Source organism: Meles meles, chromosome X (genome assembly GCF_922984935.1).
Source record: "Meles meles chromosome X, mMelMel3.1 paternal haplotype, whole genome shotgun sequence".
Classification (NCBI taxonomy): Eukaryota; Metazoa; Chordata; class Mammalia; order Carnivora; family Mustelidae; genus Meles; species Meles meles.
Window position 1 is genome coordinate 53,224,552 of NC_060087.1, and position 288,358 is coordinate 53,512,909.

The window sequence follows — 288,358 nt, forward strand, 5'->3', positions numbered from 1 at the left end:
CTTTGTTCTACGTTTTTCCTGAACTGGGAATACACGGCCACATAGGCCTTTCGCCTCAAGAGCTTTTATACGTTTTGGAAGCCTAAGGGCCTTGCTCTGCATTTTACTTGGAGCTTCCAACTTGCTTATAGTCCGCCTTTGTTCTAAGTTCTTTCCTGAACTGCGAGCACACTGCCACTAATGAGACTTCACCTTCAGAGCGATGATACGTTTTGGAAGCATAAGGGACTTGGCATGCCCTTACCATAGAGTATCCAACTTGCCTATAATGCGGCCTTTTTCTAACTTCTTTCCACAACTGGGCCCAAACTGCCGCACATGAATATTCACTTCAGATCAAGTTTACGTTTTGGAAGCAGCAGGGTCTTGGGCTGCACATCCCTTCGAGTATGCAACTTGCCTATAGTGCGCCCAGGGTCTCACTTCTTCCACAACTGGGCACAAACTGCCATTTTTTATCTTCACGTTAAGATTGCGTTGACGTTTTGGAAGCATAAGCGTCTTTGTGTTCACTTAACTTAGAGTATCCAAGAAGCTTCTTGTCCGCCCTTGTTCTAAATTCTTTCCTTAACTGGGAACACACTGCCACTTATGAGACCTCACCTTAAGTGCCATTATACGTTTTGGAAGCATATGGGACTGGACGTGCACTTAACTCAGAGTATCCAAGTGGCTTCTAGTCTGCCCTTGTTCTAAGTTCTTTCCTGAACCGGGAACACACAGCCGCATAGGCCTCTTCGACTTAAGAGCATTTAGAAGTTTCGGAAGCCTAAGGGCCTTAGCCTGCATTTTACTTAGAGCTTCCAACTTGCTTATAATCCGCCTTTGTTCTAAGTTCTTTCCTGACCTGCGAACACACTGCCACTAATGAGACTTCACCTGAAGAGCGATGAAACGTTTTGGAAGTCTAAGGGGCTTGGTGTGCACTTCTTTCAGAGTATCCAACTTGCCTCCAGTTCGTCCTTGTTCTAACTTCTTTCCTCAACTGGCCCAACACTGCCAGAATGGGATTTCGTATTCAGCGTCATGTTACGTTTTGGAAGCAGAAGGGCATTGGCGAGCACTGAACTCAGAGTGTCCAACCAGCCTAGAGTCCGCCCTTGTTCTAACGCCTTTCCTCAACTGGGATATCACTGCCATGTAGGAGTGTTCATCTTCAGTGCGTTTGTAGGTTTTGGAAGCCTAAGAGACTTCACTTGAATTTATCTCAAAGGAACCAACATGCTTAGAGTCGTCCCTTGTTCTCAGATCTTCCCTCACCTGGGAACTCACTTCCACTTAGGGGACTCAAACTTAAGAGCGATTATAGGTTTTGGAAGCATAAGGGACTGGGCATGAACTTACCTTAGGCTCTCCAACTTGCCTCTAATGTGGCCTTGTTCCAACTTCTTTCCACAGAACGGCACAAACTGCCACATAGGAATCTTCACTAAAGATGGAGTTTACGTTCTGGAAACATAAGGGTCTAGGCCTGTTCTTAACTTAGAGTATGCAACTTGCGTATAGTGCGCCCTGGTCCTAACTTCTTTCCACTACTGGGAACACACAGCCACATAGGAATCTTCACTAGAGATCGAGTTTACGTTTTGGAAGCATAAGGGTCTTGGCCTGCACGTAACTTCAAGTATGCAACTGTCCTAGAGTGCGCCCAGGGACTAACTTCTTTCCACAACGGGGAACAACCTGCCGTATAGGAATCTTCACGTCACATTGAGTTTACGTTTTGGAAGCATAAGGGTCTTGGCCTGCACTTACATTAGAGTAAGCAACTTGCCTAGATTGCGCGCAGGTTCCAACTTCTTTCCACAACTGGGAACACACAGACACCTATGAGTCTTCTTTAAAGATCGAGTTTACGTTTGGGAAGCATAAGGGTCTTGGCCTGCACTTAACTCCAAGTATGCAACTGTCCTATCGTGCGCCCAGGGACTAACTTCTTTCCACAACTGGGAACACCCAGCCATATAGGAATCATCACTAGAGATCGAGTTTACGTTTGAGAAGCATAATGTTCTTGGCCTGCACTTATCTTCAAGTATGCAACTGGCCTATAGTACGCCCAGGAACTAACTTCTTTCCACAACTGGGAATACACAGCCACATAGGAATCTTCACTCAAGAGCAAGTTTACGTTTTGGAAGCATCAGGGTCTAGTCCAGCACTTCACTTCAAGTATGGAACTGTCCTATCGTGCGCCCAGGGACTAACTTCTTTCCGCAACTGGGAACACACAGCCACATAGGAATCTTCACTCAAGAGCAAGTTTACGTTTTGGAAGCATCAGGGTCTTGGCCTGCACTTAACTCCAAGTATGCAACTGTCCTATCGTGCGCCCAGGGACTAACTTCTTTCCACAACTGGGAACACCCAGCCATATAGGAATCATCACTAGAGATCGAGTTTATGTTTGAGAAGCATAATGTTCTTGGCCTGCACTTATCTTCAAGTATGCAACTGGCCTATAGTACGCCCAGGAACTAACTTCTTTCCACAACTGGGAATACACAGCCACATAGGAATCTTCACTCAAGAGCAAGTTTACGTTTTGGAAGCATCAGGGTCTAGTCCAGCACTTCACTTCAAGTATGGAACTGTCCTATCGTGCGCCCAGGGACTAACTTCTTTCCGCAACTGGGAACACACAGCCACATAGGAATCTTCACTCAAGAGCAAGTTTACGTTTTGGAAGCATCAGGGTCTTGTCCTGCACTTAACTTCAAGTATGGAACTGTCCTATCGTGCGCCCAGGGACTAACTTCTTTCCACAACTGGGAACACACAGCCACATAGGAATCTTCACTAAAGATCGAGTTTACGTTTTAGGAGCATGAGGGTCTTGGCCTGCACTTAACGTCAAGTATGCAACTGGCCTAAAGTGCGCCCAGGTATTAACTTCTTTCCACAACTGGGAACAACCTGCCATATAGGAATCTTCACTTCACATCGAGTTTACGTTTTGGAAGCATAAGGGTCTTGGCCTGCACTTAACTTCAAGTATGCAAGTGGCCTATTGTGCGCCCAGGGACTACCTGCTTTCCACAACTGGGAACACACAGCCACATAGGAATCATCACTAGAGATCGAGTTTACGTTTGAGAAGCATAATGTTCTTGGCGTGCAACTGGCCTCTAGTTCGCCCAGGAACTAACTACTTTCCACACCTGGGAACACACAGCCTCATATGAATCTTCACTAAAGATCAAGTTTACGTTTTGGAAGCATCTGGGTCTTGTCCTGCACTTAACTTCAAGTATGGAACTGTCCTATCGTGCGCCCAGGGACTAACTTCTTTCCACAACTCGGAACACACAGCCACATACGAATCTTCACTAATGCTCAAGTTTACGTTTTGGAAGCATGAGGGTCTTGGCGTGCCCTTACCTTAGAGTATGAAACTTGCCTAGAGTACGCCCAGGTTCCAATTTCTTTCCACAACGGGGAACAATCTGCCATTTTTGAATCTTCACTTTAAGATCGCGTTTATGTTTGGAAGCATAAGCGTCTTGGTGTGCCCTTAACTCAGAGTGTCCAAAAAGCTTCTCGTCCGCCCTTGTTCCAGATTCTTTCCGTAACTGGGTACACACTGCCACTAATTAGACTTAACCTTCAGTGCGATTTTACGTTTCGAAACCTAAGTGACTGGACGTGCACTTAACTCAGAGTTTCCATGTGGCTTATACTCTGCCTTTGTTCTACGTTTTTCCTGAACTGGGAATACACGGCCACATAGGCCTTTCGCCTCAAGAGCTTTTATACGTTTTGGAAGCCTAAGGGCCTTGCTCTGCATTTTACTTGGAGCTTCCAACTTGCTTATAGTCCGCCTTTGTTCTAAGTTCTTTCCTGAACTGCGAGCACACTGCCACTAATGAGACTTCACCTTCAGAGCGATGATACGTTTTGGAAGCATAAGGGACTTGGCATGCCCTTACCATAGAGTATCCAACTTGCCTATAATGCGGCCTTTTTCTAACTTCTTTCCACAACTGGGCCCAAACTGCCGCACATGAATATTCACTTCAGATCAAGTTTACGTTTTGGAAGCAGAAGGGTCTTGGGCTGCACATCCCTTCGAGTATGCAACTTGCCTATAGTGCGCCCAGGGTCTCACTTCTTCCACAACTGGGCACAAACTGCCATTTTTTATCTTCACGTTAAGATCGCGTTGACGTTTTGGAAGCATAAGCGTCTTTGTGTTCACTTAACTTAGAGTATCCAAGAAGCTTCTTGTCCGCCCTTGTTCTAAATTCTTTCCTTAACTGGGAACACACTGCCACTTATGAGACCTCACCTTAAGTGCCATTATACGTTTTGGAAGCATATGGGACTGGACGTGCACTTAACTCAGAGTATCCAAGTGGCTTCTAGTCTGCCCTTGTTCTAAGTTCTTTCCTGAACCGGGAACACACAGCCGCATAGGCCTCTTCGACTTAAGAGCATTTAGAAGTTTCGGAAGCCTAAGGGCCTTAGCCTGCATTTTACTTAGAGCTTCCAACTTGCTTATAATCCGCCTTTGTTCTAAGTTCTTTCCTGACCTGCGAACACACTGCCACTAATGAGACTTCACCTGAAGAGCGATGAAACGTTTTGGAAGTCTAAGGGGCTTGGTGTGCACTTCTTTCAGAGTATCCAACTTGCCTCCAGTTCGTCCTTGTTCTAACTTCTTTCCTCAACTGGCCCAACACTGCCAGAATGGGATTTCGTATTCAGCGTCATGTTACGTTTTGGAAGCAGAAGGGCATTGGCGAGCACTGAACTCAGAGTGTCCAACCAGCCTAGAGTCCGCCCTTGTTCTAACGCCTTTCCTCAACTGGGATATCACTGCCATGTAGGAGTGTTCATCTTCAGTGCGTTTGTAGGTTTTGGAAGCCTAAGAGACTTCACTTGAATTTATCTCAAAGGAACCAACATGCTTAGAGTCGTCCCTTGTTCTCAGATCTTCCCTCACCTGGGAACTCACTTCCACTTAGGAGACTCAAACTTAAGAGCGATTATAGGTTTTGGAAGCATAAGGGACTGGGCATGAACTTACCTTAGGCTCTCCAACTTGCCTCTAATGTGGCCTTGTTCCAACTTCTTTCCACAGAACGGCACAAACTGCCACATAGGAATCTTCACTAAAGATGGAGTTTACGTTCTGGAAACATAAGGGTCTAGGCCTGTTCTTAACTTAGAGTATGCAACTTGCGTATAGTGCGCCCTGGTCCTAACTTCTTTCCACTACTGGGAACACACAGCCACATAGGAATCTTCACTAGAGATCGAGTTTACGTTTTGGAAGCATAAGGGTCTTGGCCTGCACGTAACTTCAAGTATGCCACTGTCCTAGAGTGCGCCCAGGGACTAACTTCTTTCCACAACGGGGAACAACCTGCCGTATAGGAATCTTCACGTCACATTGAGTTTACGTTTTGGAAGCATAAGGGTCTTGGCCTGTACTTACATTAGAGTAAGCAACTTGCCTAGATTGCGCGCAGGTTCCAACTTCTTTCCACAACTGGGAACACACAGACACCTATGAGTCTTCTTTAAAGATCGAGTTTACGTTTTGGAAGCATAAGGGTCTTGGCCTGCACTTAACTCCAAGTATGCAACTGTCCTATCGTGCGCCCAGGGACTAACTTCTTTCCACAACTGGGAACACCCAGCCATATAGGAATCATCACTAGAGATCGAGTTTACGTTTGAGAAGCATAATGTTCTTGGCCTGCACTTATCTTCAAGTATGCAACTGGCCTATAGTACGCCCAGGAACTAACTTCTTTCCACAACTGGGAATACACAGCCACATAGGAATCTTCACTCAAGAGCAAGTTTACGTTTTGGAAGCATCAGGGTCTAGTCCAGCACTTCACTTCAAGTATGGAACTGTCCTATCGTGCGCCCAGGGACTAACTTCTTTCCGCAACTGGGAACACACAGCCACATAGGAATCTTCACTCAAGAGCAAGTTTACGTTTTGGAAGCATCAGGGTCTTGTCCTGCACTTAACTTCAAGTATGGAACTGTCCTATCGTGCGCCCAGGGACTAACTTCTTTCCACAACTGGGAACACCCAGCCATATAGGAATCATCACTAGAGATCGAGTTTACGTTTGAGAAGCATAATGTTCTTGGCCTGCACTTATCTTCAAGTATGCAACTGGCCTATAGTACGCCCAGGAACTAACTTCTTTCCACAACTGGGAATACACAGCCACATAGGAATCTTCACTCAAGAGCAAGTTTACGTTTTGGAAGCATCAGGGTCTAGTCCAGCACTTCACTTCAAGTATGGAACTGTCCTATCGTGCGCCCAGGGACTAACTTCTTTCCGCAACTGGGAACACACAGCCACATAGGAATCTTCACTCAAGAGCAAGTTTACGTTTTGGAAGCATCAGGGTCTTGTCCTGCACTTAACTTCAAGTATGGAACTGTCCTATCGTGCGCCCAGGGACTAACTTCTTTCCACAACTGGGAACACACAGCCACATAGGAATCTTCACTAAAGATCGAGTTTACGTTTTAGGAGCATGAGGGTCTTGGCCTGCACTTAACGTCAAGTATGCAACTGGCCTAAAGTGCGCCCAGGTATTAACTTCTTTCCACAACTGGGAACAACCTGCCATATAGGAATCTTCACTTCACATCGAGTTTACGTTTTGGAAGCATAAGGGTCTTGGCCTGCACTTAACTTCAAGTATGCAAGTGGCCTATTGTGCGCCCAGGGACTACCTGCTTTCCACAACTGGGAACACACAGCCACATAGGAATCATCACTAGAGATCGAGTTTACGTTTGAGAAGCATAATGTTCTTGGCCTGCACTTATCTTCAAGTATGCAACTGGCCTCTAGTTCGCCCAGGAACTAACTACTTTCCACACCTGGGAACACACAGCCTCATATGAATCTTCACTAAAGATCAAGTTTACGTTTTGGAAGCATCTGGGTCTTGTCCTGCACTTAACTTCAAGTATGGAACTGTCCTATCGTGCGCCCAGGGACTAACTTCTTTCCACAACTCGGAACACACAGCCACATACGAATCTTCACTAATGCTCAAGTTTACGTTTTGGAAGCATGAGGGTCTTGGCGTGCCCTTACCTTAGAGTATGAAACTTGCCTAGAGTACGCCCAGGTTCCAATTTCTTTCCACAACGGGGAACAATCTGCCATTTTTGAATCTTCACTTTAAGATCGCGTTTATGTTTGGAAGCATAAGCGTCTTGGTGTGCCCTTAACTCAGAGTGTCCAAAAAGCTTCTCGTCCGCCCTTGTTCCAGATTCTTTCCGTAACTGGGTACACACTGCCACTAATTAGACTTAACCTTCAGTGCGATTTTACGTTTCGAAACCTAAGTGACTGGACGTGCACTTAACTCAGAGTTTCCATGTGGCTTATACTCTGCCTTTGTTCTACGTTTTTCCTGAACTGGGAATACACGGCCACATAGGCCTTTCGCCTCAAGAGCTTTTATACGTTTTGGAAGCCTAAGGGCCTTGCTCTGCATTTTACTTGGAGCTTCCAACTTGCTTATAGTCCGCCTTTGTTCTAAGTTCTTTCCTGAACTGCGAGCACACTGCCACTAATGAGACTTCACCTTCAGAGCGATGATACGTTTTGGAAGCATAAGGGACTTGGCATGCCCTTACCATAGAGTATCCAACTTGCCTATAATGCGGCCTTTTTCTAACTTCTTTCCACAACTGGGCCCAAACTGCCGCACATGAATATTCACTTCAGATCAAGTTTACGTTTTGGAAGCAGCAGGGTCTTGGGCTGCACATCCCTTCGAGTATGCAACTTGCCTATAGTGCGCCCAGGGTCTCACTTCTTCCACACCTGGGCACAAACTGCCATTTTTTATCTTCACGTTAAGATCGCGTTGACGTTTTGGAAGCATAAGCGTCTTTGTGTTCACTTAACTTAGAGTATCCAAGAAGCTTCTTGTCCGCCCTTGTTCTAAATTCTTTCCTTAACTGGGAACACACTGCCACTTATGAGACCTCACCTTAAGTGCCATTATACGTTTTGGAAGCATATGGGACTGGACGTGCACTTAACTCAGAGTATCCAAGTGGCTTCTAGTCTGCCCTTGTTCTAAGTTCTTTCCTGAACCGGGAACACACAGCCGCATAGGCCTCTTCGACTTAAGAGCATTTAGAAGTTTCGGAAGCCTAAGGGCCTTAGCCTGCATTTTACTTAGAGCTTCCAACTTGCTTATAATCCGCCTTTGTTCTAAGTTCTTTCCTGACCTGCGAACACACTGCCACTAATGAGACTTCACCTGAAGAGCGATGAAACGTTTTGGAAGTCTAAGGGGCTTGGTGTGCACTTCTTTCAGAGTATCCAACTTGCCTCCAGTTCGTCCTTGTTCTAACTTCTTTCCTCAACTGGCCCAACACTGCCAGAATGGGATTTCGTATTCAGCGTCATGTTACGTTTTGGAAGCAGAAGGGCATTGGCGAGCACTGAACTCAGAGTGTCCAACCAGCCTAGAGTCCGCCCTTGTTCTAACGCCTTTCCTCAACTGGGATATCACTGCCATGTAGGAGTGTTCATCTTCAGTGCGTTTGTAGGTTTTGGAAGCCTAAGAGACTTCACTTGAATTTATCTCAAAGGAACCAACATGCTTAGAGTCGTCCCTTGTTCTCAGATCTTCCCTCACCTGGGAACTCACTTCCACTTAGGAGACTCAAACTTAAGAGCGATTATAGGTTTTGGAAGCATAAGGGACTGGGCATGAACTTACCTTAGGCTCTCCAACTTGCCTCTAATGTGGCCTTGTTCCAACTTCTTTCCACAGAACGGCACAAACTGCCACATAGGAATCTTCACTAAAGATGGAGTTTACGTTCTGGAAACATAAGGGTCTAGGCCTGTTCTTAACTTAGAGTATGCAACTTGCGTATAGTGCGCCCTGGTCCTAACTTCTTTCCACTACTGGGAACACACAGCCACATAGGAATCTTCACTAGAGATCGAGTTTACGTTTTGGAAGCATAAGGGTCTTGGCCTGCACGTAACTTCAAGTATGCCACTGTCCTAGAGTGCGCCCAGGGACTAACTTCTTTCCACAACGGGGAACAACCTGCCGTATAGGAATCTTCACGTCACATTGAGTTTACGTTTTGGAAGCATAAGTGTCTTGGCCTGCACTTACATTAGAGTAAGCAACTTGCCTAGATTGCGCGCAGGTTCCAACTTCTTTCCACAACTGGGAACACACAGACACCTATGAGTCTTCTTTAAAGATCGAGTTTACGTTTGGGAAGCATAAGGGTCTTGGCCTGCACTTAACTCCAAGTATGCAACTGTCCTATCGTGCGCCCAGGGACTAACTTCTTTCCACAACTGGGAACACCCAGCCATATAGGAATCATCACTAGAGATCGAGTTTACGTTTGAGAAGCATAATGTTCTTGGCCTGCACTTATCTTCAAGTATGCAACTGGCCTATAGTACGCCCAGGAACTAACTTCTTTCCACAACTGGGAATACACAGCCACATAGGAATCTTCACTCAAGAGCAAGTTTACGTTTTGGAAGCATCAGGGTCTAGTCCAGCACTTCACTTCAAGTATGGAACTGTCCTATCGTGCGCCCAGGGACTAACTTCTTTCCGCAACTGGGAACACACAGCCACATAGGAATCTTCACTCAAGAGCAAGTTTACGTTTTGGAAGCATCAGGGTCTTGTCCTGCACTTAACTTCAAGTATGGAACTGTCCTATCGTGCGCCCAGGGACTAACTTCTTTCCACAACTGGGAACACCCAGCCATATAGGAATCATCACTAGAGATCGAGTTTACGTTTGAGAAGCATAATGTTCTTGGCCTGCACTTATCTTCAAGTATGCAACTGGCCTATAGTACGCCCAGGAACTAACTTCTTTCCACAACTGGGAATACACAGCCACATAGGAATCTTCACTCAAGAGCAAGTTTACGTTTTGGAAGCATCAGGGTCTAGTCCAGCACTTCACTTCAAGTATGGAACTGTCCTATCGTGCGCCCAGGGACTAACTTCTTTCCGCAACTGGGAACACACAGCCACATAGGAATCTTCACTCAAGAGCAAGTTTACGTTTTGGAAGCATCAGGGTCTTGTCCTGCACTTAACTTCAAGTATGGAACTGTCCTATCGTGCGCCCAGGGACTAACTTCTTTCCACAACTGGGAACACTCAGCCACATAGGAATCTTCACTAAAGATCGAGTTTACGTTTTAGGAGCATGAGGGTCTTGGCCTGCACTTAACGTCAAGTATGCAACTGGCCTAAAGTGCGCCCAGGTATTAACTTCTTTCCACAACTGGGAACAACCTGCCATATAGGAATCTTCACTTCACATCGAGTTTACGTTTTGGAAGCATAAGGGTCTTGGCCTGCACTTAACTTCAAGTATGCAAGTGGCCTATTGTGCGCCCAGGGACTACCTGCTTTCCACAACTGGGAACACACAGCCACATAGGAATCATCACTAGAGATCGAGTTTACGTTTGAGAAGCATAATGTTCTTGGCCTGCACTTATCTTCAAGTATGCAACTGGCCTCTAGTTCGCCCAGGAACTAACTATTTTCCACACCTGGGAACACACAGCCTCATATGAATCTTCACTAAAGATCAAGTTTACGTTTTGGAAGCATCTGGGTCTTGTCCTGCACTTCACTTCAAGTATGGAACTGTCCTATCGTGCGCCCAGGGACTAACTTCTTTCCACAACTCGGAACACACAGCCACATACGAATCTTCACTAATGCTCAAGTTTACGTTTTGGAAGCATGAGGGTCTTGGCGTGCCCTTACCTTAGAGTATGAAACTTGCCTAGAGTACGCCCAGGTTCCAATTTCTTTCCACAACGGGGAACAATCTGCCATTTTTGAATCTTCACTTTAAGATCGCGTTTATGTTTGGAAGCATAAGCGTCTTGGTGTGCCCTTAACTCAGAGTGTCCAAAAAGCTTCTCGTCCGCCCTTGTTCCAGATTCTTTCCGTAACTGGGTACACACTGCCACTAATTAGACTTAACCTTCAGTGCGATTTTACGTTTCGAAACCTAAGTGACTGGACGTGCACTTAACTCAGAGTATCCATGTGGCTTATACTCTGCCTTTGTTCTACGTTTTTCCTGAACTGGGAATACACGGCCACATAGGCCTTTCGCCTCAAGAGCTTTTATACGTTTTGGAAGCCTAAGGGCCTTGCTCTGCATTTTACTTGGAGCTTCCAACTTGCTTATAGTCCGCCTTTGTTCTAAGTTCTTTCCTGAACTGCGAGCACACTGCCACTAATGAGACTTCACCTTCAGAGCGATGATACGTTTTGGAAGCATAAGGGACTTGGCATGCCCTTACCATAGAGTATCCAACTTGCCTATAATGCGGCCTTTTTCTAACTTCTTTCCACAACTGGGCCCAAACTGCCGCACATGAATATTCACTTCAGATCAAGTTTACGTTTTGGAAGCAGAAGGGTCTTGGGCTGCACATCCCTTCGAGTATGCAACTTGCCTATAGTGCGCCCAGGGTCTAACTTCTTCCACAACTGGGCACAAACTGCCATTTTTTATCTTCACGTTAAGATCGCGTTGACGTTTTGGAAGCATAAGCGTCTTTGTGTTCACTTAACTTAGAGTATCCAAGAAGCTTCTTGTCCGCCCTTGTTCTAAATTCTTTCCTTAACTGGGAACACACTGCCACTTATGAGACCTCACCTTAAGTGCCATTATACGTTTTGGAAGCATATGGGACTGGACGTGCACTTAACTCAGAGTATCCAAGTGGCTTCTAGTCTGCCCTTGTTCTAAGTTCTTTCCTGAACCGGGAACACACAGCCGCATAGGCCTCTTCGACTTAAGAGCATTTAGAAGTTTCGGAAGCCTAAGGGCCTTAGCCTGCATTTTACTTAGAGCTTCCAACTTGCTTATAATCCGCCTTTGTTCTAAGTTCTTTCCTGACCTGCGAACACACTGCCACTAATGAGACTTCACCTGAAGAGCGATGAAACGTTTTGGAAGTCTAAGGGGCTTGGTGTGCACTTCTTTCAGAGTATCCAACTTGCCTCCAGTTCGTCCTTGTTCTAACTTCTTTCCTCAACTGGCCCAACACTGCCAGAATGGGATTTCGTATTCAGCGTCATGTTACGTTTTGGAAGCAGAAGGGCATTGGCGAGCACTGAACTCAGAGTGTCCAACCAGCCTAGAGTCCGCCCTTGTTCTAACGCCTTTCCTCAACTGGGATATCACTGCCATGTAGGAGTGTTCATCTTCAGTGCGTTTGTAGGTTTTGGAAGCCTAAGAGACTTCACTTGAATTTATCTCAAAGGAACCAACATGCTTAGAGTCGTCCCTTGTTCTCAGATCTTCCCTCACCTGGGAACTCACTTCCACTTAGGAGACTCAAACTTAAGAGCGATTATAGGTTTTGGAAGCATAAGGGACTGGGCATGAACTTACCTTAGGCTCTCCAACTTGCCTCTAATGTGGCCTTGTTCCAACTTCTTTCCACAGAACGGCACAAACTGCCACATAGGAATCTTCAATAAAGATGGAGTTTACGTTCTGGAAACATAAGGGTCTAGGCCTGTTCTTAACTTAGAGTATGCAACTTGCGTATAGTGCGCCCTGGTCCTAACTTCTTTCCACTACTGGGAACACACAGCCACATAGGAATCTTCACTAGAGATCGAGTTTACGTTTTGGAAGCATAAGGGTCTTGGCCTGCACGTAACTTCAAGTATGCCACTGTCCTAGAGTGCGCCCAGGGACTAACTTCTTTCCACAACGGGGAACAACCTGCCGTATAGGAATCTTCACGTCACATTGAGTTTACGTTTTGGAAGCATAAGGGTCTTGGCCTGCACTTACATTAGAGTAAGCAACTTGCCTAGATTGCGCGCAGGTTCCAACTTCTTTCCACAACTGGGAACACACAGACACCTATGAGTCTTCTTTAAAGATCGAGTTTACGTTTTGGAAGCATAAGGGTCTTGGCCTGCACTTAACTCCAAGTATGCAACTGTCCTATCGTGCGCCCAGGGACTAACTTCTTTCCACAACTGGGAACACCCAGCCATATAGGAATCATCACTAGAGATCGAGTTTACGTTTGAGAAGCATAATGTTCTTGGCCTGCACTTATCTTCAAGTATGCAACTGGCCTATAGTACGCCCAGGAACTAACTTCTTTCCACAACTGGGAATACACAGCCACATAGGAATCTTCACTCAAGAGCAAGTTTACGTTTTGGAAGCATCAGGGTCTAGTCCAGCACTTCACTTCAAGTATGGAACTGTCCTATCGTGCGCCCAGGGACTAACTTCTTTCCGCAACTGGGAACACACAGCCACATAGGAATCTTCACTCAAGAGCAAGTTTACGTTTTGGAAGCATCAGGGTCTTGTCCTGCACTTAACTTCAAGTATGGAACTGTCCTATCGTGCGCCCAGGGACTAACTTCTTTCCACAACTGGGAACACACAGCCACATAGGAATCTTCACTAAAGATCGAGTTTACGTTTTAGGAGCATGAGGGTCTTGGCCTGCACTTAACGTCAAGTATGCAACTGGCCTAAAGTGCGCCCAGGTATTAACTTCTTTCCACAACTGGGAACAACCTGCCATATAGGAATCTTCACTTCACATCGAGTTTACGTTTTGGAAGCATAAGGGTCTTGGCCTGCACTTAACTTCAAGTATGCAAGTGGCCTATTGTGCGCCCAGGGACTACCTGCTTTCCACAACTGGGAACACACAGCCACATAGGAATCATCACTAGAGATCGAGTTTACGTTTGAGAAGCATAATGTTCTTGGCGTGCAACTGGCCTCTAGTTCGCCCAGGAACTAACTACTTTCCACACCTGGGAACACACAGCCTCATATGAATCTTCACTAAAGATCAAGTTTACGTTTTGGAAGCATCTGGGTCTTGTCCTGCACTTAACTTCAAGTATGGAACTGTCCTATCGTGCGCCCAGGGACTAACTTCTTTCCACAACTCGGAACACACAGCCACATACGAATCTTCACTAATGATCAAGTTTACGTTTTGGAAGCATGAGGGTCTTGGCGTGCCCTTACCTTAGAGTATGAAACTTGCCTAGAGTACGCCCAGGTTCCAATTTCTTTCCACAACGGGGAACAATCTGCCATTTTTGAATCTTCACTTTAAGATCGCGTTTATGTTTGGAAGCATAAGCGTCTTGGTGTGCCCTTAACTCAGAGTGTCCAAAAAGCTTCTCGTCCGCCCTTGTTCCAGATTCTTTCCGTAACTGGGTACACACTGCCACTAATTAGACTTAACCTTCAGTGCGATTTTACGTTTCGAAACCTAAGTGACTGGACGTGCACTTAACTCAGAGTTTCCATGTGGCTTATACTCTGCCTTTGTTCTACGTTTTTCCTGAACTGGGAATACACGGCCACATAGGCCTTTCGCCTCAAGAGCTTTTATACGTTTTGGAAGCCTAAGGGCCTTGCTCTGCATTTTACTTGGAGCTTCCAACTTGCTTATAGTCCGCCTTTGTTCTAAGTTCTTTCCTGAACTGCGAGCACACTGCCACTAATGAGACTTCACCTTCAGAGCGATGATACGTTTTGGAAGCATAAGGGACTTGGCATGCCCTTACCATAGAGTATCCAACTTGCCTATAATGCGGCCTTTTTCTAACTTCTTTCCACAACTGGGCCCAAACTGCCGCACATGAATATTCACTTCAGATCAAGTTTACGTTTTGGAAGCAGCAGGGTCTTGGGCTGCACATCCCTTCGAGTATGCAACTTGCCTATAGTGCGCCCAGGGTCTCACTTCTTCCACAACTGGGCACAAACTGCCATTTTTTATCTTCACGTTAAGATCGCGTTGACGTTTTGGAAGCATAAGCGTCTTTGTGTTCACTTAACTTAGAGTATCCAAGAAGCTTCTTGTCCGCCCTTGTTCTAAATTCTTTCCTTAACTGGGAACACACTGCCACTTATGAGACCTCACCTTAAGTGCCATTATACGTTTTGGAAGCATATGGGACTGGACGTGCACTTAACTCAGAGTATCCAAGTGGCTTCTAGTCTGCCCTTGTTCTAAGTTCTTTCCTGAACCGGGAACACACAGCCGCATAGGCCTCTTCGACTTAAGAGCATTTAGAAGTTTCGGAAGCCTAAGGGCCTTAGCCTGCATTTTACTTAGAGCTTCCAACTTGCTTATAATCCGCCTTTGTTCTAAGTTCTTTCCTGACCTGCGAACACACTGCCACTAATGAGACTTCACCTGAAGAGCGATGAAACGTTTTGGAAGTCTAAGGGGCTTGGTGTGCACTTCTTTCAGAGTATCCAACTTGCCTCCAGTTCGTCCTTGTTCTAACTTCTTTCCTCAACTGGCCCAACACTGCCAGAATGGGATTTCGTATTCAGCGTCATGTTACGTTTTGGAAGCAGAAGGGCATTGGCGAGCACTGAACTCAGAGTGTCCAACCAGCCTAGAGTCCGCCCTTGTTCTAACGCCTTTCCTCAACTGGGATATCACTGCCATGTAGGAGTGTTCATCTTCAGTGCGTTTGTAGGTTTTGGAAGCCTAAGAGACTTCACTTGAATTTATCTCAAAGGAACCAACATGCTTAGAGTCGTCCCTTGTTCTCAGATCTTCCCTCACCTGGGAACTCACTTCCACTTAGGAGACTCAAACTTAAGAGCGATTATAGGTTTTGGAAGCATAAGGGACTGGGCATGAACTTACCTTAGGCTCTCCAACTTGCCTCTAATGTGGCCTTGTTCCAACTTCTTTCCACAGAACGGCACAAACTGCCACATAGGAATCTTCACTAAAGATGGAGTTTACGTTCTGGAAACATAAGGGTCTAGGCCTGTTCTTAACTTAGAGTATGCAACTTGCGTATAGTGCGCCCTGGTCCTAACTTCTTTCCACTACTGGGAACACACAGCCACATAGGAATCTTCACTAGAGATCGAGTTTACGTTTTGGAAGCATAAGGGTCTTGGCCTGCACGTAACTTCAAGTATGCAACTGTCCTAGAGTGCGCCCAGGGACTAACTTCTTTCCACAACGGGGAACAACCTGCCGTATAGGAATCTTCACGTCACATTGAGTTTACGTTTTGGAAGCATAAGGGTCTTGGCCTGCACTTACATTAGAGTAAGCAACTTGCCTAGATTGCGCGCAGGTTCCAACTTCTTTCCACAACTGGGAACACACAGACACCTATGAGTCTTCTTTAAAGATCGAGTTTACGTTTGGGAAGCATAAGGGTCTTGGCCTGCACTTAACTCCAAGTATGCAACTGTCCTATCGTGCGCCCAGGGACTAACTTCTTTCCACAACTGGGAACACCCAGCCATATAGGAATCATCACTAGAGATCGAGTTTACGTTTGAGAAGCATAATGTTCTTGGCCTGCACTTATCTTCAAGTATGCAACTGGCCTATAGTACGCCCAGGAACTAACTTCTTTCCACAACTGGGAATACACAGCCACATAGGAATCTTCACTCAAGAGCAAGTTTACGTTTTGGAAGCATCAGGGTCTAGTCCAGCACTTCACTTCAAGTATGGAACTGTCCTATCGTGCGCCCAGGGACTAACTTCTTTCCGCAACTGGGAACACACAGCCACATAGGAATCTTCACTCAAGAGCAAGTTTACGTTTTGGAAGCATCAGGGTCTTGGCCTGCACTTAACTCCAAGTATGCAACTGTCCTATCGTGCGCCCAGGGACTAACTTCTTTCCACAACTGGGAACACCCAGCCATATAGGAATCATCACTAGAGATCGAGTTTATGTTTGAGAAGCATAATGTTCTTGGCCTGCACTTATCTTCAAGTATGCAACTGGCCTATAGTACGCCCAGGAACTAACTTCTTTCCACAACTGGGAATACACAGCCACATAGGAATCTTCACTCAAGAGCAAGTTTACGTTTTGGAAGCATCAGGGTCTAGTCCAGCACTTCACTTCAAGTATGGAACTGTCCTATCGTGCGCCCAGGGACTAACTTCTTTCCGCAACTGGGAACACACAGCCACATAGGAATCTTCACTCAAGAGCAAGTTTACGTTTTGGAAGCATCAGGGTCTTGTCCTGCACTTAACTTCAAGTATGGAACTGTCCTATCGTGCGCCCAGGGACTAACTTCTTTCCACAACTGGGAACACACAGCCACATAGGAATCTTCACTAAAGATCGAGTTTACGTTTTAGGAGCATGAGGGTCTTGGCCTGCACTTAACGTCAAGTATGCAACTGGCCTAAAGTGCGCCCAGGTATTAACTTCTTTCCACAACTGGGAACAACCTGCCATATAGGAATCTTCACTTCACATCGAGTTTACGTTTTGGAAGCATAAGGGTCTTGGCCTGCACTTAACTTCAAGTATGCAAGTGGCCTATTGTGCGCCCAGGGACTACCTGCTTTCCACAACTGGGAACACACAGCCACATAGGAATCATCACTAGAGATCGAGTTTACGTTTGAGAAGCATAATGTTCTTGGCCTGCACTTATCTTCAAGTATGCAACTGGCCTCTAGTTCGCCCAGGAACTAACTACTTTCCACACCTGGGAACACACAGCCTCATATGAATCTTCACTAAAGATCAAGTTTACGTTTTGGAAGCATCTGGGTCTTGTCCTGCACTTAACTTCAAGTATGGAACTGTCCTATCGTGCGCCCAGGGACTAACTTCTTTCCACAACTCGGAACACACAGCCACATACGAATCTTCACTAATGCTCAAGTTTACGTTTTGGAAGCATGAGGGTCTTGGCGTGCCCTTACCTTAGAGTATGAAACTTGCCTAGAGTACGCCCAGGTTCCAATTTCTTTCCACAACGGGGAACAATCTGCCATTTTTGAATCTTCACTTTAAGATCGCGTTGATGTTTGGAAGCATAAGCGTCTTGGTGTGCCCTTAACTCAGAGTGTCCAAAAAGCTTCTCGTCCGCCCTTGTTCCAGATTCTTTCCGTAACTGGGTACACACTGCCACTAATTAGACTTAACCTTCAGTGCGATTTTACGTTTCGAAACCTAAGTGACTGGACGTGCACTTAACTCAGAGTTTCCATGTGGCTTATACTCTGCCTTTGTTCTACGTTTTTCCTGAACTGGGAATACACGGCCACATAGGCCTTTCGCCTCAAGAGCTTTTATACGTTTTGGAAGCCTAAGGGCCTTGCTCTGCATTTTACTTGGAGCTTCCAACTTGCTTATAGTCCGCCTTTGTTCTAAGTTCTTTCCTGAACTGCGAGCACACTGCCACTAATGAGACTTCACCTTCAGAGCGATGATACGTTTTGGAAGCATAAGGGACTTGGCATGCCCTTACCATAGAGTATCCAACTTGCCTATAATGCGGCCTTTTTCTAACTTCTTTCCACAACTGGGCCCAAACTGCCGCACATGAATATTCACTTCAGATCAAGTTTACGTTTTGGAAGCAGAAGGGTCTTGGGCTGCACATCCCTTCGAGTATGCAACTTGCCTATAGTGCGCCCAGGGTCTAACTTCTTCCACAACTGGGCACAAACTGCCATTTTTTATCTTCACGTTAAGATCGCGTTGACGTTTTGGAAGCATAAGCGTCTTTGTGTTCACTTAACTTAGAGTATCCAAGAAGCTTCTTGTCCGCCCTTGTTCTAAATTCTTTCCTTAACTGGGAACACACTGCCACTTATGAGACCTCACCTTAAGTGCCATTATACGTTTTGGAAGCATATGGGACTGGACGTGCACTTAACTCAGAGTATCCAAGTGGCTTCTAGTCTGCCCTTGTTCTAAGTTCTTTCCTGAACCGGGAACACACAGCCGCATAGGCCTCTTCGACTTAAGAGCATTTAGAAGTTTCGGAAGCCTAAGGGCCTTAGCCTGCATTTTACTTAGAGCTTCCAACTTGCTTATAATCCGCCTTTGTTCTAAGTTCTTTCCTGACCTGCGAACACACTGCCACTAATGAGACTTCACCTGAAGAGCGATGAAACGTTTTGGAAGTCTAAGGGGCTTGGTGTGCACTTCTTTCAGAGTATCCAACTTGCCTCCAGTTCGTCCTTGTTCTAACTTCTTTCCTCAACTGGCCCAACACTGCCAGAATGGGATTTCGTATTCAGCGTCATGTTACGTTTTGGAAGCAGAAGGGCATTGGCGAGCACTGAACTCAGAGTGTCCAACCAGCCTAGAGTCCGCCCTTGTTCTAACGCCTTTCCTCAACTGGGATATCACTGCCATGTAGGAGTGTTCATCTTCAGTGCGTTTGTAGGTTTTGGAAGCCTAAGAGACTTCACTTGAATTTATCTCAAAGGAACCAACATGCTTAGAGTCGTCCCTTGTTCTCAGATCTTCCCTCACCTGGGAACTCACTTCCACTTAGGAGACTCAAACTTAAGAGCGATTATAGGTTTTGGAAGCATAAGGGACTGGGCATGAACTTACCTTAGGCTCTCCAACTTGCCTCTAATGTGGCCTTGTTCCAACTTCTTTCCACAGAACGGCACAAACTGCCACATAGGAATCTTCACTAAAGATGGAGTTTACGTTCTGGAAACATAAGGGTCTAGGCCTGTTCTTAACTTAGAGTATGCAACTTGCGTATAGTGCGCCCTGGTCCTAACTTCTTTCCACTACTGGGAACACACAGCCACATAGGAATCTTCACTAGAGATCGAGTTTACGTTTTGGAAGCATAAGGGTCTTGGCCTGCACGTAACTTCAAGTATGCCACTGTCCTAGAGTGCGCCCAGGGACTAACTTCTTTCCACAACGGGGAACAACCTGCCGTATAGGAATCTTCACGTCACATTGAGTTTACGTTTTGGAAGCATAAGGGTCTTGGCCTGCACTTACATTAGAGTAAGCAACTTGCCTAGATTGCGCGCAGGTTCCAACTTCTTTCCACAACTGGGAACACACAGACACCTATGAGTCTTCTTTAAAGATCGAGTTTACGTTTTGGAAGCATAAGGGTCTTGGCCTGCACTTAACTCCAAGTATGCAACTGTCCTATCGTGCGCCCAGGGACTAACTTCTTTCCACAACTGGGAACACCCAGCCATATAGGAATCATCACTAGAGATCGAGTTTACGTTTGAGAAGCATAATGTTCTTGGCCTGCACTTATCTTCAAGTATGCAACTGGCCTATAGTACGCCCAGGAACTAACTTCTTTCCACAACTGGGAATACACAGCCACATAGGAATCTTCACTCAAGAGCAAGTTTACGTTTTGGAAGCATCAGGGTCTAGTCCAGCACTTCACTTCAAGTATGGAACTGTCCTATCGTGCGCCCAGGGACTAACTTCTTTCCGCAACTGGGAACACACAGCCACATAGGAATCTTCACTCAAGAGCAAGTTTACGTTTTGGAAGCATCAGGGTCTTGTCCTGCACTTAACTTCAAGTATGGAACTGTCCTATCGTGCGCCCAGGGACTAACTTCTTTCCACAACTGGGAACACACAGCCACATAGGAATCTTCACTAAAGATCGAGTTTACGTTTTAGGAGCATGAGGGTCTTGGCCTGCACTTAACGTCAAGTATGCAACTGGCCTAAAGTGCGCCCAGGTATTAACTTCTTTCCACAACTGGGAACAACCTGCCATATAGGAATCTTCACTTCACATCGAGTTTACGTTTTGGAAGCATAAGGGTCTTGGCCTGCACTTAACTTCAAGTATGCAAGTGGCCTATTGTGCGCCCAGGGACTACCTGCTTTCCACAACTGGGAACACACAGCCACATAGGAATCATCACTAGAGATCGAGTTTACGTTTGAGAAGCATAATGTTCTTGGCCTGCACTTATCTTCAAGTATGCAACTGGCCTCTAGTTCGCCCAGGAACTAACTACTTTCCACACCTGGGAACACACAGCCTCATATGAATCTTCACTAAAGATCAAGTTTACGTTTTGGAAGCATCTGGGTCTTGTCCTGCACTTAACTTCAAGTATGGAACTGTCCTATCGTGCGCCCAGGGACTAACTTCTTTCCACAACTCGGAACACACAGCCACATACGAATCTTCACTAATGCTCAAGTTTACGTTTTGGAAGCATGAGGGTCTTGGCGTGCCCTTACCTTAGAGTATGAAACTTGCCTAGAGTACGCCCAGGTTCCAATTTCTTTCCACAACGGGGAACAATCTGCCATTTTTGAATCTTCACTTTAAGATCGCGTTTATGTTTGGAAGCATAAGCGTCTTGGTGTGCCCTTAACTCAGAGTGTCCAAAAAGCTTCTCGTCCGCCCTTGTTCCAGATTCTTTCCGTAACTGGGTACACACTGCCACTAATTAGACTTAACCTTCAGTGCGATTTTACGTTTCGAAACCTAAGTGACTGGACGTGCACTTAACTCAGAGTTTCCATGTGGCTTATACTCTGCCTTTGTTCTACGTTTTTCCTGAACTGGGAATACACGGCCACATAGGCCTTTCGCCTCAAGAGCTTTTATACGTTTTGGAAGCCTAAGGGCCTTGCTCTGCATTTTACTTGGAGCTTCCAACTTGCTTATAGTCCGCCTTTGTTCTAAGTTCTTTCCTGAACTGCGAGCACACTGCCACTAATGAGACTTCACCTTCAGAGCGATGATACGTTTTGGAAGCATAAGGGACTTGGCATGCCCTTACCATAGAGTATCCAACTTGCCTATAATGCGGCCTTTTTCTAACTTCTTTCCACAACTGGGCCCAAACTGCCGCACATGAATATTCACTTCAGATCAAGTTTACGTTTTGGAAGCAGCAGGGTCTTGGGCTGCACATCCCTTCGAGTATGCAACTTGCCTATAGTGCGCCCAGGGTCTAACTTCTTCCACAACTGGGCACAAACTGCCATTTTTTATCTTCACGTTAAGATCGCGTTGACGTTTTGGAAGCATAAGCGTCTTTGTGTTCACTTAACTTAGAGTATCCAAGAAGCTTCTTGTCCGCCCTTGTTCTAAATTCTTTCCTTAACTGGGAACACACTGCCACTTATGAGACCTCACCTTAAGTGCCATTATACGTTTTGGAAGCATATGGGACTGGACGTGCACTTAACTCAGAGTATCCAAGTGGCTTCTAGTCTGCCCTTGTTCTAAGTTCTTTCCTGAACCGGGAACACACAGCCGCATAGGCCTCTTCGACTTAAGAGCATTTAGAAGTTTCGGAAGCCTAAGGGCCTTAGCCTGCATTTTACTTAGAGCTTCCAACTTGCTTATAATCCGCCTTTGTTCTAAGTTCTTTCCTGACCTGCGAACACACTGCCACTAATGAGACTTCACCTGAAGAGCGATGAAACGTTTTGGAAGTCTAAGGGGCTTGGTGTGCACTTCTTTCAGAGTATCCAACTTGCCTCCAGTTCGTCCTTGTTCTAACTTCTTTCCTCAACTGGCCCAACACTGCCAGAATGGGATTTCGTATTCAGCGTCATGTTACGTTTTGGAAGCAGAAGGGCATTGGCGAGCACTGAACTCAGAGTGTCCAACCAGCCTAGAGTCCGCCCTTGTTCTAACGCCTTTCCTCAACTGGGATATCACTGCCATGTAGGAGTGTTCATCTTCAGTGCGTTTGTAGGTTTTGGAAGCCTAAGAGACTTCACTTGAATTTATCTCAAAGGAACCAACATGCTTAGAGTCGTCCCTTGTTCTCAGATCTTCCCTCACCTGGGAACTCACTTCCACTTAGGAGACTCAAACTTAAGAGCGATTATAGGTTTTGGAAGCATAAGGGACTGGGCATGAACTTACCTTAGGCTCTCCAACTTGCCTCTAATGTGGCCTTGTTCCAACTTCTTTCCACAGAACGGCACAAACTGCCACATAGGAATCTTCACTAAAGATGGAGTTTACGTTCTGGAAACATAAGGGTCTAGGCCTGTTCTTAACTTAGAGTATGCAACTTGCGTATAGTGCGCCCTGGTCCTAACTTCTTTCCACTACTGGGAACACACAGCCACATAGGAATCTTCACTAGAGATCGAGTTTACGTTTTGGAAGCATAAGGGTCTTGGCCTGCACGTAACTTCAAGTATGCCACTGTCCTAGAGTGCGCCCAGGGACTAACTTCTTTCCACAACGGGGAACAACCTGCCGTATAGGAATCTTCACGTCACATTGAGTTTACGTTTTGGAAGCATAAGGGTCTTGGCCTGCACTTACATTAGAGTAAGCAACTTGCCTAGATTGCGCGCAGGTTCCAACTTCTTTCCACAACTGGGAACACACAGACACCTATGAGTCTTCTTTAAAGATCGAGTTTACGTTTGGGAAGCATAAGGGTCTTGGCCTGCACTTAACTCCAAGTATGCAACTGTCCTATCGTGCGCCCAGGGACTAACTTCTTTCCACAACTGGGAACACCCAGCCATATAGGAATCATCACTAGAGATCGAGTTTACGTTTGAGAAGCATAATGTTCTTGGCCTGCACTTATCTTCAAGTATGCAACTGGCCTATAGTACGCCCAGGAACTAACTTCTTTCCACAACTGGGAATACACAGCCACATAGGAATCTTCACTCAAGAGCAAGTTTACGTTTTGGAAGCATCAGGGTCTAGTCCAGCACTTCACTTCAAGTATGGAACTGTCCTATCGTGCGCCCAGGGACTAACTTCTTTCCGCAACTGGGAACACACAGCCACATAGGAATCTTCACTCAAGAGCAAGTTTACGTTTTGGAAGCATCAGGGTCTTGGCCTGCACTTAACTCCAAGTATGCAACTGTCCTATCGTGCGCCCAGGGACTAACTTCTTTCCACAACTGGGAACACCCAGCCATATAGGAATCATCACTAGAGATCGAGTTTATGTTTGAGAAGCATAATGTTCTTGGCCTGCACTTATCTTCAAGTATGCAACTGGCCTATAGTACGCCCAGGAACTAACTTCTTTCCACAACTGGGAATACACAGCCACATAGGAATCTTCACTCAAGAGCAAGTTTACGTTTTGGAAGCATCAGGGTCTAGTCCAGCACTTCACTTCAAGTATGGAACTGTCCTATCGTGCGCCCAGGGACTAACTTCTTTCCGCAACTGGGAACACACAGCCACATAGGAATCTTCACTCAAGAGCAAGTTTACGTTTTGGAAGCATCAGGGTCTTGTCCTGCACTTAACTTCAAGTATGGAACTGTCCTATCGTGCGCCCAGGGACTAACTTCTTTCCACAACTGGGAACACACAGCCACATAGGAATCTTCACTAAAGATCGAGTTTACGTTTTAGGAGCATGAGGGTCTTGGCCTGCACTTAACGTCAAGTATGCAACTGGCCTAAAGTGCGCCCAGGTATTAACTTCTTTCCACAACTGGGAACAACCTGCCATATAGGAATCTTCACTTCACATCGAGTTTACGTTTTGGAAGCATAAGGGTCTTGGCCTGCACTTAACTTCAAGTATGCAAGTGGCCTATTGTGCGCCCAGGGACTACCTGCTTTCCACAACTGGGAACACACAGCCACATAGGAATCATCACTAGAGATCGAGTTTACGTTTGAGAAGCATAATGTTCTTGGCCTGCACTTATCTTCAAGTATGCAACTGGCCTCTAGTTCGCCCAGGAACTAACTACTTTCCACACCTGGGAACACACAGCCTCATATGAATCTTCACTAAAGATCAAGTTTACGTTTTGGAAGCATCTGGGTCTTGTCCTGCACTTAACTTCAAGTATGGAACTGTCCTATCGTGCGCCCAGGGACTAACTTCTTTCCACAACTCGGAACACACAGCCACATACGAATCTTCACTAATGCTCAAGTTTACGTTTTGGAAGCATGAGGGTCTTGGCGTGCCCTTACCTTAGAGTATGAAACTTGCCTAGAGTACGCCCAGGTTCCAATTTCTTTCCACAACGGGGAACAATCTGCCATTTTTGAATCTTCACTTTAAGATCGCGTTGATGTTTGGAAGCATAAGCGTCTTGGTGTGCCCTTAACTCAGAGTGTCCAAAAAGCTTCTCGTCCGCCCTTGTTCCAGATTCTTTCCGTAACTGGGTACACACTGCCACTAATTAGACTTAACCTTCAGTGCGATTTTACGTTTCGAAACCTAAGTGACTGGACGTGCACTTAACTCAGAGTTTCCATGTGGCTTATACTCTGCCTTTGTTCTACGTTTTTCCTGAACTGGGAATACACGGCCACATAGGCCTTTCGCCTCAAGAGCTTTTATACGTTTTGGAAGCCTAAGGGCCTTGCTCTGCATTTTACTTGGAGCTTCCAACTTGCTTATAGTCCGCCTTTGTTCTAAGTTCTTTCCTGAACTGCGAGCACACTGCCACTAATGAGACTTCACCTTCAGAGCGATGATACGTTTTGGAAGCATAAGGGACTTGGCATGCCCTTACCATAGAGTATCCAACTTGCCTATAATGCGGCCTTTTTCTAACTTCTTTCCACAACTGGGCCCAAACTGCCGCACATGAATATTCACTTCAGATCAAGTTTACGTTTTGGAAGCAGAAGGGTCTTGGGCTGCACATCCCTTCGAGTATGCAACTTGCCTATAGTGCGCCCAGGGTCTAACTTCTTCCACAACTGGGCACAAACTGCCATTTTTTATCTTCACGTTAAGATCGCGTTGACGTTTTGGAAGCATAAGCGTCTTTGTGTTCACTTAACTTAGAGTATCCAAGAAGCTTCTTGTCCGCCCTTGTTCTAAATTCTTTCCTTAACTGGGAACACACTGCCACTTATGAGACCTCACCTTAAGTGCCATTATACGTTTTGGAAGCATATGGGACTGGACGTGCACTTAACTCAGAGTATCCAAGTGGCTTCTAGTCTGCCCTTGTTCTAAGTTCTTTCCTGAACCGGGAACACACAGCCGCATAGGCCTCTTCGACTTAAGAGCATTTAGAAGTTTCGGAAGCCTAAGGGCCTTAGCCTGCATTTTACTTAGAGCTTCCAACTTGCTTATAATCCGCCTTTGTTCTAAGTTCTTTCCTGACCTGCGAACACACTGCCACTAATGAGACTTCACCTGAAGAGCGATGAAACGTTTTGGAAGTCTAAGGGGCTTGGTGTGCACTTCTTTCAGAGTATCCAACTTGCCTCCAGTTCGTCCTTGTTCTAACTTCTTTCCTCAACTGGCCCAACACTGCCAGAATGGGATTTCGTATTCAGCGTCATGTTACGTTTTGGAAGCAGAAGGGCATTGGCGAGCACTGAACTCAGAGTGTCCAACCAGCCTAGAGTCCGCCCTTGTTCTAACGCCTTTCCTCAACTGGGATATCACTGCCATGTAGGAGTGTTCATCTTCAGTGCGTTTGTAGGTTTTGGAAGCCTAAGAGACTTCACTTGAATTTATCTCAAAGGAACCAACATGCTTAGAGTCGTCCCTTGTTCTCAGATCTTCCCTCACCTGGGAACTCACTTCCACTTAGGAGACTCAAACTTAAGAGCGATTATAGGTTTTGGAAGCATAAGGGACTGGGCATGAACTTACCTTAGGCTCTCCAACTTGCCTCTAATGTGGCCTTGTTCCAACTTCTTTCCACAGAACGGCACAAACTGCCACATAGGAATCTTCACTAAAGATGGAGTTTACGTTCTGGAAACATAAGGGTCTAGGCCTGTTCTTAACTTAGAGTATGCAACTTGCGTATAGTGCGCCCTGGTCCTAACTTCTTTCCACTACTGGGAACACACAGCCACATAGGAATCTTCACTAGAGATCGAGTTTACGTTTTGGAAGCATAAGGGTCTTGGCCTGCACGTAACTTCAAGTATGCCACTGTCCTAGAGTGCGCCCAGGGACTAACTTCTTTCCACAACGGGGAACAACCTGCCGTATAGGAATCTTCACGTCACATTGAGTTTACGTTTTGGAAGCATAAGGGTCTTGGCCTGCACTTACATTAGAGTAAGCAACTTGCCTAGATTGCGCGCAGGTTCCAACTTCTTTCCACAACTGGGAACACACAGACACCTATGAGTCTTCTTTAAAGATCGAGTTTACGTTTTGGAAGCATCAGGGTCTTGGCCTGCACTTAACTCCAAGTATGCAACTGTCCTATCGTGCGCCCAGGGACTAACTTCTTTCCACAACTGGGAACACCCAGCCATATAGGAATCATCACTAGAGATCGAGTTTACGTTTGAGAAGCATAATGTTCTTGGCCTGCACTTATCTTCAAGTATGCAACTGGCCTATAGTACGCCCAGGAACTAACTTCTTTCCACAACTGGGAATACACAGCCACATAGGAATCTTCACTCAAGAGCAAGTTTACGTTTTGGAAGCATCAGGGTCTAGTCCAGCACTTCACTTCAAGTATGGAACTGTCCTATCGTGCGCCCAGGGACTAACTTCTTTCCGCAACTGGGAACACACAGCCACATAGGAATCTTCACTCAAGAGCAAGTTTACGTTTTGGAAGCATCAGGGTCTTGTCCTGCACTTAACTTCAAGTATGGAACTGTCCTATCGTGCGCCCAGGGACTAACTTCTTTCCACAACTGGGAACACACAGCCACATAGGAATCTTCACTAAAGATCGAGTTTACGTTTTAGGAGCATGAGGGTCTTGGCCTGCACTTAACGTCAAGTATGCAACTGGCCTAAAGTGCGCCCAGGTATTAACTTCTTTCCACAACTGGGAACAACCTGCCATATAGGAATCTTCACTTCACATCGAGTTTACGTTTTGGAAGCATAAGGGTCTTGGCCTGCACTTAACTTCAAGTATGCAAGTGGTCTATTGTGCGCCCAGGGACTACCTGCTTTCCACAACTGGGAACACACAGCCACATAGGAATCATCACTAGAGATCGAGTTTACGTTTGAGAAGCATAATGTTCTTGGCCTGCACTTATCTTCAAGTATGCAACTGGCCTCTAGTTCGCCCAGGAACTAACTACTTTCCACACCTGGGAACACACAGCCTCATATGAATCTTCACTAAAGATCAAGTTTACGTTTTGGAAGCATCTGGGTCTTGTCCTGCACTTAACTTCAAGTATGGAACTGTCCTATCGTGCGCCCAGGGACTAACTTCTTTCCACAACTCGGAACACACAGCCACATACGAATCTTCACTAATGCTCAAGTTTACGTTTTGGAAGCATGAGGGTCTTGGCGTGCCCTTACCTTAGAGTATGAAACTTGCCTAGAGTACGCCCAGGTTCCAATTTCTTTCCACAACGGGGAACAATCTGCCATTTTTGAATCTTCACTTTAAGATCGCGTTTATGTTTGGAAGCATAAGCGTCTTGGTGTGCCCTTAACTCAGAGTGTCCAAAAAGCTTCTCGTCCGCCCTTGTTCCAGATTCTTTCCGTAACTGGGTACACACTGCCACTAATTAGACTTAACCTTCAGTGCGATTTTACGTTTCGAAACCTAAGTGACTGGACGTGCACTTAACTCAGAGTTTCCATGTGGCTTATACTCTGCCTTTGTTCTACGTTTTTCCTGAACTGGGAATACACGGCCACATAGGCCTTTCGCCTCAAGAGCTTTTATACGTTTTGGAAGCCTAAGGGCCTTGCTCTGCATTTTACTTGGAGCTTCCAACTTGCTTATAGTCCGCCTTTGTTCTAAGTTCTTTCCTGAACTGCGAGCACACTGCCACTAATGAGACTTCACCTTCAGAGCGATGATACGTTTTGGAAGCATAAGGGACTTGGCATGCCCTTACCATAGAGTATCCAACTTGCCTATAATGCGGCCTTTTTCTAACTTCTTTCCACAACTGGGCCCAAACTGCCGCACATGAATATTCACTTCAGATCAAGTTTACGTTTTGGAAGCAGAAGGGTCTTGGGCTGCACATCCCTTCGAGTATGCAACTTGCCTATAGTGCGCCCAGGGTCTCACTTCTTCCACAACTGGGCACAAACTGCCATTTTTTATCTTCACGTTAAGATCGCGTTGACGTTTTGGAAGCATAAGCGTCTTTGTGTTCACTTAACTTAGAGTATCCAAGAAGCTTCTTGTCCGCCCTTGTTCTAAATTCTTTCCTTAACTGGGAACACACTGCCACTTATGAGACCTCACCTTAAGTGCCATTATACGTTTTGGAAGCATATGGGACTGGACGTGCACTTAACTCAGAGTATCCAAGTGGCTTCTAGTCTGCCCTTGTTCTAAGTTCTTTCCTGAACCGGGAACACACAGCCGCATAGGCCTCTTCGACTTAAGAGCATTTAGAAGTTTCGGAAGCCTAAGGGCCTTAGCCTGCATTTTACTTAGAGCTTCCAACTTGCTTATAATCCGCCTTTGTTCTAAGTTCTTTCCTGACCTGCGAACACACTGCCACTAATGAGACTTCACCTGAAGAGCGATGAAACGTTTTGGAAGTCTAAGGGGCTTGGTGTGCACTTCTTTCAGAGTATCCAACTTGCCTCCAGTTCGTCCTTGTTCTAACTTCTTTCCTCAACTGGCCCAACACTGCCAGAATGGGATTTCGTATTCAGCGTCATGTTACGTTTTGGAAGCAGAAGGGCATTGGCGAGCACTGAACTCAGAGTGTCCAACCAGCCTAGAGTCCGCCCTTGTTCTAACGCCTTTCCTCAACTGGGATATCACTGCCATGTAGGAGTGTTCATCTTCAGTGCGTTTGTAGGTTTTGGAAGCCTAAGAGACTTCACTTGAATTTATCTCAAAGGAACCAACATGCTTAGAGTCGTCCCTTGTTCTCAGATCTTCCCTCACCTGGGAACTCACTTCCACTTAGGAGACTCAAACTTAAGAGCGATTATAGGTTTTGGAAGCATAAGGGACTGGGCATGAACTTACCTTAGGCTCTCCAACTTGCCTCTAATGTGGCCTTGTTCCAACTTCTTTCCACAGAACGGCACAAACTGCCACATAGGAATCTTCACTAAAGATGGAGTTTACGTTCTGGAAACATAAGGGTCTAGGCCTGTTCTTAACTTAGAGTATGCAACTTGCGTATAGTGCGCCCTGGTCCTAACTTCTTTCCACTACTGGGAACACACAGCCACATAGGAATCTTCACTAGAGATCGAGTTTACGTTTTGGAAGCATAAGGGTCTTGGCCTGCACGTAACTTCAAGTATGCCACTGTCCTAGAGTGCGCCCAGGGACTAACTTCTTTCCACAACGGGGAACAACCTGCCGTATAGGAATCTTCACGTCACATTGAGTTTACGTTTTGGAAGCATAAGGGTCTTGGCCTGCACTTACATTAGAGTAAGCAACTTGCCTAGATTGCGCGCAGGTTCCAACTTCTTTCCACAACTGGGAACACACAGACACCTATGAGTCTTCTTTAAAGATCGAGTTTACGTTTGGGAAGCATAAGGGTCTTGGCCTGCACTTAACTCCAAGTATGCAACTGTCCTATCGTGCGCCCAGGGACTAACTTCTTTCCACAACTGGGAACACCCAGCCATATAGGAATCATCACTAGAGATCGAGTTTACGTTTGAGAAGCATAATGTTCTTGGCCTGCACTTATCTTCAAGTATGCAACTGGCCTATAGTACGCCCAGGAACTAACTTCTTTCCACAACTGGGAATACACAGCCACATAGGAATCTTCACTCAAGAGCAAGTTTACGTTTTGGAAGCATCAGGGTCTAGTCCAGCACTTCACTTCAAGTATGGAACTGTCCTATCGTGCGCCCAGGGACTAACTTCTTTCCGCAACTGGGAACACACAGCCACATAGGAATCTTCACTCAAGAGCAAGTTTACGTTTTGGAAGCATCAGGGTCTTGGCCTGCACTTAACTCCAAGTATGCAACTGTCCTATCGTGCGCCCAGGGACTAACTTCTTTCCACAACTGGGAACACCCAGCCATATAGGAATCATCACTAGAGATCGAGTTTATGTTTGAGAAGCATAATGTTCTTGGCCTGCACTTATCTTCAAGTATGCAACTGGCCTATAGTACGCCCAGGAACTAACTTCTTTCCACAACTGGGAATACACAGCCACATAGGAATCTTCACTCAAGAGCAAGTTTACGTTTTGGAAGCATCAGGGTCTAGTCCAGCACTTCACTTCAAGTATGGAACTGTCCTATCGTGCGCCCAGGGACTAACTTCTTTCCGCAACTGGGAACACACAGCCACATAGGAATCTTCACTCAAGAGCAAGTTTACGTTTTGGAAGCATCAGGGTCTTGTCCTGCACTTAACTTCAAGTATGGAACTGTCCTATCGTGCGCCCAGGGACTAACTTCTTTCCACAACTGGGAACACACAGCCACATAGGAATCTTCACTAAAGATCGAGTTTACGTTTTAGGAGCATGAGGGTCTTGGCCTGCACTTAACGTCAAGTATGCAACTGGCCTAAAGTGCGCCCAGGTATTAACTTCTTTCCACAACTGGGAACAACCTGCCATATAGGAATCTTCACTTCACATCGAGTTTACGTTTTGGAAGCATAAGGGTCTTGGCCTGCACTTAACTTCAAGTATGCAAGTGGCCTATTGTGCGCCCAGGGACTACCTGCTTTCCACAACTGGGAACACACAGCCACATAGGAATCATCACTAGAGATCGAGTTTACGTTTGAGAAGCATAATGTTCTTGGCCTGCACTTATCTTCAAGTATGCAACTGGCCTCTAGTTCGCCCAGGAACTAACTACTTTCCACACCTGGGAACACACAGCCTCATATGAATCTTCACTAAAGATCAAGTTTACGTTTTGGAAGCATCTGGGTCTTGTCCTGCACTTAACTTCAAGTATGGAACTGTCCTATCGTGCGCCCAGGGACTAACTTCTTTCCACAACTCGGAACACACAGCCACATACGAATCTTCACTAATGCTCAAGTTTACGTTTTGGAAGCATGAGGGTCTTGGCGTGCCCTTACCTTAGAGTATGAAACTTGCCTAGAGTACGCCCAGGTTCCAATTTCTTTCCACAACGGGGAACAATCTGCCATTTTTGAATCTTCACTTTAAGATCGCGTTGATGTTTGGAAGCATAAGCGTCTTGGTGTGCCCTTAACTCAGAGTGTCCAAAAAGCTTCTCGTCCGCCCTTGTTCCAGATTCTTTCCGTAACTGGGTACACACTGCCACTAATTAGACTTAACCTTCAGTGCGATTTTACGTTTCGAAACCTAAGTGACTGGACGTGCACTTAACTCAGAGTTTCCATGTGGCTTATACTCTGCCTTTGTTCTACGTTTTTCCTGAACTGGGAATACACGGCCACATAGGCCTTTCGCCTCAAGAGCTTTTATACGTTTTGGAAGCCTAAGGGCCTTGCTCTGCATTTTACTTGGAGCTTCCAACTTGCTTATAGTCCGCCTTTGTTCTAAGTTCTTTCCTGAACTGCGAGCACACTGCCACTAATGAGACTTCACCTTCAGAGCGATGATACGTTTTGGAAGCATAAGGGACTTGGCATGCCCTTACCATAGAGTATCCAACTTGCCTATAATGCGGCCTTTTTCTAACTTCTTTCCACAACTGGGCCCAAACTGCCGCACATGAATATTCACTTCAGATCAAGTTTACGTTTTGGAAGCAGAAGGGTCTTGGGCTGCACATCCCTTCGAGTATGCAACTTGCCTATAGTGCGCCCAGGGTCTAACTTCTTCCACAACTGGGCACAAACTGCCATTTTTTATCTTCACGTTAAGATCGCGTTGACGTTTTGGAAGCATAAGCGTCTTTGTGTTCACTTAACTTAGAGTATCCAAGAAGCTTCTTGTCCGCCCTTGTTCTAAATTCTTTCCTTAACTGGGAACACACTGCCACTTATGAGACCTCACCTTAAGTGCCATTATACGTTTTGGAAGCATATGGGACTGGACGTGCACTTAACTCAGAGTATCCAAGTGGCTTCTAGTCTGCCCTTGTTCTAAGTTCTTTCCTGAACCGGGAACACACAGCCGCATAGGCCTCTTCGACTTAAGAGCATTTAGAAGTTTCGGAAGCCTAAGGGCCTTAGCCTGCATTTTACTTAGAGCTTCCAACTTGCTTATAATCCGCCTTTGTTCTAAGTTCTTTCCTGACCTGCGAACACACTGCCACTAATGAGACTTCACCTGAAGAGCGATGAAACGTTTTGGAAGTCTAAGGGGCTTGGTGTGCACTTCTTTCAGAGTATCCAACTTGCCTCCAGTTCGTCCTTGTTCTAACTTCTTTCCTCAACTGGCCCAACACTGCCAGAATGGGATTTCGTATTCAGCGTCATGTTACGTTTTGGAAGCAGAAGGGCATTGGCGAGCACTGAACTCAGAGTGTCCAACCAGCCTAGAGTCCGCCCTTGTTCTAACGCCTTTCCTCAACTGGGATATCACTGCCATGTAGGAGTGTTCATCTTCAGTGCGTTTGTAGGTTTTGGAAGCCTAAGAGACTTCACTTGAATTTATCTCAAAGGAACCAACATGCTTAGAGTCGTCCCTTGTTCTCAGATCTTCCCTCACCTGGGAACTCACTTCCACTTAGGAGACTCAAACTTAAGAGCGATTATAGGTTTTGGAAGCATAAGGGACTGGGCATGAACTTACCTTAGGCTCTCCAACTTGCCTCTAATGTGGCCTTGTTCCAACTTCTTTCCACAGAACGGCACAAACTGCCACATAGGAATCTTCACTAAAGATGGAGTTTACGTTCTGGAAACATAAGGGTCTAGGCCTGTTCTTAACTTAGAGTATGCAACTTGCGTATAGTGCGCCCTGGTCCTAACTTCTTTCCACTACTGGGAACACACAGCCACATAGGAATCTTCACTAGAGATCGAGTTTACGTTTTGGAAGCATAAGGGTCTTGGCCTGCACGTAACTTCAAGTATGCAACTGTCCTAGAGTGCGCCCAGGGACTAACTTCTTTCCACAACGGGGAACAACCTGCCGTATAGGAATCTTCACGTCACATTGAGTTTACGTTTTGGAAGCATAAGGGTCTTGGCCTGCACTTACATTAGAGTAAGCAACTTGCCTAGATTGCGCGCAGGTTCCAACTTCTTTCCACAACTGGGAACACACAGACACCTATGAGTCTTCTTTAAAGATCGAGTTTACGTTTGGGAAGCATAAGGGTCTTGGCCTGCACTTAACTCCAAGTATGCAACTGTCCTATCGTGCGCCCAGGGACTAACTTCTTTCCACAACTGGGAACACCCAGCCATATAGGAATCATCACTAGAGATCGAGTTTACGTTTGAGAAGCATAATGTTCTTGGCCTGCACTTATCTTCAAGTATGCAACTGGCCTATAGTACGCCCAGGAACTAACTTCTTTCCACAACTGGGAATACACAGCCACATAGGAATCTTCACTCAAGAGCAAGTTTACGTTTTGGAAGCATCAGGGTCTAGTCCAGCACTTCACTTCAAGTATGGAACTGTCCTATCGTGCGCCCAGGGACTAACTTCTTTCCGCAACTGGGAACACACAGCCACATAGGAATCTTCACTCAAGAGCAAGTTTACGTTTTGGAAGCATCAGGGTCTTGGCCTGCACTTAACTCCAAGTATGCAACTGTCCTATCGTGCGCCCAGGGACTAACTTCTTTCCACAACTGGGAACACCCAGCCATATAGGAATCATCACTAGAGATCGAGTTTATGTTTGAGAAGCATAATGTTCTTGGCCTGCACTTATCTTCAAGTATGCAACTGGCCTATAGTACGCCCAGGAACTAACTTCTTTCCACAACTGGGAATACACAGCCACATAGGAATCTTCACTCAAGAGCAAGTTTACGTTTTGGAAGCATCAGGGTCTAGTCCAGCACTTCACTTCAAGTATGGAACTGTCCTATCGTGCGCCCAGGGACTAACTTCTTTCCGCAACTGGGAACACACAGCCACATAGGAATCTTCACTCAAGAGCAAGTTTACGTTTTGGAAGCATCAGGGTCTTGTCCTGCACTTAACTTCAAGTATGGAACTGTCCTATCGTGCGCCCAGGGACTAACTTCTTTCCACAACTGGGAACACACAGCCACATAGGAATCTTCACTAAAGATCGAGTTTACGTTTTAGGAGCATGAGGGTCTTGGCCTGCACTTAACGTCAAGTATGCAACTGGCCTAAAGTGAGCCCAGGTATTAACTTCTTTCCACAACTGGGAACAACCTGCCATATAGGAATCTTCACTTCACATCGAGTTTACGTTTTGGAAGCATAAGGGTCTTGGCCTGCACTTAACTTCAAGTATGCAAGTGGCCTATTGTGCGCCCAGGGACTACCTGCTTTCCACAACTGGGAACACACAGCCACATAGGAATCATCACTAGAGATCGAGTTTACGTTTGAGAAGCATAATGTTCTTGGCCTGCACTTATCTTCAAGTATGCAACTGGCCTCTAGTTCGCCCAGGGACTAACTTCTTTCCGCAACTGGGAACACACAGCCACATAGGAATCTTCACTCAAGAGCAAGTTTACGTTTTGGAAGCATCAGGGTCTTGGCCTGCACTTAACTCCAAGTATGCAACTGTCCTATCGTGCGCCCAGGGACTAACTTCTTTCCACAACTGGGAACACCCAGCCATATAGGAATCATCACTAGAGATCGAGTTTACGTTTGAGAAGCATAATGTTCTTGGCCTGCACTTATCTTCAAGTATGCAACTGGCCTATAGTACGCCCAGGAACTAACTTCTTTCCACAACTGGGAATACACAGCCACATAGGAATCTTCACTCAAGAGCAAGTTTACGTTTTGGAAGCATCAGGGTCTAGTCCAGCACTTCACTTCAAGTATGGAACTGTCCTATCGTGCGCCCAGGGACTAACTTCTTTCCGCAACTGGGAACACACAGCCACATAGGAATCTTCACTCAAGAGCAAGTTTACGTTTTGGAAGCATCAGGGTCTTGTCCTGCACTTAACTTCAAGTATGGAACTGTCCTATCGTGCGCCCAGGGACTAACTTCTTTCCACAACTGGGAACACACAGCCACATAGGAATCTTCACTAAAGATCGAGTTTACGTTTTAGGAGCATGAGGGTCTTGGCCTGCACTTAACGTCAAGTATGCAACTGGCCTAAAGTGCGCCCAGGTATTAACTTCTTTCCACAACTGGGAACAACCTGCCATATAGGAATCTTCACTTCACATCGAGTTTACGTTTTGGAAGCATAAGGGTCTTGGCCTGCACTTAACTTCAAGTATGCAAGTGGCCTATTGTGCGCCCAGGGACTACCTGCTTTCCACAACTGGGAACACACAGCCACATAGGAATCATCACTAGAGATCGAGTTTACGTTTGAGAAGCATAATGTTCTTGGCCTGCACTTATCTTCAAGTATGCAACTGGCCTCTAGTTCGCCCAGGAACTAACTACTTTCCACACCTGGGAACACACAGCCTCATATGAATCTTCACTAAAGATCAAGTTTACGTTTTGGAAGCATCTGGGTCTTGTCCTGCACTTAACTTCAAGTATGGAACTGTCCTATCGTGCGCCCAGGGACTAACTTCTTTCCACAACTCGGAACACACAGCCACATACGAATCTTCACTAATGCTCAAGTTTACGTTTTGGAAGCATGAGGGTCTTGGCGTGCCCTTACCTTAGAGTATGAAACTTGCCTAGAGTACGCCCAGGTTCCAATTTCTTTCCACAACGGGGAACAATCTGCCATTTTTGAATCTTCACTTTAAGATCGCGTTTATGTTTGGAAGCATAAGCGTCTTGGTGTGCCCTTAACTCAGAGTGTCCAAAAAGCTTCTCGTCCGCCCTTGTTCCAGATTCTTTCCGTAACTGGGTACACACTGCCACTAATTAGACTTAACCTTCAGTGCGATTTTACGTTTCGAAACCTAAGTGACTGGACGTGCACTTAACTCAGAGTTTCCATGTGGCTTATACTCTGCCTTTGTTCTACGTTTTTCCTGAACTGGGAATACACGGCCACATAGGCCTTTCGCCTCAAGAGCTTTTATACGTTTTGGAAGCCTAAGGGCCTTGCTCTGCATTTTACTTGGAGCTTCCAACTTGCTTATAGTCCGCCTTTGTTCTAAGTTCTTTCCTGAACTGCGAGCACACTGCCACTAATGAGACTTCACCTTCAGAGCGATGATACGTTTTGGAAGCATAAGGGACTTGGCATGCCCTTACCATAGAGTATCCAACTTGCCTATAATGCGGCCTTTTTCTAACTTCTTTCCACAACTGGGCCCAAACTGCCGCACATGAATATTCACTTCAGATCAAGTTTACGTTTTGGAAGCAGAAGGGTCTTGGGCTGCACATCCCTTCGAGTATGCAACTTGCCTATAGTGCGCCCAGGGTCTAACTTCTTCCACAACTGGGCACAAACTGCCATTTTTTATCTTCACGTTAAGATCGCGTTGACGTTTTGGAAGCATAAGCGTCTTTGTGTTCACTTAACTTAGAGTATCCAAGAAGCTTCTTGTCCGCCCTTGTTCTAAATTCTTTCCTTAACTGGGAACACACTGCCACTTATGAGACCTCACCTTAAGTGCCATTATACGTTTTGGAAGCATATGGGACTGGACGTGCACTTAACTCAGAGTATCCAAGTGGCTTCTAGTCTGCCCTTGTTCTAAGTTCTTTCCTGAACCGGGAACACACAGCCGCATAGGCCTCTTCGACTTAAGAGCATTTAGAAGTTTCGGAAGCCTAAGGGCCTTAGCCTGCATTTTACTTAGAGCTTCCAACTTGCTTATAATCCGCCTTTGTTCTAAGTTCTTTCCTGACCTGCGAACACACTGCCACTAATGAGACTTCACCTGAAGAGCGATGAAACGTTTTGGAAGTCTAAGGGGCTTGGTGTGCACTTCTTTCAGAGTATCCAACTTGCCTCCAGTTCGTCCTTGTTCTAACTTCTTTCCTCAACTGGCCCAACACTGCCAGAATGGGATTTCGTATTCAGCGTCATGTTACGTTTTGGAAGCAGAAGGGCATTGGCGAGCACTGAACTCAGAGTGTCCAACCAGCCTAGAGTCCGCCCTTGTTCTAACGCCTTTCCTCAACTGGGATATCACTGCCATGTAGGAGTGTTCATCTTCAGTGCGTTTGTAGGTTTTGGAAGCCTAAGAGACTTCACTTGAATTTATCTCAAAGGAACCAACATGCTTAGAGTCGTCCCTTGTTCTCAGATCTTCCCTCACCTGGGAACTCACTTCCACTTAGGAGACTCAAACTTAAGAGCGATTATAGGTTTTGGAAGCATAAGGGACTGGGCATGAACTTACCTTAGGCTCTCCAACTTGCCTCTAATGTGGCCTTGTTCCAACTTCTTTCCACAGAACGGCACAAACTGCCACATAGGAATCTTCACTAAAGATGGAGTTTACGTTCTGGAAACATAAGGGTCTAGGCCTGTTCTTAACTTAGAGTATGCAACTTGCGTATAGTGCGCCCTGGTCCTAACTTCTTTCCACTACTGGGAACACACAGCCACATAGGAATCTTCACTAGAGATCGAGTTTACGTTTTGGAAGCATAAGGGTCTTGGCCTGCACGTAACTTCAAGTATGCAACTGTCCTAGAGTGCGCCCAGGGACTAACTTCTTTCCACAACGGGGAACAACCTGCCGTATAGGAATCTTCACGTCACATTGAGTTTACGTTTTGGAAGCATAAGGGTCTTGGCCTGCACTTACATTAGAGTAAGCAACTTGCCTAGATTGCGCGCAGGTTCCAACTTCTTTCCACAACTGGGAACACACAGACACCTATGAGTCTTCTTTAAAGATCGAGTTTACGTTTGGGAAGCATAAGGGTCTTGGCCTGCACTTAACTCCAAGTATGCAACTGTCCTATCGTGCGCCCAGGGACTAACTTCTTTCCACAACTGGGAACACCCAGCCATATAGGAATCATCACTAGAGATCGAGTTTACGTTTGAGAAGCATAATGTTCTTGGCCTGCACTTATCTTCAAGTATGCAACTGGCCTATAGTACGCCCAGGAACTAACTTCTTTCCACAACTGGGAATACACAGCCACATAGGAATCTTCACTCAAGAGCAAGTTTACGTTTTGGAAGCATCAGGGTCTAGTCCAGCACTTCACTTCAAGTATGGAACTGTCCTATCGTGCGCCCAGGGACTAACTTCTTTCCGCAACTGGGAACACACAGCCACATAGGAATCTTCACTCAAGAGCAAGTTTACGTTTTGGAAGCATCAGGGTCTTGGCCTGCACTTAACTCCAAGTATGCAACTGTCCTATCGTGCGCCCAGGGACTAACTTCTTTCCACAACTGGGAACACCCAGCCATATAGGAATCATCACTAGAGATCGAGTTTATGTTTGAGAAGCATAATGTTCTTGGCCTGCACTTATCTTCAAGTATGCAACTGGCCTATAGTACGCCCAGGAACTAACTTCTTTCCACAACTGGGAATACACAGCCACATAGGAATCTTCACTCAAGAGCAAGTTTACGTTTTGGAAGCATCAGGGTCTAGTCCAGCACTTCACTTCAAGTATGGAACTGTCCTATCGTGCGCCCAGGGACTAACTTCTTTCCGCAACTGGGAACACACAGCCACATAGGAATCTTCACTCAAGAGCAAGTTTACGTTTTGGAAGCATCAGGGTCTTGTCCTGCACTTAACTTCAAGTATGGAACTGTCCTATCGTGCGCCCAGGGACTAACTTCTTTCCACAACTGGGAACACACAGCCACATAGGAATCTTCACTAAAGATCGAGTTTACGTTTTAGGAGCATGAGGGTCTTGGCCTGCACTTAACGTCAAGTATGCAACTGGCCTAAAGTGAGCCCAGGTATTAACTTCTTTCCACAACTGGGAACAACCTGCCATATAGGAATCTTCACTTCACATCGAGTTTACGTTTTGGAAGCATAAGGGTCTTGGCCTGCACTTAACTTCAAGTATGCAAGTGGCCTATTGTGCGCCCAGGGACTACCTGCTTTCCACAACTGGGAACACACAGCCACATAGGAATCATCACTAGAGATCGAGTTTACGTTTGAGAAGCATAATGTTCTTGGCCTGCACTTATCTTCAAGTATGCAACTGGCCTCTAGTTCGCCCAGGGACTAACTTCTTTCCGCAACTGGGAACACACAGCCACATAGGAATCTTCACTCAAGAGCAAGTTTACGTTTTGGAAGCATCAGGGTCTTGGCCTGCACTTAACTCCAAGTATGCAACTGTCCTATCGTGCGCCCAGGGACTAACTTCTTTCCACAACTGGGAACACCCAGCCATATAGGAATCATCACTAGAGATCGAGTTTACGTTTGAGAAGCATAATGTTCTTGGCCTGCACTTATCTTCAAGTATGCAACTGGCCTATAGTACGCCCAGGAACTAACTTCTTTCCACAACTGGGAATACACAGCCACATAGGAATCTTCACTCAAGAGCAAGTTTACGTTTTGGAAGCATCAGGGTCTAGTCCAGCACTTCACTTCAAGTATGGAACTGTCCTATCGTGCGCCCAGGGACTAACTTCTTTCCGCAACTGGGAACACACAGCCACATAGGAATCTTCACTCAAGAGCAAGTTTACGTTTTGGAAGCATCAGGGTCTTGGCCTGCACTTAACTCCAAGTATGCAACTGTCCTATCGTGCGCCCAGGGACTAACTTCTTTCCACAACTGGGAACACACAGCCACATAGGAATCTTCACTAAAGATCGAGTTTACGTTTTAGGAGCATGAGGGTCTTGGCCTGCACTTAACGTCAAGTATGCAACTGGCCTAAAGTGCGCCCAGGTATTAACTTCTTTCCACAACTGGGAACAACCTGCCATATAGGAATCTTCACTTCACATCGAGTTTACGTTTTGGAAGCATAAGGGTCTTGGCCTGCACTTAACTTCAAGTATGCAAGTGGCCTATTGTGCGCCCAGGGACTACCTGCTTTCCACAACTGGGAACACACAGCCACATAGGAATCATCACTAGAGATCGAGTTTACGTTTGAGAAGCATAATGTTCTTGGCCTGCACTTATCTTCAAGTATGCAACTGGCCTCTAGTTCGCCCAGGAACTAACTACTTTCCACACCTGGGAACACACAGCCTCATATGAATCTTCACTAAAGATCAAGTTTACGTTTTGGAAGCATCTGGGTCTTGTCCTGCACTTAACTTCAAGTATGGAACTGTCCTATCGTGCGCCCAGGGACTAACTTCTTTCCACAACTCGGAACACACAGCCACATACGAATCTTCACTAATGCTCAAGTTTACGTTTTGGAAGCATGAGGGTCTTGGCGTGCCCTTACCTTAGAGTATGAAACTTGCCTAGAGTACGCCCAGGTTCCAATTTCTTTCCACAACGGGGAACAATCTGCCATTTTTGAATCTTCACTTTAAGATCGCGTTGATGTTTGGAAGCATAAGCGTCTTGGTGTGCCCTTAACTCAGAGTGTCCAAAAAGCTTCTCGTCCGCCCTTGTTCCAGATTCTTTCCGTAACTGGGTACACACTGCCACTAATTAGACTTAACCTTCAGTGCGATTTTACGTTTCGAAACCTAAGTGACTGGACGTGCACTTAACTCAGAGTTTCCATGTGGCTTATACTCTGCCTTTGTTCTACGTTTTTCCTGAACTGGGAATACACGGCCACATAGGCCTTTCGCCTCAAGAGCTTTTATACGTTTTGGAAGCCTAAGGGCCTTGCTCTGCATTTTACTTGGAGCTTCCAACTTGCTTATAGTCCGCCTTTGTTCTAAGTTCTTTCCTGAACTGCGAGCACACTGCCACTAATGAGACTTCACCTTCAGAGCGATGATACGTTTTGGAAGCATAAGGGACTTGGCATGCCCTTCCCATAGAGTATCCAACTTGCCTATAATGCGGCCTTTTTCTAACTTCTTTCCACAACTGGGCCCAAACTGCCGCACATGAATATTCACTTCAGATCAAGTTTACGTTTTGGAAGCAGAAGGGTCTTGGGCTGCACATCCCTTCGAGTATGCAACTTGCCTATAGTGCGCCCAGGGTCTCACTTCTTCCACAACTGGGCACAAACTGCCATTTTTTATCTTCACGTTAAGATCGCGTTGACGTTTTGGAAGCATAAGCGTCTTTGTGTTCACTTAACTTAGAGTATCCAAGAAGCTTCTTGTCCGCCCTTGTTCTAAATTCTTTCCTTAACTGGGAACACACTGCCACTTATGAGACCTCACCTTAAGTGCCATTATACGTTTTGGAAGCATATGGGACTGGACGTGCACTTAACTCAGAGTATCCAAGTGGCTTCTAGTCTGCCCTTGTTCTAAGTTCTTTCCTGAACCGGGAACACACAGCCGCATAGGCCTCTTCGACTTAAGAGCATTTAGAAGTTTCGGAAGCCTAAGGGCCTTAGCCTGCATTTTACTTAGAGCTTCCAACTTGCTTATAATCCGCCTTTGTTCTAAGTTCTTTCCTGACCTGCGAACACACTGCCACTAATGAGACTTCACCTGAAGAGCGATGAAACGTTTTGGAAGTCTAAGGGGCTTGGTGTGCACTTCTTTCAGAGTATCCAACTTGCCTCCAGTTCGTCCTTGTTCTAACTTCTTTCCTCAACTGGCCCAACACTGCCAGAATGGGATTTCGTATTCAGCGTCATGTTACGTTTTGGAAGCAGAAGGGCATTGGCGAGCACTGAACTCAGAGTGTCCAACCAGCCTAGAGTCCGCCCTTGTTCTAACGCCTTTCCTCAACTGGGATATCACTGCCATGTAGGAGTGTTCATCTTCAGTGCGTTTGTAGGTTTTGGAAGCCTAAGAGACTTCACTTGAATTTATCTCAAAGGAACCAACATGCTTAGAGTCGTCCCTTGTTCTCAGATCTTCCCTCACCTGGGAACTCACTTCCACTTAGGAGACTCAAACTTAAGAGCGATTATAGGTTTTGGAAGCATAAGGGACTGGGCATGAACTTACCTTAGGCTCTCCAACTTGCCTCTAATGTGGCCTTGTTCCAACTTCTTTCCACAGAACGGCACAAACTGCCACATAGGAATCTTCACTAAAGATGGAGTTTACGTTCTGGAAACATAAGGGTCTAGGCCTGTTCTTAACTTAGAGTATGCAACTTGCGTATAGTGCGCCCTGGTCCTAACTTCTTTCCACTACTGGGAACACACAGCCACATAGGAATCTTCACTAGAGATCGAGTTTACGTTTTGGAAGCATAAGGGTCTTGGCCTGCACGTAACTTCAAGTATGCAACTGTCCTAGAGTGCGCCCAGGGACTAACTTCTTTCCACAACGGGGAACAACCTGCCGTATAGGAATCTTCACGTCACATTGAGTTTACGTTTTGGAAGCATAAGGGTCTTGGCCTGCACTTACATTAGAGTAAGCAACTTGCCTAGATTGCGCGCAGGTTCCAACTTCTTTCCACAACTGGGAACACACAGACACCTATGAGTCTTCTTTAAAGATCGAGTTTACGTTTGGGAAGCATAAGGGTCTTGGCCTGCACTTAACTCCAAGTATGCAACTGTCCTATCGTGCGCCCAGGGACTAACTTCTTTCCACAACTGGGAACACCCAGCCATATAGGAATCATCACTAGAGATCGAGTTTACGTTTGAGAAGCATAATGTTCTTGGCCTGCACTTATCTTCAAGTATGCAACTGGCCTATAGTACGCCCAGGAACTAACTTCTTTCCACAACTGGGAATACACAGCCACATAGGAATCTTCACTCAAGAGCAAGTTTACGTTTTGGAAGCATCAGGGTCTAGTCCAGCACTTCACTTCAAGTATGGAACTGTCCTATCGTGCGCCCAGGGACTAACTTCTTTCCGCAACTGGGAACACACAGCCACATAGGAATCTTCACTCAAGAGCAAGTTTACGTTTTGGAAGCATCAGGGTCTTGGCCTGCACTTAACTCCAAGTATGCAACTGTCCTATCGTGCGCCCAGGGACTAACTTCTTTCCACAACTGGGAACACCCAGCCATATAGGAATCATCACTAGAGATCGAGTTTATGTTTGAGAAGCATAATGTTCTTGGCCTGCACTTATCTTCAAGTATGCAACTGGCCTATAGTACGCCCAGGAACTAACTTCTTTCCACAACTGGGAATACACAGCCACATAGGAATCTTCACTCAAGAGCAAGTTTACGTTTTGGAAGCATCAGGGTCTAGTCCAGCACTTCACTTCAAGTATGGAACTGTCCTATCGTGCGCCCAGGGACTAACTTCTTTCCGCAACTGGGAACACACAGCCACATAGGAATCTTCACTCAAGAGCAAGTTTACGTTTTGGAAGCATCAGGGTCTTGTCCTGCACTTAACTTCAAGTATGGAACTGTCCTATCGTGCGCCCAGGGACTAACTTCTTTCCACAACTGGGAACACACAGCCACATAGGAATCTTCACTAAAGATCGAGTTTACGTTTTAGGAGCATGAGGGTCTTGGCCTGCACTTAACGTCAAGTATGCAACTGGCCTAAAGTGAGCCCAGGTATTAACTTCTTTCCACAACTGGGAACAACCTGCCATATAGGAATCTTCACTTCACATCGAGTTTACGTTTTGGAAGCATAAGGGTCTTGGCCTGCACTTAACTTCAAGTATGCAAGTGGCCTATTGTGCGCCCAGGGACTACCTGCTTTCCACAACTGGGAACACACAGCCACATAGGAATCATCACTAGAGATCGAGTTTACGTTTGAGAAGCATAATGTTCTTGGCCTGCACTTATCTTCAAGTATGCAACTGGCCTCTAGTTCGCCCAGGGACTAACTTCTTTCCGCAACTGGGAACACACAGCCACATAGGAATCTTCACTCAAGAGCAAGTTTACGTTTTGGAAGCATCAGGGTCTTGGCCTGCACTTAACTCCAAGTATGCAACTGTCCTATCGTGCGCCCAGGGACTAACTTCTTTCCACAACTGGGAACACCCAGCCATATAGGAATCATCACTAGAGATCGAGTTTACGTTTGAGAAGCATAATGTTCTTGGCCTGCACTTATCTTCAAGTATGCAACTGGCCTATAGTACGCCCAGGAACTAACTTCTTTCCACAACTGGGAATACACAGCCACATAGGAATCTTCACTCAAGAGCAAGTTTACGTTTTGGAAGCATCAGGGTCTAGTCCAGCACTTCACTTCAAGTATGGAACTGTCCTATCGTGCGCCCAGGGACTAACTTCTTTCCGCAACTGGGAACACACAGCCACATAGGAATCTTCACTCAAGAGCAAGTTTACGTTTTGGAAGCATCAGGGTCTTGTCCTGCACTTAACTTCAAGTATGGAACTGTCCTATCGTGCGCCCAGGGACTAACTTCTTTCCACAACTGGGAACACACAGCCACATAGGAATCTTCACTAAAGATCGAGTTTACGTTTTAGGAGCATGAGGGTCTTGGCCTGCACTTAACGTCAAGTATGCAACTGGCCTAAAGTGCGCCCAGGTATTAACTTCTTTCCACAACTGGGAACAACCTGCCATATAGGAATCTTCACTTCACATCGAGTTTACGTTTTGGAAGCATAAGGGTCTTGGCCTGCACTTAACTTCAAGTATGCAAGTGGCCTATTGTGCGCCCAGGGACTACCTGCTTTCCACAACTGGGAACACACAGCCACATAGGAATCATCACTAGAGATCGAGTTTACGTTTGAGAAGCATAATGTTCTTGGCCTGCACTTATCTTCAAGTATGCAACTGGCCTCTAGTTCGCCCAGGAACTAACTACTTTCCACACCTGGGAACACACAGCCTCATATGAATCTTCACTAAAGATCAAGTTTACGTTTTGGAAGCATCTGGGTCTTGTCCTGCACTTAACTTCAAGTATGGAACTGTCCTATCGTGCGCCCAGGGACTAACTTCTTTCCACAACTCGGAACACACAGCCACATACGAATCTTCACTAATGCTCAAGTTTACGTTTTGGAAGCATGAGGGTCTTGGCGTGCCCTTACCTTAGAGTATGAAACTTGCCTAGAGTACGCCCAGGTTCCAATTTCTTTCCACAACGGGGAACAATCTGCCATTTTTGAATCTTCACTTTAAGATCGCGTTGATGTTTGGAAGCATAAGCGTCTTGGTGTGCCCTTAACTCAGAGTGTCCAAAAAGCTTCTCGTCCGCCCTTGTTCCAGATTCTTTCCGTAACTGGGTACACACTGCCACTAATTAGACTTAACCTTCAGTGCGATTTTACGTTTCGAAACCTAAGTGACTGGACGTGCACTTAACTCAGAGTTTCCATGTGGCTTATACTCTGCCTTTGTTCTACGTTTTTCCTGAACTGGGAATACACGGCCACATAGGCCTTTCGCCTCAAGAGCTTTTATACGTTTTGGAAGCCTAAGGGCCTTGCTCTGCATTTTACTTGGAGCTTCCAACTTGCTTATAGTCCGCCTTTGTTCTAAGTTCTTTCCTGAACTGCGAGCACACTGCCACTAATGAGACTTCACCTTCAGAGCGATGATACGTTTTGGAAGCATAAGGGACTTGGCATGCCCTTCCCATAGAGTATCCAACTTGCCTATAATGCGGCCTTTTTCTAACTTCTTTCCACAACTGGGCCCAAACTGCCGCACATGAATATTCACTTCAGATCAAGTTTACGTTTTGGAAGCAGAAGGGTCTTGGGCTGCACATCCCTTCGAGTATGCAACTTGCCTATAGTGCGCCCAGGGTCTCACTTCTTCCACAACTGGGCACAAACTGCCATTTTTTATCTTCACGTTAAGATCGCGTTGACGTTTTGGAAGCATAAGCGTCTTTGTGTTCACTTAACTTAGAGTATCCAAGAAGCTTCTTGTCCGCCCTTGTTCTAAATTCTTTCCTTAACTGGGAACACACTGCCACTTATGAGACCTCACCTTAAGTGCCATTATACGTTTTGGAAGCATATGGGACTGGACGTGCACTTAACTCAGAGTATCCAAGTGGCTTCTAGTCTGCCCTTGTTCTAAGTTCTTTCCTGAACCGGGAACACACAGCCGCATAGGCCTCTTCGACTTAAGAGCATTTAGAAGTTTCGGAAGCCTAAGGGCCTTAGCCTGCATTTTACTTAGAGCTTCCAACTTGCTTATAATCCGCCTTTGTTCTAAGTTCTTTCCTGACCTGCGAACACACTGCCACTAATGAGACTTCACCTGAAGAGCGATGAAACGTTTTGGAAGTCTAAGGGGCTTGGTGTGCACTTCTTTCAGAGTATCCAACTTGCCTCCAGTTCGTCCTTGTTCTAACTTCTTTCCTCAACTGGCCCAACACTGCCAGAATGGGATTTCGTATTCAGCGTCATGTTACGTTTTGGAAGCAGAAGGGCATTGGCGAGCACTGAACTCAGAGTGTCCAACCAGCCTAGAGTCCGCCCTTGTTCTAACGCCTTTCCTCAACTGGGATATCACTGCCATGTAGGAGTGTTCATCTTCAGTGCGTTTGTAGGTTTTGGAAGCCTAAGAGACTTCACTTGAATTTATCTCAAAGGAACCAACATGCTTAGAGTCGTCCCTTGTTCTCAGATCTTCCCTCACCTGGGAACTCACTTCCACTTAGGAGACTCAAACTTAAGAGCGATTATAGGTTTTGGAAGCATAAGGGACTGGGCATGAACTTACCTTAGGCTCTCCAACTTGCCTCTAATGTGGCCTTGTTCCAACTTCTTTCCACAGAACGGCACAAACTGCCACATAGGAATCTTCACTAAAGATGGAGTTTACGTTCTGGAAACATAAGGGTCTAGGCCTGTTCTTAACTTAGAGTATGCAACTTGCGTATAGTGCGCCCTGGTCCTAACTTCTTTCCACTACTGGGAACACACAGCCACATAGGAATCTTCACTAGAGATCGAGTTTACGTTTTGGAAGCATAAGGGTCTTGGCCTGCACGTAACTTCAAGTATGCCACTGTCCTAGAGTGCGCCCAGGGACTAACTTCTTTCCACAACGGGGAACAACCTGCCGTATAGGAATCTTCACGTCACATTGAGTTTACGTTTTGGAAGCATAAGGGTCTTGGCCTGCACTTACATTAGAGTAAGCAACTTGCCTAGATTGCGCGCAGGTTCCAACTTCTTTCCACAACTGGGAACACACAGACACCTATGAGTCTTCTTTAAAGATCGAGTTTACGTTTTGGAAGCATAAGGGTCTTGGCCTGCACTTAACTCCAAGTATGCAACTGTCCTATCGTGCGCCCAGGGACTAACTTCTTTCCACAACTGGGAACACCCAGCCATATAGGAATCATCACTAGAGATCGAGTTTACGTTTGAGAAGCATAATGTTCTTGGCCTGCACTTATCTTCAAGTATGCAACTGGCCTATAGTACGCCCAGGAACTAACTTCTTTCCACAACTGGGAATACACAGCCACATAGGAATCTTCACTCAAGAGCAAGTTTACGTTTTGGAAGCATCAGGGTCTTGGCCTGCACGTAACTTCAAGTATGCCACTGTCCTAGGGTGCGCCCAGGGACTAACTTCTTTCCACAACGGGGAACAACCTGCCGTATAGGAATCTTCACGTCACATTGAGTTTACGTTTTGGAAGCATAAGGGTCTTGGCCTGCACTTACATTAGAGTAAGCAACTTGCCTAGATTGCGCGCAGGTTCCAACTTCTTTCCACAACTGGGAACACACAGACACCTATGAGTCTTCTTTAAAGATCGAGTTTACGTTTTGGAAGCATAAGGGTCTTGGCCTGCACTTAACTCCAAGTATGCAACTGTCCTATCGTGCGCCCAGGGACTAACTTCTTTCCACAACTGGGAACACCCAGCCATATAGGAATCATCACTAGAGATCGAGTTTACGTTTGAGAAGCATAATGTTCTTGGCCTGCACTTATCTTCAAGTATGCAACTGGCCTATAGTACGCCCAGGAACTAACTTCTTTCCACAACTGGGAATACACAGCCACATAGGAATCTTCACTCAAGAGCAAGTTTACGTTTTGGAAGCATCAGGGTCTAGTCCAGCACTTCACTTCAAGTATGGAACTGTCCTATCGTGCGCCCAGGGACTAACTTCTTTCCGCAACTGGGAACACACAGCCACATAGGAATCTTCACTCAAGAGCAAGTTTACGTTTTGGAAGCATCAGGGTCTTGTCCTGCACTTAACTTCAAGTATGGAACTGTCCTATCGTGCGCCCAGGGACTAACTTCTTTCCACAACTGGGAACACACAGCCACATAGGAATCTTCACTAAAGATCGAGTTTACGTTTTAGGAGCATGAGGGTCTTGGCCTGCACTTAACGTCAAGTATGCAACTGGCCTAAAGTGCGCCCAGGTATTAACTTCTTTCCACAACTGGGAACAACCTGCCATATAGGAATCTTCACTTCACATCGAGTTTACGTTTTGGAAGCATAAGGGTCTTGGCCTGCACTTAACTTCAAGTATGCAAGTGGCCTATTGTGCGCCCAGGGACTACCTGCTTTCCACAACTGGGAACACACAGCCACATAGGAATCATCACTAGAGATCGAGTTTACGTTTGAGAAGCATAATGTTCTTGGCCTGCACTGATCTTCAAGTATGCAACTGACCTCTAGTCCGCCCAGGAACTAACTTCTTTCCACAACTGGGAACACACAGCCTCATATGAATCTTCACTAAAGATCAAGTTTACGTTTTGGAAGCATCTGGGTCTTGTCCTGCACTTAACTTCAAGTATGGAACTGTCCTATCGTGCGCCCAGGGACTAACTTCTTTCCACAACTCGGAACACACAGCCACATACGAATCTTCACTAATGATCAAGTTTACGTTTTGGAAGCATGAGGGTCTTGGCGTGCCCTTACCTTAGAGTATGAAACTTGCCTAGAGTACGCCCAGGTTCCAATTTCTTTCCACAACGGGGAACAATCTGCCATTTTTGAATCTTCACTTTAAGATCGCGTTTATGTTTGGAAGCATAAGCGTCTTGGTGTGCCCTTAACTCAGAGTGTCCAAAAAGCTTCTCGTCCGCCCTTGTTCCAGATTCTTTCCGTAACTGGGTACACACTGCCACTAATGAGACTTAACCTTCAGTGCGATTATACGTTTCGAAACCTAAGTGACTGGACGTGCACTTAACTCAGAGTTTCCATGTGGCTTATACTCTGCCTTTGTTCTACGTTTTTCCTGAACTGGGAATACACGGCCACATAGGCCTTTCGCCTCAAGAGCTTTTATACGTTTTGGAAGCCTTAGGGCCTTGCTCTGCATTTTACTTGGAGCTTCCAACTTGCTTATAGTCCGCCTTTGTTCTAAGTTCTTTCCTGAACTGCGAGCACACTGCCACTAATGAGACTTCACCTTCAGAGCGATGATACGTTTTGGAAGCATAAGGGACTTGGCATGCCCTTACCATAGAGTATCCAACTTGCCTATAATGCGGCCTTTTTCTAACTTCTTTCCACAACTGGGCCCAAACTGCCGCACATGAATATTCACTTCAGATCAAGTTTACGTTTTGGAAGCAGCAGGGTCTTGGGCTGCACATCCCTTCGAGTATGCAACTTGCCTATAGTGCGCCCAGGGTCTCACTTCTTCCACAACTGGGCACAAACTGCCATTTTTTATCTTCACGTTAAGATCGCGTTGACGTTTTGGAAGCATAAGCGTCTTTGTGTTCACTTAACTTAGAGTATCCAAGAAGCTTCTTGTCCGCCCTTGTTCTAAATTCTTTCCTTAACTGGGAACACACTGCCACTTATGAGACCTCACCTTAAGTGCCATTATACGTTTTGGAAGCATATGGGACTGGACGTGCACTTAACTCAGAGTATCCAAGTGGCTTCTAGTCTGCCCTTGTTCTAAGTTCTTTCCTGAACCGGGAACACACAGCCGCATAGGCCTCTTCGACTTAAGAGCATTTAGAAGTTTCGGAAGCCTAAGGGCCTTAGCCTGCATTTTACTTAGAGCTTCCAACTTGCTTATAATCCGCCTTTGTTCTAAGTTCTTTCCTGACCTGCGAACACACTGCCACTAATGAGACTTCACCTGAAGAGCGATGAAACGTTTTGGAAGTCTAAGGGGCTTGGTGTGCACTTCTTTCAGAGTATCCAACTTGCCTCCAGTTCGTCCTTGTTCTAACTTCTTTCCTCAACTGGCCCAACACTGCCAGAATGGGATTTCGTATTCAGCGTCATGTTACGTTTTGGAAGCAGAAGGGCATTGGCGAGCACTGAACTCAGAGTGTCCAACCAGCCTAGAGTCCGCCCTTGTTCTAACGCCTTTCCTCAACTGGGAAATCACTGCCATGTAGGAGTGTTCATCTTCAGTGCGTTTGTAGGTTTTGGAAGCCTAAGAGACTTCACTTGAATTTATCTCAAAGGAACCAACATGCTTAGAGTCGTCCCTTGTTCTCAGATCTTCCCTCACCTGGGAACTCACTTCCACTTAGGAGACTCAAACTTAAGAGCGATTATAGGTTTTGGAAGCATAAGGGACTGGGCATGAACTTACCTTAGGCTCTCCAACTTGCCTCTAATGTGGCCTTGTTCCAACTTCTTTCCACAGAACGGCACAAACTGCCACATAGGAATCTTCACTAAAGATGGAGTTTACGTTCTGGAAACATAAGGGTCTAGGCCTGTTCTTAACTTAGAGTATGCAACTTGCGTATAGTGCGCCCTGGTCCTAACTTCTTTCCACTACTGGGAACACACAGCCACATAGGAATCTTCACTAGAGATCGAGTTTACGTTTTGGAAGCATAAGGGTCTTGGCCTGCACGTAACTTCAAGTATGCCACTGTCCTAGAGTGCGCCCAGGGACTAACTTCTTTCCACAACGGGGAACAACCTGCCGTATAGGAATCTTCACGTCACATTGAGTTTACGTTTTGGAAGCATAAGGGTCTTGGCCTGCACTTACATTAGAGTAAGCAACTTGCCTAGATTGCGCGCAGGTTCCAACTTCTTTCCACAACTGGGAACACACAGACACCTATGAGTCTTCTTTAAAGATCGAGTTTACGTTTTGGAAGCATAAGGGTCTTGGCCTGCACTTAACTCCAAGTATGCAACTGTCCTATCGTGCGCCCAGGGACTAACTTCTTTCCACAACTGGGAACACCCAGCCATATAGGAATCATCACTAGAGATCGAGTTTACGTTTGAGAAGCATAATGTTCTTGGCCTGCACTTATCTTCAAGTATGCAACTGGCCTATAGTACGCCCAGGAACTAACTTCTTTCCACAACTGGGAATACACAGCCACATAGGAATCTTCACTCAAGAGCAAGTTTACGTTTTGGAAGCATCAGGGTCTTGTCCTGCACGTAACTTCAAGTATGGAACTGTCCTATCGTGCGCCCAGGGACTAACTTCTTTCCGCAACTGGGAACACACAGCCACATAGGAATCTTCACTCAAGAGCAAGTTTACGTTTTGGAAGCATCAGGGTCTTGTCCTGCACTTAACTTCAAGTATGGAACTGTCCTATCGTGCGCCCAGGGACTAACTTCTTTCCACAACTGGGAACACACAGCCACATAGGAATCTTCACTAAAGATCGAGTTTACGTTTTAGGAGCATGAGGGTCTTGGCCTGCACTTAACGTCAAGTATGCAACTGGCCTAAAGTGCGCCCAGGTATTAACTTCTTTCCACAACTGGGAACAACCTGCCATATAGGAATCTTCACTTCACATCGAGTTTACGTTTTGGAAGCATAAGGGTCTTGGCCTGCACTTAACTTCAAGTATGCAAGTGGCCTATTGTGCGCCCAGGGACTACCTGCTTTCCACAACTGGGAACACACAGCCACATAGGAATCATCACTAGAGATCGAGTTTACGTTTGAGAAGCATAATGTTCTTGGCCTGCACTTATCTTCAAGTATGCAACTGGCCTCTAGTTCGCCCAGGAACTAACTACTTTCCACACCTGGGAACACACAGCCTCATAAGAATCTTCACTAAAGATCAAGTTTACGTTTTGGAAGCATCTGGGTCTTGTCCTGCACTTAACTTCAAGTATGGAACTGTCCTATCATGCGCCCAGGGACTAACTTCTTTCCACAACTCGGAACACACAGCCACATACGAATCTTCACTAATGCTCAAGTTTACGTTTTGGAAGCATGAGGGTCTTGGCGTGCCCTTACCTTAGAGTATGAAACTTGCCTAGAGTACGCCCAGGTTCCAATTTCTTTCCACAACGGGGAACAATCTGCCATTTTTGAATCTTCACTTTAAGATCGCGTTTATGTTTGGAAGCATAAGCGTCTTGGTGTGCCCTTAACTCAGAGTGTCCAAAAAGCTTCTCGTCCGCCCTTGTTCCAGATTCTTTCCGTAACTGGGTACACACTGCCACTAATTAGACTTAACCTTCAGTGCGATTTTACGTTTCGAAACCTAAGTGACTGGACGTGCACTTAACTCAGAGTTTCCATGTGGCTTATACTCTGCCTTTGTTCTACGTTTTTCCTGAACTGGGAATACACGGCCACATAGGCCTTTCGCCTCAAGAGCTTTTATACGTTTTGGAAGCCTAAGGGCCTTGCTCTGCATTTTACTTGGAGCTTCCAACTTGCTTATAGTCCGCCTTTGTTCTAAGTTCTTTCCTGAACTGCGAGCACACTGCCACTAATGAGACTTCACCTTCAGAGCGATGATACGTTTTGGAAGCATAAGGGACTTGGCATGCCCTTCCCATAGAGTATCCAACTTGCCTATAATGCGGCCTTTTTCTAACTTCTTTCCACAACTGGGCCCAAACTGCCGCACATGAATATTCACTTCAGATCAAGTTTACGTTTTGGAAGCAGAAGGGTCTTGGGCTGCACATCCCTTCGAGTATGCAACTTGCCTATAGTGCGCCCAGGGTCTCACTTCTTCCACAACTGGGCACAAACTGCCATTTTTTATCTTCACGTTAAGATCGCGTTGACGTTTTGGAAGCATAAGCGTCTTTGTGTTCACTTAACTTAGAGTATCCAAGAAGCTTCTTGTCCGCCCTTGTTCTAAATTCTTTCCTTAACTGGGAACACACTGCCACTTATGAGACCTCACCTTAAGTGCCATTATACGTTTTGGAAGCATATGGGACTGGACGTGCACTTAACTCAGAGTATCCAAGTGGCTTCTAGTCTGCCCTTGTTCTAAGTTCTTTCCTGAACCGGGAACACACAGCCGCATAGGCCTCTTCGACTTAAGAGCATTTAGAAGTTTCGGAAGCCTAAGGGCCTTAGCCTGCATTTTACTTAGAGCTTCCAACTTGCTTATAATCCGCCTTTGTTCTAAGTTCTTTCCTGACCTGCGAACACACTGCCACTAATGAGACTTCACCTGAAGAGCGATGAAACGTTTTGGAAGTCTAAGGGGCTTGGTGTGCACTTCTTTCAGAGTATCCAACTTGCCTCCAGTTCGTCCTTGTTCTAACTTCTTTCCTCAACTGGCCCAACACTGCCAGAATGGGATTTCGTATTCAGCGTCATGTTACGTTTTGGAAGCAGAAGGGCATTGGCGAGCACTGAACTCAGAGTGTCCAACCAGCCTAGAGTCCGCCCTTGTTCTAACGCCTTTCCTCAACTGGGATATCACTGCCATGTAGGAGTGTTCATCTTCAGTGCGTTTGTAGGTTTTGGAAGCCTAAGAGACTTCACTTGAATTTATCTCAAAGGAACCAACATGCTTAGAGTCGTCCCTTGTTCTCAGATCTTCCCTCACCTGGGAACTCACTTCCACTTAGGAGACTCAAACTTAAGAGCGATTATAGGTTTTGGAAGCATAAGGGACTGGGCATGAACTTACCTTAGGCTCTCCAACTTGCCTCTAATGTGGCCTTGTTCCAACTTCTTTCCACAGAACGGCACAAACTGCCACATAGGAATCTTCACTAAAGATGGAGTTTACGTTCTGGAAACATAAGGGTCTAGGCCTGTTCTTAACTTAGAGTATGCAACTTGCGTATAGTGCGCCCTGGTCCTAACTTCTTTCCACTACTGGGAACACACAGCCACATAGGAATCTTCACTAGAGATCGAGTTTACGTTTTGGAAGCATAAGGGTCTTGGCCTGCACGTAACTTCAAGTATGCCACTGTCCTAGAGTGCGCCCAGGGACTAACTTCTTTCCACAACGGGGAACAACCTGCCGTATAGGAATCTTCACGTCACATTGAGTTTACGTTTTGGAAGCATAAGGGTCTTGGCCTGCACTTACATTAGAGTAAGCAACTTGCCTAGATTGCGCGCAGGTTCCAACTTCTTTCCACAACTGGGAACACACAGACACCTATGAGTCTTCTTTAAAGATCGAGTTTACGTTTTGGAAGCATAAGGGTCTTGGCCTGCACTTAACTCCAAGTATGCAACTGTCCTATCGTGCGCCCAGGGACTAACTTCTTTCCACAACTGGGAACACCCAGCCATATAGGAATCATCACTAGAGATCGAGTTTACGTTTGAGAAGCATAATGTTCTTGGCCTGCACTTATCTTCAAGTATGCAACTGGCCTATAGTACGCCCAGGAACTAACTTCTTTCCACAACTGGGAATACACAGCCACATAGGAATCTTCACTCAAGAGCAAGTTTACGTTTTGGAAGCATCAGGGTCTAGTCCAGCACTTCACTTCAAGTATGGAACTGTCCTATCGTGCGCCCAGGGACTAACTTCTTTCCGCAACTGGGAACACACAGCCACATAGGAATCTTCACTCAAGAGCAAGTTTACGTTTTGGAAGCATCAGGGTCTTGTCCTGCACTTAACTTCAAGTATGGAACTGTCCTATCGTGCGCCCAGGGACTAACTTCTTTCCACAACTGGGAACACCCAGCCATATAGGAATCATCACTAGAGATCGAGTTTACGTTTGAGAAGCATAATGTTCTTGGCCTGCACTTATCTTCAAGTATGCAACTGGCCTATAGTACGCCCAGGAACTAACTTCTTTCCACAACTGGGAATACACAGCCACATAGGAATCTTCACTCAAGAGCAAGTTTACGTTTTGGAAGCATCAGGGTCTAGTCCAGCACTTCACTTCAAGTATGGAACTGTCCTATCGTGCGCCCAGGGACTAACTTCTTTCCGCAACTGGGAACACACAGCCACATAGGAATCTTCACTCAAGAGCAAGTTTACGTTTTGGAAGCATCAGGGTCTTGTCCTGCACTTAACTTCAAGTATGGAACTGTCCTATCGTGCGCCCAGGGACTAACTTCTTTCCACAACTGGGAACACACAGCCACATAGGAATCTTCACTAAAGATCGAGTTTACGTTTTAGGAGCATGAGGGTCTTGGCCTGCACTTAACGTCAAGTATGCAACTGGCCTAAAGTGCGCCCAGGTATTAACTTCTTTCCACAACTGGGAACAACCTGCCATATAGGAATCTTCACTTCACATCGAGTTTACGTTTTGGAAGCATAAGGGTCTTGGCCTGCACTTAACTTCAAGTATGCAAGTGGCCTATTGTGCGCCCAGGGACTACCTGCTTTCCACAACTGGGAACACACAGCCACATAGGAATCATCACTAGAGATCGAGTTTACGTTTGAGAAGCATAATGTTCTTGGCCTGCACTTATCTTCAAGTATGCAACTGGCCTCTAGTTCGCCCAGGAACTAACTACTTTCCACACCTGGGAACACACAGCCTCATATGAATCTTCACTAAAGATCAAGTTTACGTTTTGGAAGCATCTGGGTCTTGTCCTGCACTTAACTTCAAGTATGGAACTGTCCTATCGTGCGCCCAGGGACTAACTTCTTTCCACAACTCGGAACACACAGCCACATACGAATCTTCACTAATGCTCAAGTTTACGTTTTGGAAGCATGAGGGTCTTGGCGTGCCCTTACCTTAGAGTATGAAACTTGCCTAGAGTACGCCCAGGTTCCAATTTCTTTCCACAACGGGGAACAATCTGCCATTTTTGAATCTTCACTTTAAGATCGCGTTTATGTTTGGAAGCATAAGCGTCTTGGTGTGCCCTTAACTCAGAGTGTCCAAAAAGCTTCTCGTCCGCCCTTGTTCCAGATTCTTTCCGTAACTGGGTACACACTGCCACTAATTAGACTTAACCTTCAGTGCGATTTTACGTTTCGAAACCTAAGTGACTGGACGTGCACTTAACTCAGAGTTTCCATGTGGCTTATACTCTGCCTTTGTTCTACGTTTTTCCTGAACTGGGAATACACGGCCACATAGGCCTTTCGCCTCAAGAGCTTTTATACGTTTTGGAAGCCTAAGGGCCTTGCTCTGCATTTTACTTGGAGCTTCCAACTTGCTTATAGTCCGCCTTTGTTCTAAGTTCTTTCCTGAACTGCGAGCACACTGCCACTAATGAGACTTCACCTTCAGAGCGATGATACGTTTTGGAAGCATAAGGGACTTGGCATGCCCTTACCATAGAGTATCCAACTTGCCTATAATGCGGCCTTTTTCTAACTTCTTTCCACAACTGGGCCCAAACTGCCGCACATGAATATTCACTTCAGATCAAGTTTACGTTTTGGAAGCAGAAGGGTCTTGGGCTGCACATCCCTTCGAGTATGCAACTTGCCTATAGTGCGCCCAGGGTCTCACTTCTTCCACAACTGGGCACAAACTGCCATTTTTTATCTTCACGTTAAGATCGCGTTGACGTTTTGGAAGCATAAGCGTCTTTGTGTTCACTTAACTTAGAGTATCCAAGAAGCTTCTTGTCCGCCCTTGTTCTAAATTCTTTCCTTAACTGGGAACACACTGCCACTTATGAGACCTCACCTTAAGTGCCATTATACGTTTTGGAAGCATATGGGACTGGACGTGCACTTAACTCAGAGTATCCAAGTGGCTTCTAGTCTGCCCTTGTTCTAAGTTCTTTCCTGAACCGGGAACACACAGCCGCATAGGCCTCTTCGACTTAAGAGCATTTAGAAGTTTCGGAAGCCTAAGGGCCTTAGCCTGCATTTTACTTAGAGCTTCCAACTTGCTTATAATCCGCCTTTGTTCTAAGTTCTTTCCTGACCTGCGAACACACTGCCACTAATGAGACTTCACCTGAAGAGCGATGAAACGTTTTGGAAGTCTAAGGGGCTTGGTGTGCACTTCTTTCAGAGTATCCAACTTGCCTCCAGTTCGTCCTTGTTCTAACTTCTTTCCTCAACTGGCCCAACACTGCCAGAATGGGATTTCGTATTCAGCGTCATGTTACGTTTTGGAAGCAGAAGGGCATTGGCGAGCACTGAACTCAGAGTGTCCAACCAGCCTAGAGTCCGCCCTTGTTCTAACGCCTTTCCTCAACTGGGATATCACTGCCATGTAGGAGTGTTCATCTTCAGTGCGTTTGTAGGTTTTGGAAGCCTAAGAGACTTCACTTGAATTTATCTCAAAGGAACCAACATGCTTAGAGTCGTCCCTTGTTCTCAGATCTTCCCTCACCTGGGAACTCACTTCCACTTAGGAGACTCAAACTTAAGAGCGATTATAGGTTTTGGAAGCATAAGGGACTGGGCATGAACTTACCTTAGGCTCTCCAACTTGCCTCTAATGTGGCCTTGTTCCAACTTCTTTCCACAGAACGGCACAAACTGCCACATAGGAATCTTCACTAAAGATGGAGTTTACGTTCTGGAAACATAAGGGTCTAGGCCTGTTCTTAACTTAGAGTATGCAACTTGCGTATAGTGCGCCCTGGTCCTAACTTCTTTCCACTACTGGGAACACACAGCCACATAGGAATCTTCACTAGAGATCGAGTTTACGTTTTGGAAGCATAAGGGTCTTGGCCTGCACGTAACTTCAAGTATGCCACTGTCCTAGAGTGCGCCCAGGGACTAACTTCTTTCCACAACGGGGAACAACCTGCCGTATAGGAATCTTCACGTCACATTGAGTTTACGTTTTGGAAGCATAAGGGTCTTGGCCTGTACTTACATTAGAGTAAGCAACTTGCCTAGATTGCGCGCAGGTTCCAACTTCTTTCCACAACTGGGAACACACAGACACCTATGAGTCTTCTTTAAAGATCGAGTTTACGTTTTGGAAGCATAAGGGTCTTGGCCTGCACTTAACTCCAAGTATGCAACTGTCCTATCGTGCGCCCAGGGACTAACTTCTTTCCACAACTGGGAACACCCAGCCATATAGGAATCATCACTAGAGATCGAGTTTACGTTTGAGAAGCATAATGTTCTTGGCCTGCACTTATCTTCAAGTATGCAACTGGCCTATAGTACGCCCAGGAACTAACTTCTTTCCACAACTGGGAATACACAGCCACATAGGAATCTTCACTCAAGAGCAAGTTTACGTTTTGGAAGCATCAGGGTCTAGTCCAGCACTTCACTTCAAGTATGGAACTGTCCTATCGTGCGCCCAGGGACTAACTTCTTTCCGCAACTGGGAACACACAGCCACATAGGAATCTTCACTCAAGAGCAAGTTTACGTTTTGGAAGCATCAGGGTCTTGTCCTGCACTTAACTTCAAGTATGGAACTGTCCTATCGTGCGCCCAGGGACTAACTTCTTTCCACAACTGGGAACACCCAGCCATATAGGAATCATCACTAGAGATCGAGTTTACGTTTGAGAAGCATAATGTTCTTGGCCTGCACTTATCTTCAAGTATGCAACTGGCCTATAGTACGCCCAGGAACTAACTTCTTTCCACAACTGGGAATACACAGCCACATAGGAATCTTCACTCAAGAGCAAGTTTACGTTTTGGAAGCATCAGGGTCTAGTCCAGCACTTCACTTCAAGTATGGAACTGTCCTATCGTGCGCCCAGGGACTAACTTCTTTCCGCAACTGGGAACACACAGCCACATAGGAATCTTCACTCAAGAGCAAGTTTACGTTTTGGAAGCATCAGGGTCTTGTCCTGCACTTAACTTCAAGTATGGAACTGTCCTATCGTGCGCCCAGGGACTAACTTCTTTCCACAACTGGGAACACACAGCCACATAGGAATCTTCACTAAAGATCGAGTTTACGTTTTAGGAGCATGAGGGTCTTGGCCTGCACTTAACGTCAAGTATGCAACTGGCCTAAAGTGCGCCCAGGTATTAACTTCTTTCCACAACTGGGAACAACCTGCCATATAGGAATCTTCACTTCACATCGAGTTTACGTTTTGGAAGCATAAGGGTCTTGGCCTGCACTTAACTTCAAGTATGCAAGTGGCCTATTGTGCGCCCAGGGACTACCTGCTTTCCACAACTGGGAACACACAGCCACATAGGAATCATCACTAGAGATCGAGTTTACGTTTGAGAAGCATAATGTTCTTGGCCTGCACTTATCTTCAAGTATGCAACTGGCCTCTAGTTCGCCCAGGAACTAACTACTTTCCACACCTGGGAACACACAGCCTCATATGAATCTTCACTAAAGATCAAGTTTACGTTTTGGAAGCATCTGGGTCTTGTCCTGCACTTAACTTCAAGTATGGAACTGTCCTATCGTGCGCCCAGGGACTAACTTCTTTCCACAACTCGGAACACACAGCCACATACGAATCTTCACTAATGCTCAAGTTTACGTTTTGGAAGCATGAGGGTCTTGGCGTGCCCTTACCTTAGAGTATGAAACTTGCCTAGAGTACGCCCAGGTTCCAATTTCTTTCCACAACGGGGAACAATCTGCCATTTTTGAATCTTCACTTTAAGATCGCGTTGATGTTTGGAAGCATAAGCGTCTTGGTGTGCCCTTAACTCAGAGTGTCCAAAAAGCTTCTCGTCCGCCCTTGTTCCAGATTCTTTCCGTAACTGGGTACACACTGCCACTAATTAGACTTAACCTTCAGTGCGATTTTACGTTTCGAAACCTAAGTGACTGGACGTGCACTTAACTCAGAGTTTCCATGTGGCTTATACTCTGCCTTTGTTCTACGTTTTTCCTGAACTGGGAATACACGGCCACATAGGCCTTTCGCCTCAAGAGCTTTTATACGTTTTGGAAGCCTAAGGGCCTTGCTCTGCATTTTACTTGGAGCTTCCAACTTGCTTATAGTCCGCCTTTGTTCTAAGTTCTTTCCTGAACTGCGAGCACACTGCCACTAATGAGACTTCACCTTCAGAGCGATGATACGTTTTGGAAGCATAAGGGACTTGGCATGCCCTTACCATAGAGTATCCAACTTGCCTATAATGCGGCCTTTTTCTAACTTCTTTCCACAACTGGGCCCAAACTGCCGCACATGAATATTCACTTCAGATCAAGTTTACGTTTTGGAAGCAGCAGGGTCTTGGGCTGCACATCCCTTCGAGTATGCAACTTGCCTATAGTGCGCCCAGGGTCTCACTTCTTCCACACCTGGGCACAAACTGCCATTTTTTATCTTCACGTTAAGATCGCGTTGACGTTTTGGAAGCATAAGCGTCTTTGTGTTCACTTAACTTAGAGTATCCAAGAAGCTTCTTGTCCGCCCTTGTTCTAAATTCTTTCCTTAACTGGGAACACACTGCCACTTATGAGACCTCACCTTAAGTGCCATTATACGTTTTGGAAGCATATGGGACTGGACGTGCACTTAACTCAGAGTATCCAAGTGGCTTCTAGTCTGCCCTTGTTCTAAGTTCTTTCCTGAACCGGGAACACACAGCCGCATAGGCCTCTTCGACTTAAGAGCATTTAGAAGTTTCGGAAGCCTAAGGGCCTTAGCCTGCATTTTACTTAGAGCTTCCAACTTGCTTATAATCCGCCTTTGTTCTAAGTTCTTTCCTGACCTGCGAACACACTGCCACTAATGAGACTTCACCTGAAGAGCGATGAAACGTTTTGGAAGTCTAAGGGGCTTGGTGTGCACTTCTTTCAGAGTATCCAACTTGCCTCCAGTTCGTCCTTGTTCTAACTTCTTTCCTCAACTGGCCCAACACTGCCAGAATGGGATTTCGTATTCAGCGTCATGTTACGTTTTGGAAGCAGAAGGGCATTGGCGAGCACTGAACTCAGAGTGTCCAACCAGCCTAGAGTCCGCCCTTGTTCTAACGCCTTTCCTCAACTGGGATATCACTGCCATGTAGGAGTGTTCATCTTCAGTGCGTTTGTAGGTTTTGGAAGCCTAAGAGACTTCACTTGAATTTATCTCAAAGGAACCAACATGCTTAGAGTCGTCCCTTGTTCTCAGATCTTCCCTCACCTGGGAACTCACTTCCACTTAGGAGACTCAAACTTAAGAGCGATTATAGGTTTTGGAAGCATAAGGGACTGGGCATGAACTTACCTTAGGCTCTCCAACTTGCCTCTAATGTGGCCTTGTTCCAACTTCTTTCCACAGAACGGCACAAACTGCCACATAGGAATCTTCACTAAAGATGGAGTTTACGTTCTGGAAACATAAGGGTCTAGGCCTGTTCTTAACTTAGAGTATGCAACTTGCGTATAGTGCGCCCTGGTCCTAACTTCTTTCCACTACTGGGAACACACAGCCACATAGGAATCTTCACTAGAGATCGAGTTTACGTTTTGGAAGCATAAGGGTCTTGGCCTGCACGTAACTTCAAGTATGCCACTGTCCTAGAGTGCGCCCAGGGACTAACTTCTTTCCACAACGGGGAACAACCTGCCGTATAGGAATCTTCACGTCACATTGAGTTTACGTTTTGGAAGCATAAGTGTCTTGGCCTGCACTTACATTAGAGTAAGCAACTTGCCTAGATTGCGCGCAGGTTCCAACTTCTTTCCACAACTGGGAACACACAGACACCTATGAGTCTTCTTTAAAGATCGAGTTTACGTTTGGGAAGCATAAGGGTCTTGGCCTGCACTTAACTCCAAGTATGCAACTGTCCTATCGTGCGCCCAGGGACTAACTTCTTTCCACAACTGGGAACACCCAGCCATATAGGAATCATCACTAGAGATCGAGTTTACGTTTGAGAAGCATAATGTTCTTGGCCTGCACTTATCTTCAAGTATGCAACTGGCCTATAGTACGCCCAGGAACTAACTTCTTTCCACAACTGGGAATACACAGCCACATAGGAATCTTCACTCAAGAGCAAGTTTACGTTTTGGAAGCATCAGGGTCTAGTCCAGCACTTCACTTCAAGTATGGAACTGTCCTATCGTGCGCCCAGGGACTAACTTCTTTCCGCAACTGGGAACACACAGCCACATAGGAATCTTCACTCAAGAGCAAGTTTACGTTTTGGAAGCATCAGGGTCTTGTCCTGCACTTAACTTCAAGTATGGAACTGTCCTATCGTGCGCCCAGGGACTAACTTCTTTCCACAACTGGGAACACCCAGCCATATAGGAATCATCACTAGAGATCGAGTTTACGTTTGAGAAGCATAATGTTCTTGGCCTGCACTTATCTTCAAGTATGCAACTGGCCTATAGTACGCCCAGGAACTAACTTCTTTCCACAACTGGGAATACACAGCCACATAGGAATCTTCACTCAAGAGCAAGTTTACGTTTTGGAAGCATCAGGGTCTAGTCCAGCACTTCACTTCAAGTATGGAACTGTCCTATCGTGCGCCCAGGGACTAACTTCTTTCCGCAACTGGGAACACACAGCCACATAGGAATCTTCACTCAAGAGCAAGTTTACGTTTTGGAAGCATCAGGGTCTTGTCCTGCACTTAACTTCAAGTATGGAACTGTCCTATCGTGCGCCCAGGGACTAACTTCTTTCCACAACTGGGAACACCCAGCCATATAGGAATCATCACTAGAGATCGAGTTTACGTTTGAGAAGCATAATGTTCTTGGCCTGCACTTATCTTCAAGTATGCAACTGGCCTATAGTACGCCCAGGAACTAACTTCTTTCCACAACTGGGAATACACAGCCACATAGGAATCTTCACTCAAGAGCAAGTTTACGTTTTGGAAGCATCAGGGTCTAGTCCAGCACTTCACTTCAAGTATGGAACTGTCCTATCGTGCGCCCAGGGACTAACTTCTTTCCACAACTGGGAACACTCAGCCACATAGGAATCTTCACTAAAGATCGAGTTTACGTTTTAGGAGCATGAGGGTCTTGGCCTGCACTTAACGTCAAGTATGCAACTGGCCTAAAGTGCGCCCAGGTATTAACTTCTTTCCACAACTGGGAACAACCTGCCATATAGGAATCTTCACTTCACATCGAGTTTACGTTTTGGAAGCATAAGGGTCTTGGCCTGCACTTAACTTCAAGTATGCAAGTGGCCTATTGTGCGCCCAGGGACTACCTGCTTTCCACAACTGGGAACACACAGCCACATAGGAATCATCACTAGAGATCGAGTTTACGTTTGAGAAGCATAATGTTCTTGGCCTGCACTTATCTTCAAGTATGCAACTGGCCTCTAGTTCGCCCAGGAACTAACTACTTTCCACACCTGGGAACACACAGCCTCATATGAATCTTCACTAAAGATCAAGTTTACGTTTTGGAAGCATCTGGGTCTTGTCCTGCACTTAACTTCAAGTATGGAACTGTCCTATCGTGCGCCCAGGGACTAACTTCTTTCCACAACTCGGAACACACAGCCACATACGAATCTTCACTAATGCTCAAGTTTACGTTTTGGAAGCATGAGGGTCTTGGCGTGCCCTTACCTTAGAGTATGAAACTTGCCTAGAGTACGCCCAGGTTCCAATTTCTTTCCACAACGGGGAACAATCTGCCATTTTTGAATCTTCACTTTAAGATCGCGTTTATGTTTGGAAGCATAAGCGTCTTGGTGTGCCCTTAACTCAGAGTGTCCAAAAAGCTTCTCGTCCGCCCTTGTTCCAGATTCTTTCCGTAACTGGGTACACACTGCCACTAATTAGACTTAACCTTCAGTGCGATTTTACGTTTCGAAACCTAAGTGACTGGACGTGCACTTAACTCAGAGTTTCCATGTGGCTTATACTCTGCCTTTGTTCTACGTTTTTCCTGAACTGGGAATACACGGCCACATAGGCCTTTCGCCTCAAGAGCTTTTATACGTTTTGGAAGCCTAAGGGCCTTGCTCTGCATTTTACTTGGAGCTTCCAACTTGCTTATAGTCCGCCTTTGTTCTAAGTTCTTTCCTGAACTGCGAGCACACTGCCACTAATGAGACTTCACCTTCAGAGCGATGATACGTTTTGGAAGCATAAGGGACTTGGCATGCCCTTACCATAGAGTATCCAACTTGCCTATAATGCGGCCTTTTTCTAACTTCTTTCCACAACTGGGCCCAAACTGCCGCACATGAATATTCACTTCAGATCAAGTTTACGTTTTGGAAGCAGCAGGGTCTTGGGCTGCACATCCCTTCGAGTATGCAACTTGCCTATAGTGCGCCCAGGGTCTCACTTCTTCCACACCTGGGCACAAACTGCCATTTTTTATCTTCACGTTAAGATCGCGTTGACGTTTTGGAAGCATAAGCGTCTTTGTGTTCACTTAACTTAGAGTATCCAAGAAGCTTCTTGTCCGCCCTTGTTCTAAATTCTTTCCTTAACTGGGAACACACTGCCACTTATGAGACCTCACCTTAAGTGCCATTATACGTTTTGGAAGCATATGGGACTGGACGTGCACTTAACTCAGAGTATCCAAGTGGCTTCTAGTCTGCCCTTGTTCTAAGTTCTTTCCTGAACCGGGAACACACAGCCGCATAGGCCTCTTCGACTTAAGAGCATTTAGAAGTTTCGGAAGCCTAAGGGCCTTAGCCTGCATTTTACTTAGAGCTTCCAACTTGCTTATAATCCGCCTTTGTTCTAAGTTCTTTCCTGACCTGCGAACACACTGCCACTAATGAGACTTCACCTGAAGAGCGATGAAACGTTTTGGAAGTCTAAGGGGCTTGGTGTGCACTTCTTTCAGAGTATCCAACTTGCCTCCAGTTCGTCCTTGTTCTAACTTCTTTCCTCAACTGGCCCAACACTGCCAGAATGGGATTTCGTATTCAGCGTCATGTTACGTTTTGGAAGCAGAAGGGCATTGGCGAGCACTGAACTCAGAGTGTCCAACCAGCCTAGAGTCCGCCCTTGTTCTAACGCCTTTCCTCAACTGGGATATCACTGCCATGTAGGAGTGTTCATCTTCAGTGCGTTTGTAGGTTTTGGAAGCCTAAGAGACTTCACTTGAATTTATCTCAAAGGAACCAACATGCTTAGAGTCGTCCCTTGTTCTCAGATCTTCCCTCACCTGGGAACTCACTTCCACTTAGGAGACTCAAACTTAAGAGCGATTATAGGTTTTGGAAGCATAAGGGACTGGGCATGAACTTACCTTAGGCTCTCCAACTTGCCTCTAATGTGGCCTTGTTCCAACTTCTTTCCACAGAACGGCACAAACTGCCACATAGGAATCTTCACTAAAGATGGAGTTTACGTTCTGGAAACATAAGGGTCTAGGCCTGTTCTTAACTTAGAGTATGCAACTTGCGTATAGTGCGCCCTGGTCCTAACTTCTTTCCACTACTGGGAACACACAGCCACATAGGAATCTTCACTAGAGATCGAGTTTACGTTTTGGAAGCATAAGGGTCTTGGCCTGCACGTAACTTCAAGTATGCCACTGTCCTAGAGTGCGCCCAGGGACTAACTTCTTTCCACAACGGGGAACAACCTGCCGTATAGGAATCTTCACGTCACATTGAGTTTACGTTTTGGAAGCATAAGGGTCTTGGCCTGCACTTACATTAGAGTAAGCAACTTGCCTAGATTGCGCGCAGGTTCCAACTTCTTTCCACAACTGGGAACACACAGACACCTATGAGTCTTCTTTAAAGATCGAGTTTACGTTTTGGAAGCATAAGGGTCTTGGCCTGCACTTAACTCCAAGTATGCAACTGTCCTATCGTGCGCCCAGGGACTAACTTCTTTCCACAACTGGGAACACCCAGCCATATAGGAATCATCACTAGAGATCGAGTTTACGTTTGAGAAGCATAATGTTCTTGGCCTGCACTTATCTTCAAGTATGCAACTGGCCTATAGTACGCCCAGGAACTAACTTCTTTCCACAACTGGGAATACACAGCCACATAGGAATCTTCACTCAAGAGCAAGTTTACGTTTTGGAAGCATCAGGGTCTTGTCCTGCACGTAACTTCAAGTATGGAACTGTCCTATCGTGCGCCCAGGGACTAACTTCTTTCCGCAACTGGGAACACACAGCCACATAGGAATCTTCACTCAAGAGCAAGTTTACGTTTTGGAAGCATCAGGGTCTTGTCCTGCACTTAACTTCAAGTATGGAACTGTCCTATCGTGCGCCCAGGGACTAACTTCTTTCCACAACTGGGAACACACAGCCACATAGGAATCTTCACTAAAGATCGAGTTTACGTTTTAGGAGCATGAGGGTCTTGGCCTGCACTTAACGTCAAGTATGCAACTGGCCTAAAGTGCGCCCAGGTATTAACTTCTTTCCACAACTGGGAACAACCTGCCATATAGGAATCTTCACTTCACATCGAGTTTACGTTTTGGAAGCATAAGGGTCTTGGCCTGCACTTAACTTCAAGTATGCAAGTGGCCTATTGTGCGCCCAGGGACTACCTGCTTTCCACAACTGGGAACACACAGCCACATAGGAATCATCACTAGAGATCGAGTTTACGTTTGAGAAGCATAATGTTCTTGGCCTGCACTTATCTTCAAGTATGCAACTGGCCTCTAGTTCGCCCAGGAACTAACTACTTTCCACACCTGGGAACACACAGCCTCATATGAATCTTCACTAAAGATCAAGTTTACGTTTTGGAAGCATCTGGGTCTTGTCCTGCACTTAACTTCAAGTATGGAACTGTCCTATCGTGCGCCCAGGGACTAACTTCTTTCCACAACTCGGAACACACAGCCACATACGAATCTTCACTAATGCTCAAGTTTACGTTTTGGAAGCATGAGGGTCTTGGCGTGCCCTTACCTTAGAGTATGAAACTTGCCTAGAGTACGCCCAGGTTCCAATTTCTTTCCACAACGGGGAACAATCTGCCATTTTTGAATCTTCACTTTAAGATCGCGTTTATGTTTGGAAGCATAAGCGTCTTGGTGTGCCCTTAACTCAGAGTGTCCAAAAAGCTTCTCGTCCGCCCTTGTTCCAGATTCTTTCCGTAACTGGGTACACACTGCCACTAATTAGACTTAACCTTCAGTGCGATTTTACGTTTCGAAACCTAAGTGACTGGACGTGCACTTAACTCAGAGTTTCCATGTGGCTTATACTCTGCCTTTGTTCTACGTTTTTCCTGAACTGGGAATACACGGCCACATAGGCCTTTCGCCTCAAGAGCTTTTATACGTTTTGAAGCCTAAGGGCCTTGCTCTGCATTTTACTTGGAGCTTCCAACTTGCTTATAGTCCGCCTTTGTTCTAAGTTCTTTCCTGAACTGCGAGCACACTGCCACTAATGAGACTTCACCTTCAGAGCGATGATACGTTTTGGAAGCATAAGGGACTTGGCATGCCCTTCCCATAGAGTATCCAACTTGCCTATAATGCGGCCTTTTTCTAACTTCTTTCCACAACTGGGCCCAAACTGCCGCACATGAATATTCACTTCAGATCAAGTTTACGTTTTGGAAGCAGAAGGGTCTTGGGCTGCACATCCCTTCGAGTATGCAACTTGCCTATAGTGCGCCCAGGGTCTCACTTCTTCCACAACTGGGCACAAACTGCCATTTTTTATCTTCACGTTAAGATCGCGTTGACGTTTTGGAAGCATAAGCGTCTTTGTGTTCACTTAACTTAGAGTATCCAAGAAGCTTCTTGTCCGCCCTTGTTCTAAATTCTTTCCTTAACTGGGAACACACTGCCACTTATGAGACCTCACCTTAAGTGCCATTATACGTTTTGGAAGCATATGGGACTGGACGTGCACTTAACTCAGAGTATCCAAGTGGCTTCTAGTCTGCCCTTGTTCTAAGTTCTTTCCTGAACCGGGAACACACAGCCGCATAGGCCTCTTCGACTTAAGAGCATTTAGAAGTTTCGGAAGCCTAAGGGCCTTAGCCTGCATTTTACTTAGAGCTTCCAACTTGCTTATAATCCGCCTTTGTTCTAAGTTCTTTCCTGACCTGCGAACACACTGCCACTAATGAGACTTCACCTGAAGAGCGATGAAACGTTTTGGAAGTCTAAGGGGCTTGGTGTGCACTTCTTTCAGAGTATCCAACTTGCCTCCAGTTCGTCCTTGTTCTAACTTCTTTCCTCAACTGGCCCAACACTGCCAGAATGGGATTTCGTATTCAGCGTCATGTTACGTTTTGGAAGCAGAAGGGCATTGGCGAGCACTGAACTCAGAGTGTCCAACCAGCCTAGAGTCCGCCCTTGTTCTAACGCCTTTCCTCAACTGGGATATCACTGCCATGTAGGAGTGTTCATCTTCAGTGCGTTTGTAGGTTTTGGAAGCCTAAGAGACTTCACTTGAATTTATCTCAAAGGAACCAACATGCTTAGAGTCGTCCCTTGTTCTCAGATCTTCCCTCACCTGGGAACTCACTTCCACTTAGGAGACTCAAACTTAAGAGCGATTATAGGTTTTGGAAGCATAAGGGACTGGGCATGAACTTACCTTAGGCTCTCCAACTTGCCTCTAATGTGGCCTTGTTCCAACTTCTTTCCACAGAACGGCACAAACTGCCACATAGGAATCTTCACTAAAGATGGAGTTTACGTTCTGGAAACATAAGGGTCTAGGCCTGTTCTTAACTTAGAGTATGCAACTTGCGTATAGTGCGCCCTGGTCCTAACTTCTTTCCACTACTGGGAACACACAGCCACATAGGAATCTTCACTAGAGATCGAGTTTACGTTTTGGAAGCATAAGGGTCTTGGCCTGCACGTAACTTCAAGTATGCCACTGTCCTAGAGTGCGCCCAGGGACTAACTTCTTTCCACAACGGGGAACAACCTGCCGTATAGGAATCTTCACGTCACATTGAGTTTACGTTTTGGAAGCATAAGGGTCTTGGCCTGCACTTACATTAGAGTAAGCAACTTGCCTAGATTGCGCGCAGGTTCCAACTTCTTTCCACAACTGGGAACACACAGACACCTATGAGTCTTCTTTAAAGATCGAGTTTACGTTTGGGAAGCATAAGGGTCTTGGCCTGCACTTAACTCCAAGTATGCAACTGTCCTATCGTGCGCCCAGGGACTAACTTCTTTCCACAACTGGGAACACCCAGCCATATAGGAATCATCACTAGAGATCGAGTTTACGTTTGAGAAGCATAATGTTCTTGGCCTGCACTTATCTTCAAGTATGCAACTGGCCTATAGTACGCCCAGGAACTAACTTCTTTCCACAACTGGGAATACACAGCCACATAGGAATCTTCACTCAAGAGCAAGTTTACGTTTTGGAAGCATCAGGGTCTAGTCCAGCACTTCACTTCAAGTATGGAACTGTCCTATCGTGCGCCCAGGGACTAACTTCTTTCCGCAACTGGGAACACACAGCCACATAGGAATCTTCACTCAAGAGCAAGTTTACGTTTTGGAAGCATCAGGGTCTTGTCCTGCACTTAACTTCAAGTATGGAACTGTCCTATCGTGCGCCCAGGGACTAACTTCTTTCCACAACTGGGAACACACAGCCACATAGGAATCTTCACTAAAGATCGAGTTTACGTTTTAGGAGCATGAGGGTCTTGGCCTGCACTTAACGTCAAGTATGCAACTGGCCTAAAGTGCGCCCAGGTATTAACTTCTTTCCACAACTGGGAACAACCTGCCATATAGGAATCTTCACTTCACATCGAGTTTACGTTTTGGAAGCATAAGGGTCTTGGCCTGCACTTAACTTCAAGTATGCAAGTGGCCTATTGTGCGCCCAGGGACTACCTGCTTTCCACAACTGGGAACACACAGCCACATAGGAATCATCACTAGAGATCGAGTTTACGTTTGAGAAGCATAATGTTCTTGGCCTGCACTTATCTTCAAGTATGCAACTGGCCTCTAGTTCGCCCAGGAACTAACTACTTTCCACACCTGGGAACACACAGCCTCATATGAATCTTCACTAAAGATCAAGTTTACGTTTTGGAAGCATCTGGGTCTTGTCCTGCACTTAACTTCAAGTATGGAACTGTCCTATCGTGCGCCCAGGGACTAACTTCTTTCCACAACTCGGAACACACAGCCACATACGAATCTTCACTAATGCTCAAGTTTACGTTTTGGAAGCATGAGGGTCTTGGCGTGCCCTTACCTTAGAGTATGAAACTTGCCTAGAGTACGCCCAGGTTCCAATTTCTTTCCACAACGGGGAACAATCTGCCATTTTTGAATCTTCACTTTAAGATCGCGTTGATGTTTGGAAGCATAAGCGTCTTGGTGTGCCCTTAACTCAGAGTGTCCAAAAAGCTTCTCGTCCGCCCTTGTTCCAGATTCTTTCCGTAACTGGGTACACACTGCCACTAATTAGACTTAACCTTCAGTGCGATTTTACGTTTCGAAACCTAAGTGACTGGACGTGCACTTAACTCAGAGTTTCCATGTGGCTTATACTCTGCCTTTGTTCTACGTTTTTCCTGAACTGGGAATACACGGCCACATAGGCCTTTCGCCTCAAGAGCTTTTATACGTTTTGGAAGCCTAAGGGCCTTGCTCTGCATTTTACTTGGAGCTTCCAACTTGCTTATAGTCCGCCTTTGTTCTAAGTTCTTTCCTGAACTGCGAGCACACTGCCACTAATGAGACTTCACCTTCAGAGCGATGATACGTTTTGGAAGCATAAGGGACTTGGCATGCCCTTACCATAGAGTATCCAACTTGCCTATAATGCGGCCTTTTTCTAACTTCTTTCCACAACTGGGCCCAAACTGCCGCACATGAATATTCACTTCAGATCAAGTTTACGTTTTGGAAGCAGCAGGGTCTTGGGCTGCACATCCCTTCGAGTATGCAACTTGCCTATAGTGCGCCCAGGGTCTCACTTCTTCCACACCTGGGCACAAACTGCCATTTTTTATCTTCACGTTAAGATCGCGTTGACGTTTTGGAAGCATAAGCGTCTTTGTGTTCACTTAACTTAGAGTATCCAAGAAGCTTCTTGTCCGCCCTTGTTCTAAATTCTTTCCTTAACTGGGAACACACTGCCACTTATGAGACCTCACCTTAAGTGCCATTATACGTTTTGGAAGCATATGGGACTGGACGTGCACTTAACTCAGAGTATCCAAGTGGCTTCTAGTCTGCCCTTGTTCTAAGTTCTTTCCTGAACCGGGAACACACAGCCGCATAGGCCTCTTCGACTTAAGAGCATTTAGAAGTTTCGGAAGCCTAAGGGCCTTAGCCTGCATTTTACTTAGAGCTTCCAACTTGCTTATAATCCGCCTTTGTTCTAAGTTCTTTCCTGACCTGCGAACACACTGCCACTAATGAGACTTCACCTGAAGAGCGATGAAACGTTTTGGAAGTCTAAGGGGCTTGGTGTGCACTTCTTTCAGAGTATCCAACTTGCCTCCAGTTCGTCCTTGTTCTAACTTCTTTCCTCAACTGGCCCAACACTGCCAGAATGGGATTTCGTATTCAGCGTCATGTTACGTTTTGGAAGCAGAAGGGCATTGGCGAGCACTGAACTCAGAGTGTCCAACCAGCCTAGAGTCCGCCCTTGTTCTAACGCCTTTCCTCAACTGGGATATCACTGCCATGTAGGAGTGTTCATCTTCAGTGCGTTTGTAGGTTTTGGAAGCCTAAGAGACTTCACTTGAATTTATCTCAAAGGAACCAACATGCTTAGAGTCGTCCCTTGTTCTCAGATCTTCCCTCACCTGGGAACTCACTTCCACTTAGGAGACTCAAACTTAAGAGCGATTATAGGTTTTGGAAGCATAAGGGACTGGGCATGAACTTACCTTAGGCTCTCCAACTTGCCTCTAATGTGGCCTTGTTCCAACTTCTTTCCACAGAATGGCACAAACTGCCACATAGGAATCTTCACTAAAGATGGAGTTTACGTTCTGGAAACATAAGGGTCTAGGCCTGTTCTTAACTTAGAGTATGCAACTTGCGTATAGTGCGCCCTGGTCCTAACTTCTTTCCACTACTGGGAACACACAGCCACATAGGAATCTTCACTAGAGATCGAGTTTACGTTTTGGAAGCATAAGGGTCTTGGCCTGCACGTAACTTCAAGTATGCCACTGTCCTAGAGTGCGCCCAGGGACTAACTTCTTTCCACAACGGGGAACAACCTGCCGTATAGGAATCTTCACGTCACATTGAGTTTACGTTTTGGAAGCATAAGGGTCTTGGCCTGCACTTACATTAGAGTAAGCAACTTGCCTAGATTGCGCGCAGGTTCCAACTTCTTTCCACAACTGGGAACACACAGACACCTATGAGTCTTCTTTAAAGATCGAGTTTACGTTTTGGAAGCATAAGGGTCTTGGCCTGCACTTAACTCCAAGTATGCAACTGTCCTATCGTGCGCCCAGGGACTAACTTCTTTCCACAACTGGGAACACCCAGCCATATAGGAATCATCACTAGAGATCGAGTTTACGTTTGAGAAGCATAATGTTCTTGGCCTGCACTTATCTTCAAGTATGCAACTGGCCTATAGTACGCCCAGGAACTAACTTCTTTCCACAACTGGGAATACACAGCCACATAGGAATCTTCACTCAAGAGCAAGTTTACGTTTTGGAAGCATCAGGGTCTAGTCCAGCACTTCACTTCAAGTATGGAACTGTCCTATCGTGCGCCCAGGGACTAACTTCTTTCCGCAACTGGGAACACACAGCCACATAGGAATCTTCACTCAAGAGCAAGTTTACGTTTTGGAAGCATCAGGGTCTTGTCCTGCACTTAACTTCAAGTATGGAACTGTCCTATCGTGCGCCCAGGGACTAACTTCTTTCCACAACTGGGAACACCCAGCCATATAGGAATCATCACTAGAGATCGAGTTTACGTTTGAGAAGCATAATGTTCTTGGCCTGCACTTATCTTCAAGTATGCAACTGGCCTATAGTACGCCCAGGAACTAACTTCTTTCCACAACTGGGAATACACAGCCACATAGGAATCTTCACTCAAGAGCAAGTTTACGTTTTGGAAGCATCAGGGTCTAGTCCAGCACTTCACTTCAAGTATGGAACTGTCCTATCGTGCGCCCAGGGACTAACTTCTTTCCGCAACTGGGAACACACAGCCACATAGGAATCTTCACTCAAGAGCAAGTTTACGTTTTGGAAGCATCAGGGTCTTGTCCTGCACTTAACTTCAAGTATGGAACTGTCCTATCGTGCGCCCAGGGACTAACTTCTTTCCACAACTGGGAACACACAGCCACATAGGAATCTTCACTAAAGATCGAGTTTACGTTTTAGGAGCATGAGGGTCTTGGCCTGCACTTAACGTCAAGTATGCAACTGGCCTAAAGTGCGCCCAGGTATTAACTTCTTTCCACAACTGGGAACAACCTGCCATATAGGAATCTTCACTTCACATCGAGTTTACGTTTTGGAAGCATAAGGGTCTTGGCCTGCACTTAACTTCAAGTATGCAAGTGGCCTATTGTGCGCCCAGGGACTACCTGCTTTCCACAACTGGGAACACACAGCCACATAGGAATCATCACTAGAGATCGAGTTTACGTTTGAGAAGCATAATGTTCTTGGCCTGCACTTATCTTCAAGTATGCAACTGGCCTCTAGTTCGCCCAGGAACTAACTACTTTCCACACCTGGGAACACACAGCCTCATATGAATCTTCACTAAAGATCAAGTTTACGTTTTGGAAGCATCTGGGTCTTGTCCTGCACTTAACTTCAAGTATGGAACTGTCCTATCGTGCGCCCAGGGACTAACTTCTTTCCACAACTCGGAACACACAGCCACATACGAATCTTCACTAATGCTCAAGTTTACGTTTTGGAAGCATGAGGGTCTTGGCGTGCCCTTACCTTAGAGTATGAAACTTGCCTAGAGTACGCCCAGGTTCCAATTTCTTTCCACAACGGGGAACAATCTGCCATTTTTGAATCTTCACTTTAAGATCGCGTTGATGTTTGGAAGCATAAGCGTCTTGGTGTGCCCTTAACTCAGAGTGTCCAAAAAGCTTCTCGTCCGCCCTTGTTCCAGATTCTTTCCGTAACTGGGTACACACTGCCACTAATTAGACTTAACCTTCAGTGCGATTTTACGTTTCGAAACCTAAGTGACTGGACGTGCACTTAACTCAGAGTTTCCATGTGGCTTATACTCTGCCTTTGTTCTACGTTTTTCCTGAACTGGGAATACACGGCCACATAGGCCTTTCGCCTCAAGAGCTTTTATACGTTTTGGAAGCCTAAGGGCCTTGCTCTGCATTTTACTTGGAGCTTCCAACTTGCTTATAGTCCGCCTTTGTTCTAAGTTCTTTCCTGAACTGCGAGCACACTGCCACTAATGAGACTTCACCTTCAGAGCGATGATACGTTTTGGAAGCATAAGGGACTTGGCATGCCCTTACCATAGAGTATCCAACTTGCCTATAATGCGGCCTTTTTCTATCTTCTTTCCACAACTGGGCCCAAACTGCCGCACATGAATATTCACTTCAGATCAAGTTTACGTTTTGGAAGCAGCAGGGTCTTGGGCTGCACATCCCTTCGAGTATGCAACTTGCCTATAGTGCGCCCAGGGTCTCACTTCTTCCACACCTGGGCACAAACTGCCATTTTTTATCTTCACGTTAAGATCGCGTTGACGTTTTGGAAGCATAAGCGTCTTTGTGTTCACTTAACTTAGAGTATCCAAGAAGCTTCTTGTCCGCCCTTGTTCTAAATTCTTTCCTTAACTGGGAACACACTGCCACTTATGAGACCTCACCTTAAGTGCCATTATACGTTTTGGAAGCATATGGGACTGGACGTGCACTTAACTCAGAGTATCCAAGTGGCTTCTAGTCTGCCCTTGTTCTAAGTTCTTTCCTGAACCGGGAACACACAGCCGCATAGGCCTCTTCGACTTAAGAGCATTTAGAAGTTTCGGAAGCCTAAGGGCCTTAGCCTGCATTTTACTTAGAGCTTCCAACTTGCTTATAATCCGCCTTTGTTCTAAGTTCTTTCCTGACCTGCGAACACACTGCCACTAATGAGACTTCACCTGAAGAGCGATGAAACGTTTTGGAAGTCTAAGGGGCTTGGTGTGCACTTCTTTCAGAGTATCCAACTTGCCTCCAGTTCGTCCTTGTTCTAACTTCTTTCCTCAACTGGCCCAACACTGCCAGAATGGGATTTCGTATTCAGCGTCATGTTACGTTTTGGAAGCAGAAGGGCATTGGCGAGCACTGAACTCAGAGTGTCCAACCAGCCTAGAGTCCGCCCTTGTTCTAACGCCTTTCCTCAACTGGGATATCACTGCCATGTAGGAGTGTTCATCTTCAGTGCGTTTGTAGGTTTTGGAAGCCTAAGAGACTTCACTTGAATTTATCTCAAAGGAACCAACATGCTTAGAGTCGTCCCTTGTTCTCAGATCTTCCCTCACCTGGGAACTCACTTCCACTTAGGAGACTCAAACTTAAGAGCGATTATAGGTTTTGGAAGCATAAGGGACTGGGCATGAACTTACCTTAGGCTCTCCAACTTGCCTCTAATGTGGCCTTGTTCCAACTTCTTTCCACAGAACGGCACAAACTGCCACATAGGAATCTTCACTAAAGATGGAGTTTACGTTCTGGAAACATAAGGGTCTAGGCCTGTTCTTAACTTAGAGTATGCAACTTGCGTATAGTGCGCCCTGGTCCTAACTTCTTTCCACTACTGGGAACACACAGCCACATAGGAATCTTCACTAGAGATCGAGTTTACGTTTTGGAAGCATAAGGGTCTTGGCCTGCACGTAACTTCAAGTATGCCACTGTCCTAGAGTGCGCCCAGGGACTAACTTCTTTCCACAACGGGGAACAACCTGCCGTATAGGAATCTTCACGTCACATTGAGTTTACGTTTTGGAAGCATAAGTGTCTTGGCCTGCACTTACATTAGAGTAAGCAACTTGCCTAGATTGCGCGCAGGTTCCAACTTCTTTCCACAACTGGGAACACACAGACACCTATGAGTCTTCTTTAAAGATCGAGTTTACGTTTGGGAAGCATAAGGGTCTTGGCCTGCACTTAACTCCAAGTATGCAACTGTCCTATCGTGCGCCCAGGGACTAACTTCTTTCCACAACTGGGAACACCCAGCCATATAGGAATCATCACTAGAGATCGAGTTTACGTTTGAGAAGCATAATGTTCTTGGCCTGCACTTATCTTCAAGTATGCAACTGGCCTATAGTACGCCCAGGAACTAACTTCTTTCCACAACTGGGAATACACAGCCACATAGGAATCTTCACTCAAGAGCAAGTTTACGTTTTGGAAGCATCAGGGTCTAGTCCAGCACTTCACTTCAAGTATGGAACTGTCCTATCGTGCGCCCAGGGACTAACTTCTTTCCGCAACTGGGAACACACAGCCACATAGGAATCTTCACTCAAGAGCAAGTTTACGTTTTGGAAGCATCAGGGTCTTGGCCTGCACTTAACTCCAAGTATGCAACTGTCCTATCGTGCGCCCAGGGACTAACTTCTTTCCACAACTGGGAACACCCAGCCATATAGGAATCATCACTAGAGATCGAGTTTATGTTTGAGAAGCATAATGTTCTTGGCCTGCACTTATCTTCAAGTATGCAACTGGCCTATAGTACGCCCAGGAACTAACTTCTTTCCACAACTGGGAATACACAGCCACATAGGAATCTTCACTCAAGAGCAAGTTTACGTTTTGGAAGCATCAGGGTCTAGTCCAGCACTTCACTTCAAGTATGGAACTGTCCTATCGTGCGCCCAGGGACTAACTTCTTTCCGCAACTGGGAACACACAGCCACATAGGAATCTTCACTCAAGAGCAAGTTTACGTTTTGGAAGCATCAGGGTCTTGTCCTGCACTTAACTTCAAGTATGGAACTGTCCTATCGTGCGCCCAGGGACTAACTTCTTTCCACAACTGGGAACACACAGCCACATAGGAATCTTCACTAAAGATCGAGTTTACGTTTTAGGAGCATGAGGGTCTTGGCCTGCACTTAACGTCAAGTATGCAACTGGCCTAAAGTGCGCCCAGGTATTAACTTCTTTCCACAACTGGGAACAACCTGCCATATAGGAATCTTCACTTCACATCGAGTTTACGTTTTGGAAGCATAAGGGTCTTGGCCTGCACTTAACTTCAAGTATGCAAGTGGCCTATTGTGCGCCCAGGGACTACCTGCTTTCCACAACTGGGAACACACAGCCACATAGGAATCATCACTAGAGATCGAGTTTACGTTTGAGAAGCATAATGTTCTTGGCCTGCACTTATCTTCAAGTATGCAACTGGCCTCTAGTTCGCCCAGGAACTAACTACTTTCCACACCTGGGAACACACAGCCTCATATGAATCTTCACTAAAGATCAAGTTTACGTTTTGGAAGCATCTGGGTCTTGTCCTGCACTTAACTTCAAGTATGGAACTGTCCTATCGTGCGCCCAGGGACTAACTTCTTTCCACAACTCGGAACACACAGCCACATACGAATCTTCACTAATGCTCAAGTTTACGTTTTGGAAGCATGAGGGTCTTGGCGTGCCCTTACCTTAGAGTATGAAACTTGCCTAGAGTACGCCCAGGTTCCAATTTCTTTCCACAACGGGGAACAATCTGCCATTTTTGAATCTTCACTTTAAGATCGCGTTTATGTTTGGAAGCATAAGCGTCTTGGTGTGCCCTTAACTCAGAGTGTCCAAAAAGCTTCTCGTCCGCCCTTGTTCCAGATTCTTTCCGTAACTGGGTACACACTGCCACTAATTAGACTTAACCTTCAGTGCGATTTTACGTTTCGAAACCTAAGTGACTGGACGTGCACTTAACTCAGAGTTTCCATGTGGCTTATACTCTGCCTTTGTTCTACGTTTTTCCTGAACTGGGAATACACGGCCACATAGGCCTTTCGCCTCAAGAGCTTTTATACGTTTTGGAAGCCTAAGGGCCTTGCTCTGCATTTTACTTGGAGCTTCCAACTTGCTTATAGTCCGCCTTTGTTCTAAGTTCTTTCCTGAACTGCGAGCACACTGCCACTAATGAGACTTCACCTTCAGAGCGATGATACGTTTTGGAAGCATAAGGGACTTGGCATGCCCTTACCATAGAGTATCCAACTTGCCTATAATGCGGCCTTTTTCTAACTTCTTTCCACAACTGGGCCCAAACTGCCGCACATGAATATTCACTTCAGATCAAGTTTACGTTTTGGAAGCAGCAGGGTCTTGGGCTGCACATCCCTTCGAGTATGCAACTTGCCTATAGTGCGCCCAGGGTCTCACTTCTTCCACACCTGGGCACAAACTGCCATTTTTTATCTTCACGTTAAGATCGCGTTGACGTTTTGGAAGCATAAGCGTCTTTGTGTTCACTTAACTTAGAGTATCCAAGAAGCTTCTTGTCCGCCCTTGTTCTAAATTCTTTCCTTAACTGGGAACACACTGCCACTTATGAGACCTCACCTTAAGTGCCATTATACGTTTTGGAAGCATATGGGACTGGACGTGCACTTAACTCAGAGTATCCAAGTGGCTTCTAGTCTGCCCTTGTTCTAAGTTCTTTCCTGAACCGGGAACACACAGCCGCATAGGCCTCTTCGACTTAAGAGCATTTAGAAGTTTCGGAAGCCTAAGGGCCTTAGCCTGCATTTTACTTAGAGCTTCCAACTTGCTTATAATCCGCCTTTGTTCTAAGTTCTTTCCTGACCTGCGAACACACTGCCACTAATGAGACTTCACCTGAAGAGCGATGAAACGTTTTGGAAGTCTAAGGGGCTTGGTGTGCACTTCTTTCAGAGTATCCAACTTGCCTCCAGTTCGTCCTTGTTCTAACTTCTTTCCTCAACTGGCCCAACACTGCCAGAATGGGATTTCGTATTCAGCGTCATGTTACGTTTTGGAAGCAGAAGGGCATTGGCGAGCACTGAACTCAGAGTGTCCAACCAGCCTAGAGTCCGCCCTTGTTCTAACGCCTTTCCTCAACTGGGATATCACTGCCATGTAGGAGTGTTCATCTTCAGTGCGTTTGTAGGTTTTGGAAGCCTAAGAGACTTCACTTGAATTTATCTCAAAGGAACCAACATGCTTAGAGTCGTCCCTTGTTCTCAGATCTTCCCTCACCTGGGAACTCACTTCCACTTAGGAGACTCAAACTTAAGAGCGATTATAGGTTTTGGAAGCATAAGGGACTGGGCATGAACTTACCTTAGGCTCTCCAACTTGCCTCTAATGTGGCCTTGTTCCAACTTCTTTCCACAGAACGGCACAAACTGCCACATAGGAATCTTCACTAAAGATGGAGTTTACGTTCTGGAAACATAAGGGTCTAGGCCTGTTCTTAACTTAGAGTATGCAACTTGCGTATAGTGCGCCCTGGTCCTAACTTCTTTCCACTACTGGGAACACACAGCCACATAGGAATCTTCACTAGAGATCGAGTTTACGTTTTGGAAGCATAAGGGTCTTGGCCTGCACGTAACTTCAAGTATGCCACTGTCCTAGAGTGCGCCCAGGGACTAACTTCTTTCCACAACGGGGAACAACCTGCCGTATAGGAATCTTCACGTCACATTGAGTTTACGTTTTGGAAGCATAAGTGTCTTGGCCTGCACTTACATTAGAGTAAGCAACTTGCCTAGATTGCGCGCAGGTTCCAACTTCTTTCCACAACTGGGAACACACAGACACCTATGAGTCTTCTTTAAAGATCGAGTTTACGTTTGGGAAGCATAAGGGTCTTGGCCTGCACTTAACTCCAAGTATGCAACTGTCCTATCGTGCGCCCAGGGACTAACTTCTTTCCACAACTGGGAACACCCAGCCATATAGGAATCATCACTAGAGATCGAGTTTACGTTTGAGAAGCATAATGTTCTTGGCCTGCACTTATCTTCAAGTATGCAACTGGCCTATAGTACGCCCAGGAACTAACTTCTTTCCACAACTGGGAATACACAGCCACATAGGAATCTTCACTCAAGAGCAAGTTTACGTTTTGGAAGCATCAGGGTCTAGTCCAGCACTTCACTTCAAGTATGGAACTGTCCTATCGTGCGCCCAGGGACTAACTTCTTTCCGCAACTGGGAACACACAGCCACATAGGAATCTTCACTCAAGAGCAAGTTTACGTTTTGGAAGCATCAGGGTCTTGTCCTGCACTTAACTTCAAGTATGGAACTGTCCTATCGTGCGCCCAGGGACTAACTTCTTTCCACAACTGGGAACACCCAGCCATATAGGAATCATCACTAGAGATCGAGTTTACGTTTGAGAAGCATAATGTTCTTGGCCTGCACTTATCTTCAAGTATGCAACTGGCCTATAGTACGCCCAGGAACTAACTTCTTTCCACAACTGGGAATACACAGCCACATAGGAATCTTCACTCAAGAGCAAGTTTACGTTTTGGAAGCATCAGGGTCTAGTCCAGCACTTCACTTCAAGTATGGAACTGTCCTATCGTGCGCCCAGGGACTAACTTCTTTCCGCAACTGGGAACACACAGCCACATAGGAATCTTCACTCAAGAGCAAGTTTACGTTTTGGAAGCATCAGGGTCTTGTCCTGCACTTAACTTCAAGTATGGAACTGTCCTATCGTGCGCCCAGGGACTAACTTCTTTCCACAACTGGGAACACTCAGCCACATAGGAATCTTCACTAAAGATCGAGTTTACGTTTTAGGAGCATGAGGGTCTTGGCCTGCACTTAACGTCAAGTATGCAACTGGCCTAAAGTGCGCCCAGGTATTAACTTCTTTCCACAACTGGGAACAACCTGCCATATAGGAATCTTCACTTCACATCGAGTTTACGTTTTGGAAGCATAAGGGTCTTGGCCTGCACTTAACTTCAAGTATGCAAGTGGCCTATTGTGCGCCCAGGGACTACCTGCTTTCCACAACTGGGAACACACAGCCACATAGGAATCATCACTAGAGATCGAGTTTACGTTTGAGAAGCATAATGTTCTTGGCCTGCACTTATCTTCAAGTATGCAACTGGCCTCTAGTTCGCCCAGGAACTAACTACTTTCCACACCTGGGAACACACAGCCTCATATGAATCTTCACTAAAGATCAAGTTTACGTTTTGGAAGCATCTGGGTCTTGTCCTGCACTTAACTTCAAGTATGGAACTGTCCTATCGTGCGCCCAGGGACTAACTTCTTTCCACAACTCGGAACACACAGCCACATACGAATCTTCACTAATGCTCAAGTTTACGTTTTGGAAGCATGAGGGTCTTGGCGTGCCCTTACCTTAGAGTATGAAACTTGCCTAGAGTACGCCCAGGTTCCAATTTCTTTCCACAACGGGGAACAATCTGCCATTTTTGAATCTTCACTTTAAGATCGCGTTTATGTTTGGAAGCATAAGCGTCTTGGTGTGCCCTTAACTCAGAGTGTCCAAAAAGCTTCTCGTCCGCCCTTGTTCCAGATTCTTTCCGTAACTGGGTACACACTGCCACTAATTAGACTTAACCTTCAGTGCGATTTTACGTTTCGAAACCTAAGTGACTGGACGTGCACTTAACTCAGAGTTTCCATGTGGCTTATACTCTGCCTTTGTTCTACGTTTTTCCTGAACTGGGAATACACGGCCACATAGGCCTTTCGCCTCAAGAGCTTTTATACGTTTTGGAAGCCTAAGGGCCTTGCTCTGCATTTTACTTGGAGCTTCCAACTTGCTTATAGTCCGCCTTTGTTCTAAGTTCTTTCCTGAACTGCGAGCACACTGCCACTAATGAGACTTCACCTTCAGAGCGATGATACGTTTTGGAAGCATAAGGGACTTGGCATGCCCTTACCATAGAGTATCCAACTTGCCTATAATGCGGCCTTTTTCTAACTTCTTTCCACAACTGGGCCCAAACTGCCGCACATGAATATTCACTTCAGATCAAGTTTACGTTTTGGAAGCAGCAGGGTCTTGGGCTGCACATCCCTTCGAGTATGCAACTTGCCTATAGTGCGCCCAGGGTCTCACTTCTTCCACACCTGGGCACAAACTGCCATTTTTTATCTTCACGTTAAGATCGCGTTGACGTTTTGGAAGCATAAGCGTCTTTGTGTTCACTTAACTTAGAGTATCCAAGAAGCTTCTTGTCCGCCCTTGTTCTAAATTCTTTCCTTAACTGGGAACACACTGCCACTTATGAGACCTCACCTTAAGTGCCATTATACGTTTTGGAAGCATATGGGACTGGACGTGCACTTAACTCAGAGTATCCAAGTGGCTTCTAGTCTGCCCTTGTTCTAAGTTCTTTCCTGAACCGGGAACACACAGCCGCATAGGCCTCTTCGACTTAAGAGCATTTAGAAGTTTCGGAAGCCTAAGGGCCTTAGCCTGCATTTTACTTAGAGCTTCCAACTTGCTTATAATCCGCCTTTGTTCTAAGTTCTTTCCTGACCTGCGAACACACTGCCACTAATGAGACTTCACCTGAAGAGCGATGAAACGTTTTGGAAGTCTAAGGGGCTTGGTGTGCACTTCTTTCAGAGTATCCAACTTGCCTCCAGTTCGTCCTTGTTCTAACTTCTTTCCTCAACTGGCCCAACACTGCCAGAATGGGATTTCGTATTCAGCGTCATGTTACGTTTTGGAAGCAGAAGGGCATTGGCGAGCACTGAACTCAGAGTGTCCAACCAGCCTAGAGTCCGCCCTTGTTCTAACGCCTTTCCTCAACTGGGATATCACTGCCATGTAGGAGTGTTCATCTTCAGTGCGTTTGTAGGTTTTGGAAGCCTAAGAGACTTCACTTGAATTTATCTCAAAGGAACCAACATGCTTAGAGTCGTCCCTTGTTCTCAGATCTTCCCTCACCTGGGAACTCACTTCCACTTAGGAGACTCAAACTTAAGAGCGATTATAGGTTTTGGAAGCATAAGGGACTGGGCATGAACTTACCTTAGGCTCTCCAACTTGCCTCTAATGTGGCCTTGTTCCAACTTCTTTCCACAGAACGGCACAAACTGCCACATAGGAATCTTCACTAAAGATGGAGTTTACGTTCTGGAAACATAAGGGTCTAGGCCTGTTCTTAACTTAGAGTATGCAACTTGCGTATAGTGCGCCCTGGTCCTAACTTCTTTCCACTACTGGGAACACACAGCCACATAGGAATCTTCACTAGAGATCGAGTTTACGTTTTGGAAGCATAAGGGTCTTGGCCTGCACGTAACTTCAAGTATGCCACTGTCCTAGAGTGCGCCCAGGGACTAACTTCTTTCCACAACGGGGAACAACCTGCCGTATAGGAATCTTCACGTCACATTGAGTTTACGTTTTGGAAGCATAAGTGTCTTGGCCTGCACTTACATTAGAGTAAGCAACTTGCCTAGATTGCGCGCAGGTTCCAACTTCTTTCCACAACTGGGAACACACAGACACCTATGAGTCTTCTTTAAAGATCGAGTTTACGTTTGGGAAGCATAAGGGTCTTGGCCTGCACTTAACTCCAAGTATGCAACTGTCCTATCGTGCGCCCAGGGACTAACTTCTTTCCACAACTGGGAACACCCAGCCATATAGGAATCATCACTAGAGATCGAGTTTACGTTTGAGAAGCATAATGTTCTTGGCCTGCACTTATCTTCAAGTATGCAACTGGCCTATAGTACGCCCAGGAACTAACTTCTTTCCACAACTGGGAATACACAGCCACATAGGAATCTTCACTCAAGAGCAAGTTTACGTTTTGGAAGCATCAGGGTCTAGTCCAGCACTTCACTTCAAGTATGGAACTGTCCTATCGTGCGCCCAGGGACTAACTTCTTTCCGCAACTGGGAACACACAGCCACATAGGAATCTTCACTCAAGAGCAAGTTTACGTTTTGGAAGCATCAGGGTCTTGTCCTGCACTTAACTTCAAGTATGGAACTGTCCTATCGTGCGCCCAGGGACTAACTTCTTTCCACAACTGGGAACACCCAGCCATATAGGAATCATCACTAGAGATCGAGTTTACGTTTGAGAAGCATAATGTTCTTGGCCTGCACTTATCTTCAAGTATGCAACTGGCCTATAGTACGCCCAGGAACTAACTTCTTTCCACAACTGGGAATACACAGCCACATAGGAATCTTCACTCAAGAGCAAGTTTACGTTTTGGAAGCATCAGGGTCTAGTCCAGCACTTCACTTCAAGTATGGAACTGTCCTATCGTGCGCCCAGGGACTAACTTCTTTCCGCAACTGGGAACACACAGCCACATAGGAATCTTCACTCAAGAGCAAGTTTACGTTTTGGAAGCATCAGGGTCTTGTCCTGCACTTAACTTCAAGTATGGAACTGTCCTATCGTGCGCCCAGGGACTAACTTCTTTCCACAACTGGGAACACTCAGCCACATAGGAATCTTCACTAAAGATCGAGTTTACGTTTTAGGAGCATGAGGGTCTTGGCCTGCACTTAACGTCAAGTATGCAACTGGCCTAAAGTGCGCCCAGGTATTAACTTCTTTCCACAACTGGGAACAACCTGCCATATAGGAATCTTCACTTCACATCGAGTTTACGTTTTGGAAGCATAAGGGTCTTGGCCTGCACTTAACTTCAAGTATGCAAGTGGCCTATTGTGCGCCCAGGGACTACCTGCTTTCCACAACTGGGAACACACAGCCACATAGGAATCATCACTAGAGATCGAGTTTACGTTTGAGAAGCATAATGTTCTTGGCCTGCACTGATCTTCAAGTATGCAACTGGCCTCTAGTTCGCCCAGGAACTAACTACTTTCCACACCTGGGAACACACAGCCTCATATGAATCTTCACTAAAGATCAAGTTTACGTTTTGGAAGCATCTGGGTCTTGTCCTGCACTTAACTTCAAGTATGGAACTGTCCTATCGTGCGCCCAGGGACTAACTTCTTTCCACAACTCGGAACACACAGCCACATACGAATCTTCACTAATGCTCAAGTTTACGTTTTGGAAGCATGAGGGTCTTGGCGTGCCCTTACCTTAGAGTATGAAACTTGCCTAGAGTACGCCCAGGTTCCAATTTCTTTCCACAACGGGGAACAATCTGCCATTTTTGAATCTTCACTTTAAGATCGCGTTTATGTTTGGAAGCATAAGCGTCTTGGTGTGCCCTTAACTCAGAGTGTCCAAAAAGCTTCTCGTCCGCCCTTGTTCCAGATTCTTTCCGTAACTGGGTACACACTGCCACTAATTAGACTTAACCTTCAGTGCGATTTTACGTTTCGAAACCTAAGTGACTGGACGTGCACTTAACTCAGAGTTTCCATGTGGCTTATACTCTGCCTTTGTTCTACGTTTTTCCTGAACTGGGAATACACGGCCACATAGGCCTTTCGCCTCAAGAGCTTTTATACGTTTTGGAAGCCTAAGGGCCTTGCTCTGCATTTTACTTGGAGCTTCCAACTTGCTTATAGTCCGCCTTTGTTCTAAGTTCTTTCCTGAACTGCGAGCACACTGCCACTAATGAGACTTCACCTTCAGAGCGATGATACGTTTTGGAAGCATAAGGGACTTGGCATGCCCTTACCATAGAGTATCCAACTTGCCTATAATGCGGCCTTTTTCTAACTTCTTTCCACAACTGGGCCCAAACTGCCGCACATGAATATTCACTTCAGATCAAGTTTACGTTTTGGAAGCAGCAGGGTCTTGGGCTGCACATCCCTTCGAGTATGCAACTTGCCTATAGTGCGCCCAGGGTCTCACTTCTTCCACACCTGGGCACAAACTGCCATTTTTTATCTTCACGTTAAGATCGCGTTGACGTTTTGGAAGCATAAGCGTCTTTGTGTTCACTTAACTTAGAGTATCCAAGAAGCTTCTTGTCCGCCCTTGTTCTAAATTCTTTCCTTAACTGGGAACACACTGCCACTTATGAGACCTCACCTTAAGTGCCATTATACGTTTTGGAAGCATATGGGACTGGACGTGCACTTAACTCAGAGTATCCAAGTGGCTTCTAGTCTGCCCTTGTTCTAAGTTCTTTCCTGAACCGGGAACACACAGCCGCATAGGCCTCTTCGACTTAAGAGCATTTAGAAGTTTCGGAAGCCTAAGGGCCTTAGCCTGCATTTTACTTAGAGCTTCCAACTTGCTTATAATCCGCCTTTGTTCTAAGTTCTTTCCTGACCTGCGAACACACTGCCACTAATGAGACTTCACCTGAAGAGCGATGAAACGTTTTGGAAGTCTAAGGGGCTTGGTGTGCACTTCTTTCAGAGTATCCAACTTGCCTCCAGTTCGTCCTTGTTCTAACTTCTTTCCTCAACTGGCCCAACACTGCCAGAATGGGATTTCGTATTCAGCGTCATGTTACGTTTTGGAAGCAGAAGGGCATTGGCGAGCACTGAACTCAGAGTGTCCAACCAGCCTAGAGTCCGCCCTTGTTCTAACGCCTTTCCTCAACTGGGATATCACTGCCATGTAGGAGTGTTCATCTTCAGTGCGTTTGTAGGTTTTGGAAGCCTAAGAGACTTCACTTGAATTTATCTCAAAGGAACCAACATGCTTAGAGTCGTCCCTTGTTCTCAGATCTTCCCTCACCTGGGAACTCACTTCCACTTAGGAGACTCAAACTTAAGAGCGATTATAGGTTTTGGAAGCATAAGGGACTGGGCATGAACTTACCTTAGGCTCTCCAACTTGCCTCTAATGTGGCCTTGTTCCAACTTCTTTCCACAGAACGGCACAAACTGCCACATAGGAATCTTCACTAAAGATGGAGTTTACGTTCTGGAAACATAAGGGTCTAGGCCTGTTCTTAACTTATAGTATGCAACTTGCGTATAGTGCGCCCTGGTCCTAACTTCTTTCCACTACTGGGAACACACAGCCACATAGGAATCTTCACTAGAGATCGAGTTTACGTTTTGGAAGCATAAGGGTCTTGGCCTGCACGTAACTTCAAGTATGCCACTGTCCTAGAGTGCGCCCAGGGACTAACTTCTTTCCACAACGGGGAACAACCTGCCGTATAGGAATCTTCACGTCACATTGAGTTTACGTTTTGGAAGCATAAGGGTCTTGGCCTGCACTTACATTAGAGTAAGCAACTTGCCTAGATTGCGCGCAGGTTCCAACTTCTTTCCACAACTGGGAACACACAGACACCTATGAGTCTTCTTTAAAGATCGAGTTTACGTTTTGGAAGCATAAGGGTCTTGGCCTGCACTTAACTCCAAGTATGCAACTGTCCTATCGTGCGCCCAGGGACTAACTTCTTTCCACAACTGGGAACACCCAGCCATATAGGAATCATCACTAGAGATCGAGTTTACGTTTGAGAAGCATAATGTTCTTGGCCTGCACTTATCTTCAAGTATGCAACTGGCCTATAGTACGCCCAGGAACTAACTTCTTTCCACAACTGGGAATACACAGCCACATAGGAATCTTCACTCAAGAGCAAGTTTACGTTTTGGAAGCATCAGGGTCTTGTCCTGCACGTAACTTCAAGTATGGAACTGTCCTATCGTGCGCCCAGGGACTAACTTCTTTCCGCAACTGGGAACACACAGCCACATAGGAATCTTCACTCAAGAGCAAGTTTACGTTTTGGAAGCATCAGGGTCTTGTCCTGCACTTAACTTCAAGTATGGAACTGTCCTATCGTGCGCCCAGGGACTAACTTCTTTCCACAACTGGGAACACACAGCCACATAGGAATCTTCACTAAAGATCGAGTTTACGTTTTAGGAGCATGAGGGTCTTGGCCTGCACTTAACGTCAAGTATGCAACTGGCCTAAAGTGCGCCCAGGTATTAACTTCTTTCCACAACTGGGAACAACCTGCCATATAGGAATCTTCACTTCACATCGAGTTTACGTTTTGGAAGCATAAGGGTCTTGGCCTGCACTTAACTTCAAGTATGCAAGTGGCCTATTGTGCGCCCAGGGACTACCTGCTTTCCACAACTGGGAACACACAGCCACATAGGAATCATCACTAGAGATCGAGTTTACGTTTGAGAAGCATAATGTTCTTGGCCTGCACTTATCTTCAAGTATGCAACTGGCCTCTAGTTCGCCCAGGAACTAACTACTTTCCACACCTGGGAACACACAGCCTCATATGAATCTTCACTAAAGATCAAGTTTACGTTTTGGAAGCATCTGGGTCTTGTCCTGCACTTAACTTCAAGTATGGAACTGTCCTATCGTGCGCCCAGGGACTAACTTCTTTCCACAACTCGGAACACACAGCCACATACGAATCTTCACTAATGCTCAAGTTTACGTTTTGGAAGCATGAGGGTCTTGGCGTGCCCTTACCTTAGAGTATGAAACTTGCCTAGAGTACGCCCAGGTTCCAATTTCTTTCCACAACGGGGAACAATCTGCCATTTTTGAATCTTCACTTTAAGATCGCGTTTATGTTTGGAAGCATAAGCGTCTTGGTGTGCCCTTAACTCAGAGTGTCCAAAAAGCTTCTCGTCCGCCCTTGTTCCAGATTCTTTCCGTAACTGGGTACACACTGCCACTAATTAGACTTAACCTTCAGTGCGATTTTACGTTTCGAAACCTAAGTGACTGGACGTGCACTTAACTCAGAGTTTCCATGTGGCTTATACTCTGCCTTTGTTCTACGTTTTTCCTGAACTGGGAATACACGGCCACATAGGCCTTTCGCCTCAAGAGCTTTTATACGTTTTGAAGCCTAAGGGCCTTGCTCTGCATTTTACTTGGAGCTTCCAACTTGCTTATAGTCCGCCTTTGTTCTAAGTTCTTTCCTGAACTGCGAGCACACTGCCACTAATGAGACTTCACCTTCAGAGCGATGATACGTTTTGGAAGCATAAGGGACTTGGCATGCCCTTCCCATAGAGTATCCAACTTGCCTATAATGCGGCCTTTTTCTAACTTCTTTCCACAACTGGGCCCAAACTGCCGCACATGAATATTCACTTCAGATCAAGTTTACGTTTTGGAAGCAGAAGGGTCTTGGGCTGCACATCCCTTCGAGTATGCAACTTGCCTATAGTGCGCCCAGGGTCTCACTTCTTCCACAACTGGGCACAAACTGCCATTTTTTATCTTCACGTTAAGATCGCGTTGACGTTTTGGAAGCATAAGCGTCTTTGTGTTCACTTAACTTAGAGTATCCAAGAAGCTTCTTGTCCGCCCTTGTTCTAAATTCTTTCCTTAACTGGGAACACACTGCCACTTATGAGACCTCACCTTAAGTGCCATTATACGTTTTGGAAGCATATGGGACTGGACGTGCACTTAACTCAGAGTATCCAAGTGGCTTCTAGTCTGCCCTTGTTCTAAGTTCTTTCCTGAACCGGGAACACACAGCCGCATAGGCCTCTTCGACTTAAGAGCATTTAGAAGTTTCGGAAGCCTAAGGGCCTTAGCCTGCATTTTACTTAGAGCTTCCAACTTGCTTATAATCCGCCTTTGTTCTAAGTTCTTTCCTGACCTGCGAACACACTGCCACTAATGAGACTTCACCTGAAGAGCGATGAAACGTTTTGGAAGTCTAAGGGGCTTGGTGTGCACTTCTTTCAGAGTATCCAACTTGCCTCCAGTTCGTCCTTGTTCTAACTTCTTTCCTCAACTGGCCCAACACTGCCAGAATGGGATTTCGTATTCAGCGTCATGTTACGTTTTGGAAGCAGAAGGGCATTGGCGAGCACTGAACTCAGAGTGTCCAACCAGCCTAGAGTCCGCCCTTGTTCTAACGCCTTTCCTCAACTGGGATATCACTGCCATGTAGGAGTGTTCATCTTCAGTGCGTTTGTAGGTTTTGGAAGCCTAAGAGACTTCACTTGAATTTATCTCAAAGGAACCAACATGCTTAGAGTCGTCCCTTGTTCTCAGATCTTCCCTCACCTGGGAACTCACTTCCACTTAGGAGACTCAAACTTAAGAGCGATTATAGGTTTTGGAAGCATAAGGGACTGGGCATGAACTTACCTTAGGCTCTCCAACTTGCCTCTAATGTGGCCTTGTTCCAACTTCTTTCCACAGAACGGCACAAACTGCCACATAGGAATCTTCACTAAAGATGGAGTTTACGTTCTGGAAACATAAGGGTCTAGGCCTGTTCTTAACTTAGAGTATGCAACTTGCGTATAGTGCGCCCTGGTCCTAACTTCTTTCCACTACTGGGAACACACAGCCACATAGGAATCTTCACTAGAGATCGAGTTTACGTTTTGGAAGCATAAGGGTCTTGGCCTGCACGTAACTTCAAGTATGCCACTGTCCTAGAGTGCGCCCAGGGACTAACTTCTTTCCACAACGGGGAACAACCTGCCGTATAGGAATCTTCACGTCACATTGAGTTTACGTTTTGGAAGCATAAGGGTCTTGGCCTGCACTTACATTAGAGTAAGCAACTTGCCTAGATTGCGCGCAGGTTCCAACTTCTTTCCACAACTGGGAACACACAGACACCTATGAGTCTTCTTTAAAGATCGAGTTTACGTTTGGGAAGCATAAGGGTCTTGGCCTGCACTTAACTCCAAGTATGCAACTGTCCTATCGTGCGCCCAGGGACTAACTTCTTTCCACAACTGGGAACACCCAGCCATATAGGAATCATCACTAGAGATCGAGTTTACGTTTGAGAAGCATAATGTTCTTGGCCTGCACTTATCTTCAAGTATGCAACTGGCCTATAGTACGCCCAGGAACTAACTTCTTTCCACAACTGGGAATACACAGCCACATAGGAATCTTCACTCAAGAGCAAGTTTACGTTTTGGAAGCATCAGGGTCTAGTCCAGCACTTCACTTCAAGTATGGAACTGTCCTATCGTGCGCCCAGGGACTAACTTCTTTCCGCAACTGGGAACACACAGCCACATAGGAATCTTCACTCAAGAGCAAGTTTACGTTTTGGAAGCATCAGGGTCTTGTCCTGCACTTAACTTCAAGTATGGAACTGTCCTATCGTGCGCCCAGGGACTAACTTCTTTCCACAACTGGGAACACACAGCCACATAGGAATCTTCACTAAAGATCGAGTTTACGTTTTAGGAGCATGAGGGTCTTGGCCTGCACTTAACGTCAAGTATGCAACTGGCCTAAAGTGCGCCCAGGTATTAACTTCTTTCCACAACTGGGAACAACCTGCCATATAGGAATCTTCACTTCACATCGAGTTTACGTTTTGGAAGCATAAGGGTCTTGGCCTGCACTTAACTTCAAGTATGCAAGTGGCCTATTGTGCGCCCAGGGACTACCTGCTTTCCACAACTGGGAACACACAGCCACATAGGAATCATCACTAGAGATCGAGTTTACGTTTGAGAAGCATAATGTTCTTGGCCTGCACTTATCTTCAAGTATGCAACTGGCCTCTAGTTCGCCCAGGAACTAACTACTTTCCACACCTGGGAACACACAGCCTCATATGAATCTTCACTAAAGATCAAGTTTACGTTTTGGAAGCATCTGGGTCTTGTCCTGCACTTAACTTCAAGTATGGAACTGTCCTATCGTGCGCCCAGGGACTAACTTCTTTCCACAACTCGGAACACACAGCCACATACGAATCTTCACTAATGCTCAAGTTTACGTTTTGGAAGCATGAGGGTCTTGGCGTGCCCTTACCTTAGAGTATGAAACTTGCCTAGAGTACGCCCAGGTTCCAATTTCTTTCCACAACGGGGAACAATCTGCCATTTTTGAATCTTCACTTTAAGATCGCGTTGATGTTTGGAAGCATAAGCGTCTTGGTGTGCCCTTAACTCAGAGTGTCCAAAAAGCTTCTCGTCCGCCCTTGTTCCAGATTCTTTCCGTAACTGGGTACACACTGCCACTAATTAGACTTAACCTTCAGTGCGATTTTACGTTTCGAAACCTAAGTGACTGGACGTGCACTTAACTCAGAGTTTCCATGTGGCTTATACTCTGCCTTTGTTCTACGTTTTTCCTGAACTGGGAATACACGGCCACATAGGCCTTTCGCCTCAAGAGCTTTTATACGTTTTGGAAGCCTAAGGGCCTTGCTCTGCATTTTACTTGGAGCTTCCAACTTGCTTATAGTCCGCCTTTGTTCTAAGTTCTTTCCTGAACTGCGAGCACACTGCCACTAATGAGACTTCACCTTCAGAGCGATGATACGTTTTGGAAGCATAAGGGACTTGGCATGCCCTTACCATAGAGTATCCAACTTGCCTATAATGCGGCCTTTTTCTAACTTCTTTCCACAACTGGGCCCAAACTGCCGCACATGAATATTCACTTCAGATCAAGTTTACGTTTTGGAAGCAGCAGGGTCTTGGGCTGCACATCCCTTCGAGTATGCAACTTGCCTATAGTGCGCCCAGGGTCTCACTTCTTCCACACCTGGGCACAAACTGCCATTTTTTATCTTCACGTTAAGATCGCGTTGACGTTTTGGAAGCATAAGCGTCTTTGTGTTCACTTAACTTAGAGTATCCAAGAAGCTTCTTGTCCGCCCTTGTTCTAAATTCTTTCCTTAACTGGGAACACACTGCCACTTATGAGACCTCACCTTAAGTGCCATTATACGTTTTGGAAGCATATGGGACTGGACGTGCACTTAACTCAGAGTATCCAAGTGGCTTCTAGTCTGCCCTTGTTCTAAGTTCTTTCCTGAACCGGGAACACACAGCCGCATAGGCCTCTTCGACTTAAGAGCATTTAGAAGTTTCGGAAGCCTAAGGGCCTTAGCCTGCATTTTACTTAGAGCTTCCAACTTGCTTATAATCCGCCTTTGTTCTAAGTTCTTTCCTGACCTGCGAACACACTGCCACTAATGAGACTTCACCTGAAGAGCGATGAAACGTTTTGGAAGTCTAAGGGGCTTGGTGTGCACTTCTTTCAGAGTATCCAACTTGCCTCCAGTTCGTCCTTGTTCTAACTTCTTTCCTCAACTGGCCCAACACTGCCAGAATGGGATTTCGTATTCAGCGTCATGTTACGTTTTGGAAGCAGAAGGGCATTGGCGAGCACTGAACTCAGAGTGTCCAACCAGCCTAGAGTCCGCCCTTGTTCTAACGCCTTTCCTCAACTGGGATATCACTGCCATGTAGGAGTGTTCATCTTCAGTGCGTTTGTAGGTTTTGGAAGCCTAAGAGACTTCACTTGAATTTATCTCAAAGGAACCAACATGCTTAGAGTCGTCCCTTGTTCTCAGATCTTCCCTCACCTGGGAACTCACTTCCACTTAGGAGACTCAAACTTAAGAGCGATTATAGGTTTTGGAAGCATAAGGGACTGGGCATGAACTTACCTTAGGCTCTCCAACTTGCCTCTAATGTGGCCTTGTTCCAACTTCTTTCCACAGAATGGCACAAACTGCCACATAGGAATCTTCACTAAAGATGGAGTTTACGTTCTGGAAACATAAGGGTCTAGGCCTGTTCTTAACTTAGAGTATGCAACTTGCGTATAGTGCGCCCTGGTCCTAACTTCTTTCCACTACTGGGAACACACAGCCACATAGGAATCTTCACTAGAGATCGAGTTTACGTTTTGGAAGCATAAGGGTCTTGGCCTGCACGTAACTTCAAGTATGCCACTGTCCTAGAGTGCGCCCAGGGACTAACTTCTTTCCACAACGGGGAACAACCTGCCGTATAGGAATCTTCACGTCACATTGAGTTTACGTTTTGGAAGCATAAGGGTCTTGGCCTGCACTTACATTAGAGTAAGCAACTTGCCTAGATTGCGCGCAGGTTCCAACTTCTTTCCACAACTGGGAACACACAGACACCTATGAGTCTTCTTTAAAGATCGAGTTTACGTTTTGGAAGCATAAGGGTCTTGGCCTGCACTTAACTCCAAGTATGCAACTGTCCTATCGTGCGCCCAGGGACTAACTTCTTTCCACAACTGGGAACACCCAGCCATATAGGAATCATCACTAGAGATCGAGTTTACGTTTGAGAAGCATAATGTTCTTGGCCTGCACTTATCTTCAAGTATGCAACTGGCCTATAGTACGCCCAGGAACTAACTTCTTTCCACAACTGGGAATACACAGCCACATAGGAATCTTCACTCAAGAGCAAGTTTACGTTTTGGAAGCATCAGGGTCTAGTCCAGCACTTCACTTCAAGTATGGAACTGTCCTATCGTGCGCCCAGGGACTAACTTCTTTCCGCAACTGGGAACACACAGCCACATAGGAATCTTCACTCAAGAGCAAGTTTACGTTTTGGAAGCATCAGGGTCTTGTCCTGCACTTAACTTCAAGTATGGAACTGTCCTATCGTGCGCCCAGGGACTAACTTCTTTCCACAACTGGGAACACCCAGCCATATAGGAATCATCACTAGAGATCGAGTTTACGTTTGAGAAGCATAATGTTCTTGGCCTGCACTTATCTTCAAGTATGCAACTGGCCTATAGTACGCCCAGGAACTAACTTCTTTCCACAACTGGGAATACACAGCCACATAGGAATCTTCACTCAAGAGCAAGTTTACGTTTTGGAAGCATCAGGGTCTAGTCCAGCACTTCACTTCAAGTATGGAACTGTCCTATCGTGCGCCCAGGGACTAACTTCTTTCCGCAACTGGGAACACACAGCCACATAGGAATCTTCACTCAAGAGCAAGTTTACGTTTTGGAAGCATCAGGGTCTTGTCCTGCACTTAACTTCAAGTATGGAACTGTCCTATCGTGCGCCCAGGGACTAACTTCTTTCCACAACTGGGAACACACAGCCACATAGGAATCTTCACTAAAGATCGAGTTTACGTTTTAGGAGCATGAGGGTCTTGGCCTGCACTTAACGTCAAGTATGCAACTGGCCTAAAGTGCGCCCAGGTATTAACTTCTTTCCACAACTGGGAACAACCTGCCATATAGGAATCTTCACTTCACATCGAGTTTACGTTTTGGAAGCATAAGGGTCTTGGCCTGCACTTAACTTCAAGTATGCAAGTGGCCTATTGTGCGCCCAGGGACTACCTGCTTTCCACAACTGGGAACACACAGCCACATAGGAATCATCACTAGAGATCGAGTTTACGTTTGAGAAGCATAATGTTCTTGGCCTGCACTTATCTTCAAGTATGCAACTGGCCTCTAGTTCGCCCAGGAACTAACTACTTTCCACACCTGGGAACACACAGCCTCATATGAATCTTCACTAAAGATCAAGTTTACGTTTTGGAAGCATCTGGGTCTTGTCCTGCACTTAACTTCAAGTATGGAACTGTCCTATCGTGCGCCCAGGGACTAACTTCTTTCCACAACTCGGAACACACAGCCACATACGAATCTTCACTAATGCTCAAGTTTACGTTTTGGAAGCATGAGGGTCTTGGCGTGCCCTTACCTTAGAGTATGAAACTTGCCTAGAGTACGCCCAGGTTCCAATTTCTTTCCACAACGGGGAACAATCTGCCATTTTTGAATCTTCACTTTAAGATCGCGTTGATGTTTGGAAGCATAAGCGTCTTGGTGTGCCCTTAACTCAGAGTGTCCAAAAAGCTTCTCGTCCGCCCTTGTTCCAGATTCTTTCCGTAACTGGGTACACACTGCCACTAATTAGACTTAACCTTCAGTGCGATTTTACGTTTCGAAACCTAAGTGACTGGACGTGCACTTAACTCAGAGTTTCCATGTGGCTTATACTCTGCCTTTGTTCTACGTTTTTCCTGAACTGGGAATACACGGCCACATAGGCCTTTCGCCTCAAGAGCTTTTATACGTTTTGGAAGCCTAAGGGCCTTGCTCTGCATTTTACTTGGAGCTTCCAACTTGCTTATAGTCCGCCTTTGTTCTAAGTTCTTTCCTGAACTGCGAGCACACTGCCACTAATGAGACTTCACCTTCAGAGCGATGATACGTTTTGGAAGCATAAGGGACTTGGCATGCCCTTACCATAGAGTATCCAACTTGCCTATAATGCGGCCTTTTTCTATCTTCTTTCCACAACTGGGCCCAAACTGCCGCACATGAATATTCACTTCAGATCAAGTTTACGTTTTGGAAGCAGCAGGGTCTTGGGCTGCACATCCCTTCGAGTATGCAACTTGCCTATAGTGCGCCCAGGGTCTCACTTCTTCCACACCTGGGCACAAACTGCCATTTTTTATCTTCACGTTAAGATCGCGTTGACGTTTTGGAAGCATAAGCGTCTTTGTGTTCACTTAACTTAGAGTATCCAAGAAGCTTCTTGTCCGCCCTTGTTCTAAATTCTTTCCTTAACTGGGAACACACTGCCACTTATGAGACCTCACCTTAAGTGCCATTATACGTTTTGGAAGCATATGGGACTGGACGTGCACTTAACTCAGAGTATCCAAGTGGCTTCTAGTCTGCCCTTGTTCTAAGTTCTTTCCTGAACCGGGAACACACAGCCGCATAGGCCTCTTCGACTTAAGAGCATTTAGAAGTTTCGGAAGCCTAAGGGCCTTAGCCTGCATTTTACTTAGAGCTTCCAACTTGCTTATAATCCGCCTTTGTTCTAAGTTCTTTCCTGACCTGCGAACACACTGCCACTAATGAGACTTCACCTGAAGAGCGATGAAACGTTTTGGAAGTCTAAGGGGCTTGGTGTGCACTTCTTTCAGAGTATCCAACTTGCCTCCAGTTCGTCCTTGTTCTAACTTCTTTCCTCAACTGGCCCAACACTGCCAGAATGGGATTTCGTATTCAGCGTCATGTTACGTTTTGGAAGCAGAAGGGCATTGGCGAGCACTGAACTCAGAGTGTCCAACCAGCCTAGAGTCCGCCCTTGTTCTAACGCCTTTCCTCAACTGGGATATCACTGCCATGTAGGAGTGTTCATCTTCAGTGCGTTTGTAGGTTTTGGAAGCCTAAGAGACTTCACTTGAATTTATCTCAAAGGAACCAACATGCTTAGAGTCGTCCCTTGTTCTCAGATCTTCCCTCACCTGGGAACTCACTTCCACTTAGGAGACTCAAACTTAAGAGCGATTATAGGTTTTGGAAGCATAAGGGACTGGGCATGAACTTACCTTAGGCTCTCCAACTTGCCTCTAATGTGGCCTTGTTCCAACTTCTTTCCACAGAACGGCACAAACTGCCACATAGGAATCTTCACTAAAGATGGAGTTTACGTTCTGGAAACATAAGGGTCTAGGCCTGTTCTTAACTTAGAGTATGCAACTTGCGTATAGTGCGCCCTGGTCCTAACTTCTTTCCACTACTGGGAACACACAGCCACATAGGAATCTTCACTAGAGATCGAGTTTACGTTTTGGAAGCATAAGGGTCTTGGCCTGCACGTAACTTCAAGTATGCCACTGTCCTAGAGTGCGCCCAGGGACTAACTTCTTTCCACAACGGGGAACAACCTGCCGTATAGGAATCTTCACGTCACATAGAGTTTACGTTTTGGAAGCATAAGGGTCTTGGCCTGCACTTACATTAGAGTAAGCAACTTGCCTAGATTGCGCGCAGGTTCCAACTTCTTTCCACAACTGGGAACACACAGACACCTATGAGTCTTCTTTAAAGATCGAGTTTACGTTTTGGAAGCATAAGGGTCTTGGCCTGCACTTAACTCCAAGTATGCAACTGTCCTATCGTGCGCCCAGGGACTAACTTCTTTCCACAACTGGGAACACCCAGCCATATAGGAATCATCACTAGAGATCGAGTTTACGTTTGAGAAGCATAATGTTCTTGGCCTGCACTTATCTTCAAGTATGCAACTGGCCTATAGTACGCCCAGGAACTAACTTCTTTCCACAACTGGGAATACACAGCCACATAGGAATCTTCACTCAAGAGCAAGTTTACGTTTTGGAAGCATCAGGGTCTAGTCCAGCACTTCACTTCAAGTATGGAACTGTCCTATCGTGCGCCCAGGGACTAACTTCTTTCCGCAACTGGGAACACACAGCCACATAGGAATCTTCACTCAAGAGCAAGTTTACGTTTTGGAAGCATCAGGGTCTTGGCCTGCACTTAACTCCAAGTATGCAACTGTCCTATCGTGCGCCCAGGGACTAACTTCTTTCCACAACTGGGAACACCCAGCCATATAGGAATCATCACTAGAGATCGAGTTTACGTTTGAGAAGCATAATGTTCTTGGCCTGCACTTATCTTCAAGTATGCAACTGGCCTATAGTACGCCCAGGAACTAACTTCTTTCCACAACTGGGAATACACAGCCACATAGGAATCTTCACTCAAGAGCAAGTTTATGTTTTGGAAGCATCAGGGTCTAGTCCAGCACTTCACTTCAAGTATGGAACTGTCCTATCGTGCGCCCAGGGACTAACTTCTTTCCGCAACTGGGAACACACAGCCACATAGGAATCTTCACTCAAGAGCAAGTTTACGTTTTGGAAGCATCAGGGTCTTGTCCTGCACTTAACTTCAAGTATGGAACTGTCCTATCGTGCGCCCAGGGACTAACTTCTTTCCACAACTGGGAACACACAGCCACATAGGAATCTTCACTAAAGATCGAGTTTACGTTTTAGGAGCATGAGGGTCTTGGCCTGCACTTAACGTCAAGTATGCAACTGGCCTAAAGTGCGCCCAGGTATTAACTTCTTTCCACAACTGGGAACAACCTGCCATATAGGAATCTTCACTTCACATCGAGTTTACGTTTTGGAAGCATAAGGGTCTTGGCCTGCCCTTAACTTCAAGTATGCAAGTGGCCTATTGTGCGCCCAGGGACTACCTGCTTTCCACAACTGGGAACACACAGCCACATAGGAATCATCACTAGAGATCGAGTTTACGTTTGAGAAGCATAATGTTCTTGGCCTGCACTTATCTTCAAGTATGCAACTGGCCTCTAGTTCGCCCAGGAACTAACTACTTTCCACACCTGGGAACACACAGCCTCATATGAATCTTCACTAAAGATCAAGTTTACGTTTTGGAAGCATCTGGGTCTTGTCCTGCACTTAACTTCAAGTATGGAACTGTCCTATCGTGCGCCCAGGGACTAACTTCTTTCCACAACTCGGAACACACAGCCACATACGAATCTTCACTAATGCTCAAGTTTACGTTTTGGAAGCATGAGGGTCTTGGCGTGCCCTTACCTTAGAGTATGAAACTTGCCTAGAGTACGCCCAGGTTCCAATTTCTTTCCACAACGGGGAACAATCTGCCATTTTTGAATCTTCACTTTAAGATCGCGTTTATGTTTGGAAGCATAAGCGTCTTGGTGTGCCCTTAACTCAGAGTGTCCAAAAAGCTTCTCGTCCGCCCTTGTTCCAGATTCTTTCCGTAACTGGGTACACACTGCCACTAATTAGACTTAACCTTCAGTGCGATTTTACGTTTCGAAACCTAAGTGACTGGACGTGCACTTAACTCAGAGTTTCCATGTGGCTTATACTCTGCCTTTGTTCTACGTTTTTCCTGAACTGGGAATACACGGCCACATAGGCCTTTCGCCTCAAGAGCTTTTATACGTTTTGGAAGCCTAAGGGCCTTGCTCTGCATTTTACTTGGAGCTTCCAACTTGCTTATAGTCCGCCTTTGTTCTAAGTTCTTTCCTGAACTGCGAGCACACTGCCACTAATGAGACTTCACCTTCAGAGCGATGATACGTTTTGGAAGCATAAGGGACTTGGCATGCCCTTACCATAGAGTATCCAACTTGCCTATAATGCGGCCTTTTTCTAACTTCTTTCCACAACTGGGCCCAAACTGCCGCACATGAATATTCACTTCAGATCAAGTTTACGTTTTGGAAGCAGCAGGGTCTTGGGCTGCACATCCCTTCGAGTATGCAACTTGCCTATAGTGCGCCCAGGGTCTCACTTCTTCCACACCTGGGCACAAACTGCCATTTTTTATCTTCACGTTAAGATCGCGTTGACGTTTTGGAAGCATAAGCGTCTTTGTGTTCACTTAACTTAGAGTATCCAAGAAGCTTCTTGTCCGCCCTTGTTCTAAATTCTTTCCTTAACTGGGAACACACTGCCACTTATGAGACCTCACCTTAAGTGCCATTATACGTTTTGGAAGCATATGGGACTGGACGTGCACTTAACTCAGAGTATCCAAGTGGCTTCTAGTCTGCCCTTGTTCTAAGTTCTTTCCTGAACCGGGAACACACAGCCGCATAGGCCTCTTCGACTTAAGAGCATTTAGAAGTTTCGGAAGCCTAAGGGCCTTAGCCTGCATTTTACTTAGAGCTTCCAACTTGCTTATAATCCGCCTTTGTTCTAAGTTCTTTCCTGACCTGCGAACACACTGCCACTAATGAGACTTCACCTGAAGAGCGATGAAACGTTTTGGAAGTCTAAGGGGCTTGGTGTGCACTTCTTTCAGAGTATCCAACTTGCCTCCAGTTCGTCCTTGTTCTAACTTCTTTCCTCAACTGGCCCAACACTGCCAGAATGGGATTTCGTATTCAGCGTCATGTTACGTTTTGGAAGCAGAAGGGCATTGGCGAGCACTGAACTCAGAGTGTCCAACCAGCCTAGAGTCCGCCCTTGTTCTAACGCCTTTCCTCAACTGGGATATCACTGCCATGTAGGAGTGTTCATCTTCAGTGCGTTTGTAGGTTTTGGAAGCCTAAGAGACTTCACTTGAATTTATCTCAAAGGAACCAACATGCTTAGAGTCGTCCCTTGTTCTCAGATCTTCCCTCACCTGGGAACTCACTTCCACTTAGGAGACTCAAACTTAAGAGCGATTATAGGTTTTGGAAGCATAAGGGACTGGGCATGAACTTACCTTAGGCTCTCCAACTTGCCTCTAATGTGGCCTTGTTCCAACTTCTTTCCACAGAACGGCACAAACTGCCACATAGGAATCTTCACTAAAGATGGAGTTTACGTTCTGGAAACATAAGGGTCTAGGCCTGTTCTTAACTTAGAGTATGCAACTTGCGTATAGTGCGCCCTGGTCCTAACTTCTTTCCACTACTGGGAACACACAGCCACATAGGAATCTTCACTAGAGATCGAGTTTACGTTTTGGAAGCATAAGGGTCTTGGCCTGCACGTAACTTCAAGTATGCCACTGTCCTAGAGTGCGCCCAGGGACTAACTTCTTTCCACAACGGGGAACAACCTGCCGTATAGGAATCTTCACGTCACATTGAGTTTACGTTTTGGAAGCATAAGTGTCTTGGCCTGCACTTACATTAGAGTAAGCAACTTGCCTAGATTGCGCGCAGGTTCCAACTTCTTTCCACAACTGGGAACACACAGACACCTATGAGTCTTCTTTAAAGATCGAGTTTACGTTTGGGAAGCATAAGGGTCTTGGCCTGCACTTAACTCCAAGTATGCAACTGTCCTATCGTGCGCCCAGGGACTAACTTCTTTCCACAACTGGGAACACCCAGCCATATAGGAATCATCACTAGAGATCGAGTTTACGTTTGAGAAGCATAATGTTCTTGGCCTGCACTTATCTTCAAGTATGCAACTGGCCTATAGTACGCCCAGGAACTAACTTCTTTCCACAACTGGGAATACACAGCCACATAGGAATCTTCACTCAAGAGCAAGTTTACGTTTTGGAAGCATCAGGGTCTAGTCCAGCACTTCACTTCAAGTATGGAACTGTCCTATCGTGCGCCCAGGGACTAACTTCTTTCCGCAACTGGGAACACACAGCCACATAGGAATCTTCACTCAAGAGCAAGTTTACGTTTTGGAAGCATCAGGGTCTTGTCCTGCACTTAACTTCAAGTATGGAACTGTCCTATCGTGCGCCCAGGGACTAACTTCTTTCCACAACTGGGAACACACAGCCACATAGGAATCTTCACTAAAGATCGAGTTTACGTTTTAGGAGCATGAGGGTCTTGGCCTGCACTTAACGTCAAGTATGCAACTGGCCTAAAGTGCGCCCAGGTATTAACTTCTTTCCACAACTGGGAACAACCTGCCATATAGGAATCTTCACTTCACATCGAGTTTACGTTTTGGAAGCATAAGGGTCTTGGCCTGCACTTAACTTCAAGTATGCAAGTGGCCTATTGTGCGCCCAGGGACTACCTGCTTTCCACAACTGGGAACACACAGCCACATAGGAATCATCACTAGAGATCGAGTTTACGTTTGAGAAGCATAATGTTCTTGGCCTGCACTGATCTTCAAGTATGCAACTGGCCTCTAGTTCGCCCAGGAACTAACTACTTTCCACACCTGGGAACACACAGCCTCATATGAATCTTCACTAAAGATCAAGTTTACGTTTTGGAAGCATCTGGGTCTTGTCCTGCACTTAACTTCAAGTATGGAACTGTCCTATCGTGCGCCCAGGGACTAACTTCTTTCCACAACTCGGAACACACAGCCACATACGAATCTTCACTAATGCTCAAGTTTACGTTTTGGAAGCATGAGGGTCTTGGCGTGCCCTTACCTTAGAGTATGAAACTTGCCTAGAGTACGCCCAGGTTCCAATTTCTTTCCACAACGGGGAACAATCTGCCATTTTTGAATCTTCACTTTAAGATCGCGTTGATGTTTGGAAGCATAAGCGTCTTGGTGTGCCCTTAACTCAGAGTGTCCAAAAAGCTTCTCGTCCGCCCTTGTTCCAGATTCTTTCCGTAACTGGGTACACACTGCCACTAATTAGACTTAACCTTCAGTGCGATTTTACGTTTCGAAACCTAAGTGACTGGACGTGCACTTAACTCAGAGTTTCCATGTGGCTTATACTCTGCCTTTGTTCTACGTTTTTCCTGAACTGGGAATACACGGCCACATAGGCCTTTCGCCTCAAGAGCTTTTATACGTTTTGGAAGCCTAAGGGCCTTGCTCTGCATTTTACTTGGAGCTTCCAACTTGCTTATAGTCCGCCTTTGTTCTAAGTTCTTTCCTGAACTGCGAGCACACTGCCACTAATGAGACTTCACCTTCAGAGCGATGATACGTTTTGGAAGCATAAGGGACTTGGCATGCCCTTACCATAGAGTATCCAACTTGCCTATAATGCGGCCTTTTTCTAACTTCTTTCCACAACTGGGCCCAAACTGCCGCACATGAATATTCACTTCAGATCAAGTTTACGTTTTGGAAGCAGAAGGGTCTTGGGCTGCACATCCCTTCGAGTATGCAACTTGCCTATAGTGCGCCCAGGGTCTCACTTCTTCCACAACTGGGCACAAACTGCCATTTTTTATCTTCACGTTAAGATCGCGTTGACGTTTTGGAAGCATAAGCGTCTTTGTGTTCACTTAACTTAGAGTATCCAAGAAGCTTCTTGTCCGCCCTTGTTCTAAATTCTTTCCTTAACTGGGAACACACTGCCACTTATGAGACCTCACCTTAAGTGCCATTATACGTTTTGGAAGCATATGGGACTGGACGTGCACTTAACTCAGAGTATCCAAGTGGCTTCTAGTCTGCCCTTGTTCTAAGTTCTTTCCTGAACCGGGAACACACAGCCGCATAGGCCTCTTCGACTTAAGAGCATTTAGAAGTTTCGGAAGCCTAAGGGCCTTAGCCTGCATTTTACTTAGAGCTTCCAACTTGCTTATAATCCGCCTTTGTTCTAAGTTCTTTCCTGACCTGCGAACACACTGCCACTAATGAGACTTCACCTGAAGAGCGATGAAACGTTTTGGAAGTCTAAGGGGCTTGGTGTGCACTTCTTTCAGAGTATCCAACTTGCCTCCAGTTCGTCCTTGTTCTAACTTCTTTCCTCAACTGGCCCAACACTGCCAGAATGGGATTTCGTATTCAGCGTCATGTTACGTTTTGGAAGCAGAAGGGCATTGGCGAGCACTGAACTCAGAGTGTCCAACCAGCCTAGAGTCCGCCCTTGTTCTAACGCCTTTCCTCAACTGGGATATCACTGCCATGTAGGAGTGTTCATCTTCAGTGCGTTTGTAGGTTTTGGAAGCCTAAGAGACTTCACTTGAATTTATCTCAAAGGAACCAACATGCTTAGAGTCGTCCCTTGTTCTCAGATCTTCCCTCACCTGGGAACTCACTTCCACTTAGGAGACTCAAACTTAAGAGCGATTATAGGTTTTGGAAGCATAAGGGACTGGGCATGAACTTACCTTAGGCTCTCCAACTTGCCTCTAATGTGGCCTTGTTCCAACTTCTTTCCACAGAACGGCACAAACTGCCACATAGGAATCTTCACTAAAGATGGAGTTTACGTTCTGGAAACATAAGGGTCTAGGCCTGTTCTTAACTTAGAGTATGCAACTTGCGTATAGTGCGCCCTGGTCCTAACTTCTTTCCACTACTGGGAACACACAGCCACATAGGAATCTTCACTAGAGATCGAGTTTACGTTTTGGAAGCATAAGGGTCTTGGCCTGCACGTAACTTCAAGTATGCCACTGTCCTAGAGTGCGCCCAGGGACTAACTTCTTTCCACAACGGGGAACAACCTGCCGTATAGGAATCTTCACGTCACATTGAGTTTACGTTTTGGAAGCATAAGGGTCTTGGCCTGCACTTACATTAGAGTAAGCAACTTGCCTAGATTGCGCGCAGGTTCCAACTTCTTTCCACAACTGGGAACACACAGACACCTATGAGTCTTCTTTAAAGATCGAGTTTACGTTTGGGAAGCATAAGGGTCTTGGCCTGCACTTAACTCCAAGTATGCAACTGTCCTATCGTGCGCCCAGGGACTAACTTCTTTCCACAACTGGGAACACCCAGCCATATAGGAATCATCACTAGAGATCGAGTTTACGTTTGAGAAGCATAATGTTCTTGGCCTGCACTTATCTTCAAGTATGCAACTGGCCTATAGTACGCCCAGGAACTAACTTCTTTCCACAACTGGGAATACACAGCCACATAGGAATCTTCACTCAAGAGCAAGTTTACGTTTTGGAAGCATCAGGGTCTAGTCCAGCACTTCACTTCAAGTATGGAACTGTCCTATCGTGCGCCCAGGGACTAACTTCTTTCCGCAACTGGGAACACACAGCCACATAGGAATCTTCACTCAAGAGCAAGTTTACGTTTTGGAAGCATCAGGGTCTTGTCCTGCACTTAACTTCAAGTATGGAACTGTCCTATCGTGCGCCCAGGGACTAACTTCTTTCCACAACTGGGAACACCCAGCCATATAGGAATCATCACTAGAGATCGAGTTTACGTTTGAGAAGCATAATGTTCTTGGCCTGCACTTATCTTCAAGTATGCAACTGGCCTATAGTACGCCCAGGAACTAACTTCTTTCCACAACTGGGAATACACAGCCACATAGGAATCTTCACTCAAGAGCAAGTTTACGTTTTGGAAGCATCAGGGTCTAGTCCAGCACTTCACTTCAAGTATGGAACTGTCCTATCGTGCGCCCAGGGACTAACTTCTTTCCGCAACTGGGAACACACAGCCACATAGGAATCTTCACTCAAGAGCAAGTTTACGTTTTGGAAGCATCAGGGTCTTGTCCTGCACTTAACTTCAAGTATGGAACTGTCCTATCGTGCGCCCAGGGACTAACTTCTTTCCACAACTGGGAACACACAGCCACATAGGAATCTTCACTAAAGATCGAGTTTACGTTTTAGGAGCATGAGGGTCTTGGCCTGCACTTAACGTCAAGTATGCAACTGGCCTAAAGTGCGCCCAGGTATTAACTTCTTTCCACAACTGGGAACAACCTGCCATATAGGAATCTTCACTTCACATCGAGTTTACGTTTTGGAAGCATAAGGGTCTTGGCCTGCACTTAACTTCAAGTATGCAAGTGGCCTATTGTGCGCCCAGGGACTACCTGCTTTCCACAACTGGGAACACACAGCCACATAGGAATCATCACTAGAGATCGAGTTTACGTTTGAGAAGCATAATGTTCTTGGCCTGCACTGATCTTCAAGTATGCAACTGGCCTCTAGTTCGCCCAGGAACTAACTACTTTCCACACCTGGGAACACACAGCCTCATATGAATCTTCACTAAAGATCAAGTTTACGTTTTGGAAGCATCTGGGTCTTGTCCTGCACTTAACTTCAAGTATGGAAGTGTCCTATCGTGCGCCCAGGGACTAACTTCTTTCCACAACTCGGAACACACAGCCACATACGAATCTTCACTAATGATCAAGTTTACGTTTTGGAAGCATGAGGGTCTTGGCGTGCCCTTACCTTAGAGTATGAAACTTGCCTAGAGTACGCCCAGGTTCCAATTTCTTTCCACAACGGGGAACAATCAGCCATTTTTGAATCTTCACTTTAAGATCGCGTTTATGTTTGGAAGCATAAGCGTCTTGGTGTGCCCTTAACACAGAGTGTCCAAAAAGCTTCTCGTCCGCCCTTGTTCCAGATTCTTTCCGTAACTGGGTACACACTGCCACTAATTAGACTTAACCTTCAGTGCGATTTTACGTTTCGAAACCTAAGTGACTGGACGTGCACTTAACTCAGAGTTTCCATGTGGCTTATACTCTGCCTTTGTTCTACGTTTTTCCTGAACTGGGAATACACGGCCACATAGGCCTTTCGCCTCAAGAGCTTTTATACGTTTTGGAAGCCTAAGGGCCTTGCTCTGCATTTTACTTGGAGCTTCCAACTTGCTTATAGTCCGCCTTTGTTCTAAGTTCTTTCCTGAACTGCGAGCACACTGCCACTAATGAGACTTCACCTTCAGAGCGATGATACGTTTTGGAAGCATAAGGGACTTGGCATGCCCTTACCATAGAGTATCCAACTTGCCTATAATGCGGCCTTTTTCTAACTTCTTTCCACAACTGGGCCCATACTGCCGCACATGAATATTCACTTCAGATCAAGTTTACGTTTTGGAAGCAGAAGGGTCTTGGGCTGCACATCCCTTCGAGTATGCAACTTGCCTATAGTGCGCCCAGGGTCTAACTTCTTCCACAACTGGGCACAAACTGCCATTTTTTATCTTCACGTTAAGATCGCGTTGACGTTTTGGAAGCATAAGCGTCTTTGTGTTCACTTAACTTAGAGTATCCAAGAAGCTTCTTGTCCGCCCTTGTTCTAAATTCTTTCCTTAACTGGGAACACACTGCCACTTATGAGACCTCACCTTAAGTGCCATTATACGTTTTGGAAGCATATGGGACTGGACGTGCACTTAACTCAGAGTATCCAAGTGGCTTCTAGTCTGCCCTTGTTCTAAGTTCTTTCCTGAACCGGGAACACACAGCCGCATAGGCCTCTTCGACTTAAGAGCATTTAGAAGTTTCGGAAGCCTAAGGGCCTTAGCCTGCATTTTACTTAGAGCTTCCAACTTGCTTATAATCCGCCTTTGTTCTAAGTTCTTTCCTGACCTGCGAACACACTGCCACTAATGAGACTTCACCTGAAGAGCGATGAAACGTTTTGGAAGTCTAAGGGGCTTGGTGTGCACTTCTTTCAGAGTATCCAACTTGCCTCCAGTTCGTCCTTGTTCTAACTTCTTTCCTCAACTGGCCCAACACTGCCAGAATGGGATTTCGTATTCAGCGTCATGTTACGTTTTGGAAGCAGAAGGGCATTGGCGAGCACTGAACTCAGAGTGTCCAACCAGCCTAGAGTCCGCCCTTGTTCTAACGCCTTTCCTCAACTGGGATATCACTGCCATGTAGGAGTGTTCATCTTCAGTGCGTTTGTAGGTTTTGGAAGCCTAAGAGACTTCACTTGAATTTATCTCAAAGGAACCAACATGCTTAGAGTCGTCCCTTGTTCTCAGATCTTCCCTCACCTGGGAACTCACTTCCACTTAGGAGACTCAAACTTAAGAGCGATTATAGGTTTTGGAAGCATAAGGGACTGGGCATGAACTTACCTTAGGCTCTCCAACTTGCCTCTAATGTGGCCTTGTTCCAACTTCTTTCCACAGAACGGCACAAACTGCCACATAGGAATCTTCACTAAAGATGGAGTTTACGTTCTGGAAACATAAGGGTCTAGGCCTGTTCTTAACTTAGAGTATGCAACTTGCGTATAGTGCGCCCTGGTCCTAACTTCTTTCCACTACTGGGAACACACAGCCACATAGGAATCTTCACTAGAGATCGAGTTTACGTTTTGGAAGCATAAGGGTCTTGGCCTGCACGTAACTTCAAGTATGCCACTGTCCTAGAGTGCGCCCAGGGACTAACTTCTTTCCACAACGGGGAACAACCTGCCGTATAGGAATCTTCACGTCACATTGAGTTTACGTTTTGGAAGCATAAGGGTCTTGGCCTGCACTTACATTAGAGTAAGCAACTTGCCTAGATTGCGCGCAGGTTCCAACTTCTTTCCACAACTGGGAACACACAGACACCTATGAGTCTTCTTTAAAGATCGAGTTTACGTTTGGGAAGCATAAGGGTCTTGGCCTGCACTTAACTCCAAGTATGCAACTGTCCTATCGTGCGCCCAGGGACTAACTTCTTTCCACAACTGGGAACACCCAGCCATATAGGAATCATCACTAGAGATCGAGTTTACGTTTGAGAAGCATAATGTTCTTGGCCTGCACTTATCTTCAAGTATGCAACTGGCCTATAGTACGCCCAGGAACTAACTTCTTTCCACAACTGGGAATACACAGCCACATAGGAATCTTCACTAGAGATCGAGTTTACGTTTTGGAAGCATAAGGGTCTTGGCCTGCACGTAACTTCAAGTATGCCACTGTCCTAGAGTGCGCCCAGGGACTAACTTCTTTCCACAACGGGGAACAACCTGCCGTATAGGAATCTTCACGTCACATTGAGTTTACGTTTTGGAAGCATAAGGGTCTTGGCCTGCACTTACATTAGAGTAAGCAACTTGCCTAGATTGCGCGCAGGTTCCAACTTCTTTCCACAACTGGGAACACACAGACACCTATGAGTCTTCTTTAAAGATCGAGTTTACGTTTGGGAAGCATAAGGGTCTTGGCCTGCACTTAACTCCAAGTATGCAACTGTCCTATCGTGCGCCCAGGGACTAACTTCTTTCCACAACTGGGAACACCCAGCCATATAGGAATCATCACTAGAGATCGAGTTTACGTTTGAGAAGCATAATGTTCTTGGCCTGCACTTATCTTCAAGTATGCAACTGGCCTATAGTACGCCCAGGAACTAACTTCTTTCCACAACTGGGAATACACAGCCACATAGGAATCTTCACTCAAGAGCAAGTTTACGTTTTGGAAGCATCAGGGTCTAGTCCAGCACTTCACTTCAAGTATGGAACTGTCCTATCGTGCGCCCAGGGACTAACTTCTTTCCGCAACTGGGAACACACAGCCACATAGGAATCTTCACTCAAGAGCAAGTTTACGTTTTGGAAGCATCAGGGTCTTGTCCTGCACTTAACTTCAAGTATGGAACTGTCCTATCGTGCGCCCAGGGACTAACTTCTTTCCACAACTGGGAACACACAGCCACATAGGAATCTTCACTAAAGATCGAGTTTACGTTTTAGGAGCATGAGGGTCTTGGCCTGCACTTAACGTCAAGTATGCAACTGGCCTAAAGTGCGCCCAGGTATTAACTTCTTTCCACAACTGGGAACAACCTGCCATATAGGAATCTTCACTTCACATCGAGTTTACGTTTTGGAAGCATAAGGGTCTTGGCCTGCACTTAACTTCAAGTATGCAAGTGGCCTATTGTGCGCCCAGGGACTACCTGCTTTCCACAACTGGGAACACACAGCCACATAGGAATCATCACTAGAGATCGAGTTTACGTTTGAGAAGCATAATGTTCTTGGCCTGCACTTATCTTCAAGTATGCAACTGGCCTCTAGTTCGCCCAGGAACTAACTACTTTCCACACCTGGGAACACACAGCCTCATATGAATCTTCACTAAAGATCAAGTTTACGTTTTGGAAGCATCTGGGTCTTGTCCTGCACTTAACTTCAAGTATGGAACTGTCCTATCGTGCGCCCAGGGACTAACTTCTTTCCACAACTCGGAACACACAGCCACATACGAATCTTCACTAATGCTCAAGTTTACGTTTTGGAAGCATGAGGGTCTTGGCGTGCCCTTACCTTAGAGTATGAAACTTGCCTAGAGTACGCCCAGGTTCCAATTTCTTTCCACAACGGGGAACAATCTGCCATTTTTGAATCTTCACTTTAAGATCGCGTTGATGTTTGGAAGCATAAGCGTCTTGGTGTGCCCTTAACTCAGAGTGTCCAAAAAGCTTCTCGTCCGCCCTTGTTCCAGATTCTTTCCGTAACTGGGTACACACTGCCACTAATTAGACTTAACCTTCAGTGCGATTTTACGTTTCGAAACCTAAGTGACTGGACGTGCACTTAACTCAGAGTTTCCATGTGGCTTATACTCTGCCTTTGTTCTACGTTTTTCCTGAACTGGGAATACACGGCCACATAGGCCTTTCGCCTCAAGAGCTTTTATACGTTTTGGAAGCCTAAGGGCCTTGCTCTGCATTTTACTTGGAGCTTCCAACTTGCTTATAGTCCGCCTTTGTTCTAAGTTCTTTCCTGAACTGCGAGCACACTGCCACTAATGAGACTTCACCTTCAGAGCGATGATACGTTTTGGAAGCATAAGGGACTTGGCATGCCCTTACCATAGAGTATCCAACTTGCCTATAATGCGGCCTTTTTCTAACTTCTTTCCACAACTGGGCCCAAACTGCCGCACATGAATATTCACTTCAGATCAAGTTTACGTTTTGGAAGCAGCAGGGTCTTGGGCTGCACATCCCTTCGAGTATGCAACTTGCCTATAGTGCGCCCAGGGTCTCACTTCTTCCACAACTGGGCACAAACTGCCATTTTTTATCTTCACGTTAAGATCGCGTTGACGTTTTGGAAGCATAAGCGTCTTTGTGTTCACTTAACTTAGAGTATCCAAGAAGCTTCTTGTCCGCCCTTGTTCTAAATTCTTTCCTTAACTGGGAACACACTGCCACTTATGAGACCTCACCTTAAGTGCCATTATACGTTTTGGAAGCATATGGGACTGGACGTGCACTTAACTCAGAGTATCCAAGTGGCTTCTAGTCTGCCCTTGTTCTAAGTTCTTTCCTGAACCGGGAACACACAGCCGCATAGGCCTCTTCGACTTAAGAGCATTTAGAAGTTTCGGAAGCCTAAGGGCCTTAGCCTGCATTTTACTTAGAGCTTCCAACTTGCTTATAATCCGCCTTTGTTCTAAGTTCTTTCCTGACCTGCGAACACACTGCCACTAATGAGACTTCACCTGAAGAGCGATGAAACGTTTTGGAAGTCTAAGGGGCTTGGTGTGCACTTCTTTCAGAGTATCCAACTTGCCTCCAGTTCGTCCTTGTTCTAACTTCTTTCCTCAACTGGCCCAACACTGCCAGAATGGGATTTCGTATTCAGCGTCATGTTACGTTTTGGAAGCAGAAGGGCATTGGCGAGCACTGAACTCAGAGTGTCCAACCAGCCTAGAGTCCGCCCTTGTTCTAACGCCTTTCCTCAACTGGGATATCACTGCCATGTAGGAGTGTTCATCTTCAGTGCGTTTGTAGGTTTTGGAAGCCTAAGAGACTTCACTTGAATTTATCTCAAAGGAACCAACATGCTTAGAGTCGTCCCTTGTTCTCAGATCTTCCCTCACCTGGGAACTCACTTCCACTTAGGAGACTCAAACTTAAGAGCGATTATAGGTTTTGGAAGCATAAGGGACTGGGCATGAACTTACCTTAGGCTCTCCAACTTGCCTCTAATGTGGCCTTGTTCCAACTTCTTTCCACAGAACGGCACAAACTGCCACATAGGAATCTTCACTAAAGATGGAGTTTACGTTCTGGAAACATAAGGGTCTAGGCCTGTTCTTAACTTAGAGTATGCAACTTGCGTATAGTGCGCCCTGGTCCTAACTTCTTTCCACTACTGGGAACACACAGCCACATAGGAATCTTCACTAGAGATCGAGTTTACGTTTTGGAAGCATAAGGGTCTTGGCCTGCACGTAACTTCAAGTATGCCACTGTCCTAGAGTGCGCCCAGGGACTAACTTCTTTCCACAACGGGGAACAACCTGCCGTATAGGAATCTTCACGTCACATAGAGTTTACGTTTTGGAAGCATAAGGGTCTTGGCCTGCACTTACATTAGAGTAAGCAACTTGCCTAGATTGCGCGCAGGTTCCAACTTCTTTCCACAACTGGGAACACACAGACACCTATGAGTCTTCTTTAAAGATCGAGTTTACGTTTTGGAAGCATAAGGGTCTTGGCCTGCACTTAACTCCAAGTATGCAACTGTCCTATCGTGCGCCCAGGGACTAACTTCTTTCCACAACTGGGAACACCCAGCCATATAGGAATCATCACTAGAGATCGAGTTTACGTTTGAGAAGCATAATGTTCTTGGCCTGCACTTATCTTCAAGTATGCAACTGGCCTATAGTACGCCCAGGAACTAACTTCTTTCCACAACTGGGAATACACAGCCACATAGGAATCTTCACTCAAGAGCAAGTTTACGTTTTGGAAGCATCAGGGTCTAGTCCAGCACTTCACTTCAAGTATGGAACTGTCCTATCGTGCGCCCAGGGACTAACTTCTTTCCGCAACTGGGAACACACAGCCACATAGGAATCTTCACTCAAGAGCAAGTTTACGTTTTGGAAGCATCAGGGTCTTGTCCTGCACTTAACTTCAAGTATGGAACTGTCCTATCGTGCGCCCAGGGACTAACTTCTTTCCACAACTGGGAACACCCAGCCATATAGGAATCATCACTAGAGATCGAGTTTACGTTTGAGAAGCATAATGTTCTTGGCCTGCACTTATCTTCAAGTATGCAACTGGCCTATAGTACGCCCAGGAACTAACTTCTTTCCACAACTGGGAATACACAGCCACATAGGAATCTTCACTCAAGAGCAAGTTTACGTTTTGGAAGCATCAGGGTCTAGTCCAGCACTTCACTTCAAGTATGGAACTGTCCTATCGTGCGCCCAGGGACTAACTTCTTTCCGCAACTGGGAACACACAGCCACATAGGAATCTTCACTCAAGAGCAAGTTTACGTTTTGGAAGCATCAGGGTCTTGTCCTGCACTTAACTTCAAGTATGGAACTGTCCTATCGTGCGCCCAGGGACTAACTTCTTTCCACAACTGGGAACACACAGCCACATAGGAATCTTCACTAAAGATCGAGTTTACGTTTTAGGAGCATGAGGGTCTTGGCCTGCACTTAACGTCAAGTATGCAACTGGCCTAAAGTGCGCCCAGGTATTAACTTCTTTCCACAACTGGGAACAACCTGCCATATAGGAATCTTCACTTCACATCGAGTTTACGTTTTGGAAGCATAAGGGTCTTGGCCTGCACTTAACTTCAAGTATGCAAGTGGCCTATTGTGCGCCCAGGGACTACCTGCTTTCCACAACTGGGAACACACAGCCACATAGGAATCATCACTAGAGATCGAGTTTACGTTTGAGAAGCATAATGTTCTTGGCCTGCACTTATCTTCAAGTATGCAACTGGCCTCTAGTTCGCCCAGGAACTAACTACTTTCCACACCTGGGAACACACAGCCTCATATGAATCTTCACTAAAGATCAAGTTTACGTTTTGGAAGCATCTGGGTCTTGTCCTGCACTTAACTTCAAGTATGGAACTGTCCTATCGTGCGCCCAGGGACTAACTTCTTTCCACAACTCGGAACACACAGCCACATACGAATCTTCACTAATGCTCAAGTTTACGTTTTGGTAGCATGAGGGTCTTGGCGTGCCCTTACCTTAGAGTATGAAACTTGCCTAGAGTACGCCCAGGTTCCAATTTCTTTCCACAACGGGGAACAATCTGCCATTTTTGAATCTTCACTTTAAGATCGCGTTGATGTTTGGAAGCATAAGCGTCTTGGTGTGCCCTTAACTCAGAGTGTCCAAAAAGCTTCTCGTCCGCCCTTGTTCCAGATTCTTTCCGTAACTGGGTACACACTGCCACTAATTAGACTTAACCTTCAGTGCGATTTTACGTTTCGAAACCTAAGTGACTGGACGTGCACTTAACTCAGAGTTTCCATGTGGCTTATACTCTGCCTTTGTTCTACGTTTTTCCTGAACTGGGAATACACGGCCACATAGGCCTTTCGCCTCAAGAGCTTTTATACGTTTTGGAAGCCTAAGGGCCTTGCTCTGCATTTTACTTGGAGCTTCCAACTTGCTTATAGTCCGCCTTTGTTCTAAGTTCTTTCCTGAACTGCGAGCACACTGCCACTAATGAGACTTCACCTTCAGAGCGATGATACGTTTTGGAAGCATAAGGGACTTGGCATGCCCTTACCATAGAGTATCCAACTTGCCTATAATGCGGCCTTTTTCTAACTTCTTTCCACAACTGGGCCCAAACTGCCGCACATGAATATTCACTTCAGATCAAGTTTACGTTTTGGAAGCAGCAGGGTCTTGGGCTGCACATCCCTTCGAGTATGCAACTTGCCTATAGTGCGCCCAGGGTCTCACTTCTTCCACACCTGGGCACAAACTGCCATTTTTTATCTTCACGTTAAGATCGCGTTGACGTTTTGGAAGCATAAGCGTCTTTGTGTTCACTTAACTTAGAGTATCCAAGAAGCTTCTTGTCCGCCCTTGTTCTAAATTCTTTCCTTAACTGGGAACACACTGCCACTTATGAGACCTCACCTTAAGTGCCATTATACGTTTTGGAAGCATATGGGACTGGACGTGCACTTAACTCAGAGTATCCAAGTGGCTTCTAGTCTGCCCTTGTTCTAAGTTCTTTCCTGAACCGGGAACACACAGCCGCATAGGCCTCTTCGACTTAAGAGCATTTAGAAGTTTCGGAAGCCTAAGGGCCTTAGCCTGCATTTTACTTAGAGCTTCCAACTTGCTTATAATCCGCCTTTGTTCTAAGTTCTTTCCTGACCTGCGAACACACTGCCACTAATGAGACTTCACCTGAAGAGCGATGAAACGTTTTGGAAGTCTAAGGGGCTTGGTGTGCACTTCTTTCAGAGTATCCAACTTGCCTCCAGTTCGTCCTTGTTCTAACTTCTTTCCTCAACTGGCCCAACACTGCCAGAATGGGATTTCGTATTCAGCGTCATGTTACGTTTTGGAAGCAGAAGGGCATTGGCGAGCACTGAACTCAGAGTGTCCAACCAGCCTAGAGTCCGCCCTTGTTCTAACGCCTTTCCTCAACTGGGATATCACTGCCATGTAGGAGTGTTCATCTTCAGTGCGTTTGTAGGTTTTGGAAGCCTAAGAGACTTCACTTGAATTTATCTCAAAGGAACCAACATGCTTAGAGTCGTCCCTTGTTCTCAGATCTTCCCTCACCTGGGAACTCACTTCCACTTAGGAGACTCAAACTTAAGAGCGATTATAGGTTTTGGAAGCATAAGGGACTGGGCATGAACTTACCTTAGGCTCTCCAACTTGCCTCTAATGTGGCCTTGTTCCAACTTCTTTCCACAGAACGGCACAAACTGCCACATAGGAATCTTCACTAAAGATGGAGTTTACGTTCTGGAAACATAAGGGTCTAGGCCTGTTCTTAACTTAGAGTATGCAACTTGCGTATAGTGCGCCCTGGTCCTAACTTCTTTCCACTACTGGGAACACACAGCCACATAGGAATCTTCACTAGAGATCGAGTTTACGTTTTGGAAGCATAAGGGTCTTGGCCTGCACGTAACTTCAAGTATGCCACTGTCCTAGAGTGCGCCCAGGGACTAACTTCTTTCCACAACGGGGAACAACCTGCCGTATAGGAATCTTCACGTCACATTGAGTTTACGTTTTGGAAGCATAAGTGTCTTGGCCTGCACTTACATTAGAGTAAGCAACTTGCCTAGATTGCGCGCAGGTTCCAACTTCTTTCCACAACTGGGAACACACAGACACCTATGAGTCTTCTTTAAAGATCGAGTTTACGTTTGGGAAGCATAAGGGTCTTGGCCTGCACTTAACTCCAAGTATGCAACTGTCCTATCGTGCGCCCAGGGACTAACTTCTTTCCACAACTGGGAACACCCAGCCATATAGGAATCATCACTAGAGATCGAGTTTACGTTTGAGAAGCATAATGTTCTTGGCCTGCACTTATCTTCAAGTATGCAACTGGCCTATAGTACGCCCAGGAACTAACTTCTTTCCACAACTGGGAATACACAGCCACATAGGAATCTTCACTCAAGAGCAAGTTTACGTTTTGGAAGCATCAGGGTCTAGTCCAGCACTTCACTTCAAGTATGGAACTGTCCTATCGTGCGCCCAGGGACTAACTTCTTTCCGCAACTGGGAACACACAGCCACATAGGAATCTTCACTCAAGAGCAAGTTTACGTTTTGGAAGCATCAGGGTCTTGTCCTGCACTTAACTTCAAGTATGGAACTGTCCTATCATGCGCCCAGGGACTAACTTCTTTCCACAACTGGGAACACCCAGCCATATAGGAATCATCACTAGAGATCGAGTTTACGTTTGAGAAGCATAATGTTCTTGGCCTGCACTTATCTTCAAGTATGCAACTGGCCTATAGTACGCCCAGGAACTAACTTCTTTCCACAACTGGGAATACACAGCCACATAGGAATCTTCACTCAAGAGCAAGTTTACGTTTTGGAAGCATCAGGGTCTTGTCCTGCACTTAACTTCAAGTATGGAACTGTCCTATCGTGCGCCTAGGGACTAACTTCTTTCCACAACTCGGAACACACAGCCACATACGAATCTTCACTAATGATCAAGTTTACGTTTTGGAAGCATGAGGGTCTTGGCGTGCCCTTACCTTAGAGTATGAAACTTGCCTAGAGTACGCCCAGGTTCCAATTTCTTTCCACAACGGGGAACAATCAGCCATTTTTGAATCTTCACTTTAAGATCGCGTTTATGTTTGGAAGCATAAGCGTCTTGGTGTGCCCTTAACACAGAGTGTCCAAAAAGCTTCTCGTCCGCCCTTGTTCCAGATTCTTTCCGTAACTGGGTACACACTGCCACTAATTAGACTTAACCTTCAGTGCGATTTTACGTTTCGAAACCTAAGTGACTGGACGTGCACTTAACTCAGAGTTTCCATGTGGCTTATACTCTGCCTTTGTTCTACGTTTTTCCTGAACTGGGAATACACGGCCACATAGGCCTTTCGCCTCAAGAGCTTTTATACGTTTTGGAAGCCTAAGGGCCTTGCTCTGCATTTTACTTGGAGCTTCCAACTTGCTTATAGTCCGCCTTTGTTCTAAGTTCTTTCCTGAACTGCGAGCACACTGCCACTAATGAGACTTCACCTTCAGAGCGATGATACGTTTTGGAAGCATAAGGGACTTGGCATGCCCTTACCATAGAGTATCCAACTTGCCTATAATGCGGCCTTTTTCTAACTTCTTTCCACAACTGGGCCCATACTGCCGCACATGAATATTCACTTCAGATCAAGTTTACGTTTTGGAAGCAGAAGGGTCTTGGGCTGCACATCCCTTCGAGTATGCAACTTGCCTATAGTGCGCCCAGGGTCTAACTTCTTCCACAACTGGGCACAAACTGCCATTTTTTATCTTCACGTTAAGATCGCGTTGACGTTTTGGAAGCATAAGCGTCTTTGTGTTCACTTAACTTAGAGTATCCAAGAAGCTTCTTGTCCGCCCTTGTTCTAAATTCTTTCCTTAACTGGGAACACACTGCCACTTATGAGACCTCACCTTAAGTGCCATTATACGTTTTGGAAGCATATGGGACTGGACGTGCACTTAACTCAGAGTATCCAAGTGGCTTCTAGTCTGCCCTTGTTCTAAGTTCTTTCCTGAACCGGGAACACACAGCCGCATAGGCCTCTTCGACTTAAGAGCATTTAGAAGTTTCGGAAGCCTAAGGGCCTTAGCCTGCATTTTACTTAGAGCTTCCAACTTGCTTATAATCCGCCTTTGTTCTAAGTTCTTTCCTGACCTGCGAACACACTGCCACTAATGAGACTTCACCTGAAGAGCGATGAAACGTTTTGGAAGTCTAAGGGGCTTGGTGTGCACTTCTTTCAGAGTATCCAACTTGCCTCCAGTTCGTCCTTGTTCTAACTTCTTTCCTCAACTGGCCCAACACTGCCAGAATGGGATTTCGTATTCAGCGTCATGTTACGTTTTGGAAGCAGAAGGGCATTGGCGAGCACTGAACTCAGAGTGTCCAACCAGCCTAGAGTCCGCCCTTGTTCTAACGCCTTTCCTCAACTGGGATATCACTGCCATGTAGGAGTGTTCATCTTCAGTGCGTTTGTAGGTTTTGGAAGCCTAAGAGACTTCACTTGAATTTATCTCAAAGGAACCAACATGCTTAGAGTCGTCCCTTGTTCTCAGATCTTCCCTCACCTGGGAACTCACTTCCACTTAGGAGACTCAAACTTAAGAGCGATTATAGGTTTTGGAAGCATAAGGGACTGGGCATGAACTTACCTTAGGCTCTCCAACTTGCCTCTAATGTGGCCTTGTTCCAACTTCTTTCCACAGAACGGCACAAACTGCCACATAGGAATCTTCACTAAAGATGGAGTTTACGTTCTGGAAACATAAGGGTCTAGGCCTGTTCTTAACTTAGAGTATGCAACTTGCGTATAGTGCGCCCTGGTCCTAACTTCTTTCCACTACTGGGAACACACAGCCACATAGGAATCTTCACTAGAGATCGAGTTTACGTTTTGGAAGCATAAGGGTCTTGGCCTGCACGTAACTTCAAGTATGCCACTGTCCTAGAGTGCGCCCAGGGACTAACTTCTTTCCACAACGGGGAACAACCTGCCGTATAGGAATCTTCACGTCACATTGAGTTTACGTTTTGGAAGCATAAGGGTCTTGGCCTGCACTTACATTAGAGTAAGCAACTTGCCTAGATTGCGCGCAGGTTCCAACTTCTTTCCACAACTGGGAACACACAGACACCTATGAGTCTTCTTTAAAGATCGAGTTTACGTTTTGGAAGCATAAGGGTCTTGGCCTGCACTTAACTCCAAGTATGCAACTGTCCTATCGTGCGCCCAGGGACTAACTTCTTTCCACAACTGGGAACACCCAGCCATATAGGAATCATCACTAGAGATCGAGTTTACGTTTGAGAAGCATAATGTTCTTGGCCTGCACTTATCTTCAAGTATGCAACTGGCCTATAGTACGCCCAGGAACTAACTTCTTTCCACAACTGGGAATACACAGCCACATAGGAATCTTCACTCAAGAGCAAGTTTACGTTTTGGAAGCATCAGGGTCTAGTCCAGCACTTCACTTCAAGTATGGAACTGTCCTATCGTGCGCCCAGGGACTAACTTCTTTCCGCAACTGGGAACACACAGCCACATAGGAATCTTCACTCAAGAGCAAGTTTACGTTTTGGAAGCATCAGGGTCTTGGCCTGCACTTAACTTCAAGTATGGAACTGTCCTATCGTGGGCCCAGGGACTAACTTCTTTCCACAACTGGGAACACACAGCCACATAGGAATCTTCACTAAAGATCGAGTTTACGTTTTAGGAGCATGAGGGTCTTGGCCTGCACTTAACGTCAAGTATGCAACTGGCCTAAAGTGCGCCCAGGTATTAACTTCTTTCCACAACTGGGAACAACCTGCCATATAGGAATCTTCACTTCACATCGAGTTTACGTTTTGGAAGCATAAGGGTCTTGGCCTGCACTTAACTTCAAGTATGCAAGTGGCCTATTGTGCGCCCAGGGACTACCTGCTTTCCACAACTGGGAACACACAGCCACATAGGAATCATCACTAGAGATCGAGTTTACGTTTGAGAAGCATAATGTTCTTGGCCTGCACTTATCTTCAAGTATGCAACTGGCCTCTAGTTCGCCCAGGAACTAACTACTTTCCACACCTGGGAACACACAGCCTCATATGAATCTTCACTAAAGATCAAGTTTACGTTTTGGAAGCATCTGGGTCTTGTCCTGCACTTAACTTCAAGTATGGAACTGTCCTATCGTGCGCCCAGGGACTAACTTCTTTCCACAACTCGGAACACACAGCCACATACGAATCTTCACTAATGCTCAAGTTTACGTTTTGGAAGCATGAGGGTCTTGGCGTGCCCTTACCTTAGAGTATGAAACTTGCCTAGAGTACGCCCAGGTTCCAATTTCTTTCCACAACGGGGAACAATCTGCCATTTTTGAATCTTCACTTTAAGATCGCGTTTATGTTTGGAAGCATAAGCGTCTTGGTGTGCCCTTAACTCAGAGTGTCCAAAAAGCTTCTCGTCCGCCCTTGTTCCAGATTCTTTCCGTAACTGGGTACACACTGCCACTAATTAGACTTAACCTTCAGTGCGATTTTACGTTTCGAAACCTAAGTGACTGGACGTGCACTTAACTCAGAGTTTCCATGTGGCTTATACTCTGCCTTTGTTCTACGTTTTTCCTGAACTGGGAATACACGGCCACATAGGCCTTTCGCCTCAAGAGCTTTTATACGTTTTGGAAGCCTAAGGGCCTTGCTCTGCATTTTACTTGGAGCTTCCAACTTGCTTATAGTCCGCCTTTGTTCTAAGTTCTTTCCTGAACTGCGAGCACACTGCCACTAATGAGACTTCACCTTCAGAGCGATGATACGTTTTGGAAGCATAAGGGACTTGGCATGCCCTTACCATAGAGTATCCAACTTGCCTATAATGCGGCCTTTTTCTAACTTCTTTCCACAACTGGGCCCAAACTGCCGCACATGAATATTCACTTCAGATCAAGTTTACGTTTTGGAAGCAGCAGGGTCTTGGGCTGCACATCCCTTCGAGTATGCAACTTGCCTATAGTGCGCCCAGGGTCTCACTTCTTCCACAACTGGGCACAAACTGCCATTTTTTATCTTCACGTTAAGATCGCGTTGACGTTTTGGAAGCATAAGCGTCTTTGTGTTCACTTAACTTAGAGTATCCAAGAAGCTTCTTGTCCGCCCTTGTTCTAAATTCTTTCCTTAACTGGGAACACACTGCCACTTATGAGACCTCACCTTAAGTGCCATTATACGTTTTGGAAGCATATGGGACTGGACGTGCACTTAACTCAGAGTATCCAAGTGGCTTCTAGTCTGCCCTTGTTCTAAGTTCTTTCCTGAACCGGGAACACACAGCCGCATAGGCCTCTTCGACTTAAGAGCATTTAGAAGTTTCGGAAGCCTAAGGGCCTTAGCCTGCATTTTACTTAGAGCTTCCAACTTGCTTATAATCCGCCTTTGTTCTAAGTTCTTTCCTGACCTGCGAACACACTGCCACTAATGAGACTTCACCTGAAGAGCGATGAAACGTTTTGGAAGTCTAAGGGGCTTGGTGTGCACTTCTTTCAGAGTATCCAACTTGCCTCCAGTTCGTCCTTGTTCTAACTTCTTTCCTCAACTGGCCCAACACTGCCAGAATGGGATTTCGTATTCAGCGTCATGTTACGTTTTGGAAGCAGAAGGGCATTGGCGAGCACTGAACTCAGAGTGTCCAACCAGCCTAGAGTCCGCCCTTGTTCTAACGCCTTTCCTCAACTGGGATATCACTGCCATGTAGGAGTGTTCATCTTCAGTGCGTTTGTAGGTTTTGGAAGCCTAAGAGACTTCACTTGAATTTATCTCAAAGGAACCAACATGCTTAGAGTCGTCCCTTGTTCTCAGATCTTCCCTCACCTGGGAACTCACTTCCACTTAGGAGACTCAAACTTAAGAGCGATTATAGGTTTTGGAAGCATAAGGGACTGGGCATGAACTTACCTTAGGCTCTCCAACTTGCCTCTAATGTGGCCTTGTTCCAACTTCTTTCCACAGAACGGCACAAACTGCCACATAGGAATCTTCACTAAAGATGGAGTTTACGTTCTGGAAACATAAGGGTCTAGGCCTGTTCTTAACTTAGAGTATGCAACTTGCGTATAGTGCGCCCTGGTCCTAACTTCTTTCCACTACTGGGAACACACAGCCACATAGGAATCTTCACTAGAGATCGAGTTTACGTTTTGGAAGCATAAGGGTCTTGGCCTGCACGTAACTTCAAGTATGCCACTGTCCTAGAGTGCGCCCAGGGACTAACTTCTTTCCACAACGGGGAACAACCTGCCGTATAGGAATCTTCACGTCACATAGAGTTTACGTTTTGGAAGCATAAGGGTCTTGGCCTGCACTTACATTAGAGTAAGCAACTTGCCTAGATTGCGCGCAGGTTCCAACTTCTTTCCACAACTGGGAACACACAGACACCTATGAGTCTTCTTTAAAGATCGAGTTTACGTTTTGGAAGCATAAGGGTCTTGGCCTGCACTTAACTCCAAGTATGCAACTGTCCTATCGTGCGCCCAGGGACTAACTTCTTTCCACAACTGGGAACACCCAGCCATATAGGAATCATCACTAGAGATCGAGTTTACGTTTGAGAAGCATAATGTTCTTGGCCTGCACTTATCTTCAAGTATGCAACTGGCCTATAGTACGCCCAGGAACTAACTTCTTTCCACAACTGGGAATACACAGCCACATAGGAATCTTCACTCAAGAGCAAGTTTACGTTTTGGAAGCATCAGGGTCTAGTCCAGCACTTCACTTCAAGTATGGAACTGTCCTATCGTGCGCCCAGGGACTAACTTCTTTCCGCAACTGGGAACACACAGCCACATAGGAATCTTCACTCAAGAGCAAGTTTACGTTTTGGAAGCATCAGGGTCTTGTCCTGCACTTAACTTCAAGTATGGAACTGTCCTATCGTGCGCCCAGGGACTAACTTCTTTCCACAACTGGGAACACCCAGCCATATAGGAATCATCACTAGAGATCGAGTTTACGTTTGAGAAGCATAATGTTCTTGGCCTGCACTTATCTTCAAGTATGCAACTGGCCTATAGTACGCCCAGGAACTAACTTCTTTCCACAACTGGGAATACACAGCCACATAGGAATCTTCACTCAAGAGCAAGTTTACGTTTTGGAAGCATCAGGGTCTAGTCCAGCACTTCACTTCAAGTATGGAACTGTCCTATCGTGCGCCCAGGGACTAACTTCTTTCCGCAACTGGGAACACACAGCCACATAGGAATCTTCACTCAAGAGCAAGTTTACGTTTTGGAAGCATCAGGGTCTTGTCCTGCACTTAACTTCAAGTATGGAACTGTCCTATCGTGCGCCCAGGGACTAACTTCTTTCCACAACTGGGAACACACAGCCACATAGGAATCTTCACTAAAGATCGAGTTTACGTTTTAGGAGCATGAGGGTCTTGGCCTGCACTTAACGTCAAGTATGCAACTGGCCTAAAGTGCGCCCAGGTATTAACTTCTTTCCACAACTGGGAACAACCTGCCATATAGGAATCTTCACTTCACATCGAGTTTACGTTTTGGAAGCATAAGGGTCTTGGCCTGCACTTAACTTCAAGTATGCAAGTGGCCTATTGTGCGCCCAGGGACTACCTGCTTTCCACAACTGGGAACACACAGCCACATAGGAATCATCACTAGAGATCGAGTTTACGTTTGAGAAGCATAATGTTCTTGGCCTGCACTTATCTTCAAGTATGCAACTGGCCTCTAGTTCGCCCAGGAACTAACTACTTTCCACACCTGGGAACACACAGCCTCATATGAATCTTCACTAAAGATCAAGTTTACGTTTTGGAAGCATCTGGGTCTTGTCCTGCACTTAACTTCAAGTATGGAACTGTCCTATCGTGCGCCCAGGGACTAACTTCTTTCCACAACTCGGAACACACAGCCACATACGAATCTTCACTAATGCTCAAGTTTACGTTTTGGTAGCATGAGGGTCTTGGCGTGCCCTTACCTTAGAGTATGAAACTTGCCTAGAGTACGCCCAGGTTCCAATTTCTTTCCACAACGGGGAACAATCTGCCATTTTTGAATCTTCACTTTAAGATCGCGTTGATGTTTGGAAGCATAAGCGTCTTGGTGTGCCCTTAACTCAGAGTGTCCAAAAAGCTTCTCGTCCGCCCTTGTTCCAGATTCTTTCCGTAACTGGGTACACACTGCCACTAATTAGACTTAACCTTCAGTGCGATTTTACGTTTCGAAACCTAAGTGACTGGACGTGCACTTAACTCAGAGTTTCCATGTGGCTTATACTCTGCCTTTGTTCTACGTTTTTCCTGAACTGGGAATACACGGCCACATAGGCCTTTCGCCTCAAGAGCTTTTATACGTTTTGGAAGCCTAAGGGCCTTGCTCTGCATTTTACTTGGAGCTTCCAACTTGCTTATAGTCCGCCTTTGTTCTAAGTTCTTTCCTGAACTGCGAGCACACTGCCACTAATGAGACTTCACCTTCAGAGCGATGATACGTTTTGGAAGCATAAGGGACTTGGCATGCCCTTACCATAGAGTATCCAACTTGCCTATAATGCGGCCTTTTTCTAACTTCTTTCCACAACTGGGCCCAAACTGCCGCACATGAATATTCACTTCAGATCAAGTTTACGTTTTGGAAGCAGCAGGGTCTTGGGCTGCACATCCCTTCGAGTATGCAACTTGCCTATAGTGCGCCCAGGGTCTCACTTCTTCCACACCTGGGCACAAACTGCCATTTTTTATCTTCACGTTAAGATCGCGTTGACGTTTTGGAAGCATAAGCGTCTTTGTGTTCACTTAACTTAGAGTATCCAAGAAGCTTCTTGTCCGCCCTTGTTCTAAATTCTTTCCTTAACTGGGAACACACTGCCACTTATGAGACCTCACCTTAAGTGCCATTATACGTTTTGGAAGCATATGGGACTGGACGTGCACTTAACTCAGAGTATCCAAGTGGCTTCTAGTCTGCCCTTGTTCTAAGTTCTTTCCTGAACCGGGAACACACAGCCGCATAGGCCTCTTCGACTTAAGAGCATTTAGAAGTTTCGGAAGCCTAAGGGCCTTAGCCTGCATTTTACTTAGAGCTTCCAACTTGCTTATAATCCGCCTTTGTTCTAAGTTCTTTCCTGACCTGCGAACACACTGCCACTAATGAGACTTCACCTGAAGAGCGATGAAACGTTTTGGAAGTCTAAGGGGCTTGGTGTGCACTTCTTTCAGAGTATCCAACTTGCCTCCAGTTCGTCCTTGTTCTAACTTCTTTCCTCAACTGGCCCAACACTGCCAGAATGGGATTTCGTATTCAGCGTCATGTTACGTTTTGGAAGCAGAAGGGCATTGGCGAGCACTGAACTCAGAGTGTCCAACCAGCCTAGAGTCCGCCCTTGTTCTAACGCCTTTCCTCAACTGGGATATCACTGCCATGTAGGAGTGTTCATCTTCAGTGCGTTTGTAGGTTTTGGAAGCCTAAGAGACTTCACTTGAATTTATCTCAAAGGAACCAACATGCTTAGAGTCGTCCCTTGTTCTCAGATCTTCCCTCACCTGGGAACTCACTTCCACTTAGGAGACTCAAACTTAAGAGCGATTATAGGTTTTGGAAGCATAAGGGACTGGGCATGAACTTACCTTAGGCTCTCCAACTTGCCTCTAATGTGGCCTTGTTCCAACTTCTTTCCACAGAACGGCACAAACTGCCACATAGGAATCTTCACTAAAGATGGAGTTTACGTTCTGGAAACATAAGGGTCTAGGCCTGTTCTTAACTTAGAGTATGCAACTTGCGTATAGTGCGCCCTGGTCCTAACTTCTTTCCACTACTGGGAACACACAGCCACATAGGAATCTTCACTAGAGATCGAGTTTACGTTTTGGAAGCATAAGGGTCTTGGCCTGCACGTAACTTCAAGTATGCCACTGTCCTAGAGTGCGCCCAGGGACTAACTTCTTTCCACAACGGGGAACAACCTGCCGTATAGGAATCTTCACGTCACATTGAGTTTACGTTTTGGAAGCATAAGGGTCTTGGCCTGCACTTACATTAGAGTAAGCAACTTGCCTAGATTGCGCGCAGGTTCCAACTTCTTTCCACAACTGGGAACACACAGACACCTATGAGTCTTCTTTAAAGATCGAGTTTACGTTTGGGAAGCATAAGGGTCTTGGCCTGCACTTAACTCCAAGTATGCAACTGTCCTATCGTGCGCCCAGGGACTAACTTCTTTCCACAACTGGGAACACCCAGCCATATAGGAATCATCACTAGAGATCGAGTTTACGTTTGAGAAGCATAATGTTCTTGGCCTGCACTTATCTTCAAGTATGCAACTGGCCTATAGTACGCCCAGGAACTAACTTCTTTCCACAACTGGGAATACACAGCCACATAGGAATCTTCACTCAAGAGCAAGTTTACGTTTTGGAAGCATCAGGGTCTAGTCCAGCACTTCACTTCAAGTATGGAACTGTCCTATCGTGCGCCCAGGGACTAACTTCTTTCCGCAACTGGGAACACACAGCCACATAGGAATCTTCACTCAAGAGCAAGTTTACGTTTTGGAAGCATCAGGGTCTTGTCCTGCACTTAACTTCAAGTATGGAACTGTCCTATCATGCGCCCAGGGACTAACTTCTTTCCACAACTGGGAACACCCAGCCATATAGGAATCATCACTAGAGATCGAGTTTACGTTTGAGAAGCATAATGTTCTTGGCCTGCACTTATCTTCAAGTATGCAACTGGCCTATAGTACGCCCAGGAACTAACTTCTTTCCACAACTGGGAATACACAGCCACATAGGAATCTTCACTCAAGAGCAAGTTTACGTTTTGGAAGCATCAGGGTCTAGTCCAGCACTTCACTTCAAGTATGGAACTGTCCTATCGTGCGCCCAGGGACTAACTTCTTTCCGCAACTGGGAACACACAGCCACATAGGAATCTTCACTCAAGAGCAAGTTTACGTTTTGGAAGCATCAGGGTCTTGTCCTGCACTTAACTTCAAGTATGGAACTGTCCTATCGTGCGCCCAGGGACTAACTTCTTTCCACAACTGGGAACACACAGCCACATAGGAATCTTCACTAAAGATCGAGTTTACGTTTTAGGAGCATGAGGGTCTTGGCCTGCACTTAACGTCAAGTATGCAACTGGCCTAAAGTGCGCCCAGGTATTAACTTCTTTCCACAACTGGGAACAACCTGCCATATAGGAATCTTCACTTCACATCGAGTTTACGTTTTGGAAGCATAAGGGTCTTGGCCTGCACTTAACTTCAAGTATGCAAGTGGCCTATTGTGCGCCCAGGGACTACCTGCTTTCCACAACTGGGAACACACAGCCACATAGGAATCATCACTAGAGATCGAGTTTACGTTTGAGAAGCATAATGTTCTTGGCCTGCACTTATCTTCAAGTATGCAACTGGCCTCTAGTTCGCCCAGGAACTAACTACTTTCCACACCTGGGAACACACAGCCTCATATGAATCTTCACTAAAGATCAAGTTTACGTTTTGGAAGCATCAGGGTCTTGTCCTGCACTTAACTTCAAGTATGGAACTGTCCTATCGTGCGCCTAGGGACTAACTTCTTTCCACAACTCGGAACACACAGCCACATACGAATCTTCACTAATGATCAAGTTTACGTTTTGGAAGCATGAGGGTCTTGGCGTGCCCTTACCTTAGAGTATGAAACTTGCCTAGAGTACGCCCAGGTTCCAATTTCTTTCCACAACGGGGAACAATCAGCCATTTTTGAATCTTCACTTTAAGATCGCGTTTATGTTTGGAAGCATAAGCGTCTTGGTGTGCCCTTAACACAGAGTGTCCAAAAAGCTTCTCGTCCGCCCTTGTTCCAGATTCTTTCCGTAACTGGGTACACACTGCCACTAATTAGACTTAACCTTCAGTGCGATTTTACGTTTCGAAACCTAAGTGACTGGACGTGCACTTAACTCAGAGTTTCCATGTGGCTTATACTCTGCCTTTGTTCTACGTTTTTCCTGAACTGGGAATACACGGCCACATAGGCCTTTCGCCTCAAGAGCTTTTATACGTTTTGGAAGCCTAAGGGCCTTGCTCTGCATTTTACTTGGAGCTTCCAACTTGCTTATAGTCCGCCTTTGTTCTAAGTTCTTTCCTGAACTGCGAGCACACTGCCACTAATGAGACTTCACCTTCAGAGCGATGATACGTTTTGGAAGCATAAGGGACTTGGCATGCCCTTACCATAGAGTATCCAACTTGCCTATAATGCGGCCTTTTTCTAACTTCTTTCCACAACTGGGCCCATACTGCCGCACATGAATATTCACTTCAGATCAAGTTTACGTTTTGGAAGCAGAAGGGTCTTGGGCTGCACATCCCTTCGAGTATGCAACTTGCCTATAGTGCGCCCAGGGTCTAACTTCTTCCACAACTGGGCACAAACTGCCATTTTTTATCTTCACGTTAAGATCACGTTGACGTTTTGGAAGCATAAGCGTCTTTGTGTTCACTTAACTTAGAGTATCCAAGAAGCTTCTTGTCCGCCCTTGTTCTAAATTCTTTCCTTAACTGGGAACACACTGCCACTTATGAGACCTCACCTTAAGTGCCATTATACGTTTTGGAAGCATATGGGACTGGACGTGCACTTAACTCAGAGTATCCAAGTGGCTTCTAGTCTGCCCTTGTTCTAAGTTCTTTCCTGAACCGGGAACACACAGCCGCATAGGCCTCTTCGACTTAAGAGCATTTAGAAGTTTCGGAAGCCTAAGGGCCTTAGCCTGCATTTTACTTAGAGCTTCCAACTTGCTTATAATCCGCCTTTGTTCTAAGTTCTTTCCTGACCTGCGAACACACTGCCACTAATGAGACTTCACCTGAAGAGCGATGAAACGTTTTGGAAGTCTAAGGGGCTTGGTGTGCACTTCTTTCAGAGTATCCAACTTGCCTCCAGTTCGTCCTTGTTCTAACTTCTTTCCTCAACTGGCCCAACACTGCCAGAATGGGATTTCGTATTCAGCGTCATGTTACGTTTTGGAAGCAGAAGGGCATTGGCGAGCACTGAACTCAGAGTGTCCAACCAGCCTAGAGTCCGCCCTTGTTCTAACGCCTTTCCTCAACTGGGATATCACTGCCATGTAGGAGTGTTCATCTTCAGTGCGTTTGTAGGTTTTGGAAGCCTAAGAGACTTCACTTGAATTTATCTCAAAGGAACCAACATGCTTAGAGTCGTCCCTTGTTCTCAGATCTTCCCTCACCTGGGAACTCACTTCCACTTAGGAGACTCAAACTTAAGAGCGATTATAGGTTTTGGAAGCATAAGGGACTGGGCATGAACTTACCTTAGGCTCTCCAACTTGCCTCTAATGTGGCCTTGTTCCAACTTCTTTCCACAGAACGGCACAAACTGCCACATAGGAATCTTCACTAAAGATGGAGTTTACGTTCTGGAAACATAAGGGTCTAGGCCTGTTCTTAACTTAGAGTATGCAACTTGCGTATAGTGCGCCCTGGTCCTAACTTCTTTCCACTACTGGGAACACACAGCCACATAGGAATCTTCACTAGAGATCGAGTTTACGTTTTGGAAGCATAAGGGTCTTGGCCTGCACGTAACTTCAAGTATGCCACTGTCCTAGAGTGCGCCCAGGGACTAACTTCTTTCCACAACGGGGAACAACCTGCCGTATAGGAATCTTCACGTCACATTGAGTTTACGTTTTGGAAGCATAAGGGTCTTGGCCTGCACTTACATTAGAGTAAGCAACTTGCCTAGATTGCGCGCAGGTTCCAACTTCTTTCCACAACTGGGAACACACAGACACCTATGAGTCTTCTTTAAAGATCGAGTTTACGTTTTGGAAGCATAAGGGTCTTGGCCTGCACTTAACTCCAAGTATGCAACTGTCCTATCGTGCGCCCAGGGACTAACTTCTTTCCACAACTGGGAACACCCAGCCATATAGGAATCATCACTAGAGATCGAGTTTACGTTTGAGAAGCATAATGTTCTTGGCCTGCACTTATCTTCAAGTATGCAACTGGCCTATAGTACGCCCAGGAACTAACTTCTTTCCACAACTGGGAATACACAGCCACATAGGAATCTTCACTCAAGAGCAAGTTTACGTTTTGGAAGCATCAGGGTCTAGTCCAGCACTTCACTTCAAGTATGGAACTGTCCTATCGTGCGCCCAGGGACTAACTTCTTTCCGCAACTGGGAACACACAGCCACATAGGAATCTTCACTCAAGAGCAAGTTTACGTTTTGGAAGCATCAGGGTCTTGTCCTGCACTTAACTTCAAGTATGGAACTGTCCTATCGTGCGCCCAGGGACTAACTTCTTTCCACAACTGGGAACACACAGCCACATAGGAATCTTCACTAAAGATCGAGTTTACGTTTTAGGAGCATGAGGGTCTTGGCCTGCACTTAACGTCAAGTATGCAACTGGCCTAAAGTGCGCCCAGGTATTAACTTCTTTCCACAACTGTGAACAACCTGCCATATAGGAATCTTCACTTCACATCGAGTTTACGTTTTGGAAGCATAAGGGTCTTGGCCTGCACTTAACTTCAAGTATGCAAGTGGCCTATTGTGCGCCCAGGGACTACCTGCTTTCCACAACTGGGAACACACAGCCACATAGGAATCATCACTAGAGATCGAGTTTACGTTTGAGAAGCATAATGTTCTTGGCCTGCACTTATCTTCAAGTATGCAACTGGCCTCTAGTTCGCCCAGGAACTAACTACTTTCCACACCTGGGAACACACAGCCTCATATGAATCTTCACTAAAGATCAAGTTTACGTTTTGGAAGCATCTGGGTCTTGTCCTGCACTTAACTTCAAGTATGGAACTGTCCTATCGTGCGCCCAGGGACTAACTTCTTTCCACAACTCGGAACACACAGCCACATACGAATCTTCACTAATGCTCAAGTTTACGTTTTGGAAGCATGAGGGTCTTGGCGTGCCCTTACCTTAGAGTATGAAACTTGCCTAGAGTACGCCCAGGTTCCAATTTCTTTCCACAACGGGGAACAATCTGCCATTTTTGAATCTTCACTTTAAGATCGCGTTTATGTTTGGAAGCATAAGCGTCTTGGTGTGCCCTTAACTCAGAGTGTCCAAAAAGCTTCTCGTCCGCCCTTGTTCCAGATTCTTTCCGTAACTGGGTACACACTGCCACTAATTAGACTTAACCTTCAGTGCGATTTTACGTTTCGAAACCTAAGTGACTGGACGTGCACTTAACTCAGAGTTTCCATGTGGCTTATACTCTGCCTTTGTTCTACGTTTTTCCTGAACTGGGAATACACGGCCACATAGGCCTTTCGCCTCAAGAGCTTTTATACGTTTTGGAAGCCTAAGGGCCTTGCTCTGCATTTTACTTGGAGCTTCCAACTTGCTTATAGTCCGCCTTTGTTCTAAGTTCTTTCCTGAACTGCGAGCACACTGCCACTAATGAGACTTCACCTTCAGAGCGATGATACGTTTTGGAAGCATAAGGGACTTGGCATGCCCTTACCATAGAGTATCCAACTTGCCTATAATGCGGCCTTTTTCTAACTTCTTTCCACAACTGGGCCCAAACTGCCGCACATGAATATTCACTTCAGATCAAGTTTACGTTTTGGAAGCAGCAGGGTCTTGGGCTGCACATCCCTTCGAGTATGCAACTTGCCTATAGTGCGCCCAGGGTCTCACTTCTTCCACAACTGGGCACAAACTGCCATTTTTTATCTTCACGTTAAGATCGCGTTGACGTTTTGGAAGCATAAGCGTCTTTGTGTTCACTTAACTTAGAGTATCCAAGAAGCTTCTTGTCCGCCCTTGTTCTAAATTCTTTCCTTAACTGGGAACACACTGCCACTTATGAGACCTCACCTTAAGTGCCATTATACGTTTTGGAAGCATATGGGACTGGACGTGCACTTAACTCAGAGTATCCAAGTGGCTTCTAGTCTGCCCTTGTTCTAAGTTCTTTCCTGAACCGGGAACACACAGCCGCATAGGCCTCTTCGACTTAAGAGCATTTAGAAGTTTCGGAAGCCTAAGGGCCTTAGCCTGCATTTTACTTAGAGCTTCCAACTTGCTTATAATCCGCCTTTGTTCTAAGTTCTTTCCTGACCTGCGAACACACTGCCACTAATGAGACTTCACCTGAAGAGCGATGAAACGTTTTGGAAGTCTAAGGGGCTTGGTGTGCACTTCTTTCAGAGTATCCAACTTGCCTCCAGTTCGTCCTTGTTCTAACTTCTTTCCTCAACTGGCCCAACACTGCCAGAATGGGATTTCGTATTCAGCGTCATGTTACGTTTTGGAAGCAGAAGGGCATTGGCGAGCACTGAACTCAGAGTGTCCAACCAGCCTAGAGTCCGCCCTTGTTCTAACGCCTTTCCTCAACTGGGATATCACTGCCATGTAGGAGTGTTCATCTTCAGTGCGTTTGTAGGTTTTGGAAGCCTAAGAGACTTCACTTGAATTTATCTCAAAGGAACCAACATGCTTAGAGTCGTCCCTTGTTCTCAGATCTTCCCTCACCTGGGAACTCACTTCCACTTAGGAGACTCAAACTTAAGAGCGATTATAGGTTTTGGAAGCATAAGGGACTGGGCATGAACTTACCTTAGGCTCTCCAACTTGCCTCTAATGTGGCCTTGTTCCAACTTCTTTCCACAGAACGGCACAAACTGCCACATAGGAATCTTCACTAAAGATGGAGTTTACGTTCTGGAAACATAAGGGTCTAGGCCTGTTCTTAACTTAGAGTATGCAACTTGCGTATAGTGCGCCCTGGTCCTAACTTCTTTCCACTACTGGGAACACACAGCCACATAGGAATCTTCACTAGAGATCGAGTTTACGTTTTGGAAGCATAAGGGTCTTGGCCTGCACGTAACTTCAAGTATGCCACTGTCCTAGAGTGCGCCCAGGGACTAACTTCTTTCCACAACGGGGAACAACCTGCCGTATAGGAATCTTCACGTCACATAGAGTTTACGTTTTGGAAGCATAAGGGTCTTGGCCTGCACTTACATTAGAGTAAGCAACTTGCCTAGATTGCGCGCAGGTTCCAACTTCTTTCCACAACTGGGAACACACAGACACCTATGAGTCTTCTTTAAAGATCGAGTTTACGTTTTGGAAGCATAAGGGTCTTGGCCTGCACTTAACTCCAAGTATGCAACTGTCCTATCGTGCGCCCAGGGACTAACTTCTTTCCACAACTGGGAACACCCAGCCATATAGGAATCATCACTAGAGATCGAGTTTACGTTTGAGAAGCATAATGTTCTTGGCCTGCACTTATCTTCAAGTATGCAACTGGCCTATAGTACGCCCAGGAACTAACTTCTTTCCACAACTGGGAATACACAGCCACATAGGAATCTTCACTCAAGAGCAAGTTTACGTTTTGGAAGCATCAGGGTCTAGTCCAGCACTTCACTTCAAGTATGGAACTGTCCTATCGTGCGCCCAGGGACTAACTTCTTTCCGCAACTGGGAACACACAGCCACATAGGAATCTTCACTCAAGAGCAAGTTTACGTTTTGGAAGCATCAGGGTCTTGTCCTGCACTTAACTTCAAGTATGGAACTGTCCTATCGTGCGCCCAGGGACTAACTTCTTTCCACAACTGGGAACACCCAGCCATATAGGAATCATCACTAGAGATCGAGTTTACGTTTGAGAAGCATAATGTTCTTGGCCTGCACTTATCTTCAAGTATGCAACTGGCCTATAGTACGCCCAGGAACTAACTTCTTTCCACAACTGGGAATACACAGCCACATAGGAATCTTCACTCAAGAGCAAGTTTACGTTTTGGAAGCATCAGGGTCTAGTCCAGCACTTCACTTCAAGTATGGAACTGTCCTATCGTGCGCCCAGGGACTAACTTCTTTCCGCAACTGGGAACACACAGCCACATAGGAATCTTCACTCAAGAGCAAGTTTACGTTTTGGAAGCATCAGGGTCTTGTCCTGCACTTAACTTCAAGTATGGAACTGTCCTATCGTGCGCCCAGGGACTAACTTCTTTCCACAACTGGGAACACACAGCCACATAGGAATCTTCACTAAAGATCGAGTTTACGTTTTAGGAGCATGAGGGTCTTGGCCTGCACTTAACGTCAAGTATGCAACTGGCCTAAAGTGCGCCCAGGTATTAACTTCTTTCCACAACTGGGAACAACCTGCCATATAGGAATCTTCACTTCACATCGAGTTTACGTTTTGGAAGCATAAGGGTCTTGGCCTGCACTTAACTTCAAGTATGCAAGTGGCCTATTGTGCGCCCAGGGACTACCTGCTTTCCACAACTGGGAACACACAGCCACATAGGAATCATCACTAGAGATCGAGTTTACGTTTGAGAAGCATAATGTTCTTGGCCTGCACTTATCTTCAAGTATGCAACTGGCCTCTAGTTCGCCCAGGAACTAACTACTTTCCACACCTGGGAACACACAGCCTCATATGAATCTTCACTAAAGATCAAGTTTACGTTTTGGAAGCATCTGGGTCTTGTCCTGCACTTAACTTCAAGTATGGAACTGTCCTATCGTGCGCCCAGGGACTAACTTCTTTCCACAACTCGGAACACACAGCCACATACGAATCTTCACTAATGCTCAAGTTTACGTTTTGGAAGCATGAGGGTCTTGGCGTGCCCTTACCTTAGAGTATGAAACTTGCCTAGAGTACGCCCAGGTTCCAATTTCTTTCCACAACGGGGAACAATCTGCCATTTTTGAATCTTCACTTTAAGATCGCGTTTATGTTTGGAAGCATAAGCGTCTTGGTGTGCCCTTAACTCAGAGTGTCCAAAAAGCTTCTCGTCCGCCCTTGTTCCAGATTCTTTCCGTAACTGGGTACACACTGCCACTAATTAGACTTAACCTTCAGTGCGATTTTACGTTTCGAAACCTAAGTGACTGGACGTGCACTTAACTCAGAGTTTCCATGTGGCTTATACTCTGCCTTTGTTCTACGTTTTTCCTGAACTGGGAATACACGGCCACATAGGCCTTTCGCCTCAAGAGCTTTTATACGTTTTGGAAGCCTAAGGGCCTTGCTCTGCATTTTACTTGGAGCTTCCAACTTGCTTATAGTCCGCCTTTGTTCTAAGTTCTTTCCTGAACTGCGAGCACACTGCCACTAATGAGACTTCACCTTCAGAGCGATGATACGTTTTGGAAGCATAAGGGACTTGGCATGCCCTTACCATAGAGTATCCAACTTGCCTATAATGCGGCCTTTTTCTAACTTCTTTCCACAACTGGGCCCAAACTGCCGCACATGAATATTCACTTCAGATCAAGTTTACGTTTTGGAAGCAGCAGGGTCTTGGGCTGCACATCCCTTCGAGTATGCAACTTGCCTATAGTGCGCCCAGGGTCTCACTTCTTCCACACCTGGGCACAAACTGCCATTTTTTATCTTCACGTTAAGATCGCGTTGACGTTTTGGAAGCATAAGCGTCTTTGTGTTCACTTAACTTAGAGTATCCAAGAAGCTTCTTGTCCACCCTTGTTCTAAATTCTTTCCTTAACTGGGAACACACTGCCACTTATGAGACCTCACCTTAAGTGCCATTATACGTTTTGGAAGCATATGGGACTGGACGTGCACTTAACTCAGAGTATCCAAGTGGCTTCTAGTCTGCCCTTGTTCTAAGTTCTTTCCTGAACCGGGAACACACAGCCGCATAGGCCTCTTCGACTTAAGAGCATTTAGAAGTTTCGGAAGCCTAAGGGCCTTAGCCTGCATTTTACTTAGAGCTTCCAACTTGCTTATAATCCGCCTTTGTTCTAAGTTCTTTCCTGACCTGCGAACACACTGCCACTAATGAGACTTCACCTGAAGAGCGATGAAACGTTTTGGAAGTCTAAGGGGCTTGGTGTGCACTTCTTTCAGAGTATCCAACTTGCCTCCAGTTCGTCCTTGTTCTAACTTCTTTCCTCAACTGGCCCAACACTGCCAGAATGGGATTTCGTATTCAGCGTCATGTTACGTTTTGGAAGCAGAAGGGCATTGGCGAGCACTGAACTCAGAGTGTCCAACCAGCCTAGAGTCCGCCCTTGTTCTAACGCCTTTCCTCAACTGGGATATCACTGCCATGTAGGAGTGTTCATCTTCAGTGCGTTTGTAGGTTTTGGAAGCCTAAGAGACTTCACTTGAATTTATCTCAAAGGAACCAACATGCTTAGAGTCGTCCCTTGTTCTCAGATCTTCCCTCACCTGGGAACTCACTTCCACTTAGGAGACTCAAACTTAAGAGCGATTATAGGTTTTGGAAGCATAAGGGACTGGGCATGAACTTACCTTAGGCTCTCCAACTTGCCTCTAATGTGGCCTTGTTCCAACTTCTTTCCACAGAACGGCACAAACTGCCACATAGGAATCTTCACTAAAGATGGAGTTTACGTTCTGGAAACATAAGGGTCTAGGCCTGTTCTTAACTTAGAGTATGCAACTTGCGTATAGTGCGCCCTGGTCCTAACTTCTTTCCACTACTGGGAACACACAGCCACATAGGAATCTTCACTAGAGATCGAGTTTACGTTTTGGAAGCATAAGGGTCTTGGCCTGCACGTAACTTCAAGTATGCCACTGTCCTAGAGTGCGCCCAGGGACTAACTTCTTTCCACAACGGGGAACAACCTGCCGTATAGGAATCTTCACGTCACATTGAGTTTACGTTTTGGAAGCATAAGTGTCTTGGCCTGCACTTACATTAGAGTAAGCAACTTGCCTAGATTGCGCGCAGGTTCCAACTTCTTTCCACAACTGGGAACACACAGACACCTATGAGTCTTCTTTAAAGATCGAGTTTACGTTTGGGAAGCATAAGGGTCTTGGCCTGCACTTAACTCCAAGTATGCAACTGTCCTATCGTGCGCCCAGGGACTAACTTCTTTCCACAACTGGGAACACCCAGCCATATAGGAATCATCACTAGAGATCGAGTTTACGTTTGAGAAGCATAATGTTCTTGGCCTGCACTTATCTTCAAGTATGCAACTGGCCTATAGTACGCCCAGGAACTAACTTCTTTCCACAACTGGGAATACACAGCCACATAGGAATCTTCACTCAAGAGCAAGTTTACGTTTTGGAAGCATCAGGGTCTAGTCCAGCACTTCACTTCAAGTATGGAACTGTCCTATCGTGCGCCCAGGGACTAACTTCTTTCCGCAACTGGGAACACACAGCCACATAGGAATCTTCACTCAAGAGCAAGTTTACGTTTTGGAAGCATCAGGGTCTTGTCCTGCACTTAACTTCAAGTATGGAACTGTCCTATCGTGCGCCCAGGGACTAACTTCTTTCCACAACTGGGAACACCCAGCCATATAGGAATCATCACTAGAGATCGAGTTTACGTTTGAGAAGCATAATGTTCTTGGCCTGCACTTATCTTCAAGTATGCAACTGGCCTATAGTACGCCCAGGAACTAACTTCTTTCCACAACTGGGAATACACAGCCACATAGGAATCTTCACTCAAGAGCAAGTTTACGTTTTGGAAGCATCAGGGTCTAGTCCAGCACTTCACTTCAAGTATGGAACTGTCCTATCGTGCGCCCAGGGACTAACTTCTTTCCGCAACTGGGAACACACAGCCACATAGGAATCTTCACTCAAGAGCAAGTTTACGTTTTGGAAGCATCAGGGTCTTGTCCTGCACTTAACTTCAAGTATGGAACTGTCCTATCGTGCGCCCAGGGACTAACTTCTTTCCACAACTGGGAACACACAGCCACATAGGAATCTTCACTAAAGATCGAGTTTACGTTTTAGGAGCATGAGGGTCTTGGCCTGCACTTAACGTCAAGTATGCAACTGGCCTAAAGTGCGCCCAGGTATTAACTTCTTTCCACAACTGGGAACAACCTGCCATATAGGAATCTTCACTTCACATCGAGTTTACGTTTTGGAAGCATAAGGGTCTTGGCCTGCACTTAACTTCAAGTATGCAAGTGGCCTATTGTGCGCCCAGGGACTACCTGCTTTCCACAACTGGGAACACACAGCCACATAGGAATCATCACTAGAGATCGAGTTTACGTTTGAGAAGCATAATGTTCTTGGCCTGCACTTATCTTCAAGTATGCAACTGGCCTCTAGTTCGCCCAGGAACTAACTACTTTCCACACCTGGGAACACACAGCCTCATATGAATCTTCACTAAAGATCAAGTTTACGTTTTGGAAGCATCAGGGTCTTCTCCTGCACTTAACTTCAAGTATGGAACTGTCCTATCGTGCGCCTAGGGACTAACTTCTTTCCACAACTCGGAACACACAGCCACATACGAATCTTCACTAATGATCAAGTTTACGTTTTGGAAGCATGAGGGTCTTGGCGTGCCCTTACCTTAGAGTATGAAACTTGCCTAGAGTACGCCCAGGTTCCAATTTCTTTCCACAACGGGGAACAATCTGCCATTTTTGAATCTTCACTTTAAGATCGCGTTTATGTTTGGAAGCATAAGCGTCTTGGTGTGCCCTTAACACAGAGTGTCCAAAAAGCTTCTCGTCCGCCCTTGTTCCAGATTCTTTCCGTAACTGGGTACACACTGCCACTAATTAGACTTAACCTTCAGTGCGATTTTACGTTTCGAAACCTAAGTGACTGGACGTGCACTTAACTCAGAGTTTCCATGTGGCTTATACTCTGCCTTTGTTCTACGTTTTTCCTGAACTGGGAATACACGGCCACATAGGCCTTTCGCCTCAAGAGCTTTTATACGTTTTGGAAGCCTAAGGGCCTTGCTCTGCATTTTACTTGGAGCTTCCAACTTGCTTATAGTCCGCCTTTGTTCTAAGTTCTTTCCTGAACTGCGAGCACACTGCCACTAATGAGACTTCACCTTCAGAGCGATGATACGTTTTGGAAGCATAAGGGACTTGGCATGCCCTTACCATAGAGTATCCAACTTGCCTATAATGCGGCCTTTTTCTAACTTCTTTCCACAACTGGGCCCATACTGCCGCACATGAATATTCACTTCAGATCAAGTTTACGTTTTGGAAGCAGAAGGGTCTTGGGCTGCACATCCCTTCGAGTATGCAACTTGCCTATAGTGCGCCCAGGGTCTAACTTCTTCCACAACTGGGCACAAACTGCCATTTTTTATCTTCACGTTAAGATCGCGTTGACGTTTTGGAAGCATAAGCGTCTTTGTGTTCACTTAACTTAGAGTATCCAAGAAGCTTCTTGTCCGCCCTTGTTCTAAATTCTTTCCTTAACTGGGAACACACTGCCACTTATGAGACCTCACCTTAAGTGCCATTATACGTTTTGGAAGCATATGGGACTGGACGTGCACTTAACTCAGAGTATCCAAGTGGCTTCTAGTCTGCCCTTGTTCTAAGTTCTTTCCTGAACCGGGAACACACAGCCGCATAGGCCTCTTCGACTTAAGAGCATTTAGAAGTTTCGGAAGCCTAAGGGCCTTAGCCTGCATTTTACTTAGAGCTTCCAACTTGCTTATAATCCGCCTTTGTTCTAAGTTCTTTCCTGACCTGCGAACACACTGCCACTAATGAGACTTCACCTGAAGAGCGATGAAACGTTTTGGAAGTCTAAGGGGCTTGGTGTGCACTTCTTTCAGAGTATCCAACTTGCCTCCAGTTCGTCCTTGTTCTAACTTCTTTCCTCAACTGGCCCAACACTGCCAGAATGGGATTTCGTATTCAGCGTCATGTTACGTTTTGGAAGCAGAAGGGCATTGGCGAGCACTGAACTCAGAGTGTCCAACCAGCCTAGAGTCCGCCCTTGTTCTAACGCCTTTCCTCAACTGGGATATCACTGCCATGTAGGAGTGTTCATCTTCAGTGCGTTTGTAGGTTTTGGAAGCCTAAGAGACTTCACTTGAATTTATCTCAAAGGAACCAACATGCTTAGAGTCGTCCCTTGTTCTCAGATCTTCCCTCACCTGGGAACTCACTTCCACTTAGGAGACTCAAACTTAAGAGCGATTATAGGTTTTGGAAGCATAAGGGACTGGGCATGAACTTACCTTAGGCTCTCCAACTTGCCTCTAATGTGGCCTTGTTCCAACTTCTTTCCACAGAACGGCACAAACTGCCACATAGGAATCTTCACTAAAGATGGAGTTTACGTTCTGGAAACATAAGGGTCTAGGCCTGTTCTTAACTTAGAGTATGCAACTTGCGTATAGTGCGCCCTGGTCCTAACTTCTTTCCAATACTGGGAACACACAGCCACATAGGAATCTTCACTAGAGATCGAGTTTACGTTTTGGAAGCATAAGGGTCTTGGCCTGCACGTAACTTCAAGTATGCCACTGTCCTAGAGTGCGCCCAGGGACTAACTTCTTTCCACAACGGGGAACAACCTGCCGTATAGGAATCTTCACGTCACATTGAGTTTACGTTTTGGAAGCATAAGGGTCTTGGCCTGCACTTACATTAGAGTAAGCAACTTGCCTAGATTGCGCGCAGGTTCCAACTTCTTTCCACAACTGGGAACACACAGACACCTATGAGTCTTCTTTAAAGATCGAGTTTACGTTTTGGAAGCATAAGGGTCTTGGCCTGCACTTAACTCCAAGTATGCAACTGTCCTATCGTGCGCCCAGGGACTAACTTCTTTCCACAACTGGGAACACCCAGCCATATAGGAATCATCACTAGAGATCGAGTTTACGTTTGAGAAGCATAATGTTCTTGGCCTGCACTTATCTTCAAGTATGCAACTGGCCTATAGTACGCCCAGGAACTAACTTCTTTCCACAACTGGGAATACACAGCCACATAGGAATCTTCACTCAAGAGCAAGTTTACGTTTTGGAAGCATCAGGGTCTAGTCCAGCACTTCACTTCAAGTATGGAACTGTCCTATCGTGCGCCCAGGGACTAACTTCTTTCCGCAACTGGGAACACACAGCCACATAGGAATCTTCACTCAAGAGCAAGTTTACGTTTTGGAAGCATCAGGGTCTTGTCCTGCACTTAACTTCAAGTATGGAACTGTCCTATCGTGCGCCCAGGGACTAACTTCTTTCCACAACTGGGAACACACAGCCACATAGGAATCTTCACTAAAGATCGAGTTTACGTTTTAGGAGCATGAGGGTCTTGGCCTGCACTTAACGTCAAGTATGCAACTGGCCTAAAGTGCGCCCAGGTATTAACTTCTTTCCACAACTGGGAACAACCTGCCATATAGGAATCTTCACTTCACATCGAGTTTACGTTTTGGAAGCATAAGGGTCTTGGCCTGCACTTAACTTCAAGTATGCAAGTGGCCTATTGTGCGCCCAGGGACTACCTGCTTTCCACAACTGGGAACACACAGCCACATAGGAATCATCACTAGAGATCGAGTTTACGTTTGAGAAGCATAATGTTCTTGGCCTGCACTTATCTTCAAGTATGCAACTGGCCTCTAGTTCGCCCAGGAACTAACTACTTTCCACACCTGGGAACACACAGCCTCATATGAATCTTCACTAAAGATCAAGTTTACGTTTTGGAAGCATCAGGGTCTTGTCCTGCACTTAACTTCAAGTATGGAACTGTCCTATCGTGCGCCCAGGGACTAACTTCTTTCCACAACTCGGAACACACAGCCACATACGAATCTTCACTAATGCTCAAGTTTACGTTTTGGAAGCATGAGGGTCTTGGCGTGCCCTTACCTTAGAGTATGAAACTTGCCTAGAGTACGCCCAGGTTCCAATTTCTTTCCACAACGGGGAACAATCTGCCATTTTTGAATCTTCACTTTAAGATCGCGTTTATGTTTGGAATCATAAGCGTCTTGGTGTGCCCTTAACTCAGAGTGTCCAAAAAGCTTCTCGTCCGCCCTTGTTCCAGATTCTTTCCGTAACTGGGTACACACTGCCACTAATTAGACTTAACCTTCAGTGCGATTTTACGTTTCGAAACCTAAGTGACTGGACGTGCACTTAACTCAGAGTTTCCATGTGGCTTATACTCTGCCTTTGTTCTACGTTTTTCCTGAACTGGGAATACACGGCCACATAGGCCTTTCGCCTCAAGAGCTTTTATACGTTTTGGAAGCCTAAGGGCCTTGCTCTGCATTTTACTTGGAGCTTCCAACTTGCTTATAGTCCGCCTTTGTTCTAAGTTCTTTCCTGAACTGCGAGCACACTGCCACTAATGAGACTTCACCTTCAGAGCGATGATACGTTTTGGAAGCATAAGGGACTTGGCATGCCCTTACCATAGAGTATCCAACTTGCCTATAATGCGGCCTTTTTCTAACTTCTTTCCACAACTGGGCCCAAACTGCCGCACATGAATATTCACTTCAGATCAAGTTTACGTTTTGGAAGCAGAAGGGTCTTGGGCTGCACATCCCTTCGAGTATGCAACTTGCCTATAGTGCGCCCAGGGTCTCACTTCTTCCACAACTGGGCACAAACTGCCATTTTTTATCTTCACGTTAAGATCGCGTTGACGTTTTGGAAGCATAAGCGTCTTTGTGTTCACTTAACTTAGAGTATCCAAGAAGCTTCTTGTCCGCCCTTGTTCTAAATTCTTTCCTTAACTGGGAACACACTGCCACTTATGAGACCTCACCTTAAGTGCCATTATACGTTTTGGAAGCATATGGGACTGGACGTGCACTTAACTCAGAGTATCCAAGTGGCTTCTAGTCTGCCCTTGTTCTAAGTTCTTTCCTGAACCGGGAACACACAGCCGCATAGGCCTCTTCGACTTAAGAGCATTTAGAAGTTTCGGAAGCCTAAGGGCCTTAGCCTGCATTTTACTTAGAGCTTCCAACTTGCTTATAATCCGCCTTTGTTCTAAGTTCTTTCCTGACCTGCGAACACACTGCCACTAATGAGACTTCACCTGAAGAGCGATGAAACGTTTTGGAAGTCTAAGGGGCTTGGTGTGCACTTCTTTCAGAGTATCCAACTTGCCTCCAGTTCGTCCTTGTTCTAACTTCTTTCCTCAACTGGCCCAACACTGCCAGAATGGGATTTCGTATTCAGCGTCATGTTACGTTTTGGAAGCAGAAGGGCATTGGCGAGCACTGAACTCAGAGTGTCCAACCAGCCTAGAGTCCGCCCTTGTTCTAACGCCTTTCCTCAACTGGGATATCACTGCCATGTAGGAGTGTTCATCTTCAGTGCGTTTGTAGGTTTTGGAAGCCTAAGAGACTTCACTTGAATTTATCTCAAAGGAACCAACATGCTTAGAGTCGTCCCTTGTTCTCAGATCTTCCCTCACCTGGGAACTCACTTCCACTTAGGAGACTCAAACTTAAGAGCGATTATAGGTTTTGGAAGCATAAGGGACTGGGCATGAACTTACCTTAGGCTCTCCAACTTGCCTCTAATGTGGCCTTGTTCCAACTTCTTTCCACAGAACGGCACAAACTGCCACATAGGAATCTTCACTAAAGATGGAGTTTACGTTCTGGAAACATAAGGGTCTAGGCCTGTTCTTAACTTAGAGTATGCAACTTGCGTATAGTGCGCCCTGGTCCTAACTTCTTTCCACTACTGGGAACACACAGCCACATAGGAATCTTCACTAGAGATCGAGTTTACGTTTTGGAAGCATAAGGGTCTTGGCCTGCACGTAACTTCAAGTATGCAACTGTCCTAGAGTGCGCCCAGGGACTAACTTCTTTCCACAACGGGGAACAACCTGCCGTATAGGAATCTTCACGTCACATAGAGTTTACGTTTTGGAAGCATAAGGGTCTTGGCCTGCACTTACATTAGAGTAAGCAACTTGCCTAGATTGCGCGCAGGTTCCAACTTCTTTCCACAACTGGGAACACACAGACACCTATGAGTCTTCTTTAAAGATCGAGTTTACGTTTTGGAAGCATAAGGGTCTTGGCCTGCACTTAACTCCAAGTATGCAACTGTCCTATCGTGCGCCCAGGGACTAACTTCTTTCCACAACTGGGAACACCCAGCCATATAGGAATCATCACTAGAGATCGAGTTTACGTTTGAGAAGCATAATGTTCTTGGCCTGCACTTATCTTCAAGTATGCAACTGGCCTATAGTACGCCCAGGAACTAACTTCTTTCCACAACTGGGAATACACAGCCACATAGGAATCTTCACTCAAGAGCAAGTTTACGTTTTGGAAGCATCAGGGTCTAGTCCAGCACTTCACTTCAAGTATGGAACTGTCCTATCGTGCGCCCAGGGACTAACTTCTTTCCGCAACTGGGAACACACAGCCACATAGGAATCTTCACTCAAGAGCAAGTTTACGTTTTGGAAGCATCAGGGTCTTGTCCTGCACTTAACTTCAAGTATGGAACTGTCCTATCGTGCGCCCAGGGACTAACTTCTTTCCACAACTGGGAACACCCAGCCATATAGGAATCATCACTAGAGATCGAGTTTACGTTTGAGAAGCATAATGTTCTTGGCCTGCACTTATCTTCAAGTATGCAACTGGCCTATAGTACGCCCAGGAACTAACTTCTTTCCACAACTGGGAATACACAGCCACATAGGAATCTTCACTCAAGAGCAAGTTTATGTTTTGGAAGCATCAGGGTCTAGTCCAGCACTTCACTTCAAGTATGGAACTGTCCTATCGTGCGCCCAGGGACTAACTTCTTTCCGCAACTGGGAACACACAGCCACATAGGAATCTTCACTCAAGAGCAAGTTTACGTTTTGGAAGCATCAGGGTCTTGTCCTGCACTTAACTTCAAGTATGGAACTGTCCTATCGTGCGCCCAGGGACTAACTTCTTTCCACAACTGGGAACACACAGCCACATAGGAATCTTCACTAAAGATCGAGTTTACGTTTTAGGAGCATGAGGGTCTTGGCCTGCACTTAACGTCAAGTATGCAACTGGCCTAAAGTGCGCCCAGGTATTAACTTCTTTCCACAACTGGGAACAACCTGCCATATAGGAATCTTCACTTCACATCGAGTTTACGTTTTGGAAGCATAAGGGTCTTGGCCTGCACTTAACTTCAAGTATGCAAGTGGCCTATTGTGCGCCCAGGGACTACCTGCTTTCCACAACTGGGAACACACAGCCACATAGGAATCATCACTAGAGATCGAGTTTACGTTTGAGAAGCATAATGTTCTTGGCCTGCACTTATCTTCAAGTATGCAACTGGCCTCTAGTTCGCCCAGGAACTAACTACTTTCCACACCTGGGAACACACAGCCTCATATGAATCTTCACTAAAGATCAAGTTTACGTTTTGGAAGCATCTGGGTCTTGTCCTGCACTTAACTTCAAGTATGGAACTGTCCTATCGTGCGCCCAGGGACTAACTTCTTTCCACAACTCGGAACACACAGCCACATACGAATCTTCACTAATGCTCAAGTTTACGTTTTGGAAGCATGAGGGTCTTGGCGTGCCCTTACCTTAGAGTATGAAACTTGCCTAGAGTACGCCCAGGTTCCAATTTCTTTCCACAACGGGGAACAATCTGCCATTTTTGAATCTTCACTTTAAGATCGCGTTTATGTTTGGAAGCATAAGCGTCTTGGTGTGCCCTTAACTCAGAGTGTCCAAAAAGCTTCTCGTCCGCCCTTGTTCCAGATTCTTTCCGTAACTGGGTACACACTGCCACTAATTAGACTTAACCTTCAGTGCGATTTTACGTTTCGAAACCTAAGTGACTGGACGTGCACTTAACTCAGAGTTTCCATGTGGCTTATACTCTGCCTTTGTTCTACGTTTTTCCTGAACTGGGAATACACGGCCACATAGGCCTTTCGCCTCAAGAGCTTTTATACGTTTTGGAAGCCTAAGGGCCTTGCTCTGCATTTTACTTGGAGCTTCCAACTTGCTTATAGTCCGCCTTTGTTCTAAGTTCTTTCCTGAACTGCGAGCACACTGCCACTAATGAGACTTCACCTTCAGAGCGATGATACGTTTTGGAAGCATAAGGGACTTGGCATGCCCTTCCCATAGAGTATCCAACTTGCCTATAATGCGGCCTTTTTCTAACTTCTTTCCACAACTGGGCCCAAACTGCCGCACATGAATATTCACTTCAGATCAAGTTTACGTTTTGGAAGCAGAAGGGTCTTGGGCTGCACATCCCTTCGAGTATGCAACTTGCCTATAGTGCGCCCAGGGTCTCACTTCTTCCACAACTGGGCACAAACTGCCATTTTTTATCTTCACGTTAAGATCGCGTTGACGTTTTGGAAGCATAAGCGTCTTTGTGTTCACTTAACTTAGAGTATCCAAGAAGCTTCTTGTCCGCCCTTGTTCTAAATTCTTTCCTTAACTGGGAACACACTGCCACTTATGAGACCTCACCTTAAGTGCCATTATACGTTTTGGAAGCATATGGGACTGGACGTGCACTTAACTCAGAGTATCCAAGTGGCTTCTAGTCTGCCCTTGTTCTAAGTTCTTTCCTGAACCGGGAACACACAGCCGCATAGGCCTCTTCGACTTAAGAGCATTTAGAAGTTTCGGAAGCCTAAGGGCCTTAGCCTGCATTTTACTTAGAGCTTCCAACTTGCTTATAATCCGCCTTTGTTCTAAGTTCTTTCCTGACCTGCGAACACACTGCCACTAATGAGACTTCACCTGAAGAGCGATGAAACGTTTTGGAAGTCTAAGGGGCTTGGTGTGCACTTCTTTCAGAGTATCCAACTTGCCTCCAGTTCGTCCTTGTTCTAACTTCTTTCCTCAACTGGCCCAACACTGCCAGAATGGGATTTCGTATTCAGCGTCATGTTACGTTTTGGAAGCAGAAGGGCATTGGCGAGCACTGAACTCAGAGTGTCCAACCAGCCTAGAGTCCGCCCTTGTTCTAACGCCTTTCCTCAACTGGGATATCACTGCCATGTAGGAGTGTTCATCTTCAGTGCGTTTGTAGGTTTTGGAAGCCTAAGAGACTTCACTTGAATTTATCTCAAAGGAACCAACATGCTTAGAGTCGTCCCTTGTTCTCAGATCTTCCCTCACCTGGGAACTCACTTCCACTTAGGAGACTCAAACTTAAGAGCGATTATAGGTTTTGGAAGCATAAGGGACTGGGCATGAACTTACCTTAGGCTCTCCAACTTGCCTCTAATGTGGCCTTGTTCCAACTTCTTTCCACAGAACGGCACAAACTGCCACATAGGAATCTTCACTAAAGATGGAGTTTACGTTCTGGAAACATAAGGGTCTAGGCCTGTTCTTAACTTAGAGTATGCAACTTGCGTATAGTGCGCCCTGGTCCTAACTTCTTTCCACTACTGGGAACACACAGCCACATAGGAATCTTCACTAGAGATCGAGTTTACGTTTTGGAAGCATAAGGGTCTTGGCCTGCACGTAACTTCAAGTATGCCACTGTCCTAGAGTGCGCCCAGGGACTAACTTCTTTCCACAACTCGGAACACACAGCCACATACGAATCTTCACTAATGATCAAGTTTACGTTTTGGAAGCATGAGGGTCTTGGCGTGCCCTTACCTTAGAGTATGAAACTTGCCTAGAGTACGCCCAGGTTCCAATTTCTTTCCACAACGGGGAACAATCTGCCATTTTTGAATCTTCACTTTAAGATCGCGTTTATGTTTGGAAGCATAAGCGTCTTGGTGTGCCCTTAACTCAGAGTGTCCAAAAAGCTTCTCGTCCGCCCTTGTTCCAGATTCTTTCCGTAACTGGGTACACACTGCCACTAATTAGACTTAACCTTCAGTGCGATTTTACGTTTCGAAACCTAAGTGACTGGACGTGCACTTTACTCAGAGTTTCCATGTGGCTTATACTCTGCCTTTGTTCTACGTTTTTCCTGAACTGGGAATACACGGCCACATAGGCCTTTCGCCTCAAGAGCTTTTATACGTTTTGGAAGCCTAAGGGCCTTGCTCTGCATTTTACTTGGAGCTTCCAACTTGCTTATAGTCCGCCTTTGTTCTAAGTTCTTTCCTGAACTGCGAGCACACTGCCACTAATGAGACTTCACCTTCAGAGCGATGATACGTTTTGGAAGCATAAGGGACTTGGCATGCCCTTCCCATAGAGTATCCAACTTGCCTATAATGCGGCCTTTTTCTAACTTCTTTCCACAACTGGGCCCAAACTGCCGCACATGAATATTCACTTCAGATCAAGTTTACGTTTTGGAAGCAGAAGGGTCTTGGGCTGCACATCCCTTCGAGTATGCAACTTGCCTATAGTGCGCCCAGGGTCTCACTTCTTCCACAACTGGGCACAAACTGCCATTTTTTATCTTCACGTTAAGATCGCGTTGACGTTTTGGAAGCATAAGCGTCTTTGTGTTCACTTAACTTAGAGTATCCAAGAAGCTTCTTGTCCGCCCTTGTTCTAAATTCTTTCCTTAACTGGGAACACACTGCCACTTATGAGACCTCACCTTAAGTGCCATTATACGTTTTGGAAGCATATGGGACTGGACGTGCACTTAACTCAGAGTATCCAAGTGGCTTCTAGTCTGCCCTTGTTCTAAGTTCTTTCCTGAACCGGGAACACACAGCCGCATAGGCCTCTTCGACTTAAGAGCATTTAGAAGTTTCGGAAGCCTAAGGGCCTTAGCCTGCATTTTACTTAGAGCTTCCAACTTGCTTATAATCCGCCTTTGTTCTAAGTTCTTTCCTGACCTGCGAACACACTGCCACTAATGAGACTTCACCTGAAGAGCGATGAAACGTTTTGGAAGTCTAAGGGGCTTGGTGTGCACTTCTTTCAGAGTATCCAACTTGCCTCCAGTTCGTCCTTGTTCTAACTTCTTTCCTCAACTGGCCCAACACTGCCAGAATGGGATTTCGTATTCAGCGTCATGTTACGTTTTGGAAGCAGAAGGGCATTGGCGAGCACTGAACTCAGAGTGTCCAACCAGCCTAGAGTCCGCCCTTGTTCTAACGCCTTTCCTCAACTGGGATATCACTGCCATGTAGGAGTGTTCATCTTCAGTGCGTTTGTAGGTTTTGGAAGCCTAAGAGACTTCACTTGAATTTATCTCAAAGGAACCAACATGCTTAGAGTCGTCCCTTGTTCTCAGATCTTCCCTCACCTGGGAACTCACTTCCACTTAGGAGACTCAAACTTAAGAGCGATTATAGGTTTTGGAAGCATAAGGGACTGGGCATGAACTTACCTTAGGCTCTCCAACTTGCCTCTAATGTGGCCTTGTTCCAACTTCTTTCCACAGAACGGCACAAACTGCCACATAGGAATCTTCAATAAAGATGGAGTTTACGTTCTGGAAACATAAGGGTCTAGGCCTGTTCTTAACTTAGAGTATGCAACTTGCGTATAGTGCGCCCTGGTCCTAACTTCTTTCCACTACTGGGAACACACAGCCACATAGGAATCTTCACTAGAGATCGAGTTTACGTTTTGGAAGCATAAGGGTCTTGGCCTGCACGTAACTTCAAGTATGCAACTGTCCTAGAGTGCGCCCAGGGACTAACTTCTTTCCACAACGGGGAACAACCTGCCGTATAGGAATCTTCACGTCACATTGAGTTTACGTTTTGGAAGCATAAGGGTCTTGGCCTGCACTTACATTAGAGTAAGCAACTTGCCTAGATTGCGCGCAGGTTCCAACTTCTTTCCACAACTGGGAACACACAGACACCTATGAGTCTTCTTTAAAGATCGAGTTTACGTTTTGGAAGCATAAGGGTCTTGGCCTGCACTTAACTCCAAGTATGCAACTGTCCTATCGTGCGCCCAGGGACTAACTTCTTTCCACAACTGGGAACACCCAGTCATATAGGAATCATCACTAGAGATCGAGTTTACGTTTGAGAAGCATAATGTTCTTGGCCTGCACTTATCTTCAAGTATGCAACTGGCCTATAGTACGCCCAGGAACTAACTTCTTTCCACAACTGGGAATACACAGCCACATAGGAATCTTCACTCAAGAGCAAGTTTACGTTTTGGAAGCATCAGGGTCTAGTCCAGCACTTCACTTCAAGTATGGAACTGTCCTATCGTGCGCCCAGGGACTAACTTCTTTCCGCAACTGGGAACACACAGCCACATAGGAATCTTCACTCAAGAGCAAGTTTACGTTTTGGAAGCATCAGGGTCTTGTCCTGCACTTAACTTCAAGTATGGAACTGTCCTATCGTGCGCCCAGGGACTAACTTCTTTCCACAACTGGGAACACACAGCCACATAGGAATCTTCACTAAAGATCGAGTTTACGTTTTAGGAGCATGAGGGTCTTGGCCTGCACTTAACGTCAAGTATGCAACTGGCCTAAAGTGCGCCCAGGTATTAACTTCTTTCCACAACTGGGAACAACCTGCCATATAGGAATCTTCACTTCACATCGAGTTTACGTTTTGGAAGCATAAGGGTCTTGGCCTGCACTTAACTTCAAGTATGCAAGTGGCCTATTGTGCGCCCAGGGACTACCTGCTTTCCACAACTGGGAACACACAGCCACATAGGAATCATCACTAGAGATCGAGTTTACGTTTGAGAAGCATAATGTTCTTGGCCTGCACTTATCTTCAAGTATGCAACTGGCCTCTAGTTCGCCCAGGAACTAACTACTTTCCACACCTGGGAACACACAGCCTCATATGAATCTTCACTAAAGATCAAGTTTACGTTTTGGAAGCATCTGGGTCTTGTCCTGCACTTAACTTCAAGTATGGAAGTGTCCTATCGTGCGCCCAGGGACTAACTTCTTTCCACAACTCGGAACACACAGCCACATACGAATCTTCACTAATGATCAAGTTTACGTTTTGGAAGCATGAGGGTCTTGGCGTGCCCTTACCTTAGAGTATGAAACTTGCCTAGAGTACGCCCAGGTTCCAATTTCTTTCCACAACGGGGAACAATCTGCCATTTTTGAATCTTCACTTTAAGATCGCGTTGATGTTTGGAAGCATAAGCGTCTTGGTGTGCCCTTAACTCAGAGTGTCCAAAAAGCTTCTCGTCCGCCCTTGTTCCAGATTCTTTCCGTAACTGGGTACACACTGCCACTAATTAGACTTAACCTTCAGTGCGATTTTACGTTTCGAAACCTAAGTGACTGGACGTGCACTTAACTCAGAGTTTCCATGTGGCTTATACTCTGCCTTTGTTCTACGTTTTTCCTGAACTGGGAATACACGGCCACATAGGCCTTTCGCCTCAAGAGCTTTTATACGTTTTGGAAGCCTAAGGGCCTTGCTCTGCATTTTACTTGGAGCTTCCAACTTGCTTATAGTCCGCCTTTGTTCTAAGTTCTTTCCTGAACTGCGAGCACACTGCCACTAATGAGACTTCACCTTCAGAGCGATGATACGTTTTGGAAGCATAATGGACTTGGCATGCCCTTACCATAGAGTATCCAACTTGCCTATAATGCGGCCTTTTTCGAACTTCTTTCCACAACTGGGCCCAAACTGCCGCACATGAATATTCACTTCAGATCAAGTTTACGTTTTGGAAGCAGAAGGGTCTTGGGCTGCACATCCCTTCGAGTATGCAACTTGCCTATAGTGCGCCCAGGGTCTCACTTCTTCCACAACTGGGCACAAACTGCCATTTTTTATCTTCACGTTAAGATCGCGTTGACGTTTTGGAAGCATAAGCGTCTTTGTGTTCACTTAACTTAGAGTATCCAAGAAGCTTCTTGTCCGCCCTTGTTCTAAATTCTTTCCTTAACTGGGAACACACTGCCACTTATGAGACCTCACCTTAAGTGCCATTATACGTTTTGGAAGCATATGGGGCTGGACGTGCACTTAACTCAGAGTATCCAACTGGCTTCTAGTCTGCCCTTGTTCTAAGTTCTTTCCTGAACCGGGAACACACAGCCGCATAGGCCTCTTCGACTTAAGAGCATTTAGAAGTTTCGGAAGCCTAAGGGCCTTAGCCTGCATTTTACTTAGAGCTTCCAACTTGCTTATAATCCGCCTTTGTTCTAAGTTCTTTCCTGACCTGCGAACACACTGCCACTAATGAGACTTCACCTGAAGAGCGATGAAACGTTTTGGAAGTCTAAGGGGCTTGGTGTGCACTTCTTTCAGAGTATCCAACTTGCCTCCAGTTCGTCCTTGTTCTAACTTCTTTCCTCAACTGGCCCAACACTGCCAGAATGGGATTTCGTATTCAGCGTCATGTTACGTTTTGGAAGCAGAAGGGCATTGGCGAGCACTGAACTCAGAGTGTCCAACCAGCCTAGAGTCCGCCCTTGTTCTAACGCCTTTCCTCAACTGGGATATCACTGCCATGTAGGAGTGTTCATCTTCAGTGCGTTTGTAGGTTTTGGAAGCCTAAGAGACTTCACTTGAATTTATCTCAAAGGAACCAACATGCTTAGAGTCGTCCCTTGTTCTCAGATCTTCCCTCACCTGGGAACTCACTTCCACTTAGGAGACTCAAACTTAAGAGCGATTATAGGTTTTGGAAGCATAAGGGACTGGGCATGAACTTACCTTAGGCTCTCCAACTTGCCTCTAATGTGGCCTTGTTCCAACTTCTTTCCACAGAACGGCACAAACTGCCACATAGGAATCTTCACTAGATGGAGTTTACGTTCTGGAAACATAAGGGTCTAGGCCTGTTCTTCACTTAGAGTATGCAACTTGCGTATAGTGCGCCCTGGTCCTAACTTCTTTCCACTACTGGGAACACACAGCCACATAGGAATCTTCACTAGAGATCGAGTTTACGTTTTGGAAGCATAAGGGTCTTGGCCTGCACGTAACTTCAAGTATGCAACTGTCCTAGAGTGCGCCCAGGGACTAACTTCTTTCCACAACGGCGAACAACCTGCCGTATAGGAATCTTCACGTCACATTGAGTTTACGTTTTGGAAGCATAAGGGTCTTGGCCTGCACTTACATTAGAGTAAGCAACTTGCCTAGATTGCGCGCAGGTTCCAACTTCTTTCCACAACTGGGAACACACAGACACCTATGAGTCTTTTTTAAAGATCGAGTTTACGTTTTGGAAGCATAAGGGTCTTGGCCTGCACTTAACTCCAAGTATGCAACTGTCCTATCGTGCGCCCAGGGACTAACTTCTTTCCACAACTGGGAACACCCAGCCATATAGGAATCATCACTAGAGATCGAGTTTACGTTTGAGAAGCATAATGTTCTTGGCCTGCACTTATCTTCAAGTATGCAACTGGCCTATAGTACGCCCAGGAACTAACTTCTTTCCACAACTGGGAATACACAGCCACATAGGAATCTTCACTCAAGAGCAAGTTTACGTTTTGGAAGCATCAGGGTCTAGTCCAGCACTTCACTTCAAGTATGGAACTGTCCTATCGTGCGCCCAGGGACTAACTTCTTTCCACAACTGGGAACACACAGCCACATAGGAATCTTCACTAAAGATCGAGTTTACGTTTTAGGAGCATGAGGGTCTTGGCCTGCACTTAACGTCAAGTATGCAACTGGCCTAAAGTGCGCCCAGGTATTAACTTCGTTCCACAACTGGGAACAACCTGCCATATAGGAATCTTCACTTCACATCGAGTTTACGTTTTGGAAGCATAAGGGTCTTGGCCTGCACTTAACTTCAAGTATGCAAGTGGCCTATTGTGCGCCCAGGGACTACCTGCTTTCCACAACTGGGAACACACAGCCACATAGGAATCATCACTAGAGATCGAGTTTACGTTTGAGAAGCATAATGTTCTTGGCCTGCACTTATCTTCAAGTATGCAACTGGCCTCTAGTTCGCCCAGGAACTAACTTCTTTCCACACCTGGGAACACAGCCTCATATGAATCTTCACTAAAGATCAAGTTTACGTTTTGGAAGCATCTGGGTCTTGTCCTGCACTTAACTTCAAGTATGGAAGTGTCCTATCGTGCGCCCAGGGACTAACTTCTTTCCACAACTCGGAACACACAGCCACATACGAATCTTCACTAATGATCAAGTTTACGTTTTGGAAGCATGAGGGTCTTGGCGTGCCCTTACCTTAGCGTATGAAACTTGCCTAGAGTACGCCCAGGTTCCAATTTCTTTCCACAACGGGGAACAATCTGCCATTTTTGAATCTTCACTTTAAGATCGCGTTTATGTTTGGAAGCATAAGCGTCTTGGTGTGCCCTTAACTCAGAGTGTCCAAAAAGCTTCTCGTCCGCCCTTGTTCCAGATTCTTTCCGTAACTGGGTACACACTGCCACTAATGAGACTTCACCTTCAGTGCGATTATACGTTTCGAAACCTAAGTGACTGGACGTGCACTTAACTCAGAGTATCCATGTGGCTTATACTCTGCCTTTGTTCTACGTTTTTCCTGAACTGGGAATACACGGCCACATAGGCCTTTCGCCTCAAGAGCTTTTATACGTTTTGGAAGCCTAAGGGCCTTGCTCTGCATTTTACTTGGAGCTTCCAACTTGCTTATAGTCCGCCTTTGTTCTAAGTTCTTTCCTGAACTGCGAGCACACTGCCACTAATGAGACTTCACCTTCAGAGCGATGATACGTTTTGGAAGCATAAGGGACTTGGCATGCCCTTCCCATAGAGTATCCAACTTGCCTATAATGCGGCCTTTTTCGAACTTCTTTCCACAACTGGGCACAAACGGCCGCACATGAATATTCACTTCAGATCAAGTTTACGTTTTGGAAGCAGAAGGGTCTTGGGCTGCACATCCCTTCGAGTATGCAACTTGCCTATAGTGCGCCCAGGGTCTCACTTCTTCCACAACTGGGCACAAACTGCCATTTTTTATCTTCACGTTAAGATCGCGTTGACGTTTTGGAAGCATAAGCGTCTTTGTGTTCACTTAACTTAGAGTATCCAAGAAGCTTCTTGTCCGCCCTTGTTCTAAATTCTTTCCTTAACTGGGAACACACTGCCACTTATGAGACCTCACCTTAAGTGCCATTATACGTTTTGGAAGCATATGGGACTGGACGTGCACTTAACTCAGAGTATCCAAGTGGCTTCTAGTCTGCCCTTGTTCTAAGTTCTTTCCTGAACCGGGAACACACAGCCGCATAGGCCTCTTCGACTTAAGAGCATTTAGAAGTTTCGGAAGCCTAAGGGCCTTAGCCTGCATTTTACTTAGAGCTTCCAACTTGCTTATAATCCGCCTTTGTTCTAAGTTCTTTCCTGACCTGCGAACACACTGCCACTAATGAGACTTCACCTGAAGAGCGATGAAACGTTTTGGAAGTCTAAGGGGCTTGGTGTGCACTTCTTTCAGAGTATCCAACTTGCCTCCAGTTCGTCCTTGTTCTAACTTCTTTCCTCAACTGGCCCAACACTGCCAGAATGGGATTTCGTATTCAGCGTCATGTTACGTTTTGGAAGCAGAAGGGCATTGGCGAGCACTGAACTCAGAGTGTCCAACCAGCCTAGAGTCCGCCCTTGTTCTAACGCCTTTCCTCAACTGGGAAATCACTGCCATGTAGGAGTGTTCATCTTCAGTGCGTTTGTAGGTTTTGGAAGCCTAAGAGACTTCACTTGAATTTATCTCAAAGGAACCAACATGCTTAGAGTCGTCCCTTGTTCTCAGATCTTCCCTCACCTGGGAACTCACTTCCACTTAGGAGACTCAAACTTAAGAGCGATTATAGGTTTTGGAAGCATAAGGGACTGGGCATGAACTTACCTTAGGCTCTCCAACTTGCCTCTAATGTGGCCTTGTTCCAACTTCTTTCCACAGAACGGCACAAACTGCCACATAGGAATCTTCACTAAAGATGGAGTTTACGTTCTGGAAACATAAGGGTCTAGGCCTGTTCTTCACTTAGAGTATGCAACTTGCGTATAGTGCGCCCAGGTTCTAACTTCTTTCCACAACTGGGAACACACAGCCACATAGGAATCTTCACTAGAGATCGAGTTTACGTTTTGGAAGCATAAGGGTCTTGGCCTGCACGTAACTTCAAGTATGCCACTGTCCTAGAGTGCGCCCAGGGAATAACTTCTTTCCACAACGGGGAACAACCTGCCGTTTAGGAATCTTCACGTCACATTGAGTTTACGTTTTGGAAGCATAAGGGTCTTGGCCTGCACTTACATTAGAGTAAGCAACTTGCCTAGATTGCGCGCAGGTTCCAACTTCTTTCCACAACTGGGAACACACAGACACCTATGAATCTTCTTTAAAGATCGAGTTTACGTTTTGGAAGCATAAGGGTCTTGGCCTGCACTTAACTCCAAGTATGCAACTGTCCTATCGTGCGCCCAGGGACTAACTTCTTTCCACAACTGGGAACACCCAGCCATATAGGAATCATCACTAGAGATCGAGTTTAAGTTTGAGAAGCATAATGTTCTTGGCCTGCACTTATCTTCAAGTATGCAACTGGCCTATTGCACGCCCAGGAATTAACTTCTTTCCGCAACTGGGAACACACAGCCACATAGGAATCTTCACTCAAGAGCAAGTTTAGGTTTTGGAAGCATCAGGGTCTTGTCCTGCACTTAACTTCAAGTATGGAACTGTCCTATCGTGCGCCCAGGGACTAACTTCTTTCCACAACTGGGACCACACAGCCACATAGGAATCTTCACTAAAGATCGAGTTTACGTTTTGGGAGCATGAGGGTCTTGGCCTGCACTTAACGTCAAGTATGCAACTGGCCTAGAGTGCGCCCAGGTATTAACTTCTTTCCGCAACTGGGAACAACCTGCCATATAGGAATCTTCACTTCACATCGAGTTTACGTTTTGGAAGCATAAGGGTCTTGGCCTGCACTTAACTTCAAGTATGCAAGTGGCCTATCGTGCGCCCAGGGACTACCTGCTTTCCACAACTGGGAACACACAGCCACATAGGAATCATCACTAGAGATCGAGTTTACGTTTGAGAAGCATAATGTTCTTGGCCTGCACTTATCTTCAAGTATGCAACTGGCCTCTAGTACGCCCAGGAACTAACTTCTTTCCACAACTGGGAACACACAGCCTCATATGAATCTTCACTAAAGATCAAGTTTACGTTTTGGAAGCATCTGGGTCTTGTCCTGCACTTAACTTCAAGTATGGAACTGTCCTATCGTGCGCCTAGGGACTAACTTCTTTCCACAACTCGGAACACACAGCCACATACGAATCTTCACTAATGATCAAGTTTACGTTTTGGAAGCATGAGGGTCTTGGCGTGCCCTTACCTTAGCGTATGAAACTTGCCAAGAGTACGCCAAGGTTCCAATTTCTTTCCACAACGGGGAACAATCTGCCATTTTTGAATCTTCAATTTAAGATCGCGTTTATGTTTGGAAGCATAAGCCTCTTGGTGTGCCCTTAACTCAGAGTGTCCAAAAAGCTTCTCGTCCGCCCTTGTTCCAGATTCTTTCCGTAACTGGGTACACACTGCCACTAATGAGACTTCACCTTCAGTGCGATTATACGTTTCGAAACCTAAGTGACTGGACGTGCACTTAACTCAGAGTATCCATGTGGCTTATACTCTGCGTTTGTTCTACGTTTTTCCTGAACTGGGAATACACGGCCACATAGGCCTTTCGCCTCAAGAGCTTTTATACGTTTTGGAAGCCTAAGGGCCTTGCTCTGCATTTTACTTGGAGCTTCCAACTTGCTTATAGTCCGCCTTTGTTCTAAGTTCTTTCCTGAACTGCGAGCACACTGCCACTAATGAGACTTCAACTTCAGAGCGATGATACGTTTTGGAAGCATAAGGGACTTGGCATGCCCTTCCCATAGAGTATCCAACTTGCCTATAATGCGGCCTTTTTCGAACTTCTTTCCACAACTGGGCCCAAACTGCCGCACATGAATATTCACTTCAGATCAAGTTTACGTTTTGGAAGCAGAAGGGTCTTGGGCTGCACATCCCTTCGAGTATGCAACTTGCCTATAGTGCGCCCAGGGTCTAACTTCTTCCACAACTGGGCACAAACTGCCATTTTTTATCTTCACGTTAAGATCGCGTTGACGTTTTGGAAGCATAAGCGTCTTTGTGTTCACTTAACTTAGAGTATCCAAGAAGCTTCTTGTCCGCCCTTGTTCTAAATTCTTTCCTTAACTGGGAACACACTGCCACTTATGAGACCTCACCTTAAGTGCCATTATACGTTTTGGAAGCATATGGGACTGGACGTGCACTTAACTCAGAGTATCCAAGTGGCTTCTAGTCTGCCCTTGTTCTAAGTTCTTTCCTGAACCGGGAACACACAGCCGCATAGGCCTCTTCAACTTAAGAGCATTTAGAAGTTTCGGAAGCCTAAGGGCCTTAGCCTGCATTTTACTTAGAGCTTCCAACTTGCTTATAATCCGCCTTTGTTCTAAGTTCTTTTCTGACCTGCGAACACACTGCCACTAATGAGACTTCACCTGAAGAGCGATGAAAAGTTTTGGAAGTCTAAGGGGCTTGGTGTGCACTTCTTTCAGAGTATCCAACTTGCCTCCAGTTCGTCCTTGTTCTAACTTCTTTCCTCAACTGGCCCAACACTGCCAGAATGGGATTTCGTATTCAGCGTCATGTTACGTTTTGGAAGCAGAAGGGCATTGGCGAGCACTGAACTCAGAGTGTCCAACCAGCCTAGAGTCCGCCCTTGTTCTAACGCCTTTCCTCAACTGGGAAATCACTGCCATGTAGGAGTGTTCATCTTCAGTGCGTTTGTAGGTTTTGGAAGCCTAAGAGACTTCACTTGAATTTATCTCAAAGGAACCAACATGCTTAGAGTCGTCCCTTGTTCTCAGATCTTCCCTCACCTGGGAACTCACTTCCACTTAGGAGACTCAAACTTAAGAGCGATCATAGGTTTTGGAAGCATAAGGGACTGGGCATGAACTTACCTTAGGCTCTCCAACTTGCCTCTAATGTGGCCTTGTTCCAACTTCTTTCCACAGAACGGCACAAACTGCCACATAGGAATCTTCACTAAAGATGGAGTTTACGTTCTGGAAACATAAGGGTCTAGGCCTGTTCTTCACTTAGAGTATGCAACTTGCGTATAGTGCGCCCAGGTTCTAACTTCTTTCCACAACTGGGAACACACAGCCACATAGGAATCTTCACTAGAGATCGAGTTTACGTTTTGGAAGCATAAGGGTCTTGGCCTGCACGTAACTTCAAGTATGCAACTGTCCTAGAGTGCGCCCAGGGACTAACTTCTTTCCACAAGGGGAACAACCTGCCGTATAGGAATCTTAACGTCACATTGAGTTTACGTTTTGGAAGCATAAGGGTCTTGGCCTGCACTTACATTAGAGTAAGCAACTTGCCTAGATTGCGCGCAGGTTCCAACTTCTTTCCACAACTGGGAACACACAGACACCTATGAATCTTCTTTAAAGATCGAGTTTACATTTTGGAAGCATAAGGGTCTTGGCCTGCACTTAACTCCAAGTATGCAACTGTCCTATCGTGCGCCCAGGGACTAACTTCTTTCCACAACTGGGAACACCCAGCCATATAGGAATCATCACTAGAGATCGAGTTTACGTTTGAGAAGCATAATGTTCTTGGCCTGCACTTATCTTCAAGTATGCAACTGGCCTATAGCACGCCCAGGAACTAACTTCTTTCCACTACTGGGAATACACAGCCACATAGGAATCTTCACTCAAGAGCAAGTTTACGTTTTGGAAGCATCAGGGTCTTGTCCTGCACTTAACTTCTAGTATGGAACTGTCCTATCGTGCGCCCAGGGACTAACTTCTTTCCGCAACTGGGAACACACAGCCACATAGGAATCTTCACTCAAGAGCAAGTTTAGGTTTTGGAAGCATCAGGGTCTTGTCCTGCACTTAACTTCAAGTATGGAACTGTCCTATCGTGCGCCCAGGGACTAACTTCTTTCCACAACTGGGAACACACAGCCACATAGGAATCTTCACTAAAGATCGAGTTTACGTTTTGGGAGCATGAGGGTCTTGGCCTGCACTTAACGTCAAGTATGCAACTGGCCTAGAGTGCGCCCAGGTATTAACTTCTTTCCACAACTGGGAACAACCTGCCATATAGGAATCTTCACTTCACATCGAGTTTACGTTTTGGAAGCATAAGGGTCTTGGCCTGCACTTAACTTCAATATGCAAGTGGCCTATCGTGCGCCCAGGGACTACCTGCTTTCCACAACTGGGAACACACAGCCACATAGGAATCATCACTAGAGATCGAGTTTACGTTTGAGAAGCATAATGTTCTTGGCCTGCACTTATCTTCAAGTATGCAACTGGCCTCTAGTACGCCCAGGAACTAACTTCTTTCCACAACTGGGAACACACAGCCTCATATGAATCTTCACTAAAGATCAAGTTTACGTTTTGGAAGCATCTGGGTCTTGTCCTGCACTTAACTTCAAGTATGGAACTGTCCTATCGTGCGCCTAGGGACTAACTTCTTTCCACAACTCGGAACACACAGCCACATACGAATTTTCACTAATGATCAAGTTTACGTTTTGGAAGCACGAGGGTCTTGGCGTGCCCTTACCTTAGAGTATGAAACTTGCCTAGAGTACGCCCAGGTTCCAATTTCTTTCCACAACGGGGAACAATCTGCCATTTTTGAATCTTCACTTTAAGATCGCGTTTATGTTTGGAAGCATAAGCGTCTTGGTGTGCCCTTAACTCAGAGTGTCCAAAAAGCTTCTCATCCGCCCTTGTTCCAGATTCTTTCCGTAACTGGGTACACACTGCCACTAAAGAGACTTCACCTTCAGTGCGATTATACGTTTCGAAACCTAAGTGACTGGACGTGCACTTAACTCAGAGTATCCATGTGGCTTATACTCTGCCTTTGTTCTACGTTTTTCCTGAACTGGGAATACACGGCCACATAGGCCTTTCGCCTCAAGAGCTTTTATACGTTTTGGAAGCCTAAGGGCCTTGCTCTGCATTTTACTTGGAGCTTCCAACTTGCTTATAGTCCGCCTTTGTTCTAAGTTCTTTCCTGAACTGCGAGCACACTGCCACTAATGAGACTTCACCTTCAGAGCGATGATACGTTTTGGAAGCATAAGGGACTTGGCATGCCCTTCCCATAGAGTATCCAACTTGCCTATAATGCGGCCTTTTTCTAACTTCTTTCCACAACTGGGCCCAAACGGCCGCACATGAAAATTCACTTCAGATCAAGTTTACGTTTTGGAAGCAGAAGGGTCTTGGGCTGCACATCCCTTCGAGTATGCAACTTGCCTATAGTGCGCCCAGGGTCTAACTTCTTCCACAACTGGGCACAAACTGCCATTTTTTATCTTCACGTTAAGATCGCGTTGACGTTTTGGAAGCATAAGCGTCTTTGTGTTCACTTAACTTAGAGTATCCAAGAAGCTTCTTGTCCGCCCTTGTTCTAAATTCTTTCCTTAACTGGGAACACACTGCCACTTATGAGACCTCACCTTAAGTGCCATTATACGTTTTGGAAGCATATGGGACTGGACGTGCACTTAACTCAGAGTATCCAAGTGGCTTCTAGTCTGCCCTTGTTCTAAGTTCTTTCCTGAACCGGGAACACACAGCTGCATAGGCCTCTTCGACTTAAGAGCATTTAGAAGTTTCGGAAGCCTAAGGGCCTTAGCCTGCATTTTACTTAGAGCTTCCAACTTGCTTATAATCCGCCTTTGTTCTAAGTTCTTTCCTGACCTGCGAACACACTGCCACTAATGAGACTTCACCTGAAGAGCGATGAAACGTTTTGGAAGTCTAAGGGGCTTGGTGTGCACTTCTTTCAGAGTATCCAACTTGCCTCCAGTTCGTCCTTGTTCTAACTTCTTTCCTCAACTGGCCCAACACTGCCAGAATGGGATTTCGTATTCAGCGTCATGTTACGTTTTGGAAGCAGAAGGGCATTGGCGAGCACTGAACTCAGAGTGTCCAACCAGCCTAGAGTCCGCCCTTGTTCTAACGCCTTTCCTCAACTGGGATATCACTGCCATGTAGGAGTGTTCATCTTCAGTGCGTTTGTAGGTTTTGGAAGCCTAAGAGACTTCACTTGAATTTATCTCAAAGGAACCAACATGCTTAGAGTCGTCCCTTGTTCTCAGATCTTCCCTCACCTGGGAACTCACTTCCACTTAGGAGACTCAAACTTAAGAGCGATTATAGGTTTTGGAAGCATAAGGGACTGGGCATGAACTTACCTTAGGCTCTCCAACTTGCCTCTAATGTGGCCTTGTTCCAACTTCTTTCCACAGAACGGCACAAACTGCCACATAGGAATCTTCACTAAAGATGGAGTTGACGTTCTGGAAACATAAGGGTCTAGGCCTGATCTTAACTTAGAGTATGCAACTTGCCTTTAGTGCGCCCAGGTTCTAACTTCTTTCCACAACTGGGAACACACAGCCACATAGGAATCTTCACTAGAGATCGAGTTTACGTTTTGGAAGCATAAGGGTCTTGGCCTCCACGTAACTTCAAGTATGCCACTGTCCTAGAGTGCGCCCAGGGACTAACTTCTTTCCACAACGGGGAACAACCTGCCGTATAGGAATCATCACTAGAGATCGAGTTTACGTTTGAGAAGCATAATGTTCTTGGCCTGCACTTATCTTCAAGTATGCAACTGGCCTATAGCACGCCCAGGAACTAACTTCTTTCCACTACTGGGAATACACAGCCACATAGGAATCTTCACTCAAGAGCAAGTTTACGTTTTGGAAGCATCAGGGTCTTGTCCTGCACTTAACTTCAAGTATGGAACTGTCCTATCGTGCGCCCAGGGACTAACTTCTTTCCACAACTGGGAACACCCAGCCATATAGGAATCATCACTAGAGATCGAGTTTACGTTTGAGAAGCATAATGTTCTTGGCCTGCACTTATCTTCAAGTATGCAACTGGCCTCTAGTACGCCCAGGAACTAACTTCTTTCCACAACTGGGAATACACAGCCACATAGGAATCTTCACTCAAGAGCAAGTTTACGTTTTGGAAGCATCAGGGTCTTGTCCTGCACGTAACTTCAAGTATGGAACTGTCCTATCGTGCGCCCAGGGACTAACTTCTTTCCGCAAAAGGGAACACACAGCCACATTGGAATCTTCACTCAAGAGCATGTTTACGTTTTGGAAGCATCCGGGTCTTGTCCTGCACTTAACTTCAAGTATGGAAGTGTCCTATCGTGCGCCCAGGGACTAACTTCTTTCCACAACTGGGAACACACAGCCACATAGGAATCTTCACTAAAGATCGAGTTTACGTTTTGGGAGCATGAGGGTCTTGGCCTGCACCTAACGTCAAGTATGCAACTGGCCTAGAGTGCGCCCAGGTATTAACTTCTTTCCACAACTGGGAGCAACCTGCCATATAGGAATCTTCACTTCACATCGAGTTTACGTTTTGGAAGCATAAGGGTCTTGGCCTGCACTTATCTTCAAGTATGCAACTGGCCTCTAGTACGCCCAGGAACTAACTTCTTTCCACAACTGGGAACACACAGCCTCATATGAATCTTCACTAAAGATCAAGTTTACGTTTTGGAAGCATCTGGGTCTTGTCCTGCACTTAACTTCAAGTATGGAACTGTCCTATCGTGCGCCCAGGGACTAACTTCTTTCCCCAACTCGGAACACACAGCCACATACGAATCTTCACTAATGATCAAGTTTACGTTTTGGAAGCATGAGGGTCTTGGCGTGCCCTTACCTTAGAGTATGAAACTTGCCTAGAGTACGCCCAGGTTCCAATTTCTTTCCACAACGGGGAACAATCTGCCATTTTTGAATCTTCACTTTAAGATCGCGTTTATGTTTGGAACCATAAGCGTCTTGGTGTGCCCTTAACTCAGAGTGTCCAAAAAGCTTCTAGTCCGCCCTTGTTCCAGATTCTTTCCATAACTGGGTACACACTGCCACTAATGAGACTTAACCTTCAGTGCGATTATACGTTTCGAAACCTAAGTGACTGGACGTGCACTTAACTCAGAGTATCCATGTGGCTTATACTCTGCCTTTGTTCTACGTTTTTCCTGAACTGGGAATACACGGCCACATAGGCCTTTCGCCTCAAGAGCTTTTATACGTTTTGGAAGCCTAAGGGCCTTGCTCTGCATTTTACTTGGAGCTTCCAACTTGCTTATAGTCCGCCTTTGTTCTAAGTTCTTTCCTGAACTGCGAGCACACTGCCACTAATGAGACTTCACCTTCAGAGCGATGATACGTTTTGGAAGCATAAGGGACTTGGCATGCCCTTACCATAGAGTATCCAACTTGCCTATAATGCGGCCTTTTTCGAACTTCTTTCCACAACTGGGCACAAACTGCCACACATGAATATTCACTTCAGATCAAGTTTACGTTTTGGAAGCAGAAGGGTCTTGGGCTGCACATCCCTTCGAGTATGCAACTTGCCTATAGTGCGCCCAGGGTCTAACTTCTTCCACAACTGGGCACAAACTGCCATTTTTTATCTTCACGTTAAGATCGCGTTGACGTTTTGGAAGCATAAGCGTCTTTGTGTTCACTTAACTTAGAGTATCCAAGAAGCTTCTTGTCCGCCCTTGTTCTAAATTCTTTCCTTAACTGGGAACACATTGCCACTTATGAGACCTCACCTTAAGTGCCATTATACGTTTTGGAAGCATATGGGACTGGACGTGCACTTAACTCAGAGTATCCAACTGGCTTCTAGTCTGCCCTTGTTCTAAGTTCTTTCCTGAACCGGGAACACACAGCCGCATAGGCCTCTTCGACTTAAGAGCATTTAGAAGTTTCGGAAGCCTAAGGGCCTTAGCCTGCATTTTACTTAGAGCTTCCAACTTGCTTATAATCCGCCTTTCTTCTAAGTTCTTTCCTGACCTGCGAACACACTGCCACTAATGAGACTTCACCTGAAGAGCGATGAAACGTTTTGGAAGTCTAAGGGACTTGGTGTGCACTTCTTTCAGAGTATCCAACTTGCCTCCAGTTCGTCCTTGTTCTAACTTCTATCCTCAACTGGCACAACACTGCCAGAATGGGATTTCGTATTCAGCGTCATGTTACGTTTTGGAAGCAGAAGGGCATTGGCGAGCACTGAACTCAGAGTGTCCAACCAGCCTAGAGTCCGCCCTTGTTCTAAGGCCTTTCCTCAACTGGGAAATCACTGCCATGTAGGAGTGTTCATCTTCAGTGCGTTTGTAGGTTTTGGAAGCCTAAGAGACTTCACTTGAATTTATCTCAAAGGAACCAACATGCTTAGAGTCGTCCCTTGTTCTCAGATCTTCCCTCACCTGGGAACTCACTTCCACTTAGGAGACTTAAACTTAAGAGCGATTATAGGTTTTGGAAGCATAAGGGACTGGGCATGAACTTACCTTAGGCTCTCCAACTTGCCTCTAATGTGGCCTTGTTCCAACTTCTTTCCACAGAACGGCACAAACTGCCACATAGGAATCTTCATCAAAGATGGAGTTTACGTTCTGGAAACATAACGGTCTAGGCCTGTTCTTAACTTAGAGTATGCAACTTGCGTATAGTGTGCCCAGATTCTAACTTCTTTCCACAACTGGGAACACACAGCCACATAGGAATCTTCACTAGAAATCGAGTTTACGTTTTGGAAGCATAAGGGTCTTGGCCTGCACTTACATTACAGTAAGCAACTTGCCTAGATTGCGCGCAGGTTCCAACTTCTTTCCACAACTGGGAACACACAGACACCTATGAATCTTCTTTAAAGATCGAGTTTACGTTTTGGAAGCATAAGGGTCTTGGCCTGCACTTAACTCCAAGTATGCAACTGTCCTATCGTGCGCCCAGGGACTAACTTCTTTCCACAACTGGGAACACCCAGCCATATAGGAATCATCACTAGAGATCGAGTTTACGTTTGAGAAGCATAATGTTCTTGGCCTGCACTTATCTTCAAATATGCAACTGGCCTATAGTACGCCCAGGAACTAACTTCTTTCCACAACTGGGAATACACAGCCACATAGGAATCTTCACTCAAGAGCAAGTTTACGTTTTGGAAGCATCAGGGTCTTGTCCTGCACGTAACTTCAAGTATGGAACTGTCCTATCGTGCGCCCAGGGACTAACTTCTTTCCACAACTGGGAACACACAGCCACATAGGAATCTTCACTCAAGAGCAAGTTTACGTTTTGGAAGCATCAGGGTCTTGTCCTGCACTTAACTTCTAGTATGGAACTGTCCTATCGTGCGCCCAGGGACTAACTTCTTTCCACAACTGGGAACACACAGCCACATAGGAATCTTCACTAAAGATCGAGTTTACGTTTTGGGAGCATGAGGGTCTTGGCCTGCACCTAACGTCAAGTATGCAACTGGCCTAGAGTGCGCCCAGGTATTAACTTCTTTCCGCAACTGGGTGCATCCTGCCATATAGGAATCTTCACTTCACATCGAGTTTACGTTTTGGAAGCATAAGGGTCTTGGCCTGCACTTAACTTCAAGTATGCAAGTGGCCTATCGTGCGCCCAGGGACTACCTGCTTTCCACAACTGGGAACACACAGCCACATTGGAATCATCACTAGAGATCGAGTTTACGTTTGAGAAGCATAATGTTCTTGGCCTGCACTTATCTTCAAGTATGCAACTGCCCTCTAGTACGCCCAGGAACTAACTTCTTTCCACAACTGGGAACACACAGCCTCATATGAACCTTCACTAAAGATCAAGTTTACATTTTGGAAGCATCCGGGTCTTGTCCTGCACTTAACTTCAAGTATGGAACTGTCCTATCATGCGCCCAGGGACTAACTTCTTTCCACAACTCGGAACACACAGCCACATACGAATCTTCACTAATGATCAAGTTTACGTTTTGGAAGCATGAGGGTCTTGGCGTGCCCTTACCTTAGCGTATGAAACTTGCCTAGAGTACGCCCAGGTTCCAATTTCTTTCCACAACGGGGAACAATCTGCCATTTTTGAATCTTCACTTTAAGATCGCGTTTATGTTTGGAAGCATAAGCGTCTTGGTGTGCCCTTAACTCAGAGTGTCCAGAAAGCTTCTCGTCCGCCCTTGTTCCAGATTCTTTCCGTAACTGGGTACACACTGCCACTAATGAGACTTAACCTTCAGTGCGATTATACGTTTCGAAACCTAAGTGACTGGACGTGAACTTAACTCAGAGTATCCATGTGGCTTATACTCTGCCTTTGTTCTACGTTTTTCCTGAACTGGGAATACACGGCCACATAGGCCTTTCGCCTCAAGAGCTTTTATACGTTTTGGAAGCCTAAGGGCCTTGCTCTGCATTTTACTTGGAGCTTCCAACTTGCTTATAGTCCGCCTTTGTTGTAAGTTCTTTCCTGAACTGCGAGCACACTGCCACTAATGAGACTTCACCTTCAGAGCGATGATACGTTTTGGAAGCATAAGGGACTTGGCATGCCCTTCCCATAGAGTATCCAACTTGCCTATAATGCGGCCTTTTTCGAACTTCTTTCCACAACTGGGCACAAACTGCCGCACATGAATATTCACTTCAGATCAAGTTTACGTTTTGGAAGCAGAAGGGTCTTGGGCTGCACATCCCTTCGAGTATGCAACTTGCCTATAGTGCGCCCAGGGTCTAACTTCTTCCACAACTGGGCACAAACTGCCATTTTTTATCTTCACGTTAAGATCGCGTTGACGTTTTGGAAGCATAAGCGTCTTTGTGTTCACTTAACTTAGAGTATCCAAGAAGCTTCTTGTCCGCCCTTGTTCTAAATTCTTTCCTTAACTGGGAACACACTGCCACTTATGAGACCTCACCTTAAGTGCCATTATACGTTTTGGAAGCATATGGGGCTGGACGTGCACTTAACTCAGAGTATCCAACTGGCTTCTAGTCTGCCCTTGTTCTAAGTTCTTTCCTGAACCGGGAACACACAGCCGCATAGGCCTCTTCGACTTAAGAGCATTTAGAAGTTTCGGAAGCCTAAGGGCCTTAGCCTGCATTTTACTTAGAGCTTCCAACTTGCTTATAATCCGCCTTTGTTCTAAGTTCTTTCCTGACCTGCGAACACACTGCCACTAATGAGACTTCACCTGAAGAGCGATGAAACGTTTTGGAAGTCTAAGGGGCTTGGTGTGCACTTCTTTCAGAGTATCCAACTTGCCTCCAGTTCGTCCTTGTTCTAACTTCTTTCCTCAACTGGCCCAACACTGCCAGAATGGGATTTCGTATTCAGCGTCATGTTACGTTTTGGAAGCAGAAGGGCATTGGCGAGCACTGAACTCAGAGTGTCCAACCAGCCTAGAGTCCGCCCTTGTTCTAACGCCTTTCCTCAACTGGGAAATCACTGCCATGTAGGAGTGTTCATCTTCAGTGCGTTTGTAGGTTTTGGAAGCCTAAGAGACTTCACTTGAATTTATCTCAAAGGAACCAACATGCTTAGAGTCGTCCCTTGTTCTCAGATCTTCCCTCACCTGGGAACTCACTTCCACTTAGGAGACTCAAACTTAAGAGCGATTATAGGTTTTGGAAGCATAAGGGACTGGGCATGAACTTACCTTAGGCTCTCCAACTTGCCTCTAATGTGGCCTTGTTCCAACTTCTTTCCACAGAACGGCACAAACTGCCACATAGGAATCTTCACTAAAGATGGAGTTTACGTTTGGAAACATAAGGGTCTTGGCCTGCACGTAACTTCAAGTATGCAACTGTCCTAGAGTGCGCCCAGGGACTAACTTCTTTCCACAACGGGGAACAACCTGCCGTATAGGAATCTTCACGTCACATTGAGTTTACGTTTTGGAAGCATAAGGGTCTTGGCCTGCACTTACATTAGAGTAAGCAACTTGCCTAGATTGCGCGCAGGTTCCAACTTCTTTCCACAACTGGGAACACACAGACACCTATGAATCTTCTTTAAAGATCGAGTTTACGTTTTGGAAGCATAAGGGTCTTGGCCTGCACTTAACTCCAAGTATGCAACTGTGCTATCGTGCGCCCAGGGACTAACTTCGTTCCACAACTGGGAACAACCAGCCATATAGGAATCATCACTAGAGATCGAGTTTACGTTTGAGAAGCATAATGTTCTTGACCTGCACTTATCTTCAAGTATGCAACTGGCCTATAGTACGCCCAGGAACTAACTTCTTTCCACAACTGGGAATAAACAGCCACATAGGAATCTTCACTCAAGAGCAAGTTTACGTTTTGGAAGCATCAGGGTCTTGGCCTGCACTTAACTTCAAGTATGGAACTGTCCTATCGTGCGCCCAGGGACTAACTTCTTTCCACAACTGGGAACACACAGCCACATAGGAATCTTCACTAAAGATCGAGTTTACGTTTTGGGACCATGAGGGTCTTGGCCTGCACCTAACGTCAAGTATGCAACTGGCCTAGAGTGCGCCCAGGTATTAACTTCTTTCCGCAACTGGGTGCAACCTGCCATATAGGAATCTTTACTTCACATCGAGTTTACGTTTTGGAAGCATAAGGGTCTTGGCCTGCACTTAACTTCAAGTATGCAAGTGGCCTATCGTGCGCCCAGGGACTACCTGCTTTCCACAACTGGGAACACACAGCCACATATGAATCATCACTAGAGATCGAGTTTACGTTTGAGAAGCATAATGTTCTTGGCCTGCACTTATCTTCAAGTATGCAACTGCCCTCTAGTACGCCCAGGAACTAACTTCTTTCAACAACTGGGAACACACAGCCTCATATGAATCTTCACTAAAGATCAAGTTTACGTTTTGGAAGCATCCGGGTCTTGTCCTGCACTTAACTTCAAGTATGGAACTGTCCTATCGTGCGCCCAGGGACTAACTTCTTTCCATAACTCGGAACACACAGCCACATACGAATCTTCACTAATGGTCAAGTTTACGTTTTGGAAGCATGAGGGTCTTGGCGTGCCCTTACCTTATCGTATGAAACTTGCCTAGAGTACGCCCAGGTTCCAATTTCTTTCCACAACGGGGAACAATCTGCCATTTTTGAATCTTCACTTTAAGATCGCGTTTATGTTTGGAAGCATAAGCGTCTTGGTGTGCCCTTAACTCAGAGTGTCCAAAAAGCTTCTCGTCGGCGCTTGTTCCAGATTCTTTCCGTAACTGGGTACACACTGCCACTAATGAGACTTAACCTTCAGTGCGATTATACGTTTCGAAACCTAAGTGACTGGACGTGCACTTAACTCAGAGTATCCATGTGGCTTATAGTCTGCCTTTGTTCTACGTTTTTCCTAAACTGGGAATACACGGCCACATAGGCCTTTCGCCTCAAGAGCTTTTATACGTTTTGGAAGCCTAAGGGCCTTGCTCTGCATTTTACTTGGAGCTTCCAACTTGCTTATAGTCCGCCTTTGTTCTAAGTTCTTTCCTGAACTGCGAGCACACTGCCACTAATGAGACTTCACCTTCAGAGCGATGATACGTTTTGGAAGCATAAGGGCCTTGGCATGCCCTTCCCATAGAGTATCCAACTTGCCTATAATGCGGCCTTTTTCGAACTTCTTTCCACAACTGGGCACAAACTGCCGCACATGAATATTCACTTCAGATCAAGTTTACGTTTTGGAAGCAGAAGGGTCTTGGGCTGCACATCCCTTCGAGTATGCAACTTGCCTATAGTGCGCCCAGGGTCTAACTTCTTCCACAACTGGGCACAAACTGCCATTTTTTATCTTCACGTTAAGATCGCGTTGACGTTTTGGAAGCATAAGCGTCTTTGTGTTCACTTAACTTAGAGTATCCAAGAAGCTTCTTGTCCACCCTTGTTCTAAATTCTTTCCTTAACTGGGAACACACTGCCACTTATGAGACCTCACCTTATGTGCCATTATACGTTTTGGAAGCATATGGGACTGGACGTGCACTTAACTCAGAGTATCCAAGTGGCTTCTAGTCTGCCCTTGTTCTAAGTTCTTTCCTGAACCGGGAACACACAGCCGCATAGGCCTCTTCGACTTAAGAGCATTTAGAAGTTTCGGAAGCCTAAGGGCCTTAGCCTGCATTTTACTTAGAGCTTCCAATTTGCTTATAATCCGCCTTTGTTCTAAGTTCTTTCCTGACCTGCGAACACACTGCCACTAATGAGACTTCACCTGAAGAGCGATGAAACGTTTTGGAAGTCTATGGGGCTTGGTGTGCACTTCTTTCAGAGTATCCAACTTGCCTCCAGTTCGTCCTTGTTCTAACTTCTTTCCTCAACTGGCCCAACACTGCCAGAATGGGATTTCGTATTCAGCGTCATGTTACGTTTTGGAAGCAGAAGGGCATTGGAGAGCACTGAACTCAGAGTGTCCAACCAGCCTAGAGTCCGCCCTTGTTCTAACGCCTTTCCTCAACTGGGAAATCACTGCCATGTAGGAGTGTTCATCTTCAGTGCGTTTGTAGGTTTTGGAAGCCTAAGAGACTTCACTTGAATTTATCTCAAAGGAACCAACATGCTTAGAGTCGTCCCTTGTTCTCAGATCTTCCCTCACCTGGGAACTCACTTCCACTTAGGAGACTCAAACTTAAGAGCGATTATAGGTTTTGGAAGCATAAGGGACTGGGCATGAACTTACCTTAGGCTCTCCAACTTGCCTCTAATGTGGCCTTGTTCCAACTTCTTTCCACAGAACGGCACAAACTGCCACATAGGAATCTTCACTAAAGATGGAGTTTACGTTCTGGAAACATAAGGGTCTAGGCCTGTTCTTAACTTAGAGTATGCAACTTGCGTATAGTGCGCCCAGGTTCTAACTTCTTTCCACAACTGGGAACACACAGCCACATAGGAATCTTCACTAGAGATCGAGATTACGTTTTGGAAGCATAAGGGTCTTGGCCTGCACGTAACTTCAAGTATGCAACTGTCCTAGAGTGCGCCCAGGGACTAACTTCTTTCCACAACGGGGAACAACCTGCCGTATAGGAATCTTCACGTCACATTGAGTTTACGTTTTGGAAGCATAAGGGTCGTGGCCTGCACTTACATTAGAGTAAGCAACTTGCCTAGATTGCGCGCAGGTTCCAACTTCTTTCCACAACTGGGAACACACAGACACCTATGAATCTTCTTTAAAGATCGAGTTTACGTTTTGGAAGCATAAGGGTCTTGGCCTGCACTTAACTCCAAGTATGCAACTGTCCTATCGTGCGCCCAGGGACTAACTTCTTTCCGCAACTGGGAACACACAGCCACATACGAATCTTCACTCAAGAGCAAGTTTACGTTTTGGAAGCATCAGGGTCTTGTCCTGCACTTAACTTCAAGTATGGAACTTTCCTATCGTGCGCCCAGGGACTAACTTCTTTCCACAACTGGGAACACACAGCCACATAGGAATCTTCACTAAAGATCGAGTTTACGTTTTGGGAGCATGAGGGTCTTGGCCTGCACTTAACGTCAAGTATGCAACTGGCCTAGAGTGCGCCCAGGTATTAACTTCTTTCCACAACTGGGAACAACCTGCCATATAGGAATCTTCACTTCATATCGAGTTTACGTTTTGGAAGCATAAGGGTCTTGGCCTGCACTTAACTTCAAGTATGCAAGTGGCCTATCGTGCGCCCAGGGACTACATGCTTTCCACAACTGGGAACAGACAGCCACATAGGAATCATCACTAGAGATCGAGTTTACGTTTGAGAAGCATAATGTTCTTGGCCTGCACTTATCTTCAAGTATGCAACTGGCCTCTAGTACGCCCAGGAACTAACTTCTTTCCACAACTGGGAACACACAGCCTCATATGAATCTTCACTAAAGATCAAGTTTACGTTTTGGAAGCATCCGGGTCTTGTCCTGCACTTAACTTCAAGTATGGAACTGTCCTATCGTGCGCCCAGGGACTAACTTCTTTCCACAACTCGGAACACACAGCCACATACGAATCTTCACTAATGATCAAGTTTACGTTTTGGAAGCATGAGGGTCTTGGCGTGCCCTTACCTTAGCGTATGAAACTTGCCTAGAGTACGCCCAGGTTCCAATTTCTTTCCACAACGGGGAACAATCTGCCATTTTTGAATCTTCACTTTAAGATCGCGTTTATGTTTGGAACCATAAGCGTCTTGGTGTGCCCTTAACTCAGAGTGTCCAAAAAGCTTCTCGTCGGCGCTTGTTCCAGATTCTTTCCGTAACTGGGTACACACTGCCACTAATGAGACTTCACCTTCAGTGCGATTATACGTTTCGAAACCTAAGTGACTGGACGTGCACTTAACTCAGAGTATCCATGTGGCTTATACTCTGCCTTTGCTCTACGTTTTTCCTGAACTGGGAATACACGGCCAAATAGGCCTTTCGCCTCAAGAGCTTTTATACGTTTTGGAAGCCTAAGGGCCTTGCTCTGCATTTTACTTGGAGCTTCCAACTTGCTTATAGTCCGCCTTTGTTCTAAGTTCTTTCCTGACCTGCGAACACACTGCCACTAATGAGACTTCACCTGAAGAGCGATGAAACGTTTTGGAAGTCTAAGGGGCTTGGTGTGCACTTCTTTCAGAGTATCCAACTTGCCTCCAGTTCGTCCTTGTTCTAACTTCTTTCCTCAACTGGCCCAACACTGCCAGAATGGGATTTCGTATTCAGCGTCATGTTACATTTTGGAAGCAGAAGGGCATTGGCGAGCACTGAACTCAGAGTGTCCAACCAGCCTAGAGTCCGCCCTTGTTCTAACGCCTTTCCTCAACTGGGAAATCACTGCCATGAAGGAGTGTTCATCTTCAGTGCGTTTGTAGGTTTTGGAAGCCTAAGAGACTTCACTTGAATTTATCTCAAAGGAACCAACATGCTTAGAGTCGTCCCTTGTTCTCAGATCTTCCCTCACCTGGGAACTCACTTCCACTTAGGAGACTCAAACTTAAGAGCGATTATAGGTTTTGGAAGCATAAGGGACTGGGCATGAACTTACCTTAGGCTCTCCAACTTGCCTCTAATGTGGCCTTGTTCCAACTTCTTTCCACAGAACGGCACAAACTGCCACATAGGAATCTTCACTAAAGATGAGTTTACGTTCTGGAAACATAAGGGTCTTGGCCTGCACGTAACTTCAAGTATGCAACTGTCCTAGAGTGCGCCCAGGGACTAACTTCTTTCCACAACTGGGAACAACCTGCCGTATAGGAATCTTCACGTCACATTGAGTTTACGTTTTGGAAGCATAAGGGTCTTGGCCTGCACTTACATTAGAGTAAGCAACTTGCCTAGATTGTGCGCAGGTTCCAACTTCTTTCCACAACTGGGAACACACAGACACCTATGAATCTTCTTTAAAGATCGAGTTTACGTTTTGGAAGCATAAGGGTCTTGGCCTGCACTTAACTCCAATTATGCAACTGTCCTATCGTGCACCCAGGGACTAACTTCTTTCCACAACTGGGAACACCCAGCCATATAGGAATCATCACTAGAGATCGAGTTTACGTTTGAGAAGCATAATGTTCTTGGCCTGCACTTATCTTCAAGTATGCAACTGGCCTATAGTACGCCCAGGAACTAACTTCTTTCCACAACTGGGAACACACAGCCACATAGGAATCTTCACTCAAGAGCAAGTTTACGTTTTGGAAGCATCAGGGTCTTGTCCTCCACTTAACTTCAAGTATGGAACTGTCCTCTCGTGCGCCCAGGGACTAACTTCTTTCCGCAACTGGGAACACACAGCCACATAGGAATCTTCACTCAAGAGCAAGTTTACGTTTTGGAAGCATCAGGGTCTTGTCCTGCAGTTAACTTCAAGTATGGAACTGTCCTATCGTGCGCCCAGGGACTAACTTCTTTCCACAACTGGGAACACACAGCCACATAGGAATCTTCACTAAAGATCGAGTTTACGTTTTGGGAGCATGAGGGTCTTGGCCTGCACTTAACGTCAAGTATGCAACTGGCCTAGAGTGCGCCCAGGTATTAACTTCTTTCCACAACTGGGAACAACCTGCCATATTGGAATCTTCACTTCACATCGAGTTTACGTTTTGGAAGCATAAGGGTCTTGGCCTGCACTTAACTTCAAGTATGCAAGTGGCCTATCGTGCGCCCAGGGACTACCTGCTTTCCACAACTGGGAACACACAGCCACATAGGAATCATCACTAGAGATCGAGTTTACGTTTGAGAAGCATAATGTTCTTGGCCTGCACTTATCTTCAAGTATGCAACTGGCCTCTAGTCCGCCCGGGAACTAACTTCTTTCCACAACTGGGAACACACAGCCTCATATGAATCTTCACTAAAGATCAAGTTTACGTTTTGGAAGCATCTGGGTCTTGTCCTGCACTTAACTTCAAGTATGGAAGTGTCCTATCGTGCGCCCAGGGACTAACTTCTTTCCACAACTCGGAACACACAGCCACATACGAATCTTCACTAATGATCAAGTTTACGTTTTGGAAGCATGAGGGTCTTGGCGTGCCCTTACCTTAGAGTATGAAACTTGCCTAGAGTACGCCCAGGTTCCAATTTCTTTCCACAACGGGGAACAATCTGCCATTTTTGAATCTTCACTTTAAGATCGCGTTTATGTTTGGAAGCATAAGCGTCTTGGTGTGCCCTTAACTCAGAGTGTCCAAAAAGCTTCTCGTCCGCCCTTGTTCCAGATTCTTTCCGTAACTGGGTACACACTGCCACTAATGAGACTTAACCTTCAGTGCGATTATACGTTTCGAAACCTAGGTGACTGGACGTGCACTTAACTCAGAGTATCCATGTGGCTTATACTCTGCCATTGTTCTAAGTTTTTCCTGAACTGGGAATACACGGCCACATAGGCCTTTCGCCTCAAGAGCTTTTATACGTTTTGGAAGCCTAAGGGCCTTGCTCTGCATTTTACTTGGAGCTTCCAACTTGCTTATAGTCCGCCTTTGTTCTAAGTTCTTTCCTGAACTGCGAGCACACTGCCACTAATGAGACTTCACCTTCAGAGCGATGATACGTTTTGGAAGCATAAGGGACTTGGCATGCCCTTACCGTAGAGTATCCAACTTGCCTATAATGCGGCCTTTTTCGAACTTCTTTCCACAACTGGGCACAAACTGCCGCACATGAATATTCACTTCAGATCAAGTTTACGTTTTGGAAGCAGAAGGGTCTTGGCCTGCACTTAACTCCAAGTATGCAACTGTCCTATCGTGCGCCCAGGGACTAACTTCTTTCCACAACTGGGAACACCCAGCCATATAGGAATCATCACTAGAGATCGAGTTTACGTTTGAGAAGCATAATGTTCTTGGCCTGCACTTATCTTCAAGTATGCAACTGGCCTATAGTACGCCCAGGAACTAACTTCTTTCCACAACTGGGAATACACAGCCACATAGGAATCTTCACTAAAGAGCAAGTTTACGTTTTGGAAGCATCAGGGTCTTGTCCTGCACTTAACTTCAAGTATGGAACTGTCCTGTCGTGCGCTCAGGTACTAACTTCTTTCCGCAACTGGAAACACACAGCCACATAGGAATCTTCACTCAAGAGCAAGTTTACGTTTTGGAAGCATCAGGGTCTTGTCCTGCACTTAACTTCAAGTATGGAACTGTTCTATCGTGCGTCCTGGGACTATCTTCTTTCCACAACTGGGAACACCCAGCCACATAGGAATCTTCACTCAAGAGCAAGTTTACGTTTTGGGAGCATGAGGGTCTTGGCCTGCACTTAACGTCAAGTATGCAACTGGCCTAGAGTGCGCCCAGGTATTAACTTCTTTCCACAACTGGGAACAACCTGCCATATAGGAATCTTCACTTCACATCGAGTTTACGTTTTGGAAGCATAAGGGTCTTGACCTGCACTTAACTTCAAGTATGCAAGTGGCCTATCGTGCGCCCAGGGACTACCTGCTTTCCACAACTGGGAACACACAGCCACATATGAATCATCACTAGAGATCGAGTTTACGTTTGCGAAGCATAATGTTCTTGGCCTGCACTTATCTTCAAGTATGCAACTGGCCTCTAGTACGCCCAGGAACTAACATCTTTCCACAACTGGGAACACACAGCCTCATATGAATCTTCACTAAAGATCAAGTTTACGTTTTGGAAGCATCTGGGTCTTGTCCTGCACTTAACTTCAAGTATGGAACTGTCCTATCGTGCGCCCAGGGACTAACTTCTTTCCACAACTCGGAACACACAGCCACATACGAATCTTCACTAATGATCAAGTTTACGTTTTGGAAGCATGAGGGTCTTGGCGTGCCCTTACCTTAGAGTATGAAACTTGCCTAGAGTATGCCCAGGTTCCAATTTCTTTCCACAACGGGGAACAATCTGCCATTTTTGAATCTTCACTTTAAGATCGCGTTTATGTTTGGAAGCATAAGCGTCTTGGTGTGCCCTTAACTCAGAGTGTCCAAAAAGCTTCTAGTCCGCCCTTGTTCCAGATTCTTTCCGTAACTGGGTACACACTGCCACTAATGAGACTTAACCTTCAGTGCGATTATACGTTTCGAAACCTAAGTGACTGGACGTGCACTTAACTCAGAGTTTCCATGTGGCTTATACTCTGCCTTTGTTCTACGTTTTTCCTGAACTGGGAATACACGGCCACATAGGCCTTTCGCCTCAAGAGCTTTTATACGTTTTGGAAGCCTAAGGGCCTTGCTCTGCATTTTACTTGGAGCTTCCAACTTGCTTATAGTCCGCCTTTGTTCTAAGTTCTTTCCTGAACTGCGAGCACACTGCCACTAATGAGACTTCACCTTCAGAGCGATGATACGTTTTGGAAGCATAAGGGACTTGGCATGCCCTTACCATAGAGTATCCAACTTGCCTATAATGCGGCCTTTTTCGAACTTCTTTCCACAACTGGGCCCAAACTGCCGCACATGAATATTCACTTCAGATCAAGTTTACGTTTTGGAAGCAGAAGGGTCTTGGGCTGCACATCCCTTCGAGTATGCAACTTGCCTATAGTGCGCCCAGGGTCTAACTTCTTCCACAACTGGGCACAAACTGCCATTTTTTATCTTCACGTTAAGATCGCGTTGACGTTTTGGAAGCATAAGCGTCTTTGTGTTCACTTAACTTAGAGTATCCAAGAAGCTTCTTGTCCGCCCTGGTTCTAAATTCTTTCCTTAACTGGGAACACACTGCCACTAATGAGACTTCACCTGAAGAGCGATGAAACGTTTTGGAAGTCTAAGGGGCTTGGTGTGCACTTCTTTCAGAGTATCCAACTTGCCTCCAGTTCGTCCTTGTTCTAACTTCTTTCCTCAACTGGCCCAACACTGCCAGAATGGGATTTCGTATTCAGCGTCATGTTACGTTTTGGAAGCAGAAGGGCATTGGCGAGCACTGAACTCAGAGTGTCCAACCAGCCTAGAGTCCGCCCTTGTTCTAACGCCTTTCCTCAACTGGGAAATCACTGCCATGTAGGAGTGTTCATCTTCAGTGCGTTTGTAGGTTTTGGAAGCCTAAGAGACTTCACTTGAATTTATCTCAAAGAAACCAACATGCTTAGAGTCGTCCCTTGTTCTCAGATCTTCCCTCACCTGGGAACTCACTTCCACTTAGGAGACTTAAACTTAAGAGCGATTATAGGTTTTGGAAGCATAAGGGACTGGGCATGAACTTACCTTAGGCTCTCCAACTTGCCTCTAATGTGGCCTTGTTCCAACTTCTTTCCACAGAACGGCACAAACTGCCACATAGGAATCTTCACTAAAGATGGAGTTTACGTTCTGGAAACATAAGGGTCTTGGCCTGCAGGTAACTTCAAGTATGCAACTGTCCTAGAGTGCGCCCAGGGACTAACTTCTTTCCACAACTGGGAACAACCTGCCGTATAGGAATCTTCACGTCACATTGAGTTTACGTTTTGGAAGCATAAGGGTCTTGGCCTGCACTTACATTAGAGTAAGCAACTTGCCTAGATTGCGCGCAGGTTCCAACTTCTTTCCACAACTGGGAACACACAGACACCTATGAATCTTCTTTAAAGTTCGAGTTTACGTTTTGGAAGCATAAGGGTCTTGGCCTGCACTTAACTCCAAGTATGCAACTGTCCTATCGTGCACCCAGGGACTAACTTCTTTCCACAACAGGGAACACCCAGCCATATCGGAATCATCACTAGAGATCGAGTTTACGTTTGAGAAGCATAATGTTCTTGGCCTGCACTTATCTTCAAGTATGCAACTGGCCTATAGTACGCCCAGGAACTAACTTCTTTCCACAACTGGGAACACACAGCCACATAGGAATCTTCACTCAAGAGCAAGTTTACGTTTTGGAAGCATCAGGGTCTTGTCCTGCACTTAACTTCAAGTATGGAACTGTCCTATCGTGCGCCCAGGGACTAACTTCTTTCCGCAACTGGGAACACACATCCACATAGGAATCCTCACTCAAGAGCAAGTTTACGTTTTGGAAGCATCAGGGTCTTGTCCTGCACTTAACTTCAAGTATGGAACTGTCCTCTCGTGCGCCCAGGGACTAACTACTTTCCGCAACTGGGAACACACAGCCACATAGGAATCTTCACTAAAGAGCAAGTTTACATTTTGGAAGCATCAGGGTCTTGTCCTGCACTTAACTTCAAGTATGGAACTGTCCTCTCGTGCGCCCAGGGACTAACTTCTTTCCGCAACTGGGAACACACAGCCACATAGGAATCTTCACTCAAGAGAAAGTTTACGTTTTGGAAGCATCAGGGTCTTGGCCTGCACGTAACTTCAAGTATGCCACTGTCCTAGGGTGCGCCCAGGGACTAACTTCTTTCCACAACGGGGAACAACCTGCCGTATAGGAATCTTCACGTCACATTGAGTTTACGTTTTGGAAGCATAAGGGTCTTGGCCTGCACTTACATTAGAGTAAGCAACTTGCCTAGATTGCGCGCAGGTTCCAACTTCTTTCCACAACTGGGAACACACAGACACCTATGAATCTTCTTTAAAGATCGAGTGTACGTTTTGGAAGCATAAGGGTCTTGGCCTGCACTTAACTCCAAGTATGCAACTGTCCTATCGTGCGCCCAGGGACTAACTTCTTTCCACAACTGGGAACACACAGCCACATAGGAATCTTCACTCAAGAGCAAGTTTACGTTTTGGAAGCATCAGGGTCTTGTCCTGCAGTTAACTTCAAGTATGGAACTGTCCTATCGTGCGCCCAGGGACTAACTTCTTTCCACAACTGGGAACACACAGCCACATAGGAATCTTCACTAAAGATCGAGTTTACGTTTTGGGAGCATGAGGGTCTTGGCCTGCACTTAACGTCAAGTATGCAACTGGCCTAGAGTGCGCCCAGGTATTAACTTCTTTCCACAACTGGGAACAACCTGCCATATTGGAATCTTCACTTCACATCGAGTTTACGTTTTGGAAGCATAAGGGTCTTGGCCTGCACTTAACTTCAAGTATGCAAGTGGCCTATCGTGCGCCCAGGGACTACCTGCTTTCCACAACTGGGAACACACAGCCACATAGGAATCATCACTAGAGATCGAGTTTACGTTTGAGAAGCATAATGTTCTTGGCCTGCACTTATCTTCAAGTATGCAACTGGCCTCTAGTCCGCCCGGGAACTAACTTCTTTCCACAACTGGGAACACACAGCCTCATATGAATCTTCACTAAAGATCAAGTTTACGTTTTGGAAGCATCTGGGTCTTGTCCTGCACTTAACTTCAAGTATGGAAGTGTCCTATCGTGCGCCCAGGGACTAACTTCTTTCCACAACTCGGAACACACAGCCACATACGAATCTTCACTAATGATCAAGTTTACGTTTTGGAAGCATGAGGGTCTTGGCGTGCCCTTACCTTAGAGTATGAAACTTGCCTAGAGTACGCCCAGGTTCCAATTTCTTTCCACAACGGGGAACAATCTGCCATTTTTGAATCTTCACTTTAAGATCGCGTTTATGTTTGGAAGCATAAGCGTCTTGGTGTGCCCTTAACTCAGAGTGTCCAAAAAGCTTCTCGTCCGCCCTTGTTCCAGATTCTTTCCGTAACTGGGTACACACTGCCACTAATGAGACTTAACCTTCAGTGCGATTATACGTTTCGAAACCTAGGTGACTGGACGTGCACTTAACTCAGAGTATCCATGTGGCTTATACTCTGCCATTGTTCTAAGTTTTTCCTGAACTGGGAATACACGGCCACATAGGCCTTTCGCCTCAAGAGCTTTTATACGTTTTGGAAGCCTAAGGGCCTTGCTCTGCATTTTACTTGGAGCTTCCAACTTGCTTATAGTCCGCCTTTGTTCTAAGTTCTTTCCTGAACTGCGAGCACACTGCCACTAATGAGACTTCACCTTCAGAGCGATGATACGTTTTGGAAGCATAAGGGAATTGGCATGCCCTTACCGTAGAGTATCCAACTTGCCTATAATGCGGCCTTTTTCGAACTTCTTTCCACAACTGGGCACAAACTGCCGCACATGAATATTAACTTCAGATCAAGTTTACGTTTTGGAAGCAGAAGGGTCTTGGGCTGCACATCCCTTCGAGTATGCAACTTGCCTATAGTGCGCCCAGGGTCTAACTTCTTCCACAACTGGGCACAAACTGCCATTTTTTATCTTCACGTTAAGATCGCGTTGACGTTTTGGAAGCATAAGCGTCTTTGTGTTCACTTAACTTAGAGTATCCAAGAAGCTTCTTGTCCGCCCTTGTTCTAAATTCTTTCCTTAACTGGGAACACACTGCCACTTATGAGACCTCACCTTAAGTGCCATTATACGTTTTGGAAGCATATGGGACTGGACGTGCACTTAACTCAGAGTATCCAAGTGGCTTCTAGTCTGCCCTTGTTCTAAGTTCTTTCCTGAACCGGGAACACACAGCCGCATAGGCCTCTTCGACTTAAGAGCATTTAGAAGTTTCGGAAGCCTAAGGGCCTTAGCCTGCATTTTACTTAGAGCTTCCAACTTGCTTATAATCCGCCTTTGTTCTAAGTTCTTTCCTGACCTGCGAACACACTGCCACTAATGAGACTTCACCTGAAGAGCGATGAAACGTTTTGGAAGTCTAAGGGGCTTGGTGTGCACTTCTTTCAGAGTATCCAACTTGCCTCCAGTTCGTCCTTGTTCTAACTTCTTTCCTCAACTGGCCCAACACTGCCAGAATGGGATTTCGTATTCAGCGTCATGTTACGTTTTGGAAGCAGAAGGGCATTGGCGAGCACTGAACTCAGAGTGTCCAACCAGCCTAGAGTCCGCCCTTGTTCTAACGCCTTTCCTCAACTGGGAAATCACTGCCATGTAGGAGTGTTCATCTTCAGTGCGTTTGTAGGTTTTGGAAGCCTAAGAGACTTCACTTGAATTTATCTCAAAGGAACCAACATGCTTAGAGTCGTCCCTTGTTCTCAGATCTTCCCTCACCTGGGAACTCACTTCCACTTAGGAGACTCAAACTTAAGAGCGATTATAGGTTTTGGAAGCATAAGGGACTGGGCATGAACTTACCTTAGGCTCTCCAACTTGCCTCTAATGTGGCCTTGTTCCAACTTCTTTCCACAGAACGGCACAAACTGCCACATAGGAATCTTCACTAAAGATGGAGTTTACGTTTGGAAACATAAGGGTCTTGGCCTGCACGTAACTTCAAGTATGCAACTGTCCTAGAGTGCGCCCAGGGACTAACTTCTTTCCACAACTGGGAACAACCTGCCGTATAGGAATCTTCACGTCACATTGAGTTTACGTTTTGGAAGCATAAGGGTCTTGGCCTGCACTTACATTAGAGTAAGCAACTTGCCTAGATTGCGCGCAGGTTCCAACTTCTTTCCACAACTGGGAACACACAGACACCTATGAATCTTCTTTAAAGATCGAGTTTACGTTTTGGAAGCATAAGGGTCTTGGCCTGCACTTAACTCCAAGTATGCAACTGTGCTATCGTGCGCCCAGGGACTAACTTCGTTCCACAACTGGGAACAACCAGCCATATAGGAATCATCACTAGAGATCGAGTTTACGTTTGAGAAGCATAATGTTCTTGGCCTGCACTTATCTTCAAGTATGCAACTGGCCTATAGTACGCCCAGGAACTAACTTCTTTCCACAACTGGGAATAAACAGCCACATAGGAATCTTCACTCAAGAGCAAGTTTACGTTTTGGAAGCATCAGGGTCTTGGCCTGCACTTAACTTCAAGTATGGAACTGTCCTATCGTGCGCCCAGGGACTAACTTCTTTCCACAACTGGGAACACACAGCCACATAGGAATCTTCACTAAAGATCGAGTTTACGTTTTGGGACCATGAGGGTCTTGGCCTGCACCTAACGTCAAGTATGCAACTGGCCTAGAGTGCGCCCAGGTATTAACTTCTTTCCGCAACTGGGTGCAACCTGCCATATAGGAATCTTTACTTCACATCGAGTTTACGTTTTGGAAGCATAAGGGTCTTGGCCTGCACTTAACTTCAAGTATGCAAGTGGCCTATCGTGCGCCCAGGGACTACCTGCTTTCCACAACTGGGAACACACAGCCACATATGAATCATCACTAGAGATCGAGTTTACGTTTGAGAAGCATAATGTTCTTGGCCTGCACTTATCTTCAAGTATGCAACTGCCCTCTAGTACGCCCAGGAACTAACTTCTTTCAACAACTGGGAACACACAGCCTCATATGAATCTTCACTAAAGATCAAGTTTACGTTTTGGAAGCATCCGGGTCTTGTCCTGCACTTAACTTCAAGTATGGAACTGTCCTATCGTGCGCCCAGGGACTAACTTCTTTCCATAACTCGGAACACACAGCCACATACGAATCTTCACTAATGGTCAAGTTTACGTTTTGGAAGCATGAGGGTCTTGGCGTGCCCTTACCTTATCGTATGAAACTTGCCTAGAGTACGCCCAGGTTCCAATTTCTTTCCACAACGGGGAACAATCTGCCATTTTTGAATCTTCACTTTAAGATCGCGTTTATGTTTGGAAGCATAAGCGTCTTGGTGTGCCCTTAACTCAGAGTGTCCAAAAAGCTTCTCGTCCGCCCTTGTTCCAGATTCTTTCCGTAACTGGGTACACACTGCCACTAATGAGACTTCACCTTCAGTGCGATTATACGTTTCGAAACCTAAGTGACTGGACGTGCACTTAACTCAGAGTATCCATGTGGCTTATAGTCTGCCTTTGTTCTACGTTTTTCCTAAACTGGGAATACACGGCCACATAGGCCTTTCGCCTCAAGAGCTTTTATACGTTTTGGAAGCCTAAGGGCCTTGCTCTGCATTTTACTTGGAGCTTCCAACTTGCTTATAGTCCGCCTTTGTTCTAAGTTCTTTCCTGAACTGCGAGCACACTGCCACTAATGAGACTTCACCTTCAGAGCGATGATACGTTTTGGAAGCATAAGGGCCTTGGCATGCCCTTCCCATAGAGTATCCAACTTGCCTATAATGCGGCCTTTTTCGAACTTCTTTCCACAACTGGGCACAAACTGCCGCACATGAATATTCACTTCAGATCAAGTTTACGTTTTGGAAGCAGAAGGGTCTTGGGCTGCACATCCTTCGAGTATGCAACTTGCCTATAGTGCGCCCAGGGTCTAACTTTTTCCACAACTGGGCACAAACTGCCATTTTTTATCTTCACTTTAAGATCGCGTTGACGTTTTGGAAGCATAAGCGTCTTTGTGTTCACTTAACTTAGAGTATCCAAGAAGCTTCTTGTCCACCCTTGTTCTAAATTCTTTCCTTAACTGGGAACACACTGCCACTTATGAGACCTCACCTTAAGTGCCATTATACGTTTTGGAAGCATATGGGACTGGACGTGCACTTAACTCAGAGTATCCAAGTGGCTTCTAGTCTGCCCTTGTTCTAAGTTCTTTCCTGAACCGGGAACACACAGCCGCATAGGCCTCTTCGACTTAAGAGCATTTAGAAGTTTCGGAAGCCTAAGGGCCTTAGCCTGCATTTTACTTAGAGCTTCCAATTTGCTTATAATCCGCCTTTGTTCTAAGTTCTTTCCTGACCTGCGAACACACTGCCACTAATGAGACTTCACCTGAAGAGCGATGAAACGTTTTGGAAGTCTATGGGGCTTGGTGTGCACTTCTTTCAGAGTATCCAACTTGCCTCCAGTTCGTCCTTGTTCTAACTTCTTTCCTCAACTGGCCCAACACTGCCAGAATGGGATTTCGTATTCAGCGTCATGTTACGTTTTGGAAGCAGAAGGGCATTGGAGAGCACTGAACTCAGAGTGTCCAACCAGCCTAGAGTCCGCCCTTGTTCTAACGCCTTTCCTCAACTGGGAAATCACTGCCATGTAGGAGTGTTCATCTTCAGTGCGTTTGTAGGTTTTGGAAGCCTAAGAGACTTCACTTGAATTTATCTCAAAGGAACCAACATGCTTAGAGTCGTCCCTTGTTCTCAGATCTTCCCTCACCTGGGAACTCACTTCCACTTAGGAGACTCAAACTTAAGAGCGATTATAGGTTTTGGAAGCATAAGGGACTGGGCATGAACTTACCTTAGGCTCTCCAACTTGCCTCTAATGTGGCCTTGTTCCAACTTCTTTCCACAGAACGGCACAAACTGCCACATAGGAATCTTCACTAAAGATGGAGTTTACGTTCTGGAAACATAAGGGTCTAGGCCTGTTCTTCACTTAGAGTATGCAACTTGCGTATAGTGCGCCCAGGTTCTAACTTCTTTCCACAACTGGGAACACACAGCCACATAGGAATCTTCACTAGAGATCGAGATTACGTTTTGGAAGCATAAGGGTCTTGGCCTGCACGTAACTTCAAGTATGCAACTGTCCTAGAGTGCGCCCAGGGACTAACTTCTTTCCACAACGGGGAACAACCTGCCGTATAGGAATCTTCACGTCACATTGAGTTTACGTTTTGGAAGCATAAGGGTCGTGGCCTGCACTTACATTAGAGTAAGCAACTTGCCTAGATTGCGCGCAGGTTCCAACTTCTTTCCACAACTGGGAACACACAGACACCTATGAATCTTCTTTAAAGATCGAGTTTACGTTTTGGAAGCATAAGGGTCTTGGCCTGCACTTAACTCCAAGTATGCAACTGTCCTATCGTGCGCCCAGGGACTAACTTCTTTCCGCAACTGGGAACACACAGCCACATACGAATCTTCACTCAAGAGCAAGTTTACGTTTTGGAAGCATCAGGGTCTTGTCCTGCACTTAACTTCAAGTATGGAACTTTCCTATCGTGCGCCCAGGGACTAACTTCTTTCCACAACTGGGAACACACAGCCACATAGGAATCTTCACTAAAGATCGAGTTTACGTTTTGGGAGCATGAGGGTCTTGGCCTGCACTTAACGTCAAGTATGCAACTGGCCTAGAGTGCGCCCAGGTATTAACTTCTTTCCACAACTGGGAACAACCTGCCATATAGGAATCTTCACTTCATATCGAGTTTACGTTTTGGAAGCATAAGGGTCTTGGCCTGCACTTAACTTCAAGTATGCAAGTGGCCTATCGTGCGCCCAGGGACTACATGCTTTCCACAACTGGGAACAGACAGCCACATAGGAATCATCACTAGAGATCGAGTTTACGTTTGAGAAGCATAATGTTCTTGGCCTGCACTTATCTTCAAGTATGCAACTGGCCTCTAGTACGCCCAGGAACTAACTTCTTTCCACAACTGGGAACACACAGCCTCATATGAATCTTCACTAAAGATCAAGTTTACGTTTTGGAAGCATCCGGGTCTTGTCCTGCACTTAACTTCAAGTATGGAACTGTCCTATCGTGCGCCCAGGGACTAACTTCTTTCCACAACTCGGAACACACAGCCACATACGAATCTTCACTAATGATCAAGTTTACGTTTTGGAAGCATGAGGGTCTTGGCGTGCCCTTACCTTAGCGTATGAAACTTGCCTAGAGTACGCCCAGGTTCCAATTTCTTTCCACAACGGGGAACAATCTGCCATTTTTGAATCTTCACTTTAAGATCGCGTTTATGTTTGGAACCATAAGCGTCTTGGTGTGCCCTTAACTCAGAGTGTCCAAAAAGCTTCTCGTCGGCGCTTGTTCCAGATTCTTTCCGTAACTGGGTACACACTGCCACTAATGAGACTTCACCTTCAGTGCGATTATACGTTTCGAAACCTAAGTGACTGGACGTGCACTTAACTCAGAGTATCCATGTGGCTTATACTCTGCCTTTGCTCTACGTTTTTCCTGAACTGGGAATACACGGCCAAATAGGCCTTTCGCCTCAAGAGCTTTTATACGTTTTGGGAGCCTAATGGCCTTGCTCTGCATTTTACTTGGAGCTTCCAACTTGCTTATAGTCCGCCTTTGTTCTAAGTTCTTTCCTGACCTGCGAACACACTGCCACTAATGAGACTTCACCTGAAGAGCGATGAAACGTTTTGGAAGTCTAAGGGGCTTGGTGTGCACTTCTTTCAGAGTATCCAACTTGCCTCCAGTTCGTCCTTGTTCTAACTTATTTCCTCAACTGGCCCAACACTGCCAGAATGGGATTTCGTATTCAGCGTCATGTTACATTTTGGAAGCAGAAGGGCATTGGCGAGCACTGAACTCAGAGTGTCCAACCAGCCTAGAGTCCGCCCTTGTTCTAACGCCTTTCCTCAACTGGGAAATCACTGCCATGAAGGAGTGTTCATCTTCAGTGCGTTTGTAGGTTTTGGAAGCCTAAGAGACTTCACTTGAATTTATCTCAAAGGAACCAACATGCTTAGAGTCGTCCCTTGTTCTCAGATCTTCCCTCACCTGGGAACTCACTTCCACTTAGGAGACTCAAACTTAAGAGCGATTATAGGTTTTGGAAGCATAAGGGACTGGGCATGAACTTACCTTAGGCTCTCCAACTTGCCTCTAATGTGGCCTTGTTCCAACTTCTTTCCACAGAACGGCACAAACTGCCACATAGGAATCTTCACTAAAGATGAGTTTACGTTCTGGAAACATAAGGGTCTTGGCCTGCACGTAACTTCAAGTATGCAACTGTCCTAGAGTGCGCCCAGGGACTAACTTCTTTCCACAACTGGGAACAACTTGCCGTATAGGAATCTTCACGTCACATTGAGTTTACGTTTTGGAAGCATAAGGGTCTTGGCCTGCACTTACATTAGAGTAAGCAACTTGCCTAGATTGCGCGCAGGTTCCAACTTCTTTCCACAACTGGGAACACACAGACACCTATGAATCTTCTTTAAAGATCGAGTTTACGTTTTGGAAGCATAAGGGTCTTGGCCTGCACTTAACTCCAAGTATGCAACTGTCCTATCGTGCACCCAGGGACTAACTTCTTTCCACAACTGGGAACACCCAGCCATATAGGAATCATCACTAGAGATCGAGTTTACGTTTGAGAAGCATAATGTTCTTGGCCTGCACTTATCTTCAAGTATGCAACTGGCCTATAGTACGCCCAGGAACTAACTTCTTTCCACAACTGGGAACACACAGCCACATAGGAATCTTCACTCAAGAGCAAGTTTACGTTTTGGAAGCATCAGGGTCTTGTCCTCCACTTAACTTCAAGTATGGAACTGTCCTCTCGTGCGCCCAGGGACTAACTTCTTTCCGCAACTGGGAACACACAGCCACATAGGAATCTTCACTCAAGAGCAAGTTTACGTTTTGGAAGCATCAGGGTCTTGTCCTGCAGTTAACTTCAAGTATGGAACTGTCCTATCGTGCGCCCAGGGACTAACTTCTTTCCACAACTGGGAACACACAGCCACATAGGAATCTTCACTAAAGATCGAGTTTAAGTTTTGGGAGCATGAGGGTCTTGGCCTGCACTTAACGTCAAGTATGCAACTGGCCTAGAGTGCGCCCAGGTATTAACTTCTTTCCACAACTGGGAACAACCTGCCATATAGGAATCTTCACTTCACATCGAGTTTACGTTTTGGAAGCATAAGGGTCTTGGCCTGCACTTAACTTCAAGTATGCAAGTGGCCTATCGTGCGCCCAGGGACTACCTGCTTTCCACAACTGGGAACACACAGCCACATAGGAATCATCACTAGAGATCGAGTTTACGTTTGAGAAGCATAATGTTCTTGGCCTGCACTTATCTTCAAGTATGCAACTGGCCTCTAGTCCGCCCGGGAACTAACTTCTTTCCACAACTGGGAACACACAGCCTCATATGAATCTTCACTAAAGATCAAGTTTACGTTTTGGAAGCATCTGGGTCTTGTCCTGCACTTAACTTCAAGTATGGAAGTGTCCTATCGTGCGCCCAGGGACTAACTTCTTTCCACAACTCGGAACACACAGCCACATACGAATCTTCACTAATGATCAAGTTTACGTTTTGGAAGCATGAGGGTCTTGGCGTGCCCTTACCTTAGAGTATGAAACTTGCCTAGAGTACGCCCAGGTTCCAATTTCTTTCCACAACGGGGAACAATCTGCCATTTTTGAATCTTCACTTTAAGATCGCGTTTATGTTTGGAAGCATAAGCGTCTTGGTGTGCCCTTAACTCAGAGTGTCCAAAAAGCTTCTCGTCCGCCCTTGTTCCAGATTCTTTCCGTAACTGGGTACACACTGCCACTAATGAGACTTAACCTTCAGTGCGATTATACGTTTCGAAACCTAGGTGACTGGACGTGCACTTAACTCAGAGTATCCATGTGGCTTATACTCTGCCATTGTTCTAAGTTTTTCCTGAACTGGGAATACACGGCCACATAGGCCTTTCGCCTCAAGAGCTTTTATACGTTTTGGAAGCCTAAGGGCCTTGCTCTGCATTTTACTTGGAGCTTCCAACTTGCTTATAGTCCGCCTTTGTTCTAAGTTCTTTCCTGAACTGCGAGCACACTGCCACTAATGAGACTTCACCTTCAGAGCGATGATACGTTTTGGAAGCATAAGGGAATTGGCATGCCCTTACCGTAGAGTATCCAACTTGCCTATAATGCGGCCTTTTTCGAACTTCTTTCCACAACTGGGCACAAACTGCCGCACATGAATATTAACTTCAGATCAAGTTTACGTTTTGGAAGCAGAAGGGTCTTGGGCTGCACATCCCTTCGAGTATGCAACTTGCCTATAGTGCGCCCAGGGTCTAACTTCTTCCACAACTGGGCACAAACTGCCATTTTTTATCTTCACGTTAAGATCGCGTTGACGTTTTGGAAGCATAAGCGTCTTTGTGTTCACTTAACTTAGAGTATCCAAGAAGCTTCTTGTCCGCCCTTGTTCTAAATTCTTTCCTTAACTGGGAACACACTGCCACTTATGAGACCTCACCTTAAGTGCCATTATACGTTTTGGAAGCATATGGGACTGGACGTGCACTTAACTCAGAGTATCCAAGTGGCTTCTAGTCTGCCCTTGTTCTAAGTTCTTTCCTGAACCGGGAACACACAGCCGCATAGGCCTCTTCGACTTAAGAGCATTTAGAAGTTTCGGAAGCCTAAGGGCCTTAGCCTGCATTTTACTTAGAGCTTCCAACTTGCTTATAATCCGCCTTTGTTCTAAGTTCTTTCCTGACCTGCGAACACACTGCCACTAATGAGACTTCACCTGAAGAGCGATGAAACGTTTTGGAAGTCTAAGGGGCTTGGTGTGCACTTCCTTCAGAGTATCCAACTTGCCTCCAGTTCGTCCTTGTTCTAACATCTTTCCTCAACTGGCCCAACACTGCCAGAATGGGATTTCGTATTCAGCGTCATGTTACGTTTTGGAAGCAGAAGGGCATTGGCGAGCACTGAACTCAGAGTGTCCAACCAGCCTAGAGTCCGCCCTTGTTCTAAGGCCTTTCCTGAACTGGGAAATCACTGCCATGTAGGAGTGTTCATCTTCAGTGCGTTTGTAGGTTTTGGAAGCCTAAGAGACTTCACTTGAATTTATCTCAAAGGAACCAACATGCTTAGAGTCGTCCCTTGTTCTCAGATCTTCCGTCACCTGGGAACTCACTTCCACTTAGGAGACTTAAACTTAAGAGCGATTATAGGTTTTGGAAGCATAAGGGACTGGGCATGAACTTACCTTAGGCTCTCCAACTTGCCTCTAATGTGGCCTTGTTCCACTTCTTTCCACAGAACGGCACAAACTGCCACATAGGAATCTTCACTAAAGATGGAGTTTTCGTTCTGGAAGCATAAGGGTCTAGGCCTGTTCTTCACTTAGAGTATGCAACTTGCGTATAGTGCGCCCAGGTTCTAACTTCTTTCCACAACTGGGAACACACAGCCACATAGGAATCTTCACTAGAGATCGAGTTTACGTTTTGGAAGCATAAGGGTCTTGGCCTGCACGTAACTTCAAGTATGCAACTGTCCTAGAGTGCGCCCAGGGACTAACTTCTTTCCACAATGGGGAACAACCTGCCGTATAGGAATCTTCACGTCACATTGAGTTTACGTTTTGGAAGCATAAGGGTCTTGGCCTGCACTTACATTAGAGTAAGCAACTTGCCTCGATTGGGCGCAGGTTCCAACATCTTTCCACAACTGGGAACACACAGACACCTATAAATCTTCTTTAAAGATGGAGTTTACGTTTTGGAAGCATAAGGGTCTTGGCCTGCACTTAACTCCAAGTATGCAACTGTCCTATCGTGCGCCCAGGGACTAACTTCTTTCCACAACTGGGAACACCCAGCCATATAGGAATCATCACTAGAGATCGAGTTTACGTTTGAGAAGCATAATGTTCTTGGCCTGCACTTATCTTCAAGTATGCAACTGGCCTATAGCACGCCCAGGAACTAACTTCTTTCCACAACTGGGAATACACAGCCACATAGGAATCTTCACTCAAGAGCAAGTTTACGTTTTGGAAGCATCAGGGTCTTGTCCTGCACTTAACTTCAAGTATGGAACTGTCCTATCGTGCGCCCAGGGACTAACTTCTTTCCGCAACTGGGAACACACAGCCACATAGGAATCTTCACTCAAGAGCAAGTTTACGTTTTGGAAGCATCAGGGTCTTGTCCTGCACTTAACTTCAAGTATGGAACTGTCCTATCGTTCGCCCAGGGACTAACTTCTTTCCACAACTGGGAACACACAGCCACATAGGAATCTTCCCTAATGATCAAGTTTACGTTTTGGAAGCATGAGGGTCTTGGCGTGCCCTTACCTTAGAGTATGAAACTTGCCTAGAGTACGCCCAGGTTCCAATTTCTTTCCACAACGGGGAACAATCTGCCATTTTTGAATCTTCACTTTAAGATCGCGTTTATGTTTGGAAGCATAAGCGTCTTGGTGTGCCCTTAACTCAGAGTGTCCAAAAAGCTTCTAGTCCGCCCTTGTTCCAGATTCTTTCCGTAACTGGGTACACACTGCCACTAATGAGACTTAACCTTCAGTGCAATTATACGTTTCGAAACCTAAGTGACTGGACGTGCACTTAACTCAGAGTTTCCATGTGGCTTATACTCTGCCTTTGTTCTACGTTTTTCCTGAACTGGGAATACACGGCCACATAGGCCTTTCGCCTCAAGAGCTTTTATACGTTTTGGAAGCCTAAGGGCCTTGCTCTGCATTTTACTTGGAGCTTCCAACTTGCGTATAGTCCACCTTTGTTCTAAGTTCTTTCCTGAACTGCGAGCACACTGCCACTAATGAGACTTCACCTTCAGAGCGATGATACGTTTTGGAAGCATAAGGGACTTGGCATGCCCTTACCATAGAGTATCCAACTTGCCTATAATGCGGCCTTTTTCGAACTTCTTTCCACAACTGGGCACAAACTGCCGCACATGAATATTCACTTCAGATCAAGTTTACGTTTTGGAAGCAGAAGGGTCTTGGGCTGCACATCCCTTCGAGTATGCAACTTGCCTATAGTGCGCCCAGGGTCTAACTTCTTCCACAACTGGGCACAAACTGCCATTTTTTATCTTCACGTTAAGATCGCGTTGACGTTTTGGAAGCATAAGCGTCTTTGTGTTCACTTAACTTAGAGTATCCAAGAAGCTTCTTGTCCGCCCTTGTTCTAAATTCTTTCCTTAACTAGGAACACACTGCCACTTATGAGACCTCACCTTAAGTGCCATTATACGTTTTGGAAGCATATGGGACTGGACGTGCACTTAACTCAGAGTATCCAAGTGGCTTCTAGTCTGCCCTTGTTCTAAGTTCTTTCCTGAACCGGGAACACACAGCCGCATAGGCCTCTTCGACTTAAGAGCATTTAGAAGTTTCGGAAGCCTAAGGGCCTTAGCCTGCATTTTACTTAGAGCTTCCAAGTTGCTTATAATCCGCCTTTGTTCTAAGTTCTTTCCTGACCTGTGAACACACTGCCACTAATGAGACTTCACCTGAAGAGCGATGAAACGTTCTGGAAGTCTAAGGGGCTTGCTGTGCACTTCTTTCAGAGTATCCAACTTGCCTCCAGTTCGTCCTTGTTCTAACTTCTTTCCTCAACTGGCCCAACACTGCCAGAATGGGATTTCGTATTCAGCGTCATGTTACGTTTTGGAAGCAGAAGGGCATTGGCGAGCACTGAACTCAGAGTGTCCAACCAGCCTAGAGTCCGCCCTTGTTCTAACGCCTTTCCCCAACTGGGAAATCACTGCCATGTAGGAGTGTTCATCTTCAGTGCGTTTGTAGGTTTTGGAAGCCTAAGAGACTTCACTTGAATTTATCTCAAAGGAACCAACATGCTTAGAGTCGTCCCTTGTTCTCAGATCTTCCCTCACCTGGGAACTCACTTCCACTTAGGAGACTCAAACTTAAGAGCGATTATAGGTTTTGGAAGCATAAGGGACTGGGCATGAACTTACCTTAGGCTCTCCAACTTGCCTCTAATGTGGCCTTGTTCCAACTTCTTTCCACAGAACGGCACAAACTGCCACATAGGAATCTTCACTAAAGATGGAGTTTACGTTTGGAAACATAAGGGTCTTGGCCTGCACGTAACTTCAAGTATGCAACTGTCCTAGAGTGCGCCCAGGGACTAACTTCTTTCCACAACTGGGAACAACCTGCCGTATAGGAATCTTCACGTCACATTGAGTTTACGTTTTGGAAGCATAAGGGTCTTGGCCTGCACTTACATTAGAGTAAGCAACTTGCCTAGATTGCGCGCAGGTTCCAACTTCTTTCCACAACTGGGAACACACAGACACCTATGAATCTTCTTTAAAGATCGAGTTTACGTTTTGGAAGCATAAGGGTCTTGGCCTGCACTTAACTCCAAGTATGCAACTGTCCTATCGTGCGCCCAGGGACTAACTTCGTTCCACAACTGGGAACAACCAGCCATATAGGAATCATCACTAGAGATCGAGTTTACGTTTGAGAAGCATAATGTTCTTGGCCTGCACTTATCTTCAAGTATGCAACTGGCCTATAGTACGCCCAGGAACTAACTTCTTTCCACAACTGGGAATAAACAGCCACATAGGAATCTTCACTCAAGAGCAAGTTTACGTTTTGGAAGCATCAGGGTCTTGGCCTGCACTTAACTTCAAGTATGGAACTGTCCTATCGTGCGCCCAGGGACTAACTTCTTTCCACAACTGGGAACACACAGCCACATAGGAATCTTCACTAAAGATCGAGTTTACGTTTTGGGACCATGAGGGTCTTGGCCTGCACCTAACGTCAAGTATGCAACTGGCCTAGAGTGCGCCCAGGTATTAACTTCTTTCCGCAACTGGGTGCAACCTGCCATATAGGAATCTTTACTTCACATCGAGTTTACGTTTTGGAAGCATAAGGGTCTTGGCCTGCACTTAACTTCAAGTATGCAAGTGGCATATCGTGCGCCCAGGGACTACCTGCTTTCCACAACTGGGAACACACAGCCACATATGAATCATCACTAGAGATCGAGTTTACGTTTGAGAAGCATAATGTTCTTGGCCTGCACTTATCTTCAAGTATGCAACTGCCCTCTAGTACGCCCAGGAACTAAATTCTTTCAACAACTGGGAACACACAGCCTCATATGAATCTTCACTAAAGATCAAGTTTACGTTTTGGAAGCATCCGGGTCTTGTCCTGCACTTAACTTCAAGTATGGAACTGTCCTATCGTGCGCCCAGGGACTAACTTCTTTCCATAACTCGGAACACACAGCCACATACGAATCTTCACTAATGATCAAGTTTACGTTTTGGAAGCATGAGGGTCTTGGCGTGCCCTTACCTTAGCGTATGAAACTTGCCTAGAGTACGCCCAGGTTCCAATTTCTTTCCACAACGGGGAACAATCTGCCATTTTTGAATCTTCACTTTAAGATCGCGTTTATGTTTGGAAGCATAAGCGTCTTGGTGTGCCCTTAACTCAGAGTGTCCAAAAAGCTTCTCGTCCGCCCTTGTTCCAGATTCTTTCCGTAACTGGGTACACACTGCCACTAATGAGACTTAACCTTCAGTGCGATTATACGTTTCGAAACCTAAGTGACTGGACGTGCACTTAACTCAGAGTATCCATGTGGCTTATACTCTGCCTTTGTTCTACGTTTTTCCTGAACTGGGAATACACGGCCACATAGGCCTTTCGCCTCAAGAGCTTTTATACGTTTTGGAAGCCTAAGGGCCTTGCTCTGCATTTTACTTGGAGCTTCCAACTTGCTTATAGTCCGCCTTTGTTCTAAGTTCTTTCCTGAACTGCGAGCACACTGCCACTAATGAGACTTCACCTTCAGAGCGATGATACGTTTTGGAAGCATAAGGGACTTGGCATGCCCTTCCCATAGAGTATCCAACTTGCCTATAATGCGGCCTTTTTCGAACTTCTTTCCACAACTGGGCACAAACGGCCGCACATGAATATTCACTTCAGATCAAGTTTACGTTTTGGAAGCAGAAGGGTCTTGGGCTGCACATCCCTTCGAGTATGCAACTTGCCTATAGTGCGCCCAGGGTCTAACTTCTTCCACAACTGGGCACAAACTGCCATTTTTTATCTTCACGTTAAGATCGCGTTGACGTTTTGGAAGCATAAGCGTCTTTGTGTTCACTTAACTTAGAGTATCCAAGAAGCTTCTTGTCCGCCCTTGTTCTAAATTCTTTCCTTAACTGGGAACACACTGCCACTTATGAGACCTCACCTTAAGTGCCATTATACGTTTTGGAAGCATATGGGACTGGACGTGCACTTAACTCAGAGTATCCAACTGGCTTCTAGTCTGCCCTTGTTCTAAGTTCTTTCCTGAACCGGGAACACACAGCCGCATAGGCCTCTTCGACTTAAGAGCATTTAGAAGTTTCGGAAGCCTAAGGGCCTTAGCCTGCATTTTACTTGGAGCTTCCAACTTGCTTATAATCCGCCTTTGTTCTAAGTTCTTTCCTGACTTGCGAACACACTGCCACTAATGAGACTTCACCTGAAGAGCGATGAAACGTTTTGGAAGTCTAAGGGGCTTGGTGTGCACTTCTTTCAGAGTATCCAACTTGCCTCCAGTTCGTCCTTGTTCTAACTTCTTTCCTCAACTGGCCCAACACTGCCAGAATGGGATTTCGTATTCAGCGTCATGTTACGTTTTGGAAGCAGAAGGGCATTGGCGAGCACTGAACTCAGAGTGTCCAACCAGCCTAGAGTCCGCCCTTGTTCTAACGCCTTTCCTCAACTGGGAAATCACTGCCATGTAGGAGTGTTCATCTTCAGTGCGTTTGTAGGTTTTGGAAGCCTAAGAGACTTCACTTGAATTTATCTCAAAGGAACCAACATGCTTAGAGTCGTCCCTTGTTCTCAGATCTTCCCTCACCTGGGAACTCACTTCCACTTAGGAGACTCAAACTTAAGAGCGATTATAGGTTTTGGAAGCATAAGGGACTGGGCATGAACTTACCTTAGGCTCTCCAACTTGCCTCTAATGTGGCCTTGTTCCTACTTCTTTCCACAGAACGGCACAAACTGCCACATAGGAATCTTCACTAAAGATGGAGTTTACGTTCTGGAAACATAAGGGTCTAGGCCTGTTCTTAACTTAGAGAATGCAACTTGCGTATAGTGCGCCTAGGTTCTAACTTCTTTCCACAACTGGGAACACAGCCACATAGGAATCTTCACTAGAGATCGATTTTACGTTTTGGAAGCATAAGGGTCTTGGCCTGCACGTAACTTCAAGTATGCAACTGTCCTAGAGTGCGCCCAGGGACTAACTTCTTTCCACAACGGGGAACAACCTGCCGTATAGGAATCTTCACGTCACATTGAGTTTACGTTTTGGAAGCACAAGGGTCTTGGCCTGCACTTACATTAGAGTAAGCAACTTGCCTAGATTGCACGCAGGTTCCAACTTCTTTCCACAACTGGGAACACACAGACACCTATGAATCTTCTTTAAAGATCGAGTTTACGTTTTGGAAGCATAAGGGTCTTGGCCTGCACTTAACTCCAAGTATGCAACTGTCCTATCGTGCGCCCAGGGACTAACTTCTTTCCACAACTGGGAACACCCAGCCATATAGGAATCATCACTAGAGATCGAGTTTACGTTTGAGAAGCATAATGTTCTTGGCCTGCACTTATCTTCAAGTATGCAACTGGCCTGTAGTACGCCCAGGAACTAACTTCTTTCCACAACTGGGAATACACAGCCACATAGGAATCTTCACTCAAGAGCAAGTTTACGTTTTGGAAGCATCAGGGTTTTGTCCTGCACGTAACTTCAAGTATGGAACTGTCCTATCGTGCGCCCAGGGACTAACTTCTTTCCGCAACTGGGAACACACAGCCACATAGGAATCTTCACTCAAGAGCAAGTTTACGTTTTGGAAGCATCAGTGTCTTGTCCTGCACTTAACTTAAAATATGGAACTGTCCTATCGTGCGCCCAGGGACTAACTTCTTTCCACAACTGGGAACACACCGCCACATAGGAATCTTCACTAAAGATCGAGTTTACGTTTTGGGAGCATGAGGGTCTTGGCCTGCACTTAACGTCAAGTATGCAACTGGCCTAGAGTGCGCCCAGGTATTAACTTCTTTCCACAACTGGGAACAACCTGCCATATAGGAATCTTCACTTCACATCGAGTTTAAGTTTTGGAAGCATAAGGGTCTTGGCCTGCACGTAACTTCAAGTATGCCACTGTCCTAGAGTGCGACCAGGGACTAACTTCTTTCCACAACGGGGAACAACCTGCCGTATAGGAATCTTCACGTCACATTGAGTTTACGTTTTGGAAGCATAAGGGTCTTGGCCTGCACTTACATTAGAGTAAGCAACTTGCCTAGATTGCGCGCAGGTTCCAACTTCTTTCCACAACTGGGAACACACAGACACCTATGAGTCTTCTTTAAAGATCGAGTTTACGTTTTGGAAGCATAAGGGTCTTGGCCTGCACTTAACTCCAAGTATGCAACTGTCCTATCGTGCGCCCAGGGACTAACTTCTTTCCACAACTGGGAACACCCAGCCATATAGGAATCATCACTAGAGATCGAGTTTACGTTTGAGAAGCATAATGTTCTTGGCCTGCACTTATCTTCAAGTATGCAACTGGCCTATCGTGCGCCCAGGGACTACCTGCTTTCCACAACTGGGAACACACAGCCACATTGGAATCATCACTAGAGATCGAGTTTACGTTTGAGAAGCATAATGTTCTTGGCCTGCACTTATCTTCAAGTATGTAACTGCCCTCTAGTACGCCCAGGAACTAACTTCTTTCCACAACTGGGAACACAGCCTCATATGAATCTTCACTAAAGATCAAGTTTACATTTTGGAAGCATCCGGGTCTTGTCCTGCACTTAACTTCAAGTATGGAACTGTCCTATCATGCGCCCAGGGACTAACTTCTTTCCACAACTCGGAACACACAGCCACATACGAATCTTCACTAATGATCAAGTTTACGTTTTGGAAGCATGAGGGTCTTGGCGTGCCCTTACCTTAGCGTATGAAACTTGCCTAGAGTACGCCCAGGTTCCAATTTCTTTCCACAACGGGGAACAATCTGCCATTTTTGAATCTTCACTTTAAGATCGCGTTTATGTTTGGAACCATAAGCGTCTTGGTGTGCCCTTAACTCAGAGTGTCCAAAAAGCTTCTCGTCGGCGCTTGTTCCAGATTCTTTCCGTAACTGGGTACACACTGCCACTAATGAGACTTCACCTTCAGTGCGATTATACGTTTCGAAACCTAAGTGACTGGACGTGCACTTAACTCAGAGTATCCATGTGGCTTATACTCTGCCTTTGCTCTACGTTTTTCCTGAACTGGGAATACACGGCCAAATAGGCCTTTCGCCTCAAGAGCTTTTATACGTTTTGGAAGCCTAAGGGCCTTGCTCTGCATTTTACTTGGAGCTTCCAACTTGCTTATAGTCCGCCTTTGTTCTAAGTTCTTTCCTGACCTGCGAACACACTGCCACTAATGAGACTTCACCTGAAGAGCGATGAAACGTTTTGGAAGTCTAAGGGGCTTGGTGTGCACTTCTTTCAGAGTATCCAACTTGCCTCCAGTTCGTCCTTGTTCTAACTTCTTTCCTCAACTGGCCCAACACTGCCAGAATGGGATTTCGTATTCAGCGTCATGTTACATTTTGGAAGCAGAAGGGCATTGGCGAGCACTGAACTCAGAGTGTCCAACCAGCCTAGAGTCCGCCCTTGTTCTAACGCCTTTCCTCAACTGGGAAATCACTGCCATGAAGGAGTGTTCATCTTCAGTGCGTTTGTAGGTTTTGGAAGCCTAAGAGACTTCACTTGAATTTATCTCAAAGGAACCAACATGCTTAGAGTCGTCCCTTGTTCTCAGATCTTCCCTCACCTGGGAACTCACTTCCACTTAGGAGACTCAAACTTAAGAGCGATTATAGGTTTTGGAAGCATAAGGGACTGGGCATGAACTTACCTTAGGCTCTCCAACTTGCCTCTAATGTGGCCTTGTTCCAACTTCTTTCCACAGAACGGCACAAACTGCCACATAGGAATCTTCACTAAAGATGAGTTTACGTTCTGGAAACATAAGGGTCTTGGCCTGCACGTAACTTCAAGTATGCAACTGTCCTAGAGTGCGCCCAGGGACTAACTTCTTTCCACAACTGGGAACAACCTGCCGTATAGGAATCTTCACGTCACATTGAGTTTACGTTTTGGAAGCATAAGGGTCTTGGCCTGCACTTACATTAGAGTAAGCAACTTGCCTAGATTGTGCGCAGGTTCCAACTTCTTTCCACAACTGGGAACACACAGACACCTATGAATCTTCTTTAAAGATCGAGTTTACGTTTTGGAAGCATAAGGGTCTTGGCCTGCACTTAACTCCAATTATGCAACTGTCCTATCGTGCACCCAGGGACTAACTTCTTTCCACAACTGGGAACACCCAGCCATATAGGAATCATCACTAGAGATCGAGTTTACGTTTGAGAAGCATAATGTTCTTGGCCTGCACTTATCTTCAAGTATGCAACTGGCCTATAGTACGCCCAGGAACTAACTTCTTTCCACAACTGGGAACACACAGCCACATAGGAATCTTCACTCAAGAGCAAGTTTACGTTTTGGAAGCATCAGGGTCTTGTCCTCCACTTAACTTCAAGTATGGAACTGTCCTCTCGTGCGCCCAGGGACTAACTTCTTTCCGCAACTGGGAACACACAGCCACATAGGAATCTTCACTCAAGAGCAAGTTTACGTTTTGGAAGCATCAGGGTCTTGTCCTGCAGTTAACTTCAAGTATGGAACTGTCCTATCGTGCGCCCAGGGACTAACTTCTTTCCACAACTGGGAACACACAGCCACATAGGAATCTTCACTAAAGATCGAGTTTACGTTTTGGGAGCATGAGGGTCTTGGCCTGCACTTAACGTCAAGTATGCAACTGGCCTAGAGTGCGCCCAGGTATTAACTTCTTTCCACAACTGGGAACAACCTGCCATATAGGAATCTTCACTTCACATCGAGTTTACGTTTTGGAAGCATAAGGGTCTTGGCCTGCACTTAACTTCAAGTATGCAAGTGGCCTATCGTGCGCCCAGGGACTACCTGCTTTCCACAACTGGGAACACACAGCCACATAGGAATCATCACTAGAGATCGAGTTTACGTTTGAGAAGCATAATGTTCTTGGCCTGCACTTATCTTCAAGTATGCAACTGGCCTCTAGTCCGCCCGGGAACTAACTTCTTTCCACAACTGGGAACACACAGCCTCATATGAATCTTCACTAAAGATCAAGTTTACGTTTTGGAAGCATCTGGGTCTTGTCCTGCACTTAACTTCAAGTATGGAAGTGTCCTATCGTGCGCCCAGGGACTAACTTCTTTCCACAACTCGGAACACACAGCCACATACGAATCTTCACTAATGATCAAGTTTACGTTTTGGAAGCATGAGGGTCTTGGCGTGCCCTTACCTTAGAGTATGAAACTTGCCTAGAGTACGCCCAGGTTCCAATTTCTTTCCACAACGGGGAACAATCTGCCATTTTTGAATCTTCACTTTAAGATCGCGTTTATATTTGGAAGCATAAGCGTCTTGGTGTGCCCTTAACTCAGAGTGTCCAAAAAGCTTCTCGTCCGCCCTTGTTCCAGATTCTTTCCGTAACTGGGTACACACTGCCACTAATGAGACTTAACCTTCAGTGCGATTATACGTTTCGAAACCTAGGTGACTGGACGTGCACTTAACTCAGAGTATCCATGTGGCTTATACTCTGCCATTGTTCTAAGTTTTTCCTGAACTGGGAATACACGGCCACATAGGCCTTTCGCCTCAAGAGCTTTTATACGTTTTGGAAGCCTAAGGGCCTTGCTCTGCATTTTACTTGGAGCTTCCAACTTGCTTATAGTCCGCCTTTGTTCTAAGTTCTTTCCTGAACTGCGAGCACACTGCCACTAATGAGACTTCACCTTCAGAGCGATGATACGTTTTGGAAGCATAAGGGAATTGGCATGCCCTTACCGTAGAGTATCCAACTTGCCTATAATGCGGCCTTTTTCGAACTTCTTTCCACAACTGGGCCCAAACTGCCGCACATGAATATTCACTTCAGATCAAGTTTACGTTTTGGAAGCAGAAGGGTCTTGGGCTGCACATCCCTTCGAGTATGCAACTTGCCTATAGTGCGCCCAGGGTCTAACTTCTTCCACAACTGGGCACAAACTGCCATTTTTTATCTTCACGTTAAGATCGCGTTGACGTTTTGGAAGCATAAGCGTCTTTGTGTTCACTTAACTTAGAGTATCCAAGAAGCTTCTTGTCCGCCCTTGTTCTAAATTCTTTCCTTAACTGGGAACACACTGCCACTTATGAGACCTCACCTTAAGTGCCATTATACGTTTTGGAAGCATATGGGACTGGACGTGCACTTAACTCAGAGTATCCAAGTGGCTTCTAGTCTGCCCTTGTTCTAAGTTCTTTCCTGAACCGGGAACACACAGCCGCATAGGCCTCTTCGACTTAAGAGCATTTAGAAGTTTCGGAAGCCTAAGGGCCTTAGCCTGCATTTTACTTAGAGCTTCCAACTTGCTTATAATCCGCCTTTGTTCTAAGTTCTTTCCTGACCTGCGAACACACTGCCACTAATGAGACTTCACCTGAAGAGCGATGAAACGTTTTGGAAGTCTAAGGGGCTTGGTGTGCACTTCTTTCAGAGTATCCAACTTGCCTCCAGTTCGTCCTTGTTCTAACTTCTTTCCTCAACTGGCCCAACACTGCCAGAATGGGATTTCGTATTCAGCGTCATGTTACGTTTTGGAAGCAGAAGGGCATTGGCGAGCACTGAACTCAGAGTGTCCAACCAGCCTAGAGTCCGCCCTTGTTCTAACGCCTTTCCTCAACTGGGAAATCACTGCCATGTAGGAGTGTTCATCTTCAGTGCGTTTGTAGGTTTTGGAAGCCTAAGAGACTTCACTTGAATTTATCTCAAAGGAACCAACATGCTTAGAGTCGTCCCTTGTTCTCAGATCTTCCCTCACCTGGGAACTCACTTCCACTTAGGAGACTCAAACTTAAGAGCGATTATAGGTTTTGGAAGCATAAGGGACTGGGCATGAACTTACCTTAGGCTCTCCAACTTGCCTCTAATGTGGCCTTGTTCCAACTTCTTTCCACAGAACGGCACAAACTGCCACATAGGAATCTTCACTAAAGATGGAGTTTACGTTTGGAAACATAAGGGTCTTGGCCTGCACGTAACTTCAAGTATGCAACTGTCCTAGAGTGCGCCCAGGGACTAACTTCTTTCCACAACTGGGAACAACCTGCCGTATAGGAATCTTCACGTCACATTGAGTTTACGTTTTGGAAGCATAAGGGTCTTGGCCTGCACTTACATTAGAGTAAGCAACTTGCCTAGATTGCGCGCAGGTTCCAACTTCTTTCCACAACTGGGAACACACAGACACCTATGAATCTTCTTTAAAGATCGAGTTTACGTTTTGGAAGCATAAGGGTCTTGGCCTGCACTTAACTCCAAGTATGCAACTGTGCTATCGTGCGCCCAGGGACTAACTTCGTTCCACAACTGGGAACAACCAGCCATATAGGAATCATCACTAGAGATCGAGTTTACGTTTGAGAAGCATAATGTTCTTGGCCTGCACTTATCTTCAAGTATGCAACTGGCCTATAGTACGCCCAGGAACTAACTTCTTTCCACAACTGGGAATAAACAGCCACATAGGAATCTTCACTCAAGAGCAAGTTTACGTTTTGGAAGCATCAGGGTCTTGGCCTGCACTTAACTTCAAGTATGGAACTGTCCTATCGTGCGCCCAGGGACTAACTTCTTTCCACAACTGGGAACACACAGCCACATAGGAATCTTCACTAAAGATCGAGTTTACGTTTTGGGACCATGAGGGTCTTGGCCTGCACCTAACGTCAAGTATGCAACTGGCCTAGAGTGCGCCCAGGTATTAACTTCTTTCCGCAACTGGGTGCAACCTGCCATATAGGAATCTTTACTTCACATCGAGTTTACGTTTTGGAAGCATAAGGGTCTTGGCCTGCACTTAACTTCAAGTATGCAAGTGGCCTATCGTGCGCCCAGGGACTACCTGCTTTCCACAACTGGGAACACACAGCCACATATGAATCATCACTAGAGATCGAGTTTACGTTTGAGAAGCATAATGTTCTTGGCCTGCACTTATCTTCAAGTATGCAACTGCCCTCTAGTACGCCCAGGAACTAACTTCTTTCAACAACTGGGAACACACAGCCTCATATGAATCTTCACTAAAGATCAAGTTTACGTTTTGGAAGCATCCGGGTCTTGTCCTGCACTTAACTTCAAGTATGGAACTGTCCTATCGTGCGCCCAGGGACTAACTTCTTTCCATAACTCGGAACACACAGCCACATACGAATCTTCACTAATGGTCAAGTTTACGTTTTGGAAGCATGAGGGTCTTGGCGTGCCCTTACCTTATCGTATGAAACTTGCCTAGAGTACGCCCAGGTTCCAATTTCTTTCCACAACGGGGAACAATCTGCCATTTTTGAATCTTCACTTTAAGATCGCGTTTATGTTTGGAAGCATAAGCGTCTTGGTGTGCCCTTAACTCAGAGTGTCCAAAAAGCTTCTCGTCCGCCCTTGTTCCAGATTCTTTCCGTAACTGGGTACACACTGCCACTAATGAGACTTCACCTTCAGTGCGATTATACGTTTCGAAACCTAAGTGACTGGACGTGCACTTAACTCAGAGTATCCATGTGGCTTATAGTCTGCCTTTGTTCTACGTTTTTCCTAAACTGGGAATACACGGCCACATAGGCCTTTCGCCTCAAGAGCTTTTATACGTTTTGGAAGCCTAAGGGCCTTGCTCTGCATTTTACTTGGAGCTTCCAACTTGCTTATAGTCCGCCTTTGTTCTAAGTTCTTTCCTGAACTGCGAGCACACTGCCACTAATGAGACTTCACCTTCAGAGCGATGATACGTTTTGGAAGCATAAGGGCCTTGGCATGCCCTTCCCATAGAGTATCCAACTTGCCTATAATGCGGCCTTTTTCGAACTTCTTTCCACAACTGGGCACAAACTGCCGCACATGAATATTCACTTCAGATCAAGTTTACGTTTTGGAAGCAGAAGGGTCTTGGGCTGCACATCCCTTCGAGTATGCAACTTGCCTATAGTGCGCCCAGGGTCTAACTTTTTCCACAACTGGGCACAAACTGCCATTTTTTATCTTCACTTTAAGATCGCGTTGACGTTTTGGAAGCATAAGCGTCTTTGTGTTCACTTAACTTAGAGTATCCAAGAAGCTTCTTGTCCACCCTTGTTCTAAATTCTTTCCTTAACTGGGAACACACTGCCACTTATGAGACCTCACCTTAAGTGCCATTATACGTTTTGGAAGCATATGGGACTGGACGTGCACTTAACTCAGAGTATCCAAGTGGCTTCTAGTCTGCCCTTGTTCTAAGTTCTTTCCTGAACCGGGAACACACAGCCGCATAGGCCTCTTCGACTTAAGAGCATTTAGAAGTTTCGGAAGCCTAAGGGCCTTAGCCTGCATTTTACTTAGAGCTTCCAATTTGCTTATAATCCGCCTTTGTTCTAAGTTCTTTCCTGACCTGCGAACACACTGCCACTAATGAGACTTCACCTGAAGAGCGATGAAACGTTTTGGAAGTCTATGGGGCTTGGTGTGCACTTCTTTCAGAGTATCCAACTTGCCTCCAGTTCGTCCTTGTTCTAACTTCTTTCCTCAACTGGCCCAACACTGCCAGAATGGGATTTCGTATTCAGCGTCATGTTACGTTTTGGAAGCAGAAGGGCATTGGAGAGCACTGAACTCAGAGTGTCCAACCAGCCTAGAGTCCGCCCTTGTTCTAACGCCTTTCCTCAACTGGGAAATCACTGCCATGTAGGAGTGTTCATCTTCAGTGCGTTTGTAGGTTTTGGAAGCCTAAGAGACTTCACTTGAATTTATCTCAAAGGAACCAACATGCTTAGAGTCGTCCCTTGTTCTCAGATCTTCCCTCACCTGGGAACTCACTTCCACTTAGGAGACTCAAACTTAAGAGCGATTATAGGTTTTGGAAGCATAAGGGACTGGGCATGAACTTACCTTAGGCTCTCCAACTTGCCTCTAATGTGGCCTTGTTCCAACTTCTTTCCACAGAACGGCACAAACTGCCACATAGGAATCTTCACTAAAGATGGAGTTTACGTTCTGGAAACATAAGGGTCTAGGCCTGTTCTTCACTTAGAGTATGCAACTTGCGTATAGTGCGCCCAGGTTCTAACTTCTTTCCACAACTGGGAACACACAGCCACATAGGAATCTTCACTAGAGATCGAGATTACGTTTTGGAAGCATAAGGGTCTTGGCCTGCACGTAACTTCAAGTATGCAACTGTCCTAGAGTGCGCCCAGGGACTAACTTCTTTCCACAACGGGGAACAACCTGCCGTATAGGAATCTTCACGTCACATTGAGTTTACGTTTTGGAAGCATAAGGGTCGTGGCCTGCACTTACATTAGAGTAAGCAACTTGCCTAGATTGCGCGCAGGTTCCAACTTCTTTCCACAACTGGGAACACACAGACACCTATGAATCTTCTTTAAAGATCGAGTTTACGTTTTGGAAGCATAAGGGTCTTGGCCTGCACTTAACTCCAAGTATGCAACTGTCCTATCGTGCGCCCAGGGACTAACTTCTTTCCACAACTGGGAACACACAGCCACATACGAATCTTCACTCAAGAGCAAGTTTACGTTTTGGAAGCATCAGGGTCTTGTCCTGCACTTAACTTCAAGTATGGAACTTTCCTATCGTGCGCCCAGGGACTAACTTCTTTCCACAACTGGGAACACACAGCCACATAGGAATCTTCACTAAAGATCGAGTTTACGTTTTGGGAGCATGAGGGTCTTGGCCTGCACTTAACGTCAAGTATGCAACTGGCCTAGAGTGCGCCCAGGTATTAACTTCTTTCCACAACTGGGAACAACCTGCCATATAGGAATCTTCACTTCATATCGAGTTTACGTTTTGGAAGCATAAGGGTCTTGGCCTGCACTTAACTTCAAGTATGCAAGTGGCCTATCGTGCGCCCAGGGACTACATGCTTTCCACAACTGGGAACAGACAGCCACATAGGAATCATCACTAGAGATCGAGTTTACGTTTGAGAAGCATAATGTTCTTGGCCTGCACTTATCTTCAAGTATGCAACTGGCCTCTAGTACGCCCAGGAACTAACTTCTTTCCACAACTGGGAACACACAGCCTCATATGAATCTTCACTAAAGATCAAGTTTACGTTTTGGAAGCATCCGGGTCTTGTCCTGCACTTAACTTCAAGTATGGAACTGTCCTATCGTGCGCCCAGGGACTAACTTCTTTCCACAACTCGGAACACACAGCCACATACGAATCTTCACTAATGATCAAGTTTACGTTTTGGAAGCATGAGGGTCTTGGCGTGCCCTTACCTTAGCGTATGAAACTTGCCTAGAGTACGCCCAGGTTCCAATTTCTTTCCACAACGGGGAACAATCTGCCATTTTTGAATCTTCACTTTAAGATCGCGTTTATGTTTGGAACCATAAGCGTCTTGGTGTGCCCTTAACTCAGAGTGTCCAAAAAGCTTCTCGTCGGCGCTTGTTCCAGATTCTTTCCGTAACTGGGTACACACTGCCACTAATGAGACTTCACCTTCAGTGCGATTATACGTTTCGAAACCTAAGTGACTGGACGTGCACTTAACTCAGAGTATCCATGTGGCTTATACTCTGCCTTTGCTCTACGTTTTTCCTGAACTGGGAATACACGGCCAAATAGGCCTTTCGCCTCAAGAGCTTTTATACGTTTTGGGAGCCTAATGGCCTTGCTCTGCATTTTACTTGGAGCTTCCAACTTGCTTATAGTCCGCCTTTGTTCTAAGTTCTTTCCTGACCTGCGAACACACTGCCACTAATGAGACTTCACCTGAAGAGCGATGAAACGTTTTGGAAGTCTAAGGGGCTTGGTGTGCACTTCTTTCAGAGTATCCAACTTGCCTCCAGTTCGTCCTTGTTCTAACTTATTTCCTCAACTGGCCCAACACTGCCAGAATGGGATTTCGTATTCAGCGTCATGTTACATTTTGGAAGCAGAAGGGCATTGGCGAGCACTGAACTCAGAGTGTCCAACCAGCCTAGAGTCCGCCCTTGTTCTAACGCCTTTCCTCAACTGGGAAATCACTGCCATGAAGGAGTGTTCATCTTCAGTGCGTTTGTAGGTTTTGGAAGCCTAAGAGACTTCACTTGAATTTATCTCAAAGGAACCAACATGCTTAGAGTCGTCCCTTGTTCTCAGATCTTCCCTCACCTGGGAACTCACTTCCACTTAGGAGACTCAAACTTAAGAGCGATTATAGGTTTTGGAAGCATAAGGGACTGGGCATGAACTTACCTTAGGCTCTCCAACTTGCCTCTAATGTGGCCTTGTTCCAACTTCTTTCCACAGAACGGCACAAACTGCCACATAGGAATCTTCACTAAAGATGAGTTTACGTTCTGGAAACATAAGGGTCTTGGCCTGCACGTAACTTCAAGTATGCAACTGTCCTAGAGTGCGCCCAGGGACTAACTTCTTTCCACAACTGGGAACAACCTGCCGTATAGGAATCTTCACGTCACATTGAGTTTACGTTTTGGAAGCATAAGGGTCTTGGCCTGCACTTACATTAGAGTAAGCAACTTGCCTAGATTGCGCGCAGGTTCCAACTTCTTTCCACAACTGGGAACACACAGACACCTATGAATCTTCTTTAAAGATCGAGTTTACGTTTTGGAAGCATAAGGGTCTTGGCCTGCACTTAACTCCAAGTATGCAACTGTCCTATCGTGCACCCAGGGACTAACTTCTTTCCACAACTGGGAACACCCAGCCATATAGGAATCATCACTAGAGATCGAGTTTACGTTTGAGAAGCATAATGTTCTTGGCCTGCACTTATCTTCAAGTATGCAACTGGCCTATAGTACGCCCAGGAACTAACTTCTTTCCACAACTGGGAACACACAGCCACATAGGAATCTTCACTCAAGAGCAAGTTTACGTTTTGGAAGCATCAGGGTCTTGTCCTCCACTTAACTTCAAGTATGGAACTGTCCTCTCGTGCGCCCAGGGACTAACTTCTTTCCGCAACTGGGAACACACAGCCACATAGGAATCTTCACTCAAGAGCAAGTTTACGTTTTGGAAGCATCAGGGTCTTGTCCTGCAGTTAACTTCAAGTATGGAACTGTCCTATCGTGCGCCCAGGGACTAACTTCTTTCCACAACTGGGAACACACAGCCACATAGGAATCTTCACTAAAGATCGAGTTTACGTTTTGGGAGCATGAGGGTCTTGGCCTGCACTTAACGTCAAGTATGCAACTGGCCTAGAGTGCGCCCAGGTATTAACTTCTTTCCACAACTGGGAACAACCTGCCATATAGGAATCTTCACTTCACATCGAGTTTACGTTTTGGAAGCATAAGGGTCTTGGCCTGCACTTAACTTCAAGTATGCAAGTGGCCTATCGTGCGCCCAGGGACTACCTGCTTTCCACAACTGGGAACACACAGCCACATAGGAATCATCACTAGAGATCGAGTTTACGTTTGAGAAGCATAATGTTCTTGGCCTGCACTTATCTTCAAGTATGCAACTGGCCTCTAGTCCGCCCGGGAACTAACTTCTTTCCACAACTGGGAACACACAGCCTCATATGAATCTTCACTAAAGATCAAGTTTACGTTTTGGAAGCATCTGGGTCTTGTCCTGCACTTAACTTCAAGTATGGAAGTGTCCTATCGTGCGCCCAGGGACTAACTTCTTTCCACAACTCGGAACACACAGCCACATACGAATCTTCACTAATGATCAAGTTTACGTTTTGGAAGCATGAGGGTCTTGGCGTGCCCTTACCTTAGAGTATGAAACTTGCCTAGAGTACGCCCAGGTTCCAATTTCTTTCCACAACGGGGAACAATCTGCCATTTTTGAATCTTCACTTTAAGATCGCGTTTATGTTTGGAAGCATAAGCGTCTTGGTGTGCCCTTAACTCAGAGTGTCCAAAAAGCTTCTCGTCCGCCCTTGTTCCAGATTCTTTCCGTAACTGGGTACACACTGCCACTAATGAGACTTAACCTTCAGTGCGATTATACGTTTCGAAACCTAGGTGACTGGACGTGCACTTAACTCAGAGTATCCATGTGGCTTATACTCTGCCATTGTTCTAAGTTTTTCCTGAACTGGGAATACACGGCCACATAGGCCTTTCGCCTCAAGAGCTTTTATACGTTTTGGAAGCCTAAGGGCCTTGCTCTGCATTTTACTTGGAGCTTCCAACTTGCTTATAGTCCGCCTTTGTTCTAAGTTCTTTCCTGAACTGCGAGCACACTGCCACTAATGAGACTTCACCTTCAGAGCGATGATACGTTTTGGAAGCATAAGGGAATTGGCATGCCCTTACCGTAGAGTATCCAACTTGCCTATAATGCGGCCTTTTTCGAACTTCTTTCCACAACTGGGCACAAACTGCCGCACATGAATATTAACTTCAGATCAAGTTTACGTTTTGGAAGCAGAAGGGTCTTGGGCTGCACATCCCTTCGAGTATGCAACTTGCCTATAGTGCGCCCAGGGTCTAACTTCTTCCACAACTGGGCACAAACTGCCATTTTTTATCTTCACGTTAAGATCGCGTTGACGTTTTGGAAGCATAAGCGTCTTTGTGTTCACTTAACTTAGAGTATCCAAGAAGCTTCTTGTCCGCCCTTGTTCTAAATTCTTTCCTTAACTGGGAACACACTGCCACTTATGAGACCTCACCTTAAGTGCCATTATACGTTTTGGAAGCATATGGGACTGGACGTGCACTTAACTCAGAGTATCCAAGTGGCTTCTAGTCTGCCCTTGTTCTAAGTTCTTTCCTGAACCGGGAACACACAGCCGCATAGGCCTCTTCGACTTAAGAGCATTTAGAAGTTTCGGAAGCCTAAGGGCCTTAGCCTGCATTTTACTTAGAGCTTCCAACTTGCTTATAATCCGCCTTTGTTCTAAGTTCTTTCCTGACCTGCGAACACACTGCCACTAATGAGACTTCACCTGAAGAGCGATGAAACGTTTTGGAAGTCTAAGGGGCTTGGTGTGCACTTCCTTCAGAGTATCCAACTTGCCTCCAGTTCGTCCTTGTTCTAACATCTTTCCTCAACTGGCCCAACACTGCCAGAATGGGATTTCGTATTCAGCGTCATGTTACGTTTTGGAAGCAGAAGGGCATTGGCGAGCACTGAACTCAGAGTGTCCAACCAGCCTAGAGTCCGCCCTTGTTCTAAGGCCTTTCCTGAACTGGGAAATCACTGCCATGTAGGAGTGTTCATCTTCAGTGCGTTTGTAGGTTTTGGAAGCCTAAGAGACTTCACTTGAATTTATCTCAAAGGAACCAACATGCTTAGAGTCGTCCCTTGTTCTCAGATCTTCCGTCACCTGGGAACTCACTTCCACTTAGGAGACTTAAACTTAAGAGCGATTATAGGTTTTGGAAGCATAAGGGACTGGGCATGAACTTACCTTAGGCTCTCCAACTTGCCTCTAATGTGGCCTTGTTCCACTTCTTTCCACAGAACGGCACAAACTGCCACATAGGAATCTTCACTAAAGATGGAGTTTTCGTTCTGGAAGCATAAGGGTCTAGGCCTGTTCTTCACTTAGAGTATGCAACTTGCGTATAGTGCGCCCAGGTTCTAACTTCTTTCCACAACTGGGAACACACAGCCACATAGGAATCTTCATTAGAGATCGAGTTTACGTTTTGGAAGCATAAGGGTCTTGGCCTGCACGTAACTTCAAGTATGCAACTGTCCTAGAGTGCGCCCAGGGACTAACTTCTTTCCACAATGGGGAACAACCTGCCGTATAGGAATCTTCACGTCACATTGAGTTTACGTTTTGGAAGCATAAGGGTCTTGGCCTGCACTTACATTAGAGTAAGCAACTTGCCTCGATTGGGCGCAGGTTCCAACATCTTTCCACAACTGGGAACACACAGACACCTATAAATCTTCTTTAAAGATGGAGTTTACGTTTTGGAAGCATAAGGGTCTTGGCCTGCACTTAACTCCAAGTATGCAACTGTCCTATCGTGCGCCCAGGGACTAACTTCTTTCCACAACTGGGAACACCCAGCCATATAGGAATCATCACTAGAGATCGAGTTTACGTTTGAGAAGCATAATGTTCTTGGCCTGCACTTATCTTCAAGTATGCAACTGGCCTATAGCACGCCCAGGAACTAACTTCTTTCCACAACTGGGAATACACAGCCACATAGGAATCTTCACTCAAGAGCAAGTTTACGTTTTGGAAGCATCAGGGTCTTGTCCTGCACTTAACTTCAAGTATGGAACTGTCCTATCGTGCGCCCAGGGACTAACTTCTTTCCGCAACTGGGAACACACAGCCACATAGGAATCTTCACTCAAGAGCAAGTTTACGTTTTGGAAGCATCAGGGTCTTGTCCTGCACTTAACTTCAAGTATGGAACTGTCCTATCGTTCGCCCAGGGACTAACTTCTTTCCACAACTGGGAACACACAGCCACATAGGAATCTTCCCTAATGATCAAGTTTACGTTTTGGAAGCATGAGGGTCTTGGCGTGCCCTTACCTTAGAGTATGAAACTTGCCTAGAGTACGCCCAGGTTCCAATTTCTTTCCACAACGGGGAACAATCTGCCATTTTTGAATCTTCACTTTAAGATCGCGTTTATGTTTGGAAGCATAAGCGTCTTGGTGTGCCCTTAACTCAGAGTGTCCAAAAAGCTTCTAGTCCGCCCTTGTTCCAGATTCTTTCCGTAACTGGGTACACACTGCCACTAATGAGACTTAACCTTCAGTGCAATTATACGTTTCGAAACCTAAGTGACTGGACGTGCACTTAACTCAGAGTTTCCATGTGGCTTATACTCTGCCTTTGTTCTACGTTTTTCCTGAACTGGGAATACACGGCCACATAGGCCTTTCGCCTCAAGAGCTTTTATACGTTTTGGAAGCCTAAGGGCCTTGCTCTGCATTTTACTTGGAGCTTCCAACTTGCGTATAGTCCACCTTTGTTCTAAGTTCTTTCCTGAACTGCGAGCACACTGCCACTAATGAGACTTCACCTTCAGAGCGATGATACGTTTTGGAAGCATAAGGGACTTGGCATGCCCTTACCATAGAGTATCCAACTTGCCTATAATGCGGCCTTTTTCTAACTTCTTTCCACAACTGGGCACAAACTGCCGCACATGAATATTCACTTCAGATCAAGTTTACGTTTTGGAAGCAGAAGGGTCTTGGGCTGCACATCCCTTCGAGTATGCAACTTGCCTATAGTGCGCCCAGGGTCTAACTTCTTCCACAACTGGGCACAAACTGCCATTTTTTATCTTCACGTTAAGATCGCGTTGACGTTTTGGAAGCATAAGCGTCTTTGTGTTCACTTAACTTAGAGTATCCAAGAAGCTTCTTGTCCGCCCTTGTTCTAAATTCTTTCCTTAACTGGGAACACACTGCCACTTATGAGACCTCACCTTAAGTGCCATTATACGTTTTGGAAGCATATGGGACTGGACGTGCACTTAACTCAGAGTATCCAAGTGGCTTCTAGTCTGCCCTTGTTCTAAGTTCTTTCCTGAACCGGGAACACACAGCCGCATAGGCCTCTTCGACTTAAGAGCATTTAGAAGTTTCGGAAGCCTAAGGGCCTTAGCCTGCATTTTACTTAGAGCTTCCAAGTTGCTTATAATCCGCCTTTGTTCTAAGTTCTTTCCTGACCTGTGAACACACTGCCACTAATGAGACTTCACCTGAAGAGCGATGAAACGTTCTGGAAGTCTAAGGGGCTTGCTGTGCACTTCTTTCAGAGTATCCAACTTGCCTCCAGTTCGTCCTTGTTCTAACTTCTTTCCTCAACTGGCCCAACACTGCCAGAATGGGATTTCGTATTCAGCGTCATGTTACGTTTTGGAAGCAGAAGGGCATTGGCGAGCACTGAACTCAGAGTGTCCAACCAGCCTAGAGTCCGCCCTTGTTCTAACGCCTTTCCCCAACTGGGAAATCACTGCCATGTAGGAGTGTTCATCTTCAGTGCGTTTGTAGGTTTTGGAAGCCTAAGAGACTTCACTTGAATTTATCTCAAAGGAACCAACATGCTTAGAGTCGTCCCTTGTTCTCAGATCTTCCCTCACCTGGGAACTCACTTCCACTTAGGAGACTCAAACTTAAGAGCGATTATAGGTTTTGGAAGCATAAGGGACTGGGCATGAACTTACCTTAGGCTCTCCAACTTGCCTCTAATGTGGCCTTGTTCCAACTTCTTTCCACAGAACGGCACAAACTGCCACATAGGAATCTTCACTAAAGATGGAGTTTACGTTTGGAAACATAAGGGTCTTGGCCTGCACGTAACTTCAAGTATGCAACTGTCCTAGAGTGCGCCCAGGGACTAACTTCTTTCCACAACTGGGAACAACCTGCCGTATAGGAATCTTCACGTCACATTGAGTTTACGTTTTGGAAGCATAAGGGTCTTGGCCTGCACTTACATTAGAGTAAGCAACTTGCCTAGATTGCGCGCAGGTTCCAACTTCTTTCCACAACTGGGAACACACAGACACCTATGAATCTTCTTTAAAGATCGAGTTTACGTTTTGGAAGCATAAGGGTCTTGGCCTGCACTTAACTCCAAGTATGCAACTGTCCTATCGTGCGCCCAGGGACTAACTTCTTTCCACAACTGGGAACAACCAGCCATATAGGAATCATCACTAGAGATCGAGTTTACGTTTGAGAAGCATAATGTTCTTGGCCTGCACTTATCTTCAAGTATGCAACTGGCCTATAGTACGCCCAGGAACTAACTTCTTTCCACAACTGGGAATAAACAGCCACATAGGAATCTTCACTCAAGAGCAAGTTTACGTTTTGGAAGCATCAGGGTCTTGGCCTGCACTTAACTTCAAGTATGGAACTGTCCTATCGTGCGCCCAGGGACTAACTTCTTTCCACAACTGGGAACACACAGCCACATAGGAATCTTCACTAAAGATCGAGTTTACGTTTTGGGACCATGAGGGTCTTGGCCTGCACCTAACGTCAAGTATGCAACTGGCCTAGAGTGCGCCCAGGTATTAACTTCTTTCCGCAACTGGGTGCAACCTGCCATATAGGAATCTTTACTTCACATCGAGTTTACGTTTTGGAAGCATAAGGGTCTTGGCCTGCACTTAACTTCAAGTATGCAAGTGGCATATCGTGCGCCCAGGGACTACCTGCTTTCCACAACTGGGAACACACAGCCACATATGAATCATCACTAGAGATCGAGTTTACGTTTGAGAAGCATAATGTTCTTGGCCTGCACTTATCTTCAAGTATGCAACTGCCCTCTAGTACGCCCAGGAACTAAATTCTTTCAACAACTGGGAACACACAGCCTCATATGAATCTTCACTAAAGATCAAGTTTACGTTTTGGAAGCATCCGGGTCTTGTCCTGCACTTAACTTCAAGTATGGAACTGTCCTATCGTGCGCCCAGGGACTAACTTCTTTCCATAACTCGGAACACACAGCCACATACGAATCTTCACTAATGATCAAGTTTACGTTTTGGAAGCATGAGGGTCTTGGCGTGCCCTTACCTTAGCGTATGAAACTTGCCTAGAGTACGCCCAGGTTCCAATTTCTTTCCACAACGGGGAACAATCTGCCATTTTTGAATCTTCACTTTAAGATCGCGTTTATGTTTGGAAGCATAAGCGTCTTGGTGTGCCCTTAACTCAGAGTGTCCAAAAAGCTTCTCGTCCGCCCTTGTTCCAGATTCTTTCCGTAACTGGGTACACACTGCCACTAATGAGACTTAACCTTCAGTGCGATTATACGTTTCGAAACCTAAGTGACTGGACGTGCACTTAACTCAGAGTATCCATGTGGCTTATACTCTGCCTTTGTTCTACGTTTTTCCTGAACTGGGAATACACGGCCACATAGGCCTTTCGCCTCAAGAGCTTTTATACGTTTTGGAAGCCTAAGGGCCTTGCTCTGCATTTTACTTGGAGCTTCCAACTTGCTTGTAGTCCGCCTTTGTTCTAAGTTCTTTCCTGAACTGCGAGCACACTGCCACTAATGAGACTTCACCTTCAGAGCGATGATACGTTTTGGAAGCATAAGGGACTTGGCATGCCCTTCCCATAGAGTATCCAACTTGCCTATAATGCGGCCTTTTTCGAACTTCTTTCCACAACTGGGCACAAACGGCCGCACATGAATATTCACTTCAGATCAAGTTTACGTTTTGGAAGCAGAAGGGTCTTGGGCTGCACATCCCTTCGAGTATGCAACTTGCCTATAGTGCGCCCAGGGTCTAACTTCTTCCACAACTGGGCACAAACTGCCATTTTTTATCTTCACGTTAAGATCGCGTTGACGTTTTGGAAGCATAAGCGTCTTTGTGTTCACTTAACTTAGAGTATCCAAGAAGCTTCTTGTCCGCCCTTGTTCTAAATTCTTTCCTTAACTGGGAACACACTGCCACTTATGAGACCTCACCTTAAGTGCCATTATACGTTTTGGAAGCATATGGGACTGGACGTGCACTTAACTCAGAGTATCCAACTGGCTTCTAGTCTGCCCTTGTTCTAAGTTCTTTCCTGAACCGGGAACACACAGCCGCATAGGCCTCTTCGACTTAAGAGCATTTAGAAGTTTCGGAAGCCTAAGGGCCTTAGCCTGCATTTTACTTGGAGCTTCCAACTTGCTTATAATCCGCCTTTGTTCTAAGTTCTTTCCTGACTTGCGAACACACTGCCACTAATGAGACTTCACCTGAAGAGCGATGAAACGTTTTGGAAGTCTAAGGGGCTTGGTGTGCACTTCTTTCAGAGTATCCAACTTGCCTCCAGTTCGTCCTTGTTCTAACTTCTTTCCTCAACTGGCCCAACACTGCCAGAATGGGATTTCGTATTCAGCGTCATGTTACGTTTTGGAAGCAGAAGGGCATTGGCGAGCACTGAACTCAGAGTGTCCAACCAGCCTAGAGTCCGCCCTTGTTCTAACGCCTTTCCTCAACTGGGAAATCACTGCCATGTAGGAGTGTTCATCTTCAGTGCGTTTGTAGGTTTTGGAAGCCTAAGAGACTTCACTTGAATTTATCTCAAAGGAACCAACATGCTTAGAGTCGTCCCTTGTTCTCAGATCTTCCCTCACCTGGGAACTCACTTCCACTTAGGAGACTCAAACTTAAGAGCGATTATAGGTTTTGGAAGCATAAGGGACTGGGCATGAACTTACCTTAGGCTCTCCAACTTGCCTCTAATGTGGCCTTGTTCCTACTTCTTTCCACAGAACGGCACAAACTGCCACATAGGAATCTTCACTAAAGATGGAGTTTACGTTCTGGAAACATAAGGGTCTAGGCCTGTTCTTAACTTAGAGAATGCAACTTGCGTATAGTGCGCCTAGGTTCTAACTTCTTTCCACAACTGGGAACACAGCCACATAGGAATCTTCACTAGAGATCGATTTTACGTTTTGGAAGCATAAGGGTCTTGGCCTGCACGTAACTTCAAGTATGCAACTGTCCTAGAGTGCGCCCAGGGACTAACTTCTTTCCACAACGGGGAACAACCTGCCGTATAGGAATCTTCACGTCACATTGAGTTTACGTTTTGGAAGCACAAGGGTCTTGGCCTGCACTTACATTAGAGTAAGCAACTTGCCTAGATTGCACGCAGGTTCCAACTTCTTTCCACAACTGGGAACACACAGACACCTATGAATCTTCTTTAAAGATCGAGTTTACGTTTTGGAAGCATAAGGGTCTTGGCCTGCACTTAACTCCAAGTATGCAACTGTCCTATCGTGCGCCCAGGGACTAACTTCTTTCCACAACTGGGAACACCCAGCCATATAGGAATCATCACTAGAGATCGAGTTTACGTTTGAGAAGCATAATGTTCTTGGCCTGCACTTATCTTCAAGTATGCAACTGGCCTGTAGTACGCCCAGGAACTAACTTCTTTCCACAACTGGGAATACACAGCCACATAGGAATCTTCACTCAAGAGCAAGTTTACGTTTTGGAAGCATCAGGGTTTTGTCCTGCACGTAACTTCAAGTATGGAACTGTCCTATCGTGCGCCCAGGGACTAACTTCTTTCCGCAACTGGGAACACACAGCCACATAGGAATCTTCACTCAAGAGCAAGTTTACGTTTTGGAAGCATCAGTGTCTTGTCCTGCACTTAACTTAAAATATGGAACTGTCCTATCGTGCGCCCAGGGACTAACTTCTTTCCACAACTGGGAACACACCGCCACATAGGAATCTTCACTAAAGATCGAGTTTACGTTTTGGGAGCATGAGGGTCTTGGCCTGCACTTAACGTCAAGTATGCAACTGGCCTAGAGTGCGCCCAGGTATTAACTTCTTTCCACAACTGGGAACAACCTGCCATATAGGAATCTTCACTTCACATCGAGTTTAAGTTTTGGAAGCATAAGGGTCTTGGCCTGCACGTAACTTCAAGTATGCCACTGTCCTAGAGTGCGACCAGGGACTAACTTCTTTCCACAACGGGGAACAACCTGCCGTATAGGAATCTTCACGTCACATTGAGTTTACGTTTTGGAAGCATAAGGGTCTTGGCCTGCACTTACATTAGAGTAAGCAACTTGCCTAGATTGCGCGCAGGTTCCAACTTCTTTCCACAACTGGGAACACACAGACACCTATGAGTCTTCTTTAAAGATCGAGTTTACGTTTTGGAAGCATAAGGGTCTTGGCCTGCACTTAACTCCAAGTATGCAACTGTCCTATCGTGCGCCCAGGGACTAACTTCTTTCCACAACTGGGAACACCCAGCCATATAGGAATCATCACTAGAGATCGAGTTTACGTTTGAGAAGCATAATGTTCTTGGCCTGCACTTATCTTCAAGTATGCAACTGGCCTATCGTGCGCCCAGGGACTACCTGCTTTCCACAACTGGGAACACACAGCCACATTGGAATCATCACTAGAGATCGAGTTTACGTTTGAGAAGCATAATGTTCTTGGCCTGCACTTATCTTCAAGTATGTAACTGCCCTCTAGTACGCCCAGGAACTAACTTCTTTCCACAACTGGGAACACAGCCTCATATGAATCTTCACTAAAGATCAAGTTTACATTTTGGAAGCATCCGGGTCTTGTCCTGCACTTAACTTCAAGTATGGAACTGTCCTATCATGCGCCCAGGGACTAACTTCTTTCCACAACTCGGAACACACAGCCACATACGAATCTTCACTAATGATCAAGTTTACGTTTTGGAAGCATGAGGGTCTTGGCGTGCCCTTACCTTAGAGTATGAAACTTGCCTAGAGTACGCCCAGGTTCCAATTTCTTTCCACAACGGGGAACAATCTGCCATTTTTGAATCTTCACTTTAAGATCGCGTTTATGTTTGGAACCATAAGCGTCTTGGTGTGCCCTTAACTCAGAGTGTCCAAAAAGCTTCTCGTCCGCCCTTGTTCCAGATTCTTTCCGTAACTGGGTACACACTGCCACTAATGAGACTTAACCTTCAGTGCGATTATACGTTTCGAAACCTAAGTGACTGGACGTGTACTTAACTCAGAGTATCCATGTGGCTTATACTCTGCCTTTGTTCTACGTTTTTCCTGAACTGGGAATACACGGCCACATAGGCCTTTCGCCTCAAGAGCTTTTATACGTTTTGGAAGCCTAAGGGCCTTGCTCTGCATTTTACTTGGAGCTTCCAACTTGCTTATAGTCCGCCTTTGTTGTAAGTTCTTTCCTGAACTGCGAGCACACTGCCACTAATGAGACTTCACCTTCAGAGCGATGATACGTTTTGGAAGCATAAGGGACTTGGCATGCCCTTCCCATAGAGTATCCAACTTGCCTATAATGCGGCCTTTTTCGAACTTCTTTCCACAACTGGGCACAAACTGCCGCACATGAATATTCACTTCAGATCAAGTTTACGTTTTGGAAGCAGAAGGGTCTTGGGCTGCACATCCCTTCGAGTATGCAACTTGCCTATAGTGCGCCCAGGGTCTAACTTCTTCCACAACTGGGCACAAACTGCCATTTTTTATCTTCACGTTAAGATCGCGTTGACGTTTTGGAAGCATAAGCGTCTTTGTGTTCACTTAACTTAGAGTATCCAAGAAGCTTCTTGTCCGCCCTTGTTCTAAATTCTTTCCTTAACTGGGAACACACTGCCACTTATGAGACCTCACCTTAAGTGCCATTATACGTTTTGGAAGCATATGGGACTGGACGTGCACTTAACTCAGAGTATCCAAGTGGCTTCTAGTCTGCCCTTGTTCTAAGTTCTTTCCTGAACCGGGAACACACAGCCGCATAGGCCTCTTCGACTTAAGAGCATTTAGAAGTTTCGGAAGCCTAAGGGCCTTAGCCTGCATTTTACTTAGAGCTTCCAACTTGCTTATAATCCGCCTTTGTTCTAAGTTCTTTCCTGACCTGCGAACACACTGCCACTAATGAGACTTCACCTGAAGAGCGATGAAACGTTTTGGAAGTCTAAGGAGCTTGGTGTGCACTTCTTTCAGAGTATCCAACTTGCCTCCAGTTCGTCCTTGTTCTAACTTCTTTCCTCAACTGGCCCAACACTGCCAGAATGGGATTTCGTATTCAGCGTCATGTTACGTTTTGGAAGCAGAAGGGCATTGGCGAGCACTGAACTCAGAGTGTCCAACCAGCCTAGAGTCCGCCCTTGTTCTAACGCCTTTCCTCAACTGGGAAATCACTGCCATGTAGGAGTGTTCATCTTCAGTGCGTTTGTAGGTTTTGGAAGCCTAAGAGACTTCACTTGAATTTATCTCAAAGGAACCAACATGCTTAGAGTCGTCCCTTGTTCTCAGATCTTCCCTCACCTGGGAACTCACTTCCACTTAGGAGACTCAAACTTAAGAGCGATTATAGGTTTTGGAAGCATAAGGGACTGGGCATGAACTTACCTTAGGCTCTCCAACTTGCCTCTAATGTGGCCTTGTTCCAACTTCTTTCCACAGAACGGCACAAACTGCCACATAGGAATCTTCACTAAAGATGGAGTTTACGTTTGGAAACATAAGGGTCTTGGCCTGCACGTAACTTCAAGTATGCAACTGTCCTAGAGTGCGCCCAGGGACTAACTTCTTTCCACAACTGGGAACAACCTGCCGTATAGGAATCTTCAGGTCACATTGAGTTTACGTTTTGGAAGCATAAGGGTCTTGGCCTGCACTTACATTAGAGTAAGCAACTTGCCTAGATTGCGCGCAGGTTCCAACTTCTTTCCACAACTGGGAACACACAGACACCTATGAATCTTCTTTAAAGATCGAGTTTACGTTTTGGAAGCATAAGGGTCTTGGCCTGCACTTACATTAGAGTAAGCAACTTGCCTAGATTGCGCGCAGGTTCCAACTTCTTTCCACAACTGGCAACAGACAGACACCTATGAATCTTCTTTAAAGATCGAGTTTAAGTTTTGGAAGCATAAGGGTCTTGGCCTGCACTTAACTCCAAGTATGCAACTGTCCTATCGTGCGCCCAGGGACTAACTTCTTTCCACAACTGGGAACACCCAGCCATATAGGAATCATCACTAGAGATCGAGTTTACGTTTGAGAAGCATAATGTTCTTGGCCTGCACTTATCTTCAAGTATGCAACTGGCCTGTAGTACGCCCAGGAACTAACTTCTTTCCACAACTGGGAATACACAGCCACATAGGAATCTTCACTCAAGAGCAAGTTTACGTTTTGGAAGCATCAGGGTTTTGTCCTGCACGTAACTTCAAGTATGGAACTGTCCTATCGTGCGCCCAGGGACTAACTTCTTTCCGCAACTGGGAACACACAGCCACATAGGAATCTTCACTCAAGAGCAAGTTTACGTTTTGGAAGCATCAGTGTCTGGTCCTGCACTTAACTTAAAATATGGAACTGTCCTATCGTGCGCCCAGGGACTAACTTCTTTCCACAACTGGGAACACACCGCCACATAGGAATCTTCACTAAAGATCGAGTTTACGTTTTGGGAGCATGAGGGTCTTGGCCTGCACTTAACGTCAAGTATGCAACTGGCCTAGAGTGCGCCCAGGTATTAACTTCTTTCCACAACTGGGAACAACCTGCCATATAGGAATCTTCACTTCACATCGAGTTTAAGTTTTGGAAGCATAAGGGTCTTGGCCTGCACGTAACTTCAAGTATGCCACTGTCCTAGAGTGCGACCAGGGACTAACTTCTTTCCACAACGGGGAACAACCTGCCGTATAGGAATCTTCACGTCACATTGAGTTTACGTTTTGGAAGCATAAGGGTCTTGGCCTGCACTTACATTAGAGTAAGCAACTTGCCTAGATTGCGCGCAGGTTCCAACTTCTTTCCACAACTGGGAACACACAGACACCTATGAGTCTTCTTTAAAGATCGAGTTTACGTTTTGGAAGCATAAGGGTCTTGGCCTGCACTTAACTCCAAGTATGCAACTGTCCTATCGTGCGCCCAGGGACTAACTTCTTTCCACAACTGGGAACACCCAGCCATATAGGAATCATCACTAGAGATCGAGTTTACGTTTGAGAAGCATAATGTTCTTGGCCTGCACTTATCTTCAAGTATGCAACTGGCCTATCGTGCGCCCAGGGACTACCTGCTTTCCACAACTGGGAACACACAGCCACATTGGAATCATCACTAGAGATCGAGTTTACGTTTGAGAAGCATAATGTTCTTGGCCTGCACTTATCTTCAAGTATGTAACTGCCCTCTAGTACGCCCAGGAACTAACTTCTTTCCACAACTGGGAACACAGCCTCATATGAATCTTCACTAAAGATCAAGTTTACATTTTGGAAGCATCCGGGTCTTGTCCTGCACTTAACTTCAAGTATGGAACTGTCCTATCGTGCGCCCAGGGACTAACTTCTTTCCACAACTGGGAACACACAGCCACATAGGAATCTTCACTAAAGATCGAGTTTACGTTTTGGTACCATGAGGGTCTTGGCCTGCACCTAACGTCAAGTATGCAACTGGCCTAGAGTGCGCCCAGGTATTAACTTCTTTCCGCAACTGGGTGCAACCTGCCATATAGGAATCTTTACTTCACATCGAGTTTACGTTTTGGAAGCATAAGGGTCTTGGCCTGCACTTAACTTCAAGTATGCAAGTGGCCTATCGTGCGCCCAGGGACTACCTGCTTTCCACAACTGGGAACACACAGCCACATTGGAATCATCACTAGAGATCGAGTTTACGTTTGAGAAGCATAATGTTCTTGGCCTGCACTTATCTTCAAGTATGCAACTGCCCTCTAGTACGCCCAGGAACTAACTTCTTTCCACAACTGGGAACACACAGCCTCATATGAATCTTCACTAAAGATCAAGTTTACGTTTTGGAAGCATCCGGGTATTGTCCTGCACTTAACTTCAAGTATGGAACTGTCCTATCGTGCGCCCAGGGACTAACTTCTTTCCACAACTCGGAACACACAGCCACATACGAATCTTCACTAATGATCAAGTTTACGTTTTGGAAGCATGAGGGTCTTGGCGTGCCCTTACCTTAGGGTATGAAACTTGCCTAGAGTACGCCCAGGTTCCAATTTCTTTCCACAACGGGGAACAATCTGCCATTTTTGAATCTTCACTTTAAGATCGCGTTTATGTTTGGAAGCATAAGCGTCTTGGTGTGCCCTTAACTCAGAGTGTCCAAAAAGCTTCTCGTCCGCCCTTGTTCCAGATTCTTTCCGTAACTGGGTACACACTGCCACTAATGAGACTTAACCTTCAGTGCGATTATACGTTTCGAAACCTAAGTGACTGGACGTGAACTTAACTCAGAGTATCCATGTGGCTTATACTCTGCCTTTGTTCTACGTTTTTCCTGAACTGGGAATACACGGCCACATAGGCCTTTCGCCTCAAGAGCTTTTATACGTTTTGGAAGCCTAAGGGCCTTGCTCTGCATTTTACTTGGAGCTTCCAACTTGCTTATAGTCCGCCTTTGTTGTAAGTTCTTTCCTGAACTGCGAGCACACTGCCACTAATGAGACTTCACCTTCAGAGCGATGATACGTTTTGGAAGCATAAGGGACTTGGCATGCCCTTCCCATAGAGTATCCAACTTGCCTATAATGCGGCCTTTTTCGAACTTCTTTCCACAACTGGGCACAAACTGCCGCACATGAATATTCACTTCAGATCAAGTTTACGTTTTGGAAGCAGAAGGGTCTTGGGCTGCACATCCCTTCGAGTATGCAACTTGCCTATAGTGCGCCCAGGGTCTAACTTCTTCCACAACTGGGCACAAACTGCCATTTTTTATCTTCACGTTAAGATCGCGTTGACGTTTTGGAAGCATAAGCGTCTTTGTGTTCACTTAACTTAGAGTATCCAAGAAGCTTCTTGTCCGCCCTTGTTCTAAATTCTTTCCTTAACTGGGAACACACTGCCACTTATGAGACCTCACCTTAAGTGCCATTATACGTTTTGGAAGCATATGGGACTGGACGTGCACTTAACTCAGAGTATCCAAGTGGCTTCTAGTCTGCCCTTGTTCTAAGTTCTTTCCTGAACCGGGAACACACAGCCGCATAGGCCTCTTCGACTTAAGAGCATTTAGAAGTTTCGGAAGCCTAAGGGCCTTAGCCTGCATTTTACTTAGAGCTTCCAACTTGCTTATAATCCGCCTTTGTTCTAAGTTCTTTCCTGACCTGCGAACACACTGCCACTAATGAGACTTCACCTGAAGAGCGATGAAACGTTTTGGAAGTCTAAGGGGCTTGGTGTGCACTTCTTTCAGAGTTTCCAACTTGCCTCCAGTTCGTCCTTGTTCTAACTTCTTTCCTCAACTGGCCCAACACTGCCAGAATGGGATTTCGTATTCAGCGTCATGTTACGTTTTGGAAGCAGAAGGGCATTGGCGAGCACTGAACTCAGAGTGTCCAACCAGCCTAGAGTCCGCCCTTGTTCTAACGCCTTTCCTCAACTGGGAAATCACTGCCATGTAGGAGTGTTCATCTTCAGTGCGTTTGTAGGTTTTGGAAGCCTAAGAGACTTCACTTGAATTTATCTCAAAGGAACCAACATGCTTAGAGTCGTCCCTTGTTCTCAGATCTTCCCTCACCTGGGAACTCACTTCCACTTAGGAGACTCAAACTTAAGAGCGATTATAGGTTTTGGAACTATAAGGGACTGGGCATGAACTTACCTTAGGCTCTCCAACTTGCCTCTAATGTGGCCTTGTTCCAACTTCTTTCCACAGAACGGCACAAACTGCCACATAGGAATCTTCACTAAAGATGGAGTTTACGTTTGGAAACATAAGGGTCTTGGCCTGCAGGTAACTTCAAGTATGCAACTGTCCTAGAGTGCGCCCAGGGACTAACTTCTTTCCACAACTGGGAACACCCAGCCATATAGGAATCTTCACGTCACATTGAGTTTACGTTTTGGAAGCATAAGGGTCTTGGCCTGCACTTACATTAGAGTAAGCAACTTGCCTAGATGGCGCGCAGGTTCCAACTTCTTTCCACAACTGGCAACAGACAGACACCTATGAATCTTCTTTAAAGATCGAGTTTACGTTTTGGAAGCATAAGGGTCTTGGCCTGCACTTAACTCCAAGTATGCAACTGTCCTATCGTGCGCCCAGGGACTAACTTCTTTCCACAACTGGGAACACCCAGCCATATAGGAATCATCACTAGAGATCGAGTTTACGTTTGAGAAGCATAATGTTCTTGGCCTGCACTTATCTTCAAGTATGCAACTGGCCTCTAGTACGCCCAGGAACTAACTTCTTTCCACAACTGGGAATACACAGCCACATAGGAATCTTCACTCAAGAGCAAGTTTAAGTTTTGGACGCATAAGGGTCTTGGCCTGCACTTAACTCCAAGTATGCAACTGTCCTATCGTGCGCCCAGGGACTAACTTCTTTCCACAACTGGGAACACCCAGCCATATAGGAATCATCACTAGAGATCGAGTTTACGTTTGAGAAGCATAATGTTCTTGGCCTGCACTTATCTTCAAGTATGCACCTGGCCTATAGTACGCCCAGGAACTAACTTCTTTCCACAACTGGGAATACACAGCCACATAAGAATCTTCACTCAAGAGCAAGTTTACATTTTGGAAGCATCAGGGTCTTGTCCTGCACTTAACTTCAAGTATGGAACTGTCCTATCGTGTGCCCAGGGACTAACTTCTTTCCGCAACTGGGAACACACAGCCACATAGGAATCTTCACTCAAGAGCAAGTTTACGTTTTGGAAGCATGAGGGTCTTGTCCTGCACTTAACTTCAAGTATGGAACTGTCCTATCGTGCGCCCAGGGACTAACTTCTTTCCACAACTGGGAACACACAGCCACATAGGAATCTTCACTAAAGATCGAGTTTACGTTTTGGGAGCATGAGGGTCTTGGCCTGCACTTAACGTCAAGTGTGCAACTGGCCTAGTGTGCGCCCAGGTATTAACTTCTTTCCACAACTGGGAACAACCTGCCATATAGGAATCTTCACTTCACATCGAGTTTACGTTTTGGAAGCATAAGGGTCTTGGCCTGCACTTAACTTCAAGTATGCAAGTGGCCTATCGTGCGCCCAGGGACTACCTGCTTTCCACAACTGGGAACACACAGCCACAAATGAATCATCACTAGAGATCGAGTTTACGTTTGAGAAGCATAATGTTCTTGGCCTGCACTTATCTTCAAGTATGAAACTGGCCTCTAGTACGCCCAGGAACTAACTTCTTTCCACAACTGGGAATACACAGCCACATAGGAATCATCACTAGAGATCGAGTTTACGTTTGAGAAGCATAATGTTCTTGGCCTGCACTTATCTTCAAGTATGCAACTGGCCTCTAGTACGCCCAGGAACTAACTTCTTTCCACAACTGGGAACACACAGCCTCATATGAATCTTCACTAAAGATCAAGTTTACGTTTTGGAAGCATCTGGGTCTTGTCCCGCACTTAACTTCAAGTATGGAACTGTCCTATCGTGCGCCCAGGGACTAACTTCTTTCCGCAACTGGGAACACACAGCCACATAGGAATCTTCACTCAAGAGCAAGTTTACGTTTTGGAAGCATCAGTGTCTTGTCCTGCACTTAACTTAAAATATGGAACTGTCCTATCGTGCGCCCAGGGACTAACTTCTTTCCACAACTGGGAACACACCGCCACATAGGAATCTTCACTAAAGATCGAGTTTACGTTTTGGGAGCATGAGGGTCTTGGCCTGCACTTAACGTCAAGTATGCAACTGGCCTAGAGTGCGCCCAGGTATTAACTTCTTTCCACAACTGGGAACAACCTGCCATATAGGAATCTTCACTTCACATCGAGTTTAAGTTTTGGAAGCATAAGGGTCTTGGCCTGCACGTAACTTCAAGTATGCAACTGTCCTAGAGTGCGCCCAGGGACTAACTTCTTTCCACAACGGGGAACAACCTGCCGTATAGGAATCTTCACGTCACATTGAGTTTACGTTTTGGAAGCATAAGGGTCTTGGCCTGCACTTACATTAGAGTAAGCAACTTGCCTAGATTGCGCGCAGGTTCCAACTTCTTTCCACAACTGGGAACAAACAGACACCTATGAATCTTCTTTAAAGATCGAGTTTACGTTTTGGAAGCATAAGGGTCTTGGCCTGCACTTAACTCCAAGTATGCAACTGTCCTATCGTGCGCCCAGGGACTAACTTCTTTCCACAACTGGGAACACCCAGCCATATAGGAATCATCACTAGAGATCGAGTTTACGTTTGAGAAGCATAATGTTCTTGGCCTGCACTTATCTTCAAGTATGCAACTGGCCTATAGCACGCCCAGGAACTAACTTCTTTCCACAACTGGGAATACACAGCAACATAGGAATCTTCACTCAAGAGCAAGTTTACGTTTTGGAAGCATCAGGGTCTTGTCCTGCACTTAACTTCAAGTATGGAACTGTCCTATCGTGCGCCCAGGGACTAACTTCTTTCCGCAACTGGGAACACACAGCCACATAGGAATCTTCACTCAAGAGCAAGTTTAGGTTTTGGAAGCATCAGGGTCTTGTCCTGCACTTAACTTCAAGTATGGAACTGTCCTATCGTGCGCCCAGGGACTAACTTCTTTCCACAACTGGGAACACACAGCCACATAGGAAACTTCACTAAAGATCGAGTTTACGTTTTGGGAGCATGAGGGTCTTGGCCTGCACTTAACGTCAAGTATGCAACTGGCCTAGAGTGCGCCCAGGTATTAACTTTTTCCACAACTGGGAACAACCTGCCATATAGGAATCTTCACTTCACATCGAGTTTACGTTTTGGAAGCATAAGGGTCTTGGCCTGCACTTAACTTCAAGTATGCAAGTGGCCTATCATGCGCCCAGGGACTACCTGCTTTCCACAACTGGGAACACACAGCCACATAGGAATCATCACTAGAGATCGAGTTTACGTTTGAGAAGCATAATGTTCTTGGCCTGCACTTATCTTCAAGTATGCAACTGGCCTCTAGTACGCCCAGGAACTAACTTTTTTCCACAACTGGGAACACACAGCCTCATATGAATCTTCACTAAAGATCAAGTTTACGTTTTGGAAGCATCTGGGTCTTGTCCTGCACTTAACTTCAAGTATGGAACTGTCCTATCGTGCGCCTAGGGACTAACTTCTTTCCACAACTCGGAACACACAGCCACATACGAATCTTCACTAATGATCAAGTTTACGTTTTGGAAGCATGAGGGTCTTGGCGTGCCCTTACCTTAGCGTATGAAACTTGCCTAGAGTACGCCCAGGTTCCAATTTCTTTCCACAACGGGGAACAATCTGCCATTTTTGAATCTTCACTTTAAGATCGCGTTTATGTTTGGAAGCATAAGCGTCTTGGTGTGCCCTTAACTCAGAGTGTCCAAAAAGCTTCTCGTCCGCCCTTGTTCCAGATTCTTTCCGTAACAGGGTACACACTGCCACTAATGAGACTTCACCTGAAGAGCGATGAAACGTTTTGGAAGTCTAAGGGGCTTGGTGTGCACTTCTTTCAGAGTATCCAACTTGCCTCCAGTTCGTCCTTGTTCTAACTTCTTTCCTCAACTGGCCCAACACTGCCAGAATGGGATTTCGTATTCAGCGTCATGTTACGTTTTGGAAGCAGAAGGGCATTGGCGAGCACTGAACTCAGAGTGTCCAACCAGCCTAGAGTCCGCCCTTGTTCTAACGCCTTTCCTGAACTGGGAAATCACTGCCATGTAGGAGTGTTCATCTTCAGTGCGTTTGTAGGTTTTGGAAGCCTAAGAGACTTCACTTGAATTTATCTCAAAGGAACCAACATGCTTAGAGTCGTCCCTTGTTCTCAGATCTTCCCTCACCTGGGAACTCACTTCCACTTAGGAGACTTAAACTTAAGAGCGATTATAGGTTTTGGAAGCATAAGGGACTGGGCATGAACTTACATTAGGCTCTCCAACTTGCCTCTAATGTGGCCTTGTTCCAACTTCTTTCCACAGAACGGCACAAACTGCCACATAGGAATCTTCACTAAAGATGGAGTTTACGTTCTGGAAACATAAGGGTCTAGGCCTGTTCTACACTTAGAGTATGCAACTTGCGTATAGTGCGCCCAGGTTCTAACTTCTTTCCACAACTGGGAACAGACAGACACCTATGAATCTTCTTTAAAGATCGAGTGTACGTTTTGGAAGCATAAGGGTCTTGGCCTGCACGTAACTTCAAGTATGCAACTGTCCTAGAGTGCGCCCAGGGACTAACTTCTTTCCACAACTGGGTACACCCAGCCATATAGGAATCTTCACGTCACATTGAGTTTACGTTTTGGAAGCATAAGGGTCTTGGCCTGCACTTACATTAGAGTAAGCAACTTGCCTAGATTGCGCGCAGGTTCCAACTTCTTTCCACAACTGGCAACAGACAGACACCTATGAATCTTCTTTAAAGATCGAGTTTACGTTTTGGAAGCATAAGGGTCTTGGCCTGCACTTAACTCCAAGTATGCAACTGTCCTATCGTGCGCCCAGGGACTAACTTCTTTCCACAACTGGGAACACCCAGCCATATAGGAATCATCACTAGAGATCGAGTTTACGTTTGAGAAGCATAATGTTCTTGGCCTGCACTTATCTTCAAGTATGCAACTGGCCTCTAGTACGCCCAGGAACTAACTTCTTTCCACAACTGGGAATACACAGCCACATAGTAATCTTCACTCAAGAGCAAGTTTAAGTTTTGGACGCATAAGGGTCTTGGCCTGCACTTAACTCCAAGTATGCAACTGTCCTATCGTGCGCCCAGGGACTAACTTCTTTCCACAACTGGGAACACCCAGCCATATAGGAATCATCACTAGAGATCGAGTTTACGTTTGAGAAGCATAATGTTCTTGGCCTGCACTTATCTTCAAGTATGCACCTGGCCTATAGTACGCCCAGGAACTAACTTCTTTCCACAACTGGGAATACACAGCCACATAAGAATCTTCACTCAAGAGCAAGTTTACATTTTGGAAGCATCAGGGTCTTGTCCTGCACTTAACTTCAAGTATGGAACTGTCCTATCGTGTGCCCAGGGACTAACTTCTTTCCGCAACTGGGAACACACAGCCACATAGGAATCTTCACTCAAGAGCAAGTTTACGTTTTGGAAGCATGAGGGTCTTGTCCTGCACTTAACTTCAAGTATGGAACTGTCCTATCGTGCGCCCAGGGACTAACTTCTTTCCACAACTGGGAACACACAGCCACATAGGAATCTTCACTAAAGATCGAGTTTACGTTTTGGGAGCATGAGGGTCTTGGCCTGCACTTAACGTCAAGTATGCAACTGGCCTAGTGTGCGCCCAGGTATTAACTTCTTTCCACAACTGGGAACAACCTGCCATATAGGAATCTTCACTTCACATCGAGTTTACGTTTTGGAAGCATAAGGGTCTTGGCCTGCACTTAACTTCAAGTATGCAAGTGGCCTATCGTGCGCCCAGGGACTACCTGCTTTCCACAACTGGGAACACACAGCCACAAATGAATCATCACTAGAGATCGAGTTTACGTTTGAGAAGCATAATGTTCTTGGCCTGCACTTATCTTCAAGTATGAAACTGGCCTCTAGTACGCCCAGGAACTAACTTCTTTCCACAACTGGGAATACACAGCCACATAGGAATCATCACTAGAGATCGAGTTTACGTTTGAGAAGCATAATGTTCTTGGCCTGCACTTATCTTCAAGTATGCAACTGGCCTCTAGTACGCCCAGGAACTAACTTCTTTCCACAACTGGGAACACACAGCCTCATATGAATCTTCACTAAAGATCAAGTTTACGTTTTGGAAGCATCTGGGTCTTGTCCCGCACTTAACTTCAAGTATGGAACTGTCCTATCGTGCGCCCAGGGACTAACTTCTTTCCACAACTCGGAACACACAGCCACATACGAATCTTCACTAATGATCAAGTTTACGTTTTGGAAGCATGAGGGTCTTGGCGTGCCCTTACCTTAGAGTATGAAACTTGCCTAGAGTACGCCCAGTTTCCAATTTCTTTCCACAACGGGGAACAATCTGCCATTTTTGAATCTTCACTTTAAGATCGCGTTTATGTTTGGAAGCATAAGCGTCTTGGTGTGCCCTTAAGTCAGAGTGTCCAAAAAGCTTCTAGTCCGCCCTTGTTCCAGATTCTTTCCGTAACTGGGTACACACTGCCACTAATGAGACTTAACCTTCAGTGCGATTATACGTTTCGAAACCGAAGTGACTGGACGTGCACTTAACTCAGAGTTTCCCTGTGGCTTATACTCTGCCTTTTTTCTACGTTTTTCCTGAACTGGGAATACACGGCCACATAGGCCTTTCGCCTCAAGAGCTTTTATACGTTTTGGGAGCCTAAGGGCCTTGCTCTGCATTTTACTTGGAGCTTCCAACTTGCTTATAGTCCGCCTTTGTTCTAAGTTCTTTCCTGAACTGCGAGCACACTGCCACTAATGAGACTTCACCTTCAGAGCGATGATACGTTTTGGAAGCATAAGGGACTTGGCATGCCCTTACCATAGAGTATCCAACTTGCCTATAATGCTGCCTTTTTCTAACTTCTTTCCACAACTGTGCACAAACGGCTGCACATGAATATTCACTTCAGATCAAGTTTACGTTTTGGAAGCAGAAGGGTCTTGGGCTGCACATCCCTTCGAGTATGCAACTTGCCTATAGTGCGCCCAGGGTCTAACTTCTTCCACAACTGGGCACAAACTGCCATTTTTTATCTTCACGTTAAGATCGCGTTGACGTTTTGGAAGCATAAGCATCTTTGTGTTCACTTAACTTAGAGTATCCAAGAAGCTTCTTGTCCGCCCTTGTTCTAAATTCTTTCCTTAACTGGGAACACACTGCCACTTATGAGACCTCACCTTAAGTGCCATTATACGTTTTGGAAGCATATGGGACTGGACGTGCCCTTAACTCAGAGTATCCAACTGGCTTCTAGTCTGCCCTTGTTCTAAGTTCTTTCCTGAACCGGGAACACACAGCCGCATAGGCCTCTTCGACTTAAGAGCATTTAGAAGTTTCGGAAGCCTAAGGGCCTTAGCCTGCATTTTACTTAGAGCTTCCAACTTGCTTATAATCCGCCTTTGTTCTAAGTTCTTTCCTGACCTGCGAACACACTGCCACTAATGAGACTTCACCTGAAGAGCGATGAAACGTTTTGGAAGTCTAAGGGACTTGGTGTGCACTTCCTTCAGAGTATCCAACTTGCCTCCAGTTCGTCCTTGTTCTAACTTCTTTCCTCAACTGGCACAACACTGCCAGAATGGGATTTCGTATTCAGCGTCATGTTACGTTTTGGAAGCAGAAGGGCACTGGCGAGCACTGAACTCAGAGTGTCCAACCAGCCTAGAGTCCGCCCTTGTTCTAACGCCTTTCCTGAACTGGGAAATCACTGCCATGTAGGAGTGTTCATCTTCAGTGCGTTTTTAGGTTTTGGAAGCCTAAGAGACTTCACTTGAATTTATCTCAAAGGAACCAACATGCTTAGAGTCGTCCCTTGTTCTCAGATCTTCCCTCACCTGGGAACTCACTTCCACTTAGGAGACTTAAACTTAAGAGCGATTATAGGTTTTGGAAGCATAAGGGACTGGGCATGAACTTACCTTAGGCTCTCCATCTTGCCTCTAATGTGGCCTTGTTCCAACTTCTTTCCACAGAACGGCACAAACTGCCACATAGGAATCTTCACTAAAGATGGAGTTTATGTTCTGGAAACATAAGAGTCTAGGCCTGTTCTTCACTTAGAGTATGCAACTTGCGTATAGTGCGCCCAGGTTCTAACTTCTTTCCACTACTGGGAACACACGGCCACATAGGAATCTTCACTAGAGATCGAGTTTACGTTTTGGAAGCATAAGGGTCTTGGCCTGCACGTAACTTCAAGTATGCAACTGTCCTAGAGTGCGCCCAGGGACTAACTTCTTTCCACAACGGGGAACAACCTGCCGTATAGGAATCTTCACGTCACATTGAGTTTACGTTTTGGAAGCATAAGGGTCTTGGCCTGCAATTACATTAGAGTAAGCAACTTGCCTAGATTGCGCGCAGGTTCCAAATTCTTTCCACAACTGGGAACAGACAGACACCTATGAATCTTCTTTAAAGATCGAGTTTACGTTTTGGAAGCATAAGGGTCTTGGCCTGCACTTAACTCCAAGTATGCAACTGTCCTATCGTGCGGCCAGGGACTAACTTCTTTCCACAACTGGGAACACCCAGCCACATAGGAATCATCACTAGAGATCGAGTTTACGTTTGAGAAGCATAATGTTCTTGGCCTGCACTTATCTTCAAGTATGCAACTGGCCTATAGTACGCCCAGGAACTAACTTCTCTCCACAACTGGGAATACACAGCCTCATAGGAATCTTCACTCAAGAGCAAGTTTACGTTTTGGAAGCATCAGGGTCTTGTCCTGCACTTAACTTCAAGTATGGAACTGTCCTATCGTGCGCCCAGGGACTAACTTCTTTCCGCAACTGGGAACACACAGCCACATAGGAATCTTCACTCAAGAGCAAGTTTACGTTTTGGAAGCATGAGGGTCTTGTCCTGCACTTAACTTCAAGTATGGAACTGTCCTATCGTGCGCCCAGGGACTAACTTCTTTCCACAACTGGGAACACACAGCCACATAGGAATCTTCACTAAAGATCGAGTTTACGTTTTGGGAGCATGAGGGTCTTGGCCTGCACTTAACGTCAAGTATGCAACTGGCCTAGAGTGCGCCCAGGTATTAACTTCTTTCCACAACTGGGAACGACCTGCCATATAGGAATCTTCACTTCTCATCGAGTTTACGTTTTGGAAGCATAAGGGTATTGGCCTGCACTTAACTTCAAGTTAAGGCAAGTGGGCTTTCGTGCGCCCAGGGACTACCTGCTTTCCACAACTGGGAACACACAGCCACATATGAATCATCAATAGAGATCGAGTTTACGTTTGAGAAGCATACGTTTTGGAAGCATAAGGGTATTGGCCTGCACTTAACTTCAAGTTAAGGCAAGTGGCCTTTCGTGCGCCCAGGGACTACCTGCTTTCCACAACTGGGAACACACAGCCACATATGAATCATCAATAGAGATCGAGTTTACGTTTGAGAAGCATAATGTTCTTGGCCTGCACTTATCTTCAAGTATGCAACTGGCCTATAGTACGCCCAGGAACTAACTTCTTTCCACAACTGGGAACACACAGCCTCATATGAATCTTCACTAAAGATCAAGTTTACGTTTTGGAAGCATCAGGGTCTTGTCCTGCACTTAACTTCAAGTATGGAACTGTCCTATCGTGCGCCCAGGGACTAACTTCTTTCCACAACTGGGAACACACAGCCACATAGGAATCTTCACTAAAGATCGAGTTTACGTTTTGGGAGCATGAGGGTCTTGGCCTGCACCTAACGTCAAGTATGCAATTGGCCTCTAGTGCGCCCAGGTATTAACATCTTTCCACAACTGGGAGCAACCTGCCATATAGGAATCTTCACTTCACATCGAGTTTACGTTTTGGAAGCATAAGGGTCTTGGCCTGCACTTAACTTCAAGTATGCAAGTGGCCTATCATGCGCCCAGGGACTACCTGCTTTCCACAACTGGGAACACACAGCCACATATGAATCATCACTAGAGATCGAGTTTACGTTTGAGAAGCATAATTTTCTTGGCCTGCACTTATCTTCAAGTATGCAACTGGCCTCTAGTACGCCCAGGAACTAAATTCTTTCCACAACTGGGAACACACAACCTCATATGAATCTTCACTAAAGATCAAGTTTACGTTTTGGAAGCATCTGGGTCTGGTCCTGCACTTAACTTCAAGTATGGAACTGTCCTATTGTGCGCCCAGGGACTAACTTCTTTCCACAACTCGGAACACACAGCCACATACGAATCTTCACTAATGATCAAGTGTACGTTTTGGAAGCATGAGGGTCTTGGCGTGCCCTTACCTTAGAGTATGAAACTTGCCTAGAGTACGCCCAGGTTCCAATTTCTTTCCACAACGGGGAACAATCTGCCATTTTTGAATCTTCACTTTAAGATCGCGTTTATGTTTGGAACCATAAGCGTCTTGGTGTGCCCTTAACTCAGAGTGTCCAAAAAGCTTCTAGTCCGCCCTTGTTCCAGATTCTTTCCGTAACTGGGTACACACTGCCACTAATGAGACTTAACCTTCAGTGCGATTATACGTTTCGAAACCTAAGTGACTGGACCTGCACTTAACTCAGAGTTTCCATGTGGCTTATACTCTGCCTTTGTTCTACGTTTTTCCTGAACTGGGAATACACGGCCACATAGGCCTTTCGCCTCAAGAGCTTTTATTCGTTTTGGAAGCCTAAGGGCCTTGCTCTGCATTTTACTTGGAGCTTCCAACTTGCTTATAGTCCGCCTTTGTTCTAAGTTCTTTCCTGAACTGCGAGCACACTGCCACTAATGAGACTTCACCTTCAGAGCGATGATACGTTTTGGAAGCATAAGGGACTTGGCATGCCCTTCCCATAGAGTATCCAACTTGCCTATAATGCGGCCTTTTTCTAACTTCTTTCCACAACTGGGCACAAACTGCCGCACATGAATATTCACTTCAGATCAAGTTTACGTTTTGGAAGCAGAAGGGTCTTGGGCTGCACATCCCTTCGAGTATGCAACTTGCCTATAGTGCGCCCAGGGTCTAACTTCTTCCACAACTGGGCACAAACTGCCATTTTTTATCTTCACGTTAAGATCGCGTTGACGTTTTGGAAGCATAAGCGTCTTTGTGTTCACTTAACTTAGAGTATCCAAGAAGCTTCTTGTCCGCCCTTGTTCTAAATTCTTTCCTTAACTGGGAACACACTGCCACTTATGAGACCTCACCTTAAGTGCCATTATACGTTTTGGAAGCATATGGGACTGGACGTGCACTTAACTCAGAGTATCCAAGTGGCTTCTAGTCTGCCCTTGTTCTAAGTTCTTTCCTGAACCGGGAACACACAGCCGCATAGGCCTCTTCGACTTAAGAGCATTTAGAAGTTTCGGAAGCCTAAGGGCCTTAGCCTGCATTTTACTTAGAGCTTCCAACTTGCTTATAATCCGCCTTTGTTCTAAGTTCTTTCCTGACCTGCGAACACACTGCCACTAATGAGACTTCACCTGAAGAGCGATGAAACGTTTTGGAAGTCTAAGGGGCTTGGTGTGCACTTCTTTCAGAGTATCCAACTTGCCTCCAGTTCGTCCTTGTTCTAACTTCTTTCCTCAACTGGCCCAACACTGCCAGAATGGGATTTCGTATTCAGCGTCATGTTACGTTTTGGAAGCAGAAGGGCATTGGCGAGCACTGAACTCAGAGTGTCCAACCAGCCTAGAGTCCGCCCTTGTTCTAAGGCCTTTCCTCAACTGGGAAATCACTGCCATGTAGGAGTGTTCATCTTCAGTGCGTTTGTAGGTTTTGGAAGCCTAAGAGACTTCACTTGAATTTATCTCAAAGGAACCAACATGCTTAGAGTCGTCCCTTGTTCTCAGATCTTCCCTCACCTGGGAACTCACTTCCACTTAGGAGACTTAAACTTAAGAGCGATTATAGGTTTTGGAAGCATAAGGGACTGGGCATGAACTTACCTTAGGCTCTCCAACTTGCCTCTAATGTGGCCTTGTTCCAACTTCTTTCCACAGAACGGCACAAACTGCCACATAGGAATCTTCACTAAAGATGGAGTTTACGTTCTGGAAACATAAGGGTCTAGGCCTGTTCTTAACTTAGAGTATGCAACTTGCGTATAGTGCGCCCAGGTTCTAACTTCTTTCCACAACTGGGAACACACAGCCACATAGGAATCTTCACTAGAGATCGAGTTTATTTTTTGGAAGCATGAGGGTTTTGGCGTGCCCTTACCTTAGAGTATGAAACTTGCCTAGAGTACGCCCAGGTTCCAATTTCTTTCCAGAACGGGGAACAATCTGCCATTTTTGAATCTTCACTTTAAGATCGCGTTTATGTTTGGAAGCATAAGCGTCTTGGTGTGCCCTTAACTCAGAGTGTCCAAAAAGCTTCTAGTCCGCCCTTGTTCCAGATTCTTTCCGTAACTGGGTACACACTGCCACCAATGAGACTTAACCTTCAGTGCGATTATACGTTTCGAAACCTAAGTGACTGGACGTGCACTTACCTCAGAGTATCCATGTGGCTTATACTCTGCCTTTGTTCTAAGTTTTTCCTGAACTGGGAATACACGGCCACATAGGCCTTTCGCCTCAAGAGCTTTTATACGTTTTGGAAGCCTAAGGGCCTTGCTCTGCATTTTACTTGGAGCTTCCAACTTGCTTATAGTCCGCCTTTGTTCTAAGTTCTTTCCTGAACTGCGAGCACACTGCCACTAATGAGACTTCACCTTCAGAGCGATGATACGTTTTGGAAGCATAAGGGACTTGGCATGCCCTTTCCATAGAGTATCCAACTTGCCTATAATGCTGCCTTTTTCTAACTTCTTTCCACAACTGGGCACAAACGGCCGCACATGAATATTCACTTCAGATCAAGTTTACGTTTTGGAAGCAGAAGGGTCTTGGGCTGCACATCCCTTCGAGTATGCAACTTGCCTATAGTGCGCCCAGGGTCTAACTTCTTCCACAACTGGGCACAAACTGCCATTTTTTTATCTTCACGTTAAGATCGCGTTGACGTTTTGGAAGCATAAGCGTCTTTGTGTTCACTTAACTTAGAGTATCCAAGAAGCTTCTTGTCCGCCCTTGTTCTAAATTCTTTCCTTAACTGGGAACACACTGCCACTTATGAGACCTCACCTTAAGTGCCATTATACGTTTTGGAAGCATATGGGACTGGACGTGCCCTTAACTCAGAGTATCCAACTGGCTTCTAGTCTGCCCTTGTTCTAAGTTCTTTCCTGAACCGGGAACACACAGCCGCATAGGCCTCTTCGACTTAAGAGCATTTAGAAGTTTCGGAAGCCTAAGGGCCTTAGCCTGCATTTTACTTAGAGCTTCCAACTTGCTTATAATCCGCCTTTGTTCTAAGTTCTTTCCTGACCTGCGAACACACTGCCACTAATGAGACTTCACCTGAAGAGCGATGAAACGTTTTGGAAGTCTAAGGGGCTTGGTGTGCACTTCTTTCAGAGTATCCAACTTGCCTCCAGTTCGTCCTTGTTCTAACTTCTTTCCTCAACTGGCCCAACACTGCCAGAATGGGATTTCGTATTCAGCGTCATGTTACGTTTTGGAAGCAGAAGGGCATTGGCGAGCACTGAACTCAGAGTGTCCAACCAGCCTAGAGTCCGCCCTTGTTCTAACGCCTTTCCTCAACTGGGAAATCACTGCCATGTAGGAGTGTTCATCTTCAGTGCGTTTGTAGGTTTTGGAAGCCTAAGAGACTTCACTTGAATTTATCTCAAAGGAACCAACATGCTTAGAGTCGTCCCTTGTTCTCAGATCTTCCCTCACCTGGGAACTCACTTCCACTTAGGAGACTCAAACTTAAGAGCGATTATAGGTTTTGGAAGCATAAGGGACTGGGCATGAACTTACCTTAGGCTCTCCAACTTGCCTCTAATGTGGCCTTGTTCCAACTTCTTTCCACAGAACGGCACAAACTGCCACATAGGAATCTTCACTAAAGATGGAGTTTACGTTTGGAAACATAAGGGTCTTGGCCTGCACGTAACTTCAAGTATGCAACTGTCCTAGAGTGCGCCCAGGGACTAACTTCTTTCCACAACTGGGAACAACCTGCCGTATAGGAATCTTCACGTCACATTGAGTTTACGTTTTGGAAGCATAAGGGTCTTGGCCTGCACTTACATTAGAGTAAGCAACTTGCCTAGATTGCGCGCAGGTTCCAACTTCTTTCCACAACTGGGAACACACAGACACCTATGAATCTTCTTTAAAGATCGAGTTTACGTTTTGGAAGCATAAGGGTCTTGGCCTGCACTTAACTCCAAGTATGCAACTGTCCTATCGTGCGCCCAGGGACTAACTTCGTTCCACAACTGGGAACAACCAGCCATATAGGAATCATCACTAGAGATCGAGTTTACGTTTGAGAAGCATAATGTTCTTGGCCTGCACTTATCTTCAAGTATGCAACTGGCCTATAGTACGCCCAGGAACTAACTTCTTTCCACAACTGGGAATAAACAGCCACATAGGAATCTTCACTCAAGAGCAAGTTTACGTTTTGGAAGCATCAGGGTCTTGGCCTGCACTTAACTTCAAGTATGGAACTGTCCTATCGTGCGCCCAGGGACTAACTTCTTTCCACAACTGGGAACACACAGCCACATAGGAATCTTCACTAAAGATCGAGTTTACGTTTTGGGACCATGAGGGTCTTGGCCTGCACCTAACGTCAAGTATGCAACTGGCCTAGAGTGCGCCCAGGTATTAACTTCTTTCCGCAACTGGGTGCAACCTGCCATATAGGAATCTTTACTTCACATCGAGTTTACGTTTTGGAAGCATAAGGGTCTTGGCCTGCACTTAACTTCAAGTATGCAAGTGGCATATCGTGCGCCCAGGGACTACCTGCTTTCCACAACTGGGAACACACAGCCACATATGAATCATCACTAGAGATCGAGTTTACGTTTGAGAAGCATAATGTTCTTGGCCTGCACTTATCTTCAAGTATGCAACTGCCCTCTAGTACGCCCAGGAACTAAATTCTTTCAACAACTGGGAACACACAGCCTCATATGAATCTTCACTAAAGATCAAGTTTACGTTTTGGAAGCATCCGGGTCTTGTCCTGCACTTAACTTCAAGTATGGAACTGTCCTATCGTGCGCCCAGGGACTAACTTCTTTCCATAACTCGGAACACACAGCCACATACGAATCTTCACTAATGATCAAGTTTACGTTTTGGAAGCATGAGGGTCTTGGCGTGCCCTTACCTTAGCGTATGAAACTTGCCTAGAGTACGCCCAGGTTCCAATTTCTTTCCACAACGGGGAACAATCTGCCATTTTTGAATCTTCACTTTAAGATCGCGTTTATGTTTGGAAGCATAAGCGTCTTGGTGTGCCCTTAACTCAGAGTGTCCAAAAAGCTTCTCGTCCGCCCTTGTTCCAGATTCTTTCCGTAACTGGGTACACACTGCCACTAATGAGACTTAACCTTCAGTGCGATTATACGTTTCGAAACCTAAGTGACTGGACGTGCACTTAACTCAGAGTATCCATGTGGCTTATACTCTGCCTTTGTTCTACGTTTTTCCTGAACTGGGAATACACGGCCACATAGGCCTTTCGCCTCAAGAGCTTTTATACGTTTTGGAAGCCTAAGGGCCTTGCTCTGCATTTTACTTGGAGCTTCCAACTTGCTTGTAGTCCGCCTTTGTTCTAAGTTCTTTCCTGAACTGCGAGCACACTGCCACTAATGAGACTTCACCTTCAGAGCGATGATACGTTTTGGAAGCATAAGGGACTTGGCATGCCCTTCCCATAGAGTATCCAACTTGCCTATAATGCGGCCTTTTTCGAACTTCTTTCCACAACTGGGCACAAACGGCCGCACATGAATATTCACTTCAGATCAAGTTTACGTTTTGGAAGCAGAAGGGTCTTGGGCTGCACATCCCTTCGAGTATGCAACTTGCCTATAGTGCGCCCAGGGTCTAACTTCTTCCACAACTGGGCACAAACTGCCATTTTTTATCTTCACGTTAAGATCGCGTTGACGTTTTGGAAGCATAAGCGTCTTTGTGTTCACTTAACTTAGAGTATCCAAGAAGCTTCTTGTCCGCCCTTGTTCTAAATTCTTTCCTTAACTGGGAACACACTGCCACTTATGAGACCTCACCTTAAGTGCCATTATACGTTTTGGAAGCATATGGGACTGGACGTGCCCTTAACTCAGAGTATCCAACTGGCTTCTAGTCTGCCCTTGTTCTAAGTTCTTTCCTGAACCGGGAACACACAGCCGCATAGGCCTCTTCGACTTAAGAGCATTTAGAAGTTTCGGAAGCCTAAGGGCCTTAGCCTGCATTTTACTTAGAGCTTCCAACTTGCTTATAATCCGCCTTTGTTCTAAGTTCTTTCCTGACCTGCGAACACACTGCCACTAATGAGACTTCACCTGAAGAGCGATGAAACGTTTTGGAAGTCTAAGGGACTTGGTGTGCACTTCCTTCAGAGTATCCAACTTGCCTCCAGTTCGTCCTTGTTCTAACTTCTTTCCTCAACTGGCACAACACTGCCAGAATGGGATTTCGTATTCAGCGTCATGTTACGTTTTGGAAGCAGAAGGGCACTGGCGAGCACTGAACTCAGAGTGTCCAACCAGCCTAGAGTCCGCCCTTGTTCTAACGCCTTTCCTGAACTGGGAAATCACTGCCATGTAGGAGTGTTCATCTTCAGTGCGTTTTTAGGTTTTGGAAGCCTAAGAGACTTCACTTGAATTTATCTCAAAGGAACCAACATGCTTAGAGTCGTCCCTTGTTCTCAGATCTTCCCTCACCTGGGAACTCACTTCCACTTAGGAGACTTAAACTTAAGAGCGATTATAGGTTTTGGAAGCATAAGGGACTGGGCATGAACTTACCTTAGGCTCTCCAACTTGCCTCTAATGTGGCCTTGTTCCAACTTCTTTCCACAGAACGGCACAAACTGCCACATAGGAATCTTCACTAAAGATGGAGTTTATGTTCTGGAAACATAAGAGTCTAGGCCTGTTCTTCACTTAGAGTATGCAACTTGCGTATAGTGCGCCCAGGTTCTAACTTCTTTCCACTACTGGGAACACACGGCCACATAGGAATCTTCACTAGAGATCGAGTTTACGTTTTGGAAGCATAAGGGTCTTGGCCTGCACGTAACTTCAAGTATGCAACTGTCCTAGAGTGCGCCCAGGGACTAACTTCTTTCCACAACGGGGAACAACCTGCCGTATAGGAATCTTCACGTCACATTGAGTTTACGTTTTGGAAGCATAAGGGTCTTGGCCTGCAATTACATTAGAGTAAGCAACTTGCCTAGATTGCGCGCAGGTTCCAAATTCTTTCCACAACTGGGAACAGACAGACACCTATGAATCTTCTTTAAAGATCGAGTTTACGTTTTGGAAGCATAAGGGTCTTGGCCTGCACTTAACTCCAAGTATGCAACTGTCCTATCGTGCGGCCAGGGACTAACTTCTTTCCACAACTGGGAACACCCAGCCATATAGGAATCATCACTAGAGATCGAGTTTACGTTTGAGAAGCATAATGTTCTTGGCCTGCACTTATCTTCAAGTATGCAACTGGCCTATAGTACGCCCAGGAACTAACTTCTCTCCACAACTGGGAATACACAGCCTCATAGGAATCTTCACTCAAGAGCAAGTTTACGTTTTGGAAGCATCAGGGTCTTGTCCTGCACTTAACTTCAAGTATGGAACTGTCCTATCGTGCGCCCAGGGACTAACTTCTTTCCGCAACTGGGAACACACAGCCACATAGGAATCTTCACTCAAGAGCAAGTTTACGTTTTGGAAGCATGAGGGTCTTGTCCTGCACTTAACTTCAAGTATGGAACTGTCCTATCGTGCGCCCAGGGACTAACTTCTTTCCACAACTGGGAACACACAGCCACATAGGAATCTTCACTAAAGATCGAGTTTACGTTTTGGGAGCATGAGGGTCTTGGCCTGCACTTAACGTCAAGTATGCAACTGGCCTAGAGTGCGCCCAGGTATTAACTTCTTTCCACAACTGGGAACGACCTGCCATATAGGAATCTTCACTTCTCATCGAGTTTACGTTTTGGAAGCATAAGGGTATTGGCCTGCACTTAACTTCAAGTATGCAAGTGGCCTTTCGTGCGCCCAGGGACTACCTGCTTTCCACAACTGGGAACACACAGCCACATATGAATCATCAATAGAGATCGAGTTTACGTTTGAGAAGCATAATGTTCTTGGCCTGCACTTATCTTCAAGTATGCAACTGGCCTATAGTACGCCCAGGAACTAACTTCTTTCCACAACTGGGAACACACAGCCTCATATGAATCTTCACTAAAGATCAAGTTTACGTTTTGGAAGCATCAGGGTCTTGTCCTGCACTTAACTTCAAGTATGGAACTGTCCTATCGTGCGCCCAGGGACTAACTTCTTTCCACAACTGGGAACACACAGCCACATAGGAATCTTCACTAAAGATCGAGTTTACGTTTTTGGAGCATGAGGGTCTTGGCCTGCACCTAACGTCAAGTATGCAATTGGCCTCTAGTGCGCCCAGGTATTAACATCTTTCCACAACTGGGAGCAACCTGCCATATAGGAATCTTCACTTCACATCGAGTTTACGTTTTGGAAGCATAAGGGTCTTGGCCTGCACTTAACTTCAAGTATGCAAGTGGCCTATCATGCGCCCAGGGACTACCTGCTTTCCACAACTGGGAACACACAGCCACATATGAATCATCACTAGAGATCGAGTTTACGTTTGAGAAGCATAATTTTCTTGGCCTGCACTTATCTTCAAGTATGCAACTGGCCTCTAGTACGCCCAGGAACTAAATTCTTTCCACAACTGGGAACACACAACCTCATATGAATCTTCACTAAAGATCAAGTTTACGTTTTGGAAGCATCTGGGTCTGGTCCTGCACTTAACTTCAAGTATGGAACTGTCCTATTGTGCGCCCAGGGACTAACTTCTTTCCACAACTCGGAACACACAGCCACATACGAATCTTCACTAATGATCAAGTGTACGTTTTGGAAGCATGAGGGTCTTGGCGTGCCCTTACCTTAGAGTATGAAACTTGCCTAGAGTACGCCCAGGTTCCAATTTCTTTCCACAACGGGGAACAATCTGCCATTTTTGAATCTTCACTTTAAGATCGCGTTTATGTTTGGAAGCATAAGCGTCTTGGTGTGCCCTTAACTCAGAGTGTCCAAAAAGCTTCTAGTCCGCCCTTGTTCCAGATTCTTTCCGTAACTGGGTACACACTGCCACTAATGAGACTTAACCTTCAGTGCGATTATACGTTTCGAAACCTAAGTGACTGGACGTGCACTTAACTCAGAGTATCCATGTGTCTTATACTCTGCCTTTGTTCTACGATTTTCCTGAACTGGGAATACACGGCCACATAGGCCTTTCGCCTCAAGAGCTTTTATTCGTTTTGGAAGCCTAAGGGCCTTGCTCTGCATTTTACTTGGAGCTTCCAACTTGCTTATAGTCCGCCTTTGTTCTAAGTTCTTTCCTGAACTGCGAGCACACTGCCACTAATGAGACTTCACCTTCAGAGCGATGATACGTTTTGGAAGCATAAGGGACTTGGCATGCCCTTCCCATAGAGTATCCAACTTGCCTATAATGCGGCCTTTTTCGAACTTCTTTCCACAACTGGGCACAAACTGCCACACATGAATATTCACTTCAGATCAAGTTTACGTTTTGGAAGCAGAAGGGTCTTGGGCTGCACATCCCTTCGAGTATGCAACTTGCCTATAGTGCGCCCAGGGTCTAACTTCTTCCACAACTGGGCACAAACTGCCATTTTTTATCTTCACGTTAAGATCGCGTTGACGTTTTGGAAGCATAAGCGTCTTTGTGTTCACTTAACTTAGAGTATCCAAGAAGCTTCTTGTCCGCCCTTGTTCTAAATTCTTTCCTTAACTGGGAACACACTGCCACTTATGAGACCTCACCTTAAGTGCCATTATACGTTTTGGAAGCATATGGGACTGGACGTGCACTTAACTCAGAGTATCCAAGTGGCTTCTAGTCTGCCCTTGTTCTAAGTTCTTTCCTGAACCGGGAACACACAGCCGCATAGGCCTCTTCGACTTAAGAGCATTTAGAAGTTTCGGAAGCCTAAGGGCCTTAGCCTGCATTTTACTTAGAGCTTCCAACTTGCTTATAATCCGCCTTTGTTCTAAGTTCTTTCCTGACCTGCGAACACACTGCCACTAATGAGACTTCACCTGAAGAGCGATGAAACGGTTTGGAAGTCTAAGGGGCTTGGTGTGCACTTCTTTCAGAGTATCCAACTTGCCTCCAGTTCGTCCTTGTTCTAACTTCTTTCCTCAACTGGCCCAACACTGCCAGAATGGGATTTCGTATTCAGCGTCATGTTACGTTTTGGAAGCAGAAGGGCATTGGCGAGCACTGAACTCAGAGTGTCCAACCAGCCTAGAGTCCGCCCTTGTTCTAAGGCCTTTCCTCAACTGGGAAATCACTGCCATGTAGGAGTGTTCATCTTCAGTGCGTTTGTAGGTTTTGGAAGCCTAAGAGACTTCACTTGAATTTATCTCAAAGGAACCAACATGCTTAGAGTCGTCCCTTGTTCTCAGATCTTCCCTCACCTGGGAACTCACTTCCACTTAGGAGACTTAAACTTAAGAGCGATTATAGGTTTTGGAAGCATAAGGGACTGGGCATGAACTTACCTTAGGCTCTCCAACTTGCCTCTAATGTGGCCTTGTTCCAACTTCTTTCCACAGAACGGCACAAACTGCCACATAGGAATCTTCACTAAAGATGGAGTTTACGTTCTGGAAACATAAGGGTCTAGGCCTGTTCTTAACTTAGAGTATGCAACTTGCGTATAGTGCGCCCAGGTTCTAACTTCTTTCCACAACTGGGAACACACAGCCACATAGGAATCTTCACTAGAGATCGAGTTTATTTTTTGGAAGCATGAGGGTTTTGGCGTGCCCTTACCTTAGAGTATGAAACTTGCCTAGAGTACGCCCAGGTTCCAATTTCTTTCCAGAACGGGGAACAATCTGCCATTTTTGAATCTTCACTTTAAGATCGCGTTTATGTTTGGAAGCATAAGCGTCTTGGTGTGCCCTTAACTCAGAGTGTCCAAAAAGCTTCTAGTCCGCCCTTGTTCCAGATTCTTTCCATAACTGGGTACACACTGCCACTAATGAGACTTAACCTTCAGTGCGATTATACGTTTCGAAACCTAAGTGACTGGACGTGCACTTACCTCAGAGTATCCATGTGGCTTATACTCTGCCTTTGTTCTAAGTTTTTCCTGAACTGGGAATACACGGCCACATAGGCCTTTCGCCTCAAGAGCTTTTATACATTTTGGAAGCCTAAGGGCCTTGCTCTGCATTTTACTTGGAGCTTCCAACTTGCTTATAGTCCGCCTTTGTTCTAAGTTCTTTCCTGAACTGCGAGCACACTGCCACTAATGAGACTTCACCTTCAGAGCGATGATACGTTTTGGAAGCATAAGGGACTTGGCATGCCCTTTCCATAGAGTATCCAACTTGCGTGTAATGCGGCCTTTTTCTAACTTCTTTCCACAACTGGGCACAAACTGCCGCACATGAATATTCACTTCAGATCAAGTTTACGTTTTGGAAGCAGAAGGGTCTTGGGCTGCACATCCCTTCGAGTATGCAACTTGCCTATAGTGCGCCCAGGGTCTAACTTCTTCCACAACTGGGCACAAACTGCCATTTTTTATCTTCACGTTAAGATCGCGTTGACGTTTTGGAAGCATAAGCGTCTTTGTGTTCACTTAACTTAGAGTATCCAAGAAGCTTCTTGTCCGCCCTTGTTCTAAATTCTTTCCTTAACTGGGAACACACTGCCACTTATGAGACCTCACCTTAAGTGCCATTATACGTTTTGGAAGCATATGGGACTGGACGTGCACTTAACTCAGAGTATCCAAGTGGCTTCTAGTCTGCCCTTGTTTTAAGTTCTTTCCTGAACCGGGAACACACAGCCGCATAGGACTCTTCGACTTAAGAGCATTTATAAGTTTCGGAAGCCTAAGGGCCTTAGCCTGCATTTTACTTAGAGCTTCCAACTTGCTTATAATCCGCCTTTGTTCTAAGTTCTTTCCTGACCTGCGAACACACTGCCACTAATGAGACTTCACCTGAAGAGCGATGAAACGTTTTGGAAGTCTAAGGGACTTGGTGTGCACTTCTTTCAGAGTATCCAACTTGCCTCCAGTTCGTCCTTGTTCTAACTTCTTTCCTCAACTGGCCCAACACTGCCAGAATGGGATTTCGTATTCAGCGTCATGTTACGTTTTGGAAGCAGAAGGGCATTGGCGAGCACTGAACTCAGAGTGTCCAACCAGCCTAGAGTCCGCCCTTGTTCTAACGCCTTTCCTGAACTGGGAAATCACTGCCATGTAGGAGTGTTCATCTTCAGTGCGTTTGTAGGTTTTGGAAGCCTAAGAGACTTCACTTGAATTTATCTCAAAGGAACCAACATGCTTAGAGTTGTCCCTTGTTCTCAGATCTTCCCTCACCTGGGAACTCACTTCCACTTAGGAGACTTAAACTTAAGAGCTTTTATAGGTTTTGGAAGCATAAGGGACTGGGCATGAACTTACCTTAGGCTCTCCAACTTGCCTCTAATGTGGCCTTGTTCCAACTTCTTTCCACAATACGGCACAAACTGCCACATAGGAATCTTCAATAAAGATGGAATTTACGTTCTGGAAACATAAGGGTCTAGGCCTGTTCTTAACTTAGAGTATGCAACTTGCGTATAGTGCACCCAGGTTCTAACTTCTTTCCACAACTGGGAACACACAGCCACATAGGAATCTTCACTAGAGATCGAGTTTATGTTTTGGAAGCATGAGGGTCTTGGCGTGCCCTTACCTTAGAGTATGAAACTTGCCTAGAGTACGCCCAGGTTCCAATTTCTTTCCAGAACGGGGAACAATCTGCCATTTTTGAATCTTCACTTTAAGATCGCGTTTATGTTTGGAAGCATAAGCGTCTTGGTGTGCCCTTAACTCAGAGTGTCCAAAAAGCTTCTCGTCCAGCCTTGTTCCAGATTCTTTCCGTAACTGGGTACACACTGCCACTAATGAGACTTAACCTTCAGTGCGATTATACATTTCGAAACCTAAGTGACTGGACGTGCACTTACCTCAGAGTATCCATGTGGCTTATACTCTGCCTTTGTTCTACGTTTTTCCTGAACTGGGAATACACGGCCACATAGGCCTTTCGCCTCAAGAGCTTTTATAAGTTTTGGAAGCCTAAGTGCCTTGCTCTGCATTTTACTTGGAGCTTCCAACTTGCTTATAGTCCGCCTTTGTTCTAAGTTCTTTCCTGAACTGCGAGCACACTGCCACTAATGAGACTTCACCTTCAGAGCGATGATACGTTTTGGAAGCATAAGGGACTTGGCATGCCCTTACCATAGAGTATCCAACTTGCGTGTAATGCGGCCTTTTTCTAACTTCTTTCCACAACTGGGCACAAACTGCCGCACATGAATATTCACTTCAGATCAAGTTTACGTTTTGGAAGCAGAAGGGTCTTGGGCTGCACATCCCTTCGAGTATGCAACTTGCCTATAGTGCGCCCAGGGTCTAACTTCTTCCACAACTGGGCACAAACTGCCATTTTTTATCTTCACGTTAAGATCGCGTTGACGTTTTGGAAGCATAAGCGTCTTTGTGTTCACTTAACTTAGAGTATCCAAGAAGCTTCTTGTCCGCCCTTGTTCTAAATTCTTTCCTTAACTGGGAACACACTGCCACTTATGAGACCTCACCTTAAGTGCCATTATACGTTTTGGAAGCATATGGGACTGGACGTGCACTTAACTCAGAGTATCCAAGTGGCTTCTAGTCTGCCCTTGTTTTAAGTTCTTTCCTGAACCGGGAACACACAGCCGCATAGGACTCTTCGACTTAAGAGCATTTATAAGTTTCGGAAGCCTAAGGGCCTTAGCCTGCATTTTACTTAGAGCTTCCAACTTGCTTATAATCCGCCTTTGTTCTAAGTTCTTTCCTGACCTGCGAACACACTGCCACTAATGAGACTTCACCTGAAGAGCGATGAAACGTTTTGGAAGTCTAAGGGACTTGGTGTGCACTTCTTTCAGAGTATCCAACTTGCCTCCAGTTCGTCCTTGTTCTAACTTCTTTCCTCAACTGGCCCAACACTGCCAGAATGGGATTTCGTATTCAGCGTCATGTTACGTTTTGGAAGCAGAAGGGCATTGGCGAGCACTGAACTCAGAGTGTCCAACCAGCCTAGAGTCCGCCCTTGTTCTAACGCCTTTCCTCAACTGGGAAATCACTGCCATGTAGGAGTGTTCATCTTCAGTGCGTTTGTAGGTTTTGGAAGCCTAAGAGACTTCACTTGAATTTATCTCAAAGGAACCAACATGCTTAGAGTTGTCCCTTGTTCTCAGATCTTCCCTCACCTGGGAACTCACTTCCACTTAGGAGACTTAAACTTAAGAGCTTTTATAGGTTTTGGAAGCATAAGGGACTGGGCATGAACTTACCTTAGGCTCTCCAACTTGCCTCTAATGTGGCCTTGTTCCAACTTCTTTCCACAATACGGCACAAACTGCCACATAGGAATCTTCAATAAAGATGGAATTTACGTTCTGGAAACATAAGGGTCTAGGCCTGTTCTTAACTTAGAGTATGCAACTTGCGTATAGTGCACCCAGGTTCTAACTTCTTTCCACAACTGGGAACACACAGCCACATAGGAATCTTCACTAGAGATCGAGTTTATGTTTTGGAAGCATGAGGGTCTTGGCGTGCCCTTACCTTAGAGTATGAAACTTGCCTAGAGTACGCCCAGGTTCCAATTTCTTTCCAGAACGGGGAACAATCTGCCATTTTTGAATCTTCACTTTAAGATCGCGTTTATGTTTGGAAGCATAAGCGTCTTGGTGTGCCCTTAACTCAGAGTGTCCAAAAAGCTTCTCGTCCAGCCTTGTTCCAGATTCTTTCCGTAACTGGGTACACACTGCCACTAATGAGACTTAACCTTCAGTGCGATTATACATTTCGAAACCTAAGTGACTGGACGTGCACTTACCTCAGAGTATCCATGTGGCTTATACTCTGCCTTTGTTCTACGTTTTTCCTGAACTGGGAATACACGGCCACATAGGCCTTTCGCCTCAAGAGCTTTTATAAGTTTTGGAAGCCTAAGTGCCTTGCTCTGCATTTTACTTGGAGCTTCCAACTTGCTTATAGTCCGCCTTTGTTCTAAGTTCTTTCCTGAACTGCGAGCACACTGCCACTAATGAGACTTCACCTTCAGAGCGATGATACGTTTTGGAAGCATAAGGGACTTGGCATGCCCTTTCCATAGAGTATCCAACTTGCGTGTAATGCGGCCTTTTTCTAACTTCTTTCCACAACTGGGCACAAACTGCCGCACATGAATATTCACTTCAGATCAAGTTTACGTTTTGGAAGCAGAAGGGTCTTGGGCTGCACATCCCTTCGAGTATGCAACTTGCCTATAGTGCGCCCAGGGTCTAACTTCTTCCACAACTGGGCACAAACTGCCATTTTTTATCTTCACGTTAAGATCGCATTGACGTTTTGGAAGCATAAGCGTCTTTGTGTTCACTTAACTTAGAGTATCCAAGAAGCTTCTTGTCCGCCCTTGTTCTAAATTCTTTCCTTAACTGGGAACACACTGCCACTTATGAGACCTCACCTTAAGTGCCATTATACGTTTTGGAAGCATATGGGACTGGACGTGCACTTAACTCAGAGTATCCAAGTGGCTTCTAGTCTGCCCTTGTTCTAAGTTCTTTCCTGAACCGGGAACACACAGCCGCATAGGCCTCTTCGACTTAAGAGCATTTAGAAGTTTCGGAAGCCTAAGGGCCTTAGCCTGCATTTTACTTAGCGCTTCCAACTTGCTTATAATCCGCCTTTGTTCTAAGTTCTTTCCTGACCTGCGAACACACTGCCACTAATGAGACTTCACCTGAAGAGCGATGAAACGTTTTGGAAGTCTAAGGGACTTGGTGTGCACTTCTTTCAGAGTATCCAACTTGCCTCCAGTTCGTCCTTGTTCTAACTTCTTTCCTCAACTGGCCCAACACTGCCAGAATGGGATTTCGTATTCAGCGTCATGTTACGTTTGGGAAGCAGAAGGGCATTGGCGAGCACTGAACTCAGAGTGTCCAACCAGCCTAGAGTCCGCCCTTGTTCTAACGCCTTTCCTCAACTGGGAAATCACTGCCATGTAGGAGTGTTCATCTTCAGTGCGTTTGTAGGTTTTGGAAGCCTAAGAGACTTCACTTGAATTTATCTCAAAGGAACCAACATGCTTAGAGTTGTCCCTTGTTCTCAGATCTTCCCTCACCTGGGAACTCACTTCCACTTAGGAGACTTAAACTTAAGAGCGATTATAGGTTTTGGAAGCATAAGCGACTGGGCATGAACTTACCTTAGGCTCTCCAACTTGCCTCTAATGTGGCCTTGTTCCAACTTCTTTCCACAGAACGGCACAAACTGCCACATAGGAATCTTCACTAAAGATGGAGTTTACGTTCTGGAAACATAAGGGTCTAGGCCTGTTCTGAACTTAGAGTATGCAACTTGTGTATAGTGCGCCCAGGTTCTAACTTCTTTCCACAACTGGGAACACACAGCCACATAGGAATCTTCACTAGAGATCGAGTTTATGTTTTGGAAGCATGAGGGTCTTGGCGTGCCCTTACCTTAGAGTATGAAACTTGCCTAGAGTACGCCCAGGTTCCAATTTCTTTCCAGAACGGGGAACAATCTGCCATTTTTGAATCTTCACTTTAAGATCGCGTTTATGTTTGGAAGCATAAGCGTCTTGGTGTGCCCTTAACTCAGAGTGTCCAAAAAGCTTCTCGTCCAGCCTTGTTCCAGATTCTTTCCGTAACTGGGTACACACTGCCACTAATGAGACTTAACCTTCAGTGCGATTATACATTTCGAAACCTAAGTGACTGGACGTGCACTTACCTCAGAGTATCCATGTGGCTTATACTCTGCCTTTGTTCTACGTTTTTCCTGAACTGGGAATACACGGCCACATAGGCCTTTCGCCTCAAGAGCTTTTATAAGTTTTGGAAGCCTAAGTGCCTTGCTCTGCATTTTACTTGGAGCTTCCAACTTGCTTATAGTCCGCCTTTGTTCTAAGTTCTTTCCTGAACTGCGAGCACACTGCCACTAATGAGACTTCACCTTCAGAGCGATGATACGTTTTGGAAGCATAAGGGACTTGGCATGCCCTTTCCATAGAGTATCCAACTTGCGTGTAATGCGGCCTTTTTCTAACTTCTTTCCACAACTGGGCACAAACTGCCGCACATGAATATTCACTTCAGATCAAGTTTACGTTTTGGAAGCAGAAGGGTCTTGGGCTGCACATCCCTTCGAGTATGCAACTTGCCTATAGTGCGCCCAGGGTCTAACTTCTTCCACAACTGGGCACAAACTGCCATTTTTTATCTTCACGTTAAGATCGCGTTGACGTTTTGGAAGCATAAGCGTCTTTGTGTTCACTTAACTTAGAGTATCCAAGAAGCTTCTTGTCCGCCCTTGTTCTAAATTCTTTCCTTAACTGGGAACACACTGCCACTTATGAGACCTCACCTTAAGTGCCATTATACGTTTTGGAAGCATATGGGACTGGACGTGCACTTAACTCAGAGTATCCAACTGGCTTCTAGTCTGCCCTTGTTCTAAGTTCTTTCCTGAACCGGGAACACACAGCCGCATAGGCCTCTTCGACTTAAGAGCATTTAGAAGTTTCGGAAGCCTAAGGGCCTTAGCCTGCATTTTACTTAGAGCTTCCAACTTGCTTATAATCCGCCTTTGTTCTAAGTTCTTTCCTGACCTGCGAACACACTGCCACTAATGAGACTTCACCTGAAGAGCGATGAAACGTTTTGGAAGTCTAAGGGACTTGGTGTGCACTTCTTTCAGAGTATCCAACTTGCCTCCAGTTCGTCCTTGTTCTAACTTCTTTCCTCAACTGGCCCAACACTGCCAGAATGGGATTTCGTATTCAGCGTCATGTTACGTTTGGGAAGCAGAAGGGCATTGGCGAGCACTGAACTCAGAGTGTCCAACCAGCCTAGAGTCCGCCCTTGTTCTAACGCCTTTCCTCAACTGGGAAATCACTGCCATGTAGGAGTGTTCATCTTCAGTGCGTTTGTAGGTTTTGGAAGCCTAAGAGACTTCACTTGAATTTATCTCAAAGGAACCAACATGCTTAGAGTTGTCCCTTGTTCTCAGATCTTCCCTCACCTGGGAACTCACTTCCACTTAGGAGACTTAAACTTAAGAGCGATTATAGGTTTTGGAAGCATAAGCGACTGGGCATGAACTTACCTTAGGCTCTCCAACTTGCCTCTAATGTGGCCTTGTTCCAACTTCTTTCCACAGAACGGCACAAACTGCCACATAGGAATCTTCACTAAAGATGGAGTTTACGTTCTGGAAACATAAGGGTCTAGGCCTGTTCTGAACTTAGAGTATGCAACTTGCGTATAGTGCGCCCAGGTTCTAACTTCTTTCCACAACTGGGAACACACAGCCACATAGGAATCTTCACTAGAGATCGAGTTTACGTTTTGGAAGCATAAGGGTCTTGGCCTGCACGTAACTTCAAGTATGCAACTGTCCTAGAGTGCGCCCAGGGACTAACTTCTTTCCACAACTGGGAACAACCTGCCGTATAGGAATCTTCACGTCACATTGAGTTTACGTTTTGGAAGCATAAGGGTCTTGGCCTGCACTTACATTAGAGTATGCAACTTGCCTAGACTGCGCGCAGGTTCCAACTTCTTTCCACAACTGGGAACACACAGACACCTATGAATCTTCTTTAAAGATCGAGTTTACGTTTTGGAAGCATAAGGGTCTTGGCCTGCACTTAACTCCAAGTATGCAACTGTCCTATCGTGCGCCCAGGGACTACCTACTTTCCACAACTGGGAACACCCAGCCATATAGGAATTATCACTAGAGATCGAGTTTACGTTTGAGAAGCATAATGTTCTTGGCCTGCACTTATCTTCAAGTATGCAACTGGCCTATAGTACGCCCAGGAACTAACTTCTTTCCACAATTGGGAATACACAGCCACATAGGAATCTTCACTCAACAGCAAGTTTACGTTTTGGAAGCATCAGGGTCTTGTCCTGCACTTAACTTCAAGTATGGAACTGTCCTATCGTGCGCCCAGGGACTAACTTCTTTCCACAACTGGGAACACACAGCCACATAGGAATCTTCACTAAAGATCGAGTATACCTTTTGGGAGCATGAGGGTCTTGGCCTGCACTTAACGTCAAGTATGCAACTGGCCTAGAGTGCGCCCAGGTATTAACTTCTTTCCACAACTGGGAACAACCTGCCATATAGGAATCTTCACTTCACATCGAGTTTACGTTTTGGAAGCATAAGGGTCTTGGCCTGCACTTAACTTCAAGTATGCAAGTGGCCTATCGTGCCCCCAGGGACTACCTGCTTTCCACAACTGGGAACACACAGCCACATATGAATCATCACTAGAGATCGAGTTTACGTTTGAGAAGCATAATGTTCTTGGCCTGCACTTATCTTCAAGTATGCAACTGGCCTCTAGTACGCCCAGGAACTAACTTCTTTCAACAACTGGGAACACACAGCCTCATATGAATCTTCACTAAAGATCAAGTTTACGTTTTGGAAGCATCTGGGTCTTGTCCTGCACTTAACTTCAAGTATGGAACTGTCCTATCGTGCGCCCAGGGACTAACTTCTTTCCACAACTCGGAACACACAGCCACATACGAATCTTCACTAATGATCAAGTTTACGTTTTGGAAGCATGAGGGTCTTGGCGTGCCCTTACCTTAGAGTATGAAACTTGCCTAGAGTACGCCCAGGTTCCAATTTCTTTCCACAACGGGAACAATCTGCCATTTTTGAATCTTCACTTTAAGATCGCGTTTATGTTTGGAAGCATAAGCGTCTTGGTGTGCCCTTAACTCAGAGTGTCCAAAAAGCTTCTCGTCCGCCCATGTTCCACATTCTTTCCGTAATTGGGTACACACTGCCACTAATGAGACTTAACCTTCAGTGCGATTATACGTTTCGAAACCTAAGTGACTGGACGTGCACTTAACTCAGAGTATCCATGTGGCTTATACTCTGCCTTTGTTCTACGTTTTTCCTGAACTGGGAATACACGGCCACATAGGCCTTTCGCCTCAAGAGCTTTTATACGTTTTGGAAGCCTAAGGGCCTTGCTCTGCATTTTACTTGGAGCTTCCAACTTGCTTATAGTCCGCCTTTGTTCTAAGTTCTTTCCTGAACTGCGAGCACACTGCCACTAATGAGACTTCACCTTCAGAGCGATGATACGTTTTGGAAGCATAAGGGACTTGGCATGCCCTTCCCATAGAGTATCCAACTTGCGTATAATGCGGCCTTTTTCGAACTTCTTTCCACAACTGGGCACAAACGGCCGCACATGAATATTCACTTCAGATCAAGTTTATGTTTTGGAAGCAGAAGGGTCTTGGGCTGCACATCCCTTCGAGTATGCAACTTGCCTATAGTGCGCCCAGGGTCTAACTTCTTCCACAACTGGGCACAAACTGCCCTTTTTTATCTTCACGTTAAGATCGCGTTGACGTTTTGGAAGCATAAGCGTCTTTGTGTTCACTTAACTTAGAGTATCCAAGAAGCTTCTTGTCCGCCCTTGTTCTAAATTCTTTCCTTAGCTGGGAACACACTGCCACTTATGAGACCTCACCTTAAGTGCCATTATACGTTTTGGAAGCATATGGGACTGGACGTGCACTTAACTCAGAGTATCCAAGTGGCTTCTAGTCTGCCCTTGTTCTAAGTTCTTTCCTGAACCGGGAACACACAGCCGCATAGGCCTCTTCGACTTAAGAGCATTTAGAAGTTTCGGAAGCCTAAGGGCCTTAGCCTGCATTTTACTTAGCGCTTCCAACTTGCTTATAATCCGCCTTTGTTCTAAGTTCTTTCCTGACCTGCGAACACACTGCCACTAATGAGACTTCACCTGAAGAGCGATGAAACGTTTTGGAAGTCTAAGGGACTTGGTGTGCACTTCTTTCAGAGTATCCAACTTGCCTCCAGTTCGTCCTTGTTCTAACTTCTTTCCTCAACTGGCCCAACACTGCCAGAATGGGATTTCGTATTCAGCGTCATGTTACGTTTGGGAAGCAGAAGGGCATTGGCGAGCACTGAACTCAGAGTGTCCAACCAGCCTAGAGTCCGCCCTTGTTCTAACGCCTTTCCTCAACTGGGAAATCACTGCCATGTAGGAGTGTTCATCTTCAGTGCGTTTGTAGGTTTTGGAAGCCTAAGAGACTTCACTTGAATTTATCTCAAAGGAACCAACATGCTTAGAGTTGTCCCTTGTTCTCAGATCTTCCCTCACCTGGGAACTCACTTCCACTTAGGAGACTTAAACTTAAGAGCGATTATAGGTTTTGGAAGCATAAGCGACTGGGCATGAACTTACCTTAGGCTCTCCAACTTGCCTCTAATGTGGCCTTGTTCCAACTTCTTTCCACAGAACGGCACAAACTGCCACATAGGAATCTTCACTAAAGATGGAGTTTACGTTCTGGAAACATAAGGGTCTAGGCCTGTTCTGAACTTAGAGTATGCAACTTGTGTATAGTGCGCCCAGGTTCTAACTTCTTTCCACAACTGGGAACACACAGCCACATAGGAATCTTCACTAGAGATCGAGTTTATGTTTTGGAAGCATGAGGGTCTTGGCGTGCCCTTACCTTAGAGTATGAAACTTGCCTAGAGTACGCCCAGGTTCCAATTTCTTTCCAGAACGGGGAACAATCTGCCATTTTTGAATCTTCACTTTAAGATCGCGTTTATGTTTGGAAGCATAAGCGTCTTGGTGTGCCCTTAACTCAGAGTGTCCAAAAAGCTTCTCGTCCAGCCTTGTTCCAGATTCTTTCCGTAACTGGGTACACACTGCCACTAATGAGACTTAACCTTCAGTGCGATTATACATTTCGAAACCTAAGTGACTGGACGTGCACTTACCTCAGAGTATCCATGTGGCTTATACTCTGCCTTTGTTCTACGTTTTTCCTGAACTGGGAATACACGGCCACATAGGCCTTTCGCCTCAAGAGCTTTTATAAGTTTTGGAAGCCTAAGTGCCTTGCTCTGCATTTTACTTGGAGCTTCCAACTTGCTTATAGTCCGCCTTTGTTCTAAGTTCTTTCCTGAACTGCGAGCACACTGCCACTAATGAGACTTCACCTTCAGAGCGATGATACGTTTTGGAAGCATAAGGGACTTGGCATGCCCTTTCCATAGAGTATCCAACTTGCGTGTAATGCGGCCTTTTTCTAACTTCTTTCCACAACTGGGCACAAACTGCCGCACATGAATATTCACTTCAGATCAAGTTTACGTTTTGGAAGCAGAAGGGTCTTGGGCTGCACATCCCTTCGAGTATGCAACTTGCCTATAGTGCGCCCAGGGTCTAACTTCTTCCACAACTGGGCACAAACTGCCATTTTTTATCTTCACGTTAAGATCGCGTTGACGTTTTGGAAGCATAAGCGTCTTTGTGTTCACTTAACTTAGAGTATCCAAGAAGCTTCTTGTCCGCCCTTGTTCTAAATTCTTTCCTTAACTGGGAACACACTGCCACTTATGAGACCTCACCTTAAGTGCCATTATACGTTTTGGAAGCATATGGGACTGGACGTGCACTTAACTCAGAGTATCCAACTGGCTTCTAGTCTGCCCTTGTTCTAAGTTCTTTCCTGAACCGGGAACACACAGCCGCATAGGCCTCTTCGACTTAAGAGCATTTAGAAGTTTCGGAAGCCTAAGGGCCTTAGCCTGCATTTTACTTAGAGCTTCCAACTTGCTTATAATCCGCCTTTGTTCTAAGTTCTTTCCTGACCTGCGAACACACTGCCACTAATGAGACTTCACCTGAAGAGCGATGAAACGTTTTGGAAGTCTAAGGGACTTGGTGTGCACTTCTTTCAGAGTATCCAACTTGCCTCCAGTTCGTCCTTGTTCTAACTTCTTTCCTCAACTGGCCCAACACTGCCAGAATGGGATTTCGTATTCAGCGTCATGTTACGTTTGGGAAGCAGAAGGGCATTGGCGAGCACTGAACTCAGAGTGTCCAACCAGCCTAGAGTCCGCCCTTGTTCTAACGCCTTTCCTCAACTGGGAAATCACTGCCATGTAGGAGTGTTCATCTTCAGTGCGTTTGTAGGTTTTGGAAGCCTAAGAGACTTCACTTGAATTTATCTCAAAGGAACCAACATGCTTAGAGTTGTCCCTTGTTCTCAGATCTTCCCTCACCTGGGAACTCACTTCCACTTAGGAGACTTAAACTTAAGAGCGATTATAGGTTTTGGAAGCATAAGCGACTGGGCATGAACTTACCTTAGGCTCTCCAACTTGCCTCTAATGTGGCCTTGTTCCAACTTCTTTCCACAGAACGGCACAAACTGCCACATAGGAATCTTCACTAAAGATGGAGTTTACGTTCTGGAAACATAAGGGTCTAGGCCTGTTCTGAACTTAGAGTATGCAACTTGCGTATAGTGCGCCCAGGTTCTAACTTCTTTCCACAACTGGGAACACACAGCCACATAGGAATCTTCACTAGAGATCGAGTTTACGTTTTGGAAGCATAAGGGTCTTGGCCTGCACGTAACTTCAAGTATGCAACTGTCCTAGAGTGCGCCCAGGGACTAACTTCTTTCCACAACTGGGAACAACCTGCCGTATAGGAATCTTCACGTCACATTGAGTTTACGTTTTGGAAGCATAAGGGTCTTGGCCTGCACTTACATTAGAGTATGCAACTTGCCTAGACTGCGCGCAGGTTCCAACTTCTTTCCACAACTGGGAACACACAGACACCTATGAATCTTCTTTAAAGATCGAGTTTACGTTTTGGAAGCATAAGGGTCTTGGCCTGCACTTAACTCCAAGTATGCAACTGTCCTATCGTGCGCCCAGGGACTACCTACTTTCCACAACTGGGAACACCCAGCCATATAGGAATTATCACTAGAGATCGAGTTTACGTTTGAGAAGCATAATGTTCTTGGCCTGCACTTATCTTCAAGTATGCAACTGGCCTATAGTACGCCCAGGAACTAACTTCTTTCCACAATTGGGAATACACAGCCACATAGGAATCTTCACTCAACAGCAAGTTTACGTTTTGGAAGCATCAGGGTCTTGTCCTGCACTTAACTTCAAGTATGGAACTGTCCTATCGTGCGCCCAGGGACTAACTTCTTTCCACAACTGGGAACACACAGCCACATAGGAATCTTCACTAAAGATCGAGTATACCTTTTGGGAGCATGAGGGTCTTGGCCTGCACTTAACGTCAAGTATGCAACTGGCCTAGAGTGCGCCCAGGTATTAACTTCTTTCCACAACTGGGAACAACCTGCCATATAGGAATCTTCACTTCACATCGAGTTTACGTTTTGGAAGCATAAGGGTCTTGGCCTGCACTTAACTTCAAGTATGCAAGTGGCCTATCGTGCCCCCAGGGACTACCTGCTTTCCACAACTGGGAACACACAGCCACATATGAATCATCACTAGAGATCGAGTTTACGTTTGAGAAGCATAATGTTCTTGGCCTGCACTTATCTTCAAGTATGCAACTGGCCTCTAGTACGCCCAGGAACTAACTTCTTTCAACAACTGGGAACACACAGCCTCATATGAATCTTCACTAAAGATCAAGTTTACGTTTTGGAAGCATCTGGGTCTTGTCCTGCACTTAACTTCAAGTATGGAACTGTCCTATCGTGCGCCCAGGGACTAACTTCTTTCCACAACTCGGAACACACAGCCACATACGAATCTTCACTAATGATCAAGTTTACGTTTTGGAAGCATGAGGGTCTTGGCGTGCCCTTACCTTAGAGTATGAAACTTGCCTAGAGTACGCCCAGGTTCCAATTTCTTTCCACAACGGGAACAATCTGCCATTTTTGAATCTTCACTTTAAGATCGCGTTTATGTTTGGAAGCATAAGCGTCTTGGTGTGCCCTTAACTCAGAGTGTCCAAAAAGCTTCTCGTCCGCCCATGTTCCACATTCTTTCCGTAATTGGGTACACACTGCCACTAATGAGACTTAACCTTCAGTGCGATTATACGTTTCGAAACCTAAGTGACTGGACGTGCACTTAACTCAGAGTATCCATGTGGCTTATACTCTGCCTTTGTTCTACGTTTTTCCTGAACTGGGAATACACGGCCACATAGGCCTTTCGCCTCAAGAGCTTTTATACGTTTTGGAAGCCTAAGGGCCTTGCTCTGCATTTTACTTGGAGCTTCCAACTTGCTTATAGTCCGCCTTTGTTCTAAGTTCTTTCCTGAACTGCGAGCACACTGCCACTAATGAGACTTCACCTTCAGAGCGATGATACGTTTTGGAAGCATAAGGGACTTGGCATGCCCTTCCCATAGAGTATCCAACTTGCGTATAATGCGGCCTTTTTCGAACTTCTTTCCACAACTGGGCACAAACGGCCGCACATGAATATTCACTTCAGATCAAGTTTATGTTTTGGAAGCAGAAGGGTCTTGGGCTGCACATCCCTTCGAGTATGCAACTTGCCTATAGTGCGCCCAGGGTCTAACTTCTTCCACAACTGGGCACAAACTGCCCTTTTTTATCTTCACGTTAAGATCGCGTTGACGTTTTGGAAGCATAAGCGTCTTTGTGTTCACTTAACTTAGAGTATCCAAGAAGCTTCTTGTCCGCCCTTGTTCTAAATTCTTTCCTTAGCTGGGAACACACTGCCACTTATGAGACCTCACCTTAAGTGCCATTATACGTTTTGGAAGCATATGGGACTGGACGTGCACTTAACTCAGAGTATCCAAGTGGCTTCTAGTCTGCCCTTGTTCTAAGTTCTTTCCTGAACCGGGAACACACAGCCGCATAGGCCTCTTCGACTTAAGAGCCTTTATAAGTTTCGGAAGCCTAAGGGCCTTAGCCTGCATTTTACTTAGAGCTTCCAACTTGCTTATAATCCGCCTTTGTTCTAAGTTCTTTCCTGACCTGCGAACACACTGCCACTAATGAGACTTCACCTTAAGAGCGATGAAACGTTTTGGAAGTCTAAGGGACTTGGTGTGCACTTCTTTCAGAGTATCCAGCTTGCCTCCAGTTCGTCCTTGTTCTAACTTCTTTCCTCAACTGGCCCAACACTGCCAGAATGGGATTTCGTATTCAGCGTCATGTTACGTTTTGGAAGCAGAAGGGCATTGGCGAGCACTGAACTCAGAGTGTACAACCAGCCTAGAGTCCGCCCTTGTTCTAACGCCTTTCCTCAACTGGGAAATCACTGCCATTTAGGAGTGTTCATCTTCAGTGCGTTTGTAGGTTTTGGAAGCCTAAGAGACTTCACTTGAATTTATCTCAAAGGAACCAACATGCTTAGAGTCGTCCCTTGTTCTCAGATCTTCCCTCACCTGGGAACTCACTTCCACTTAGGAGACTTAAACTTAAGAGCGATTATAGGTTTTGGAAGCATAAGGGACTGGGCATGAACTTACCTTAGGCTCTCCAACTTGCCTCTAATGTGGCCTTGTTCCAACTTCTTTCCACAGAACGGCACAAACTGCCACATAGGAATCTTCACTAAAGATGGAGTTTACGTTCAGGAAACATAAGGGTCTAGGCCTGTTCTTCACTTAGAGTATGCAACTTGCGTATAGTGCGCCCAGGTTCTAACTTCTTTCCACAACTGGGAACACACAGCCACATAGGAATCTTCACTAGAGATCGAGTTTATGTTTTGGAAGCATAAGGGTCTTGGCCTGCACGTATCTTCAAGTATGCAACTGTCCTAGAGTGCGCCCAGGGACTAACTTCTTTCCACAACTGGGAACAACCTGCGGTATAGGAATCTTCACGTCACATTGAGTTTACGTTTTGGAAGCATAAGGGTCTTGGCCTGCACTTACATTAGAGTAAGCAACTTACCTAGATTGCGCGCAGGTTCCAACTTCTTTCCACAACTGGGAACACACAGACACCTATGAATCTTCTTTAAAGATCGAGTTTACGTTTTGGATGCATAAGGGTCTTGGCCTGCACTTAACTCCAAGTATGCAACTGTCCTATCGTGCGCCCAGGGACTAACTTCTTTCCACAACTGGGAACACCCAGCCATATAGGAATCATCACTGGAGATCGATTTTACGTTTGAGAAGCATAATGTTCTTGGCCTGCACTTATCTTCAAGTATGCAACTGGCCTATTGTACGCCCAGGAACTAACTTCTTTCCACAAGTGGGAATACACAGCCACATAGGAATCTTCACTGAAGAGCAAGTTTACGTTTTGGAAGCATCAGGGTCTTGTCCTGCACTTAACTTCAAGTATGGAACTGTCCTATCGTGCGCCCAGGGACTAACTTCTTTCCACAACTGGGAACACACAGCCACATAGGAATCTTCACTAAAGATCGAGTTTACGTTTTGGGAGCATGAGGGTCTTGGCCTGCACTTAACGTCAAGTATGCAACTGGCCTAGAGTCCGCCCAGGTATTAACTTCTTTCCACAACTGGGAACAACCTGCCGTATAGGAATCTTCACTTCACATCGAGTTTACGTTTTGGAAGCATAAGGGTCTTGGCCTGCACTTAACTTCAAATATGCAAGTGGCCTATCGTGCGCCCAGGGACTACCTGCTTTCCACAAGTGGGAACACACAGCCACATATGAATCATCACTAGAGATCGAGTTTACGTTTGAGAAGCATAATGTTCTTGGCTTGCACTTATCTTCAAGTATGCAACTGGCCTCTAGTACGCCCAGGAACTAACTTCTTTCCACAACTGGGAACACACAGCCTCATATGAATCTTCACTAAAGATCAAGTTTACGTTTTGGAAGCATCTGGGTCTTGTCCTGCACTTAACTTCAAGTATGGAACTGTCCTATTGTGCGCCCAGGGACTAACTTCTTTCCACAACTCGGAACACACAGGCACATACGAATCTTCACTAATGATCAAGTTTACGTTTTGGAAGCATGAGGGTCTTGGCGTGCCCTTACCTTAGAGTATGAAACTTGCCTAGAGTACGCCCAGGTTCCAATTTCTTTCCACAACGGGGAACAATCTGCCATTTTTGAATCTTCACTTTAAGATCGCGTTTATGTTTGGAAGCATAAGCGTCTTGGTGTGCCCTTAACTCAGAGTGTCCAAAAAGCTTCTAGTCCGCCCTTGTTCCAGATTCTTTCCGTAACTGGGTACACACTGCTACTAAAGAGACTTAACCTTCAGTGCGATTATACGTTTCGAAACCTAAGTGAGTGGACGTGCACTTAACTCAGAGTATCCATGTGGCTTATACTCTGCCTTTGTTCTACGTTTTTCCTGAACTGGGAATACACGGCCACATAGGCCTTTCGCCTCAAGAGCTTTTATACGTTTTGGAAGCCTAAGGGCCTTGCTCTGCATTTTACTTGGAGCTTCCAACTTGCTTATAGTCCGCCTTTGTTCTAAGTTCTTTCCTGATCTGCGAGCACACTGCCACTAATGAGACTTCACCTTCAGAGCGATGATACGTTTTGGAAGCATAAGGGACTTGGCATGCCTTTACCATAGAGTATCCAATTTGCCTATAATGCGGCCTTTTTCTAACTTCTTTCCACAACTGGGCACAAACTGCCGCACATGAATATTCACTTCAGATCAAGTTTACGTTTTGGAAGCAGAAGGGTCTTGGGCTGCACATCCCTTCGAGTATGCAACTTGCCTATAGTGCGCCCAGGGTCTAACTTCTTCCACAACTGGGCACAAACTGCCATTTTTTTATCTTCACGTTAAGATCGCGTTGTTGTTTTGGAAGCATAAGCGTCTTTGTGTTCACTTAACTTAGAGTATCCAAGAAGCTTCTTGTCCGCCCTTGTTCTAAATTCTTTCCTTAACTGGGAACACACTGCCACTTATGAGACCTCACCTTAAGTGCCATTATACGTTTTGGAAGCATATGGGACTGGACGTGCACTTAACTCAGAGTATCCAACTGGCTTCTAGTCTGCCGTTGTTCTAAGTTCTTTCCTGAACCGGGAACACACAGCCGCATAGGCCTCTTCGACTTAAGAGCATTTATAATTTTCGGAAGCCTAAGGGCCTTAGCCTGCATTTTACTTAGAGCTTCCAACTTGCTTATAATCCGCCTTTGTTCTAAGTTCTTTCCTGACCTGCGAACACACTGCCACTAATGAGACTTCACCTTAAGAGCGATGAAACGTTTTGGAAGTCTAAGGGACTTGGTGTGCACTTCTTTTTTTTTTTTTATTTATTTTTTCAGTGTAACAGTATTCATTCTTTTTGCACAACACCCAGTGCTCCATGCAAAACGTGCCCTCCCCATCACCCACCACCTGTTCCCCCAACCTCCCACCCCTGACCCTTCAAAACCCTCAGGTTGTTTTTCAGAGTCCATAGTCTCTTATGGTTCGCCTCCCCTCCCCAATGTCCATAGCCCGCTCCCCCTCTCCCAATCCCACCTCCCCCCAGCAACCCCCAGTTTGTTTTGTGAGATTAAGAGTCATTTATGGTTTGTCTCCCTCCCAATCCCATCTTGTTTCATTTATTCTTCTCCTATCCCCCTAACCCCCCATGTTGCTTCTCCATGTCTTCATATCAGGGAGATCATATGATAGTTGTCTTTCTCCAATTGACTTATTTCACTAAGCATGATACGCTCTAGTTCCATCCACGTCGTCGCAAATGGCAAGATTTCATTTCTTTTGATGGCTGCATAGTATTCCATTGTGTATATATACCACATCTTCTTGATCCATTCATCTGTTGATGGACATCTAGGTTCTTTCCATAGTCTGGCTATTGTAGACATTGCTGCTATAAACATTCGGGTACACGTGCCCCTTCGGATCACTATGTTTGTATCTTTATGGTAAATACCCAGTAGTGCAATTGCTGGGTCATAGGGTAGTTCTATTTTCAACATTTTGAGGAACCTCCATGCTGTTTTCCAGAGTGGTTGCACCAGCTTGCATTCCCACCAACAGTGGAGGAGGGTTCCCCTTTCTCCACATCCTCTCCAGCATCTGTCATTTCCTGACTTGTTCATTTTAGCCATTCTGACTGGTGTGAGGTGATATTTCATTGTGGTTTTGATTTGTATTTCCCTGATGCCGAGTGACGTGGAGCACTTTTTCATGTGTCTGTTGGCCATCTGGATGTCTTCTTTGCAGAAATGTCTGTTCATGTCCTCTGCCCATTTCTTGATTGGATTGTTTGTTCTTTGGGTGTTGAGTTTGCTAAGTTCCTTATAGATTTTGGATACTAGCCCTTTATCTGATATGTCGTTTGCAAATATCTTCTCCCATTCTGTCAGCTGTCTTTTGGTTTTGTTAACTGTTTCCTTTGCTGTGTAAAAGCTTTTGATCTTGATGAAATCCCAATAGTTCATTTTCGCCCTTGCTTCCCTTGCCTTTGCCGTTGTTCCTAGGAAGATGTTGCTGCGGCTGAGGTCGAAGAGGTTGCTGCCTGACAAGAAAGGTCTCAAGTACACAACCTAACCCTACGCGTAAAGGAGCTGGAGAAAGAACAAGAAAGAAACCCTAAACCCAGCAGGAGAAGAGAAATCATAAAGATCAGAGCAGAAATCAATGAAATAGAAACCAAAAAAACAATAGAAAAAATCAATGAAACTAGGAGCTGGTTCTTTGGAAGAATCAATAGGATTGATAAACCCCTGGCCAGACTCATCAAAAAGAAAAGAGAAAGGACCCAAATCAATAAAATCATGAATGAAAGAGGAGAGATCACAACTAACACCAAAGAAATACAGACAATTATAAGAACATACTATGAGCAACTCTACGCCAACAAATTGGCCAATCTCGAAGAAATGGATGCATTCCTAGAGACATATAAACTACCACAACTGAACCAGGAAGAAATAGAAAACCTGAACAGGCCCATAACCAGTAAGGAGATTGAAACAGTCATCAAAAATCTCCAAACAAACAAAAGCCCAGGGCCAGACGGCTTCCCAGGGGAATTCTACCAAACATTTAAAGAAGAACTCATTCCTATTCTCCTGAAACTGTTCCAAAAAATAGAAATGGAAGGAAAACTTCCAAACTCATTCTATGAGGCCAGCATCACCTTGATCCCAAAACCAGACAAGGATCCCACCAAAAAAGAGAACTACAGACCAATATCCTTGATGAACACAGACGCAAAAATTCTCGCCAAAATACTAGCCAATAGGATTCAACAGTACATTAAAAGGATTATTCACCACGATCAAGTGGGATTTATTCCAGGGCTGCAGGGTTGGTTCAACATCCGCAAATCAATCAATGTGATAGAACACATTAATAAAAGAAAGAACAAGAACCATATGATACTCTCAATAGATGCTGAAAAAGCATTTGACAAAGTACAGCATCCCTTCCTGATCAAAACTCTTCAAAGTGTAGGGATAGAGGGCACATACCTCAATATTATCAAAGCCATCTATGAAAAACCCACCGCAAATATCATTCTCAATGGAGAAAAACTGAAAGCTTTTCCATTAAGGTCAGGAACACTGCAGGGATGTCCATTATCACCACTGCTATTCAACATAGTATTAGAAGTCCTAGCCTCAGCAATCAGACAACAAAAAGAAATTAAAGGCATCCAAATTGGTAAAGAAGAAGTCAAACTATCACTCTTCGCAGATGATATGATACTATATGTGGAAAACCCAAAAGACTCCACTCCAAAACTGCTAGAACTTGTACAGGAATTCAGTAAAGTGTCAGGATATAAAATCAATGCACAGAAATCAGTTGCATTTCTGTACACCAACAACAAGACTGAAGAAAGAGAAATTAAGGAGTCAATCCCATTCACAATTGTACACAAAACTATAAGATACCTAGGAATAAACCTAACCAAAGAGACTAAGAATCTATACACAGAAAATTATAAAGTACTCATGAAAGAAATTGAGGAAGACACAAAAAAATGGAAAAATGTTCCATGCTCCTGGATTGGAAGAATAAATATTGTGAAAATGTCTATGCTACCTAAAGCAATCTACACATTTAATGCAATCCCTATCAAAATACCATCCATTTTTTTCAAAGAAATGGAACAAATAATCCTAAAATTTATATGGAACCAGAAAAGACCTCGAATAGCCAAAGGAATATTGAAGAACAAAGCCAAAGTTGGTGGCATCACAATTCCGGACTTCAAGCTCTATTACAAAGCTGTCATCATCAAGACAGCATGGTACTGGCACAAAAACAGACACATAGACCAGTGGAACAGAATAGAGAGCCCAGAAATCGACCCTCAACTCTATGGTCAACTAATCTTCGACAAAGCAGGAAAGAATGTCCAATGGAAAAAAGACAGCCTCTTCAATAAATGGTGCTGGGAAAATTGGACAGCCACATGCAGAAAAATGAAATTGGACCACTTCCTTACACCACACACGAAAATAGACTCCAAATGGATGAAGGACCTCAATGTGAGAAAGGAATCCATCAAAATCCTTGAGGAGAACGCAGGCAGCAACCTCTTCGACCTCAGCCGCAGCAACATCTTCCTAGGAACAACGGCAAAGGCAAGGGAAGCAAGGGCGAAAATGAACTATTGGGATTTCATCAAGATCAAAAGCTTTTGCACAGCAAAGGAAACAGTTAACAAAACCAAAAGACAGCTGACAGAATGGGAGAAGATACTTGCAAACGACATATCAGATAAAGGGCTAGTATCCAAAATCTATAAGGAACTTAGCAAACTCAACACCCAAAGAACAAACAATCCAATCAAGAAATGGGCAGAGGACATGAACAGACATTTCTGCAAAGAAGACATCCAGATGGCCAACAGACACATGAAAAAGTGCTCCACGTCACTCGGCATCAGGGAAATACAAATCAAAACCACAATGAGATATCACCTCACACCAGTCAGAATGGCTAAAATGAACAAGTCAGGAAATGACAGATGCTGGAGAGGATGTGGAGAAAGGGGAACCCTCCTCCACTGTTGGTGGGAATGCAAGCTGGTGCAACCACTCTGGAAAACAGCATGGAGGTTCCTCAAAATGTTGAAAATAGAACTACCCTATGACCCAGCAATTGCACTACTGGGTATTTACCATAAAGATACAAACATAGTGATCCGAAGGGGCACGTGTACCCGAATGTTTATAGCAGCAATGTCTACAATAGCCAGACTATGGAAAGAACCTAGATGTCCATCAACAGATGAATGGATCAAGAAGATGTGGTATATATACACAATGGAATACTATGCAGCCATCAAAAGAAATGAAATCTTGCCATTTGCGACGACGTGGATGGAACTAGAGCGTATCATGCTTAGTGAAATAAGTCAATCGGAGAAAGACAACTATCATATGATCTCCCTGATATGAGGACATGGAGACGCAACATGGGGGGTTAGGGGGATAGGAGAAGAATAAATGAAACAAGATGGGATTGGGAGGGAGACAAACCATAAATGACTCTTAATCTCACAAAACAAACTGGGGGTTGCTGGGGGGAGGTGGGATTGGGAGAGGGGGAGCGGGCTATGGACACTGGGGAGGGGAGGCGAACCATAAGAGACTATGGACTCTGAAAAACAACCTGAGGGTTTTGAAGGGTCAGGGGTGGGAGGTTGTGGGAACAGGTGGTGGGTGATGGGGAGGGCACGTTTTGCATGGAGCACTGGGTGTTGTGCAAAAAGAATGAATACTGTTACGCTGAAAAAATTAATAAAAAGGGAAAAAAAAATTAAAAATAGAAAAGCAAAAGAAAAACACAGGTGTATGTATCAAAAAGTTCGGGTTAGAAGGTTATTACGGAATTTGATGTACTGGACATCTCAGTGTGATGGTAAATAGGTTAAAAATTATCTGTATGTATTAAAAAAAAGAACCAGAATATTGGTAAAGAGTTAAAAATAAAAGTTGTATTTATGAAGTAGTGGTGTTTGTTCTGTTGTAGTCTTTTTTTTTTTTCTTCCTTCCAGTTTGGTTTTCTGGGGGAGGGGCCTGCCACGTGGGTTTTCAGACAATGATGTTCCCTGAGTTAGGTCCTCCCGCTCCCCTCAAGGGGGGTGGGCTCTGAGGAAACTGTTTTTTTCAGGCTTTTGTTCTCTGGGGGTTTTTATGTTCTTTCATCTGTTTTCTCTCACCTTGACAGCTTTTGATGGTTTTTGGAGTTTTAGAGGAGAGCAAACTGCACCCCGACCTCCTTCTCAGAGAGAAGCCTCAGAATGCTCTGCAGAGCTGCTGGCAGAGTCAGGTCTGAGTCACTGTCCCTGGGGATGCAGGAGCTCCTCGTTGTACCCAATACCCAGGGCAGCAGTGGCTGTCTGGGCAGCTCCAGACCGCCAGAGAGGTTCCGAGCAGAGATCGCACACTGAGATTTTCCCACTGTCCAGGCTGGGAATGTCTGGTTTTTCTCGATGCCAGAGCTCCAGGCTAGCACCTATGAGCACCTCTCCCAGGGGAGGGTGTGGGATGCACGCGTTTCAGGATTGCCATCTGGCCAGGCTCCCAGCCCCTCATGGGAGCCGGACCCCACTCATTCTCGGGCGCACTGGCTGCTCAGGCGTGCTGGCTGCTCAGGGACCCAGACCTGATTTCTCCGCTGCACTCTCTCTGGCTCAGCGCCAGGTGAGGCTGTTCTGGGTCCGGGGACTTAGGCACCTGTCCCTTACCACCCCCGATTCCCACAATTTCCCCCCATGATCCTTTGCTCTTTTTTTTTTAGTGCTTTCAACCAGACTCCGAGTTAATGCTGGTCCCAAGACACAGTGCACTTTCGTATTGGGGTATTACTCTCCAATCGGTAACCTCTGGTGTCTCCCTCCCACTTTTGTTGATCTTCAGATATCAGTCTGAAGTTCCCACTCCACTTTACCTGCCCACTGGCGTCTTCTGCACCTGTAGAGATCCAGATGTGTATAATTCTGATCTCAGGCTGATTTCATAGGTGACTGGAGTTCTTTGGTAGGTAATCAGCTCACTTTAGGGTACAGGTTGAAAAGGCGCCTCCTCCTACTTCCTCGCCATCTTGACTCCCCCGATTCTAAGTTCTTTCCTCAACTGGGAACACACTGCCACTTATGAGACTTAACGTTAAGAGCGATTATACGTTTTGGAAGCATAAGGGCCTTGGTGTGCACTTAATTCAGAGTATCCAACTTGCCTACACTCCGTCCTTGTTCTAACTTCTTTCCTCAAATGGGAAAACACTGCCAGGATGGGTTTTCGTATTAAGTGGGATTATACCTTTTGGAAGCATAAGCATCTTTGCATGCACTTAACTCAGAGTATCCAACATTCTTATAGTCCGCCCATGTTCTAAGTTCTTTCCTTAATTGGGAAAACACTGCCAATTATGAGACTTAGCCTAAAGAGGGATTATACATTTCGGAAGCATAAGGGAGTTGGCGTGCACTGAACTTAGAGTAACGAACTTGCTTATATTCCGCCCTTGATCTAAGTTCTTTCCTGAACTGGGAACACACTGCCAGTTATGCGACTTAACCTTAAGAGCGATTATACGTTTTGGAAGCATAAGGGAATTGATGTGCACTTAACTCAGATTATCCAACAAGCTTATAGTCCGCCCTTATTCTAAGTTCTTTCCTTAACTGGGAACAGACTGCCACTTATGAGAATTAACCTTAAGAGCAATTATATGTTTTGGAAGCATAAGGTACTGGGTGTGTACTTAACTCAGAGTATCCAAGTGGCATATCCTCTGCCCATGTTCTAATTTCTTTCCTCAACTGGGAACACACTGCCACATATGACTATTCATCTTAAGAGCATTGATACGTTTTGGAAGCATAAGGTCCTTGGCTTGCACTTAACTTAGAGTATCCAACTTGCTTATAGTCCGCACTTGTTCTAAGTTCTTTCCAGAACAAGGAAAATGCTGCCACATATGAGTGTTAGCCAGAGAAGTGATTATATGTTTTGGATGCATAAGGGCCTCGGCGTGCACTTAATTCAGAGTATACAACATACTTATTGCCCGCCCTTGTTCTAAGTTCTTTCCACAACTGGGAACTCACTGCCACTTATGAGTCCTACCTTAAGAGCGATTATATGCTTTGGAAGTATAAGGGACTTGGCGTGCACTTAACTTAGAGTATCCAACTTCTTTATAGTCTGCCCGTGTTCTAAGTACTTTCCTGAACTGGGAACACACTGCCACTCATGAGACTTAACCTTAAGAGCGATTATATGTTTTGGAAGCATAAGGGACTTGGCCTGCATTTAACTTAGAGCATCCAACTTCCTTATAGTCCGCCCTTGTTTTAAGTTCTTTCCTGAACTGGGAACACACTGCCACTAATGAGACTTAACCTTAAGAGCGATTATACGTTTTGGAAGCATAAGGGACTTTGTGTGCACTTAATTCAGAGTATCCAACTTGCCTAGAGTCCGTGTTTGTTCTAACTTCTTTCCTCAAGTGGGAAAACACTGCCAGAATGGGTTTTCGTATTCAGCGGCATGTTACGTTTTGGAAGCAGAAGCGCATTGGCGAGCACTTAACTCATAGTCTCTAACCTGCCTAGAGTCCGCCCTTTTCTATCACATTTCCTCAACTGGGAAAACACTGCCATTTATGAGTGTTCACCTTAAGTGCATTTATAGGTTTTGGAAGCAAGAGGGCCTTCACTTGAACTTAACTCAGAGTATCCAACATGCTTATAGTCTGCCCTTGATCTAAGTTCTTTCCTGAACTGGGAACACACTGCCACTTATGAGACTTAACCTTAAGAACAATTTTACGTTTTGTGCTTCCACCCCTCTCCCCCTCTTCCCCACAGTGCTCCCCCCTCTCCAGAATCTGTCAGGGCTCCCTGCTCAGGTCACCTCCAGGGATGTGCGCCTGAAGGAAGTCTTCGCTGTCCTCTCCTCTCCCAAGACGGGTATGCAGCATGTTGCTTTCCTAATGCTTTCTCCAGTGGGGCCGGGCCACAGCGAAGGTCAGGCTGAGAGAAGCGGGGCTGCTGTCAGCAGTACTAGCGCGATCTCAGACCTGGAGTGTGTGTTCTGGTGGGGGTCCCGCAGTCCTGGTAGCAGCAGGGGCCGGTACTGACACATCATGCAGAGCTTCTGTGAGGCCAAAGGAAGGGGCGCCTTCTCAGATGACCTCCGACACCACGGCCGGGAACCTTCCTCAGGCTTCCGCACCAACAAGCGAGCACGACTCTTTCTCTCTTGGTGAGAGAGGCCTGCACGTGAAAGGCAGCTCAGGCCAGGCTTGTTTCTTGGAGGTAAGTCTCAGCTTCTCTCTCGTGTTGTGCTGGCTCAGGTTTGAGAAGGCATCCCTCTCCGTGGAGCGACGGCTGAGGGGACGGTGTTGACAACCCACGCTAACTTCTTTCTCACAGGGAGACAGAGGGACTTTACCTCAGGCGAGCCACACACCCTCTGAGCTTCCCCTTGTTCATCGCCAGGCGCTGACCCAGCAGAGGCGGACCCCTGAGCCCGGGTGCTCACCCCTCAGGAAGTGGGGCTCATCCCCTGTCATCCACACTTCGCTGTCGCAGATGCTGTGCAGAGGAGGACGCTTGTCCTGGAGAAAGGTGTTTCCCTGAATTCAGAGCCCGGCTGGTTCGTTCGGCTTCCCGGCCCCTGGGTGAAACGACTCTGTCTCCCTAAAACATGCTGTCGCACCAGAGCGTCTGGCAGAACCCGCAGGTCTCTGAGGTGGACGCCAAAGCCTTCGGGTTGTGTGTACATTCTCCAGCGTCTGAGAAAAGGCTTTTGAAAGTTAGGGGACACCGGAGCTCACTGGGCCTCCTCCGTGAAGCTCGTTGATAATGCTGAGGTGTGCGCGCATGGTTCTGTGCTTCTTGGTGTCCTGACTGCTTCTCTCCTCATGGGCATGAGTGTCGGGTGCGGGGCGACTGAGTCGCCCCAAGTACTCCCGTGGCACTTGCTTTGCGCTTCCACCTTTCTCCCCTGCCTGCCCATCCCCGCCCCTTCCTCTCCTATTCCACTCAGGCCTCCCTGCTCAGGTCGCCTCTAGGGCTGTGTGCCTGAAGGACAGAGTCCCTGCCCTGTCCTCTCCTCGAGAAGGTACGCAGCACAGTGCTTTCCTAATGCTTCCTCCAGCGGGGCCGAGTGATGGCGAAGGTCAGGCTGAAAGAAGCGGGCAGCTGTCAGCAGTACTCCTGTGCACTCAGACCTGGTGTGTGTGTTCTGCTGTGTGTCCCGCCGTCACCGTAGCAGCAGGAGCCGGTTTCGATGCCCTCTTCCGGAGCTTCTGTGAGGCCGAAGGAAGGGGCGCCTTCTCGGATGACCTTCCACCCGACGGCCGGCCGGGAACCTTCCTCAGGCTTCCGCACCAACAAACGAGTGCGACTCTTTCTCTCTTGGCGAGAGAGGCCTGCACGCGAAAGGGAGCTCAGGACCAGGCTTGTTTCTTGGAGGTAAGTCTCAGCTTCTCTCTCGTGTTGTGCTGGCTCAGGTTTGAGAAGGCATCCCTCTCCGTGGAGCAATGGCTGAGGGGACGGAGTTGACAAGCCACACTGACTTCTTTCTCACAGGGAGGCAGAGGGACTTTACCTCAGGCGAGCCACACACCCTCTGAGCTTCCCCTTGTTCATCGCCAGGCGCTGACCCGGCAGAGGCGGGCCCCTCAGCCCGGGTGCTCACCCCTCAGGAAGTGGGGCTCATCCTCTGTCATCCATGCTTCGCTGTTGCAGACACTGTGTGGAGGAGGACGCTTGACCCGGGGAAAGGTATTTCTCTGTATTCAGAGCCCGGCTGGTTCGCTCGGCTTCCCGGGCCCTGGGCGAAACGACTGTGTCTCCCTGAAACATGCTGTCGCACCAGTGCTGCTGGCAGCTCTGATGGCCCGGAATCTTCCTCAGTTTTCCGCACCAACAAGCGAGCATTCTTTCTCTCTTGGCGAGAGAGGCCTGCCCGCCAAAGCAGCTCAGTATCAGGCTTGTATCTTGGAGTTAAGTCTCTGGTTCTCTTTCCTGTTGTGCCGGCTTAGATTTGAGAAGCATCCCTTCCGTGGACCGTCCTATGTGGGGACGGTGTAGCCAACCCACACTGACTTTTTTCTCCCAGGGAGGCCGAGGGACTTCACTTCAGGCTTTCCCCCACAGTCCGAGTCATTAGCTGCTTCCTCATGTATGGGGAAAGGCCCTGCCCCGGGATAGGGTGGCCCTCTGCCCTGGCGCTCCCCTCTCAATATGTGTGCCGCTTCCTCTCTCATCCATGCTTCACTCTTCACGCACATTGTTCAGGAGAGGACGTTTGTCCTGGAGAACGGTGTTGCTTTGAATTTGGGGCCCCTCTAGCTCGTTTGCCTTCCAGGCCCCTGTGTTAATTGACTGTGTCTCCCTGAAGCCTGCTGTCACAACAGAGATGCTGGAGGCACCCATAGGTCCCTGGTTAAGAGTCCAAAGCCCTCAGGGTGTGTGCAAGTGCTCCAGCACCTGAGAGCCTGCCTTGGGCTCTAGGGGGAATCAGAGCTGACTGGGGTCCCTCCGTTAATCTTGCTCAAGGAGCTGAGGGGTTTTTGCCTTGCTCTGTGCTTCTAGTTGTCACCACACCTTCTCTCTTCACGGGACTGAGTGGGATGTGCAGGGCCAATGCGTCGTCCTGAAATAATCCCATGGCACTGGCTTTGTGCTTCCACCGCCCGTTTCTGGCAGGTCTCCCTGCTCAGGGCGCCCCAGCCAGGTTTGCCTGATAGCCAGCATCGCCGTCCTGTCCTCTCCTGGAGCCTGGTGTGCAGCACGGTGCTTTCCTAATGCTTGCTCCAGTGGGGCCACCTGAAGGCGAGCGTCAGGCTGAGGGAAGCGGGGCTGCTGTCAGAAGTCCTCCCGTGCCCTCAGAACAGGAGAGTTTGTGATGCTATGGGTCCCCGGGTCACGGTCACAGCAGAACCCACTTTCAACGCCCTTGTGCAGGGCTTCGGTGAAGCCGAGGGAAGGGGCCGCCTTCTCAGATGGCCAGCGACCCGAGGCCAGGCAGGCAGTCGTCCTTAGGCTTCCACCCCAACCTGCTGGGGCAGATCTTTCTCCCTTTGCCAAAGAGGCCTGTACGCAAAAGGCAGCTGGGCTTCAGGCTTGTTTCTTGGAGGTAAGGCTCTTGTGCTCTCTTGGGGTTTCAAGGCTAAGCTTTGGGATGGCGTCCTTCTCCGTGGAAAGACGTGTGCAAGGACGGTGTTGGCCTTCCACACTGACTTCTTTCTCACAGGGAATGGAAAGACCGTTTCGTTCGCTCCATGGTTGTTTCTTAGGGCTGAGGATATGGCACCTTTAAACGTCCACTTTTCTTTCCAAATGCAAGGATCTTCAGAAAGAAGAGCTTCCGTGAAAGATGCTTCCTTCACGGACTTCTTTCTCAGAGGGAAGCAGCTGACCCTGGCCTTATGCTTCAAGTCTTTTGCAGGGCTTCCTTCCTTGAGCAGGATAGTGGTCCAGGGACTGTTTCTCAGCACTGCTGTATGTATCTCAGAGTACACGTGAGGTCTCTTTCTTATGGCTTAGATGCAGACCCATGTGCATGGTGCTGTCTTCACGACACAGGATGGCAGCTGTAAACGCACCGGCCACAGGCTGGTTCCTCAGAGCTAAGGCCGGGACCCTTGAATCCTACTTTCAGGCATGCTTTTGAGAATGTACCTAGCTTCAGGAAACTACAGACGAGTTCAAAGGTGCATTCTCTGCACACATCTTGCTCAGAGGTACATCGATGGAGCTTTTCCTTAGGTTTCTCCACCCCCCCCACTCACACACTCGCATGTGCCTCATGCACGCACACACACACAACACACACACACACACACACACACAGAGGGCCATGCTTCTGGAGTCCAAAAGCTATAGGGAAGTTGAAGGATGCTTTGTGTCCAGGGCTGTTCCTTCAAGTGAAATGCACAGCACTTTCCTTAAGCGTGAACATCCATCCCTGAAAACGTTTCTATCTTCAGGAATCCAGAGGCTGGTTGGAAAGTGCATTCTCCACATACTTGCTTCTCAGAGTTCAGGATATGACACTATCTTGACACTCTCAACCCCATTTTAGGATACACTCCCATCTTTGAGGGCAGAAGACATTCATTGAAAGATGGTTTCTCCACAGTGTTTCCTAGAGCCGAGTGTATAGCCCTTTCTGCCTCCTGTCACACACTTTTGAAAATGCTCCCGTCTTCAGGAAAAGAGCCTGGCACCTGGAAGATGAAATGGATGTTCCTGGATCCTGATAAAGAAGCAGGACTTAAGTTGGAAGAGGTAGAACATCAGAACCTAGCAGGAGCCCAGCAAGGAAATTGGAGCAGTAATCCTAAACCACCCCAAAAAGCAGAGTTTGGGTGCCAGGTGGCACCACAGCGGCATTCTACCAACCATGGGGAAGAGGAAATTAGAACTACTGTAGGGATGCGGTTTCAAAAGGGAGAGACACGGAATGAGCATTGCCAAACTGTTTCTTCTGAGGCCAGCATTATCTTGACCCCCAGACGATGGCAGGAGCCTCACAGACGGCAGCATGGAGACCGGTCCAGAGGCCTTCATTGACGGATAGCTTAAGGAAGAACAGCTGGTTTCCCGTGTGGCCTCCAGGAGATGCACCTTGGCTTCCCCAGGGGTAGAGTCATCCCAGGAATCCTGGTCTCCAGCAACACCCCCAGTGATTGCACGTCACATAGCTTGGGATGTGTGGGTTCTTGCCTGATTGACCTGACTTGGCCCACCTGGGCAAAATCAGCTGGAGCCTCACAATGAGGGTTTGGGTCCGGGCAGGGCCACCTCCAGGCTCGGGGTTTGGGTTAGAGTGCTGAAGACAGGAGGGGTTTATGTGATAGCTGTGCAGAACCCTGTCATGAGGGTTGTTTGTAGGGCATCCTTAGGGGTAGAAGCTCAGATGTCAGGTTAGACATTAGAGGATGGCTCATCGCGTTGCTGACTTTTCAATATTTAGGCTCGAATCCTGTCATCCATCCACACCAGGGTGTTTCATTTTTGTTTTTTTTTTTTTAAATAGCACGGTTTTCCTCTGTGTTCTCTACTGATTCCTCAGGTAGCAGACAAGTTAGGGAAATCCATGGCCCTCTCTGAACATTGGGTCGGAGGTTACTTCCATAATCGGGGGTAAGGATAGGGTTCTTCTCCGAGTGATGGTAGAGTTTATCCTATAGCAGTGTGGAGAGCCAACCTGAGCCCTGAGTGGAGGGTGAGCTTTTGGGTGAAGCTCAGGATTAAGGTTTGTACTCAGGGCCTAGGGCCACTGTGACCTCTGGGGCCCAGTTTTCACCAGAATCCAACTGTGAGTTCTAGCTTGCGGGGTCTTCCATGGCATGGGTAACTTTTTCTTTTTTGGGACATGTGTCTGTCACCAGGCTCGTGTCCTAGTCATCTGTCCTTCCTCCATCTTTAGCATCCAGGTCAAGGAGCAGCCATCTTTTCATTTGTCCTCCTGGGAGAAGCTCCTAGTGTTCCTGAGGTTTAAGGTCTTCACTAGAGTCATAGTTTTCCAGCAGCAGCCAAAGACATTCCCATCACACAGTTTCAAATGACTTCTTTCTGGCTAGGTTATCCTGAAATAGACCAGCTCTCCAAAGTCCACTGTAACCTTGCACTCACAGCTCATGTCCAAGCAGGGCCACGTCCAGGCCAGTGTTCAGGTTAGAGTCCTGCAGACCTTAGAGGCCTATGAGATGGTAGTCCAGAGTCCTACCTGAGTGCTGAGTGCAGGGCTGGCGTTCACCCAAGGGCCAGTTCTCCCATTAGGGCCTAGTAGTTGTTGGGAGGGGGGTCAGGAAACATCACAACATGGCTGAATTTCATGTTTGGGGCTCAAGTCCACTGGTCCAGCAACACCTGGGGGTTGAAGTGACAAAGTTTCCATCTCTATTTCTGACTGTGTCTAGTTTCAGTTAGGAACCCCAAAACCTTTCTGCCCACAGAACTAGGGTTCAGGCACAGGTAGTTTTCCAGACACAAAGAGGGTAAGGTTACAACCCAAGAGATCGATGGAGTCTATCTGATACTACTGTGGAGACCTCATCTGAGACTTGAGTTGAGGGTGCACCAGCTTTAGGGTGCAGCTCGGGGTTGGTGTTGAGAGGAGCTCAGTTGAATTTTGGGTCTTCCACAGTGCTATGTCTTAGACATAGGTTTAAGGCTGTTTCCCTATGCTTCCTCCACACCTCCATAGGAAAGGCTTTTATCTCTATGAAACACTATGTGAGTGGAAAGATGCAACCTATGTACCACAACTTGTTTCTCAGTGTCAAGTTTGTGGCACTTTCTTATGCTCTCACCTGACCTTTTGAAATTGCTGCCATCTTCAAGAAAGAAGATTGAAGCTAAAAGATGGCTTCACTCACTCCACTGTTGTTTCTTAGAGGTGAAAATATGGCACATTTTAAGCATCTACACTCCTTCTGAAACACAGTTATTTTGAGGAAAGAAGAGGTTAGGTGAAAGATGCATTTTCCATGGACTTGTTTCTCATAGAGAATGGTCTGTTACTGTCCTTATGCTTCCAGCCCCATGATAGGTTTCCTTCCCCGAGAAGGATGTTGGTCCAGGGTCTTTGTCTCAGCAATTCCGTATTTTAGAGTTCACTTGAGGTTGCTTTCTTTTGGCTTTGATGCATACCTGTGTACATGGTGCTGTCTTCATGAGACAGGATGTCAGCTGTAAATGCACTGTGTATAGGCTGGTTCCTTGGAGCTAAGGGCTGGACACTTGAATCATGCTTTCTCATGCACAGTTTAGAAATGCGCCTAGTTACAGGAAACTATAGATGACTCCAAAGGTGTATTCTCTGCAGACTTTGTCTTCAGAGTTATGTGCATTGAGCTTTTCTTTATGTCCCCCACACACACTCTTTGGGCCATGCTTCTGTCTTCTGGAAGATACAGGGAAGTTGACATCTGTGTCCAGTGCTGTTGTTTCGAGTGAATGTATGGCACTTTCCTTAAACGTCAACCCACATCCCTGAAAATGCTTCTCTCTTCATAATCCAGATGTTGGATGGTGTGTTCTCCACACACTTGCTTCTCAGAGTTCAGAATATGTCACTTTCCTTATGCTTTCACCCCCGCTTTTAAACACACTTCCATCTTTGAGTTAGAAGATGTTCGTTGAAAGAAGGTTTCACCACAGTGCTTCCTAGAGCTGACTGTATGGTCCATTCTGTCTCCTGCCACACACACTTTTAAAAATGCTCCCATCTGACAATGGGAAGATGACGGGGAAGTAGGAGGAGGCACCGTTTCAACCTGTACCCTAAAGTGAGCTGATTACCTACCAAAGAACTCCGACCACCCATGAAATCAGCCTGAGATAAGAATTATACATGCCTGGATCTCTACAGGAGCAGAAGACGCCAGTGGCAGGTAAAGCAGACTGGGAGCATCGGACTGATATCAGACGATAAACAAAAGGGGGAGGGAGCCACCAGAGGTGACCCATTGGAAAGTAATACCCCAATACGAGAGTGCCCTGCATCTGGGGACCAGCATTAACTTGGAGTCTGGTTGAAAGCACTCAAAAAACAAAGAGCAAAGGATCGCGGGGGAGGGAAATAGTGGGAATCTGGGCGGTTAGGGTCAGGGACATAAGTCTCCGGACCCAGGACAGCCTCCCCTGGCACTGAGCCAAAGAGAGTGCAGCGGAGAATCAGGTCTCAGTCCCTGAGCCGCCAGTGCACCTGACCCGCCAACGCGCCCGAGAACGAGTGGGGTCTGGCTCCCGTGAGGGGCTGGGAACCTGGCCAGATGGCAATCCTGAAACGAACGCGTCCCACACCCTCCCTTGGGAGAGGTGCTCATAGGTGCTAGCCTGGAGCTCTGGCATCCAGAAAAACCAGACATTCCCAGCCCAGGACAACAGGAAAATCTCAGTATGTGATCTCTGCTCGGAACCTCTCTGGCAGTCTGGAGCTGCCTAGACAGCTGCCGCTGCCCTGCTATTACGTACAATGAGGAGCTCCTGCATCCCCAGGGACAGTGACTCAGAACTGACTCTGCCAGCAGCTCTGCAGAACATTCTCTGAGAGGGAGGTCGGGGTGCAGTTTGCTCTCCTCTAAAAACTCCAAAAACCATCAAAAGCTGTCAAGGTGAGAGAAAACAGATGAAAGAACATAAAAACCCCCAGAGAACAAAAGCCTGAAAAAAACAGTTTCCTCAGAGCCCACCCCCTTGAGGGGAGGGGGAGGACATAACTCAGGGAACATCATTGTCTGAAAACCCACGTGGCAGGCCCCTCCCCCAGAAAACCAACCAGGAAGGAAGAAAAAAAAAAAAAGACTACAAGAGAACAACCACCACTACTTCATAAATACAACTTTTATTTTTAACTCTTTACCAATATTCTGGTTCTTTTTTTTTATACATACAGATAATTTTTTAACCTATTTACCATCCCACTGAGATGTCCAGTACATCAAATTACTTAATAACCTTCTAACCTGAACTTTTTGATACATACACCCGTGTTTTTCTTTTGCTTTTCTATTTTTTTAATTCTTTTTTCATTTTAACGTAGTTTAGTCTAGTTTATTCTTTTTTAATTTGTATTTTCTACTATACATATAGAGTTAAACTTCAAGGTAATCTCCTTTCCGCAATCAATGCTGCCCCTATAGGCAAACCAGTTTCTAATCACCCAGTAACTTAGGAAAGTTGAGTCCCTTAACAAAAACATCAAGATACATTCAGGAAGAATCAACATAAACTTCCTCACCCACACTGAGAATTTATAACCACTCTCCCAATTTTTCCTTCTGTCAGTGTTTCTGTGAATTTGTGTTTGTTCAGATAATATATAAATCTCATACTTGGGGTTCTTTCTGATGAGGTTCTTCCCTTTTTTTTGCTTATATATATATTTTTTTCTCTTGTCGTATACTTTTATCAGTCTTTTTGTTTGTCTGTTTTTGTTTGTATACTTCATAAATCTTACCTTGTGGCAAATTTGGGCTGAGCCTTCTCTTTTATCTTCCCTTTTTTTCCTGTCTCTCTCTCTCCTTTTTTTCCCTTTTTTCTTTTCCCTTACTTTTCTTTCTTCTTCTCTATTTCTTTTTCTTTTCTTTTCTCTCTCATTTGGGTGGGGAACCCTGATTGCATGGAAGCATTCCAGGGTGCACCTTGACTGCACCACAATTGATAAGTCCAGCTGCATCTGTTCAGTCATCTCTTTCCAAAATGACTAGGAGGAGGAATACCCAAAAGAAGAAAATACAGAGGATGGGCCTTCTGCAACAGAGCTAATGGCTATCGACATAGACAATATGTCAGAAAAGGAATTCAGACTAACAATTATCCAGGCAATAGCTAGGTTGGAGAAAGCCATGGATGACCAAACAGAATTGATTAGGGCAGAACTGAAAGCCACCAGGGATGATGTTCACAATGTTAGGGCAGAATGGAAAGCCACCAGGGATGATGTTCAAAATGCTCTCAATGAGTTCCAATCCTATCTAAATTCTCTAAAAGCTAGGGTAACTGCGACAGAAGATAGAATAAGTGATCTGGAGGACAAACAGATAGAGAGAAAGGATCAGGAGGAAGCCTGGAACAAACAGCTCAGAAGCCACGAAAACAGAAGCAGGGAAATAAATGATGCCATGAAACGTTCCAACATCAGAATTATTGGAATCCCTGAAGGGGAGGAAAAAGAAAGAAGTCTAGAAGAATAGTGGAAGAAGTTGTCTATGAAAATTTCCCCAATCTCACGAATGGAAACAATGTTCATGTACTAAAGGTAGAGCGGTTCCTCCAAGATTTTAGATTCTCGAAAGTCCTCACAACAACTAATAGTTAGAATGAAGAATTATGCTTCTAGACAGACCCTCTTAAAAACAGATCGGACAAAGAGGCTCTTTACATACAGAGGAAAGCCCATTAGAATAACGTCAGAACTGTCCACAGACACCTGGCAAGCCAGGAAGGGCTGGCAAAATATATTCAGAGTACTAAATGAGAAGAACATGCAACCAAGAATACTCTATCCAGCAAGACTGACATTTAAAATGGATAGAGAGATAAAGAGTTTCCAAGACCAGCAAGGCTTAAAAGAGTATGCAACCACCAAGCCGACACTGCAGGAAATATTAAGGGGGGTCCTATAAAAGAGAAAAAATCCAAAGAATATAATTGAACAGAAATATAGAAACAATATACAGACAGAAAGCCTTCAAAGGTAACACAATGTCAATAAAAACCTATCTCTCAATAATCACTCTCAATGTGAATGGCCTAAATGCACCCATAAAACTACACAGGGTTGCAGATTGGATAAAACGACAGGACCCATCCATATGTTGTCTACAAGAAACCCATTTTGAACCTAAGGATACACTCAGACTGAAAGTGAAGGGATGGAGAAGCATCTTTCATGCCAATTGACCTCAACAGAAGGCTGGGGTAGTGATTCTCATATCTGATAATTTAGATTTTAAACTAAAGACTGTAGTCAGAGATACAGAAGGACACTACATAATTCTTAAAGGGACTCTCCGCCAAGATGATCTAACATTTGTGAATATCTATGCCCCCAATATGGGAGCAGCCAATTATATAAGAAAACTATTGTTCAAGATAAAGAGTCATATTGATATGAATACAATAATAGTAGGAGATCTTAATACGCCTCTCTCAGAAATAGACAGATCATTGAAGCAGAAAATTAATAAAGAAATAAGAGCATTGAATGAAACATTGGACCAGATGGACCTCATATACATATACAGAACATTCCCGACTAAAACAACAGAATACTCATTCTTCTCAAGTGCACATGGAACCTTCTCCAGAATAGACCACATATTGGGTCACAAAGCAGGACTCAACCGATACCAAAAGACTGACATTATTCCCTGCATATTCTCCGATCACAATGCTTTGAAACTGGAGCTCAATCACAAGGAAAAGTTCAGAAGGAACTCAAACACCTGGAAGCTAAAGACCACCTTGCTTAAGAATGCTTGGATCAACCAGGAGATCAAAGACAAACTTAAACAATTCATTGAAACCAATGAGAATGAAGACACCTCGGTCCAAAACCTATGGGATATAGCAAAGGCGGTTCTAAGGGGGAAATACATAGCCATCCAAGCCTCCCTCAAAAACATTGAAGAATCCAGAATACACCAGCTGTCTCTACACCTTAAAGAACTGGAGAATCAACAACAAATCAAACCAACTCCACATGCAAGAAGGGAAATAATCAAGATTAGAGCAGAGATCAATGAGGTAGAAACGAGAGATACAGTAGAACGTATCAATGAAACTAGAAGCTGGTTTTTTGAAAGAATTAATAAGATCGATAAACCATTGGCCACACTAATCCAAAAGAAAAGAGAGAAAGCCCAAATTAATAAAATTATGAATGAAAAGGGAGAGATCACAACTAACACCAAGGAAATAGAAACAATCATCAGAAATTATTACCAACAGTTATATGCCAATAAGCTAAGCAACCTAGATGAAATGGATGCATTCATGGAAAACTACAAACTCCAAAATTGAACCAGGAAGAAATTGACAACCTGAATAGACCGATATCTAGTAATGAGATTGAAGCAGTGATCAAAAACCTCCCAAAAAACAAGAGCCCAGGACCTGACGGATTCCCTGGGGAATTCTACCAAATTTCAAAGAAGAAATAGCACCAATTCTCCTGAAGCTGTTCCAAAAAATTGAAGCAGAAGGAAAACTTCCAGACTCTTTTTATGAAGCCAGCATTACCCTGATCCCCAAACCAGGCAAAGACCCTACCAAAAAGGAGAATTTCAGACCAATATCACTGATGAATATGGATGCAAAGATTCTCAACAAGATCCTAGCAAACAGGATCCAGCAGCACATTAAAAAGATTATCCACCATGACCAGGTGGGATTCATCCCTGGGTTGCACACTCTAAGTTAAGAACAGTCCTAGACCCTTATGTTTCCAGAACGTAAATTCTATCTGAAGTGAAGATTCATTTGCAGTTTGTACCGTGTTGTGCAAAGAAGTTAGAACAAGGCCGCACTATAGGCAAGCTGGATACTCTAAGCTAAGTGCAGGCCAAGACCCTTATGCTTCCAAAACGTAAACTGGATCTTTAGTGAAGATTCCTATGTAGCAGTTTGTGCCATGTTGTGGAAAGAAGTTAGAACAAGGCCGCACTATAGGCAATTTGGAGAGTCTAAGGTAAATTCATGCCAAGTCCCTTATGCTTCCAAAACCTATAATCGCTCTTAAGTTTAAGTCTCCTAAGTGGAAATGAGTTCCCAGGTGAGGAAAGATCTGAGAACAAGGGCAGAATGTGAGGGTGTTGGTTCCTCTAAGATAAATTCAAGTGAAGTCTCTAAGGCTTCCAAAACCTACAAACGCACTGAAGACGAACACTCCTAATTGGCAGTATTTCACAGTTGAGGAAAGGCGTTAGAACAAGGGCAGACTCTAGGCTGGTTGGACACTCTGAGTTCAGTGCTCGCCAATGCCCTTCTGCTTCCAAAACATAATATGACGCTGAATACGAAATCCCATTCTGGCAGTTTTGTGCCAGTTGAGGAAAGAAGTTAGAAAAAGGACGGGCTGGAGGCAAGTTGGATACTCTGAAAGAAGTTCACACCAAGTCTCTTAGACTTCCAAAACGTTTCATAGCTCTTAAGGTGAAGTCTAATTAGAGGCAGTGTGTTCGCAGGTCAGGAAAGAACTTAGAACAAAGGCGGATTATAAGCAAGTTGGAAGCTCTAAGTAAAATGCAGGCTAAGACCCTTAGGCTTCCGAATCTTATAAATGCTCTTAAGTCGAAGAGGCCTATGCGGCTGTGTGTTCCCAGTTCAGGAAAGAACTTAGAACAAGGACAGACGAGAAGCCAGTTGGATACTCTGAGTTAAGTGCACGTCCAGTCCCATATGCTTCCAAAACGTATAATGGCACTTAAGGTGAGGTATCATAAGTGGCAGTGTGTTCCCAGTTAATTAAAGAATTTAGAACAAGGGCAGACAAGAAGCTTCTTGGATACTCTAATTTAAGTGAACACAAAGACGCTTATGCTTCCAAAACGTCAACGCGATCTTAAAGTGAAGATAAAAAATGACAGTTTGTGCCCAGTTGTGGAGGAAGTTAGACCCTGGGCGCACTATAGGCAAGTTGCATACTCGAAGTTAGGTGGAGGCCAAGACCCTTATGCTTCCAAAACGTAAACTCGATGTGAAGTGAAGATTCCTATATGGCAGGTTGTTCCCAGTTGTGGAAAGAAGTTAGTCCCTGGGCGCACTCTAGGACAGTTGCATACTTGAAGTTAAGTGCAGGCCAAGACCCTTATGCTTCCAAAACGTAAACTCGATCTCTAGTGAAGATTCTTATGTGGCTGTGTGTTCCCAGTTGTCAAAGAAGTTAGTCCCTGGGCGCACTATATGCCAGTTGCCTAATCGAAGTTAAGTGCAGGCCAAGAACCTTATTCTTCCAAAACGTAAACTCGATCTTTAGTGAAGATTCATATGTGGATGTGTGTTCCCAGTTGTGGAAAGAAGATAGAACCTGGGCACACTATAGGCAAGTTGCATACTCAACGTTAAGAACAGGCCAAGACCCTTATGTTTCCAGAACGTAAATTCGATCTGAAGTGAAGATTCATTATTGGCAGTTTGTGCGGTGTTGTGGAAAGAAGTTAGAACAAGGCCGCACCAGAGTCAAGCTGGATACTTGAAGTTAAGTGCAGGCCAAGACCCTTATGCTTCCAAAACGTAAACTCGATGTGAAGTATGGCAGGTTGTTCCCAGTTGTGGAAAGAAGTTAATACCTGGGCGCACTCTAGGCCAGTTGCATACTTGACGTTAAGTGCAGGCCAAGACCCTCATGCTCCCAAAACGTAAACTCGATCTTTAGTGAAGGTTCCTATGTGGCTGTGTGTTCCCAGTTGTGGAAAGAAGTTAGTCCCTGGGCGCACGATAGGACAGTTCCATACTTGAAGTTAAGTGCAGGACAAGACCCTGATGCTTCCAAAACGTAAACTTGCTCTTGAGTGAAGACTCATATGTGGCTGTGTGTTCCCATTTGCGGAAAGAAGTTAGTCCCTAGGCGCACGATAGGACAGTTCCATAATTGAAGTTAAGTGCAGGACAAGACCCTGATGCTTCCAAAACGTAAACTTGCTCTTTAGTGAAGATTCCTATGTGGCTGTGTATTCCCAGTTGTGGAAAGAAGTTAGTTCCTGGGCGTACTATAGGCCAGTTGCATACTTGAAGATAAGTGCAGGCCAAGAACATTATGCTTCTCAAACGTAAACTCGATCTCTAGTGATGATTCCTATATGGCTGGGTGTTCCCAGTTGTGGAAAGAAGTTAGTCCCTGGGCGCACGATAGGACAGTTGCATACTTGGAGTTAAGTGCAAGCCAAGACCATTATGCTTCCAAAACATAAACTCGATCTTTAAAGAAGATTCATAGGTGTCTGTGTGTTCCCACTTGTGGAAAGAAGTTGGAACCTGCGCGCAATCTAGGCAAGTTGCTTACTCTATTGTAAGTGCAGGCCAAGACCCTTATGCTTCCAAAACGTAAACTTGATCTCTAGTGAAGATTCCTATGTGGCTGTCTGTTCCCAGTTGTCAAAGAAGTTAGTCCCTGGGCGCACTATATGCCAGTTGCCTAATCGAAGTTAAGTGCAGGCCAAGAACCTTATTCTTCCAAAACGTAAACTTGATCTGAAGTGAATATTCATGTGCGGCAGTTTGTGCCCAGTTGTGGAAAGAAGTTAGAAAAAGGCCGCATTATAGGCAAGTTAGATACTCTATGGTAAGGGCATGCCAAGTCCCTTATGCTTCCAAAACGTATCATCGCTCTTAAGGTGAAGTCTCATTAGTGGCAGTGTGCTCGCAGTTCAGGAAAGAACTTAGAACAATGGCAGAGTATAAGCCACATGGATACTCTGAGTTAAGTGCACGTCCAGTCACTTAGGTTTCAAAACGTATAATCGCACTGAAGGTTAAGTCTCATTAGTGGCAGTGTGTACCCAGTTACGGAAAGAATCTGGAACAAGGGCGGACTAGAAGCTTTTTGGACACTCTGAGTTAAGGGCACACCAAGACGCTTATGCTTCCAAACATAAACGCGATCTTAAAGTGAAGATTCAAAAATGGCAGATTGTTCCCCGTTGTGGAAAGAAATTGGAACCTGGGCGTACTCTAGGCAAGTTTCATACTCTAAGGTAAGGGCACGCCAAGACCCTCATGCTTCCAAAACGTAAACTTGATCATTAGTGAAGATTCCTATGTGACTGTGTGTTCCGAGTTGTGGAAAGAAGTTAGTCCCTGGGCGCTCGATAGGACAGTTCCATACTTGAAGTTAAGTGCAGGACAAGACCCTGATGCTTCCAAAACGTAAACTTGATCTTTAGTGAAGATTCCTATGTGGCTGTGTATTCCCAGTTGTGGAAAGAAGTTAGTTCCTGGGCGTACTATAGGCCAGTTGCATACTTGAAGATAAGTGCAGGCCAAGAACATTATGCTTCTCAAACGTAAACTCGATCTCTAGTGATGATTCCTATATGGCTGGGTGTTCCCAGTTGTGGAAAGAAGTTAGTCCCTGGGCGCACGATAGGACAGTTGCATACTTGGAGTTAAGTGCAAGCCAAGACCATTATGCTTCCAAAACATAAACTCGATCTTTAAAGAAGATTCATAGGTGTCTGTGTGTTCCCACTTGTGGAAAGAAGTTGGAACCTGCGCGCAATCTAGGCAAGTTGCTTACTCTATTGTAAGTGCAGGCCAAGACCCTTATGCTTCCAAAACGTAAACTTGATCTCTAGTGAAGATTCCTATGTGGCTGTGTGTTCCCAGTTGTCAAAGAAGTTAGTCCCTGGGCGCACTATATGCCAGTTGCCTAATCGAAGTTAAGTGCAGGCCAAGAACCTTATTCTTCCAAAACGTAAACTTGATCTGAAGTGAATATTCATGTGCGGCAGTTTGTGCCCAGTTGTGGAAAGAAGTTAGAAAAAGGCCGCATTATAGGCAAGTTAGATACTCTATGGTAAGGGCATGCCAAGTCCCTTATGCTTCCAAAACGTATCATCGCTCTTAAGGTGAAGTCTCATTAGTGGCAGTGTGCTCGCAGTTCAGGAAAGAACTTAGAACAATGGCAGAGTATAAGCCACATGGATACTCTGAGTTAAGTGCACGTCCAGTCACTTAGGTTTCAAAACGTATAATCGCACTGAAGGTTAAGTCTCATTAGTGGCAGTGTGTACCCAGTTACGGAAAGAATCTGGAACAAGGGCGGACTAGAAGCTTTTTGGACACTCTG